At 42.1% G+C, this 243,793-nt stretch overlaps 3 protein-coding genes, 2 non-coding genes and 2 pseudogenes across 17 annotated transcripts; 2 read left to right on the top strand and 5 right to left on the bottom strand.

The window, feature by feature from the left end:
* Positions 1–18,312: 18,312 nt before the first annotated feature.
* Positions 18,313–18,388, bottom strand: TRNAI-GAU (transfer RNA isoleucine (anticodon GAU)). Its single transcript has one exon. It is a non-coding gene; the product is annotated as a tRNA-Ile (tRNA).
* Positions 18,389–54,837: 36,449 nt separating this feature from the next.
* Positions 54,838–56,294, bottom strand: LOC136306552 (protein-L-histidine N-pros-methyltransferase pseudogene; annotated as a pseudogene).
* An 8,423-nt stretch (positions 56,295–64,717) lies between these two features.
* Positions 64,718–150,437, bottom strand: YME1L1 (YME1 like 1 ATPase). 2 transcript variants are annotated; one of them, XM_066280608.1, is made up of 19 exons: positions 150,270–150,436; positions 125,491–125,619; positions 110,658–110,820; positions 106,851–106,949; positions 103,442–103,551; positions 96,172–96,322; positions 95,707–95,790; positions 92,550–92,632; positions 83,859–83,949; positions 78,863–79,015; positions 76,692–76,824; positions 75,624–75,686; positions 74,366–74,478; positions 72,948–73,103; positions 71,874–72,025; positions 70,740–70,866; positions 70,573–70,646; positions 69,411–69,497; positions 64,718–65,617 (listed from the first exon to the last, which is right to left on the bottom strand). In XM_066280608.1, the coding sequence occupies exons 1-19, from the start codon at positions 150,300–150,302 to the stop codon at positions 65,474–65,476; spliced, it is 2,145 nt and encodes a 714-aa protein (XP_066136705.1). In that variant the 5' UTR covers positions 150,303–150,436; the 3' UTR covers positions 64,718–65,473. The 2 variants fall into 2 exon arrangements, with proteins under 2 accessions (XP_066136705.1, XP_066136706.1); XM_066280609.1 differs by lacking the exon at positions 125,491–125,619 and having other exon boundaries at positions 150,270–150,437.
* TRNAS-GGA (transfer RNA serine (anticodon GGA)) lies at positions 107,126–107,201 on the top strand. The gene has a single exon. It is a non-coding gene; the product is annotated as a tRNA-Ser (tRNA).
* Positions 113,982–114,545, bottom strand: LOC136337965 (cdc42 effector protein 3-like; annotated as a pseudogene).
* A 1,468-nt stretch (positions 150,438–151,905) lies between the features above and the next one.
* On the top strand, positions 151,906–191,407 carry MASTL (microtubule associated serine/threonine kinase like). 4 transcript variants are annotated; one of them, XM_066280603.1, is made up of 12 exons: positions 151,906–152,181; positions 154,791–154,928; positions 159,131–159,270; positions 159,935–160,023; positions 161,979–162,085; positions 162,515–162,665; positions 166,458–166,630; positions 169,371–170,507; positions 173,000–173,141; positions 182,787–182,900; positions 182,988–183,089; positions 188,480–191,407. In XM_066280603.1, the coding sequence occupies exons 1-12, from the start codon at positions 151,999–152,001 to the stop codon at positions 188,635–188,637; spliced, it is 2,634 nt and encodes an 877-aa protein (XP_066136700.1). In that variant the 5' UTR covers positions 151,906–151,998; the 3' UTR covers positions 188,638–191,407. The 4 variants fall into 4 exon arrangements, with proteins under 4 accessions (XP_066136700.1, XP_066136701.1, XP_066136704.1 ...); XM_066280604.1 differs by having other exon boundaries at positions 182,787–182,875; positions 188,480–188,607; XM_066280607.1 differs by lacking the exon at positions 169,371–170,507.
* ACBD5 (acyl-CoA binding domain containing 5) lies at positions 189,834–242,068 on the bottom strand. 9 transcript variants are annotated; one of them, XM_066280612.1, is made up of 14 exons: positions 240,841–241,456; positions 240,499–240,664; positions 234,043–234,163; positions 232,294–232,366; positions 227,779–227,893; positions 227,643–227,675; positions 223,274–223,408; positions 220,743–220,946; positions 218,716–218,822; positions 212,504–212,771; positions 208,323–208,522; positions 197,837–197,881; positions 197,385–197,494; positions 189,835–191,703 (listed from the first exon to the last, which is right to left on the bottom strand). In XM_066280612.1, exons 1-14 carry the CDS (start codon positions 240,853–240,855, stop codon positions 191,667–191,669), a joined length of 1,629 nt encoding a protein of 542 aa, XP_066136709.1. In that variant the 5' UTR covers positions 240,856–241,456; the 3' UTR covers positions 189,835–191,666. The 9 variants fall into 9 exon arrangements, with proteins under 9 accessions (XP_066136717.1, XP_066136709.1, XP_066136713.1 ...); XM_066280616.1 differs by having other exon boundaries at positions 223,274–223,354; positions 240,841–241,455; XM_066280621.1 differs by lacking the exon at positions 240,841–241,456 and adding an exon at positions 241,897–242,068 and having other exon boundaries at positions 189,836–191,703.
* Between the last annotated feature and the right edge of the window lie 1,725 nt (positions 242,069–243,793).

Here is a 243,793-nt window from a genome sequence, read left to right on the forward strand (position 1 = left end):
GGCTCTGGTTGCAATGGAGCAATGCCCCAGATGGGTAGGGCATCACCCCCTGGTGGGCATGCCAGGTGGATCCCAGTCAGGCGCATGCTGGAGTCCATCTCTCTGCCTCCCTGCTTCTGACTTCAGAAAAATACAAACAAACAAACAAAAATACATGAAACAAAAATTGATTGAATTGCAAAGAAAAATAGACAAATTCACAATTAAGGTCTGAGATTTCAATACCACTCACTCAATAAGTGACAGAACAAGCAACCAGAAAATCATCCAAGATATAGTAGATTTGAACACCATCATTCTCTCAAGGACCCATGAAACACTTACCAAAAAAAGACTATATGCAGGGCCATAAATAAATCTTAATAAAAAGGAGTAGTTCAAAAAGATTTATGTCATACACAGTATGTTCCCTGGCCACAAAGCAATCAAACTAGAAATCAACAATAAAAATACCTCTAGAAAATACTCAACACACAGCTAAATAATCCCTGAAGCAAAGAGATAATAAAAGAACAAATCAGAAATTAAACTAAATGAAAATAAAAATAAATCATAGTAGATTTTGTAGAATGCTGCTACCCTAGTACTTACAGTAAAATTTATAGCACTGAGTATATTAGAAAAGAAGATCCTGGTTTCCAACTTATGAAACTAGAAACAGAAGAGCAAATTAAATCCAAAATAATCAGAAAGAAGGAAATAATAAACATCAAAGATAAAAAATCAAAGAGAGGGCCTGGCCACGTCGCTCAGTGGTTCTGTGTTGGCCTGGCGTGTGGAAATCTTGGGTTTGATTCTCGGTCAGGACACACAGGGAAAGAGTTCATCTGCTTCTCCACCCCTCTCCTTCTTGCTCTTCTCTCTCTCTCTCTCTCTCTCTCTCTCTCAATTCTCCTCCTCTTCTGGAGCCATGGCTCGATTAGAGTGAGTTGGCCCCGGGCGCTGAAGATAACTCCACAACCTCTACCTCAGGTGCTAAAAAAAAAAAAAAAAAAAAAAAAAAAAAAAAAAAAAAAAGGTCCTGGTTGCAACAGAGCAAGGACCCTAGATGGACAGAGCATCCTTCCTAGTGGGCTAGCCAGGGGGATCCCAGTTGGGGTGCATGCCAAGTCTGTCTCTGCCTCTCCTCCTCTCACTAAAAACAATTTTAAAAAACATTTAAATATATAAGTAATTATATACATAATGGGACTCAACTCTAAGTCAAAGATCATGATAGAGTGTGATGGAAAATAAAGATACAGAAATATTTAAAATAAAAGTTGGAAAAGACAAACTGGGAAAATACTAAGCACAAGAAATGTCAGCCTGACCTGTGGTGGCGCAGTGGATAAAGCGTCAACCTGGAACTCTCAGGTTGCCCATTCAAAACCCCGGGCTTGCCTGGTCAAGGCACATATGGGGATTGATGCTTCCTGCTCCTCCCTCCTTTCTCTCTCTGTTTCTCTTTCTCTCTCCCTCTCTCAAAAAAAAGAAAAAAAATCAAAGAGAGAAAGTAAATAAAACAATAAAGAAAAATCAATAAAAACAAATGCTTTCTGGATATCAATAAAAGTGATAAACTTCTAGCCAGGCTGATAAGGAAAAAAAGAAGATACATATTATCAGAAATGAGTAATGTGACATTACAACAGATTCTATAGATATTAAAAAAATAACAGAATAATATTATAAATTTTATGTAAATAAATTTGACAACTCACAAGAAGTGGGTACATTTCTTGAAAGAGATTTTACAAAAGCCCAATCAAGGAAGAACAGATAATAAGCTAAACAGCATTATATCAGTAAAAGAAAGTACAGTCCTAGTTAAAGGCCTTACAAAACAGCCTGACCTGTGGTGATACAGTGGGTAAAGTATCAATCTGGCACACTGCGGTTGCTGGGTTGAAATCCCGGGCTTGCCTGGTCAAGGCACATAGGAGAAGCAGCTACTGTGAGTTGATGTTTCCTAGTCCTCCCTCAGACCTTCTCTCTCTAAAATCAATAAATAAAATCTTTAAAAAAGACCTTACAAAACTGAGAAAATTTCAGGACTAGAAGGCTATACTGGTGAATTCAACCAAACATTTTAGGAATAAATTCTACACACATTCTCTTAACACCTGAAGAGGAGAAATTGGCCCTCACTGATTCTCTAGTACCCTGAAACCAAAATCACACAAGGATATTATAAGAAAGAAAACTATGTCATGAGTACAGAGGTAAAAATTCTAAACAAAACATTAGCAAATCAAATATAATAATATATTAAAAAACCAATTGTCATAAGCAGAGGGGGTTTATCTCAGGAATGCAAGGTATGTTTACCATTCATGAATCAATTAGGGTAGAAGGAGCCAATACATGCTGCAGACGGAGACTAGACTTGTTTGGCCAGTATTGAGTGGTGAGCACACAACACAGTATGCACATGTTGGGTTATTAACATTATTTACCTGAACTTTATATAATATTACTAACCAAAGTTATACCAATAAATTTCATTTTAAAGAGAGATTTTTCCACATCAGCTCAAAAACTTTTTTTTAAAAAACATGAAAACAAAGCCTTTAATCACAGGAAGGGAAGTTTTTCCAATGGGGTTAGGGTCCTGAATCTTTAGCTACCACATATGTTTTAACATCACTCACATTCCATTGTAAAAGTCTACTGATTTTGTTGATTATTTTGTGGTAAGGTACCAAAGAATTGAAAAATTAATATTGATATTTTAAAGTCAGGTTTCTTGCCCTCTCCTTTCTGTAGGGAGTGAAAGTAAAGGGATGTGGGAGTTTCCTGGCTTGCAGAGAAGAGACATACTGTGCAGGAAACCCTTCTTACCAGGAAGCTTAGGCTAGGCATACAAAGAGATTTTGTAAAAATGATTTTTATATTTATGTAATTTACACCAACTCAGGATAGACAACAGTATTGTATTGTAAAGAGATTTTGTGCTGGGGAGACTTAGATTCTCCCAGCCCACCTCTGTGAGAAACAGGGTAAACACCTAGCCAGGTGTGCGGATGTTAGGGACAGATAAGGCAAGCCATTTCTCCTTTCCCATTCTTTCTTCTCTAATGGGCCATTTACAAATGCTTAATCCCCTGGCGCCAGGTAGACTTCCCCATCCCCCCCTGAAAAACGTGCGATTGATGTATATACCTCTAGACCAGGGGCAGTCAACCTTTTTATACCTACCGCCCACTTTTGTATCTCTGGTAGTAGTAAAATTTTCTAACCGCCCACCAGTTCCACAATAATGGTGATTTATAAAGTAGGGAAGTAACTTTACTTTATGAAATTTATAAAGCAGAGTTACAGCAAGTTAAAGCATATAATAATAACTATTTACCAAGTACTTTATGTCAGATTTTCGCTGTTTGGCAGAATAAATCTTTATAAAACAACTTACTATAGTTAAATCTATCTTTTTATTTATACTTTGGTTGCTCCACTACCACCCACCATGAAAGCTGGGACGCCCACTAGTGGTCGGTAGGGACCAGGTTGACTACCACTGCTCTAGACGAAGGGATGGCAAATGAACACTAGAAAATATGGAAATATGTTTTAATATAAAAAGCAACATTTTTGCTACTGTGTTACCTTGTAAGTTTTGATATATAGGGATTTTTTATAAATCCTATAGGCAAGTGTTATAAGCTTGCTAATGAATTGTTTCATCATTCCCCCTCCCCCTTTTCCCACCAACCTGTGTGTGATCAAAGGTATATAACCTGGCCTCAGGGCTGTGCGCAGCATGCATGATTTGGGTCAGCTTTTGCCCTATGTTAGCCATATGTGGCCGGCATATTAAATTTCCTTCTTTTAATAAAACTCCTTAAAAATTCATTTAGACTTAGTGTCTCTACATAAACCCGGCAAAACAGTATTTTATAACAATTTCACTAAGAGTACAACTAGATGAATATGCTTGTGGCTTCAGTGTGGTATATTTATCTTTGGCAAGGTCAAATTTAGTTACACACCTGTTAGGTTTGGGGAGGTGTGCTGTGGCTGCCAGAGTCTAACTCTTGGAGGAGCAGGAACAGGGAAGTGCTGATAGGGTCTCTGTGAGGCTGAGAACAAAGAGATCAGCACAAAGCTGGACAAACATCCTGCATTCTATGAGTCAGAGACCCTTATCAGAAGTTTATGTTTGAAATTCGCCACTGAGCTAAACCCTTCCCCTGTTGCTATGTTGCACGCGACACCCCTAGTGAATAGCGAACTGCCACATCTGCTTCTGTATAATGCTTGCTCACTTTAGGATATATAAGGACCTAGTTGTAAATGCCAGGCGCGACTCTCGTTTGCAGCCCCTTGTGGGTACGGTGTCTCTGGACACCTTGAGAGTTCGCCCCTGAGCAGGTTAAACTTGGCCAATAAAGCAAGATCTAAACCCCTGAAAGTCTCCGACATTTGTTCTCGTACCCGGTGGATGCAACATTTTGGGGGCTCGTTCGGGATCTCCCTCGGCGGAGTTCTGGTTCGGAGACCGGAGGGAGGGACAGCTCGAGCTGAGTAAGTACTCACTGAGGATCCTCTTTTGGTTTGGCTTTTGGGCTCCGGAGCAAGCAATCCTGAGGTAGTAGGTGGGATGCTGCCGGCAACCTACTCAGGACTTTCAGAAGTGGGACGCCACTCTCTGAAAATTTGGATGTTAACTCTAGAAGTGACTGGTCACATTAGGAATCTCTCTCTTTGCGCCGTGCTGTGCTGCGTTCTGTCTGAGCTTGAATGACTGAGTTGAGTGTGAGAGAGGCAAGTGTGTTCCTTGTGTTAATAGTGTGTGTCGCCTGTATCCTGCCCCTCCTCATTATTCCTGAATCATCTAGGATGGGACAACAGGAGTCTGTGCCGGGATCCCCGCTTGAGTGCCTGTTGAAGAATTTTTCTGATTTCCAGAAGAGGGCTCAGGGGTACGGAAGTCCGTCACCAAGTCAAGGTTTCCTCCAGACCCTGAGCCAGCTAGAATGGCCTACGTTTAATGTAGGCTGGCCCACAGAGGGCACTTTTTATCTTCCAACTTTATTTGCTGTTAGAGCCATGGTCTATAGGACACACCACCCAGACCAATACCTATATATAGATGTGTGGGTAGATATAGCCACTGAGCGGCCTGGGTACATTAGAAAGTGTCTAAAGGACAGCCAGCGAGGCAAACGGGTGGTTTGTCTCACTACAGGAAATGGGAAAATTGGGAGAGTCAGAGAAAAGGAAAAGGGAGAAGCCCATCCCCCAACATGGCCTGGTGAGCCGTCCAGGCTTTACCCTGTTTTGCCTGGGCTGTCAGAGGACCACCTAGACCCGGTGAATTCCCCTCCACCCTATCGGTAGCAGGAGGAACCAGATTCCTCGCAGCAGGACGTGAGCAGGCTCTCGAGCCCACCCCACACCTGAGGAGGGGCGATCTATGGTACAGGAGGCGCCGCCATTTTGCTTCTCTGGGAGGCGCCGCCGGCACCAGATGCTGTCCCACGGGCACCTCCTCGCCTCATCTATGTGCCTTTTTCCACTAATGATTTATACAATTGGAAGCATCAGAATCCCCCATTTTCTGAGAAACCTCAGGGATTAATATCTCTCCTTGAGACCATTTTTAGGACCCATCAGCCTACATGGGATGATTGTCAGCAAATTTTACAAACCCTCTTCACTTCTGAAGAAAAGGACAGAATAATGAGAGAAGCTGCAAAAGCGGTATTGGGAGAAGAGAGGGAAACTCAGGAGGGAAGAAGGGAAATAGAAGATATTCTCCCGTCTCAACCTTCTACCTGGGACCCTAATACCGCTGGGGGAAGGGATGCACTCCTCCAGTATCGCTGGGCTCTGTTGAGGGGGCTCAAGGCAGCAGCTAGAAAACCTACCCACTTCAGTAAGGTTAGTGAAGTCATCCAGAGAAGAGAGGAATCCCCAGCAGCCTTTTTAGAGAGACTCATAGAGGCTTATAGAGTATATACCCCTCTAGATCCTGAGGCAAAAGAGAACAGGAGACTAGTAAATATAGCCTTTGTGACTCAGGCCGCTCCAGATATTAGGAAAAAGCTTCAGAAGATAGAAGGATTTGAAGGAGAAAATAGAAGCAAACTATTAGAGATAGCCCAGAAGGTGTACGTCAATAGGGATGATCCAGAGGTTGGCAGGGTGAAGGAAGTTGCCAAAATCCTGATTGCTGCCCAGAAACTTCCTCCCAAAGGGAAAGGGGGACAGCAAAAGGGCCAGGGATGGCAAATAGCCAAAGATCAATGTGCCTATTGTAAGGAGAAAGGGCACTGGAAAAGAGAGTGTCCAAGGATGAAGGCCGACAGCCAAGGGCCAAAACAGGGCCCAGAGGTCTTGCTCCAAACCTTAGACTGAAGGGGCCAGGGCTCCATTCCCGTCGGCTCCCAGGAGCCCATGGTCACCTTGACAGTCGAAGGAAAACCAATAGACTTCCTAGTCGACATGGGAGCCACCTTCTCAGTCCTAAAGCAACCACAAGGGCAAATTCAGAAGGCAACCACCAAAATAGTAGGGGCAACGGGCAAAGCAGAAGCCTATCCATGGGCTATCGCAAGAATTACCAACTTAGGCCGAGGCACCATTACTCACTCCTTCCTAGTCATTCCAGACTGCCCTTACCCACTGCTTGGAAGGGACTTATTGCAGAAACTTCAGGCCACCATTACCTTCCGACGGGAGGAAAGCCCTACGAGGGACAAGGAGGCAAAGGTCAGCTTGGAGATAACTACCCCACTGTCTGAGGAATACTTACTTGCTACAATCCAAGGAGGTAAGGAGGAAGGAGCAGGGGTTCCAGATGCCCTGTGTGCTCTGGTACCTGAAGTTTGGGCAGAAACCAACCCACCTGGTTTGGCAACCCACCAACTACCTGTCCTAGTACAGCTGTTGAGCACTGCCAGCCGTTAGGGTCAGACAATACCCAGTCCCGGCCCGAGCCAAACAGGGCATTGCATGGCACTTGCAGCGCCTGCTGAAAGCAGACATACTCCGAGAATGCCAATCAGCCTGGAACACCCCGTTACTTTCCGTCCAAAAGCTGGGGACCCATGACTACCGCCCAGTGCAGGACCTGCGGGAGGTGAATGCACAGGTAGAGACTATCCATCCCACGGTGCCCAACCCGTATACCTTACTGAGCTCATTGCCTCCAACCCATACCTATTATTCGGTCCTGGATTTGAAGGATGCCTTCTTTTGTATTCCCCTGGCACCTCAGAGCCAAGGGATCTTTGCCTTTGAATGGAATGACCCAGAAAATGGACTGGTGGGGCAGTTCACTTGGACCAGACTACCACAAGGGTTTAAGAATTCCCCCACCATTTTTAATGAGGCCCTCAGTAAAGATCTGCAGGCTTTCCACTCCTCCCATCTGTCGATCGTACTGCTCCAGTATGTGGATGACATCCTCATAGCTGCCAAGGACGAAGGAGAGTGTGAGGAAGCTACCTCGGACCTGCTACAAGATCTTGGGTGAATGGGGTATCGAGTTTCCGCCAAGAAGGCCCAGATTGTGAAGCAAACTATAAGTTATTTGGGGTATAACTTACAGGGAGGGCAAAGGACATTGTCCAGCCAGCGAATCTAGATGGCCTTGCAGATCCCTGAGCCTACCAGCAAGAGGCAGGTGCAAGAATTCCTGGGTGCAGTAGGATACTGCCGACTGTAGATATTAGGCTTTACAGAACTAACTAGACCTCTACATGAACTAACTAGGGGAAAGGAAGAACAATTCATATGGACAGATAAGGAAAAGCAAGCATTCCAAGCGCTCAAGGAGGCCCTAGTGACTGCCCCGGCTTTGGCCCTACTGGATATGGCCAAACCCTTTCAGCTATTTATAGCAGAAAAGGGAGGGGTAGGTCTAGGGGTACTGAGTCAGGAGCTCAGACCGTGGAAGAGGCCCGTCGCCTATCTGTCCAAGAAACTTGACCCTGTAGCCTCGGGATGGCCAACATGTCTGAGGGCACTTGCTGCCACCTCAATACTAGTCAAGGAGGCTAGTAAGTTGACTTTGGGACAGGACATCCAAGTAATTGGGGAACATTACATAGAGCAAGTGCTGCGAGCACCTCCTGACAGGTGGCTATCCAATGCAAGGCTGACACAATATCAGGCTCAGTTGTTGAACCCTCCATCTGTTCAGTTCTTCAAAACAACGGCCCTGAACCCAGCGACCCTATTGCCAATACTGGAGTCCACAGTGGATCACAGTTGCAAGCAAATCCTTGACACAGTGACTGGCTCCCGCCCGGACTTAAGGTATCAGGCCTACAAAAAGGCAGACCTGACTCTCTTTACTGACGGGAGCAGTTTTATCAAGGATGGACAGCGGTATGCAGGGGCAGCCGTGACTATGGGAGATGAGGTCCTATGGTAGAAAGCGCTGCCCGCAGGGACATCTGCACAGAGGGCAGAGCTGATAGGACTAACCAGGGCCTTATAGATAGCGGAGGGAAAAGTTGCCAGCATCTATACTGACAGCCGCTATGCATTTGCCACCGCCCATGTTCACGGAGCCTTATATAAGGAGAGAGGCCTACTGAGAGCAGAGGGGAAGGACATTAAGAACCGCAGTGAAATTCTTGCCCTCCTCGACGCCATTTGGCTATCTACCAAAGTTGCCATTATCCACTGCAAAGGACACCAGAAGAGGGATTCTCCTATTATAAGAGGTAACAACTTAGCAGACTCAGCTGCAAGAGAAGAAGCCACTAAGCCACAAGAAAGCCTTCTGCCATTGCTGCCTAAGCCAATGCTACCTCCGGATCCTAGATATTCCCCAGAAGAAGAGCAGGAAGGGATACAGTTAAAGGGGAAGAAAAATCAGCAGGGATAGATAGAGCTTCCTGACTCCCGGCTCTATTTACCCCAGGGAATAGTAAGGGAAATAGTGAGAGATATTCATACTAGCACTCACCTAGGGCAGAATAAGCTAGAAGAACTTGTCAAGAAATATTATTCCAGGCCCAACATCAGGGATATTGTTCATTTGTTGTCTCTAGATGCAGCATCTGTGCCAGGGTAAATGCCCAGAATAAGAAGTTGCCTCCCTTTGTGAGGTATCAGGGGAAAGCTCCTAGAGAGTTATGGGAAGTAGATTTCACAGAGATGACCCCTGGGAAGTCAGGTTATAAGTATCTATTAGTATTAGTAGACACCTTCTCAGGATGGGTAGAAGCATTCCCCACGCGAGGAGAGGCTGCTTCCACAGTTTGCAAAGTCTTATTAAGGGAAATCATACCTAGATATGGCATTCCTCTAGCCCTAGGATCAGACAATGGACCTGCATTTATCTCTAGAATATCTCAAGAACTAGCCATTAAGTTAGGTATCAATTGGAAGTTACATTGCATTTATAGGCCCCAAAGTTCAGGACAGGTAGAAAGAATGAACAGGACTCTGAAAGAAACTATAGTCAAGCTAAGGGAGGAGACCGGCGAAAACTGGGTTGAGCTCCTCCCTTTCGCCCTTTTTAAAACCAGATGTACCCCCTATCTCAATAAATGGACCCCTTATGAAATCTTATTTGGGCAACCTGTGCCCCTTGTACCCCAATTAACCAGGGAGGAGCTAGAGCAGGGGTCCCCAAACTACGGCCCGCGGGCCACATGCGGCCCCCTGAGGCCGTTTATCCGGCCCCCGCCGCACTTCTGGAAGGGCACCTCTTTCATTGGTGGTCAGTGAGAGGAGCATAGTTCCCATTGAAATATTGGTCAGTTTGTTGATTTAAATTTACTTGTTCTTTATTTTAAATATTGTATTTGTTCCCGTTTTGTTTTTTTACTTTAAAATAAGATATGTGCAGTGTGCATAAGAATTTGTTCATAGTTTTTTTTATAGTCCGGCCCTCCAACGGTCTGAGGGACAGTGAACTGGCCCCCTGTGTAAAAAGTTTGGGGACCCCTGAGCTAGAGGTTTCTAATCATAATTTCCTCAAGTCCTTGCAGGTCCTGCAAAACATCAGAAGCGAGGTGCGAGCCCTCCAGAGATCAGCCCAACTGGACTGGAAACACGGCTCCCGGTTACCAGAACCACCGGAGCCTTGATAGTGGGTGTGGATTCTTTTTTTTTTTTTTTTTTTTTTTTTTTGGTATCTTTCTGAAGCTGGAAACGGGGAGGCAGTCAGACAGACTCACGCATGCGCCCGACCGGGATCCACCCGGCATGCCCACCAGGGGGCGATGCTCTGCCCATCTGGGGCATCGCTCTGTTGTGACCAGAGCCACTCTAGCGCCTGAGGCAGAGGCCATAGAGCCATCCCCAGTGCCCGGGCCATCTTTGCTCCAATGGAGCCTTGGCTGCGGGAGGGGAATAGAGAGACAGAGAGAAAGGAGAGGGGGAGGGGTGGAGAAGCAGATGGGCGCTTCTCCTGTGTGCCCTGGTCGGGAATCGAATCCGGGACTTCCACATGCCAGGCCGATGCTCTACCACTGAGCAAACTGGCCAGGGCCAGTGGGTGTGGATTCTTAACCACAGACAGGGCAACCTTGAGCCGCATTGGAATGGACCGTTCCAGGTGCTTCTTTGTACACCCACGGCTATTAAAATAGCAGAAAAGCCTTACTGGATCCATCTCTCCCACGTGAAACCAGCTCAACTTGATGAGGTAACTGGAGCCCAGCACTCAGACCCAAGGAAATGGAGGGTCCGCGCAGATCCCAATGACCCCTTAAGATTGCGGTTCACATCTGCATCCAGATAATAGGGGAACTGACGAATCCCAAAAGGAAATTCATCATCCTAGGAGGACTACTGTATTTGTTAAAATTTACAGAAGGTGGATTGGGGCCAACACTAACCGCTGAAGAGCTACTCAAAAGGCTGTATGGCCCCCCTTGTGAGTGCAGAGGAGGAACCTCTTCCATTCTACCAAAGCAGTACTCAAGACAGGTTGGTTGTTCTAATAAAGTAGCATACCTCGCCTCAGAGAAAAGTATAGGGGGAGGTTACACACAAGAGTGGAGATGCCGCAACAAACCTCGCATAATCCCCTCTGTATTAGGCAAGCCAGGACCCTGTCCTGCTGAGTGTGCTGACTTTCTATATCAAATGCACTCCTCTTGTTATGAAAGTTTTCAGGAATGCACTAGTGGTGATAATACCTATTTCACTGCCATCCTTCAGAGAACCCAAGCTGGCATGAGGCCGGAAATAGGATCACATGGCCCAATGCAGGCCTCATGCAGAGGGGAGCCCGGAAAGCCTGTATGTTGGTCCAAGGTACCCCCTCTACATGTTTCTGATGGTGGAGGACCCCAAGATGCTATCAGGGAATCTGTAGTACAAGAAAGAATTGAATAAATCATTGACCTTATGTACCCAAAAATTAGTTATCATCCTTTAGCTTTGCCAAAGGCACGAGGTATTGACTAAGACACTCAATCCTCTGATATACTCCTAGCTACCCATCGGGCACTAAATGCCACAAATCCTGCCCTAGCTACTGATTGCTGGTTCTGTATGACCCTAGGCACCCCCATGCCAATTGCTTTACCAGCAGCATTCAATGAGTCTTTGCTTACCCCACACCCAAACTTGCAGTGCTAGCATTCCTTTGAGAGTTCAGCCCATGGACTTCCTTAATACCTCTTGCATCTCAAGTCACCCACAAAATAACAGCTTCGATATAGATGTTGGGTTTGCAGATTTTGCTAAATGTAGCAAATTCATTAATTTCAGCTCCCCCCTCTGCCCTAGCAGGGGGCAAGTATTGCTATGTGGAGGTAATCTAGCTTTCTCCTATTTGCCCACCAATTGGACCAGGTGTATTAGCCACTCTACTACCAGACATAGACATTATACCCGGGGAAGAGCCTGTTCCCGTCCCCACTTTGGACTATATCGCAGGACGCTCTAAGAGAGCTATTACACTCATCCTACTGTTGGTAGCCCTAGGTATTACCAGGGCCGTAGCTACTGGTACTGCCGAACTAGAGGTTGCTGTTCACTCCTATGCCAAGCTTTCTAACCAGCTAATAGATGACATTCAAGCCATATCTAGTACAATTCAAGATATTCAAGATCAATGAGATTCACTTGCAGAAGTAGTCCTGCAGAATAGGAGGGGTCTAGACTTACTTACAGCAGAGCAGGGAGGCGTCTGTTTGGCTCTACAGGAACGTTGCTGCTTCTATGCCAACAAATCTGGTATAGTCCGAGACAAAATCAAAAGGCTACAAGAAGATCTAGTAAAAAGAAGAAGAGAGCTTTTTGAAAGCCCCTTATGGAATAGCCTCAATGGTGTTTTACCTTACCTTCTCCCTTTACTAAGTCCATGTATTGGTTTCCTATGCCACTTGTCCATAGGGCCCATTTTGGTCAACAGCTACTCAGTTATTTTAAAGAAAGAATAGAAGTAGTGAAGTTAATGGTTCTGTCCCAACCTTATACCATTCTTCCCACTAATGAAGAATCAAGGGTTTGATTTATGCCCAAAAGAGATGGGGGAATGTTAGGTTCGGGGAAGTGTGCTGTGGCTGCTCCTCCTCTTGGAGGAGCAGGAACAGGGAAGTGCTGATAGGGTCTCTGTGAGGCCGAGAACAAAGAGATCAGCACAAAGCTAGGCAAACATCCTGCATTCCATTGGTTAGAGACCCTTATCAGAAGTTTATGTTTGAAATTTGCCACTGAGCTAAACCCTTCCCCTGTTGCTATGTTGCGCGCAACCCCCCTAGCAAATAGCGAACTGCTGCATCTGCTTCTGTATAATGCTTGCTCACTTTAGGATATATAAGGACCTAGTTGTAAGTGCCAGGCGCGACTCTCGTTTACAGCCCCTTGTGGGTACAGTGTCTCCGGACGCCTTGAGAGTTCGCCCCTGCGCAGGTTAAACTTGGCCAATAAAGCAAGATCTAAACCCCTGAAAGTCTCCAACATTTGTTGTACCCGGTGGATGCAACAACACCCATTCAAAGACTAAAACAAATGAAGTTTGTTTTTGTTTTAAGGCAGACTCACTGAAAGTAGAACCATAAAACAATCCAGCCCCTTACTATGATAGAGAAAATAAATTCAACATGTATTTCTGATTTAAAAAAAACAAAAAACTTTCAGTAAATTAGGATACAAGGGAACTTATTAAATATGATAAAGAAAATTCATGAGAACTCTATAGCTAATATCATAGGTAATGGTGAAAAGATGAATTCTTTCCTCCAAAAGATCAGGAACAAGATAGGAATGATTGCTTTTACTCCTCAGCACTATACTAGAGGTTCTAGCTAGTGCAATTAGGCAAGACAAAGAAACAAAAGGAACCTATATGGGAAAGAAAGAAGTAAAACTGCCTTTCTTAGCAGACAACCTGATCATATACTAGGAACTAGCGAACTTCAACTTGTGGGTCAAGTTTTTGTTTCAGTGAGTAAAATTTATCCAAATCCAGTCAACCTTTTAATTTATATACTGTCTTTGGCTATTCTCTCATGTTACAGTGGCAGAGGTGATTAGTTGTGATGGAGAATGTATTGTCCAAAAGTCTTAAAATATTTATTATCTTTAGTAAAATAGTAGTTTAAGAAAGAAAACTTGACAGCCTTTGGTTATATAGAAAATCTGATAGAACCTACCAAAAAGGTACTAGAATTAGTAAATGAGTTTAACAAAGTTAGAAGATACAGAATCAATATATAAAAATCACCTGTATTTCTACATATTAGCACTGAACAATCAGAGATTAAATTTCTTTTTTAAGTGAGAGGAGAGATAGAAAGACAAACACCGGCATGCACCCCGACCAGGATCCACTTGGAAACCTGTCTGGGACCAATGCATGCACCAACCAAGCTATCCTCAGTGCCTGGGGCCAACGCTCAAACAAATCGAGCCACTAGCTGCAAGAGGGGGAAGAAAGTGAAAAGGAGGAGTGGGGGAGAGAAGCAGATGGTTGCTTCTCCTCTGTGCCCTAAGGATTGAAGTCGAATGCCCACACACTGGACCGATGTTCTATCCACTGAGCTAACTGGCCAATGCTGAAAGATTTATATCTTAAAAACTACAAAATGTTGGCCCTGGCCAGTTGGCTCAGTGATAGAGCATCGGCCTGGCATGCAGAAGTCCCGGGTTCGATTCCCGGCCAGGGCACACAGGAGAAGCACCCATCTGCTTCTCCACCCCTCCCCCTCTCCTTCCTCTCTGTCTCTCTCTTCCCCTCCCGTAGTGAGGCTCCATTGCAGCAAAGATGGCCCGGGCGCTGGGGATGGCTCCTCGGCCTCTGCCCCAGGCGCTCGAGTGGCTCTGGTTGCAACAGAGCGACGCCCCGGAGGAGCAGAGCGTCACCCCCTGGTGGGCAGAGCGGTGCCCCCTAGTGGGCGTGCCGGGTGGATCCCGGTCGGGCGCATGCGGGAGTCTGTCTCACTGTCTCTCCCTGTTTCTGGCTTCAAAAAAATACAGGAAAAACAAACAAACAAAAAAAACTACAAAATGTTATTGAGAAAATTAGAAAAGGTCTATATCAATGGAGACATAGACTTTGTTTAGAGATTAAAAGTCAATATTGTTAAGAAGTCACTTCTCTTCAAATTAATCTGCTGATTCAACATAATCAGGATCTAATTTTGATAATACAAGTAGACTATTTTCTTTAGAAATTGATGATTTAAAATTCATGTGGAAATGCAAAGAGTCTAGCATAGTAAAATAACCATGAAGAAGAACACAACTGGAGGACTAATACTGCATGTTTCCAAGAACTATTATCAACCTGAAGTAATTAAAATGGCACTTATTGGTGTCAGGAGGGCCAAATAGATCAATGGTCAGAACAGAGTTGAAATAAACACATACATATGGTCAACTGATTTTGACAAAGGCACGGTAGCACAAAGTGGAGAAAATATAACCTTCTCAACAAATTGTGCTGGAACATCAGGGAGTCCATATCCAAAAGAATGAACTTGGATCCATACCTTGTGTCATACATAAAAGAGAACAAAAAATGAATCATAGATACAAATGTGACACTTAAAACTATAAAACTTCTAAAAGAAAACATAGGAGAAAAATCTTTGTGACCCTGTGGTAGGCAAAAATTTCTTAAACATGAACACCAAAAGCAAAATCCATAAAAAAACAAATGGATTAATTAGATTTCACCAAAAAGAAAAACTTACCCTCTTCAAAGAACACTATGAGGAGAATAAAAAAAACAAGGCACAAACTAGGAGAAAATCCTTGCAAAAAATATAACTGATATAGAAATTTTATCCAGAATATATAAAGAATTCTCAATGGCCCTGGCCGGTTAGCTCAATGGTAGAGCATCAGCCCGGCACGTGGAAGTCCCGGGTTTGATTCCTGGCCTTGACACACAGAAATACCCATCTGCTTCTCCACCCTTCCCCATCTCCTTTTTCTCTCTCTCTTCCCCTCCTGCAACTAAGGCTCCATTGGAGCAAAGATGGGGGGGACACTGAAGATGGCTCCATGGCCTCTGCCTCAGGTGCTAGAATGGCTCCAGTTGCAGCTGAGCAAAGCCCCAGAGGGGCTGAGCATCACCCTCTAGTAGGCATGCCGGGTGGAACCCAGTCGGGCGCATGCGCGAGTCTGTCTGCCTGCTCCCCCACTCCCCCACCCCCGCTTTTCACTTTGGAAAAATACAAAAAAAAAAAAGAAGCCTCAAAACTCAACAAATAAGAAAACAAACAACCTAGTTTTTAAAATGGCAAAAAATCTGGACAGTTCAGAAAAGATATACATATGGCAAGTATCACATGAAAAGAGGTTCGATATTTTTAGTTATTAGGGCAATACATACTAAAATCATGATGGTCTACACACTGCACACCTATCAGAATGACTAAGATTTTAAAAACTGACAATACTAAGTGTGAAGACATGGAGGAATTGAAACCTCACACACAGCCAGTGAGAACAGAAAACAGCACAAATACTTCAAAAAACAATTCTCAATCTCGTAATAATGGATGTCATGGGGCATGGGGAGACTTATGCGTGATGAATACGGTAATTGTCTGGATTGCGGTGATGAATTCATTTGTGTTACTTAGGTGAAAACTATCAAATTATACACTTCATGCATGTGTAGTATACCTAACCAAGCTGTTGAAAACAGTTACTATAGGAAAAAACATTATATAAGACAGTGGCTCTAAACACAGATGGAAAGAAGAACACTAAATGATCCAAAACAAAGCTAGAGGATCGTGGCATTTAACCTTATGTAAATGAGAAGTAATAGCTGGGTCTTCCACATGATGAGATCTGAATTTTTAAATAGATAATAATTATGTCCTAACCTGTGGTGGCACAGTGGATAAAGCTTTGACCTGGAACACTGATGTCGCTGGTTCAAAACCCTGGTCTTGCCCAGTCAAGGCACATATGGGAGTTTCCTGCTCCTCCCCCACTTTTTTTTCTCTCTTTCACTCTCTCTCTTTCTCTCTCTCCTCTAAAATAAATAAATAGTCTTTTAAAAAAAAATATGCCTGTAATGCAGACCAAGGCTTCGGGTGAAATGGCAGGAAAAACAGCTCTGAGGTGATTTGGTCTTCTAGGAGGGAAATCTCCACAACGTGACCTTGAGTGAAGGCGTAGGAGAGAAGCAGAGAGAGTAAGCACAGGAGATGTTACCATCCACACTGAGAAAGGTACTGTGGAAATCATCACAGCTCTGGGGCTGAGACCATACAATCGCTCTCATTTTATATGAATATAGAACATATTTCCCAGATAAATAGCTCAACAGTACACCCCCCTGTGATGCAGAACTAGACAAGATTTCCATATATCACTAAGGTTTACATAAAAAGGCTTTACGTTTACACAATGGTGCTACCTTTACAATCCATGCAAAGTTGTTCAGTTAGCAACATGAATTTCTTATAATTGGAGTGAGGTAACTCGCAATGTTCTGAAACTGTTTCAGATGACTGAGTTAAGTCATCAAGGTCATCCACAGAATCAATCTTCTCTTTGACCTGCAAAGAAATAATTGTTTTTAATATCCCCAAAATATTTATAAACTATACTTATAATACAGAGGTGATAAATATTCACCTTTTCATAAAAGCAAACACATAGCTATTCTTAAAAGAACTAATTCTTATCAAAAATGTACCTTTATCAATAACTGTTTCTAAATTACTCTTTCAAAGTACATCTCTACAACAATAGATTTTCTGTATTTTAACTAGATCTGTTATAATGTATTTTTTATTACAGATAATATTTTTGAGAATGTATATTTTACAATACCTTGCTCTCTTCATTAGATATTGTTTTTGAAAACCTAAAAAAAAAATCAAACAATTCTTTTCAGGTAAATATTAAATAATTAAAATACAAAGAATATATAAAGCTATTGTTTCTTACATAAAAATCTCTTCATTTGTAATTACTTTTCTATAAAGGGGATTAAAAAAATAAAAAGAGCCCTGGCCGGTTGGCTCAGCGGTAAAGCGTCGGCCTAGTGTGCGGAGGACCCGGGTTCGATTCCCGGCCAGGGCACACAGGAGAAGCGCCCATTTGCTTCTCCACCCCTCCGCCGCGCTTTCCTCTCTGTCTCTCTCTTCCCCTCCCGCAGCCAAGGCTCCATTGGAGCAAAGATGGCCCGGGCGCTGGGGATGGCTCTGTGGCCTCTGCCTCAGGCGCTAGAGTGGCTCTGGTCGCAACATGGCGACGCCCAGGATGGGCAGAGCATCGCCCCCTGGTGGGCAGAGCATCGCCCCATGGTGGACGTGCCAGGTGGATCCCGGTCGGGCACATGCGGGAGTCTGTCTGACTGTCTCTCCCTGTTTCCAGCTTCAGAAACATGAAAAAAAATAAAAATAAAAAATAAAAAGAAAAAGAAAAGAATAACATTAAGAAACGTAGAAAATAATTACTAATAACAAAATATTAAATTTACATGAAGCTGACAGTCAAAGTAAAAGAAAAAACTTAATGTTTATTACTGGCATTGTTGTAAAGTAGTGTACCTTAATTCCACAGGTTATGCAGAGACACCAAGGCAGGATAAAGAAGAGTTTTTAAGAGGAGATTTATTTATTTATTTTTGTATTTTTTTGAAGCTGGAAACAGGGAGAGACAGTCAGACAGACTCCCACATGCGCCCGACCAGGATCCACCCAGCACGCCCACCAGGGGCGACGCTCTGCCCACCAGGGGGCGATGCTCTGCCCCTCCGGGGCGTCGCTCTGCCGCGACCAGAGCCACTCTAGAGCCTGGGGCAGAGGCACCAAGGAGCCATCCCCAGCACCCGGGCCATCTTTGTTCCAATGGAGCCTTGGCTGCGGGAGGGGAAGAGAGAGACAGAGAGGAAGGAGGGGGTGGGGGGTGGAGAAGCAAATGGGTGCTTCTCCTATGTGCCCTGGCCGGGAATCGAACCCGAGTCCCCCGCACATCAGGCCGATGCTCTACCGCTGAGCCAACCGGCCAGGGCCAAGAGGAGATTTATTAATAAGCCAGCTGCATATGACTTACATGGGGTATAGCTGACCCAAATCATGTAGCTTCGAATATAGCTCTGAAGTTAGTTATATACACTTGATCACATACAAGTTGGGGGAAAAGGAAGGGGGCTTACATGGAGTCAGAGGATAAGCATTATTTGTAAATTGCTCATTAAGAGAAAGAAAGGGGAGAGGAAAGGGCTACTTAAATCTTTCTTCCCTCTCCCGCATTCCTGGCTAGCTGCTTAACTTCTTCCTCACAGGTGTGGGGAAGAAGAGGGTCCAAGTCTCCTTCCTTCTTCCATTGAAAATCTAGTACAAAAATCTCTCTATTTACAATATAATAGTCCTTCCTAAGCATGAATACAATCAGCTTTCTTGAGCTGGCATAAATCACACACAAGTATAAAAATCATATTTACAAAATCTCTCTGAATGCTTGGCCTAAATCATAAAATGCCTTTTAAGCCTCTTAGTAAAAGGGGGTTTCTTATCTCAGTACATACACAATATGTCTTTTGTCAGTCAAATAAGTTTGTAAATATGATATATATCTTTGCTCACTTATAGTTTGCATTGGGTGTGGGAGACAAGCTGTAAGCTGGCAAGGTCCTCATAGCCTAAGGTTTAGTTTTAAGACTAAGCTTTTCCCACCCTTATAATATGAAGATCTTCTCAACACAGCTTTTAACCACACCATTGACTGTTGCATGATGTGGTGTGGTGCACTTTCATGAGGAATCCCATTTATGCCTCAGATAAGTGACTTTGTATCAGAGACTTCCTTATTAAAATATTGGATTAAAGGTTTTGATTTCTACACTATAAAATGGGGCAGAGGAGCCCATGCTGTAGGAGAGCAGAGAAAGGCCACATGGAGGAGAGGAGAAGCAGCCAAGATGGTGGAGTGCTGAAGGAGAAACCAGTTTGTGCAGAGAGAAGGAGATGGGGAACAGAGGTGAATAACGCTGGTGAGGTAGAAACCTTTGATTCTAGGAAACTCGAATAAGTCAGTGGCTTTGGGAGCCCTGAATGGAAAGGGAAGTGTTTTCCCATTGTGTGTATTTCTCACCCACCGAGTGTGAGCTAGGATTAAAGGTAATGGCCCACCAGTTCTCGGCTCCACTGTTTCCTTACCGTCTGTCGAATCAAATGTGAACCTGCATAGGCCAGGCGGTTGTGATGGTGGTCACAGTTACTGGCTTTACATTTGGCTTGTCTGTGGCAGAATTCGATACAGTTCAGTATGGAGCCACCACCACCTTTGAGTGGTGGAGTAGAGGACTGGCTGCTATTATGGTTCCCCATGGCTGTCCTTTTGGGGACTGTAGGCTGGCTGACTTTTATAGCCATGCATGAGGAAACCAAGAGCTCTGTGGAAGAGGCTGCCCGGGACCTGCAAACCAAAAGTGGAAGGAGCTGGAGCAAACGTGGGAGAAAGAGATGCCGACCCTGGAGCTGGAGCAAGCACCGGAGAAAGAGGCCAATCAGGTTCGTGAGATTCGCTTGGAAATGGAGCAGCTGCTGGAGAAAGAATCACAGGGTCGTGAGTTGCAGATTGCCCTGGATGTTCTGGAGAGCCAGCAGTGGCGGGAGAAGGGGGCTGAGGACGGGGCTGGGGCTGCAAGGCCTGCAGAGCAGAAGGCGGCAGAAGCCCGGGTCTCAAGCCTGGCAGCGGGAGCTAGTGTTTTCACTTCTTCTTTGGAGGATGAGAAGAATCAGGCTTGAGTTGTGATCCGCAGTCTCCAGAAGGTGAGAGCCCAGCAGCAAGGAGTATCTACTATGCCCCTGGTAGGTCTGCAATTTTGGGACATAGGAGTGAACACCATCATGCTCTCCGGAGCAAAGATGGCAATGCTGACTGACATTGCCACGTGCTCCTCCTTGGGACAGTGTAAGACCTGCCAGGATGGCAGGGATGAGGGGGGTGGCTGAGGCCCTTTGTGCGTGGACTGATTCCTGAACTACGACCAGAGTGGGCACTGGCTCCTTTGTTGGATGGATTTATGGATATTGGACAATGTGAAATACCCTGATGGGAGTGGGGAGGGGCTTTGCTGGAGGCCCTCCCCCTGTCCCGGGAAGCTTTTCCCATGGCTAGTGTATGGCCAGTAGCCATGGCCACCATCACAGCCACCTGGCCCATAGAGGTTCACATTAGATTCAGACAGACGGTAATGAAACAATGGAGCCAAGAACTGGTGGACCATTAGCTTTAATCCTAGCTTGCACCTGGCTGGCAAGTAAAAACACACATTGGGCTCCAAAACCCACTCATTCAGTGCTCACAAAGCTACTGACTTATTCGAGTTTCCTAGGATCAAAGGTTTCTACCTCATCAGCCTTATTCACCTCTGTTCCCCATCTCCTTCTTTCTGCACAAACTGGCTTCTCCCTAAGCACTCTGCCATCTTGGCTGCTTCTCCTGGCCTCCTCCATGTGGCCTTCTCTGCTCTTCTCTCTAATTCTAATCTCAGGATTGATTACATTTTATTCAGTATAATCCCAACATTTATATATTTATTATTATATAATTTTTTAATCTGTAGGATCATACAACTTTTAAGTAATTATTTGCATATTCAATGTATGACAATAGCTACTGTGGAACCAATTCTGAATAAACAGCCTCTTACCATAAAACTGAACATTATAAAAATACAATAGAAAATTAGTTTACTATCATCTTCAAAATATAATGTAATACAATCAATGAGCTTTCTAATACTTGGAGATAAAAATATTATTTGAAAAACATGTGTCTCTTGGCCCTGGCCGGTTGGCTCAGTGATAGAGCTTCAGCCCAGTGTGTGGATGTCCCAGGATTGATTCCCAGTCAGGGCACACAGGAGAAGCAACCATCTGCTTCTCTACCCCTCCCTTTCTCCCTATCTCTCTCTCTTCCTCTCCTGAAGCCAAGGCTTCATTGGAGTAAAGTGGCCTGGGCACTGAGGAAGGCTCCATGGCCTCCGCCTCAGGTGCTAGAATGGCTCCAGTTACAACAAAGTAACACCCCAGATGGGCAGAGCATTGCCCTCTACTGGGATTGCTGGGTGGGGCCTGGTTAGGCACATGCAAAAGTCTGTCTCTCTGCCTCCCCACTTCTCACTTAAGAAAAATACAAAAAAAAAAAAAGGTAAATATATGCTTCTCTACTGGATCTTTTCCAACAATACACAGACATACTCTGAAAGCTCCCATCTTAAAATAAGAAAATCCCCTTGAATACCACATTTATCTTCCATCATTATCCATTTCTCTATTGCCTTTTCCAGTTAAAAATCTGTAAGGAGTTGTTTACACTTATTCCCTACAGTCTGGCTCCCATGGAAAATATTTATTAAAAATGCTCCTTGTCAGAGTCACTTATCCTCATCCTTTCAACGGCATTCAATTCAGTTGAGAATTCTCTGCTTTGGCCTGTACACTACAATATGCTGTTTTATTTCCATAAAAAGTAATCATTGCTAATATTCTATCACCTGAAATAAGAAATTTATAGATTTATCTTATATCCTGATCTATTTCATTTAAACTGTTGTTTGTCATTCACTAGAAGAGACCACCAATCTGTGAATCATCCTTTTCAAACATTGGTATACTCACAGGCTCTTTTGATGTCCATTTTTCATTTTTATTTTTATTTCCTCCATTTGCAAGCCATGACTGCTACTTTTAAAAAATTTTTAAAGCTACTATCTTCTAATAACTCTACTGATTAAGAATTTAAAAATTGTACAATTCCAACTCTTACCTATCTTAATTCATCAATTCAAAAAAGTTATGAAGTACCAACCATCTGCAACAAACACACATTCCTTGCTTTAAAGACAGATATACAAGTATAATACAATGTGCCCAACCAGGTTGTGGCGCAGTGGACAGAGCATCAGACTAGGATGTAGAGGACTTGGGTTTGAAAACAAGAGGTTGCCGGTTTTTGCACAGGCTCACCAGCTTGAACGCAGGGTTGCTGGCTTGAGTGTGGGATCATAAACATGACCCCATGGTCATTAGCTTGAACCCAGAGGTTGCTGGCTTGAGCCCAAGAGGTTACTGTAACCCTTCAGTCAAGGCACATTTGAGAAGGCAATCAATGAACAACTAAAGTGCCTCAACGAAGAATTGATGTTTCTCATCTCTTTCCTTCCTGTCCCTTATCTGTCCCTCTCTCTGTGTGTCTCCCTCTCATGCACACATGCTAAAAAATTTTTTTAAAAAAATTAAAACATATAATACAGCGTGATAGCCTGACCTGTGGTGGCGCAGTGGGTAAAAGCGTCGACCTGGAACGCTGAGGTCGCTGGTTCCAAACCCCAGGCTTGCCTGGTCAAGGCACATATGGGAGTTGATGCTTCCTGCTCCTCAATTTAAATAAAAATTAAAAAAAAGAAAAAAATTTGTAAAAAAAAATACAGTGTGATATTTAAGAGCTGACATATAAAAAGTTTTAAATGAACAGAAGGAAGACTTTATAGAAGGGGTAAAATAAAGAGAAACTCAACAGGAAAAGAAATGAAAGACAAGCATTCTACTCAGAGAGCAGAATGTGAACATAAAAATTAGGTACACAGCAACTAGGGGTTTCCTAAGAACTTGAAAGGAAATGTATAAAATAATGGAAGCAAGTAATAAGTGATGAGCTGGGAAAGAATTTTGAAGAATTTTAAATGCTACACTGAAAAGATGTCATATGCTGCAAAAAAAGTAGTAAGCACTAACTCCTAGACAAGAAAGTAATAATTAGACTTCTGCTACAAATAACTTTTAAAATAATATGAGATACATATAACATGAAGTAAGAATTCAGGGAAATATCTTGGGGAAAATACTTTACTTTTAATATACCCATATATTCAAGTGACATGAGCATCATGGCTCAATAAGGTAACCCTCAACATATCTCCAACACCACCAACAATGACTGAGCAGCAATACACAAACACAGTGCCTTGTGGGAGCTGTGGAATCCATCACCAGATACCAGGGAATCCAGGAGGAGTCTCACCCACTCATGCTTTGAGTAACAGGCACGCAGACCACAATCCTGGGTCTGGACCCTGCACAGGCCTGAACAGGCGCCAACCAGTCTCAGCAGTGTCTGGCAGCCCCCTGAAAACACTGTTTTAGATTATGACCCACAGCTAAGAAGCCTTTGTGAAGATTTAGTTTTCCAGCAGAGAAGTTTCAGCACATCAACTGAAGCAAAGAAATATAAGTCTGGATGCAGGCGAGAGGGTGGTTATCAAAGACTGGAAGAGGTGACTGTTATTTCAAATGTAAACACAGCAATGAAAATCTTGAAGGAACATTAAAAAAATTAAAGAAACAGGACACCCGAAAAGAAGCAAAATAATCTCCCGGTAATGAGTCCCAAACATGAAGATATTCAACTTACCCAATAAAGATTTCAAAATAGTAATTTTAAGAAATTCAATGAGCTCTAAAGAAACACAAAGAGTAAAACCCAACTGTCCTCTGCCTTCAAGAGACACATGTAAGCTGCAAGGACAAAAGTAGACTCAAAGTGAAAGGTTGGATAATGATTCTTCAAGCAAATAATACCCCCCAAAAAAGCAGGTGTAAGCATAAATATCAGACAAATGTTGACTTCAGACAACAAAAGTAATAAGAGACAAAGATGGATATTTCATAATGATAAAGATGACACTATATCAAGAAGACAGGCCTGACCTGTAGTGGCACAGTGGATAAAGCATTGACCTGGAATGCTGAGGTCACTGATTCAAAAACCTGGGCTTGCCCAGGAAGGCACAGGTGAGAAGCAATTATGAGTTGATGCTTTCTGCTTCTTCTACAACACCTCCACTTTCTCTCTCTCTCTCCTCTCTCTAAAATCAATATAAAAATTCTTAGGAAAAAAAGACATAATACTTCTTAATACATATGCACTGAATCTGGGAGCACCAAAATATATGACACCTTCTAAATTATCTAAATATAGAAACAGACAAAAATCAACAATTATACTTGGAGATCTCCACACACCATTGATGGCTTTAGATAGATAATCCAAACAGAAAATCAATAAAGAAAAATTGACCTTAAATGACACACTAGACCTAATGGACATACCATACTGTATTTCCCCATGTATAAGACACTCCCATAAATAAAACACACCTTAATTTTGGGTCCCAAAATTTTTTTTTTTTTTTTTTTTTTTTTTTTTTTTTTTTTTACAGAGGCAGAGATAGACAGGGACAGACAGACAGGAACAGAGAGAGATGAGAAGCATCAATCATCAGTTTCTCGTTGCGCATTGCGACTTCTTAGTTGTTCATTGATTGCTTTCTCACATGTGCCTTGACCGTGGGCCTTCAGCAGACCGAGTAACCCTTTGCTGGAGCCAGCGACCTTGGGTCCAAGCTGGCGAGCTCTTTGCTCAAGCCAGATGAGCCCGCGCGTGACCTCGGAGTCTCGAACCTGGGTACTTCCGCATCCCAGTCCGACGCTCTATCCACTGCGCCACCTCCCGGTCAGGCGGGTCCCAAAATTTGAAAAAATATATATTACATAAAGTTATTGAACTCAAGTTTTATTCATCATAAAATTGATACAACTCCTCATCACTGTCAAAACTCCCATCCAATAGCTTGTCCTCATCTGTGTCTGATAACAAATCACTGTCTTCAACAATGAATGCAAAAACAAGCACAAAAAAGTGGGAAATGAAAGTAAAATAGTCTATACCTACTATACAAGACACACCCAGTTTTTAGACCCCAAATTCTTTTTTAAAGTGTGTGTTTTATACATGGGGAAATACGGTAAACGATTTTATAGAACATTTCATCCCAGAACGTGAGATTGTACTTTTTTTTTTTTAAGCTGGAAACGGGAAGAGACAGTCAGACTCCCGCATGTGCCCAACCGGGATCCACCCGGCACGCTCACCAGGGGCGACGCTCTGCCCCTCCGGGGCGTCGCTCTGTTGCGACCAGAGCCACTCTAGCGCCTGGGGCAGAGGCCAAGGAGCCATCCCCAGCACCCGGGCCATCTTTGCTCCAATGGAGCCTTGGCTGCGGGAGGGGAAGAGAGAGACAGAGAGGAAGGAGGGTGGGGTGGAGAAGCAAATGGGCGCTTCTCCTATGTGCCCTGGCCGGGAATCAAACCCGGGTCCCCCACACGCCAGGCCGACGCTCTACCACTGAGCCAACCGGCCAGGGCAAGAACATTCTTGATAGACCCTATATTGGACCACAAAACTAACTTTAACAAATTCAAGAAGACTGAAATTATATCAAGCATATTCAGAGACCATAGGCTTTGAAATTAGAATTCAACTGCAAAAATAAGTAATTAAACCCACAAAAATATAAATATTAAAAATAAAAGCGTGACCAGGTGGTAGCTCAGTGAATAGACTGGGACGCAGAGGACCCAGGTTCGAAACCCCAATGTTGCCGGCTTGAGCATGGGCTCATTGGCTTGAACAGAGGCTCACCAGCTTGAGTGAGGGGTCACTGGCTTGAGCATGGGCTCATAGACATGACCCCATGGTCGCTGTCTTGAGCCCAAAGGTCACTGGCTTGAAACCCAAGGTCACTGGTTTGAGCACAAGGCCACTGACTTGCGCAAGGGGTCACTTAGTCTGCTGTAGCTCCCCAGTCAAGGCACATATGAGAAAGTAATCACTGAAAAACTAAGGAGGCCCTGGCCAGTTGGCTCAGTGGTAGAGCGTCGGCCTGGCGTGCAGGAGTCCCAGTTTTGATTTCCAGCCAGGGCACACAGGAGAAGTGCCCATCTGCTTCTCCACCCCTCCCCCTCTCCTTCCTCTCTGTCTCTCCTTCCCCTCCTGCAGCCAAGGCTGCATTGGAGCAAAGTTGGCCCGGGCACTGAGGATGGCTATGTGGCCTCTGCCTCAGGTGCTAGAATGGCTCTGGTTGCAACAGAGCGACACCCCAGATGGGCAGAGCATCACCTCCTGGTGGGCGTGCCGGGTGGATCCCAGTCGGGCACATGCAGGAGTCTGTCTGACTGCCTCCCCATTTCCAACTTCAGAAAAATACAAAAAAAAAAAAAAGAAAAACTAAAGAGCTTCAACAAAGAATTGATGCTTCTCATCTCTCTCATCTGTCTGTCTGTCCCTATCTGTCCCTCTCTCTGACTCTCTTTCTGTTGCTGTCAAAAACAAAAACATACATCTAGCCCTGGCTGGATAGCTCTGTTGGTTAGAGTATCACTGTGAAGTGCAGAGGTTGCTGGTTTGATCCCTGGTCAGGGCATATGCAAGAACAGATCAATGTTCCTCTCTCTCTCTCTCTCTCTCTTTCTCTCCTTTCCACCTCTGGCTATAATAAATAAAATAATTTTTAAAAACATACATTCTAAAAATGACTGAGTCAATAAAGAAATAAAAGTAGAGATGAAAAGATACATATAGACAAACAAGAATGACAACATGAATATCAAAACTTCTGGGGTGCAGTGAAAGCAGTAATAAGAGGGAAGTTCATATCATTACAGGCTCATATCAAGAAACAAGAGAGATCCAAAATAAACAATCTAATATCACATGTTAAAGAACTAGAAAGAAAAAAGACCAAAAGCAACCCAATGTCAGCAGAAGAAAGAAAATAGTAAAATTAAAGTGGAGCTGAATGAAATAGAGAACAAAAGAGCCATAGAAAAAAATTAATACACCAAAGAGCTGGTTCTTTAAAAAGATCAATAAAATTGACAAACCCCTGACTAGACTCACTAAGGAATAAAAGAAATGAATCATATAAACAAAATCTGAAATAAAAGAGGAAAAATTACCACAGACAAAATAGATATACAAAGGATCATAGTAGAATACTATAAAAGATTGTATGCCACCAAATTCAACAATCTAGAAGAAATGGATAATTTTCTAGAACTACATAATTTTCTAGCCTGAGTCACGAAGGAGTGGAAAACCTAAATAGATCCATAAGAAGAGAGAAAATAGAAACAACTATGAAAACCCTTCCCCAAAATAGAAGTCTGGGACCAGATAGCTACACTAGTGAATCACCAAACATTCAAAGATTTGGTACCTATCCTTCTCAAAGTCTTTCAAAAAAATAGAATAAGAAGCAATACATTTTATGAAGCCAACATAACCCAGGTACCTAAACCTGGCAAGGACACCACAAAAAAGAAAACTATAGGGCAATATCTAAAATGAATACAAATGCAAAAATCTTAAACAATACCAAAAAAAAAAAAAAAGACGGGGTGAGGACCTGAGAGCCACCACTCCCAAGAAGACTTACAAATGATAAATGGCCAACAGATATATGAAAAGATGCTTAGCCTCACTAGCTACTAAAAAATGCAAATCAAAACTACAATGAGATACCACCTCACACCTGTTAAATTGGCTATTATTACCAAGACAGGTAATAACAAGTGTTGGAGAGGCTGTGGAGAAAAAGGAACCCTCATTCACTGCTGGTGGGAATGTAAACTGGTACAGCCATTATGAAAGAAAGTATGATGGTTTCTCAAAAAATTAAGAATAGAACTACCATATGATCCAACAATCCCTCTGCTGGGTATCTACCCAAAAAACTCAAAAACATTGGTACACAAAGACACGTGTACCCTTATGTTCATCACAACATTATTCACAGTGGCCAAGACATGAAAACAACCAGTGTCCCTCAAGAAAGGATTGGAGAGTGAAGATGTGATACATATATACAATGGAATACTCCTCAGCCATAAGTAATGATGACATATTGCCATTTACAACAACATAGATGGACCTTGAGAACATTATACTGAGTGAAATAAGTAAATCAGAAAAAGCTAAGAACTATATGATTTCACACATAGGTCCAATATAAAACTGAGATTCATGGACATAGAAAAAAGTGAATTGGTTATCAGCGGGAGGGGGTAGTCAGAAGGGGCTAGAAAAAAATTCAAAATAGCAATTTTAAAAAACTCAATGAACTATAAGAAAACACAAAAGGATAATTCAACAAAATTAGAAAAATAATACACAAACAAATTGAAAATTTTAACAATGAGAATTTTTAGAAATAGAAATTCTGTTGAAGAATAAAATGAATAATACAAAAGAAAGCACTGACAGCAGAATGAACTAAGCAGAAGAAAGAATCTGAGTTAAAAAGACAGGAGCTATGAAATTACCCAATCAGAAGAAAACAAAGAAAAACAATAAAAAGGAATGAAGAAAGCCTATTTGAATTATGGGATACCGTCAAACAAAACAATTTGTGAATAACTTCAGTTCCAAAAGAAGAAGAGAGAGAAAAAGAAGAGAAAGCTTATTTAAAGAATCAATGGCCTGACCAGGCGGTGGCGCAGTGTATAGAGCATCAGACTGGGATGCAGAGGACCCAGGTTCGAGACCCCGATGTCGCCAACTTGAGTGCAGGCTCATCTGGCTTGAGCAAAAAAAGCTAACCAGCTTGGACCCAAGGTTGCTGGCTCAAGCAAGGGGTTACTCAGTCTGCTGTAGCCCCACGGTCAAGGCACATATGAGAAAGCAATCAATGAACAACTAAGGTGTCTCAACAAAAAACTGATGATTGATGCTTCTCATCTCTCTGCGTTCTTGTCTGTCTCTATCTATCCCTCTCTCTGACTCTCTCTCTCTGTCCCTGTAAAAAATTTAAAAAATAAAATAAAATAAAAAAATATTTTAAAAAATCAATGAATAGGGGAATATGGGGAGGGGAAATGCATTTGGGGCAACACTAGAATCTATGTATATACAATAAATTAAAATAAATAAAATGGTTTTGGTGACACACACACACACAAAATAATCAATGGCTGAGAACTTCCCCAACCTGGGAAGAGATTTGGACCTCCTGGAGCCCATAAATCAGGGGTCCCCAAACTACAGCCTGCGGGCTGCATGTGGCCCCCTGAGGCCATTTATCCAGCCCCCACCACACTTCCGGAAGGGGCACCTCTTTCATTGGTGGTCAGTGAGAGGATGCATCCTGTGCTCCTGGAGTACTGTATGTGGCGGTGCACGCGTCACAGCTCCAGAAGCACGTCATATCACTTCTTACAGCTAGCAGTAACAAGTATGGAACTGGACATTGACCATTTCATTAGCCAAAAGCAGGCCCATAGTTCCCATTGAAATACTGGTCAGTTTGTTGATTTAAATTTACTTGTTCTTTATTTTAAATATTGTATTTTTTCCCATTTTGTTTTTTTACTTTAAAATAAAATATGTGCAGTGTGCATAGGGATTTGTGCATAGTTTTTTTTATAGTTCGGCCCTCCCATGGTCTGAGGGACAGTACACTGGAACCCTGTGTAAAAATTTTGGGGACCCCTGCCATAAATCATCAAACAAATTCAAAGCTATCTTCTCTAAGACACATTATTATAAACTGTCAAAAATTAAAACAGGCCTGAGCAGGCAGTGGCACAGTGTATAGAGTGTTGGCCTGAGATGCTGAGGACCCAGGTTCAAAACCTTGAGGTTGCCGGCTTGAACGCAGGCTCACCAGCTTGAGTGCAGGGTCACTGGCTTGAGCGTGGGATCACAGACATTAATCCCACAGTTACTGGCTTGAGCCCAAATGTCGCTGTCTTGAAGCCCAAGGTCGCTGGCTTGAGCAATGGGTCACTCTCTCTGCTGAAGCCCCCTAGTCAAGGAACATATCAGAAAGCAATCAATGAACAACTAACGTGCCACAGCGAAGAATTGATGCTTGTCATCTCTCTCCTTTCCTGTATGTCTGTCCCTATCTGTCCCTCTCTCTATCTCTCTCTCTGTCTCTGTCACACACACACAGAAAATCAAAACAGAAAGAGAATCTTAAAAATAACAATAAAAAAGAAGCATGTAACTTAAAGGGGGAGTCTCAGTGAATTTCTCAGCAGAGACCTTGCAGGCAAGGAGAGAGTGGAATAACATATTCAAAGTGCTCAAAGAAAATAATTGCCAATCACAATACTCAGTCTAGCAAAGCTGTCCTTCAGAAATGAGAAAGAGAGAGAAAAAAAACTTCCCAGACAAACCGAAGCTGAGAAAGTTCATTAAACCAGACCTCCTTACAAGAAATGCTGAAACAGGTTTTCGATCTGAAATGAAAGAACACTAATACATGACACAAAAAATGAAAATACTGTCAAATTCAAAATACATTATTACTGCAATTTGATTTTGTGTTAACCAACTAACCCTAGTATTAAGGCTGAAAGAGTTGTATAAATAACTATAACTACAAGTTGTTAATAAATAATTTATTGTTGTAGAAAGTGGCAAACTGTGACATTAAAAACATAAAAGGGAAGAACAAATGAGTAAAGTTTTTGTATACAACCAAAGCTGTGATCAACATAAAATAAATTTATATTTATATGATTTTTTTATGTAAGCCTTATGGTAACCCGATAGATACTTGAATTTACCGGGAATTCCAACTGCCCTTTTGATGTTCCGCTTATCTGTCAGAACTCGCCCTTACTCACTGGACTATTGCCCCCAAGGCAGAGGAATTCCAAGAAGCTGGTCAGCCAGCCCAAGGAGGAGCATTCTGGACACACCAGGACTTTTGATTCAACACACACTTGCTTGAGACTCTCCCTTACCCTATAAAATTCATCCCCCTAGTTTGTACTGGTGCCCTTCTTTTGGAGAAGTGCTTGGCAGGTCTTTCTCCTCTAATAAAGCCTGCACATCTGGTGTTCAAATGCCGTCTCATTCTTACATCTCGTACCGAAACCCGAGACAGGGTACTAATTGCCTGGACGATCCCTCTTTGCCGTCCAAACTTACAACCAGGGAAGCAATGGGCAGTGGCAGCTCATCCCGGGCTTACTCCCTGATTCTGTTTGGATGTGTAGTTGTAGGTCAATTGGCAGGTGATCTGTCCCTGTCCCGAACCCCTGCCAGACTAAGGAGTTTCTCCCTCCCCTTCTCCGGTTGGCCTCCAAATTTCTCTCTAAAAAAAACCCTTCCTGGTCAAACGGTTTTGACTTCAGACCCTGTATCTACGGGTGGTCTGCCTCTACTTTTTTTTTTTTAATTTTAGAGAGGAGAGAGAGACAGAGAGGGAGAAAGAGAGGAGAGACAGAGAGAGAAGGTGGGGAGGAGCAGGAAGCATCAACTCCCATATGTGCCTTGACCAGGCAAGCCCAGAGTTTCAAACCGGCGACCTCAGCATTTCCAGGTCGAAGCTTTATCCACTGCGCCACCACAGGTCAGGCTGCCTCTACTCTTTTACTGAACTTCTACGAAAGTCTAGGCACGTCTAGCCAGACCCCTCTCCTACGTCCTGAGATCTTGGCCTCGGAGTGACAACCTCCTGTCTGAGAATCTCTTTCTACGGAGATTTTCTCCTCCCAGGACTGTGACTGAAGGCGGGGACGCCCCCTTCTCTCACCAGTCTCCTCTACTATGGGCTCCTCCCAATCCAAACTGTCTGGCCAGACTCCCCTCAGCTGTGTCCTCAAAAATGTTGCCAAACTTGGCCTGTCTGACCTCAAACCAAAAAAAACTCATCTTTCTCTGTAACAGCCTAACCTCAATATAAATTAGACAACGACTCCCACTGGCCAGAGAATGGAACCCTTGATTATAATATCCTAAAAGATCTTGACAATTTTACCACTGGACAGGGAGGGCATCATAGATTCCTTATGTGCAGGCTTTCTTCTCCCTTCACTCCTGTCCTTAATTTCTGTGCTGCTTGTTCTACACGCAGGCTGTTTTTGGCCAGAGAAACCTTCTCTCCTAATCTTTCCTTCTCCACAGACTCCTAATTCTCTCCACCTCTTGCCTGACCCCCAGGGGCACCCCTCTCTCAGGGTTTTTCTCTGGTCCCTCTGCAAATCTTTTCCACTCGAGTCTCTTCCCTCCAGAAAGCCTCCTCCCTTCGCAGGATTCTGTTTCTTATTCACCTGCAAATACCATTCTCTTTCTCTTCCCCTGCTGGTCAAGGGCCTCTCCTTTCTCCATTATGTTCTTAAACCCCTCCTCCCTCCTTACAGATGGGCGGCTCTGTCTCCTTTTCTTCTTTGACTCATCCTTTCCCCTCCTCAGAGACTGACTGTGCCTTCCACTATCCCTTGTCCTCTCCCCTCTGCTCAGAGCTCTAAATCTTTTGACTCCTCTGACCACATTGCACCACCACCAGCACTTTAATCCCCTCCCCTTCCTCCAGAAGATTGTGACCATCTTTCTTTCCATCCAGCTGCTCATACTGTCCATCCGTCTGCTTTCTCTCTTCCTCCCCTCTATGCTGACAACTCCCTGCCATCTCGAAAAGCTTAAGAAGCAGAGTTGTCTATTGAGCTGTGTGAGTAAGTAATCTGTTTTGTCTCTTTGTTTGTCAGAAAATATCTCTAGTATAATTTTAAGTAAAAAAAAATAAAGTACACTCATTTAAATTTCTTATTTCATAATTTGTATATAAAATCTTTGTTTACTGTGTAACTGTCTGTTTCTAAGGCCTTAAACCAATAATTACCCACCTCTTAAACCAGGTTGACTCATCCCCATGGACTCTCCCTGCAATACTCCTATTCTCCCTGTTCAAAAACCTTCAGGGGCTTATCACCTTGTACAAGCCTTACATCTAATCAATGAGGTGGTAATTCCCCTCCATCCAGTAGTCCCTAATCTCTACAAGTTACTGTCACACATTACCTCAAACACCACTCACTTCATGATCCTAGACCTCAAGAATGCCTTCTTTACCATTCCTCTACACCAGGGGTCCCCAAACTATGGCCCGCAGGCCACATGCAGCCCCCTGAGGCCATTTATCCTGCCGCACTTCTGGAAGGGGCACCTCTTTCATTGGTGGTCAGTGAGAGGAGCATAGTTCCCATTTAAATACTGGTCAGTTTGTTGATTTAAATTTACTTGTTCTTTATTTTAAATATGTATTTGTTCCTGTTTTTTTTTTTTTTTTACTTTAAAATAAGATATGTGCAGTGTGCACAGGGATTTGTTCATAGTTTTTTTTATAGTCCAGCCCTCCAATGGTCTGAGGGATAGTGAACTGGCCCCCTGTGTAAAAAGTTTGGGGACCCCTGCTCTACACCCTGACTTTTACTTTCAGTTTGCCTTTACCTGGACACTGATGCAGCCCAGCAATTTACATGAACTGCCTTACCCCAGGGGTTCAAAAATAGCCCACACCTGTTTGGGCAGCCATTTAGCTCAGGATTTAACAGCATGCAATCTCAAAACTAGTACTCTCTTACAATATGTAAATAACCTACTCCTCTGCAGCCCCTCCCTGCCTGCCTCAAGGAGACACACCACCACCTTTCTTAACTTCCTTGCAATGAAGTGATATTGTGTCTTCTCTGCTAAGGCTCAACTTCACTCTTAGTCTGTAGTCTATCTGGGCATTGCCTTAACCCCCAGCTACTCATACTGTCTGCTCATACTGTCCATCCGTCTGCTTTCTCTCTTCCTCCCCTCTATGCTGACAACTCCCTGCCATCTCGAAACCCCCACCACCTGAGGTCTCACCCTAGATCGAACTCAGACCCTCCACAGTCTCCAACCACTTACCACCACAAATAAAATCTTTTCTTTCCTTGGTCTAATAGGCTTCTTTAAACACTGGATTTTGACCTGTGGTGGCGCAGTGGATAAAGCGTCGACCTGGAAATGCTGAGGTCGCCGGTTCGAAACCCTGGGCTTGCCTGGTCAAGGCACATATGGGAGTTGATGCTTCCAGCTCCTCCCCCTTCTCTCTCTCTGTCTGTCTCTCTCTCCTCTCTAAAAATGAATAAATAAAATAAAAATAAATTTAAAAAAAAATAATAAACACTGGGTTTCCAAATTTGCTCTCTTAGTCAAGCCCCTCAGTGAGATCTTCTGAGCATGGCTTTTAAGGTCTATAATGGCCAAGGAAGTAACAGAAAAGGCAAATAAGGCCCAAAAGAAGTCAGGAAATGCCAGCTTTTGGCATATGCTCTAAAAGCTCCAGTGCCCTAAAAAGCTTCATAGAATTCCATCAGGGTCCTGCTCCAGAGTGGAAAGAAAGGTCATTGAACTGAAGCTTGCCAGGCTTCCCGGTCCCACCGGTTGACACACCTGTGCTGTGGAAAGAGGGACACGAGAAGGTAAGCTGTCCCCTTGCTCCATGGAGGGAGGGTTCAGTCTCTTCTAGCCCTGCTCCAGCTACCTGTGACCTGACCTTGCCCAGCATGCTGGGAATTGCCACTGAAGGCCCAAGGACATCGTTCATGAGCCTAAGGTATTTCTTCCAAGTAGCAGATAAACTGATCTCATTTCTTGTAAACACAAGGGCCATATACACAAGGGCTTGCCTGAATATTTGAGTATTATTTATCCCTCAAAGATCTCTACTGTGGGTATTGACAGTCTGATTTTGTTACTTTATTTAATATATAATATCTCCTTTATTCCTCTTGTCTCAATGCCCCATGCCTATTGTAGGCTGGGACCTGCTGCTAATTCCAGCTAGGAACAGTAGTCACTAGGACTTAAAATCTAACTGCAAAGTGTAGAAATGTAACCACCCTTTCCCTAAGTACTTGCAGGATTTACAGGTTACTCAGCAAACTGTTCAGAGAGTGTCCAAGAGATGCTTCCAGCATTACATTACCCAAGGACTGACTTTCACATGGACAGGTACACACACTGTGATTCTGACAATTCCTACTGTTGCTAAAGTAGAAAAATGGCATGCCTTACCCCAACCACAAACCGGAAGCTGGTTGGTCTACATATGGCAAATATATGAAGAAATTAAGGACTCTTTTAATCAGACTTGGGAAAAGGGAAACTAGGGTAAAAAGAAAGTCAACTTAATTGTCACTAAAATTTAAATATTTTTAAATCAAGAATTTTAACTAGAAAGGAATTGTATGGTTTTGATAATAGAAGGTATAAGGTATGGAAATACTTTTGAAAGAAAAATGAAAAGCAAGTTGTTATGAAGGCCAGTTATTTCTGGATAAGAAAGTGCATGAAAGCTGAGGGTTTATGAAAATTGTAGAAGGTTTGTGCAGATTGTAGGAAGTTTATACAGAGAAGAAAAAAAAGAATTTGAACAATCAGAAAACTGGTTTTCAAAGAATGTTTAATCAGTCACCCTAGCTAACAATCCTCTACTCTCCCCACTTATTAGGGTGACTCTTTCCTCCACCCTGACCATCTGGAGCTCAGAAACAAAGAAACAAAACCGGCCCCTTGTCCTTCTATTCTCTATCCACCTCTCATCCTGCCTCACCCAATCAGGGGCTTTCTACTTGTGTAGGACCAACACCTATATGTGTCTCCCTGCTATTTAGACAGAAACTTGTACCTTAATCTATCTTATCCCAAATATCCAACCCCATGAGCTTCTTCCAGTTCCTAGCACATTACCCATCAATCTAAAGACCAAACGAGCTATACAAATAATTTCTCTTCTTGTTGCTTTAGGAATTTCTATAAAAATAGGTCTAGGGGCAGGGGGACTGGCCACTGCCCTGTCTTATTCCCACTCTCCCTCTCTCTCTGAAGCCCAGCGAATTCGTAAAAAACAAACCAAGTCATGGAATCAGTGGTTTCGCACAAACTGGGTGTCTGGACTATTGCCTTTCATTGGTCTACACACTCCCCTATTTATTTTTCTAACTTTTGAACCCTGCCTCTTATGTTTGTTCACTAGTTTCTTACAGAACTGCATGCAGACCTTCGCCAATCAGAAAATTGGAAAAATCTACCTAACCCTACACACCAACCCTGAAACCTGCCCTCACGAAACAGAAGAATCTGGAACTCTATAAATACACCCCTACTCCAGTTACCCCAGGGGGGGTTCACAAAGGAGGCCCCCAATAAGGATAACAGCAGGAAGTAGCTCTAGAAGATGGCTGGTCCGAGACAAACCTTCCTGAACCCCATACCCTCTCCTTCCCCCCACCTCTTTTCCTTTTTTTATCATACCACAGAGTTGAGAAATGATAGATACATGAATTACCAAGAATTTCAACTGCCCTTTTGATGTTCACTTATCGCCCCTGAGGCAGGGGAATTCCAAGAAGCTGGTCAGCCGCCCCAAGGAGGAGTGTTCTGCACACACCAGGACATTTGATTCAACACCCACTTGCTCAAGACTTTCCCTTACCCTATAAAATTTGTCCCCATCGTTTGTACTGCTGCCCTTCTTTTGGAGAAGTGCCCAGCAGGTCTTTCTCCTCTAAGAAAGCGTGCACACCTGGTGTTTGAGTGCTATCTCATTCTTACAACCACTAAGCAGAAACCTCCAGAAAATTCAGAAAAGATAAAGGGAATAGAATCACAGCATCACCACTATGGAAAATCTTCAATGCACAGAGCAAGGCAGCAAGAGAGAAAGAATAGAACAATGCATCTACAAAACAATAAGATCCAGTACCTATCAATAATTACTTTGCAAATGGATTGAATTCTCCAATCAAAAGACACAGAATAGCTTAATGGATTAAATAATAAGACCCAACCACATGCTGCCTCCAAGAGAATCAATTCATTCCCAAGGACACTTATAAGCTCAACATGAAGGTAAGGAAAAGGTATTCCCTGCAAGTGAAACCAAATGAGAACAGTTGTAGCTATGCTTATATCTGACAAAACAGACTTTTTAGCCAAAAACTATAACAAGAGATAAAGGTCTTTATATAATAATAAAAGGATCACGTCATAAAGAAGATATAACAATTGTAAATATATATGTCCCTAACATTGAATCTCTTAAAAATATTAAACAAACACTAACCAATCTAAAGGTAGAAATAAGAAATAAATAAAGATAGAAATAACCAAAAAATAATAATAGCAGGCAGTGTCAATACCCCTCTTTCAGCAATGGATAGTTCATCCAGACACAAAATCAGCAAGAGTATGTTCAACTTCAACCAAACATTAGAACAAATGGACCTAACAAACATTTATAGAACATTTCATCCATCCTTTACCAAGATCTCAGAGATGTTTGCACTTCCACTGCAACATTACTCACAATAGCCAAAATTTCTATAACCTAAGTGTTCATCAATAGATGAATTGATAAAGAAGATATAGTATGTGTAAGGTATTTTTCCCCGCTGAGAAGGAAGGAAGGGGCCAGAGCCACCAAGTGTGGAATAGCAAAGGCTTTATTCAGTACAGAGCGTTTCTCAGACGAGATTCACTGACCTGAAAGATGGAGGTCAGGAAAATTGCAAGGATTAAACCGCGTGGGAGATATTTAAAGGTCCCTCTAGGGAAGTCGGCTAATATGACATGGTGAAATCTCACTGGCTGGCAGACGGTCGCTTTTTTCCAAAGGGTTCCAGCGAAGCTTCTTTTGGCGCGCTTGGTTGTGGGCAGTCTTAGCCAAAGTTCGGGGGTCTGGGTTCCCCACGTGACCATTCCCCATTATCCACTGACCTTACAGTATGTATGCATGCATGTACATATTTATGTGAATGTATATATATGTGCTATACAGTATAGAGTATATGTGTGTATACACACACACACACACACACACACACATATTCAGGCATGAGAAAGGAGTAAATTCTACCATTGTGTCAACATGGATGAACCTTGAGGGGATTATACTAAATAAAATAAGTCAGACAGGCCCTGGCCGGTTGGCTCAGTGGTAGAGCGTCGGCCTGGCATGCAGAAGTCCTGGGTTCAATTCCCGGCCAGGGCACACAGGAGAGGCGGCCATCTGCTTCTCCACCCCTCCCCCTCTCCTTCCTCTCTGTCTCTCTCTTCCCCTCCCGCAGCCAAGGCTCCATTGGAGCAAAGTTTGCCTGGGCACTGAGGATGGCTCTGAGGCCTCTGCCTCAGGCGCTAGAATGGCTCTGATTGCAACAGAGCGAAGCCCCAGATGGGCAGAGCATCGCCCCCTGGTGGGCATGCCGGGTGGATCCTGGTCAGGCGCATGCGGGAGTCTGTCTGACTGCCTCCTGTTTCCAGCTTCGGAAAAATACAAAAAAAAAATTAAATAAATAAATAAAATAAGTCAGACAGAGAAAGACAAATACTGTATAATCTTACTTATATGTGGAAACTAAAATAGCCGACTCATAAAATCAGGAGTGTGGTGGTGGCAGCCAGGGGCTGGGTCTGTGGGGGAAGTGGGGAGATGTTAGTCAAAGGGTATAAACTTCCAGCTATCATTTGGTAAGTTCTGGGGGGATCTAATGTATAAATGGTGATTATAATAAACGACACTGCAGTATATACTTGAAAGTTGTTATGAGAGTGCATCTAAATGTTATCACCACAAAAAAGAACTGATAATTATGTAGGTAATGGAAATGTGAGCAAACACTCGTGGGAATCATTTAACAACATAAAAGTATATCAAATGTGCACACTGTGTATGTCAACATATACAATGTTTGTTTGTTTGGTTGGTTTTTTTGTATTTTTCTAAAGCTGGAAACAGGGAGAGACAGTCAGACAGACTCCCGCAAGCGCCTGACCGGGATCCACCCGGCACGCCCACCAGGGGCGACGCTCTGCCCACCAGGGGGCGATGCTCTGCCCCTCTGGGGCGTCGCTCTGCCGCGACCAGAGCCACTCTAGCGCCTGGGGCAGAGGCCAAGGAGCCATCCCCAGCGCCTGGGCCATCTTTGCTCCAATGGAGCCTTGGCTGCGGGAGGGAAGAGAGAGACAGAGAGGAAGGAGGTGGGGGTGGAGAAGCAAATGGGTGCTTCTCCTATGTGCCCTGGCCGGGAATCGAACCTGGGTCCCCCTCACGCCAGGCCGATGCTCTACCGCTGAGCCAACCAGCCAGGGCAACATATACAATGTTATATGTCAGTTATTATATCTCAATAAAGCTGGAAAAAATTAACTTAAAAAATATAAAATACTCATGTCATTATATATAGTTCAAAAATGGCAATAATCTCATTAGTTATGGTTTGTTTGAAAATAAAATTATTTGATATCTTCTTTGTATTTTTTTTTACTTTTTTTTTTTTTAACAGAGACAGAGAGTGAGTCAGAGAGAGAGGGATAGACAGGGACAGAGAGAGATGAGAAGCATCAATCATCAGTTTTTCATTGCGCATTGCAACACCTTAGTTGTTCATTGATTGCTTTCTCATATGTGCCTTGACCACAGGCCTTCAGCAGACCGAGTAACCCCTTGTTGGACCCAGGGACCTTGGGTTCAAGCTGGTAGGCTTTTTGCTCAAACCAGATGAGCCCGCGCTCAAGCTGGCGACCTCGGGGTCTCGAACTTGGGTCCTCTGCATCCCAGTCCGATGCTCTATCCACTGCGTCACCGCCTAGTCAGGCTGTATATTTTTAACTTACCAAATCTTAATACAAAAAGCTAGATTTATCAACAAAAAAATAATTATTTTTTTATAGAGTAAATGCATGGATGAGAATATTATTGTCATATACTTACAAAAATGTACAAAACAACTTACATTTCTCCTGAGAGAGTGTTATTTTAGGAGTTGAGCCTGAGCCCCTAAAAATATCAAAAACAAAAACAAAACTAATAATATCTTTTTAATTTTGTTATGCAAAATACTCTTTTAACACTAAGCATCTTAAAAAGGGAGAGGGATCTTCCTGATTGCAATTATGAAGCAATTCCTCTTGACTCAAGCTTCAAAAATAAATCTATAATTATAAAATAGAAATAGTTTTTATTTGAACCTAATTGATGGAAGGTGACTTTTAAACAGAAAATATTGCCTGACCTGTGGTGGTGCAGTGGATAAAGCATCAACCTGGAAATGCTGAGGTCGCCGGTTCGAAACCCTGGGCTTGCCTGGTCAAGGCACATATGGGAGTTGATGCTTCCAGCTCCTCCCCCCCTTCTCTCTCTCTGTCTCTCCTCTCTCTCTCTCTCTCTCTCTCTCCCTCTCCTCTCTAAAATGAAAAAATAAAAAAAAATAAAAATAAATTATAAAAAAAAACAAAAACCAGAAAATATTTGGTTAAAGTTGCTTCAAACTTAGGAAAAGACAAGTAGCCATGGTAACAAGAAGCCACCAGAACCAGTTTTTAATGTGTTTAATCAATCAGTGACCACAGCCTCACTCACCAATCAAGCAATGTCAGCTGCTTGCTTCTGAAAGCCAATCAGAGAAAACCTTATTCGAATAAACATGCCTCAGAGTGCCAACCAATCAACACCCATTTTACTGGATCAACCTTATTGTTTCAGATGATATGAACTCACTTACGTCTCTGAAAGTCTACTAGGCCCTATACTAGATTCATCCAAAAACCATATGTAAGAGGAGCAGGCCACTCTGTTAGAAAGGGCAGTGCTTGACCAGCATAACTCTCTCAGTATAGTGAGCAACAAACTCCAACTTTGTCTTTTTAATTCAGATATTGAGCTTTGTCAAAAAATGTGTTCAAGTCCTGGACTGTTGTATTCTCTATTTCTTTATAAAATATAAATTAATCTTGTGATTCCTTTGATCCATTTTACCATTATTAAAATTACTATAAATATCAATAATAAAAAATGATGACTAACCACAATATTGGGCTTTACTCCCTAAATGGAAAAACTCATGGAGAGAACAGGGCTTATTAGAAGGAGCCAATACTTTCTGTCTCTATCACACAAAAAAACAAAAAAACAAAAACAAACAAACAAACAAACAAAAAAAACGCGCCCTGACCAGATGGTGGCACAGCTGGACTGGGACGCAGAGGACCCAGGTTCAAGACCCTGAGGTCTCCAGCTTGAGTGCGGGCTTATCTGGTTTGAGCAAAGCTCACCAGCTTGAGTCCAAGGTCGTTGGCTTGAGCAAGGTCTGCTGTAACCCCCCCTTCCCCCCCCCCCCCCCGTCAAGGCACATATGAGAAAGCAATCAATGAACTAAGGTGCTGCAACGAAGAATTGATGCTTCTCATCCCTCTCCCTTCCTGTCTGTCTGTCCCTATCTGTCCCTCTCTCTGCCTCTCTCTCTCTCTGTCTCTGTCACACACACACAAAAAGAGCCAAAAAGAATATTTAAAATGCACATATTTGAAAGTAAAATTTTCAGAATGATTCCACATCAAATTTTTTTCTTGTTTAAGTGAGAATTAGCGTAATGTTCAAAACAATACACAGAGGTTAAACTCCATTCACTCTGTAAATATTTGTGTGGTACTGTTTCCCAGGCCCTTCTCTAGGATAGAACTGAGGATATATGGCAGTGAATAGACAAAAATCCTAGTCATGGAAGGGAAGTAAACACATAATAACAAAAAACTCAAGAGGTAAAATATACAGCACATGAGAGGAGAAAAACTAAGTCAAAGAAATGAAATTTTGAAATGTTGTGGGGGGAGGGGTCAGTAAAATCTTAGGCTGGCCAAGAAAGATCTTGCTAAGAAAGTGGCTTTTAGGTACAGAACTGAAGGAATGGAGAGAGTGTGCCATGAGGGTACCTGAGGGAAAGACATTCCAGATTCAATCCCCAGCAAGTACTGAAGTATGCCCGGAGTGCTTAGGGTTAGTGAGAAATCAGAGTGGCTGGGACACAGTGAAAGGGGTAGAAAACAGAAGTTCAAGTTGGAGACACAGACAGAGATCTGAGATAAACAGATTATGTAGTGCAGCGGTTCTCAACCTGTGGGTCGCGACCCCGGCGGGGATAGAACGACCAAAACACAGGGGTCGCCTAAAGCCATCGGAAAATACATATTTATTATACAATACAGGAGACCCCTGTTTTGGTCGTTCAACCCCTGCCGGGGTCGTGACCCACAGGTTGAGAACCGCTGATGTACAGCCTCCTAGGGATCAGGAAGAATGTGGCATGTACTTGGAGTGAAATAAGCAGTTGGAAGGTTTTGGGCAGAGGAACATGATTGGGTTTGTCCCTTAAATAGCTCTGCTGTGTTTAGAATTGATGGAAAGAAGGTAGAAAAGGAAGGATGGAAGGAAGGGAGGGAGGAAGGAAGAAAATGAAAGAAAGAAAGAAGAAAACCAATTAGTCAACTATTACACTAATCTAGACAGCAGATGATAGTGGCCTGGCCTGTGATTGGCTCTGGATGTATTTGAAGGCAGCCTGACAAAATTAGCTGACAGATTAGGTTTGAGGTCTAAGAGAAAGAGAAAGACAGGAGTTGAAGATGACATCAAGTTTTTGGAAGAGCAATGGGGAAGAGTTGTCATTCACTCAAATAAGGCAGGGATGAGAAACAATGTCAGTAGTCCAATTTTGGACATCTTAAGTTTGTAGTATCCAATAGCTATCAAAAGAGAGGTATCAGCCCTGGCCCAGTAGCTCAGTTGTGGGCTGGATCCCCACTCAGGACACATACAAAGAGCAACTCTTGGCCTGGGACACAGAGGACCCATGGTCAAAACCCTGAGGTCACCAGCTTGAGCGAGGGATCCTAGACATGAGCCCAAGGTCGCTGGCTTGAGCAAGAAGTCACTGGCTCTGCTGTAGTCTCCCCCACCCAAGTCAAGGTACATATGAGAAAGCAGTGAATGAATAGCTAAGGTGCCGCAATGAAGAATTGCTGCTTCTCATCTCTCTCCCTTCCTTCTGCCTGTCCCTATATGTCTCTCTCTCTGTCTCTCTTGCTAAAAAAAAAAAAAAGGAGCAACCAGTGAATGCATAAAAATCCAAAACTGGATGTCTCTCTCTCTCCTTCTTCCCTCTCTCCCTCTCTCTCTCTAAAAATCAAAAAATTTATTAATCAATAAAAAATTTTTTAAAGAGATAACCATATCCAATAGGCATTTTGACATACAGGTTTGGAATTAAGAAGAGAGATCTGGGGAGGGGCACAAAGAAAACCAGATAGAAGGTGACAGAAGATAATTTGACTTTGGGTGAGGGGTATGCAACATAATCAAATGTCAAAATAACCTGGAGATGTTGTCACTGAACCTATGTACCCTGATTTATCAATGTCACCTCATTAAAATTAATAATAAAAAAAGAGAGAGATCTGGGCTGGAAATATAAATTTGAAAATCATTAGCGTATGTAAGGTAGTAGAAGTCATGAGAAAAAACATCAAGGACTGAACCCAAGGACACTTAATGTGTAAAGGGTGAGGGATGAGGAGAAACAAGCACAACGGACTGAGATGCATGGACTAGACAAGCAGTGAGGAAACCAGGTAAGTGTATTTTACCGCTGAAAACTGAAATCTTGAAAGCTAAATGAAGAAAGTGTTTTGGAAGAGAGGATTTTCTATTGGGTCAAATATTGCTGACAGATTATGTAAAAAGAGATCTAAGAAATTACATTTAGATTTATTAAAGTGAAAACCGATGGTGTATGTGTGTGTGGGGGGGCAGGGGTTGACCAAAAAATAAAATAAAGAAAAGGAAAAAAAAAAGAAAAAACTCATGGACACGGACAACAGTATCATGATTACGAGGTGGGGAAAGGCTGGTGTGGGACGGTGGCTTGGTTATAAGGGGGTCAGTGGTGATGGAAGGAGACCTGACTGGGGTGGTGAGCACACAGTACAGAGTACAGATGATGTGCTGTAGAATTGGGCACCGAAAACGGGTATAAGTTTGTTAACAAGTGTCACCCAATAAATTCAATAAAAGGGGGGGGAGAAAACAGGTGATAACCTTGAGAAAAACAATTTTGGAGAGAAGGTTGGACTGAAAATTACTAGACTGTGTCCCAGAGTGCATGGAGGGATAGCAGTCCGTGAGAACGGCCAGCTCCTTTAAGGACTGCCTGGCTGAATGGCATCGGCATGCGTGGCCTCACTTTTCTTCCTGTTCAGTTGCAGCTTTCAATCCTCCGTAATGGTTGTGAAGTATCTTTGTAATGTTTAATTTTTTAAATTACATATATGTGGCACTAAATAGTTTTAAAAAGCTGGACCAGGTATTAAATAGTAAATTCACAGAATTGTACAATTAAAAGACCCCATGAAGTTTTTCTAGATTTAAAATAGTATATAACTTGATTATCACTTTTTTCATGCTTACAAAGATGAAAATCAACTCTAGAATATTTTACACCACTCAAATATACAAAATAATTGGTCTTATTAAAATTGTATAATAGAAATGTATAGACACAGACAACAGTATGGTGACTACAAGAGGGAAAAAGCTGGGGGAGGTAGGAGAAGGTAAAGGAAGAATAAATGTGATAGAGGACTTGGGTGGTGAACACATGTGCAATGTATAGATGATGTATTTTGAATTGTACATCTGAAACCTATAGAATTTGATTAACCAGTGTTGTCGCTCCAATAAACCCAATTAAAAAGAAAAAATTGTGTAACAGAAATAAAGGGGAAACACACTCATGATATTCTGACTTTATTACCTGCATTTTTGTAAATTGTATAATATGAAGTCCCTGCTGGAAAATCTGGTGTGTTGCACACTGAACTATATTCTCTTTAAAAAGGAAGAATAACAACCTTAACAGCACCTTGGTTTCCAGTGCAGGGGTCAGCAAATGACTGCCCACAGGCCAAATTCAGCCCATGCCTGCTTTTGTAAGTAGTTTTATTGAAACAGAGCCATACCTAGTCATTTACCTATTGTCTATGACAGATATCAGAGACTTAATGGTCCATAAAGCCCAAAATATTGACTATCTGGCTTTTACAGAAAAGCTCTGTCAACCTGATTAGCAGATTGATCCTTTGATGTGTTTTCATAGGCTTTACTCAGTATACTGAAATTTTTATGTAAGATAAAGAACAAATTGCCTTGTGAAATTCCTTGGCTTTCACATTGAGGATTTGATATTTGAGCAGTCCCACATTAGAAACACAACACAAAAATATAATAACTAGCAATCTTGATGGTAACAAAGGAGAGCACCAGTGTAGCATATAAGTTCCTTTTGCAACTCAGCGGATAGTAAAACAAAATTTGCTTAAAACATGACATCAAACCAAATGTTTTCAACACACTTCAGTTGTGGAATAATCAGTATATTGTAGACCAGGCCTAACCTCATTTTTTCCAGGAGCTGCATATTACATTGTTTTATGGGTATTTAGACTACCTCTAACTTTTGGTATGCAATACTATAATAAATGTCCTTAACATATATATGTATACATGTAACATTGATACAAATAGCCTTAATGTATATATATATAATATATCCTTAATATCTGTCATATATAATAACCCATTGAATATCTTACATAATAATATATAATAAATGTTCTTAGAATGTGTGTGTGTGTGGCACGCACATGTGTTTATGAAAGTCATGTTTTCCTGTAGGTTCTAGTTCTGGAAGTGAAGCTGTTGAGATAAAAGAATGATACATTTGAAATTTTGAAACACACTTGTTAAATTGCCCTTCAAAGCAGATGTACCAATTTTATCTACCAACAGTGTATGTGAATGCTTTTTTCCTCCCATTTTCCAACCCTGGTTGCAGTTTTTTAAATAAAATATCTATTGTTATAACTTCAAAAGTGGTATCTCATTGTTAATTTGCATTTTTCTGAAGATGAGGCAAGGCTAATAGCCGTAGTAAAAATATAGAATTTGTTGCTCAAATTTTATTTGTTTTATAGGGAAATAACAATTACTTACTGTTGACTATTGCTTACCAATTAGAACCGTCACTCTCCATAACAGGAAGTCTCTGGTTGTCAGTGTATTTGCTCCTCCTTTGCTGAGTTAAGTCATCATTGTCAGCAGCAGCAGCATTAAACGTTCTCTGTCCTTTCATTTCACTAGTTGGGTGCTGGTTTTTTCTTCTTCAACCTATGATGAAAGTTTGATATTTGATATTAAGAATACTTATTAGGCCTTGGCCAGTTGGCTCAGTGGTAGAGCTTTGGCTGGCATATGGATGTCCCAGTTTGATTCCTGGTTAGGGCACACAGGAGAAGCAACCATCTGCTTCTCTACCCTTTCCCCTTACCCTTCTCTCTGTCTCTCTTCCCCTCCCACAGCCAAGGTTCCATTGGAGCAAGATGGCTCAGGCTGCTGAGGATGGCTCCATGGCCTCACCTCAGGTGCTAGAATGGCTCTGGTTGCAACCAAGCAAAGGCCCCAGATGGGCAGAACATTGCCCTCTGGTGGGATTGTTGGGTGAAACTCAGTTGGGGCGCATGCAGGAGTCTCTCTCTGCTTCCCCTCCTTTCACTAAAAAAAAAATTTTTTTTAAAGAATACTTGTTACTTTACTCATTAAAAAGACTTTTGTGTTTTCATTAATTTTATCATGTGACTCTTAGTTTAATTGTCATGACTTTATTTTTTTATTTTTTATTTTCCTTATTTATTTTTTTTACCAAGAGAGACAGAGAGAGAATGGGAGGGGACAGACAGACAGGAAGAGAGAGAGATGAGAAGCATCAATTCTTCATTGCGGCATCTTAGTTACTCACTGACTGCTTTCTCATATGTGCCGTGATGGGTTGAGGTGGGGTTTCCAGTCAAGTCAATGAACCCTTGCTCAAGCCAGTGACCTTGGGCTCAAGTCAGTGACCACGGGGTTGTATTTACAATGCCATGCTTTTAAGCCAGTGACCCATGCTCAAGCTGGTGAGCCTGCACTCAAGCTGGGTGAGTCCACACTAAAGCCAGCAACTTTGGGGTTTCGAACCTGGGTCTTCTGTATCGCAGGCCAACACTCTATCCACTGTGCCACTGCCTGGTCAAGCTTTTCCTTTTCTCTTTCTTTTTTTTAATTTCCAAAAAAAATATTTAAAATTTCTAAAATATTTTTATGTCCTACAATATGTAGGCACCACTTAATCAAAAATACTGTCCAGATCAAATACTTTAAAATGTGTTTGTATAAATGATATTTATAATTCATGTTTAAGAATCATCTAGATGTGAAAAAAAATTTTTCTCTTGACATTTTCTTTATACAACTGAATCATGCCAAGTGAGAGAAGAGTACCCAGTATTAATTTCAGTTACATGAATGTTCAAGGAAGCATTGCAGTCTGAATGTAAGTATAAAAGTCATAGCATTGGTGGATAGTCATTAATAACAGACAAATTCTCTCAGAATAGCTGTCACAGTGCATCCCATTCCTGGGGGGGAAAACAGTATAGACTTATCAGAAACTGTGACAATAAGAAAAGTTTGAAGCTCAAGTTACACTACTACTAAATTTACTCCCACTCATGAAAAAATAAATTTTAAAAGTTAATTGTGTAGGTTGAAAAGTGTTCTTTACTAGAAACAAAAATTCTACTTGTTTAATACACAACACTTTTTAAGAATGCAGTTTATGTTCTCTCCTGCAATTCCACAAGCTTTTTTTTTAGATGTATCTATAAGACCGATTTAATTAATTAATACCAATTGAGGCCCTGGTCGCTTGACTCTATGGACGTCCTGGGCTGGATTCTGGGTCAGCACACACAGGAGAAGCGACCCTCTGCTTCTCCCCCCTTCCTCACTCACTTCTCTCCCTCTCCCCTCCCCTCAGGGTGTTTGAGGGAATCTGTCTCACTATCTCCCTCTCACTTAAAAAAGGAGGGGGGGATCAATAGAGGTCCATGACTGGCATGATTTCTCCCCTTTTTTGAAACTGAAAAAGACTCCTATAGACAGAGGCCACTTTCCCTAAGCAGTAGTGCGACGGGGAGCAAGGGCTGCAGGCAGGTCACAGGCTTTGAGCACAGAGGGAAAGAGGTGACACTGAGTCAGCCCACACCAGGGCAGAACCAGGTCAGGCTCCCTGACCTCACTCCAGGACGGGGCGGAGTGAAGGAGAAAGTAAAATCACATCCGAAACCCAAGCTGACTAGACAGAGCCCAGCAAGCCTTCGGCCCGGGGTTCCTGCGCCGCGCGCCCTCGGGCACCGCAGAGCTCCGCAGTCTTCGCTCTGCTCCCGTCCCCAGTGGAGGCGGACAAAGGCGGGAGAGGGGCGAGGCCGGGGGGGGGGGGGGGGTGGACAGAGGCGGGAGAGGGGCGAGGCGGGGGGGGGAGTGGACAGAGGCGGGAGAGGGACGCGGCCGGGGGGGGCGCGGTGGACAGAGGCCCGGGACAGACAGAGGCGGGAGAGGGGCGAGGCCGGGGACGGACAGAGGCGGGAGAGGGGCGAGGCCGGGGACGGACAGAGGCGGGAGAGGGGCGAGGCGGGGGGGGGGCGGTGGACAGAGGCGGGAGAGGGGCGAGGCGGGGGGGGGGTGGACAGAGGCGGGAAAGGGGCGAGGCGGGGGGGGGGGGTGGACAGAGGCGGGAGAGGGGCGAGGCGGGGGGGGGGTGGACAGAGGCGGGAAAGGGGCGAGGCGGGGGGGTGGTGGACAGAGGCGGGAGAGGGGCGCGGCCGGGGGGGGGTGGACAGAGGCGGGAGAGGGGCGAGGCGGAGGGGGGTGGACAGAGGCGGGAGAGGGGCGAGGCGGGGGGGGGTGGACAGAGGCGGGAGAGGGGCGTGGCCGGGGGGGGTGGACAGAGGCGGGAGAGGGGCGCGGCCGGGGGGGGTGGACAGGCCGGAGAGGGGCGAGGCGGGGGGGGGTGTGGACAGAGGCGGGAGAGGGGCGAGGCGGGTGGGGGTGGACAGAGGCGGGAGAGGGGCGAGGCGGGGGGGGGGGAGGGTGGACAGAGGCGGGAGAGGGGCGAGGCGGGGGGGGGAGTGGACAGAGGCGGGAGAGGGACGCGGCCGGGGGGGGGGGGCGGTGGACAGAGGCCCGGGACAGACAGAGGCGGGAGAGGGGCGAGGCCGGGGACGGACAGAGGCGGGAGAGGGGCGAGGCCGGGGACGGACAGAGGCGGGAGAGGGGCGAGGCGGGGGGGGGGGGGGGCGGTGGACAGAGGCGGGAGAGGGGCGAGGCGGGGGGGGGTGGACAGAGGCGGGAAAGGGGCGAGGCGGGGGGGGGGTGGACAGAGGCGGGAGAGGGGCGAGGCGGGGGGGGGGTGGACAGAGGCGGGAAAGGGGCGAGGCGGGGGGGTGGTGGACAGAGGCGGGAGAGGGGCGCGGCCGGGGGGGGTGGACAGAGGCGGGAGAGGGGCGAGGCGGAGGGGGGTGGACAGAGGCGGGAGAGGGGCGAGGCGGGGGGGGGTGAACAGAGGTGGGAGAGGGGCGAGGCGGGGGGGGTGAACAGAGGCGGGAGAGGGGCGAGGCGGGGGGGGGTGAACAGAGGCGGGAGAGGGGCGCGGCCGGGGGGGGGGTGGACAGAGGCGGGAGAGGGGCGAGGCCGGGAATCTGGCTACCGGTCCATCGGTGTTTGGGTGAGCGGCACCAGCCTGGCTCCGCCGCGGGGATGGAGGCAGTGGCGGAGACGCGCTGGCTGCCAGCGCTGCACTTTCCGCGCCCGGCCGCCAGCACCAAGTCCCTCGACGTCTCTCACGCTCGACAGAGCGACGGGCCCCTGCTGCACCTGTCACCTGCCGCGAATCTGCTGCACCTGTCACCTGCCGCGAACCCTGCTGCACCTGTCACCTGCCTCGAAACTGCTGCACCTGTCACCTGCCGCGAACCCGCTGCACCTGTCACCTGCCGCGAACCCGCAGCACCTGTCACCTGCCGCGAACCCGCTGCACCTGCAGCACCTGTCACCTGCCGCGAACCCGCAGCACCTGTCACCTGCCGCGAACCCGCTGCACCTGTCACCTGCCGTGGCCGGCTCTGCACGCGCTCGGCGGGGAAGCTCCCTCCACCCGCCCCGGAGCCCCGGCCGGCCGCAGCCCTCACGTCGAGCTTCACACGCTGCTCCCTGCTGTGATTTTAATTAATAAAAATATTGTTTCATTTCATCATCACAGGTCATTGAATTGTTGTAAATTCTGCTTCATTTTTGTTTTAATAAAGAGCAGAATTTTCCAAGATTTCAAAAAGGGCTTTCTGAATTTTGTGCTCTTCTTCACATCCACTCTTTGCTACTTAACATGCCCTCTACCTCCCCGCTCCCATGTGTCAGACAGAAATAAGACAAAGACACATCATTTGTCCTCTCGTCTTAACCACCTGCAGTTTTCATTACACAGCCAGAGGAGGTGACATTGCGCCTCAGTGACAGATAGGGAGCCTTCCTCTGTCTGCACTAAGCTGTTCTTTCCCCCGTTGCTGTTTATAGAGCTTTTTAAAAGATGTTTGAGGGTATCCAAAAAAAGTGATGATATTCATAAAATATATGAACGATAATTTACCATAGGAGCAGAGTGAAACTGATTTATTGTTAATGTAAAAGTCTGGATAATCAGTAATGCTCCCAAAATTTCACATTCGGTAACTATTAAAATTTTAATGTTAGAGGGTACATAGCAGTAATAATCTACTCTAGCTCCGTACTTACTGATAACGGCAATAAAAACCAAGGTTAAATGACCTGCCCAAGCTCTCCAGCGGTGGAAGAGCTGGAGCAGGATTGCTCACCGCGGACCCACCAACGGACAGGACCTGCGGAAGACCCGGTGCAGCAGGGGGAGGGGGCCTGGGGCGCCAGGGGCCGGGCGGGGGTTGGGGGTGGCCACGACTGCTCACTACCGGATCGATAGACAGGACCTGCAGACAGCCTGGCGTGGCGGTAGGAGCAGGGTGGGCGCCGGAGCGAGGGTTAGCAGGCTTCTCACCAGTGGACAAACGGATCGGCCTTCCAACCGACGAGGTGCTGAGGCCACTAGCACAGAGGAAAGGGAGCAGAGCAAAGGGGAAAGTTGGGCGCGCGCAGGGAGCTGAGAGTGGGAGGGGCGAGGGAACTGGCTACCTACCACCTACCATCTACCATCCGCCAACAACCAACCTAAGGGACCTAGGGAAGATCTTTTTTTTTTTTTTTTTTTTTGTGAATATCTTTTTTTTTCTGAAACATGGCCATCTACATGATGTATATGACAGGCAGCTGGCCCTGTGGGTCATTTTTCCGGTTTACTTAGAAGAGTGACTTACTCTCAGAGAATTCTCAATAAATGTTAATGATGATTATTAACATCTGCCAAAACAGCAACTAGTTTCTCACACCAGCTGACCCATCCTTCTTCCTTGCCACATATTATTTTTGGCTAATCATTCCACTAAATTATACTAAGCAGAGGAACTAATTTTAAGATTAGTTTATGCCTGACCAGGCGCTGACACAGTGAATAAAGCGTCGAACTGGGACGCGGTGGACCCAGTTTCGACACCCCAAGGTCTCCAGCTTGAGAACAGACTCATCCGGATTGAGCGCAGGGTCGCTGGCTTGAGCATGAGATCATGGACATGACCCCATGGCTGGCTTGAGCCTGAAGGTTGCTGGCTTAAAGCCCAAGGTCACTGGCTTGAACTCAAGGTCGCTGGCTTGAGCAAGGGGTCCCTCTCCCTGCTGCAGCCCTACCCCCATCCTCACCCCCGTCAAGGCACATATGAGAGAGCAATCAATGAATAACTAAGAAGACTAAGGAGCCACAACAAAAAATTGATGCTTCTCATCTCTCTTTCCTGTCTGTGCCTGTCCCTTTTTCTGTCTCTCTGTTTCGGTCACATATACACAAAAAAGATTAGTTTACATTGGGTATACACAGCTATCTCACTATTCTATATATACTATTATTCTCTGTCAACATGAATGGAAAATTAAGAATTCATGAGAAAAGAACAATAGTGGCTTTAAAAAATTCTCAGTTTTCTCCCCAAGTTAAAAATTGACTTATATTTATTTTTTAGGTAATTTTTTTCTGTGTGAATGAAAACAATCACAAGAATAACAAGTACTTGCATAGCATTTACCCTCTACCTGGTAGTTTTCTAAGTATAAGCGAGAGAGGCAGACAGGAAAGGAGAGAGATGAGAAGCATCAAGTCATAGTTGCGGCAGCTTAGTTGTTCATTGCTTGCTTTTTCATATGTGCCTTGACTGGGGGAGCTCTAGCTGAACCAGTGACCCCTTGCTTAAGCCAGCGACCTGTGCTCAAGCCAGTGACCTGTACTCCCATTTTAAAGATGAGGAAGCTGTGGGAAAAGAGATGACATGACCTGCTCAAGGATATTCAGCTAATAAGTGGTAGGGCTTGGTTCAGAGCCTAGGCAGCGAGCAGAGTCCGTGCTCACTAGTTGATAGGACTCTAAGACAACAGCAGCAACAGCACAAACACAGGACTGAAAGCTTTGTTACTGTGGATTTTTCTTTCTTAATGTATCTTTACTATTAAATAATGACACCACTCACCATTAGAGAAACGCAAATCAAAATCTTAATGAGATGTCACCACACACCAGTTAGGCTAACACCTACTCTTCCCTCCAAAAAACAGGAAATAAAAAATGTTGGCAAGGATAGGGAGAAATTGAAATCTGTGTGCCCAGCTGACGGAATGTAAAACTATGCAGCTTCTATAGAAGAGAGCAATGCTGGGATTCAGCTGGTTTGCACCGGTTCAGCAGAACTGATACCTAATCTTTTGTTGAGTTCAGTGAACCTGTTATTATAATGGAACCTGTAATTAGTGTTTCCTCTAAGGTGGGCGCCTGGGCAGCTGCCCAATGTGGAAATCACACATTTACATTCCTTACTCTTTTCTAATGTTCATCATCTGTGCAATGGCATATTCTAAGCTCCTGTAGTCATGTTCATTCTGTCCATAGGTGAAAAAAATTGTGAGGACACTAATCAAGAAGCAATATGGAAATATCTTAAATAACAGTTTTATTGGTTTTTGTCATGTATTAATATTTTTTAATTAACATTTAAAAATTCTTATAATCTAATTTTGTGTTCCTCTTTTATTTTTCTTATTTAAGTATTAAATGCATGAAATAATAAACTATCTTTGGGTATATCTTTTTTTATACTTAAAACAATCATTAGGGCAGAGAACTGGTTGTTAAATTATTTAAATCCCATCACTGAGAGAGAATATTGAGGTTCTTTAAAAAATCAGAAACAGAATTACTATATGATCCAGCAACTTTATCTCTGAATAAATATCCAAAAGAAGAATCTCACAGAGATATCTGAATATCCACATTCACTGAAGTATTCTTCACAATAGCCAAAAAAGGAAGAAATCTAAATGTCCATTAAAAGATGAATGTATAAAAAAACTGCAGCATTTACATATAATGGAATATTATTCAGCCTTCAAAAAAAGGGAAAATCCTGTTACATGCTACCACATGAATAAACCTTGAGGACATAAGCTACTGAAATAAGCCAATGACAAAAAAGCAGATGCTCTAGCCTGACCAGTGGATAGAGCATTGAACTGGGATGCAGAAGACCAGGTTAGAAACCCTGAGGCCGCGAGCTTGAGAGCGGGTTCATCTGGCTTGAGCGGGGGCTCACCAGCTTGAGCGCAGGGTCACTGGCTTGAGCAAGGGGTCACTCGGTCTGCTGTAGCTCCCATACCCCTGGTCAAGGCACATATGAGAAAGCAATCAATGAACAACTACGGTGCCACAACAAAGACTTGATACTTTTCATCTCTCTTTCTGTCTGTCTGTCCCTATCTGCCCCTCTCTCTGTCTCTCTGTGTCTCTGTTGCAAAAATAATAATAATAAGACAGATGCTCACTTACATGAGGTATAAGAAATCAAACTCAGAAACAGCAAGTACAATAGAACGTTAGTTGTCAAAGTGTGAGGGGAGTAAGAACAGGGAACTGTGTAATGGGTAGATAGTTTCAGTTTTACCAAGAGGGTTTTTTTAAATCATGAAAATATATTTAATTTTTATGAAATGATTTTCCTGCATCTATTGAGGTAATCACAATTTTTAATTTTTAGTGTGTCAACATGATAGTTTGATTTTTTAATGTGAAATAAATCCAAATTTTTTATATTAACATTACTAGATCATGATATAGTAACCATTTTGTAGTTTGTTGGATTCAATACACCAAAACTTGTCCATAAAATTTTATGTTTATGCTCATGAAAGATATCAGTGTTTTTCAAATTTTTCTTGTACTATCTTTGGTTTTGTGTTCAGCATACTCCTGGACTTACATAATGAGTTGACAAACACCCCCTTTTAACTCTTCTGGAAGTGTTTGCACAGAATTGATATGATAACTTTCTTAAATACTTGGTAAAATTCACCAGTAAAGAGATCTGGGCTTGGAGTTTTATTGTGTGGGGGAAGGTTTTAAATTACAATTTTTTTTTATCTCCAGAAAAGTTTATTGGCATAATTAAAAATATTTTCTTCAGTAAAGACAGAAGACTGTCAAAACATAAAAGAAAGAGTATCATGGCCTCCATACTGTATATCAGCATGTGCAACTGAATGGAAACTTTTATTGCCAGTCTTCATTTTATTAAAAACAATCCACATTTATTGGTTCCATGTGAAGTCATGACTATTGCTTAACTGGGAAGGAGTCCCCGCTTCAATTAAATGTAAAAATATCTTCCATAACTGATGTGAGACCTGCCTGCATTACTGAGTAAGAGCTAGTATCTTCAAAAGCTGGGGTTTGGGTTTTTTTTTTTAAACATTCGTATTACACACTACAAAGAAATAAATAGTATTTTGGCTTTTTAAATTCTTACATGCTATTAAGAATGACAGTCCCCAAAGATACTGCCTTCACAAAGTCGAGAATGCAGACCCTCTTCTGGAAGGTACACTCTTTGAGATACGCTCTGAAGAGGCCAGCCTCCACGGGTTTACGCTGATTTGAGAACAAAGACGGTGTCATCAAGAATGTAGTAGTCATTACCCATGTCACCTCCACACAGGTATGGCAGTCTGGGGACAGCTGTGATAACAAAACTAGCTTTGGAAAACTTCAGGCAGACTACTCCCTTGTTCTTCCCAAGTCTGCCCGATTTTCAAATTTTCTCGTGATTTCTCCACTGTTTTCCACATCAGGATGAAAGAGTGAGACCAGGGCAAAGATGACCCTGCCCCTAGTGGCTCCAAGATACTTCTTCTGATCTTTGAAAAAAATCGGGGGCTGATGACAGTGGCTCAGCAAATTCAAGTAGCTGATTACATGGCGATGGAAACCTCTGTTTTGCCATTTGTTTATACCAACAACTCTGTGTTTCTTTGTCTAAAGTTGCCAGATCATAGTTGCTGACAGTCGATGGCATAAATTTCTTCAAAATAAGAGCTCGTGATTTTTGTGACTCCTGTCTCCAGAGCCCAAATCAGGAAGTCTATGGATTTTCCAGTCTGGATTAATGTTAAGCAATCTCTGAAACTGATCTGGTGAAAACAAACATTGAGCCTCTTTCCGGCAACTCACTAATAGATGTTCTAAACATAAACAGGCTAAAAACAGATGACACAAAAGAACGATAATTGGATGAATAGCCAGCCCGATTTCTCAGTGCTGTGTTTAAGATCTGTGTCCCTTGATCCAAGTAACTGAACAAACACAGAACACAGCCTGGAGTGACTCAGAGAAATTTCTCTCTGTTGCACACAGACCACAGGTGCTTCTTCCTACAGCCCGGGCCACTGTCATGTTCACATACAGGGAGCAAGTGAGCAGGCCACAGCATACACATCCTCCTGGCCAGACACAGGGACATCAGGCCTAGCTAGGCACAGCCAGGTGGCCAGCAATCTCACTCTTGCTGAGGTCCCTGGCTCTGATCCCTGATGCTGCTCAGCCTCCAGCCATCTGTCCAACAGACTATCCAGCCCTCTCAGGGCCAAGGTGAGTGGGGCTAAGTCATAATTTCAACGTCTTTAACAGACAGAGTTAACAAGGTTATCTATTTCTACTTGACTAAACTTAGGTATTTTGTGTGTTTCAAAGAATTTGTCCCTTTAGTCTAAACCAGGTGTCTCAAACTCGCGGCCCGCAGGCCACATGCGGCCTGCCGAACAATTTTGTGCGGCCCGCAGACTAATCCACGGGCTTAATTTTATCCAAAATATTTTGAACTTCATGGATTAGTCTGCGGGCCGCACAAAATTGTTCGGTGGGCCGCGAGTTTGAGACCCCTAGTCTAAACTGTAGAATTCATTGGCATAAAGTTTTTACTGTATTATCCTTGTTTACTGTCCTTAGGCTCTGTAGCGATGGCCCTTCTCTCATTCAGATGTTCATAATGTGTCTTTTCATTTTGCCCCTGACCACACCTGCTAGAGATCTATTAATTTTAGTCATCTCCCCAAAGGAGCAGCAATTATTTCATTAATTTTCTTTCTTTAATTCCACCATCTTCTGTCTTTATTAGCTCCTTTCTTTTCCATACTTTGCATATAATTTGCAGTTTCCAATTGTAAGGTGGAAGGTTAGATCCTTTCTTTGAGATCTTTCCTTCATTATAATAGAGGTATTCAATGTTACATGTTTATTTCTCACCATTGCTCCATATGCATCCCACAAATCTTAATGTCATGTTTTAATTTTTGTGAAACTAATTTCAAAATTCTTCCTAATTATTTTTGGATTTTAAATATTTAATCCAGCCTGACCAGAAGGTGGAGCAGTGGATAGAGCATCAGACTGGGACTCAGAGACCCAGGTTCAAAACCGAGGTCGCCAGCTTGAGCACAGGCTCATCTGGCTTGAGCATGGGCTCACCAGCTTGAGTGTGGGGTTGCTGGCTTGAGCAAGAAGTCACTCCCTCTACTGTAGCCACCCCCTCCCTAGTCATGGCACATATGAGAAAGCAATCAATGAACAACTAAGGAGACAGAGGAGCCACAAAAACTTGATGCTTCTCATCTCTCTCCCTTCCTGTCTGTCCCTATGTGTACCTCTGTCTCGGTCACATACTCACACACAAATAATCTATACATTATTTAGAAATGTTTATTTTCCAAACATTTTGGAATTTTCATAATATATTTCTGCAATTGATTTTTAATCTACTTCCATTGTGGTGGTCACAAAATGTTTGTAGGATTTGAATTATTTTAAATCCACTGAAATTTGTTTTGTGGTCTGATACAATCACTCTTGAGAAATGTTTCTTGTGCCGTTTTAAAAGTATGTTTTCTGCCTTGGTTTGGTGTACTGGTTTATAACTTGGGTTAAGTTTGTTGAAAGTTGTTCTAGTGTACATTATTCTTACTGATTCACTTGTTCTATCCATTAGTGAGAGATGAATGTTGGCCATCTACATGATGTTGGCCTACAGTCATACATTTATTTCTCCTTGCAGTCAGTCAATTTTCTTGCTTCATGCATTTTGAAGCTCTGATATTAGCTGCATCACATTTGGAGTTTATGTCCTCAATGAGTAATTGACCCCTTTATTATAAAATGACCTTCTTTATTCCTGTTAATATTCTTAGATCTGTAACTCACTTTGGTCACTCCATATTTCTTGTGATTAGTGTTAATTCCATTTTTTATATTCTTACTTTAAAACTACTTGTGTCTTTGTTAGTGTTAGCTCTGAGGGTGGTGTGCTGGGCGGACTGTACTGCCTGGTGGGAAGTGGACGCCAAACAATCAGGGACGGCGGCATCAAGCCAGCGATTCATTCTCAGATGGTTCCGGGAAGAGTTCTATGTGCTAAAATGTGGAACTTTGCTCTAATTTTTAAGATTGTTTCCAAAAGATAAATTAGAAAATAAGTCAATAGAAAAGGGAGAAAAGCCTTATACAAACTTTATTTCTCCACAAGGAAAGATCTATGAATCAGTGTTTACAATTACATGATAAGTCTGATGGCACTGTAACAATGTCAATGTTGTCGGCTTTTTGGTGGAGGTGACATGTAAGTTGGTACTTGAAGGACAAAAGAGGAGTACACCAGAAAGAGAAATGAAGCAGATGCCCAGACTGGAGGTGAGGGGAACACCGGTGCCGTAGAAGTCCAGTTTGGTGAGATACTAGCAAAGGGGCAGAGGAGGGGCAGTAGCAGAGAGAAGGTAGAATTATTTGGCAAGAACTACATGGATTTCAGTGGATTTACTCCATGCAAATGAATTTGGAGTTTTTCCTGAGGGTCAGGGGTAAACCAATAAGTCAATGAGTGGAGATTTAAATGTCATCCCTCTGGTGAAAGTTACAAGAACTGTAACTGCCGGCTAAGTGTGACTGGATGAGTCTGGTTATTAGGCCTGTGTCACTAGCAAGAACACGGGAGGCAGATGGAGCCCGGTTTTCTGACCAGAGTTCCGTGTGTAGGTCAACAGTCCGCAGGCGTGGTGGGGGAAGGAGACAACTAGGAATCAAGAGATACATGGACTTCTGAGATTTTTTAAAAGGGAATGTGCTTAATAAATATAAAATAAGTATCAATATATTCTTCCTTATGAATATTTATGCTTTCACATTTTCTATTTGCTAGGTATGAGAAAATATTTAATGCAGAATCTACTGTCCAAACATAGAAACGAATACCATTTACTATTTAGTTTATTTCAAAACTCAATGCTATCTATATTTAATTAATAAATTTTGGCAACATGTCTTCTTTGATCCTCTAGTCAAAATGTTATTTGCAGTATTTAAGTTAAACAAGAGACATTACTATAGGAATGATATATAGCTTATGAAATGTCATTTAAATAATACCTTCAGGGACTACATCTAACTTGGGGATTGCATAAATAGAAAACCACATAAAATAAAATCAGTTTCTATTATTTTAATTTTAGATAATAGAGAACATAGATATGTAATGCTATTTATTTTTTAATTTAATTACTTTTGAGAAAGAGGAAGGGGGAGGGAGAGAGCGAGCGAGCACACGACAGGAATATCCATCTGTTCCTGTATGTGCCCTGACTGGGGATTGAACTAGCAACCTCTGTACTCCCAGACAACACTTAACCAACTGAGCTATCCAGCAAGGACTTATAACTTATATGTGACCCTATTTAGATTAATCTGATGAAAAGTACAATTAGTATTGGCCTATCAAATTTAACTTCACAAAACTGATGATTGATCCTATTGTCTCAAGGAAGTTTAAACAAGTCAAATCATATTTCACACTAAATGCATTACTTTGCAATTAGTATATTAGAAAAATGAATCTTTATAAAAGTTTAATTCATTTTAATAGTTTTCCTTAAACTGAGCTTCTATTATTATACTTCTAAAAAATTAAATTCTTAAGGTATGTTTCATGCTATTTTTTCAACTACAATAACAAAAGTGGTACTGTCATAAGGTCATTTGAAAATTGGCAAAAAAAGCAAGTTATTCTAAAATTTATAAAATACACTCAAATTTTATGTTTATTCACAAAAGTGAAGACAAAAAAAAAACCTGAAATGATTACCAGGGGTAAGGGTAGGGGTGAGAGAAGTAAAGAAGGACAAATAAATATATGGTGACAGAAAATTATTTGACTTTGGGTGATGGGCACACAACACACAGGGCAATAAAGAGTTCCAGTGCTATCGAGACATTCACCTGAAACCTATGTACTCTTATTGAGCCATGTCACCACATTAAATTTTTTTAAATAAGGTAATTTTCTAGAATATCCAATTAAACTTACCCTCAAATTTTATCTTGTAGCATCAACATGGTAATGAAGATATCACTAAAAAAAAAGTTTACTAGGAAAAAATGGTCTCTAAACTTCAATGATGCACAATTCTCAAATTTCCTTAGGGTAAATATTAATATTTTAAAAAACATATAATACAAATGGCAGAATGAAAGCCAGTTTTAAAAATAAGAGCATTAGGCCCGGTTGGCTCAGAGGTAGAGCGTCGGCCTGGCGTGCGGGGGACCAGGGTTCGATTCCCGGCCAGGGCACATAGGAGAAGCGCCCATTTGCTTCTCCACCCTACCCCCTCCTTCCTCTCTGTCTCTCTCTTCCCCTCCCGCAGCCAAGGCTCCATTGGAGCAAAGATGGCCCGGGCGCTGGGGATGGCTCCTTGGCCTCTGCCCCAGGCGCTAGAGTGGCTCTGGTCGTGGCAGAGCGACGCCCGGGAGGGGCAGAGCGTCGCCCCCTGATGGGCAGAGCGTTGGCCCTGGTGGGCGTGCCTGGTGGATCCCGGTCGGGCGCATGCGGGACTCTGACTGTTTCTCCCCGTTTCTAGCTTCAGAAAAATACAAAAAAAAAAAAAAAAAAACTACTTAAAAATAAGAGCATTATAAAAATAAAATTATAATAAATAATAAAGGTACAAAAGAAATCTTCACATAAAAATACTGTCCCTGTCTGTCCCTTATCCTCTCTCTCACTACAAAAAAAGAAAACTATATCAATATTAAATATGAATAAATACACTCCAACTGAAATAGAAAGAGAATGCCAGACTGGTTTTTTTTTTTTTTTGTATTTTTCTGAAGTTGGAAACAGGAAGGCAGTCAGACAGACTCCCGCATGCGCCCGACCGGGATCCACCTGGCATGCCCACCAGGGGGCAATGCTCTCCCATCTGGGGCGTTGCTCTGTTGCAACCAGAGCCATTCTAGCGCCTGAGGCAGAGGCCACAGAGCCATCCTCAGTGCCCGGGCCAATTTTTCTCCAATGGAGCCTCAGCTGCGGGAGGGGAAGAGAGAGAGAGAGAGGAAGGAGAGGGGGAGGGGTGGAGAAGCAGATGGGCGCTTCTCCTGTGTGCCCTGGCCGGGAATTGAACCTGGGACTCCCACACGCCAGGCCGACACTCTACCACTGAGCCAACCGGCCAGGGCCCAGACTGGATTTTTAAAAAACACGATCCAGCTGATAAAGCAGTTGTAGTCATAATATATGATTTCTTAGAGCACATAATAAGACAACTCCCAAAAAGGGAGAAGGTCAAATATTTGAATAGATATTTCTCCCCAAAAGAGCACAAATTATAAAGATTATAGAAGAGGATGCTCAATGTCACCTGCTAGGAAAATGTAAATTAAATCCACTATTTCACAACCACTAAAATGCCTTTATAAGAAACACACACTATGAGAAGTACTGTACAAGATGTGGAAACACTGGAACCCACAAACACTGGTGGTTGGAATATTGAATACTTTGAAAACAGTTCTTCAGATTCATAAAACTTATCATGACTCAAATGTTAATCCTAGACATCTACCTAAGAGAAATAAAACACAAATCCACACAAAGACATGTACACACACAAAAGAGGGTGGAAGGGAGGAGAGAAAAAGGGAGGCAGCAATAAAAAATAAGGCAAATGAACACAATTGGTACATTTGTGTCAAGGGTATATGTAGAGGGATCCAAGATGGCAAAGGAGTAGAAGGAAGCTATACCTACCTCCTCCTGGAACCAAACTGGAAATACAACTATGTTATGGAACAATCATCCTGAATAACCAACTGAAGACTAGCTGGAGAAGTCTTATATGAATGATTTACAGAAGTCACATCAGACTGGTAGAAAGGGTGGAGATGCAAAGAGTTGGCCCCACTCCGACAGGTAGTGGTTGAGTTTCTGAAGAAATATCTCAGCTGTGGGGAATTCTCCCTTAGAAAGTGGGGTTTAGTCCCCCCGCTGGGCTCCCCAGCCTAGGACGTGAGAGCCAGGATGAGGCACCCACATAACAATCTGGCTGTGAGAAGCAGCAGGGTCTCTGTGTGCCAGGAAGAGGCGGGACCCCACTAGAAACACAGGTACCCTCTTAAAGGGCCAGTGCACAAAATTTCTTTGGCAGCCACTCACCCTGGCCTCTGGCGATAGGAGTGTGGGGTGAACTTGTGTCATGTGAACAGAGTCTGGGATTTGTAGTTCAGGGGAAGAAGCTGAAGAAACTGACTCCAGGACCCCAGTGCTGTGAAATTTCCCTATACCACAGACACCTTTGATTTTTAGGTGGAGAATCAGCCTGGGAGAAAGCAATAGCCCCACCATACTACCCACCCAACCCCGTGGAGCTTGGCCTTGCTGAGGAGTACAGCCAGAGGCTCTTTCCATGACTGAGACTAACAGGCAGCCAGTAGGTGGAGGCAGGCAGAGGCAGATCTCATCAGGGTGCCGTGGGACTTCTGCTAACCCATTCCTGCGACCGGTGGTAGTAAAAACAAGCCTTGGTATGCAGGTAGGTCTTTACTGTGCACACCCAGACCCAGCAGAGGCAACCACTTGTATGAAACCACACAAACACACACACACACACACCAAATAGCAACAGCAATCTTAAGAAGAACAAATTTGGAGGAATCACGCTACCTGATATCAAAATTACTACAAAACCATAGTAATCAAAACAGCATGGTACTGAGGGGAAAAAGACATATATATCAATGGAATAGAATGACCAGAAATAAACCCACACTTTCATAGTCAATTAGTATCTGACAAATGAAGCAAAAACATACAATTGGGTAAAGATAGTCTATAAATGGTGTTGAGAATATTATACAGATATGCTCAAAATAAAACTAGAATGCCTTCTTAAACCATACACAGGAATAAATTCAAAATAGATTAAAGACTTAAATATGAGACTCAAAACAATACAATATCCTAGAAGAAAACATAGGCAGTAAAATCTCAGGCCTTTCTTGTAACAATATTTTTTCTGATACATCTCCCTGGGCAAGAAGAACAAAAGAAAAAATAAACAAGTGAAACAACATCACACTAAAATGTTTATGCACAGCAAAGAAAACTCAAGAAAATGAAAAGACAACCCACTGAATGGTAGAACACAATTGCCAATGATAAGTGGTTAACATCCAAAATATACAAAGAACTTAAAAAACTTAACAAAAATCAAACAATCCAATTAAAAAATAGGCAAAGGACCTGAATAGACACTTCTCCAAAGAGAACACACATATGACAAACAGACTTTTGAAAAGATGTTCAACATCACTAACTCTTAGAGAAATGCAAATTAAAGCCACAATGAGATATGCCCTCAGACTTGTCAGAATGGCACTCATCAATAAATCAACAAACAAGTGTTGGCAAGGATGTGGAGAAAAGGGAACCTTCATGCACTATGGTGGGAACACATATTGGCCCAGCCACTGTGGAAAGCAATATGGGGTCACCTCAAAAATTAAAAATGGAACTGCCTTATGACCCACTGATTCCACTTCTGGAAATTTATCTAAAGAAAACCAAAGTGAAAAAAAAAAAGAAAAGAAAACCAAAGTGTTAATTCAAAAGAACATATTCACCCCTATGCTCACTGCAGTGTTATTTACAATAACCAAGATTTGGAAGGAGCCCAAGTATCCATCAGTAGATGAGTGAATAAAAAAGTTGTGGTACATTTATACAATGAAATACTGCTTGGCCATAAAAAAGAAGAAAATCTTACCTTTTGCAACAGCATGAATGAACCTGTAGAGTATTATGTTAAGTGAATTAAGCAAGTCGGAGAAAGACAAGTACCATATGACCTCACTCATATGGGGTTACTAATGAACAAAAACAGGCCCTGGCTGGTTGGCTGTGGTAGAGCGTCGGCCCAGCATGTGGAAGTCCCAGGTTCTATTCCCAGCCAGGGCACACAGGAGAAGCGCCCTTCTGCTTCTCCACCCTTCCTCCTCTTTTTTCCTCTCTCTCTTCCCCTCCTGCAGCCAAGGCTCCACTGGAGCAAAGTTGGCCACTGAGGATGGCTCAATGGCCTTCATCTCAGGCACTAGAATGGCTCTGATTGCAGTGGAGCAACGCCCCAGAGGGGCTGAGCATCGCCCCCTGGTGGGCATGCTGGATGGATCCCGCTTGGGCACAGGTGGAGTCTGTCTGCCTTCCTCCCCCCTTCTTGCTTCAGAAAAATACAAAAAATAACAATAAAAACAAAATGAATTAACAAGCAAAATAGTGACAGTCACAGAGGGCAGGCTGACAGATGGGGCAGGAGCATAACAGGTGGGGAGGGGTAGAGGAATTGAGCAAAAAAGAAAAAAAAGAAAAGAAATCTCATGAACTCAGACTACGGTGTGGTGATTACCAGGAGGAGGGGAAATGGAGGGAGGTGAAGGAGGGTATAGCGGGATTAAATAATGATGGAAGGAGACTTGGGATGGTGAGCATACAAAACAATGCACAGATTTGTAGAACTGTGCACCTGAAACCTATATAATTGTTATCCAGTGTCACCCCAATAAATTCAATGAAAGGGGGGAAAGCGGGTATATGAAAGTTCCTTCTATTATTATGGTAACATTTCTGTAAGTTGGAAATTACATTAAAATTTAAAATTATTGTTATATCTTTATTTTTAAAAGATATTTTTATTTTTCTTTAGAGAAAAAGGTGAGGGAGAAGAGCAGGAAGCATCAACTCATGGTAGTTGCTTCTCATATGTGACCTGACTGAGCAAGCCCTTGGTTTCAAGCTGGCGACCTCCGCATGCCAGGTCGATGCTTTATCCACTGTGCCACCACAGGGCAGGCTAAAATTATTTTTGAAAGGGGCAAGAATATCATGTGGCAAGTTCTATACATAATGTCAATGAAGACCATATACAGCTTAAAAGTGATTAGAAAACTGTAGGTAATTTTAATAAAATCACTTCAAGAATGCAATTTGGTTAAATATAAAAACCAATACAATGTACTCTAAAATAATTTTTCTATTGAGTTAAATAAATTCATCTGTAAATCATATAACAACATGTTTATACTCACAAAATCTGAATAAAAAGCAAACACAATTTTTCATTTCTGACACGGGGTATTCAAAAGTTCGTTTTGAAGGGGACTGAGCTTTTGGGCTAATTTTACTTTCAATTCCAAGCAGAATTATATAGTTATTATCAGAAACTAAAGTGTTACTTTTCTAATTAACAAAATACTCTTATCTGAAATAAATGTGATTAGTCAGTGTGATGATAATGTTAAAAACAAAGACCATGAAAATGCAAACTGCCTTTTTAAAAGCTTGTAATCATTTAAATTCTGATTGTATCCATACATTTACAATTCTCTACTATGAAGAGTTTTTAAAAACTGTTTTATATATGGGCAATAGAGCATAATTAAGTGCATCTTAATGATGTTTCTATTGATATATGTAGAAATATGGTTTACCAGCAGCCAGATAGCATCATTTCTTTATCAAAAATCAACAGTACTATCTAGAAATAATGACAATCCTTCAACAATTTTGCCAAGTAAAAACACTTCCAAGGAGCTAAAGGCACAATTTAATTCATATCTTGTAAAGTAACCAACCATAAAATCATTACTTATATGCAAGTTAATGACTGATTGACAATTCTCAAGCCGTTTTCAATTCTGATAATTCTTTATTTCTTTCTTTGCTATGGATTGCTAATTTGCAATAGGTGTCATTATGAAAATAACCAAAATGAGATAAATGTGACAAAAGGTTGACAAAGTGTTTCACACCCTTGAGCAATAGCATGTCAACAATGGGAGAAAGCGTTGCAAAAGGAGAGGACTGCAATGCTACTTATGTTCTTGCAATAAAACTAGCAACACCCATTTCAAGACAGTTATCTCAACTCCAATTTCTTCCCCTCGAGAACTATTTGAATCTCTTTGGCATCCAAAGTCTCGTAGGTCAATAAAGCTTCTGCTAGGTTCTTATGCTCTTTTGCATGCGTCTTCAGGATATGTTTTGCTCGTTCATATGAATCCTAAAATAGAAAAGCAGATACGTAAGAGGCAAAAGACCTGAAAAGCAAAAAGTATAGAGGAGAAAAGAAAAAAACTTTACATACCCTAAAAATGTGCAAGCTATTCATTTGTATTTATAAAAGATAAAAGCATTTATTTTTAAATTTTTATTTATTGATTTTAGACAGAGGAAAAGAGAAACAATGATTTGTTGTTCCATTTATTTATGCCTTCACTGGCTGACTCTTCTATGTGCCCTGACAGGGGACATACCAACCCAGTCTCGGTGTATTAGGAAGACATAACCAACTAAACACCCAGCCAGGGGAGATAAAAGCATTAAAAATACTCGGTTCCCAAAGATAACTCTTTTGCACTTTTCAAATGTTCATTTTTAACCTCAAAACTGAGCACAAAGAAAAATGATTACCTTACACAAAAAACTGCTTAAAAAAATTAAAGTATACTTTGTACTTGCTTTTTAAATAAGGCCTATGAACACAAATCTATTTTTCTATTGAAAATACATGTTAAAAGAACGGAAGCTTGTTCCTTTTGCCTCTTGATCTCACCAATTTTTTCAGTTTAGAATGGCCAGAATAGGCCTATTTTCCTTTTTTTTTACTTGGTAATATATTCACTTATGAATCTGTGACAACTGCAACATTATTATTACAGTGGATCCTTGAGTTTCATGTATTTTTCTTTACAATCCACCTAGAATTTGTCACTTGAATCCAACTGTCTGTCCAAAGATGAGATTGGACTGTGTCCTGTCATGAATAATGGTACTTACCAATGGTTCATTTTTGGCAGTCACACTTTTCTGTACAGTGTTTTTGTCAATATTTGAGTATTTAATCATATTTTTGTCCTTATAAAACTTGATGAAAAATATAAAAATTTACCAATACCAAGAAGCATAGATCATATAAACACAATGCAATTATTATATCTGAACCTAAAATGCTATTAACTAGTAATCATTTCCCCTTAATAACAATGTAAGCTTGCCACCTACTGGAAAGAGGAAAGAACCCAATTTTTGCATTTCTGTTTTGAGTACTCAGAAAAGTATTAAACAAAGAAAGAGTATTTCTTGATGCTTTAGAAGTACTAACGCATAGATAATTCACTCAAAGTAACATAAATAGTAAGGGAAAGAGAATTAAGATTCCAGGAAGGCCAAGACATCTTTTCAAGCATCTTCTCAATCTTTGTTATATAAACTTCCCATACCCTCAACTACTCTATAGCATTTCTTCTACCTCCTTTCAGTTCATCAAAACCTGGCCCTCCAGGGGGGACTGCTTCCTCTAAGTCCCCAGCTGAAAATTACTTATTCACTCTCATCCCACATACTTCAGGAGAAAGAGGTGAGTCCTTTGTTCCCATCAACACTACAGACCATCACAATACTACCCTCTTCTATAAAGCACTATTCCTTTTAAGTTCATACTATTTGACTACAGTCTTACCCAACATCCTTCACGGAGCCACCTAAGTCCTCACTCGCTAAAGACTTCTGGTACTCCGTTCAGCCTCCTCCGTCCCAGGACCTGCCTTTGAGTGTTCCCAAATGGAACCCATTTCCAACCTCTAGCTAGCTCCAGACTCACGTTTCTCTCACACCGCTCAACTTCACTAAGAAACCTCAAATTCATCAAGACCTACATCCTTCCCAGCCTTAGGTCACCAGTGTTTACTTGGTATATGACACACCTATATAGCTGGGTGAGGCCGAGATCTAAAAAATTATATATTTTAGCTGCTCTACCACCCAAAACATCACAAAGGCATTTTGATTCCATTATATAAGCATCGTTTGAACCTAACCAAGTTTCTTAATTTCCACTTTTAACCACCCTAATCCAAGCATCCACGATACCGTAACTAGATTACTATAGTACCTACCAACTGATCTCACTAAATCTATTTTTACACACTCTTTTACCCTAATCTGCACTGGACATTGCAGTCCAAGTGACCTTTGTTTTGCTTGTTCTGTGTTCTTAGCACATGCACACTGCTAGGCAAAAGTACATAACAATGTAATGAAGATATGTCAGAATGGGGAAAGAAGACTCAATAATCAATATCCCCCATTCTAATACCTCTAATGGTTTTGCAGATATAAGAGAACTGAATATTTATAATTGCTGATATAAACTGTTCTTATCCTATGGCAAGAATAAAATAAAGATACTGTCTGTGACCAGAGGATCTCTAACAACATGAATCATGGTTGCCATAGTGCACCTATTATCTTTATTACATATACAGTGGTCCCTCATCTATCACGAGGGTTAGGCTCCAGAAACCCCCGCGATAGGCAAAAATCCACAAAGTAGCAACCTTATATTTATTTTATTATTTATATATATATTTAAGGCTTTATAAACCCTCCCCACACTCTTATAAACACTTCCTATGCTCTTAAACCTACGTAAATTTAACAACATATAAAATTCTATATGGCCTGACCAGGCGGTGGAGTAGTGGATGGAGCGTTGGACTGGGATGCAGAGGACCTAGGTTTGAGACCCCGAGGTCGCCAGCTTGAGTGTGGGCTCATCTGGTTTGAGCAAAGGCCCAAGGTCTCTGGGTCCAATAAGGGGTTACTCGGTCTGCTAAAGGCCCGTGGTCAAGGCACATATGAGAAAGCAATCAATGAAAAACTAAGGTGTTGCAACGTTCAATGAAAAACTAATGATTGATGCTTCTCATCTCTTTCCGTTCCTGTCCATCCCTCTCTCTGACTCACTGTCTCTGTAAAATAAATAAATAAATAAATAAAATTTAAAAAAGATTCTATACAGGTACTCACCAGTGAATATACTACAACTTGAATGATAAAGATGATGACTTAATATTCTTTTAATATGTTTTAATTAATATTTTTATAGTTTTCAAATTTTTAGGCTAGAAAATGCTTACTTTACCAAAAAAATAATTAAAACAATAAATATATAAAGGAAGATGAGGGGATGGGATCAAAGAAGATGAAGGGATTAGTGAAATTATATATACATAACACATAGATACAGATAACAGGACAAAAAAACCCAAAGGGAAGGGGGGAGGGGGACCCATACGAAAAAAGGGGGTGGGGGTGAGGGAGTTATAGTAACTGGGGAACTTGAATTCATGTTAACACAATAAATTACAATTAATAAAAAATTTAAAATATATATATATAAATACCTAATATACCGCAAAATCCCACGAAATAGCGAAAAATCTGAGATACAAAATTAGATATATACAATTTAAAAATCTGCGATACAGTGAGACCATGAAAAGTGAACCGCAATATGGCGAGGGACGACTGTGGTCAATTTCTTTTTCTTTTTTTTTTTTTTTTTTTGTACTTTTCTGAAGCTGGAAACAGGGAGACAGTCAGACAGACTCCCGCATGCGCCCGACCGGCGGCACGCCCACCAGGGGCAACGCTCTGCCCCTCCGGGGCATCGCTCTGTCGCGACCAGAGCCACTCTAGCGCCTGGGGCAGAGGCCAAGGAGCCATCCCCAGCACCCGGGCCATCTTTGCTCCAATGGAGCTTTGGCTGCGGGAGGGGAAGAGAGAGACAGAGAGGAAGGAGGGGAGGGGGGTGGAGAAGCAAATGGGCGCTTCTCCTATGTGCCCTGGCCAGGAATCAAACCCGGGTCCCCCGCACGCCAGGCCGACGCTCTACCGCTGAACCAACCGGCCAGGGCCTGTGGTCACATTTCTAAAGAAACTTCAGTTATCATTTCATAAGTTTAGGTACATTATGACTAAATAAACTAAGCATAGGAAAAGATGATCATTACCCTCAGGAGGATTCGGATTTCTTGTTCAATAGCTGACTGTGTTTCTGGACTCAGTTTCCCTGTATCACTGTAGGTCATAACTCCAAGCTAAAACAAATGGGAAGAAATAGAACAGAAAAATCCAAAAACACTAATAAATATAACAGAGGAAGTACTATCGAATACATAAAAAATTTTCACAGGGGGCAAAGAATAAATTCAATTTAAAAATGAACTTAAAGAGCATAGATATTTCAACATTCTTCTAAAAGTATAACACTAACTTAAAGTGTTAACAAGAGAAAAAATTTACAATCCTAGGTGTTCCTGTGAATGTCTTCTTAGAAAACATCCATAGCCATTCCAAGTCCAGAAACCCACAATTCAGAGGATTAGAACTGCTTCACGGAACCGCAGTGACAATGCAAGCAAGTGAAATAAACGACAAGGGTGCAGTAGTGGGGCAAACTCAGAGAATAGGTAGGGTTTTCATCTTTTTTTAATAATTTTAGCGAGAAGAGGGAAGGCAGAGAGACAAACTGCCACATGCACTCCAACCAGGATCCACCTGGCATGACCACTAGGGGGGATGCTCTGCCCATCTGGGGCCGTTGCTCCGTTGTAACTGGAGCCATTTTTTAACACCTAGGTGGAGGTCATGGAGCCATCCTCAGCACCTGAGGCCAACTTGCTCAAGCCAATCAAGCCATGGCCAGAGGAAGGGGAGGGAGAGGGGGAGAGAGAGAGAGAGAGAGAGAGAGAGAGAGAGAAGGGGAGACAAAGAAAGAGAGAGAAAGGTGAGGGGTAGAGAAGCAGATGGCTGCTTCTCTTGTGTACCCCGACCAGGAATTGAACCCAGGACATCCAAAGCTGGGCCGATGCTCTACCACTGAGCCAACCAGCCAGGGCCAAGAGTAGGGCTTCCCTGTCACACAAACAAAAATGGCTGAGAAACTTGTCTTATCATGTGGTTAACTTCTGAAGTAATAACTGTCACTGTTCATGCACATAGAGTAGAAACAATGCTACATTTGATTATTCAGAAAATACGGCTAAGTTTAGAATAAGCTGGAACAAATCCATTTGGAGACAGAGGAAGGTAAATGTTACCAGTTCATGAGAACACTCTCTCAGAGAGGCACATAGCATTTGAGACATGAGAAATATTGAAATTAGCCAATACCTTTTCACTCATTCCAAATTTGGTAACCATCCGCTTTGCTATTTTAGTTGCATTATCAAAATCACTGGAAGCACCTAAAAATTTAAAAATATACACTGAACTCAATTACAGAAATATCTTTAAACCAATAAACACAATTTGAACTCAGGCCATTCTTTACAGCCAACCTGTTGTAATGTGGTCAGTCCCAAATATCAGCTCTTCTGCCACCCTCCCGCCCATGCTGACGTCCATTTGTGCCAGCAGCTGTGCTCGGGTCTCGTTCCATCTGTCATTCTCAGGCAACAGGGACACCTAGACCATTCAAAACCAAAGAACAAATTCAGACACAGTTCTAAAATAACCAGAATTATCATTTAGCTCATTAACTTTATTTCATACTATGATGCTAAAAGCCCAAAGACATTTAGTAGAGATGGTCACCAGGTGACTGATGACAAAGACAGCAACTTATAAAAAGGCAAATTCTTTATAAAGCCAAATGCATTTTATAAATGACAGGAAGCCTGACCAGGCAGTGGCACAGTGGACAGAACACTGGCTTAGGATGCTGAAGACCCAGGTTAGAAGCCCTGAGGTCAGTGGCTTGAGCGCAGCCTCATCCTGCTAGAGTGCAGGCTCACCAGCTTGAGTGCAGGTTCACCGGCTTGAGCATGAGATCATAGACATGACCCCATAGTCGCTGGCTTGAGCCCAAAGGACATTGGCTTTAGCCCAAAGATCATTGGCTTGAGCACAAGGTCGCTGGCTTGAGCAAGGAGTTTCTAGCTTGGATGGAGCCTCCCGTCAAGGGACACATAAGAAAGCAATTAATGAACAACTAAAGAGCTGCAATGAAGAATTGATGTTTCTCATCTCTCTCCCTTCCTGTCTGTCTGTCCCTATCTGCCCCTCTCTCTGTCTCTCTCACTAGCTAAATAAATAAATAAATAAATAACAGGTAGATGATGGTGCTATAAGATTGTTTTATCTTCCACTGCACAAAAATGTTTAAAATGTCATTATAAAGATGTGAGAATAAAATTTCTTTTGTGGGGAGAAAAGCACAATTACATAATTAAGATTTCATTCCAGACCTAAATTTCACAATGTAAATGTATAGTATTTGAAATATTAAGGATATTCTTTATTAGCAGATAAATTTCACAAGTACCTCTCATTTCAACATGGTTCAGGAAGCTAAAGTATCAACAACTTAGGAAGTAGCTGAATTTTCTTTTAAAGGGACTTATCAGCAATTTCATACATAAGCTTCTGGGAAGCACTATTTTCAAAGCAAAGAAAAACTACAAGATATTTACATGTCCAAGTGTTGGTCCTCGTGGCATGATTGTGGCTTTGTTGATGGGCATTGCATCTTTAGTGTAATATGCAATAATAGCATGACCAGATTCATGGTATGCGGTGATGGTTTTGTTTTTGTTATCAATTTCCACACTTCTACGTTCAGGCCCTAAAGACAAAAATTTAATCAGGTAAAATACTCCATTAGAGTGCTATATTTAAATGAAAAAAATAACAAAAAACCATTAGTCTCATAGTTGTTCTTAAGTAACATGATTTAGTATCATAAAGAAATATTTTAATCAAAGTAAAAGTTTTAAAACAAGAATTCTTTATTATTATTTTTTGTTTAGTGGGAGGGGAGGCAAAGAAACAGACTCCCGCATGTGACCCAACCAGGATCCACCCAGCAATCCCACTAGGGGGCGATGCTCTGTCCATCTGGGGCAGTTGCTCTGTTGCAACCAGATCCATTTCTTAGCACCTGAGGATGGAGCCATCCTCAGCATCCAAGGCCAGCTCACTCAAGCCAATTGAGCCATGGCTGCAGGAGGAAAAGAGAGGAGAAAGGAAGAGAAGGGGGGAGGGGGAGAAGCAGTCAGTCTCTCCTGTGTGTCCTGACCGGGAACTGAACCTGGGACATCCACATGTCACAAAGCCAACCCACCAGGTCCCAAAATGAGAATTCTACATACATATAAACTACAACAATATCAGCTGAAAATCAAAATTGTTAGAACTATTATCTTAATCCTTGTATCAAAAGAGAATGTTTAACTATTTTTAAAAAATAAACTTCTAATTTAAAAGGAATGTCATAACTTGTTTTGAAGCCAATTCAAGATTTAAGATAAAAAGTAAATACCAAAAAAGAGTAAAATTATTTATCAGCAGTATCAGACATGAATAAAAACACGGGCACTCATTCCCCCCAAAAGATCAATCATATAATCTGCATTTCTCTGTAAAAAAGCATGTTTTACTACATTCAAATATAAATTTTCATACTCCTATATCTTTATTGTAGCCTCTCAAAATGAAGAATTTATTCTCTAACATACTGAATTTTATAAGAGAGAAAAAAAACCTACCCATTAGAATTTTATCTTTGGAAAACTCTAGTTCTTTCATGGTGACCATTTCTTTTCCATCAACAGCTGCCTTTAATGCAGCTTGGTTCACAAGGTTCTCCAACTCTGCTCCAGAAAAGCCAACAGTCCCTCGAGCTATGATTTCTGGATCAACAGCTATATAGATATAACACAATATTAAAATCCAAAACAGCTAATAGAAAGTTTGTCACAAAGAACTCAACTTTCCAAAAGGAAAACAAACAAAAATTTAAAAAGCCATCATGAACTATAATTTTAAATATTTTCCTTAATAAAACTAAAAACTAAATTTACCTAATTCTAAGGGAAAAAAACCAAAATTGCTACTAAATATGGCATTAAAACCGCCATTGAGACAAATTACAAAAGTTCTTAAGTTTATTTAACTTCGTGAAAAATAAAGAAATGTATCTATCGTGTAATTTTAAAACCTTCAATTATGACCTGTGTTTTGTTTTACAGGTAGCCGGCTTTCCCATCCTTGGAACCAAAGTGATCATATCATGAGGTACTGTGCTCATAATATACAGGTGCTTTTTCTATTATTTCATATTTTACATTCATCTTAAAAAAATACATACATTCATCTTCAAGTATTTGTATCTGAATACTCAAAAGAAAACTTTCATTTGAATCAGGATTCAGCTCTGGCTGAGTAGCTCAGTTGGTTAGAGTGTCGTCCCCATACGCCAAGGTTGCAGGTTCGATCCCCAATCAGGGCACATACAAGAACCAACCAATGAGTACAAAAATAAGTGGAACAATAGTAGATGTTTCTCCCTCTCTCTCCCTATCTTTCTCTCTCTCTAAAAGTCATTCAATAGCCTGACCAGGCGGTGGCGCAGTGGATAGAGCATCGGACTGGGATGCGGAGAACCCAGGTTCGAGAACCCAAGGTTGTCATCTTGAGCGCGGGCTCATCTGGCTTGAGCAAAAAGCTCACCAGCTTGGACCCAAGGTCGCTGGCTCAAGCAAGGGGTTACTCGGTCTGCTGAAGGCCCACGGTCAAGGCACATATGAGAGAGCAATCAATGAACAACTAAGGTGTTGTAACAAAAAACTGATGATTGACACTTCTCATCTCTCTCCGTTCCTGTCTGTCTGTCCCTATCTATCCCTCTCTCTGACTCTCTCTCTGTCCCTGTAAAAAAAAAAAAGAAAAAAAAAAAAAGGTCAATCAATAAAAAAAAAAATCAGGATTCAAAATGATAAAATCTCCTGGATATACATTAATTGTGAAATGGATTTTTTTCCAAGGGACATAAATGGAAGGGGAAAAAAGACATAAAGGAACTGGTCTTCTAAGACACTGATTAAGTAAGAACCACCAACAAGGGGGATTGACATATTACTATATTATGGAGATAACAATGTTTGCATCATGGAATTAGACTTACACTGATCAAACTTTATTTTATTGAGATACCATTTCAAAATTTCTGTTCGACCTTTTACATCTGGCCTTGGAACTGTAACCTGCATGTCAAAACGACCAGGACGAATTAAAGCACTAAAGGAGAATACACAAAGAAAATAAAAATTAATAAGCTGACTATGCTAAAGGACAAGTTAAACAGAACTGTAACTCTAAAGAGAGTCTGGAAAGAATGCATCCAGGGGTTAGATGAAGTTTTGAACATCGTATTCAGACAGTTCCTTGTACAACAACATGGATCAAATAAGTTTCAATAACCTGAAGGCAAAACAAAGGAATATATATATAGATATGTGTGCATCTAGAAAGAACACAACCCTCAGAAACGAAAATGTGCAAGTCAGTCATGGAACAAACAATTCTATACCAGTCTATTATAGACCTACAAACTCATCGTAACTGCTGTAAGTATGAAATGTTAAATTAGAGTCTCAGGCAAAGATAAACCATTAGATCAAAGGAAAACATGAAAAACTTCTATAATAAAAATCAATGAAAAAATTAAAATTATAGTAAATTTTATTTTAAAAATGCTCTCCACCCAAAAATGTAATTGTGGTATATAAGTTGTCAGGTTTTTTAACAGCTTTACTGAGATATAATTCACACACCACCACATTTACAGTAGATCAGCACACTCTCTCTCTCTGGGCCAGGCCTGTGCTCCCCCCACTCCTTCCCCAGGCGGGCTCTTCCTCTCCCTTGAGCACACTCCCGCCTTTCCCCTTCTCCTTCCCGCAGGTGCATTCTTTGCCTTTCTCTCTCCTAAGCTCCAAGGGCCCTTCTTCTGCCTCTGTAACTTGTTTCCTGAGCCCACGCTACCAGCTGGCTCACCTTCCCTACCTCTGTGACTGCCTAAATAAACTTTCTCTTATCATTTGAAAATATAAAAAAAATAAAGTGGATAATCCAGGAATTTTAAATATATTCAGAATTGTGCGATCATCACCACAATCTAATTTTAAAATATTTTCACACACACCCTCAAAAAGAAACCTCCTATCTGCTCACTTGTAACCACTCCCCATTCTCACCAGCCTCTGGCAACCACTATTCTGTTTGTATGAATTCACTAATACTGGACATTTCATATAAATGAAACCATATAATAATATGTGATGTTTTGTGATGGGCTTCCTTTTCTTAGCATAATGTTCTTAAGGTTCCTCCACGTTCTAGCATGTATCAGTACATCACAAAAAATTTCTTTTAATACTTACTTATCTAATGCCTCTGGGAAATTTGTGGCTCCTATAATGATAACTCCTTCATTGGGTTTAAAACTATTAAAAAAAAACAAGTACCTTTTCACTAAAAATTAAAACAGCACACACATAGAAATGCTACACACAAAACTGTCTCATTAATCTTAGTAACAGCAAAAAAAAAGGAATCGATAGTTTTTATGCCCCAAATTATATCTCTATTTTTAAAAAGAAACAAATGTTAGGGAGTGTACATACAACTACTAATAATAAATCACCAAATCACCTTTCTGTGTCAGTCTTCTCTTCCGAAGCAGACACCTGCACAGTGTCTGTGCAGTACACAGTGGAGGAGGTGACCCGACACAAAAAACTGGGGCACCTAATTTTTGAAAAATTATTTTCAAGTTTACCAATTCAAATTATTCGCTTCTAGACTTCCTGTTTGGTTCCAGAATGTCTTATATGACTTGAAGAAACGTTTTTGCTTCTTTCAAAGCAATCTCATCTCTTGATTTTTATATTATGAAAACTAATGCAAGGTTTTAATCTCTTGCAACACTCAAATCTGGTGACACACTGTGTAGGGACCAGTACACTCCCCCTTTACATTTCTGAATTAGTGTCAGCAACAATCACTGCTTTTCTGTCATAATACAATAATTTTTAAAAGATACACATATCATCCATTAAAAGGACTTGATGCAGGCCCTGGCTGGGTAACTCAGAGGTTAAAGCTGAGATCGCAGGTTCAATCCCTGGTCAGGGCAGGTACAGTACAATGAATACACAACTAAATGGAACAACTAAGTGGAACGAGTTGATGTTTTTCTGTTTATCTCTCTCTCTCTCTCTCTCTCTCTCCCCATCTCCCCTTATCTTTCTTCTCTCTTTCAAATCAATGGGGAAAAATTATTTTTAATCTTAAAAAAGGAGTTAATATATCAATTACCTCTTAGAATTAAAAACAAAACAATCCTGAGAATAGCTTTCCTTAACTTCTTAAATGACTACTCTGTCTCCCTTCTATCTCCAATGTTACAAATATGTCACCATATTCCAAAGACAGGAAGCTTTAATTACCCATCCATTTCAGCAAGAAGTTGATTTATAGTCTGCCTTGAATACGGATGCATGGGCGATTCAATTCGCTTCCCACCAACAGAATCTAACTCATCAATAAATATAACACAAGGAGCATTTGCTTTTGCTTCCCCTAGAAAAACAGAAAAGATTCAAGTAAGTTTAATGAAATCTAAGACTTTTAGAACAAAAACATATAAATATTAAAAACCTGTTAAGACTATCAAATACCAATAAAAGATATTTATTAGGGAGAAAATACAAAATATAGGGTTTTGGCTGATGGAGCAATGGCCCTGCATGTGGAAGTCCCGGGTTCAATTCCTGGTCAGGGCACACAGGAGAAGCAACCATCTGCTTCTCCACCCCCCTCCCACTTCTCTCGCTCTCTCTTCCCCTCCTGCGGTCATGGCTTGATTGGAACAAGTTGGCCCCAGGTACTGAGGATGGCTCCATGGCCTCTGCCTGAGGGACTAAGAGGAGCTCCATTGGTGAGCAATGGAGTAAAGCCCAGATAGGCAGAGCAAAGCCCCAGATGGGCAGAGCAGTGCCTCCCACTAGGCAGGCTTGCTGGGTAGATGCCAGTTGGGGTACATGCAGAAGTCTGTCTCTACCTTCCCTCCACTCACTGAATAAAACAAAAAACAAAAGACAAATAAAAAATTAAAGAACAATAGCCTTAGAAGAAAAAAAATCTGTAACATAAAGAAATGATATATAATTAAAGTAACTGAACATTCACTCATTGGTTAATTACATACTACAGAAATGATGACTTGAATTAAAAAAATACAAAACAAAAAACACCCCATCTTTTCTACAGCCCCAACTGCATCTAACACTTTCACTTGGTATTGTGAATGTATTTGGGGAAAAGGCACTGTTCTGTTTTAGCTTACATAAGAAGATACCTGAAACCAGAACCCCACAATAGGTATCCTAGCTATCAATCTTAATCAAGTAGCAAAGAAAGGATAAGAAACCCTCTTTCCCTGAAATTAAAAGAAGTTTAGCCCTGGCTGGTTGGCTCAGCGGTAGAGCGTCGGCCTAGCGTGCAGAGGACCCGGGTTCAATTCCCAGCCAGGGCACACAGGAGAAGCGCCCATTTGCTTCTCCACCCCTCCGCTGCGCTTTCCTCTCTGTCTCTCTCTTCCCCTCCCGCAGCTGAGGCTCCATTGGAGCAAAGATGGCCCGGGCACTGGGGATGGCTCTGTGGCCTCTGCCTCAGGCGCTAGAGTGGCTCTGGTCGCAACATGGTGACGCCCAGGATGGGCAGAGCATCGCCCCCTGGTGGGCAGAGCTTCGCCCCATGGTGGGCGTGCCGGGTGGATCCCGGTCGGGCGCATGCGGGAGTCTGTCTGACTGTCTCTCCCTGTTTCCAGCTTCAGAAAAATGAAAAAAAAAAAAAAAAAAAAAAGAAGTTTAGCCTGACCGGGCAGTGGCATAATAGATAGAGCATCGGACTGGGATGCGGAAGACCCAAGTTCAAAACCCCGAGATCGCCAGCTTGAGCATGGGCTCATCTGGTTTGAGCAAAAGCTAACCAGCCTGAGCCCAAGGTCGCTGGCTCGAGCAAGGGGTCACTTGGTCTGCTGAAGGCCCGCGGTCAAGGCATGTATGAGAAAGCAATCAATGAACAATTAAGGTGTTGCAATGCGCAACGAAAAACTAATGATTGATGCTTCTCATCTCTCCGTTCCTGTCTATCCCTCTCTCTGACTCTCTTGTCTCTGTAAAAAAAAAAAAAAAAAGTTTACTATTGTATGAAAGATACATTAAAACATACTAAAAATGTCCTGGCCAGTTGCTCAGTGGTAGAGTGTCGGCTCAGAGGGTGGAAGTCCCAGGTTGATTCCTAGAGTCAGGGCACACAGGAGAAACGACCATCTGCTTCTCCACCCCTCCCCTTCTCCTATCTTGCTCTCCCTTTCCCATAGCCAAGGCTCCACTGGAGCAAGTTGGCCTGGGTGCTGAGGATGGCTCCATGGCCTCTGCCTCAGGTGCTAAAATGGCTCCAGCTGCAATAGAGCAAAACCACAGATGGGCAGAGCATCACCCCCTAACAGGCTTGCTGGATGGATCCCGGTCAAGCACATATGGGAATCTTTCTCTCTGCCTCCCTACTTCTCATTTCAAACAAATACAAAAAACAACAACAAAAAAAAACATACTAAAAAGATTTCTTATGCGGCTGGCTCCCACACCCACAAACATCTCATCAAATTCTGATCCAGAAGCATAATAGAAAGGAACATCAGCTTCTCCAGCCACAGCCCGGGCAAGAAGTGTCTTCCCTGTTCCTGGTGGTCCAACTAAAAGAATTCCTGAAAAAGAGAGAGAGAGAGAACACAAGAATGATTCCAATTAAATCCTGATATAACTCTAAAGCCCAATTAATTAATTAATTAATATAACTTTGAGGTTATATAAATTACAGGCACTTTAAAGGCACCTCAATGACCAATATTTTGAAATACTGCAAAACATACTGGTTTCTGCTAATGATTCACTTCAAGATCATTGTGATAATTCATTTCCTGTATCATCTAAATACTCTTTACATATCAGCCACAGGTAAGGCAGAATCTTGAGAGACACAAATATAAATTTATATTTCACTAAACAAATAAGACAAAATTCACATAAAAACAGTTTCAGAGCCTAAACAATGATTGTAATGATTGAACCTTGAACTGATGCTCTTACATAAAACACATTTTAAAATCTTCTAGGGCATCTGGTGAAAATTTAAAATATACTAGAGAGTATATGTTAAAAACATTGTGTTAGCCCTGGCCGGTTGGCTCAGTGGTAGAGCGTCGGCCTGGCATGCAGAAGTCCCGGGTTCGATTCCCGGCCAGGGCACACAGGAGAAGCACCCATCTGCTTCTCCACCCCTCCCCCTCTCCTTCCTCTCTGTCTCTCTCTTCCCCTCCCGCAGCCGAGGCTCCATTGGAGCAAAGATGGCCCGGGCGCTGGGGATGGCTCCTCAGCCTCTGCCCCAGGCGCTAGAGTGGCTCTGGTAGCAACAGAGCGACTCCCCAGAGGGGCAGAGCATTGCCCCCTGGTGGGCGTGCTGGGTGGATCCCGGTCGGGCACATGCGGGAGTCTGTCTATCTCTCCCCGTTTCCAGCTTCAGAAAAATACAGGGAAAAATAAAAAAATTAAAACAAAAACATTGTGTTGCCTGACCAGGCAGTGATGCAGTAGATAGAGCGTCGGGCAAGGACATGGAGGACCCAGGTTCGAAACCCTAAGGTCGCCAGCTTGAGCATAGGTTCATCTGGTTTGAAGGCTCACCAGCTTGAGCCCAAGGTCAAGGTCACTGGCTTGAGCAAGGAGTCACTTGGTCTTCTGTAGGCCCTCCAGTCAAAGCACATATGAAAAAGCAATCAATGAACAACTAAGATGTAGCAATGAAGAACTGATGCTTCTCATCTCTCTCCTTTCCTGTCTGTCCCTCTCTTTGACTCTGTCTTAAAACAAAACCAAAAAACAAAAACATAGTGTTGCCCTGGCCGGCTGGCTCAGTGGTAGAGCATCACCCAGGTGTGTGGAAGTCCCAGGTTCAATTCCAAGTCAGGGCACACAGGAGAGGTGCCCATCTGCTTCTCCCCCCCTCCTTACTCTCTCTCTCTTCCCCTCCTGCAGCCAAGTCTCCATTGGAGCAAAGTTGGCCCAAGTGCTGAGGATGGCTCCATGGCCTCTGCCTCAGGCGCTAGAATGGCTCTGGTTGCAATGGAGCAACAGCCCAGATGGGCAGAGCATCACTCCTTGGTGAGCATGCTGGGTAGATCCCTCGGGCACATACAGGAATCTGTCTCTCTGCCTTCCTGCTTCTCACTTCAGAAAAATACGAAACAAAAAAAACAAAACAAAAGAACACTGTGTTTAGTTTTATTTGATTGGATAAATTATTTTTTTTATTTAGGACAATGTCCTTACTCTTAGCTAATGCATAACAAAATATTCAGATGTAAAGTACTGTATTTTCCCATGTATAAGATGATCCCATGTACAAAACTCATCTTAATTTTGGGCTCCAAAATTTGAAAAAAATATGTATTACATAAAATTATTAAACTCAAGTTTTATTCATCATAAAATTCATACAACTCAATAAGCGTAAAAAAGTGGGAAATGCAAGTAAAAAAATCTACAACCACTGTATAAGATGCACTCAGTTTTTAGACCCCAAATTTTTCAGAAAAAAGGTGCATTTTATACATAGGGAAATATGGTAGTTTATGTCTATAGCTTTCTAACTTTTCTGTTTTAAAATGTTCATAATGGGTTTTTCATAAGTTAGAATATTTCATTGTTCAGACATCTGAAAAGACAACAGAACTGTATTAATGCTATATTTTAACATTTTTAAGGAAAAACTTAAAAATACCCTTAAGATTATCCTTGTATATATTTTCATGTTATTATGATGTCTAACTGGTTTAAATCATATCAATTTCTGTAATTATACCTTGGTACCTGAGGATTTTCACAGAATTTATAAAATATTCCTTGTGATCAGAAAGAAAAATGTAATTATTTTAATGGTTTTAAACATTTCTATAATGTCACAGTATTGATTTAATAAATGAACCCTAAATCAGCAAAGATTCGTGCATATATTTTTATACACTACTGAACATTCTTGTTAGAGATACTACAGGGTACATAGACACCCTAAATAGCAGTGCTCCCTTTAACTCACCAACTCCGTTATAGCATTGGAATCTACAATAAGCGGTGGCACAGTGGATAGAGCATCAAATTGGGATGCGGAGGACCCAGGTTTGAGACCCCAATGTCACCAGCTTGAGTGTGGGCTAATCTGGGCTGAGCACAGCTCATCAGTTTGAGCCCAAGGTCGCTGTCTTGAGTAAGGGGTCAATCAATCTGCTGTAGTCCCCCGGTCAAGGCACATATGAGAAAGCAATCAATGAATAACTACAGTGCCACAACAAAGAGTTGATGCTTCTCATCTCTCTCCTTTCCTGTCTGTCTGTCCCTATCTGTCCCTCTCTCTGTCTGTCACAAAAAAATTAAATAATTAGTGAATGCAGAACTTGTTAAGGATATAATTAAGCATGTGGGCAAAGTCTTAAGATAATAAGATAGATGATCATCATCACAGTGCTAATTTAAATAGTAATAAATTAGAAATGATTTATTTACTATTGTTTTTTGTTTGTTTTTAAGAGAGAGAAGTATTCTCTTGTTCCACTTAGTTTTGTGTTCACTGGTTGATTCCCTTACATGCCCTGATCAGGGAACAAGCCTGTAACCCTATTGTTTTGGGACGATGCTCAAACAGACCGGCCAGGGCCAAAGATTATAAACAATTTAAAAGTTCAATATAAATGGTTAGATAACTATAGTATAACCATATAGAAGAGATAACATAAAGTCATTACAATTCTGTACTCAATTCCAGTATATGGGTTTTTCTCTCACATCAAGAAGCAATTCAGACATCAGCTGACTATCCTACAATTCAACTCAATTCTGACACTACCTACCTGGAGACAGCATTCACTACTACAGGTTAAGAACTCAGTCCCGCCTGACCTGTGGTGGTGCAATGGATTAAGCATCAAACTGCAATGCTGAGGTCACAGGTTCAAAAGCCGGGACAAAGCACATACAGGAAGCAAATATGAGTTGATACTTCTTGCTCCTCCCCACACCCTCACCTTCTTTCTCTTTCTCTAAAATCAATAAATAAAATTTAAAAAACAAAAAAACTCAATCCCATAAGACTGCCCCCTCCTCCCCCTTGAGAGCCAAGTTCACAGAACTCAGTGAAACATTTATTAGTATGTAGATGATCAGTTTATTGGTTTATTATACATACAACTCAGGAACAGCCAGGTGGTAGGGTAAGCAAACTCCATCCTTCTAAAGACTTCATTATACAGACTGATTAAATCACTGGGCACTGAGCACTGGTTCAACCTCCAGCCTCTCTCACTACCCAGGGTGGGGAGATGGTAAATGGGTTGTAATAAATCACACAACCTTTTAAACACAGGGTTCTCCTGGCAACCTGCCCCATCCTCAGATGTGTTCTAAAAGCTACTTCACTAATGCAACAAAATACACCTTTACAGTGTTCTCTTCACTATGAAATTCCAAGGGGTTTAGGAGCTCTGTGTTAGAAACAGGAACTAAGATCACATATATTTTTTATTATAAATTACAGTATTACACAGTAATTATTGAGTAACCATGAAGACATAAAAAAAAAAAACCAAACTAAGGAACTTTCTACAAATTCATGTGTACTCTATACAAATATTAAGATAATAAAAGATCCACTCAAACAAAAAGATAATGAGGACTTTTTTCAAATTAAAGAATAATCTGTGCGTTACGGGTGAACCTGGATGGGGTCCCGAACTTGGGGTAGGAATGGGGATGAGGGAACCTAACTACAAAGGTTATTATTAAGACAATGCCAAAATTTAAATATGATTGTGAACTTGGTAAGTTTTAGATCATCGTGAAAATTTCCTGACTTTAGTAACTGTACTGGAGTTATGTAAAATAAAATAATCTGTATTCTTTGGAAATATACAATGAAATATTTAGGAGTAAAAGTGTACGCATGATATGATATTTACAACTTGCTCTCAACCATTTAAAAATATACATGTATGCAAAGAAAGTGAATGGATAGGGCCTGACCGTTTGGCTCTGTGGACAGAGCATGGCCCAGTGTTGCAGATGTCCCGGGTTTGATCCCCGTGTCAGGGCACACATGAGAAGCAACCATCTGCTTCTCTTCCCCTCCCTCTCCCCCTTCTCTCTCTCTTCTCTTGCGTCAGTGGCTTGGTTAGCCCAAGCATTGACCTCAGGCAATCAACACAAGACAGAGGTTGCCGGATGGATCTTGGTTGGGGCACATGAAGAAAAAAATATTTTAAAACTGTTGAATTTTGGTTGAGTATAGTGTTCTGTCTTATTCTCACAAATTCACTTAAAGTTCAAATTAAAAAATTTTAAATTACCCTAAAAAAGGTCATAGGACAGTATTTTCAGAATGAGCACTTATTTATAAAATATCAATTAAGAACTAAACTTTAATAAGTTAAATCTGATAAAAAGTTAGTAATATATTACAGTATTTTTTTATGTTAAGTCTGGTAAAGGGAAGATATCTCTTACCTTTTGGAAGTTTGCCTCCAAGCACAGTAAATTTTTGTGGACTTTTCAAAAATTCCACAACTTCCTGTAATTCCTGTTTAGCCTCCTCCACCTAAAGTGATACATTGTATCAAACAGTTATAACAATTAGACTATTGAGGCATCCTATTTGGAAACTGTCAATTTAATTGGAAATTAATTTGTCTTTCTATTTCAGTAAAAGTAATATATAAAAATACCACTTTAAATACACAAAAGGTTTTCTCCTAGCTCCTACTGCCAATGATGCAAAGTCTCCTTATATATACCGACAAAGACATTTTTAAAATACAGTGTTTCCTCCAGTTAACCAAAACTGCTACATTCAAAATTCAAGTCAAATGTATCAGTGCCCTTTGATCTAGCAAGTTTCAAATCCAGAATTTTCTTGAATCTGGTTATAAGCATCAAGGGCAAATTATGTGGATATATATTACTATATATGTTAATAATAGTATGTTGCTATATTATATTATTGATAAGAGATCTGTGTTTAAATTAAAACATTAATTTGTGATTGTGAGACTGTTTGCATTATAAGGAATTACTACTAGATTATGATTTAGTTCCTAACAAATACCAAAGGACAGTGACTAAAATTAAGCTATGGTGTACTGATATTGCTTTGTAAAGGGCTGTGAGAAAAAGTTTAGAAGATTTAATCCCCAAAATAGTAAATTTTGTAGAACTGCCATACTTAGCAAGAATAAAGCCCAGTCTGGCCAGCAGAGATAATTACAGAACATTAGCTCAACATTAAAAACTCTGATATAAGATTATAAAAGTTGTCCATCAGAAATGGGGAACAATTTTCCTAGTTAGTATACTAGAAAAATAACAAATGCAAATATGCAGAGCCACAATGTAACCAAAAATTAGTGCAGAAGATAAACAACAGTGGTGGCAATATCCTAAAATAAATCAGTCCATTAAAAAGGTCAAAACCACAACTTGGTTCTACAAAAAAATATAGACCTACTGCTCCAGACTTAAATTTCCCAAGGGAAAATACCCAAAACCTTTTGATGGGTGAAATTTCCCAATTTAAAAATGTTGACTACCAATTAAAATTACAAATGTGGTCTGTGTGTGCACTTTCTTAGATTATGCTGGCAATAACACAGATCCTAATCCAACCCATCTCACTGGCAGCCAGTTTGAAACCTCGTATTTTACAACTTTAAACAGCTCTCAGTGAGAAAAAAGAGCTCAAGTACACTGCTCAGGGTTAGAGAGAATCAGGGTCCTACCATGAAAACAGAGGTGGACACTCTGAAAATCTAAAATTAAACTCATGATTGCCTTTGATTTTTAGAAAAATTTCTCAAGAATACTTCCAGAAAATAAATAACTGCTAAAGCATAACCAGGTTTTCTGTTAAGCTTGAAATGGTCTTGATAGTTATTCTGTTTGAATTATAAGAAATTTACTAAAACATTTATAAAGCTAATGGTTAAAAACAAAGTTCTGTCTACTCCTAGGCCCAAGAGAAATGCATACACACGCTCAACAAGAGTCATGTACGAGAACAGTCACAGCAGCACTATCTGAGCCCAAACTAGAAACAGCTGTGTTCACTGTGTGAAAATGTATTGAGGTATGTACATTTTTTGTGCATGTTAAGCTTCAAAAAATTTATGTTTAAAAAAGATTTGCTGCCTGACCAGGCGGTGGCGCAGTGGGTAAAGCGTCGGACTGGGATGCCGAAGACCCAGGTTCGAGACCCTGAGGTTGCCAGCTTGAGTGCGAGCTCATCTGGTTTGAGCAAAAAAGCTCACCAGCTTGAGCCCAAGGTCGCTGGCTCAAGCACGGGGTTACTCAGTCTGCTGAAGGCCCAGGGTCAAGGCACATATGAGAAAGCAATCAATGAACAACTAAGGTGTTGCAACAAAAAACTAATGATTGATGCTTCTCATCTCTCTCCATTCCTGTCTGTCTGTCCCTGTCTATCCCTCTCTCTGACTCTCTCTCTGTCCCTGTAAAAGGAAAAAAAAAAAAAAAAAAAGATTTGCTGGATTATTTTATAAAAATTTTTAAATAGTCAAAGGTATTCATGTTCTGTAAGACCAAATACATTTGGAAAAGGTAATGGATAATTTTAAACTACAGGAAAAAATAAAAAGAGATTAAGCATCATCTACTCAAATTATATTTTCTCTCCCCAAACACTGTGGTAAGAGAATTCCAGTTGAAGAATATATAATCTATGGAGGAAAACAGGGTTATGGGGATCAAGGCAATGAATGAAGTTATAAAAGCCCTTATTAATATTTTTATGGTAATTATATATAAAAGTGTCCCGACATAATCAAACATTCTAGGCAAAGAAATGACATTTCTATAAAGAGTATTAAGATTTCATAAAATTGCATAACCAAGAGCCTGGGCCGGTTTGCTCAGTGGATAGAGAGTCAGCCCAGCATGCAGACAACCCAGGTTCAATCCCTGGTCAGGACACATGAGAAGCAACCATCAGTTTCTCCCCCTTCCTCTCCCCCTTTGCTCTCTCTTCCCTTCTCCCAGCCAGTGGCTCAAATGGTTCGAGCTTTGGCCCTAGGTGCTGAGGACAACTCAGCTATTTGAGCATCGGCCCCTGATGGGTTTGCCTGGTGATCCTGGTTAAGGTTTGTATAGGAGTCTATCTCCCATATTCTCACTTAAAAAATAAATTAATAAATAAAACTCAAGAGGGAAGACTCTCCAGCCTCTTATGAGGTCAGTATTAGCATAATTACAAAACTAAAAATAGACACTACAAAAAAAATTATAAGCCAATATAGATGCTGATCTTTAACAAAATATTAGCAAACCAAATCTACCAATACATAAAAAAAAGTACACACCATGATCAAATGGGATTTATTCTTTTTTTTTGTATTTTTCCCAAAGTGAGAAGCGAGGACCAGGATCCACCCGGTACACCCACAAGGGAGAGATGCTCGGCCCATCTGGGGCGTTGCTCTGCTGCAACCAGAGCCATTCCAGCACCTGAGGCAGAGGCCATGGAGCCATCCTCAGTGCCCGGGCCAACTTCGCTCCAATAGAGCCTTGGCTGCGGGGGGGAAGAAAGAGATAGAGAGAGGAAGGAGAGGGGGAGGGGTGGAGAAGCAGATGGGCGCTTCTCCTGTGTGCCCTCGCCGGAAATCGAACCCGGGACTCCTGCACGCCAGGCTGATGCTCAACCGCGGAGCTAACTGGCCGGGCCTTCCTTTATTTTATTTATGTGATATATCACATTAATTGACTTGTGGATACTATACCAATCTTACATCTTAAGAATAAATTGTCCCTGGATGGTTGGCTCAGCGGTTGAGAATAAGCCCGGCGTGTGGAAGTCCTTGATTCCTGGCAAGGGCACACAGGAAAAGCGCCCAACTGCTTCCCCAACCTTCCCCCTTTCCTCTTTCTCTCTCTCTTGGTCTCTCTCTTCCCCTCTCGCAGCCAGGGCTCCATTGGAGCAAAGTTGGCCTGGGCGCTGAGGATGGCTCCATGGCCTCTGCCTCAGGTGGTAGAATGGCTCCAGTTGCAGCAGTGCAACACCCCAGATGGGCAGAACATCACCCCCTAGTGGGCATGCCCGGTGGATTCTGGTTGGGCACATGTGAAGTCTGTCTCTCTGTTTCTCCCCGGCTTCTCACTTCAAAAAAATATAATAAATAGGCCCTGGCCAGTTGGCTCAGTAGTTGATTGTCAGCCTGGCACGCAGAAGTCCCGGGTTTGATTCCCGGCCAGGGCACACAGGAGAAGCACCCATCTGCTTCTCCACCCCTCCCCCTCTCCTTCCTTTCTGTCTCTCTTCCCCTCCCGCAGCCGAGGCTCCACTGGAGCAAAGATGGCCCGGGCGCTGGGGATGGCTCCTCAGCCTCTGCCCCAGGCGCTAGAGTGGCTCTGGTCGCCAACAGAGCGACGCCACGGAGGGGCAGAGCATGCGGGAGTCTGTCTGACTGTCTCTCCCCGTTTCCGGCTTCAGAAAAATACAAAAAAAAAAAAAAAAATTACAATTAAATAAGTTAATTAATTAAAAATAAAATAAAGGGTAAAAATCATATGATCATATCAGTAAAGAGAGAAAAAAATCATTTGACAAAACCCAGCACTCATTTATGACAAAAACAATAACCAAAGTGGGAGCAGAAGGAATACATCTCAGCATAATAATGGCCATAAATGACAAACCCAAAGCTTACATCATACTCAACAGAAAAATTGAAAGTGTTTCCCTTAAGACCAGAAACAAGACAGGGATGTCTGCTTTCACCAATCTTACTCAACATAGTACTAGAAGTCCAAGCCACAGCAATTAAATATAAATAAGAAATAAAAGGCAACCAAATGGGAAAGGAAGAAATATAACACATAATCTGTAAATGACACGATAATGTATATAGAGAACCTTAAAAATTCCACCAAAAATAACTACTAGAACTGATAAATTCAGTACAGTAGCAGGATAAAAATAAATATTCAGAAATCAGTTGCATCTTTATACACTAATAATAAACTATCAGAAAGAAAAACTAAGAAAACAATCTCATTTACAATTGCATAAAAAATTACCTAGGAATAAATTTAATCAAAGATATAAAAGACCTGTACTTGGAAAATTATAACTTACTAAAGACAGAAATTGAAAAGACAAATAAATGAAAGTATATACCAGGCTCATGGATAAGAAGAATTAATATTTAAAAATGTACATAGTACTCAAAGAAATCTATAAATTCAACACAGGTCCTATCAATATGCCAATGGCATTTTCAGAGATCTGAAACAAATATTCCAAATATTTATATAAAACCACAAAAGACCCTGAACAGTCACAGCAATCATTTCTAAATTATTTTAAATTAATTTTTAGAGAGAGAGGAAGGGAAAGAGAAACGGTGATTTGCTGTTCCATCCATTCATGCTTTCATTAGTTGATTCCTGTATGTGCCCCAACCAGGTATGGAACTTGCAACCTTAGCATATTGGGAATACACTCAAATTTATTGAGCTACCTGGCCAGGAAGGCACAGCTGTCTTAAGAAGAACAAAATTGGAGGTATCATCTGACCTAATGTAATATCAAACTATATTATAAAGCTATATTAATCAAAACAGCATGGTAACCCCAGCCAGATAGCTTAGTTGGTTAGAGCATCATCCCAAAGCACAGAGGTTGCTGGTTAGATCCCTAATCAGGGCACATACAGGAACAGAGTGATGTTTCTGTCTCTTTCTCTCATTCCTCCCTCTCTCTCTAAAATCAATAATTTTTTTTAAAAAAATTAAAAATTAAACAAAAATCTGCATGGTAAGGGCATACACAGACATATAGATCAATGGAACGGCATAGAGCCCAGAAATAAACCCTCACCTATCTGGTCAAATAATATTTGGCAAAGAAGGCTGGAACATATAATGGGGTAAAGATAGCTTTTTCAATAAATAGTGTTGGGAAAATTGAACAGGTACATGAAAAAAATTCAAAGTGAACAAAAATTTATACCACATACAATAATACTCAAAATTGATGAAAGACTTAATGGTAAGGCTTAAAACCACAAAACCTAAAAGAAAACATAGCCAGTAAAATCTCAGCCACTTCTTTTAGAAGTATTTTTTGATATATCTCCTTGGGCAAGGGAAACAAAAGAAAAAATAAATACATGGAACTATATCGAACTAAAAAGCTTCTACACAGCCAAGGAAACCATCCACAAAATGAAGACAACCTACTGAACAGAACATATTTCCCAATGATACATCCGATTAAGAGTTAAATCCAAAATTTATAAAAAACTCGTACAACTCTGTATCAAATCAAAACAACAAAAATGACCAATTAAAAAATGGGCAGAGAACCTGAATAGACTCTTCTCCAAAGAGGATAGAGAGATGGCCAACAGACATATGAAAAGATTCTCAACATCTCTAAGAATCAGAAACGCTAATTAAAACCACAATGAGATATCATTTCACACCTGTAAAAATGGCTATCATCAATAAATCAACAATAAGGTTGGCAAGAATATGGAGAAAAGGGAACCCTTGTGCACTGTTGGTGGCAATGCAAACTGGTATGAAATAGAAAACATTATGGAGTTTCCTGAAAAAGTTAAAAATGGATCTGCCTTATAATCTAGCAATTCCACTTCTGAGTGTCTATCCGAAGAAATTCAAAATACTAATTCAAAAGAATACATACAGCCCTGTATTTATTGCTGCATTAATTACAAGAGCCAAAATATGGAAGCAGCCCAAAAAAATCATGAGTGGATAAAAAAGGTGGTATATATATACAATGGAATAATTCTCGGCCATAAAAAAAGTAAAATCGCCTGACCAGGCAGAGGTGCAATGGATAGTGTCAGACTGGGATGCAGAGGAACCAGGTTCAAAACCCCAAGGTCGCAGGCTTGAGCGCAGGGTCGTTGGCTTGAGCACGGTATCATAGACATAACCCCATGGTCAGTGGCTTGAGACCAAAGGTGGCTGGCTTAAAGCCCAAGGTCACTGGCTTGAGCAAGAGGTCACTCCTTCTATTGGAGCCCCCTGGTCAAGGCACATATGTAAAAGCAATCAATGAACTAACAAGCCACAATGAAGAATTTTGATGCTTCTCATCGCCCTTCCTGCCTGTCTGTCCCTTTCTCTGTCGCTTAAAAAAAAAAAAAAAAAGTAAAATCTTACCATTTGCAACAGCATGGATGGACACAGAGGGTATTATGCTAAGTGAAATAAGTCAGACAAAGAACGATAAATACTATATGATTTCCCTTAATATGTGGAATCTAAAAAACAAAATAAATGAACAAATATAACTGAAATACACAAATAGGTACAGAGAACAGACTGACGGTTACCAGAGGGGAAAGGGTTTGGGGGACCAAGTGAAAAAAGGTAAAGGGATTAAGAAACACAAATTGGCCCTGGCCGGTTGGCTCAGCGGTAGAGCGTCGGCCTAGCGTGCGGAGGACCCGGGTTCGATTCCCGGCCCGGGCACATAGGAGAAGCACACATTTGCTTCTCCACCCCTCCGCCGCGCCTTCCTCTCTGTCTCTCCCTTCCCCTCCCGCAGCCAAGGCTCCATTGGAGCAAGGATGGCCCGGGCGCTGGGGATGGCTCTGTGGCCTCTGCCTCAGGCGCTAGAGTGGCTCTGGTTGCAACATGGCGACGCCCAGGATGGGCAGAGCATCGCCCCCTGGTGGGCAGAGCGTGGCCCCATGGTGGGCGTGCCGGGTGGATCCCGGTCGGGCGCATGCGGGAGTCTGTCTGACTGTCTCTCCCTGTTTCCAGCTTCAGAAAATGCAAAAAATAAATAAATAAATAAATAAATAAATAAAAAAGAAACACAAATTGATGGTTACAAAATATTCGTGGGAATACACAATACAGGATATGGGAATATAGTCAACAATATTGTAATAACTCTGTATGGTGCCAGGTATGGGCTGCAAATGTTAGGGGAAACACTTGTAAAGTATATGATGGTCTAACCACTCTGTAGTACACCTGAAACAAAATAATATTAAAGGTAAACTGTAATTTAAAAAATAATAAAATTGTGAACTTTATCCCAGAATTCCCAATCCTCTACACCCTGCTCTATTTTCCACCATTACCCTTTATCACTTAACATGCTCTATTATAATTTCTAGCCCTGGGCAGGTAGCTCTGGCAGTTAGTGTTGTCCCAGTACATCAAGGGTATGGGTTGATCTCTGGTCAGGGCACATACAAAAATCAATCAATAAATGCATAAATAAATGGAACAACAAATCGATGTTTCTCTCTAAAATCAACCAATAAAAATTTTTTAAAAAGGGAAATACATTCTATTTCATTTTCTATATACTATATCCTTCTTCTAGTCCAGTTAAAATTAAAACTCCTCGAGGGCAGAGATTTATTTTAGTTCTACTATCCCAGTACCTAAAACAGGGATTGGCACTTAGGAAACCCTATTAAATAGCTGTCAAACTGGTAATTTAATTAACTGGCTATGATAGCGTTCATCCATTCTGTTCACTAGAGACACAGATGTTTCGATACTGAAGTTACAGACATCAATAAGAGTTCTCATGCTGCTCTGGACTCACTACTCGCCCAGCACCACCATGTGTTCACCTGGAAGCTTCCCGAACCCAAGCTACTAGGGTTTTTATGGAGCTTCCTCATGTTAAGTATAATCATTAACTCCGTTTCCAGCCCCTCTCTCCTATCCTGTCCAAGCTTCTCAGGAAGGCGTGGTCTCTGGCAACCAGCCCCCATCCTAGTTATTGAGAAGCCCACCAACAGAGGCCTCACTGGAACAAAAGACATTCTGTACCACCCCAGAAGTTCTAAGAAATATAGCTCTGTGTCAGGAACTGTGGGCAGAGATCAATAGTGTTTTATCTATTCTTCATACCTTTACTTTTTTCTTATTTAAGAGAGAAAAAGGAAGGAAGGAGAGGGAGGGAAGAAAAGGAAGAAAGGGGAAGAGAGAGAGAAACAAACATCAGTTCGCTGTTTCACTTATTTATACAATCACTGGTTGACTCCTGTATGTGCCCTAACCAGGAATGAAACCACAACCATGGCATATCAGGGCGATGCTCTAGCTGCTCGGCCCGGGGCCTACTAGTCACACCTTTAGAATCAAATATTCACCATGCTTGGAGAGGTCAAGGTAAACTTTTTAACTTACTCCTTTAACATGCTCAAAGGTGACATTTTTCATCTGGACAGGATCTACTGCAGAATCAAGCCCTGTTGTTGTCCGGAAGCGGACTAAAAGAAAGGAAATGTTTATATATTTGATAAATTCATAAAATTCCATCCACCTTATTTTTTCACAGGCAAAAAGCAAAGTCTGAAAAAGTTAACTACTTAACTTCATATACATTAATTCAGAGTGAGGAATAGAAACTAGGTCTTCTGGATTTCTAGACCATATTCAAGGAATAAATGATTCACATTAAAAAGACATCTTTGGCCTGACCAGGCGGTGGCGCAGTGGATAGAGAGTCGGACTGGGATGCAGAGGACCCGGGTTCGAGACCCCGAGGTCGCCAGCTTGAGTGCGGACTCATCTGGTTTGAGCAAACGCCCACCAGCTTGAACCCAAGGTCGCTGGCTCCAGCAGGGGGTTACTCAGTCTGCTGAAGGCCTGTGGTCAAGGCACGTATGAGAAAGCAATCAATGAACAACTAAGGTGTTGCAACACGCAATGAAAAACTAATGATTTATGCTTCTCATCTCTCTCCGTTCCTGTCTGTCCCTGTCTATCCCTCTCTCTGACTCACTCTCTGTCTCTGTAAAAAATAAATAAATAAATAAAATTAAAAAAAAAAAAAAAAAAAAAAGACATCTTTGTACTTTCCAACTAAAACTAAAAATTATATTCCCCTTCTTGTACTAGCTAATGACAGAAATCTTAAACCAATGGTTCTCAAGAGTCGGTGTGTATACACACACTTGAGCAATGTGCTACTGCTGGTTCTTGGGCCATGGCACAGAATTCAGGTTTGGAGATTCAGGAAAAGTGCGCTGTCGAGTTTGCATTTTCAACAGTCACCCTTCGTTATCCTGATACAGCTGGTAAGAGATCTACACTCTGAAATATTTTGCCTTAACTTAGCATACAAAACTGGCACTGGCATTAAAAATAGGAAAAGTGAAGCTTAACACTTTTACTTTTCATACAGACTTTTTCCCCTAACAACTGTTATTATTGGCCCTTAGATGATTTATCAGTAATGCCATCATTAAGTATAAGAAAGACAGTAAAAGTTTGGTAGAATAGCAAAATATATGCTATATTTGAGATCAACAACGGGAAACAAAATTCTTTCTGAAATCTCTCCTCCTTGGGTAAACTTCCATACTAGACATATATAAATGAGTAAACAGATTTCTAATTTCCTCATAATTAGTTTAAAATACTGTCTTTAAGACAGATTGAAATATAAAAGCTAAAAATGAGTAGGCAAAAATATAGGGTTAACAAGAAACACAACATATCAAAAACATAGAAATTATAAAAAACATACAAGGTTAAAGAACAGATTTAAAACAGTAATTCTAGAACAGACATTAATCAGTTTAGCTCACTAAATTACTTTTTTAAGGTTCTACATACTATAGATGGACTTAATAATTTAGGTGCAGAAACACTTGGACCTAATAAAAAATAGAGTAATTACCCAAAGGCAGTGCATTTCACACTGTAATATGTTTCACTTAATCTAAGACAACAGTTAAGAAAGAAAAGAAGGCCCTGGCCGGTTGGCTCAGTGGTAGAGCATCGCCTGGCGTGCGGGAGTCCCAGGTTCAATTCCCGGCCAGGGCACAGAGTAGAAGCGCCCATCTGCTTCTCCACCTCTCCCCCTCTCCTTCCTCTCTGTCTCTCTCTTCCCCTCCCACAGCCAAGGCTCCATTGGAGCAAAGTTGGCCCCGGGCACTGAGGATGGCTCTGTGGCCTCTGCCTCAGGTGCTAGAATGGCTCTGATTGCAGCAGAGCAATGCCCCAGATGGGCAGAGCATCGCCCCCTGGTGGGCATGCTGGGTGGATCCCAGTTGGGTGTATGCGGGAGTCTGTCTGACTGCCTCCCCGTTTCCAACTTAAGAAAAATAAAAAATAAAAAAAAAGAAAGAAAGAAAAGAATATCAGAGCTCATGCCAACGCCCCACCAACCCACCTGTATCACTCTATCATCCCTAAACTTTCTTTTCTGAAAACAGAAGGAAATAAGAAACAGTGAATCTACACATAAAAGCCATTTCTGGGTGTTGAAATGTCATCTCCAGTTTCATGCCACAAAAAAACTTTAAAAATATCTTGGGTTAACCTGACTAGGTGGTGGTGCAGTGGACAGAGTATTGAACTGGGATGCAGAGGATTCAGGTTTAAAACCCCAAGGTCGCCGGCTTGAGCAAGGCGTCACTTGGTCTGCTGTAGCCCCCCCCGGGGTCAAGGCACATGAGAAAGCAATCAACGAATAATAATGCAATGAAGAACTGATGCTTCTCATCTCCCTACTTTCCTGCCATCTGTCCCTATCTGTCCCTCTCTCTGTCTCTGTCAAAAAAAAACATAACTCGGGCTACATGCAAGTTCTGGGATGAAGTCCTAATCCAAGTCAACCAATGTTCTTAGTTGTAAATTAGTTTTTTCTCTCAGATAATCACACAGGGAATAGAGAACACAGGGTAAAAATTAAACGGTAGTTGAAAAAGCAATTAAAACTACTTAAACCTCACACTAGTACTTCATTTTAGACCGGCAAAGTGAAAAAACATGGGACACATTTAACTTCATATAAAGTAATTGTTAAATAAATTTAATTTATGAATTTGTCTTTAAAACAGACAACTATTTCACTTTGTACTACTATTATAATATTCTGCTACATGTTTTATTAAATTTAATAACTGGACAGGTATCACTTTCTAAAAATCTAGGAACACAATCTCTACTAGAAGTTAAAATATTTTCACTCTAACACAATCCTTGGAACTTGCACGAAACATTAGTTTCTAAAAATGCATAAAACCTGAATTTGTACAGTGCCTGAAGAAACTGTTCTTGCAATTCACAAAACAATGTGAATGTAACAAGCACTTTGACATGGCACATGGTACACGATCAAAACAGATTAAAACTTTTCTACTTAAATCAAAACACAATCTCAAACTAACCCAATCTAAGAAGTCTTGCCTGAGGAGTACAAGACTTACATCCTAGAACTATGTAGAAACCTTAATGTTTTCTTTCTCTGAATCTTAAGTAGACTATGGAAAAAAGTGAGTATGTAAAAGATTCTGTTAATTAAACAAGTCAGATAAATAAAAAGAGCCATTACCAGATAGAAATGGGTTTTTTAAGAGTCCATAAATGCCAAACAGCAGCAGAACAAAGAGAACCAGACGAGTTCGTCTTAGAGAATCTGTGGGAAAGAAAAAGCCTTAAATCAAATGTTATCAATGAGAAATGACAGCTCAATAAAATGCACACATTAGGTTACTGATGGTAATCATATTTCATCACATGAATTTTGAAACCTGGGTGTTCTTTTGCATAACTGCCATGATTTTTTTTCAGCACCCTGTTACCAAAAACTTCATGAAGCCTTGACTTTGGTCTCTTAGCTGAGAAAGAGATAATGCCAGCAAATATTTCCATTTCTTCACAGCTTCAGTTACAAATATAACAGAATATGAACAATGGAAAGTTGGATACTTAGTAGAGAAGTTGTTCATAATCACTGGAAGGAAGGCAGGACTATGACTTTTCAGACACTGTCTTCAAACATGTCACATTAGCTTACCATTGGTTTTTTGTGTTAGGGCTTGAGCTTTCAGAAAACCTTCTGCAAAACCAGTTTTAAATGCATCTTGGTGAGCTTCAGGTATGTTTTTGGTTTTCATAAGTTTGTCCAAAGTCTCAACATCTGATCCCCTGTCCCGCAAAAAAAATCCCTAAATACACAAACAGCACAACATCAATGACTGAATAACACTCTCCAGAAATATCTGATCACCCACACACAAAAAATTCATTGAAATTCGCAGAACTTTTAATTTTGTCAATGTGAAAAATTTTATTAAAACTTAACAATAAATTATTTAGTCAATGGATAGGAAACTAACACTGGATCCTATCTATACTAGTATCAACCAGCAAACAAAAAGAAACCCTCCATAAGAACACTATGCTGAAAACAGGTTGACTTAGGGCTCTAATGGCTTGATGTTCACACTCCTTTAACAGGGTACTACAGGAAAGCTTCATTAATATATTAAATATTTACTGAGTGCATTTCACATATTTGGCGCTGTGAAAGTTCTAAAGATGTAAAGATGAATGAATAATGATCTAATTGCTTTCCGTTTATTAGGGAGAAATACATAAGTTTTTTTTGTTGTTTTTTTTTTGCATTTTTCTGAAGCTGGAAACAGGGAGAGACAGTCAGACAGACTCCCGCATGTGCCCAACCGGGATCCACCCGGCACGCCCACCAGGGGGTGACGCTCTGCCCACCAGGGGGCGATGCTCTGCCCATCCTGGGCGTTGCCATGTTGCGACCCTCCTGGGTGTCGCCATGTTGCGACCAGAGCCACTCTAGCGCCTGGGGCAGAGGCCACAGAGCCATCCCCAGCACCCGGGCCATCTTTGCTCCAATGGAGCCTTGGCTGCGGGAGGGGAAGAGAGAGATAGAGAGGAAGGCGCGGCGGAGGGGTGGAGAAGCAAATGGGCGCTTCTCCTATGTGCCCTGGCCGGGAATCGAACCCGGGTCCTCTGCACACTAGGCCGACGCTCTACCGCTGAGCCAACCGGCCAGGGTCCATAAGTTTTGACATTACGTTAGAAGCAGTAGCTATGGTGGTAAAATACACTGCTCACAAAAATCAGGGGATCAGAGAACGTGCAGATATTCCAGTGCTTTCAGCCTTTTGTATAGTGCATTTTCACCAATGAAGTAAAAGTTGGTTTTGTATCTCACTTGCATAATCGAACAACTTTGACTTGTCGTTTGCTTTTCTGATGTTCTTATTTAATAAAAAAAAAATCAAATGCTTTTTTTATCACTTCATATACATTTTAAAACATGCCCTAATTTTTGTAAGCAGTATAAATACTTCCTAAGGAAGTTAAAAAAGGCCTAAGAGAGAAGAGACTACCTATGCCCCAGGGAAAAAACAGCACAGACAATCTGACAGAGCCGTAACAACAGTCCTTTTAGTGCTGAAGACCTGCAAGCAATCTTTTATGACAGGACTTTAAAATGCCAAGAAGGAGGTCAGGGGACACACTGAAAAATAAGAACAGAAAAATGATAAGCAGAGGACATGATAACATGCACTGTGTAGCATGGCAGGTGACAATAAAGCAGAGGAATATAATAATTACATGTAATACATGTTGACAGAATGGTGGGTGGCAGTCTGATGGCACTGAAGGTAAAAAAAACTAAAGGCAATGGAGACTATATGAGTGTCTGTAACCATTTCTCGCCTAGATTACTCTACTAGTTTATCTATACAACAGAACTGAGTGAAAACAAAAAGAGATATTTAAGAAATATTCAGGTGATGTCAGAGAAATGGTGCCGTGAGGAGCGTGACGGACAAATCTCCCCACAATTTCAACAAGTTCATCAACCAGAGACAGAAAAATCTATCCTTGGAACATCCAGGAGTTCCACACACTGAAGGTGAAGGTAGGGTCGAGCGAAAAATTGACTAAATATATAATCAACCCTGAAGGAAATAAGTCGGACAAAGGAACACTCTGCCTTCCTCACTAGCCTGAGCAAAGGCTGCTTTCACTTGGAACTGAGGGGGGAGGTGCCTAAGGGTGTGGAGGAAGCTAGGCTGTAGCACTGACGTTGGTTCAAGCCGAGGAAGGAGTGTGCCTGTGGTGAATCAACCCACGTGAGTGAATGCCCCCAGCACCACGAGCAGCAGCTGCCAAGGGCACGCAGGGAATGCACCAAAGCAAACTTCCCTACGCCCGAGCTTCTCTAGGTGGGCGGGGCACCTCACCCAGCCATTCAAGCTAACAATCAAGCGCCGGGGGAGGGGCGCGCGGGCAGTTTGCAGTCCTTCCTGGAGCAGATCCGTGGATCCAATAGCTGAAATTAGCTTAACCCACAGTCTGCTCACCTCCCAACTGACCTACACGGCTCTAATTGACAAGATCTCTCTCAGTTCAGCGATCTAAGACAAGAGGTATGATATTTTTTAGTGCCTCTTGCTAAAGCGGTGGGGGCAACTTCTGATTGGCAGAGCTTTCATACTCAGAGATATACGCTAAAAAGAGGGACTTGGCAGATGTTAAGACCTCCCGTACTACAAGCAGCGACTAGGGCATCTTCTTCCCAGCCAAAACAGGTTACAAAGTGCAGAAAGCCTGGTGAGAGTGGTTCCACAGAGTGCTAGGTGTGCTGAATAGGCCTGGAGGCTCATAGAAAGTCACCTTGAGAGCAATTGGCTCCCAAACCCACCTGATCACACTGGTGGCTCTGAGTGCCAGAGCCTTACCCAGAGCCCTGCATTGAGTGGGGATGGAGTGGGGATTTGCCAGCTCTTGAGCCTCTTACTCCCCAGGCAGAGGCAGCGGCAGCCTCATACCTGGATCATCAGGCTGCTAATTTAGGAAGGAGAGACTAGGAGAGAAGCTCCGGGAAAACGGACACTCTCATTGTTGGAGCCTGCAAATGCTAACAAGCCTTGACTACCAACGAGACTGAAGCCTAATATATGACATTGCCGTAAAGTCTCATCAACTATAAGTATCTACCTAAGCATGCCACAGGGGCAGAGCCTGGAGTACAGAGTCACCAAACAGGAAGAGGGAGGGGAAAGAAAAAGGAAGAAGTTAACCTCTCAAAATCAAGAAAAACCCACAGACTTTATAACTTGTTCCAGTATTTTTTTGTTTCTTTCATCTTCTTGCCTTTATTATTATTATTTCTATTTCCTATACCTTGGTCCTTTTATTCTCTGCCCCTCTTATTCTTTCCTCTTCTTGAACTACACTACCCATAAGTGTTACATTTTATTTCTTTTCTTCTTCCTTACTCTCCATGAGGGTTAACACTCCAAAACCCTTAACTATCTCTCTCTCTGTTTTTTATTTCTTCTATCTTCTTTTCCTTTTCCCCTTTTTCTTATTTCTCCCTCTCTATTAGTTTCTTCTTTTCTCCTTTTACTTTTCCTCTCATTCAATCCTCAATCACAAACAAATTATTTAATTTGAGACTCAAGTTCTTTTGTGTTATGTGGCATTTTGGGTGCTTTTCACTTCACTCTTTAACTCATTAGCATTCCTCCCAACCAACGATCTCCATTCTATTTAGTTTTTGCTCCACTTAACACAATAGTAATTTTTTTTTCCTTTTTCCTGTTTCCCTCTTATCCCTCTCATTATATCTCTTAGTCAACCATCATTTACAAGCAAATCATTTTATACTGGATCGAAATTTTTTCCTTTCTTGCATTTTGTGGGTCCCTACTTCCCTTTTTTGCCCCTTGAACACTTCCCCCCAACTCAGGCCCTCCGTTACAGGCAGTTTTTGTTCCATTTAGCGTAATATAATTCACAGTTCAACACGATATTTTCCTAAGGAGAAGGGGACAGGAGGGGAAGAGAAGAAAAAAAGGGGGGGGAAATAATAAATTATTATTGTTTTTTATCCCAAATATTTTTCCTTTTTTTTAATTTTTTACTTTTTATTCTTTATTAATTCTCATTAGTGCTAGCAACAAGACCACCCTCAGATGCCATTAAGAAAAAGGAAATTGAATATCATGGATACAAAGGATAGAGAAGTAGCACAGATACATGTGGAAAAATCTATGGAGAAAAAATTTAATATATTGGAAACCCTGGAGCTAAATGACAGAGAATTTAAAATAGAAATCCTAAAAATACTCAGAGATATACAAGAAAACACAGAAAGGCTATTTAGGTAGCTCAGAAAACAACTCAACGAACACAAAGATATATTACCAAGGAAATTGAAACTATAAAAACAAGTCAAACAGAGATGAAAAACTCAATTCATGAACTGAAAAATGAGGTAACAAGCTTAGCTAATAGAACAGGCCAGATAGAAGGTAGGATTAGTGACATAGAAGACAAGCAACTTGAGGCACAACAGAGAGAAGAAGAGAGAGACTCAAAAATTTTAAAAAATGAGAAAGCCCTACAGGAATTGTCTGACTCCATCAAAAAGAATAATAGGTATATCAGAGGGAGAAGAGAGAGAAAATGGAATGGAAAATATATTCAAACATAATAGACGAGAACTTCCCAAGCCTGTGGAAAGAACTAAAGCCTCAAATTCATGAAGCAAACAGAACACCGAGTTTTCTTAACCCCAACAAACCTACTCCAAGGCACATCATAATGAAATTGGCACAAACCAACGACAAAGAAAAAATTCTCAAGGCAGCCAGGGAAAAGAAGAGTACAACATATAAAGGAAGGCTATTAGATTATCATCAGATTTATCAGCAGAAACTCTACAAGCTAGAAGAGAGTGGACCCCAATATTTAAAGCCCTGAAAGAGAGGAACTTTCAGCCAAGAATACTATACACATCAAAGCTATCCTTCAAATATGAAGAAGAAATAAAAACATTCACAAATACAGAAAAAATGAAGGAATTTATCATCAGAAAACCCCCACTCCAGGAAATACTAAAGGGGGTTTTCCAGCTAGATTCAAAGAACAAAACAAAACAAAACAACAAGTAAAAGCTCCACCAATAACAAAATAAACCCATATTTAAAACAGTGACAACAAAGCAAAAAAAAAGGGGAGAGGACGGAGATTAACAGTAGCAAAGGATGGTGAAGTGCAGAGACATTCATAAGATAGGGTACTACAATGAATATGGTAGGTACCCTTTTCATTACTTAATGGTAACCACCCTTGAAAAAACCACCACAGAAGCACATGACTTAAAAAAGGTAGCAACAGGGCCTGACCCATGGTGGCGCAGTGGGATAAAGCATCTATACCTGGAACACTGAGGTTGCCAGTTTGAAACCCTGGGCTTGCCTGGATAGGAAGAATAAATTAATCAAAATGGCCATATTACCCAAAGCAATTTATAAATTTAATGCAATTCCCATCAAAATTCCTATGACATTTTTTAAAGAAATGGAACAAAAAATCATCAGATTTATATGGAACTATAAAAAAACCCCAATAGCCAAAGCAATCCTAAAGAAAAAGAATAAAGCTGGGGGCATTACAATACCTGACTTCAAACTATATTATAGGGCCATGACAATCAAAACAGCATGGTATTGGCAGAAAAATAGACACTCAGACCAATGGAACAGAATACAAAGTCCAGAAATAAAACCACATATATATAGTCAAATAATTTTTGATAAAGGGGCCAACAACACACAATGGAGAAAAGAAAGCCTCTTCAACAAATGGTGCTGCGAAAACTGGAAAGCCACATGCAAAAGAACGAAACTCAACTACAACTTGTCCCCTTGTACTAAAATTAATGCAAAATGGATCAAAGACCTAAATATAAGACCTGAAACAATAAAGTACATAGAAGAAGACATAGGTACTAAACTCATGGACCTAGGTTTTAAAGAGCATTTTATGAATTTGACTCCAAAGGCAAGAGAAGTGAAGGCAAAGATAAATGAATGGGACTACATCAGACTAAGAAGTTTTTGCTCACCAAGAGAAACTGACATCAAAATAAACAGACAGCCAACTAAATGGGAAATGAAATTTTCAAACAACAGCACAGATAAGGGCCTAATATCCAAAATATACAAAGAACTCATAAAACTCAACAACAAACAAACAAACAATACAATAAAAAAATGGGAAGAGGACATGAACAGACACTTCTCCCAGGAAGAAATACAAATGGCCAACAGATATATGAAAAGATGCTCATCTTCATTAGTTATTAGAGAAATGCAAATCAAAACTACAATGAGATACCACCTCATACGTGTTAGATTAGCTATTATCAACAAGAGAGGTAATAGCAAATGTTGGAGAGGCTGTGGAGAAAAAGGAACCCTCATTCACTGTTGGTGGGAATGTAAAGTAGCAAAACCATTATGGAAGAAATTATGGTGGTTACTCAAAAAACTGAAAATAGAACTACCTTATGACCCAGCAATCCCTCTACTGGGTATATACCCCAAAAACTCAAACACTGATACGTAAAGACACATGGAGCCCCATGTTCATTGCAGCATTGTTCACAGTGGCCAAGACATGGAAACAACCAAAAAGCCCTTCAATAGAAGACTGGATAAAGAAGATGTAGCACATATACACTATGGAATACTACTCAGCCATAAGAAATGATGACATCAGATCATTTACAACAAAATGGTGGGATCTTGATAACATTATATGGAGTGAAATAAGTAAATCAGAAAAAACCAAGAACTACATGATTCCATACATAGGTGGGACATAAAAAAGAGACTAAGAGACATGGACAAGAGTGTGGTGGTTACCAGGGGTGGGGGGGAGGGGGGGCGTGGGAGGGAAGGAGGGAGAGGGGAAGGGGGAGGGGGAGGGGCACAAAGAAAACTAGATAGAGGGTGACAGAGGACAATCTGACTTTGGGTGAGGGGTATGCAACATAATTGAATGACAAGATAATCTGGACATGTTTTCTTTGAATATATGTACCCTGATTTATTGATGTCACCCCATTAACATTAATAAAAATTTATTAAAATAAAGAAATATTTAACAGGCTAGATCAACAGGATTTTAGTGATCAATAGGACTTAGTGATTAATGGATGTGGGAGGTGAGAGACCATAGACAGATGAAAGTTTATCAGCAGGCTCCTATAGCAGTTTGAGTGGAGGGTACTCAAAAGCACGTACAGACTTAAAGAGAAGGAAATGCCTAACAGGACAGTGGAGAGAGGATGGTACTCAGAAGAGTCGTAGTTATGATTACATAAGTTATTCATCCTTTATCAGTAGAAAAATGGGTGAAGTCAGTAAAATACTGCAGGTTCTCATTTTAATAACTTGAAAATTATTGCTCTTTCAAACAAACAAAAAAGGTCTAATTACCTTCACAAATGATGGTGCTATATACTGAGTTTCTGCTAATCTCTCAGAGGTTGACTGCAGGCGTCGTGTTCTTGATTTTAACGTTTTAAAACCTCGAGACTGTATGAAAACTGAATAAAATAGTATCACAATTACTTCTCATTGTAAATTTTTACAAGAAGAGAATACTACCTAAGATTCACAATGCTGACACCATATCGCTACATCCTAGGTTTCCATCTTATTTTCTAATATAGTTCTTTCCCTGACACTTCAGCACACTTGTCGTTAATATGGATTGAATCTATATAATAAACTTTACTTTTTTTGGTAATTTAAAGTGTTAAAAAGAAATCCCAAAGGTAAGTATAGATAAAAGTCACCGTGTCTCCTATTTCTCAAACCCCACTCCTACCTTCCTGTAAGTAACCAGTGTTAGTTAACAATTCCATTACACTTCTATGTATTTAAAAACAAGCTCTTTCTATAAAAATAGTATATAACTTTCTGCAATTGGTTTCTTTCACTTTTATCATGGGCATTTCCCAAAATAGGTCAGACAGTATATTCAGGTTTTTTTTTTCAATTTCTTCTTATATAACTGAGAGGAAGGGAGAAAGACATACACCCGCATGCGCCCCGATCGGGATCCACCCAGCAGGCAATCCCTGTCTGGTGCTGATGCTCTGTCTATCTGGGGCCATGCTCTCAATCAAGCTATTTTTAGCACCTGAGGTGGAGGCTCCACAGAATCCTCCTCAGCACCCAGGACCGATGCACTTGAACCAATTGAGCCATGGTTGTGGGAGAAGGAGAGAGAGGAAGAGAGAGAGAGAGGGACAGAGATAAACAGGAAGAGAGAGAGGGAGGAAAAGAGAAGGAAAGGGAGAGAGAAGGAGAGAGAGAGAGAGAGAGAGAGAGAGAGAGAGAGATATGGAGGAAGAAGAAGAGGGAAGGAGGAGGAGGGAGGGTGAGGGAGGGAGAAGGGGGTCGGGAGAAGCAGACAGTCACATTTCCTATGTTACCTGACTAGGAATCAAACCCAGGACTTTCACACTCTGGGCAGATGCTCTACCACAAAGCCAAATGGCCAGGGCCAACAAGTTCTTCATAGGATTATTGTTCTCCTTTCTCAACTTGGTACCTCTCTTTCATGCTACAAATTTTCCTCAACTATGGGAAGAATCTTGCTAATCCATTGATAGTTTTTTTCAAAACTACCAAAGTAGAAAATGTATTTAAACTACAAAACATAGACTTATGGTGAATAAGAAAAATACCTTCAAGTACAGTATGATTCCAGTCCAAAAGTAATCTGGTCTTGTTTCTCTCTTTGGCATCAATGCTCAAACCAGGAGCCTTCAGAGACAAACTCCTCTCACTACAAACACTAACTCGTAGGTGTTTTTTTGCCAGTTGTAGCCTAAAATTTAAAATTTAAAAGCTCTATCTGCTCAGTAATTGGCCCACTTCTAGCCAGCTTTTTTTTTTTTTTTTTTTTTCAGAGACAGAGAGAGTCAGAGAGAGGGATAGACAGACAGGAACAAAGAGAGATGAGAAGCATCATCAGTTTTTCGTTGTGACACCTTAGTTGTTCATTGATTGTTTTCTCCTATGTGCCTTTACCGTGGGCCTTCAGCAGAGTGAGTAACCCCTTGCTCAAGCCAGCGACCTTGGGTCCAAGCTGGTGAGCTTTGCTCAAACCAGGTAAACCTGCGCTCAAGCTGGCAACCTTGGGGTCTCGAACCTGGGTCCTCCTCATTCCAGTCGAATGCTCTATCCACTGCGCCACCGCCTGGTCAGGCTCTAGCCACCTTTCAACTGTTAACTACATTAACCATCCCATAGCCCACTATTATTGATTTGAACTTTGGGGTTTTCCCTAAGTTCCACTAGAAATAGTATATACCTCTGATATCAATCTGAGTTAGATGAAGGCAGCACCTGTCTTTTTTATTTATTACTATCACCTAAAACCCTCACTAGTACCTGATATAATATTGTCATATAATAATATTCAATAAATATTCAAAAAGATGCATATTTAATTTTGCTATCAATTTGATGTCATCTACCCTATAACTTATTAAAGTTCAAACCTCTGATCCATTGATGAGATCCCTCTCTTGGCCTGACATCTTATTTTTCTTTTCTTTTTTTTTGTCTTGCAATGGAATTTTGAAATGAGTGAAAGTAAAAAAAACGTGCTTAATTAATTACTTTGAAGTAGGTGTAAGGAAGTACCCGAGACCGGTGCTTCTCCACCGCAGGGCCACCAGTTAGCTGGAACTTTCACGTGGTCTGCACAAGAGGTGACTGCCCTGATCCTGTATGAAGATTACCAGGGCTTCTCCACTGCAGGGTCCCCCAGTGAGCTAGAACTTTCACGTGGTTCTGCACAAGAGGTGACTGCCCTGATCCTGTAATGATGATTACCAGGGCTTCTCCACCGCAGGGTCCACCAGTTAGCTGGAACTTCACGTGGTCTGCCAAAGAGGTGACTGCCCTGATCCTTGTATGAAGATTAACCAGGGCTTCTCCACCGCCAGGGGCCCACCAGTTAGCTGGACTTTCACGTGGTCTGCACAAGAGGTGACTGCCCTGATCCTGTATGAAGATTACCAGGGCTTCTCCACCGCAGGGGCCACCAGTTAGCTGGAACTTTCACGTGGTCTGCACAAGAGGTGACTGCCCTGATCCTGTATGAAGATTACCAGGGCTTCTCCACCGCAGGGTCCCCCAGTGAGCTAGAACTTTCACGTGGTCTGCACAAGAGGTGACTGCCCTGATCTTGTATGAAGATTACCAGGGCTTCTCCACCGCAGGGTCCACCAGTTAGCTGGAACTTTCACGTGGTCTGCACAAGAGGTGACTGCCCTGATCTTGTATGAAGATTACCAGGGCTTCTCCACCGCAGGGTCCACCAGTTAGCTGGAACTTTCACGTGGTCTGCACAAGAGGTGACTGCCCTGATCCTGTATGAAGATTACCAGGGCTTCTCCACTGCAGGGTCCACCAGTGAGCTAGAACTTTCATGTGGTCTGCACAAGAGGTGACTGCCCTGATCCTGTATGAAGATTACAGACCCCATGATCCTGGTTGAATTCAGTTCTGTTCAGGGTGATTTCCACCTTAGCAGTCCCTGAAATAATTCTATTTTCACCGGTCCCCAGGTGGAAAAGGTGGAAAACTACTGCCGAGACTGATTTATTGTGGCACTTACCACTCATATTCTAACTTCAGCTCCTACTTTATATTTTCCACATATTTACATAGACATACCTAACCTAATCATTAACAAATACACTATAAGTTTTACTGTGAGCTACAAATGAGTGTTTACAATCATTAGCATCATTAAGAAAAGCAAATCAGAATATATTAAATACATCTATATTTTTCCAAACTAAATAAAGTTGTAGCTTCATACCTGGCCAGTACTGAAGATCTGAACAAAGGCTTTTAAGAGTTCCTGAATGTTGTTTATACAAGCAAGAGGAACGTAAAGTGCTGAATACATCTATGTAACCTGCAGAGAAATTGGGAAAAGTAAATGTTTTAATTGCCAAACATAAAAAAGTTCACATAAAATATAATTTTACCAAGTTATTAGAAAAACCAAAATAATGAGTTTTGCCTTGTATTTGTACAAACTTTTATAAACATCTAAAAGCACTGCTAATCTAAATATAGTTCTTTATCCAGGCCCTGGCCAGTTGGCTCAGTGGTAGAGCGTCGGCCTGGAGTGCAGAAGTCCTGGGTTCGATTCCCGGCCAGGGCACACAGGAGAAGCGCCCATTTGCTTCTTCACCCCTCCCCCTCTCCTTCCTCTTTGTCTCTCTCTTCCCCTCCTGCAGCGAGGCTCCCGCAGCGAGGCTCCACTGGAGCAAAGATGGCCCGGGCACTGGGGATGGCTCCTTGGCCTCTGCCCCAGGCGCTAGAGTGGCTCTGGTTGCAACAGAGCTACGTCCCGGAGGGGCAGAGCATCGCCCCCTGGTGGGCAGAGCTTCGCCCCCTAGTGGGCGTGCCGGGTGGATCCCAGTTGAGCGCATGCGGGAGTCTGTCTGACTGTCTCTCCCCGTTTCCAGCTTCAGAAAAAGAAAAAAATAAAAATAAAAATAAATTAAAAAAATATAGTTCCTTATCACTTGTCAATTGTTTTATCTACAAATATAGTGGCCAATGACATTAAATTCAGATTAAGAGGCAAAGGCAGTGCCTGACCAGGCAGTGCCACCGTGGATATAGCACCAGATCAATTGACTTGAGCCCAAGGTCACTCGTTTGAGCAACGGGTCACTCGCTCTGCTGGAGCCAACCTCCCCCCCACCCCACCCCCCGTCAAGGCACATATGAGAAAGCAATCAATGACAACTAAGGTGCCGCAATGAAGAACTGATGCTTCTCATCTCTCTCCCTTCCTGTCTGTCACTATCTGTCCCTCTCTCTGACTCTCTATCTCTAGGGGAAAAAAAGAGATAAAGGCATATATTTTTAGTAAAATTATTTTTAGTTAGCCCTGGCCGGTTGGCTCAGCGGTAGAGCGTCGGCCTAGCGTGCGGAGGACCCGGGTTCGATTCCCGGCCAGGGCACACAGGAGAAGCGCCCATTTGCTTCTCCACCCCTCCGCCGCGCTTTCCTCTCTGTCTCTCTCTTCCACTCCCGCAGCCAAGGCTCCATTGGAGCAAAGATGGCCCGGGCGCTGGGGATGGCTCTGTGGCCTCTGCCTCAGGCGCTAGAGTGGCTCTGGTCGCAACATGGCGACGCCCAGGATGGGCAGAGCATCGCCCCCTGGTGGGCAGAGCGTCGCCCCTGGTGGGCGTGCCGGGTGGATCCCGGTCGGGCGCATGCAGGAGTCTGTCTGACTGTCTCTCCCTGTTTTCAGCTTCAGGAAAAAAAAAAAAAAAATTATTTTTAGTTAAGACCATAAAAACATAAAGGATCATTATTTCTTAAGAGATCATTTTTAAACCTCTAATGAACAATGTAATAAAACCAGAGGTACTACGATCTTTCTCTCTTAAAGCTCCCATAGTCATGTGGAATAAAGAAAGCTCCTTCCATAGCTATTAGGCATGAACTCTCTGGTGTTCCTTTCTAACTCCTATTCTTTTTTTTTTACAGAGACAGAGAGAGAGTCAGAGAGAGGGATAGACAGGGATAGACAGACAGGAACGGAAGATGAGAAGCATCGATCATTAGTTTTTCATTGCACATTGCTACACCTTAGTTGTTCATTGATTGCTTTCTCATATGTGCCTTGACTGTGGGCCTTCAGCAGATGGAGTAACCCTTTGCTCAAGCCAGCAACCTTGGGTCCAAGCTGGTGATCTTTTTGCTGAAACCAGATGAGCCTGCGCTCAAGCTGGCGACCTCGGGGGTCTCGAACCGGGGTCCTCGGCATCCCAGTCCGATGCTCTATCCACTGTGCCACCGCCTGGGCAGGCTCTAACTCCTATTCTTGACCAATGGGCCCATCCTGCTTTAAATCCATGATCCTATGGAAAAGGTACACAGAAACAACAAAAACAGTGGTTCTCATCTATCCCTGTATCCCAGTTAGGATTCAGAAATTCTTCAAAGAACCCTTAGAGCCTGACCAGGCAGTGGCACAGTGGATAGAGCGTCGGGTTGGGATGCAGAGGACCCAGGTTTGAGACCCCGAGGTCGCCAGCTTGAGCTCGGGCTCATCTGGTTTGAGCAAAAAGCCCACCAGCTTGAACCCAAGGCTGCTGGCTCCAGCAAGGGGTTACTCAGTTTGCTGAAGGCCCACAGTCAAGGCACATATGAGAAAGCAATCAATGAACAACTAAGGTGTTGCTACGCGCAACGAAAAACTAATGATTGATGCGTCTCATCTCTCTCCGTTCTTGTCTGTCTGTCCCTGTCTATCCCTCTCTTTGACTCACTTTCTGTCTCTGTAAAAAAAAAAAAAAAAAAAAAAAAAAAGAACCCTTAGAGTGAAGTTAGAAACCCTTTTGCCTATCTAAGGCTAGAAAATGACTGGCAGTTTATGTTAACTAGTGTTACTCTAATAAATTGGAAGGAAGGAAAGAAGAAGGGAGGGAGGGAGGGAGGGAGGGAGGGAGGAAGGGAAGGAGGAAGGGAAGGGAGGGAGGGAGGGAGGGAGGGAGGGAGGGAGGAAGGAAGGAAATAGCTAGCAGTAAGACAACCCTATAAGGAAATATAAATATGAAGACTAGAAGAGCAATAATAATATAATAAAAACTTTACTGAACACTTACTATGGGCCCCATATACTTTAAATTACTTCATCTGGTCCTCTAAAGTGAGACAGTTATTCCTCACACTCATATGGAAAAATAGCAATTTAGAAAAATTAAATAAGTACCATAGTCAATCAGTGGCAGGACTGAATTTGATCCTAAACTCTACTCACTCTTAACCACTAAGTCTCAGGGAGAAGTAGGTAGTATAGCACAAAAAGATAAGCAAAGAGAAGCAGATTTTTAATCTAAGCCCCAAGATCAGATACTTTTCATTTTATTCTCACTCCTGAATTTTTTTTTATTTTTCTTCCAGCCCTTATGCAAATTAAGCAACAACAAAAAATACAACAATTAGTACATGAATTAAGTTTATACAGAGTGCAGTTTCAAATCAAACCTTCAACTCAAACCTGCTCACTCTTGTGTTCCTGGGATTTTATAGCTTGTACTGATTTTTAAAATCTGCTCTTCCATCAATATAGAACAAGTATTTTGACAAGCCTCTAATATTCCTTGTTTGGATATCGCCCAAAAAGAAATTCAGAAAGTTGGTATCTCTTTCAACAAAAGGCCCACCTACTATAATTTCAGACTGTTACCAGACTCAAGGTAGCATGGTGCCTAGAATCCAGTACATGTCATATGCTGTATTAGATCCTGGAACAGACACTAGATTGTAGTGGAAAATCTAGTCATTTGGTGAAATTAAACTTTTATTTGGTAAAATCTAAATAAAGTCTGTATTTTAAAGTAATACAACAATGTTAATTAGTTCTGAAAACATACTATGGATGTATAAAGTAGTCAGCATTAGGGGAGCCAGGCGATGTATCTTTGCAAGTTCTCTTTGTAAATCTAAAATTATTCTAATATAAAAAGTTAGCCAAAAAACAGAAGGAAGGAAATAACTCAGCAAAGAACCTGGTATATAGTGAATGTTAATAAATGGTATCTATTAATTATTAATAGTACTAAAATTAATTAAAGCAATAAATATATTAACTTACCATATTTATTTTCAAAGAAAGACTGTGCAGAGACATAAGATGTATGCCAATGGGAAGAAATGGTTTTGCCTTTACAAAATCCAGGAAGTAGACTGTCTACCAATTGATCAATCTGTCCAATTTTTAATTCAGATAATCCAAGGTCCCTCAAGTTAAGCACAGGCTGTAAAACATTAAATCAACCAAATAAGCATTAAAATTATCAAGATATTTAATTTATAAAGTACTTAACAGTTTAAACAATATAGGTTTTAAAAATCTAATAAATATATTATTTTTATAGTTCTAGTTTTCCTGTGTTCAGTCATGTGAGGTTAGACAAAGGTTGAAAAAACTGATACTCCCAATTGTATCATTGTCAGTCCTTGGAGCTTTAAAGCACCCTCCAGTCTCTAGTGCCCATAACCAAAGCCCAACTGATAAATAAAGGGTTTGCTCTCTGCTACCACAGGGCGTCTCACTCCTCAGGTCTCATGAAGAGATCCTTTTTGAACTGAGAGGTTCCAGAGTTAGCCATACCAAAGTCTAGTAAGGAGGGAAATTCAACAATGTGTGGTCTGACCAGCGGCGGCGTAGTGAACAGGCATCAACCTGGGATACTGAGGTCCCAGGTTCAGAACTCTGAGATTGGCCCTGGCTGGTTAGCGCAATCAGTTAAGACAGTGGTTCTCGAACTTTCTGAAGTCGGGGCGCATTTAAAATCCTACAAATAAATGTAGGCGCACTACATACACATTTCCAAGATATATGTTATAATAATTAAGTCAAATATTAAAGAAATAAGTCCAAGCGTGCTTTTATGGTAATTAAACCAAATAAATACAACAAAATTAAAGTTATTCTGACATTTTTAGCCTGACCAGGTGGTGGCGCAGTGGATAGAGCATCGAACTGAGATGCGGAGAACCCAGGTTCGAGACCCCGAGGTCGCCAGCTTGAGCATGGGCTGATCTGGTTTGAGTAAAAGCTCACCATCTTGGACCCAAGGTCGCTGGCTTGAGCAAGGGGTTACTCGGTCTGCTATAGCCCCACGGTCAAGGCACATATGAGAAAGCAATCAATAAACAACTAAGGTGTCGCAGTGAAAAACTGATGATTGATGCTTCTCATCTCTCTCTGTTTCTGTCTGTCTGTCCCTGTCTACCCCTCTCTCTGACTCTCTGTCTCTGTAAAAACAAACAAACAAAAAATTTATGTTATATTTTTTGAGTTACGCTTTTTAGAATTCATAAAAAAGAGGGGTTAAAAAATAAAAAAATGACAAAAAAGTTATCTTTTTATATATATAGATACATTCTTAGTAAGATTTAGTAAATTCAGCAGGTCCTGGTGCAAATTTGTTTTTTCATTCTTGTGTTTATGAGAAATATGAGCCTGATGTGTCCTAGCGATTTCTTCAAAATTTGGGCATATATTTGAAAGGCAAACTCTCATTTCCTCGTCAATACATTGAAGAATCTCCCTCTTTTTACTTTTAATTGTATTGAGTGCAGAAAACCCCCACCATACATATCATCTTAACTTTACACCAAAGGATAGAAGAAAAAAAACCCTGAAGTCACCAGCTTGAGCATGGGATCCCATGTTCCCTGGCTTGAAGCCCAGGGTTGCTGGCTTGGCTAGAGTTCCTCAATAAAGGCACATATGAGAGGCAATCAATGAACAACTAAAATGCCACAACCATGAACTGATATTTCTCATCTCTTCCCCTTTCTGTGTATCTCTCTTGCTTAAAACAAAAAAAAGTGTGAAAACTATGCAATATATATACTTAACTAAAACAGTTCTAACATAACTACAAATAGATAGGGGTGAGTTAGTTTTTTGTCCACATGAGCCAAAGGAGACACAAAGACAACGATTACAAGCCCCAAACAGCTAGAAATTCAAGTAAGGAGAGCAAAAATAAACAGAACAAGTAAAGTATCAACTTTGTACAATTGATATAAAGTTAGATCCATGAATTATATAGTTCTAGGTTGAAGTCCAAGGGGTTATCACTTATTAGCTTTGTGACAAGTAATTCATATTCTTAGAATCCATTTCATTAGTAAAATGACTATGAAATATGTCCTGCCCGAATCATGGCACAGCACAAATCAGAGGTCATGCTTTACTCATCTACATATCCTGTCATACACAGTAAGATATTTAAAAGCATTACAATACGAAATACTTATTTCATTTTAACATTCATTTACTTTCTTCTTTTTTGAGAGTGATGAGAGAGTAAGACAGAGACCCTGGAAGTGAGAGATGAGAAGCATCAACTCATAGTTACACCACTTTAGTTGTTCATTGATTGCTTCTTACACGTGTCTTGACCAGGGAACTCAAGACGAGCCAGTGACCCCTTGCTCAAGCCAGTGACCTTGGGCTTCAAGCCAGTGACCTATGGGCTTCAAGCCAGCGACCTATGGGCTCAACCTGGCAACCTTGGGGCTTCATACCTAGAACCTCAGCATCTCAGGTCGATGCTCTATCCACAGCACACCAGTCAGGCAACATTTACTCTTAATTATGTTGTATGAAGTACCTATAAAACTCAAGTGTGTACTGTACTAAAATACTCATATTTCCAAAGAACATTACAAGCTATAGCCCACATCTCTGCAGAAGCGTCAGGAGTAATAATGTATGCCTTTGTACTTTATAATCTATTGATGGTTTCTGTGAAAGTATAACAGATGAAGAAAAAAGGAAATAAAGCTAAGTATGAAAACACTTTCCCAAATATACACAGCTTACAATGGAACTGCAATAAAAAACAAGTCAAAGGACACATTCAATATAGAATAAAGTGCAGACTCTGCAATAAAGAGTCAAAGGCACATAAAAATATATTTTAACTTTAGAAATAACTTACAGTAATATTTTCCTTATAGACAGGGATATATAAAAGCTACAAGAAAATTCCCCAACCCATAGTTGTTCAAATGTGAAAATAAAGAAAAAATTTTAATAATGAATAATCTAATATGGTAAGCCCAAATAATATAATATTGAAAAGAGTCTAGAAAAAAGGCTAAGGTGTTAAATTTTGATGTTCTCTTGCTCAGAAAATGCTGAAATATTAAAATGTTCCTCAGTGTGACTCGTGCAGCCCTTCATGGCTAGTGCCCTTCCTGGCCAAGCCAGATTTCTTACGTGGCTAAAAAAACCATGTGGGTTGAGCACCAGCCATGCCTAGTGAAGGTGGGTTCTGCCTCACTCACTCCCTCTTTTTTCTAAGACAAGTTTTCCTAACTGGTTTTGCAAACAGGGAAGAACAGGTTTTAAAAAAAAACCTTTGTAGAAGTGTTGTTTTAGAAAACCATCACACAACTACAAATAGTCTCTGAAACTCTTCTCTTTGTGGTTCACTGTTTTGTTTTTGTTTTTGATACTGCTGGAGGAGTGACTGTCCCTGCCCTGGACGGACTGCCAGGCAGACCTGCTGGAACCCCTCGAGATATCTCCCTGGTGCAGTGACCCATTCTTCAACAGAAAGTTTTTCTCCAGAGACTTTTCCTCCATGAGAGGCTCACAGCTATACCTGGGCAGCTTTACTGGCCCAACAGACTCCTGTTTGGAATTAAATATCACCAATGACAATAGACAACATGGTCAGGAGGGAGATGGCATTTTTGAACACAGGGGATGGTGTTTCGGTGCACAGGTAACTGACTCTGGAGTACTTTTCCTGGTTTCCAGGTAAAAGCTCATAGTTCCTATTAAGAAAGAGAATACATATCTCCAAAGACATCATGCTGGCCCTTGGCTGATGTGAATAATGTGGCAAAAGTCTGCAAGGGTAAGACTATCAGGAGACAAAATGTCCTTCAGTTTAAATTTCTTTCCTTTTTTGTTATTAGCAGCTTTCAGGTTAACTGGGGTCTTGGCTGGCATTTTAGAATTTGAGAATGTCTCTTTTGCAAAACTTTCTTCATAGGTTCTATGTTTCCAGCAATCCTTTCGATAGGAACAGTCATATCATTTTTCTCAAGTAGCTTCAGAAGTGACTGTGAAAGGAGTTGGAAGTCAAGAGACCTTCCTAAAGTTTCAGCTAAGTTGGGCTTTCTGAAGAGTTGGTTACAACATCTAGTCCCTTCCACAACGTGGGGAAACCAGCGGTCCTGACGCCTCCTGGCACACAGCCCCACCTCCCCCACACAGACCCAGCCTCAAAGCACAAGCTCCTTACAGCATGAAGGCGCCCATGCCCGCATCTCCACACTAGCCAGCTGGCTGGAGGGAAGGTGGGAACCAAAATAAAATATTTAGAAGTGCCTTTTAAACTACATATTAAAAACTATACAGTATGAGACCCTGGCTGGTTGGCTCAGCAGTGGAGCGTCGGCCCGGCATGTGGAAATCCTGGGTTCGATTCCAGGCCAGGGCACACAGGAGAAGCGACCATCTGCTTCTCCACCCTTCCCTCTCTCCTCTCTTTCTATCTCTCTCTTCCCCTCCTGCAGCCAAGGCTCCATTGGAGCAAAGTTGGCCCGAACGCTGAGAATGGCTCCAAGGCTCCCACTTCAGGCGCTAGAATGGCTCCAACTGCAGCGAAGCAATGCCCCAGATGGGCCGAGCATTGCCCCTAGTGGGCATGCCAGGTGCATCCCAGCTGGGCACATGCAGGAGTCTGCCAGTCTGTCACCATGCCACTTCTCACATCGGAAAAATACCAAAAAAAAAAAAAAAGTGGTGGAAAAAAACACAAAACACAGAGCAACTAATTTCCTAAGTGAGAGAAGGCTTCACTGAGGCAACAGGGAATTCGAAAAATGATGGAGAAGGAAGCCTTGGATAAGGGCAAACAAAAAGGTCATCAAAGGGCCTGGAATGTCTAAGAGGGAGCACAATGTTTAGTGATGAAAAAGACTAGAAAGATAGGCTATGGCCAGATTGTGAAGAGCCTTGTTTAAATTTAATTCTATAGATAATAGTTGGTTTTGTTTTATAGGAAGAAAACAGAAGATAAACTGGGTAAGAGGGCTAATGGGCAAGAAAAAGGTTATGAGCCTGATTTAAGCCCGGTTTAAGGATGGAAAACGAATTATAGACAAAAGACATTTGAAGAAACCAGCAGAGTAAGGGATTGAGAGGGTTCTGGGTGAATGTGCTGGTTATTTATTTTATTTTTTTTGTATTTTTCTGAAGCTGGAAACGGGGAGAGACAGTCAGACAGACTCCCGCATGTGCCCGACCGGGATCCGCCCGGCACGCCCACCAGGGGCGATGCTCTGCCCACCAGGGGACGATGCTCTGCCCCTCCGGGGCGTTGCTCTGTTGCGACCAGAGCCACTCTAGCGCCTGGGGCAGAGGCCAAGGAGCCATCCCCAGCGCCCGAGCCATCTTTGCTCCAATGGAGCCTCGGCTGCGGGAGGGGAAGAGAGAGACAGAGAGGAAGGAGAGGGGGAGGGGTGGAGAAGCAGATGGGCACTTCCCCTGTGTGCCCTGGCCGGGAATCGAACCTGGGACCTCTGCACGCCAGGCCGACGCTCTACCACTGAGCAAACCGGCCAGGGCTGTGCTGGTTATTGATTTGCTGTCTTAGCTCCTTTTCAGCCTTTTCGTTGGCTCCACGAACATGGATCTGGGCCCTTTTGAATATTTTTGCTTTGCCAGCTGACACAATGTTAAATTTTGTCAGTAGAGGGTGCTGGGGACCAAACAGCCAATGGGGTTTTTGGAGTTTAGATTTTTGGGGGACAGAGGTGTAGGGAACTGGCTGTAAGCTAACAGACTACCCAACCCTCCACCTCACTTGCCTGATTAGGTTGCAAAAGGCTAAGCCCTTCCCCACACCTCCATGCTAGCTGATATTCATCCTACCCCTCATGTCCCCCGGAAAGACTGGAGGCAAGTTTCTTCTATCCTTTGTTTAGTGTAAAGTTAAGATGATATGTATGGTGGGGGTTTTCTGCACTTGGTAAAATTTATGAGTTGCCTTGGCAACGTGATCAGAGCTCTCACTGATTTGCTAATGGCCCACTTTGCCCTATAAATAAAGCAACATGCGGTTTTTGGGCATGCTCTGTTTCTGCTATCAGCTTTGCAGAGCCCTCCGAACCCATTCTTTAATTCTTTAAGCTTATTTTCTTAATTCCGCGCCATTCCCACTCAGGACCTGGAATTACTAGTCGCGCTGGTTCGCGACAGGAGACATTGTTGGAGGAAAGGTTTTGTTTCTGGTTCTGATGTGCTCAAGGCTCTGGTCTGTGCCATCCCACAGTTCCCCTGCAGGACTTCTCCAGTGAAAGATATCCCATGAACAGTTTTCCCTGGAACCCTAGAGGGCAGATTTCCATCAAGTTCAGCTTGCATGGCTGAATACAGAGACTTCTCTGCCATTCAGTGAGCCAGTACCATGATGTCCTCCTAAACACAGTCCAAACCTTGCCCTGGGGGAGGGGTAGACTTCTTCCTGGGAAACTACCTGAATCCTAGGAGTGTTAGTTGCTCCTTAAATATATTAGTCCTATATCTTTTAGAGTTTTCTTTACTTATTACTAGCCAATCCCTAGTAATTACAATCCCCTATAAAAATTGAATTTTTACATTATACTAAAAAATTCTATTTTTTTACATTACATGTTCACTGTTCAAGTGACTGTAGTTATTCACTCCTGGTCAGACCCAGACTGATAAAGAAGGGCTAAAACCGAATATAATAAAATTTGGGGGAGTGGCTCAGTTCTAAACATCTTAATTTTTGCCTGACCTGTGGTGGCGTGGTGGATAAAGCATTGACTTGGAATGCTGAGGTTGCCGGTTCAAAACCCTGGGCTTGCCCGGTCAAGGCACATACAACAAGCAATTAATGAACGACGAAAGTGAAGCAACTATGACTTGATACTTCTTGTTCTCTCCCCTCCTCTCTCTGTAAAATCAATAAAATTAAAAAAAATTTTTTTAATTAAAAAAAAATGTAAACATCTTAATTTTGAAGGCCCTGGAGCCTATGCAGAGGGGTAATTTAATAGGCCACTACCTAATTACTTTAGAGAAACGTTAGGGTTGGAGATATATTTGGGAGTTATCAGCATGTAGATATAAACAGATGTTAAGATATAAAAATTGATTATATAACATAGGAGACTATTCATAATAAAAATTAAGGATAGCTCTGGCTAGTTGGCTCAGTGGTAGAGCATTGACCTGGTGTGTGGAAGTTCTGGGTTCAATTCCCAGTCAAGGCACACAAGAGAGGCAATCATCTGTTTCTCCCCTCTTCCCTCTTCTTTCTTTTTCTCTTTCTTCCCCTCCCATAGCCATGGCTCCATTGATTTGAGCAGTTGGCCTGGATGCTGAGGATGGCTCCACATAGCCTCCACCTCAGTCACTAAAAATAGCTTGGTTGCAAGCAGCCCCAGATGGGCACAGCATCGGCCCCAGACAGGGGTTGCCAGGGTATCCCTATTGGGGCGTATGCGGGAGTCTGCCTCTGTATCTCTCCTATTCTCATTTAAAAGAAAAAAAGGATAAACGCAGGGTATACCCAATATTTAAGGTTTGCAATAAAAAAAGAGCCAGCAAAACAGAAACTATCATCAATGTAATATCACTCAATTCAAAAGAATATTTTGGAAGTAGTACATGTTCATCAAAGTTAAATGCTCAGAAAAGTTGAAACAGATGTGGATTTTAAAATAGGTCTGTATTTAACATTAAGAAAGTGAACACTGATTTTAGCAATAGGTCTATAAAATGGTAAATGTAGTAACCAAACTATGCTGCTTGTAGATGCAGTAAAAGTTTTTTTTTTTTTTTGTATTTTTCTGAAGCTGGAAATGGGGAGAGACAGTCAGACAGACTCCCGCATGCACCCGACCGGGATCCACCCGGCACGCCCACCAGGGGCGAAGCTCTGCCCACCAAGGGGCAATGCTCTGCCCCTCTGGGGCGTCACTCTGCCACGACCACAGCCACTCTAGCGCCTGGGGCAGAGGCCAAGGAGCCATCCCCAGCGCCCGGGCCATCCCTGCTCCAATGGAGCCTCGGCTGCGGGAGAGGAAGAGAGAGACAGAGAGGAAGGGGGGGGGTGGAGAAGCACATGGACGCTTCTCCTATGTGCCTTGGCCGGGAATCTAACCTGGGTCCCCCGCACGTCAGGCCAACGCTCTACCGCTGAGCCAAACGGCCAGGACTGATGCAGTAAAAGTTTAACAAGTACAGAACCCCCTTATCCAGTTTTGCTTTCCCCTGTTTCAGTTACCTGCTACCTACCGTGGTCTGAAAATATTACATGGAAAATGCCAGAAATAAAACAATTCATGGCCCTGGCCGATGGCTCAGTGGATAGAGCGTAGACCCAGCAAATAAATGTCTCAGGTTCGATTCCCAGTCAGGGCACACAGGAGAAGTGACCATCTGCTTCTCCCATCTCCCTCTCCTCCTTCTCTACCTCTTCCCCTCCAGTGGCTTGATTGGTTCGAGCATGGCCCTAGATACTGAGGATAGCTCCACTGGAGTGCATCAGCCTCAGGTCCTAAAAATAGCTCCATACTTGAGCACTGGCCCAAGACGGGGATGCCAAGTGGTTCCTGGTTGGGGTGCATGCAGAAGTCTGCCTATCTTCCCTCCTCTTACCTTATAAAATAAAATAATAAAACAAAATAATTAAAGAATAAAAAACAATTCGTAATTTTAGAGTGTGCGCCATTCTGAATAGCATGTCGAAATCTCATGCTCTCTCTTCCTTCAGGCCTTGGACCATGACTCATGCCTTGTCCAGAGTCTTCATGCTGAATATGCTCCCCGCCAGTTAGTAGCCCTCTTGGTTATCACATCCAAGACTGCAGTTTTGGTTATCTGATGGACTGTAATGTGTTCAAGTCTCCTTTTACTTAATACATGATGGCGCCAATACATAAAAGTAGTGATACGTCAAAAAAAAAAAAAGCAGTGATACATCAAAGAGAAAGTCATAAAGAACTTCCTATAAGTGAAAACATGAAAGTTCTTAATAAGAAAAGAAAAAAGCCTGACCAGGTGGTGGCGCAGTGGATAGAGCGTCAGACTGGGATGCGGAGGACCCAGGTTCAAGACCCTGAGGTCACCAGCTTGAGCATGGGCTCATCTGGTTTAAGCAAAGCTCACCAGCTTGGACCCAAGGCCCCTGGCTTAAGCAAGGGGTCACTTGGTCTGCTGTAGCCCCCTGGTCAAGGCACATATGAGAAAGCAATCAATGAACAACTAAAGTGTCGCAACGAAAAACTGATAATTGATGCTTCTCATCTCTCTTCGTTCCTGTCTGTCTGTCCCTGTCTATTCCTCTCTCTGACTCTGTCTCTGTAAAAAAAAAAAAAAAAAAAAAAAAGGTATTGTAAGCTGAGACTGCAAAGGTCTATGATAAGAACAAATCCTCTATCTGGAAATTGTGAAGGGAAAAGAATTTATGCGAGTTAGGCTGTCATATCTCAAATTAAAAGGTTATAACCACAGTGCATAGTGCTTAGGGAGGATGGAAAAGGCATTAAATTTGTCAATGCAAGATATAAAGAAAAAACATGTTCCAGTCTGACTGACTGGTGATGATAAGATGGATAGAGTGTCAACCTGGGATGCTGAGGTCGCAGGTTTCAATCCCCGAGGTCACCTGTGTGAGCGCAGGCTCATATGGCTTGAATGCAGGCTTGCCAGCTTGAGCAGGGGGCCGTTGACTTGAGCGTGGGATCATCAACATGATCCCATAGTTCCTGGCTTGAGCCCAAAGGTCACTGGCTTGAAGCTTAAAGTCGCTGACTTGAGCAAGGAGCCACCCAGTCAAGGCACTTATAAGAAACAATCAATGAACAAGTAAAGTGACACAACTACGAGTTGATGCTTTTCATCTCTCTCTCCCTTCCTGTTTCTGTCTCCCTCTTGTGCTTAAAAAAATAAAATAAAAAAGAAAATGTTCCAACAGATGGTACTGTGTTACACCAGAAAACACTGAGCAGAAAGATTTCAGCAGGGATTCCTTGGAATAAGTGACTAGTCACATAACTTATTGCAGCCTATTATTATACCTGTTCAATTTTAAATTATTGTTGTCAATCTCTTACTGTGCATAATTTATGAATCAAACATCACAGGTATGAGTGTACAGGAAAAAACAGTATATATGTAAACGGTTTGGTGCTATCTGCAACTTCACACATCCATTGGGGGGTTTTGGGGTGCATCCCCCACAGATAAAGGAGGACTAGAATATAATTAGAAGTTGACACTACTTTTTCAAAAAGTCTGACAGCAAAGGAAAAAGAAGTTAGTAGCTTGAAGAAAGTTAAAAGAGAGAATTTTTACTTATGCTGTGTTGTGGGTATTTGGATAAGCAAGACTTGATGAAAGCCAAGTCACCAAATAGCAAAGGAGGTGAAAGCAGAGTTGAGGTAGGGTGGTTAAGAATAAAAATGTTTGGTTGGCTCAGTGGTAGAGCATCGGTCCGGCATATGGAAGTCCTGGGTTTGATTCCTGGCCAGGGCACATAGGAGAAGTGCCCATCTGCTTCTCCACCCCTCCCCCTCTCCTTCCTCTCTGTCTCTCTCTTCCCCTCCCGCAGCCAAGGCTCCATTGGAGCAAAGTTGGCCCCAGCGCTGAGGATGGCTCCACGGCCTCCGCCTCAGGTGCTAGAATGGCTCTCGTTGCAACAGAGCAATGCCCCAGATGGGCCGAGCTTCACCCCCTGGTGGGCATGCTGGGTGGATCAATGTCGGGGCATGAGAGAGTCTGTCTCTCTGCCTCCCTGTTTCTCACTTCAGAAAAATACAACAAAAAAAAGAATGAAACTGTTTGTGCAGCAACAATGAGTACTCATTAAACAATAGGACTAATGAAGGTATCTTCAGAGATTAAGAACATCAATTCTGTATTAAGACCATTAGGCTTATTTACTTCAACACTGGCTTCTAAAGTACAGCTACTATTTTTTTTAAATTAATTTTCCCCCATTGATTGAGAGAAAAAGAGGAAGGGAGAGAGGGGGTCTGAGGGAGAAGGAGAGAGAGAGAGAGAGAGAGAGAAGCATCAACTCAATGTTTCACTTTGTTGTGCACTTATTGGTTGCTTCTCACATGTTCCTTGACTGGGGATTGAACACATAACCTCAGCACACCAGGAAGGTGCTCCATCCACTGAACCACCTGGCCAGGATAGTGTAGCTATTTTTCAAGCCCCAAAAATGTACTTTAGTACTGACCTAGCAATTCCACTTAACGAGTCAAAGATTCAAATATATGGTGATAGAAAATTACTTGACTTTGGGTGATGGGTACACAATGCAATCAACAGTTCAAATGTTACAGAGATGTTCACTGGAAACTGATGTACTCTTAACTTATCAATGTTATCTAAATAAACTTAATTTAAAAATTGAAAAATTTTAAAAAAAGTCAAAGATTTAACAGCATGGATAATAAAATGGTATTAATAACAACAAAAAACTGGAAACAGCCTGACCAGTGGTGGTAGCACAGTGGACAGAGTGCTGACCTGAGACACTTGAGGTCCGAGGTTCAAAATCCCAGGGTCACCTGAGTTGAGCACAGGTTCATCAGCTTAAGCGTGGGGTCACCAGCTTGAGTGCAGGATCATCTATCTACCTGATCCTAAGGTCACTGGGTTGAGCAAGGGGTCACTGGCTCAGCTTTGTTGAGGACCGAAAAATCCACAGGGTTTTTAGAGTTTGGATTTCTGGGGGACAGAGGTGTGGGGAACTGGCTTAAGCTGACAGTCTGCCCAACTCCCCACCTCAGTTGCAAAAAGCTAAGCCCTTCCCCACACCTCCATGTTAGCTGTGATGCTCGTTCTGCCCCCCATGTTCCCCAGAAGGAAAGACTGGCTTCTTGTGTTTGTTGATGTATGCTGGGGGTTTTCTACACTTGGTGGAATTCTTGGGTTGCCTTGGAAACTGTAATCAGAAAAGATCTTATTGATTTGCTCATGTCCCACTTTGCCCTGTAAATAAAGGAAGATGTGGTTTTTGAGGGCAGCCATGTTTTCTGCTAGGCAATCTGTTTCTGCCAGCAGTAATCACAGAGCCCTCCAGACCCCATCTTTTATTCTTTAATTTTTTAAGTGTATTTTTCTTAATTCTGCACCGTTCTCACTCGGGACCTGAATATACTAGTCATGCAGGTTCGCGACACAGCTTGAGACTCCCCTCCCCCATCAAGGCGTATATGAGAAGCAATCAATGAACTAAAGTGATACAAGTATGAGTTGATGCTTCTCATCTCTCTCCTTTCTTATCAAAAAACAAAAAACAAAGAACAAAAAGAAGGGAAAAAATATCCACCAGCCCTGGCCGGTTGGCTCAGCGGTAGAGCGTCGGCCTGGCGTGTGGGGGACCCGGGTTTGATTTCCAGCCAGGGCACATAGGAGAAGCACCCATTTGCTTCTCCACACCCCCCCCTCCTTCCTCTCTGTCTCTTTCTTCCCCTCCCGCAGCCAAGGCTCCACTGGAGCAAAGATGGCCCGGGCGCTGGGGATGGCTCTTTGGCCTCTGCCCCAGGCGCTAGAGTGGCTCTGGTCGCCGCAGAGCGACGCCCCGGAGGGGCAAAGCATCGCCCCCTGGTGGGCAGAGCATCGCCCCCGGTGGGTGTGCCCGGTGGATCCCGGTCGGGCGCACGCGGGAGTCTGTCTGTCTCTCCCTGTTTCCAGCTTCAGAAAAATACAAAAAAAAAAAAAATCCACCAATGAGACATCATATAATACTTTGAAGTCATTAAAATTTTGAAAAATGTATGGTATAACAAGTTCATAAGACTATTAAATGAAGAAAGCAGAATCTAAATCAGAACTGCAATATGATCCAATTATAATAAAAAAACAAAAGCATGATAGAAAAAAACTGAAATATGAACACAAAATTTTAGCATTATCTCGGAGGAATTTGTTCACAGATGAACTTCATTTCTTTGATGCACATATTTATAAAAATGAACATAACTTTGCTGCATGTAGTAATTATTTTTTAAGATTTTATTTATTGGTTTTAGAGAGAGGAGGGAGACAGAGGGAGACAGGAAGAGAGAAAGAGAGAGAGAGAGACTGGCGGGAGGAAAAAGAAGCATCAACTCATAGGTAGTTGACTCTCGCATGTGGCTTGACCGGGCAAGCCTGGGTTTTGAACCAGCGACCGCAGTGTTCCAGGTCCATTTTTTACCCACTGCGCCACCACAGGGAGTATTTTCCTTAGGAAAGCTCTCTTGGGCTATAGTTTGGGAGAAGGCTGTCAGGACAGTAGAACAACAATGGAATGCCTACAGAAAGAGGCACTAAGGATCGGGTAAACAGTATAGAAAACAAAAGCATAAAGATGACAAAGATAAATTTTCATCTAATTAAATTTTATCTTAACACTGACCAATAAACCATTCCCACAAGAGTGAACTTTCTTTAACTCTTCCTCTACTGTCCTGTGCCACAGTCCGTAATATTAGTACTAAGAATATAAGCTATTTATTGGTTAAAGTCGCTTTGGGAAACTTACCTACAGATTTTCTATTTTAAAAAATATATTTTGCCCTGGCCGGTTGGCTCAGTGGTAGAGCGTCGGCCTGGCGTGCAAGGGGTCCCGGGTTCGATTCCCAGCCAGGGCACACAGGAGAAGCGCCCATCTGCTTCTCCACCCCTCCTCCTCTCCTTCCTCTTCCTCTCTGTCTCTCTCTTCCCCTCCCGCAGCCGAGGCTCCATTGGAGCAAAGATGGCCCGGGCGCTGGGGATGGCTCCTTGGCCTCTGCCCCAGGCGCTAGAGAGGCTCTGGTCGCAAGGCCCCGGAGGGGCAGAGCATCGCCCCCTGGTTGGCATGCCGGGTGGATCCCGGTCGGGCGCATGCGGGAGTCTGTCTGACTGTCTCTCCCCATTTCCAGCTTTGGAAAAATACAAAAAAAAAACACAAAACAAAATTATATATATATATATATATATATATTATATATATATATATATATATATATATATGGCTATCTTATTAATGAGTCTTGTAAACAAGAGGGTTCCTGGTAGGGAATCCTAGACAACAATGAATTTATAATTCTCAGAATACTGAAAGAACAGTTTCACAGCTTACACATTTTACTTGCAGGTACCTACACTCAGTTGTTCAATTACACTGAAAGTTGTTATAAGGCAGCAGATGGTAACTTTACTATTCTGTCCTCCCTGAGACTCAGCACGTAAATATGGTCAGTTAACTATGGATTTACTGCTACTCTTAAAGCAACGCAACAGAAAATCTATTAAATCTGAATGGTATCACAGAAATAGTTACCTAGGAGTCAACACCAAATCGACTTCCGTGTGAAATTTTTTATAAATTAAATGTTAAGGAATAAAACAAACTCCCTGACTAGGCGATGGTACAGTGGATAGAGCGTCAGACTGGGATTGAGGAAGACTCAGGTTCGAGACTCCGAGGTCGCCAGCTTGAGTGCGGGCTCATCTGGTTTGAGCAAAAGCTCACCAGCTTGGACCCAAGGTCGCTGGCTCAAGCAAGAGGTTACTCGGTCTGCTGAAGGCCCACGGTCAGGGCACATATGAGAAAGCAATCAATGAACTAAGGTGTCGCAACAAAAAACTGATGATTGATGCTTCTTATCTCTCTCCATTCCTGTCTGTCCCTATCTATCCCTCTCTCTGACTCTCTCTCTGTCTATGTAAAAAAAAGAAATAAATAAATAAAACAAACTAACTTTTCTATCTATATAATTAAGCCAGAACTGGATCTCTTTAATCATAAAGGAGATTTAGCTGATGACATAAACCATCTTATTACAAATGCTTAAACATAGAAAAACGCTTCAAATATGTTTACAATGCACAAAATCAAAACACTTTCTCAGACAAACAGGGTAAAACTTATTACGTCATTGCTGGGAGCCTCCTGCTCAGGAACCACTTCTCGATGCTGGTTTTGAGAAACGGACGCACTGGCAGAAGAGGTGTTTTTTGGTGAATGGAAGGCAGTGATGAGATGACTCAGAGGAACTGTAACCTAAAAATGATGAAAGTTGATATTAAGTAGTGCATACCACCACAAATGAGTAAATCAAACAAAATCTGGCTTTTGTGAAACCCTGGAAATCTTAAGTCTGTTCAAATACCAGGTTATACACAATCCAAGAGATCTGTTCAAACTAAAATTCTTTGGTATACTTCTGAGGTGTCTGAGCAAAAGACTTCATTATTTATGAGGAAATGTGCTTTATCTTAGAAATTGTATTCAAACATTACCTTACTATTTTGTAGAATGAATGCTTATAAAGCTGAACATATCAGAAGAATCAGGCAGGTTCCTTAAACTTTTGTTTACTTTTCTGAACATTGTGAACATTACTCACTTCTTTTTAAGGCTTATTGTAGAGTATACAAATGTCAATGATATGAAACACCACTGTACCGGAAGAATTAATGTATTAACTTTAGTAATGTACTGAAGCTAAATGACTGAAGCTTTAGGAGTGCATAGGAGCCACATTTTTTTTTTTTTTTTTTTACAGAGACAGAGAGAGTCAGAGAGAGGGACAGATAAGGACAGACAGGGAGAGAGATGAGAGGCATCAATTCTTTGTTGCAACCTTAGTTGTTTACTGATTTCTTTCTCATATGTGCCTTACCAGGGGACTACAGCACAGCAAGTGAAACTTTGCTCAAGCCAGTGACCCTGCGCTCAAGCTGGCAACCTCGGGGCTTCAAACCTGGGTCCTCCACATCCCAGTCCAACGCTCTATCCATTGCGCCACTGCCTGGTCAGGCACCACAATAATTTTTATGACATTTTGAAGTAAATTAAATAAATATATATGTGTGTGTGTATATATATATGTATGTGTGTGTATATATATATATATGTACTGCTCACAGAAATCGAGGTATTTTATAGCATCATATTCATTTTGAAGTATCCCCTGATTTTTGTGAGCAGTATATTTTGTGTGAGACAGACAGACAGACAGACAGACAGGAAGGGAGAAAAATGAGAAGCATCATCTCATAGTTGAGGCACCTTATTCATTGATTGTTTTCTCATACATGCCTTGATGGTGGGGGGGCTCTAGCTGATACATGGCCCTTGCTCAAGCCAGTGACCATGTCTATGATTCCATGCTCAAGCTGCCATTCCCACACTCAAGCTGGGTGAGCCCAACACTCAAGCCAGCGACCTTGGGGGTTTCAAACCTAGGTCTCAGCATCTCAGACCTACGCTCTATCCACTGCACCACTGCCTGGTCAGTTTGAATTAAATATTTTTGAACATGCTTCTTTAACAGCCAGTGTTATATTTTTCAGATGCACAAAGCTCAGTGATTACTTTCAACTAAATTATTATCTAATTCACATATACTATATGTCATGCAAGCTGCAATTTCCCTGTCAAAATTACTGGCTGACAAATTTATACCTGTTTCTTCAGCTATACCTTTTGATACTTAGAATTTTTAAATTTCTGTAGATTTTGTAGAATGTAATGTGTTCACTGCCTTTGTGATGTAGCAGATAACCCTACAATTTGTATGTAAACTTAATGATTGGACTTTCAATATAGTATTCATATAAAGCAATAAACACTAATGTTATGGGGGGAAAAAGAGAGAAAGAGAGAGCTATGCAGATGGCTACTACTTTTCCTGAACGTGCAGATGTCCGGGAGATGCCAAGCTGTGAACTAGGGCTAGCTGCCACTAATGCTGGGCCTGGGGCCACAGTGAAAGAGGCATGGAGCACACCAGGCCAGGTGTTGCTTGTTTGGGGTTTGTGAACCTTAAGAAATTTTAGGCAAGACAGCAGCATGCATCAAGACAAGCCATGTGTATGGAAAAGCCACTGAAAACAGCTTGGGTGGGCCTAAATGTTGGATGGGACAGGGTCTCAGGAAGTCACCAGAGTGGGATAATAGTGTAAGCCTGATACATGAAGACTTAGACATGGAATCAGCCTGCTGTTTGGTGCGGGGGAGGGGGTGAGCTCAGCAAAGGAACAATGGCCTCTGCCAGCACTCTGTCTGAGGGATAGCTGTCCCTCCAGCATTCACCTTGAAGCCAGAACATTTAATCCCTCCCCTATATGCCTGGCACCTTTCCAGTTGCCACCCCAGCACTCAAGCTCAGCAAGAGTGAGTCTGAGCAAGTTTGAACACAGGCCCTTTAAGAGGACTCTTGGGTGACAGCAGAGGAAGGGCAGAGTGAGAGAACTCCTTGACTTCTCTCCCCTTGAAATTTGAATGATCTGAATAGCTGCAACAGGAAATAAACCCCCACCCAGCTCCACACACAGGCGGGCTAATGGAGGATGGGGGAGAATGAGGACACAGTCCTGCAGCCAAGAGCTCATCCATAGATAGGGCTCTGGAGAGGGGAGGAATCTGGCTGTCGGGGTTCCGTACCAGGAAGAGTGGAGAGTCAGTGGGAGCTCTCACAATGAGAACAGCAACTAAATGCTGGAACCTGGGCAGGGGAAGCAGCTCTGGGACACTGCTTGTTCACCTGCGGTCTGCCCACAGCCTGCACCCTAGCAGAGAAACGGAGACACAAAACCACACAATCCCTCAGCCTCTCACAACTTGCCTCCCTTCACCCTTGGTATTGGGGTGCAAAGTACATTAGCGGCATACCCAAGAACTAATACTGAAGAACCACTGTTTCCCCTGAGCAAAGAGATTACTGTATGTCTGGTTCTCAATCAGGGCGCAGGGAAGTACACACAGAGGCCCAAGGTCGCCACTGCTGGAACAAAGAAGGCAGCTAGGTTACCCCGACCCAGCTGACCCCAGTTAAAAGTTGCAATTCAGCCCTGGCCGGTTGGCTCAGAGGTAGAGCGTCGGCCTAGCGTGCGGAGGACCCGGGTTCGATTTCCAGCCAGGGCACACAGGAGAAGCGCCCATTTGCTTCTCCACCCCTCCGCCGCGCTTTCCCTCTCTGTCTCTCTCTTCCCCTCCCGCAGCCAAGGCTCCATTGGAGCAAAGATGGCCCGGGCGCTGGGGATGGCTCTGTGGCCTCTGCCCCAGGCGCTAGAGTGGCTCTGGTCGCAACATGGCGACGCCCAGGATGGGCAGAGCATCGCCCCCTGGTGGGCAGAGCGTCACCCCTGGTGGGCGTGCCGGGTGGATCCCGGTCAGGCGCATGCGGGAGTCTGTCTGACTGTCTCTCCCTGTTTCCAGCTTCAGAAAAATGAAAAAAATAAAAATAAAAAAAAAAGTTGCAATTCAGCGTTACCTGTTGAAAGATAATAGAAAGATCTCTTGGAAGTTATCTGCTATAAAAGCTACTGATACCAATGCCTAGACCAGGGGTAGTCAACCTTTTTATACCTACCGCCCACTTTTGTATCTGTTAGTAGTAAAATTTTCTAACCGCCCACCGGTTCCACGGTAATGGTGAAAGTTACTTATAAAGTAGGGAAGTAACTTTACTTTATAAAATTTACAAGGCAGAGTTACAGCAAGTTAAAGCATATAATAATAATTACTTACCAAGTACTTTATGTCTGATTTTTGCTGTTTGGCAGAATAACTCTTTATAAAACAACTTACTATAGTTAAATCTATCTTTTTATTTATACTTTGGTTGCTCCACTACCGCCCCCCATGGAAGCTGGAACGCCCATTAGTGGGCGGTGGGGACCAGGTTGACTACCACTGGTCTAGACAGAGGAGGAGCCCATCAAGTACCACGAATTACCAAGGGGGTGATGCAGTTCAGAAAGAAAATTAAAAATATCTGTCAAGCAAGCCAATGTGTTTCCAGTGTGAAGCAAGTGTGCTTAGGTTTGCTCAGTTGTATTTCACATTGGTGCAGGGCAGCGCCCTCTGTATGGCCTATGGAAGGCTGCATGCAGGTGCTTGCCCTCAGGGCGGCATATTGCAAACTGCAGACTGCCTGCAACAGTAGGGAGGGGCGACTGTTTGCTACTGTCTGCCAGATAAGGGCTATTTCCACCGGGCCTATTTTGCTGGGGAGAGCTGAGGTTGGTGGGGGCCTGAGAGTCTGGGGGGAGAGTTTGGAGAATGAGCAGGGGTTGTGGAACTGGAGACCAAGTAGGGGCTTGGGAGCTCTGTTGAGGTTGGTGGACGCTGAGAGAGAGAAATAAGTGGCATTCCCTGCCTGTTTGCTTGTCCACCCTTACGAGCCTCCAATAAGTGGAATGGCCCACCATTTTCTGGCTCCACAGTTTTTTTATCATCTTCCTGAATCCAACGTGAACCTTCATGGCCAGGGCTGTGGCCCCTGGCCTTACAAAATCCAAAAAGCAAACTTAAACACATGGAAAGATGGGAATATAAACAAAAGAGAATTCAAAATTATAGTTCCGAAAATAGTCAACAAAGTGTGAGAAAACAGGCAATTTAATTCATTCAGAAAACAAATTAATAAACAAAAAGAGTATTTTACCAAAGAGACTGAAACTTTAAAAAAGAACCAAACAAAAATTCTGGAGATGAAGAAGTCAATAAATGAGATTAAGAATGAACTAGTGTGGGCCAAATAAGTTTGCAAATATGATGTATATATTTGCTCGCTCATAGTTTGCATTGGGTATGGGGGACAGGCTGTAAGCAGGCAGGATCCTTAGGCTTAGTTTTAAGACTAAGCTTTTCCCTACACCCTTGACTGTTGCATGATGTGAGGTGGTGCACTCTTATGAGAAAAGCCATCATGCCTCAGATGAGTGGCTTTGTATCAGAGACTTCCTTGTTTGTGTACTGGCTTAAAGGCTTTAATTTCTACACTATAAAATGCAGCAGACCGGGGGCTCACTCACTCTCGGTTCCTGCATTGCAGAAGCCTCCCTGACCCCTTGCCCTCTATGGAAAAGCAGGTTTTCTGCTTTTCCCTTGGCTTCTCTTGTGACTTGCCTGTCTTGGTGAGACACCAATAAACAGAATGGCCCATCATCCTCTGCCTCTGCCATTTCTATACGGTCTACCAGAATCCAATGAGAACCTGCATGTGCATGGCCACGATGGTGGTGGCTGCGGCCCCTGGCCATACAACCGGCGTAGTTTGTGGCAGGATTCTAAGATCGATATGGAGCTGCCACCCTTGAGGTGTGTGGTAGAGGACTGGCTGCTGTTCTGGCTCCCCACAGCTATCCTTTTAGGGGCTGTGGGCTGCGTGTTTTTTACTCAAGGGTGATAGATACATAAATTCCAAACTGCTCTCTTGCTGTTACGCTTATCTGTCAGACCTCACCCTTACTGGACTATCGCCCCTGAGACAGAGGAATTCCAAAAAGTTGACAACCCGCCCCAAGGAGGGGCTTCGGACATACCAGGACTTTTGGTTCAACACCCACATGCTCGAAGCCCCCCAAGGAGGAACATTCCGGACATACCAGGACTTTTGCCTCAGTATCCCCTCAGGCTCTCCCAAACACTATATAACTGGCCCCTAGTCTGTAACCGGTGCTCTTCTCCCCCGGGAGAAGTGCCCGGCAGGGTTCCTTTCTTCCTTTCAATAATAAAGCCTGTTACTCTGGTCTTTCAGACTCCCATGGATTCCAACAAAGGGGAAACCAGGAGTTCTGTGGAAGAGGCTGCCCGAGACCTGCAAACCGAGCAGTAGAAGGAGCTGGAGCAAACGTGAGAGAAACAGATGCTGACCCTGGAGCTGGAGCAACCACCAGAGGAGGACGACCAGGTTCGCAAGATTCACTTGGAAATGGAGCAGACACCGGAGAAGGAATCACAGGTTCGTGAGTTGCAGATTGCCCTGAATGTTGTGGAGAGCCAGCAGCAGTGGGAGGCGGGGGCCGGGGCTTCAAGACCTGTGGAGCAGAAAGTGGCAGCAGCTTGGGACTTGAGCCTGGCAGCGGGAGCTGGTATTTTCAGTTCTTCTTTGGGGGATGAGGAGAATCAGGCTGGAGTTGCGATCCGCAGTCTCCAGAAGGTGAGAGCCCAGCAGCAAGGAGTATAGGAGTATTTACTATGCCAGGGGTCCCCAAACTACGGCCCGCGGGCTGCATTTGGCCCCCTGAGGCCATTTATCTGGCCCCCGCCGCACTTCCGGAAGGGGCACCTCTTTCATTGGTGGTCAGTAAGAGGAGCACATTGACCATCTCATTAGCCAAAAGCAGGCCCATAGTTCCCATTGAAATACTGGTCAGTTTGTTGATTTAAATTTACTTGTTCTTTTTTTAAATATTTTATTTGTTCCCATTTTGTTTTTTACTTTAAAATAAGATATGTGCAGTGTGCATAGGGATTTGCTCATAGTTTTTTTTTATAGTCTGGCCCTCCAACGGTCCAAGTGACAGTGAACTGGCTCCCTGTGTAAAAAGTTTGGGGACCCCTGTACTATGCCCTGGTAGGTCTGTGATTTGGGAACATAGGGGTGGACGCCATCATGCTCTCTGGAGCAGAGATGGAAATGCTGACTACCATTGCCACCTGCTCCTCTTTGGGACAGTGTAAGACCTGCCAGGACAGCAGGGAAGAGGGGGGTGGCTGAGGCCCCAAGTGTGTGGACTGATTCCTGGACTATGACCAGAATGGGCACTGGCTCCTTTGTTGGATGGACTTACGGATTTTGGACAATGTGAAATACCCTGATTGGGGGCGGGGAGGGTTTACTGGAGGCCCTCCTGCCCCGGGAAGCTTTTCAAACAAGAAGTCCAAGGACATTGTGCGCTTTTGGCAAAGTGCTCAGAGACTAGTGAAGAGTATCTTTGTAACTGTTGAAATTGTATGATTTGTCATGTTGTAATTTGTGTAATGTGCCTAATTTCCTGGTGCAGGAATACCTGTGCTTTAGATTGTAAGTGAGCAAAAGGGGTGGAATATGGGTCAAATAAGTTTGCAAATATGATGTCTGCTCGCTTATAGTTTGCATTGGGTGTGAGGAAAGGCTGTAAGCAGGCAGGGTCCTTACAGCCTAAGGCTTAGTTTTAAGACTAAACCTTTCCCTCACCCTTGACTGTTGCATGATGTGGGTGGTGCACTCTTATGAGGAATCCCATTTATGCCTCAGATAAGTGGCTTTGTATCAGAGACTTCCTTGTTTGTGTACTGGCTTAAAGGCTTTAATTTCTACACTATAAAATAAGGAGACCAGGGGAGCGTGGTGCGCTCTCTTGCTCGCGCTCCCTCTCTCGGTTCCTGAAATTAGCATTGCTGAGGGAGAAGCCAGTTTGTGCAAAGTTTGTGCAGAGAGAAGGAGATGGGGAACAGAGGTGAATAAGGCAGGTGAGCTAGAAACCTTTGAGTCAGTGGCTTTGGGAGCCCTGAATGGAAAGGGAAGTGTTTTCCCACTGTGTGAATTTCTGGCCCACGGGGTGCAAGGTAGGATTAAAGCTAATGACCCACCAGTTCTTGGCTCCGTTGTTTCATTACTGTCTGTCCAAATCAAATGAGAACCTGCACAGGCCAGGCAGCTGTGATGGCCGCGGCCACTGGCCAAACAACTAGCAATACTGATCTAAGATGACGATGGACTAGGCAGACAACCATTCCACTTGCCTCTTCCCAGACCAAACTGGAGTTGTAACTAGTTTAAGAACAATCGTCCTGAAAAACCAACTCTAGGCTAAATGAAGAAGAGTCAATAACCAAGGATTCACAGAAGGAACCACATCGAGACTGGTAGAAGTGCAGAGACACGAAAAGGGCTGCCACTGCTCCCAGAAGCCAGCAGCTGTGGAGAAGTTCGCCCTGAGAGGTGTGGGTCCTAAGTCCCAGGCTGGACACTCCAGCCTAGAACACATGAGCCCAGAAGTTTTGGGGACCGAAATATAAACAGAGTCTTTTTACAATCTGGATATCTTGGGGACAGAGGTGTTGGGCCTCACCCCCCACCTCACCTGCCTAGGTAACAAAGAGCTACATCTGATTCTCGCTTGTCCGACCCACGTTCTCCGGAAGAGTCTGGAAGCTAGTTTCTTACTGGTTTAAAGTCAGATTTGAATAGTATGGTGGGGGTTGTCTTTGAGTTGTCTTGGAAACAATTGATTTGCTAATGGACCATGTTTTTTTTTCCTGAATAAAGACTGATGTGCTTCTGGGGGCTGTGATGTTACCTCTGAGGAACAGTAGAGACTGTTCTCCATGCCATCCTCCCGAACCTATCTGTATGTATATATCTTTAAGTCTCTATCATTTATTCAATTTCATACCTATTCCCGTTCAAAGATCCTGTAATAGACTCGTCGTGGCTAGACCACGACACAGAAGAGATGCCCACACAGCATTTGGCAGTAAAAAGAGGCAAGGCTTCTGTCTGCAAGAAAGAGATGAGACATCTCGGAGATGCGAGCACCCTCTTAAAAGGGCCAATGCAGAAAATCTTGTTCACAGTCACTTACCCTGGGCTCTGGCAGAGGGACGGCTGAAAGAAACAGAGTTGCATGAGGAAAATATGAAATTGATGGCCCGGGGAGTGACATGGTGGAGGATGGCCACCAGAATCCCTGTGCCGAATCAGTCTCTAATACTGCAGTTGCCATCCTTCTTGGGTGGAGCAGTTTCCTCCTTGTGGCATGAGCAGCCTGGGGGACAGCAACTGCCCCACCCTCGGGAATCTCTCTGATACCAACCTATGGAGATTGGACCCTTGCTGAGAAGTAAGCCAGGGAACAGGGTGCTGAAAAGACTCAGAGGGTGACAGTGACCCAGTTGTCTGGCATTGAAATTAGAGCTTTCCCCCCACTTTCCTGAAAATATGACTGGTCCTTCCGCCCCATGGGAGATTCAGTAGAAACTGTCTGGACTGTAGGCAGACCACATCTCTGGGTTTCAGAGGCCACATCTACTGGACTCCTTGTGGCTCCATTCTACTGAGGTTTGTGAAAAAATTCAGTACAATCACCTGGGGCCTGGGGTCAGAGCCACACCTACCACCATTCCTGATGCCTAAACATGGCTCCAGCCATGTTTCAGGGGCCAAACCTAACAAGCAACCAGAAGGCAGAGGCAGCAGGGGGCAGTTCTCAGGGAACTCTGTTGAGTCTTTTGCTGACTTGCCTCCAGGGCCGGGGCTGGCAAAAGCCAGCATAGGGGTGTAGCTCGGTCCTTCCATGTGCAACTAAGCACAGCAGAGGCAGCCACAAACCATGGATTGCTTACAAGGTTGCTGACGGCCAGTCACAGTCAGTGTCTTACACTGGTCTGCACCAGGTTGCCTCCTAAGAGGCCTAGAACCAACACATACTACAGACAACACTGGAGAAAAGACCCAACGAGCATTACTAGCAGCATACCAAAGGACAGCTCGGCAAGCACCAAACTCAGGGAGGTCAATTCCACTCTCTGTGGTCAACACCTGCATAGCAGCACACACACAGTGGACAAAGTAGAGACTCAAAGCCTGCCCAAGTCCCAGATTCCTTGTCCCACTGGATAATTTCCACAGGCAGAAGGGAGAGGCTGAGAGCTCAGACATCCAAAGTGTGAGTTCTCTGGAGCATATTGGAAAGACTGGTCAAGGGACTTAACACCTTCAGGAGGAAGGGTCCCAGTCAGCCCAGTGGAAGACTCTCTCCATCTTCCTCCCTGAGACCAGGGGATCCTCAGCTGAAACAACTTCTGCAGAGGAGTCAATTGGCCCCATCCAGCATGAACCTGCTGCCCACCTCTCTGGGGAGAAATAGAACTGAGTGTCCAGCAGTAGCTAAGGGATTTGTCTTTCATTTGTCTCAAGAAAATTTTTTATTTATTCCTTGACTTCTTGCCACTCCTGGCCTGAAGTGTTTTAATTGAGAAGTCTGATGTCAACCTTATGGGGTTCCCTTGTAGGTAATTAATTGCTTTTCTCTTGCTTTTAGGATTCTTTGTCTCTCGTATTTGGCATTTTAATTATGTTTCTTGGTGTGGGCCTCTGGGTTCATCTTTAATGGGACTTCTGTGCTTCTTGAACTTATGTGACTTTTTACTTCATCAGGTTAGGGAATTTTTCAGCTATGACTTTTTCAAACGAGTTCTGTATCCCTTGATCCTTCACTTCTCCTTCAGGTAACTTCTATGCTGCGGATGTTGTTCTGCTTCATGTTGTCACAAAGGTGTCAAGAGTTTCTTCAGCCTTCTTGAGTGTTTCTTTTTGATGCTCTGCTTTTGCATTTATGTTTATCTTGTCCTCTAAATTGCTGATTCAGTCATCTTCCGCTTTACCCAACCTGCTGTTGATTCCTTCAAGTGCATTCTTCATTTCAGAATTTTCATTTTACTGTCTCTTAAGTTTTCATTGTGATTTTCCTGCTGGATTCCTCCTTTGGGCTTGCTGATTGTGTGGCTAGTTGAGTCTAGCTTTGGTGTGGTCAATCACCACTGATTGTGTTGGTTTTGGGTCATTTTGGGTGGAATTTGGATATAGGTTGATGTCAGATGTTGTTTTTAGCCCACCATAGACTACCTGTCTGTACCTACCACTGTCTTCACTTTCTGTGCCTGTGTGTGTGTGGAAGGGGCCAACCTGTGTATAAGCATCAGCTTGCTTAGAGCTCACAGCAGCTCCATAAAAGGGCTCTGGTTCCTTAAGATTTGCCTCCACTTTTCAGGCACTTCACCTCCTCTTGCAGCTGCCTGGTCCTCTCACAGAGTCTTCTGTTGGAAGACTGGAGTGTGGGCTCAGACTGGCCTCACCTCATCAACCCCTCCACAGGTTGCAAGCTTGTTGGGTTAGTCAGCTGAGTTCAGGATGACAACATTAGCAGACCCCCTAGTTTGGGGGTCTCTTCATCAGGAGCTCAATATGGGGGAAGTGGCCCCTACTACAGAGCCTAATCTATGGGACACAGCAAAAGCAGTCCTGAGACGGAAGTTAATAGCATTACACGCATACCTTAGAAACAAGAAAATTCTTGAATAAACAATCTAACCTAGCACATAAAACAACTAGAAAAATAACATCAAACAAAGACCAGAGGAAGTAGAAGGAAGGAAATAATAAAAATCAAAGGTTAAAAAAATTACAAAAGAGCAATGAAACCAAGAGCTGTTTCTTTTCAAAGGTAAACATGATTAACGAATCTTTAACCAGACTCATCAAGGAAAAAAAAGAGAGGACCCAAATAAAATCAGAAATGAAAGAGAAGCAAGAACAGACATCACAGAAATACAAAGGATTGTCAGAAAATACTGTGAAGAACTATATGCCAAAAAATTGGACAACCTGGGGGATATGAACAAATTCCTAAAAATACAAATTTCAAGACTGAATCTGGAATTTTATCAAACATTGAAATTAGAAACTCCAAAAAATTCAAGAGGAAGGTAGACTTCCAAACTCATTTTACAAGGCATGCAATATCCTAATTCCAAAACCAGGTAAAGACACTACAAAGAAAGAACACTATAGGCTAATATTTCTGCTGAACACAAATGCCAAAATTCTCAACAAGATATTAGCAAACTGGACCCAACAATCCATTTAAAAGATCATACATCGTGATTAAGAGGGATTTATTCTGGGGAGGCAAGGCTAGTATAATATTTGCAAATCAATAAACGTGATTCCTCACATAAACAAAATGAAGGAGCCCTGGCTGGTGAATAGAGCACTGGCCTGGCATATAGATCTCCCAGGTATGATTTCTGGTCAGGGTACAAAGGAGAATTGACCATCTGCCTGTCTCCTCCTCTCCCTCCCCCTTCTGCAGTCAGTGGATCGACTGGTTTGAGTGTGGTCCGGGGCGCTGAGGATGGCTCGGTTGATCTGAGCACGTTAGTCTCAGGCGTTAAAAATAGCTAAGGACTGGAGCATTGGCCCCAGACAGGGCTGCCAGGTGGATCCCAGTTGGGACACATGTGGAAGTCTATCTCTCTCCTCTCCTCTCACTTAAAAAAGATTAAAAAAATTACATGATCACATCAATAGGTACAAAAGAGGCTTTTGATCAAATCCAGCCCCCATTGCCTCATCCATGGTGGTGCAGTGAATAGAATATTGAACTGGGACACTGAGGTTCCAAGTTTGAAAAACAGAGGTATATGGGCTTAAGTGTGGGCTTATCTGGCTTGAGGGCAGGTTCACCATCTTGAGCATGGGATTATCAAAATGACTTAATGATTTTATGGTTGCAGGCTTGAGGCAAAGATCACTGGCTTGAGCAAGGGGTCACTAGCTCAGCTGGAGCTGCCCCATCAGGCATGTATGAGAAGCAATCAGTTAAAAACTAAAGAGGCCTGACCTGCGGTGGCACAGTGGATAAAGTGTCAACCTGGAATGCTGAGGTTGCCAGTTCAAAACCCTGCACTTGCCTGGTCAAGGCACATATGGGAGTTGATGCTTCCAGCTCCTCCCCCCCTTTCTCTCTCTCCTCTCTAAAATGAATCAGTTTTTTAAAAAGTTAATAAAAAAAACAACTAAAGAGATGCAACTGAGTTGGTGCTTCTCCTCTCTCTCCCTTCCCTCTCTCTTTCTTGCTAAAAAGAAAGAAAAAGAAAAAAAATCCAGCACCCATTTATGATCAAAACTCTCAGCTACGTGGAGATAGAGGGAACATACCTCAACATAATAAAGGCCTATAGCCAACATCATATTTGATGAGCAAAAATTAAATGCAATCCCCTTAACATCAGGGATAAGACCAGGGTGTTGCACTTCACCACTTGTTTTCAACAAAGTACTGAAGTCCTAGCCACAGCAATCAGACAAGAAATAAAAGGCATTCAAATAGAAAAGGAAAAAAAGAAGTAAAATTGTCATTTGTTGACAACATGATACTGTACTGTACACAGAAAACCCTAAAGTCTCTGCCAAACTAGTGGACCTGATAAATGAATTCACCAGAGTGGCATAATGTACAATTAATATTCAGAAACCAGTGGCACTTTTATATACCAATAACAACATGATACTCTACTGTACACAGAGTCTGTGTCAAACTAGTAGACCTGATAAATGAATTCACCAAAGTGACATGATATACAATTAATATTCAGAAACCAGTGGCATTTTTATATATCAAAAATGAACTGTCAGAGAGAAAAATTAAGAAAACTCCCATTTAGCCCTGGCCGGTTGGCTCAGTGGTAGAGCGTCGGCCTGGCGTGCGGAGGTCCTGGGTTCGATTCCCGCCAGGGCACACAGGAGAAGTGACCATCTGCTTCTCCACCCCTCCCCCTCTCCTTCCTCTCTGTCTCTCTCTTCCCCTCCCACAGCCGAGGCTCCATTGGAGCAAAAGATGGCCTGGGCGCTGGGGATGGCTCCTTGGCCTCTGCCCCAGGCACTAGAGTGGCTCTGGTCGCAACAGAGCGACGCCCCGGAGGGGCAGAGCATCGCCCCCTGGTGGGCAGAGCATCGCCCCCTGGTGGGCGTGCCGGGTGGATCCCGGTCGGGCACATGCGGGAGTCTGTCTGTCTCTCCCCGTTTCTAGCTTCAGAAAAATACAAAAAAAATAAAAAATAAAAAATAAAGAAAACTCCCATTTACTATTGGAACAACAAAAAATAAAGGTAAAAGACATACTTGGAAAATTATGACATTGAAAAAAGAAATTGAGGAAGATACTAAAAAGAGGAAGCCATGTTCAAGTATAGGAAGAATTAATATCCTGATATTAAGCTATACTAGAAGGGCACTGTAATCAAAACAGCTTAGTACTGGCATAAGAACAGGCATACAAGCCTGACATGTGGTGCAGTGGATAAAATGTCAACCTGGAACACTGAGCGTGGGTTTGAAACCCCAGGCTGTGGGAGTTGATGCTTCCTGCTCCTCCCCTCTCTTTCTCTCTCTCTCTCTCCCTCTCCCTTCTCTAACCCTTTGAATAGTGAGATTTTTCATGCTTGCTGACTCCAGGGAGTTGTTTTCTTGTGGGTTTTTTTTTAATAAAATTAGTAACAGTTACAGTTTTATTAAAGTCGTGTTTGTTTGATAAACAATTTATAGAAACAAGAACATACATTTGCCTTTTTATAATGTTGCCTTACACATTTTTTAAATAAAAATTTTTGTTATCTGAATGATCAGCAGGCTTGAGGACGTACAGAAACGTTCATACTACTCAAAAGGCTAAAATGAATAAGTAATATCATAAAATAAAAAAAAGAACAGGCATACAGATCAATGAAATAGATGAGAGAATCCAGAAATAAACCCACACCTTTTTGGTCAATTAATATTTGTCAAATTTGACAAATATTTAGGCAAGAGTATGCAATGAAGTTAAAACAGTCTCTTCAATAAATGGTACTCGGAAAAACAGGACAGGTACGTGCAAAAAAAATCAAACTAAACCATCAATTTACACCATTCACAAAAACAAACTAAAAATGTATACAAGACTTAAGTGTAAACTGAGAAACCATAAAAATCTTACAAGAAAAAATAGGCAGTAGACTCACAGAATTCTCTCAATTTTTTTTGCCAATATATCTTTTTGCCAAAATATCTTGGGCAAGGGAAATAAAGGACAAAATAAACAAACGGGACAGTTTCAAACTAAAAAAAGCTTTTGCACAGCAAGACACCATTAACAAAATAAAAAGACAACCCACTCTACAGAGAATATATTCACTGACATGTCTGATAAGAGGTTAATAACTAAAATCTATAAAAACTATAAATTCAGCCCTGGCCTATTGGCTCAGTGGTAGAGTGTTGGCCCAGCATGTGGATGTCCTGGGTTTGAGTTCTGGTCAGGGTACACAGGAGAAGCAACCCTTCTCTAGCCCTCCCTTTCCCTTCTCTCTCTTTCTCTCTCTCTCTCTCTGCCCTCTCCTGCAGCCATGGCTGAATTGGTTCGAGCAAGTTGGTCCTGGCTGCTGAGGATGGCTCCGTGGATACTGTGGAGGCCGCAGGTACTAATATTAGCCCCGTTACCAAGCAACATCCCTAGATGGAAAGAGCACTGCCCTGTAGAGGGCTTGCTGGGTGGATTCCAGTGGGGCACATGCTGGAGTCTGTCTCTTTGTCACCCCTCCTTTCACTTAAAAAAGAAAAAAAATGTATAAACTCAACACCAGGCAGACAAACAATCCAATTAAAAAATTGGTAAAGCTGGCCCTGGTGGTTGGCTTAGCAGTGAAGCGTCGGCCCGGTTTATGGAAGTCCCAGGTTCGATTCCTAGTCAGGACACACAGAAGAAGCGCACTTCTGCTTCTCTACCCTTCCCCCTCTCCTTTCTCTCTCTCTCTTCCCTTCCTGCAGCCTAAGGCTCCATTGGAGCAGAGTTGGCCTGGGCACTGAGGATGGCTCCATGGCCTCCCCCTTAGGCGCTAGAATGGCTCCCGTTGCAGCAGAGCAGTGCCCCACTGGGCCTGAGGATCGCCCCCTGGTGGGCATGCTGGGTGGATCCCGGGCGGGCCCACGCGGGAGTCTGTCTGTCTGCCTCCCCATTCTCACTTTGGAAAAAAAAAAATAGAGGGTTAAAGGCTTGGCCTGACGTGTGGTAGTGCAGTGGATAAAAGTGTTGACCTGGAACGCTGAGGTCACCAGTTCAAAACCCTGGGCTTGCTGCTCAAGGCACATATGGGAGTTGATGCTTCCTGCTCCTCCCTCCGTCTCTCTCTCTCTCTCTCTCTCTTTCTCTAAAATGAATTTTTAAAAAATGGGTAAAAGACCTGAACAGACACTTCTCCAAAGAGAACAAATAAATAACCAACAGGCATATGAAAAAACGTTCAGTGTTACTCATCAGAGAAATGCAAATTAAAACCTCAATGAGGTATCACCTCACACCTGCCAGAACGGCTCTTATTAACAAATGAACAAACAGGTGACTAACCAGGTAGTGACGCAATGGATAGAGCATCAGACTAGGATACAGAAGACCCAGGTTTGAAACCCTGAGGTCACCAGCTTCACCGCGGGCTCATCTGATTTGAGAAAGGCTCACTGGCTTAAGCCTATGGCTGCTGGCTTGAGCAAGGGGTTACTCAGTCTGCTGCAGCCCCCGGGGCAAGGCACATATAAGAAAGCAGTCAATGAACAGCTAAGGTGCCGCAACAAAGAATTAATGCTTCTCATCTCTCTCACTTCCTGTCTGTCTGTCTGTCTGTCCCTCTCTCTGTCTCTCTCTGTCTCTGTCACCAAAAAAAAAAAAAAAATCTTTTTGGTACACTGTGGTTGCTGGTTCAAAACTCTGGGCTTGCCTGGTCAAGGCACACATGGGAGTTGATGCTTCCTGCTCCTTCCCCCTTCTCTCTCTCTTTCTCCTCTCTGAAATTAATAAATAAAATATAAAATTTAAAAAATTCTTTTAATTGTAAAATATTAAACAAACCAGCAAGCACAGCCAATAGAGCTGATCCAATGTAGGAAATAATCAGTGATATTGAGGATAGAAACCTCAAGATGATGCAAAGGAGAGACTCAAGAATTAAAAAAGAAAAAACAAACAAACATAGAACACACAAAAGAGCTCTAGGAGAATCATCGGACTCCATCAGAAAGAGCATCACAAGAATAATAGAGGCCCTGTCTGGTTGGCTCAGTGGTAGAGCACTGGCCTGGCGTGTGGAAGTCCCTGTTTCCATTCCTGGTCAGGGCACACAGGAGAGGCGACCATCGGCTTCACCACTCTCCCTTCACTTTCTCCCCCAACCCCACAGCAATGGCTCAAATGGTTTCCCAGGCACTGAGGATGGCTCCATGGCTTCACCTCAGGTGCTAAAATAGCTCAGTTGTGGAGCAGCAGTCCCAGATGGGCAAAGCATTGCCTGGTAGGGGGTTTGCTGGGTGGATCCCAGGGCACATGCAGGAGTCTGTTTCTCTGCCTCCCCACCTCTCACTTAGTAAGTAAATAAGTAAATAAGTAAATAAATAAATAAGAATAAAACGCATAGCAGAAAAGACAGGGAGAAGAAAATGGAGAACCTATTCAAATAAATAATGGATGAAAACTTCCCAAACCTATGGAAAGAGCTAGATCCTCAAATCCAAGAAGGATACAGAACACCCAGTTACCTCCAATACAAAGAGGCCTTAACCAAGGCACACTGTATTAAAACTATCAAAAATGACGGACAAAAAAAGAATCCTCAAGGCAGCCAGGGAAAAGAAGAAACATATAAAGGAAAGCCTACTAAGTTATCATCAGACTTCACAGTAGAAACTCTGCAAGCCAGAAGAGAGTGTAACTAAGCATCCAAAGTACTAAAAGAGAGGAATTACTAGCTAATAATATTATATCCAACAAAGTCATCCTTTAAATATGAAGAAAAGATTTTTCCAGACATACAGAAGGGAATTTATCACCAAAAAAACCCTCACTGCAGGAAATACTCAGGGGGTTATTCTACCTGAAACAAAGAACAAAACTACGTTTTATGTAAGATCTTCAAGAAACTTACAAAAGAAACTAGGATAATCTGGGACAACAAAAACATAAAGGGGGAGGAGGTAAAGTTCTTAATTAGCAAAGGATGGAGTATTCATAAGACAAAGGACTACTGTATATATGAAACTTTTTCTCAATAACCTCATGGTATCCACCCACCAAAAAAACAAACAAACAAAAAACATGAGATACATAGCTTGAAAAGAGAGAAAACAGGGAAGTAGTATGGAATACCATCAAACAAAAGCAACAGACAGAAACACAAAAGAAAAGAACCAAAGGAGTGCCTGGCCAGGCGGTGACGCAGTGATTGGAGTGTCGGACTGGGATGCGGAGGACTCAGGTTTGACACTGCAAGGTAACTAGCATGAGAGCGGACTCATCTGGTTTGAGCAAAGTTTACCAGCTTGGACCCAAGGTCGCTGGCTTGAGCAAGGGGTTACTCTGTCTGCTGAAGGCCCGTGGTCAAGTCACATATGAGAAAGCAATCAATGAACAACTAAAGTGTCGCAATGAAAAACTGATGATTGATGCTTCTCATCTCTCTAGTTCCTGTCTCTGTCCGTCCCTATCTATCCCTCTATGTCTCTGTAAAAAAAAAAACGAACCAAAGGAGTCACAGAGCTACCAGAAAATAAATGTCTATACGAAATCCTCACACATCACTGGGAAGCAAAATTTTTGTTGCATCCACAAAAACACTTGTTCTTACCTAATTCAAGTGTGCTGATCTCAAATCTGACATTAGTCTTTCTCGTAAGCTACAGGTTTTTTGCAATTCAAGATTTTAGGTTTTCATCTTATTGTAAAATTTTCAACATTTAGTTTAACATAATGAAGTAGAATGTCTTCTTGGGCATCATCTTTGTGAAAATATAATAATTTATATAATGCAGTAAATACACTAATATACTAAAAGATAGGATTGAATCAGAATTTGTCTACAATTTCAAAATAGAACATATTAAAACACTTATTTTAATCATAAAATTTGCACATAACTTATTTAAATTCTATTCAGGCAAAAATTTGCATTTGTAGCTCTTGCATTTGTGTACTTGTAAAGGATAATCTGTTTTATGCTCCAGCAGTAGTCTGCTCATCACTAACAGCTCCAAGATTTTCAGGAAATTTATCAAGATGACTGTTCAAAGTGAATCTTAACGCTCATGTTACATCCAATGTCGCGGAAAGCCAACAGCATCCTTTGAACCAGAAGTTCATAGTTTTCTGCTTTTTTGTTGCCAAGAAAGTTCTTTTTAACTGCCACAAAAGACTGTCATGCTGCTTTCTCCTTCTTATTCATCTTCCTGGCATATTCTTCGTCACATACGGGGGTTCAAATTTGAGGTCCATCAAATACACCTGCTTCTATCTTCTTGAAAGACAAGGCAGGAAAAGCAGAAATAATATGTTGAAAGCATTCACTTTCTCTATTCAAAGCCTGAACAAACTGCTCCATTAAGCCAAGTTTGATGTGAAGTGAGGGAAAAATGATCCTGTCTCGATTAACTACAGGTTCATTCACAATATTTTGCATCCCTACTTCCAGAGCTTCACGTTTCAGCCACTCCTTCTGTGTCCAGTGTTTGTCCCAAGCTCGGCTGTCCCACAAACACAGAAAGCAAGGATACTTCATGAAACCTCTCTGTTTTCCTAGCAGGAAATTTACTATTTTAAGATCCACACAAATGATCCAGTTATGCTCCTCATACTTCAGAAAGTCGAGGACAATTTTTATGTCATTCTTACTAAGTCATTCAATTCAGGTTGGCTAAACTGCTAAGGGGTTAATGACTGCTTGGCATCAGAAGAAGATCCTTCAGATTATACAACCATTTCCTCATGTATCTTATCAAAATAAACTTCATCACCACGTTCACTTTCTTCATCCTTAGAAGAAATAAAACCATTGAAAACTGGAACCGGGAGTGTCTCAGAGTGTGGGATAGGTTGTATTGCTGAAGGAATATTAGGATATGCAATCATATACCGTTTTTTCTTGCCGATGCCCTTTGTATGGATCAGACAGAAGTAAGTCACTGCTATGGTCCTTAGGTTCAGGCCAAACCATGAGAATACCAAAAGGCATTAGCATTTCCTCACAATTATGACACACAATATGAGGAGCCCAATTCTTGTCTTGATCGCAAGGGGAACTTGAAAATAGGCAATATATGCACGTGTCACAAATGATGAAATATTGATGTTGAAGTGTGTAACAACCACATATGTCGGGAGCCAATCCACTAATGCTGGCTAACAAGGTCACAGAAGGAGAAGATCCACAACTGCTGGTTGACAAAGAAACAGCAGAAGAAGACCAATGACTGCTGGTTGATAAAAGTCACCGCAGTGAAGACGAATAGCTGTGGGTTGACAAAGTCACCGCAGAGGAAAGGCACAACGATACTTCCCCCTTTGACCTTTTGAATTAATCTGGCCTTATATCCCCCCTTTCTTGGGTGTGTGCTATTATTTGTGGCACAGGGATGATAGTACCGTGCTTTCCCTGTAGATTCATAGTAATTTCTTTGGAAATGAGACAGAAGGTGTAAGTCCCACAGAAAAGCCTGTAAGCCCCTTGAACTGGGTTCATAAACATAAGAGGCTGGTCATGATATCCCTCATAAAGGGTTAAGTTTGTAGGAGAATTTCTTCTTATTAATCATGTTAGAAAGAATAAAGTTAGAACTTAACTAGTGTATAAATATAGTTAATAAATAAAGTTTAACTAGATATTAGAATCTTAGGTAAAGTGGAGTGGAGTGGCCTGTTGCGTGGCCTTGGATAGGAGTGCAGCTGGCAAGTAAAGAATGTTTTGTTAAAAGACTTGTTTTGTCACTGAAGGCAGTTGCTGGGCTTTTCTCAGTAAAACATTCTCATGAAATTTTTGTATTTTCCAAGAATAAGGAGAGGAATGTAGTGGGATTCATAGCAGCAATAGCAATTAATGCCTTCTGATATTATGTTGCTACTAGCTAACTGACTCTATGTATCTTTAAGTCAGTTTCTTAAATAGCAAGCCTTTTGTAGTCTTGTGAAGAAAGAATTAGGACACTACATGAACTCAAGGCTATTTGCCTGAGCAAGCGGTGGTCCTTTGCTAGTCCTTGATAATTTCGACTGCTATCTCTTTCTGCGCCCTTGACTCACAACAACAGTAAAATAGGGTTATTAATTAGTACTTATCTTTTAGAAGTTTGTACCGATAGTTATTACTATTCAAGTTATTGTATAACTGTACTTTGAATGACTTACCACTTGATTTGTAGCTTATAGATATGAATTAACTGTTATCTGGAAATATGTAACCATAGTAAAACTAAAACAATGATGTATTCAAAATACCATGTGATTGTAACTTAGTGTGTGTGCATAAAAAGTAAAGTTAGACCAGCCATTGGCAGAGATGCCTGGCAGTAAATGCTAACTAGAGAACAAAGAGAAAGAAAAGAATTCGGCTCTCTCACTCGATTTTGCCGACGCCGTCTCTTCCTGTGGGACCCCTGGATTTTCCCCCGGGGCTGGACGCCGGCACACATATATAACAGAAGGTGTCAGGACTTTTCTTACATTTACGCCTACTCGAAGAAGCCGTTATTCAATCTTAAAATAAAAGGGTGTTCTTATCAGATAATAATTTTTTACATTTAAAAACAACTACAATTATGTAAAAGTGATGTTTGTAAAACATTAATTGCCTTGTGGTTATGTTCAATCCAAGAGTCATTGCCCTTTAACTCCAATTGAAAAACCAATGCATGTCATTAACTGTAACAAAAAGAAATTAAAATTGCATAAAAACTAGAGCATGCACCAAAAAATGGATTTCAGATTTGGAATCAGCGATGCAGAAATATATAGAAACAGTTCTAAAACCTCATGCAACAGAAAATGAAAATAAAATGTTCCCCAGTGTAATTACTCTAAATGTAAATGACTAAACTCACCCGTAAGGAAGCGAAAAGAAGTAGATGGAATCAAAAAACAAAACCAACCATATCTAAGCTGCAAAGACAAAGTTAGATTCAAAGTGAAAGGGTAGAAAACGATTCTCCAATCAAATAACATCCAAAGAAAAGGCGTGGCCATACTTATATCAGACAAACTGGATTTCCAGACAACAAAAGCAACGAGAGAGAGAGAGAGAGAGAGAGAGAGAGAGGACTTTAATATATGTGCACCGAGTCACGGAGCACTGAATATAAAACAACTAACAACAGAACTAAAAAGAGAAACAGACAAAAACGTAATCATAGTCAGGGACCTTAATATTCCATTAACAGCTCTAGATAGAGCATCCATACAGAAAATCAATAAAGAAGTATCAGCCTTATGTGACACACATTAGACCAAGTGGATATAATTGACATTTACAGATGCCTTCATTCCAGAACATCAGATTATACATTCTTCTTCAGTGCACAAGGATAGACCACATGTTGGTCACAAAAATAGCCTCAATAAATTCAAGAGTTGAAATTATACCATGTTCTCTGACCATAATGCTCCAAAATTAGAATTCAACTGCAAAAGAGAAGAGACCCACAGAAATATGGAAATTAACATACTTCTAAAAAATAAGTGGGTCAAAGAAGAAATAAAGCAGAGATCAAAAGATATATAGAGAGAAATGAGAATGATAACACAATATATCAAAACTTCTGGGATGCAGCAAAAGAAGTAATAAAAGGAAAGTTTTTATCATTACAAGTCTATCTCAAGAAACAAAAGAAATCCTAAGTAAACAACCTAACATTACATTTTAACAAACTAGAAAAAAAACTAAGGCAACCCAAGGTCAGGAAAGAAAGGAAATAGTAAAAATTCCAGCAAAACCAAATGAACTAGAGAACAAAAAAACTAAGAACTTTATGATTTCACTCATATGTGGGATATAAAAATGAGACTCAGCCACAGATAATAGTGTGGTGGTAATGGGGGCCAAATATACAGTAACAGAAGATGGTTTGACTTTTGGTTATGGGCACACAACACAATATACAGATCATGTACCATGGAGATATACACCTGAGAGACAGGAAGAGAGAGAGAGAGACAGAGACAGAGAGAAGCATCAACTCGTTGTTTTGCTTAGTTGCTTCATTTAGTTGTGTCCTCACTGATTGCTTCTGGTACATGCCCTGGCTGGGGGTCAAACTCTGGCACTCCTGGCTGATGCTTTATCCACTGAGCAACTCTGCCAGGGCTTCAGGTGGTCCTTAATGATGGATGGCCTGTAGTTTATATAGTTATAATTCTGATATAGCCGTGGAAAAGGAGAGTATAGCATTAATCTTATCACCATCTTGTCTGGAATAGTGGTTTGATCTCCTCTCAATGAAAAAGTTCACCTTCTGTGTCTTTCCTAACTTTACAGTTTCAATTCAAGTGTATTCAACCAATTAAGCAACTAAGAATTACAAATGAGTTTACCAACACAGCATAAAATGCATAAGGGTCCTCTATAAGCCTAGTTCACAGTGCCTAGAGTACACAAATCCCTTCACCATCTCCACCAACATCACATACCATTAACACTCCATCTATCTGATGATAAATTCTCCTAAAATAGGGTCTTCTTGATATAAAGTTCTTGAAGTTCAGTTTTAAAAGGTTTAATACTGTATTCAACAGGCCAACTCAAACTTATTCTTCAAACAATTGGTAGGACTCCTCCAGACACCGTCATTTTAGTAAATAACACCTGTATGTGCACAGTTGATCAAACCAGAAACTCTCTATTACCCTCCATGTCCAATCCCTCATGAAATTCTATATTCTCCAAAATAAATCTCATCCCCTGCTTTCCATAACCACTGCCCTTTCAGTTGTGCATATTATCCCTCTGCTGGATTACTGCAGTAGCATCCTTAATTGAAAATGTCCACTCCCATCTTTTCACATTGTCTATATAGCAATAAGCCAGAGTGATGTGTTAAAAATGTACATCTGATCATGTTACTCCCTACTTAAAAGCGTTCAATGGTTCCCAACACACTTAAAATGAAATCCAAAGTCCCTTATTTATAGCTCCCTGCATGGTCTGATTCAAGGCTTCTTCCTAACCTCATTTTAGTCATTGTGCCCCTTAATCACCACACTCTAGCCACATTGGCCTCATTTTTGTTCCTCCAATCTGATAAACTCTTTCCTATATCATGACCTCCAGGTATCTTTCTCTCCCTCCAGGATACCTGTTCACTTCCACTCATTCTTCACCTAACTCCTATTCATCTCTTACTTCATATCAGCATCAAGATTCTACATTTGTTTTCTTTATCTGAGACATTATGATACCCAGTAAATAGTCACTTCTATTTTCTATTATCCAGCAAAACAAACAAAACCCAAGGGTGTATGGGTTACACAAAATAACACAATTATATATTTAAACCAATTAACTAAAGAGCACCCAAAAAGTTATTTTTAAAATATCTAAATTTTAAAAATTTGAATGTTTTGTCCTGGCTGCCATAGCTCTGTTGGTTAGAGCATTGTCCCAAAGCACAGAGGTTGTCTGTGGGTTGGAACCCCGGTCAAGACACATTCTGAAACAGATTGATATATGTTCCTGTTTCTCTCTCTCTTCCTCTTCCTCTAAAATTAATAAAATAAACATTTAAAAATAAGTAAATAAAATCTGAATGTTTTCAAAATCCACTTGCAAAAGTGTTAAGAACTTTCAAGGAAAGGAAAAAAAACAAAATGACACAGAAAAGCCTATGTGAAAAACATATTAAAACACATGGCCCACTACAAGCCAAAAGGAAAATATTACCATTAAAAAAGATTTTTAAATGAATCAAGAACAAAACATTGTTACAAGTGATTAGTTTTAGGAGAAGATAACTAAAAACCCTTATAATCATTTTTCTCTGCCCCATCTTTTGCTTTAAGAAAAGATGGGGAGGAAGCTAAATCAAAGTTTTAACTGCAAGGAGTCAATAACTGGAAAATACCTATTAGAGTCACTTCTAATTAATAATAATAAAAAGCTCTCGTGGCTGGTTACTCAAATTATTACAGCATGTTTCGGTTAAATTCCATTTAAAGGGAAAGAATAGGGGACCAGAGGAGGAAAGATGGAAAAGGATTACTACTTGCTTCCTTTACATGTCTGGAAAAGACGTCTCCCCCACTCCCGAATGTCCGCCACTGAACAATGCCTGATGGATTCTCTAGCAAAAATTGCACGCAATCAATTTGACAAGCCAAGTCTCCACCACGCTCATACCATGCCCATTTCACCATCAACCCTTTACTCTCAACTCTGCCCCTAATCCCTTCTCGCCTCCAAAACTCATGTTGGTTTAATCGCTTCCCTCCAACGATTCCTCAGAAGAAATCGCTTCCAAGAAAAGCAAATGGCAAACAGCAGCGAGCCGGGGAGGTGGAGCTTGGGGAGGGGGTGGACTGGATGCCGGGACTCACCTGGGGCTGCACGGTGCTCGAAAGGGAAAACATCTCCTTCGGGCCCTCAGCGACCACACCCGCCTGCTGATAGTGCCCTTCCGTCCACCGCCAGGCAGGGTGGCGCTGAGCCCCTTTTTTCTCCTTCTTTCCCTCCCTCCCCTTACCCGCACTAGAAATGGAAAATGGCCTCCCGAGCTTACAGCCGATGCAACCACAATGTGCCCCGGAAAGCAAAGCCGGAACGCAACAGTACTTCCGGGGCAGGGAAGCGCCGCCAACCCCAGCGTAGGTCAGCGCTCTGCCTCTCCCGATGCGGTCCTGCCGGGCTGTTGGCCCCCAAGTGGTCGATTTCACATTGACTATTACACTTGCCGGCCCCCAAAGCCCTCTGGCTGGATTATTCTTTTTCTTTGGGACGCCAGGATTATTCTTTTTCTTTGGGACCGGCGTCCTTCCTGTTAAACTTTTCCAGTTTCCTCATCAAACCTTATAATGTAATGTACTCTGTTCCCCCGGAACAGAATGAGCTGTAAGGTCTTTTGTTACGTTAGTGTTCTTTTTTTTTTTTTTTTTTTTTAAATTATTTATTTATTACAGAGACAGAGAGTGAGTCAGAGAGAGGGATAGATAGGGACAGACAGACAGGAACAGAGAGAGATGAGAAGCATCAATCATTAGTTTTTCATTGTGCGTTGCAACACCTTTGTTGTTCATTGATTGCTTTCTCATATGTGCCTTGACCGTGGGCTTTCAGCAGACCGAGCAACCCCTTGCTGGAGCCAGGGACCTTGGGTTCAAGCTCGTGGGCTCTTGCTTGAACCAGATGAGCCCGCGCTCAAGCTGGCGACCTCGGGGTCTCGAACCTGGGTCTTCGGAATCCCAGTCCGACGCTCTATCCACTGCGCCATCGCCTGGTCAGGCTGTTTTTGTTTTTATAAATTAGTGTTCTCTATCTACCTCACAACAAGTAGAAAAGTCTTCCTCTTGTTCCTAATTTGTTTCAGTTAGGCCAATTGCATCCTGTTAAAACGTCAGATTACAGCCCTGGCCGGAGAGCTCGATTGGTTAGAGCGCCCTCTAGTGGTCCCTGGTTCATCCCCGGTCAGGACACATACAGGAACAGATCTCTCCCTCCCTCTCTTTCTCTAACATAAATTTAAATTTTTTTTAATGTCCGATTACAGGGTCACCACCCGCTTCCTGCTCTTCCAGTTTTCCCGCATCTACGACTTCACTAGTCACCATTTTCCTGAACAAACCCAACCAGTTTACATGGCGGGGGGGGGGGGGGGGGGGGGATGCTCGCGAAGGAGTTTTAAAAAAAAGAAAACTGGAGGAAATTTGGATCCCAATAGCCTCCTTTGAAGGTCAAGAGAAAACTCCTCAAATCCCGTAATCCAAATTCAGGTCCACGAGGTCCCTTTTCTTGTTTGTGGCACCGCCTACCCACCCCCTCACAACAAATAAACTGGGCAATGGTCACTGCTATCAAAGTGTGGGTGGTAGGTTGGAGAAGTCCCCAGCGTCCCCGCCCTCACACCCAATGGGTCCTCCAGTGCCTACGAAGGCGAAGTGAGTGACAGGGACTTGGCTGCGCTGGGCTGGGATCCTCGAGCGCTGCGACGTGGTGACGTCACGACCCGCGGGCGGCGTAGGTGGAGCCTCACTTTGAACCCAGTTGGCGGGAGCTGTGGCTGGGAAAGCGGCGTTGGCGGCTGCTGCGGGCGTCGGTGGGGACTGGCCTGCGATGGAGCCCACCGCTGGGAACCAGGAGAGTGAGAGAGGCGCGGCTGCAGGGAAGAGCGTGAACAGGATCTCCGTGCCAAGACCTCCCTCCATTGAGGAATTCACCATAGTGAAGCCCATTAGCCGTGGCGCCTTCGGGAAGGTGTATCTGGGACAGAAAGGCGGCAAGTTGTATGCAGTGAAGGTAAGAAGTTAAGAACTAAAGCAAGAGAAAAAATCCGACCCTTCGGCCCTGCTTCCTACCGCCTTAGTTGGGCAGGCTCCAGGCCGCTGCCGCAACGAGGCTGGGTGGCCTTGCTGACGCCTGCACAGCCCTGCGACCTGACCTCACGTGGGCGTAGGCAAGTCGGTCGTCTCTCCCTGCCCCGCCCTTCTCTTCACACCGCTAATGCTTAGGAGACAGACTGTTTTAATTCCTTCAGTTTGATATGGATTAACTCCATTTTTTTCTCTTCAAACCTTCTATTAGAAATCTAGAATGTATTTTCATTTCGAGACTAACCTAAAATAGGTCCTAAATCAGTCTTTTATCCTTGCCTATAGCATTCAAGAGCTTTCGGTGTATCTGAAGCTGTTCCAGCCATTCTTGGTTATCCACTCTCAGTTTCAGATTACTCACATTTTAGCTGTCAGTAAATGTGATAAAGGGAAGAAGCCAGCAGTCTGAGTGTCAGGAGAGTTTCAACTTTCTGTTGGACATTGCTCTATGAATGTCTAGCAGGCACCTCCAAATTATGGTTGCCTAACCATGACCAGTCCTCTCCACCTAACTACCAAAACTCTGAATGTCCTGTATGTCTTCTCCACTTAATTACCACACCTTGTTTCTATTTTAACCTGAGTCATTTATCTTTCCTGTCTTTCAGCGATGTCTCCTACCTTCTCGAGGCTTGTCTTATATTCTTATTACCCGTTCCATTCCATTCCTAAGTCTGCCCAAGTACAGCCCTTCATTTTGTCTTCCACCTTCTTTAGTTCATTCTTTCTTTTCTTTCTAACTTTGCCGCGAACAGTCTGGCTAGTAATTTCAGTTCCAGGTCCTGAGTGGGAACGTAGCGGAATTAAGAAAATAGGCTTAGAGAAAAAGGATAGGCTTGGGAGGCCTCTTTGCAAAGCAAGAGATAGCTTGCAAAAAGCAAAGCTCCATTCCCCATCCTGCTTTATAGGGCAGAGAGGCCATTAATTAGCAAATCAAAGAGACCATTAAAGCAAAGTCACATTTCCAAGGCATCCCAAGAATTCTCCCAAGTACAGAAAACCCCCACCATACATAACATCTTAACTTAACAAAACAAAAGATCAGGGGTCCCCAAACTTTTTACACAGGGGGCCAGTTCACTGTCCCTCAGACCGTTGGAGGGCCAGACTATAAAAAAACTGAACAAATTCCTGTGCACACTGTACATATCTTATTTTAAAGTAAAAAAACAAAACGGGAACAAATACAATATTTAAAATAAAGAACAAGTAAATTTAACTCAACAAACTGACCAGTATTTCCATGGGAACTATGCTCCTCTCACTGACCACCAATGAAAGGTGCTCCATCTGGAAGTGCGGCGGGGGCCGGATAAATGGCCTCAGGAGGCCGCAGTTTGGAGCCCCTGATCTAGGCCCAGGCCAGTTGGCTCAGTGGTAGATCATTGGCCAGCATGTGGATGTCCTGAGTTCAGTTCCTGGTCAGGGCATACAGGAGATATGGCCATCTGCTTCTCCACTCCTCTGCGTCCTCTTCATCTCCTGCAGCGATGGCTCCATAGGTTCGAGTGCATTGGCCCCAGGCACGGCTTCTTGGAGCCTCTGCCTCAGCTGCTAAAAATAGCTCAATTGCCAGCATGGCCCCAGATGGGCAGAGCATTGGCCCTGGTGGATCCTGGTCAGGGTGCATGCAGGAGTCTCTACCTTCCTCTCACTTGGAAAAGAAGAAAAAAAAATCCACCCCCAAAACAAATGGGCTTTATCAATTTCCTTTAGTTTCTTATGGAAAGGATATCAGGCTGGAATTTACAATATAGTCTTGATTTTATTAAATACTCTAATAAATCTTTGAAAGAAATATGCTTTCTTTTCCTTGAGATATCCTGAGACTTGATCTCATTGTTACTGACCATTTGGTTAGGGCTCCACCTTTAATGTCGATTATAGTTTTGCTTCTGTACCAATTACCTTGAAACTTGAAAAAAAGCAATTAGTTATTTTCTGTTAGACAGTATTTAAGATTTAGTTTCAGTAGTTCTAACCATTCTTAAGATTTTATTTTCTAGACAGACTTCCTACATTATTCTTTTTTATGATTCTCTTTACATCCATCCAAGAATCAGAAGTAAATATATATACACACACACACACACACACACATACATACATACATATACGTGTGTGTGTGTGTGTGTGTGTGTGTATTATTTCTCTGTGTCCAGAATCTTGGTTTTCTGGGAGCTATTAAAAACTTTACTATCTTTTGACTTTGTTATTAGAAGAGCAGAATAGAATCATTTTTTCCTACTATTATGCAGGGCAGTCAGGGAACATTTGTTTACTTTTTCCTCCTCAAAAGGAATGTGATATTTTTGACACTTGATGTCACGATAAGCAGTTCTCTATTGAAAAAGTTTTGTTTTTGTTTTTTCCATATTAGCTGTTTTTCTAGCAGTTTTCTGATGGCAGTGCGAGATCCAAATGACATCTGTATGTTTTCTCTCTTCCTGATTGTTTTATGATGGTAATTTAAACGCTGATAACAATTTGTAATTTAAAAAAAATGACTGTCTATTGTCATGTTATCTACTGTAGGTTGTCAGAAAAGCAGACTTGATCAACAAAAATATGACTCATCAGGTACAGGCTGAGAGGGACGCAATGGCCCTAAGCAAAAGCCCTTTCATTGTCCATTTGTACTATTCACTGCAGTCAGCAAACAATGTCTACTTGGTGAGTAAACAATTTTACTTTTTTCTCTTATAGCAGCAATCACTGAACCCAATGACTTCAGACTCCAGTCTCTGGCCTCAGAGTACCTGGGTTTAAATTCCAGCTCTTGTACTTACTGTCTTTGGGATCTTGGCCAACTTACCTTTGCTGTTCTATTAGAGAAAAAGAGCAAATGGGGCTAGGGAGTCGTGTGTGTGTGTAGAGAGGGGGATTTATTTTAGGGAATTGCCCTCAGTGGGGTCTGGCCAGTCTGAAATCTGCAGCATAGGCTGCAGTGTAAATCTGAGAACGAGGTGACATTGTAGCTCCAGTCCGAGAGCAGTGTAGAAGCACACTTCCCTCTTCTTGGTGGCAGTGAGGGGTGGCTGCAGGTGGAGGACACACTTCAGTCTTTTTCTTTTTTTTTTAAGGCCTTGAATTGGTTGGAAGAGGCCCAACTACATTTTGGAGGGTAATCACCTTTAACTCAAAGTCTACAGATTTATTTTTTTTTTTTTTTTAAAGATTTTATTTATTTATTATAGAGAGGGGAGAGAGAGAGAGAAGGGGGAGGAGCAGGAAGCATCAACTCCCATATATGCCTTGACCAGGCAAGCCCAGGTTTTTGAACCGGCGACCTCAGTGTTTCCAGGTTGCCGCTTTATCCACTGTGCCACCACAGGTCAGGCAAAGTCTACAGATTTAAATGTTAATCTTACCTTTAAAAAAATACCTTCAGCAATATTTAGATTGATATTTCATCAAATTAATTTTTTTTAGGGGGGGTGACAGGAACAGACAGACAGGAAAGGAGAGAGATAAGAAGCATCAATTCTTTATTATGGCATCTTAGTTATTCATTGATTGCTTTCTCATATGTGCCTTGACCTGGGGGGCTACAGCAGACCAAGTGACCCCTTGCTCATGCCAGCGAACTTGGACTCAAGCTGGTGAGCCTTGCTCAAACAAGATGAGCCTGTGCTCAAACCGGCGACCTCAGGGTTTCGAACCTGGGTCCTCTGCATCCCACTCCGACACTCTATCCACTGCGCCACTGCCTGGTCAGGCCCAAATTAATCTTAAGAACCATAGCTTAGCTGAGTTTACATAAAATTAATTACAGTCATGTGTCATTCATTTTGGTCAGTAGCAGACCATATATAGCACAGTGGTCCCATAAAATTTTAATGGAGCTGAGAAATTCCTGTCTTTCAGTGACGTCTCAGTGTGGCAGTGAAGTACATTACTCAGGTGTTTGTGGTGATGCTGATGTCAACAAATCTACTAACTGCCAGTCATAAAAGTATAGCACATATAATACTATATACTGGTTTATATACTTATTATATCAATATTTTACTTCTAATCATTATCTTACAATGTACTTTTTTTTTTCTTTAGAGAGAGAGAGAGACAGACAGACAGGAAGGGAGAGTGATGAGAAGTATCAACTCATAGTTGCTGCACCTTAGTTGTTCATTGATTACTTTCTCATCTGTGCCTTGACCAGAGGGCTCTAGTCAAGCCAGTGACCTTGGTCTTCAAGCCAGTGACCACAGGGTCATGTCTATGATCCCAGGCTTAAGCCAGCGACCCTGCACTCAAGATGGATAAGGCCTACTCAAGCCAGTGACCTTGGGGTTTCGAACCTGAATCCTCAGCATCCCAGGCTGATGCTCTATCCACCACATCACCGCCTGGTCAGACTAATAAATGTTTTTAATGATTGATCTCATCAACAAAGATAAACCAACTTCTATGTACCAGGGAAACTGCTACCGTAAGGAGGAAAGAAATGACTTTCTTTTATTAAGTTCTTAGTAGTCAGTATCTTAGAGCTTAAAATTTTAGAATAATAACCAGTACATATAGAAGAATTAATAGAACTTTATAACCACACTTAACAGCAATGGAATCATCTGCAGTTATATAATGCTAAAATCATGGAATGAAAGTTTGTTGAAAAACAAGTTATTTATATAGTGTAGAAGTATCTTCCCTAGATTAATTATTAAATAAAAAGGGGGGAAAGTATTTTTTTCAATGGAGAAATCTGGGAGTCACAACTTTAAGTGATCAAAGTTAACATCACTAGTAATAGAACACACTGATGTTATAGTTGAGTGTCTAATGTGGTGGGAGTCACTCAGAAGGACTCAACATCACTAATGTAGTATTCCTGTCAAAAATGTATAATGTGAAGCCCTGGCCGGTTGGCTCAGTGGTAGAGCGTCGGCCTGGCGTGCAAGTGGTCCCGGGTTCGATTCCTGGCCAGGGCACACAGGAGAAGCGCCCATCTGCTTCTCCACCCCTCCCCCTCTCTTTCCTCTCTGTCTCTCTCTTCCCCTCCTGCAGCCAAGGCTCCATTGGAGCAAAGATGGCCGGGCGCTGGGGATGGCTCCTTGGCCTCTGCCGCAGGCGCTAGAGTGGCTCTGGTCACAACAGAGCGACGCCCCGGAGGGGCAGAGCATCCCCCTGGTGGGCGTGCCAGGTGGATCCCGGTCGGGCGCATGCGGGAGTCTGTCTGACTGTCTCTCCCCGTTTCCAGCTTCGGAAAAATACCAAAAAAAAAAAAAAAATGTATAACGTGAATGGAATTAAAAAAAAATTAATTAGATGTTATAAAAGACCGCCCCCCACTATCACTCAAAAAAAGGCTAATAACTATTTCAGATTACCTCTTTGTTAGCAGATATATGGTGAAGAATTTGGTAGTAGTGGGTCATGATCTCTTCAACTTATTCTTTTTTTTTTTTTGTATTTTTCTGAAGCTGGAAACGGGGAGAGACAGTCAGACAGACTCCCGCATGCGCCCGACCCGACCGGGATCCACCCCACACGCCCACCAGGGGCGATGCTCTGCCCCTCCGGGGCGTCGCTCTGTTGTGACCAGAGCCATCTAGCGCCTGAGGCAGAGGCCAAGGAGCCATCCCCAGCGCCCGGGCCATCTTTGCTCCAATGGAGCCTTGGCTGCGGGAGGGGAAGAGAGAGACAAAGAGGAAGGGGGGGGGGGCCGGGGGTGGAGAAGCAAATGGGCACTTTTCCTGTGTGCCCTGGCCGGGAATCGAACCTGGGTCCCCCGCATGCCAGGTCGACGCTCTACTGCTGAGCCAACCGGCCAGGGCCTTCAACTTATTCTTAAAAGCTAGCTATGCTAACCACTATTCCAACAACATAATTCAACCTATTGAATTACTCAGTGAAAATTTAAAAGTTATATATTAATAATAGTTGCTAATGTTGCCATATAATTCTTTTATGTAAAACTCTTTAGTCTGAAAAAAAGACATGCTTATGTTTATGTTAATGATGGTAATAATTGTGTTATGTTTATTATGTATCATAATTATACTAATAATTAGTAGATATTTATTGTATAGTCATATATGTGGAGAGGAGGAAAGTAAATTTGGCGAAATGCAAACAATGGTTTAATCTACATGAAGAGTATATAGAGCCTGACCAAGTGGTGGCGCAGTGGATAGAACATCAGCCTGGGATATGGAGGGCCCCAGTTCTAAACCCTAGGTTGCCGGGCACATCCACTTGAACATGGGCTCACTGGCTCAAGCGTGGGATCATAGACATAACCCCATGGTTGCTGGCTTGTGCCCAGAGGTCACTGGCTTGAAGCCCAAGCTCACTGGCTTGAGTCCAAGGACTCCAGCTTGAGCAAGGGGTCACCTGCTTTGCTGTGGCCCTCTGGTCAAGGTACATATGAGAAAACAATCAATGAATAACTAAGGTGCTGTAACAAAGAATTGATGCTTCTCATCTCTCTCCCTTCCTGTCTGTCTGTCTGTCTATCTGTCTCACCAAAAAAAGTATATGGGAAATCATTCTACTATTCTTACACCTTTTTTTTTCTTTTTGTTAATTTTTATTTAGACAATTAAATTTAACAGGGTGACATTGATCAACTAGAGTATATAGGTTTTGGGCAAATATCTTCACATCATTTGGACAGTCGATTATGTTGTATAACCATCTTACACCTTTCTGTTAAGTCTGAATTTTTGTTCAGGCTAAACAGTTTGATTTATATTTTAAAAACCATATGCAACCTGACCTGACCTAGCACTAATGCATACTGAGTGGTGCCAAGAGAATGTGCTTCATATAGAGCCAGGCGAAAAATAGGTAACTGTGATGCCCAAATAATACATGTTTTAATGTAATCACATCTGTTTTATTTTGCAACATTTATGTTCCTTTTTTAATAGGTGATGGAATATCTTATTGGTGGAGATGTCAAGTCTCTGCTACATGTATATGGTTATTTTGATGAAAAGATGGCTGTGAAATATATTTCTGAAGTGGCACTGGCTCTGGATTACCTTCATAGACATGGAATCATTCACAGGTGAAAACTGACTTTTCTACAAACGATTGCTTAAAAACATAACTAATCAAATTATTTCTTAAATATTTGCATAACCACTTGCCCGTATAGCTAGGTTATCTGAAGTTTATCACTGGCTTGTATGAGTTTACAAATTCTATCAGCTCTTCCATCATCTCATGTTTTTATAATATAGTGCTTTGACCATGAGTATACTGTTTTATTATGATGAATATTGAATAGTTTTTCTCTTCCTTTACCATCACACAAAAGTACTATATTTTGTAATCCTAGCTAATTTATAGTATTTTGCTCTGTGTAAGAAAAGTCAGGTTAAGTGGCTCTGCTCTGTGAAACCTTGTTCTTAACCTCCTTGAATGAGACATGTAGGGTTTTGACGTGGCTTTAGTTTTATTTTATCTAATGAGATTGATTTCTTTTAATGGACGATCTAATGAATAATGCAGAAGTTTACCATTAAATCAGTTAACTTTCTTGTAGATTCATATATATAAAATATGATTTACTTTTTAGACTTTTCTGCAGTTTTAGAGCCACAAATGAGTGTCTTCTTTTAAAGAAAATAAATAGGATTTCAGACTTCTTTAACTTTTTTCCCCTAATAATTCTGACATTAAAACTAGCTCTTATTTAGTTACCTGCTATTTGTTTTTTGTGTGTACAGGGATTTGAAACCAGACAATATGCTTATTTCTAATGAAGGTCATATTAAACTAACAGATTTTGGGCTTTCCAAAGTTACTTTGAATAGAGGTAAGAAAAATAGCAGGTAAATACCTTTTTCATAATCCAACAAATTTTAGACAGTACATTTGATTAATTAATACTGTTTTCTTTGTTCATTTATAATGAATAAACTTTGATGATTATTTGTTCTAAAACATACTGGAAAGATATAATAGTACCTGTTTTTCAATTAAAGATAAAAGAGGGAATAATTATTTTTAAATCCTTGAAGACCCCTGAAGATCTTTGAATCTTCAAAGAGGAACTCACAATTTCTATTCTTTTGACTTTTTCTCTCTATTGAAACTGGTTCTGACCAATTAAATGTCAGTAAAATGACTAAAATAACTATATGATGAATAGTTAATACCTAAAGAACTTATTCAAACATACCTGAACGCCTATGAGACCTTGGTAAACATAAAATTTATACACACATATTAAAAATAATAAATGAATCATTTTACACTACTAAGCTAGCAAAAAAAGGAGAACTTATTGCTTTATCAATATAAGGTATAAATGAAATTTGTTAAGTTCATATTTTCGGTCTATCTTTAAAAGTCTTATATCCCTTGCAAAGTTATATTTCATACTTCTATTTTTGATATATAAAAAAATAGTATGATATGTGTGAATGTTTTCTTTATTATCATTGGCTGAGTTGATTAATCATGGAATTCTTGAGAAATTCATTTAGCAGTTTTGTAAGTTTTTATCTATTTTTTTAATTAAATTTACTACGGTGACATTGGTTAATAAAATTGTATACGTTTCAGGTATACAATTCTATCATATATCATCTGTATTTTATATTATTAGCTCACCACCCCAACTCAAGCCATCCTTCATCACTATTTATACCCTCTTTACCTTCTTCTACCTCTCCCCACCTTTGTTAAGATTGAATTATTTTATTTTATAGTGTTATGCATTGAATCCTATAAAAATCTGTCAATTTCTCTCCCCCCAAGTTACAAGCGGGGAGTCAGTCAGACAAACTCCCACGTGCCCCCGACTGGGGTCCATCCAGCATGCCCACAGGGGGCGATGCTCTGCCCATCTGAGGCGTTGCTCCATTGCCACTGGAGCCATTCTAGCGCCTGAGGGGGAGGCCATGGAGCTGCCCTCAGTGCCCAGGCCAACTTTGCTCCAGTGGAGCCTTGGTTTTGGGAGGGTAAAAGAGAGAGGAAGAAGAGGGAGAAGGGTAGAGAAGCAGATGGGCGCTCCTTTTGTGTGCCCTGACCAAGAATCTAACCTGGGACTTCCACACGCCGGGTAAACGCTCTACCTCTGAGCCAACTGGCCAGGGCCAAAATCTGGCACTTTCTATCTTGGCCTACACTTGCACATTTTAATTAACTTGAAAGGCCCATAATTTGTGTTAATACCTTAAGTAGATCCTGATTTAGAAATTTAACTTATAATCCTACTATCTTGATTCCTTTCTTAGTTTTTCGTACCACCTCCGTTTCTAATCGTATTTGATTTATCAGGAATTACTTTGTTGTCCTAGACAGGTGGCTTAGTTGATAAAGCGTTGACCTGGTGAGCCAGAGGTTATGGGTTCAACCACTAGTCAGAGCACAATAAGAAGCAATCAATGAGTACACAATTAAATGGAACAACTAAGTGAAATAATGAGTTGATGTTCCCCATATCTCTCTCTCTTCCCCCCCTTTCTTAAATCAATGGGAAATACATTTTTTAATTATTTTGTTGCCAATGAAATAATATACTTGTTTAGTGACTACTCCCTGAAAAGCTAAGACTTGAGGTCATTACACTTGGTTCTGCTCATTCTAGACTTAGCTTTATGTGTTTATCTATAAGATCTGGCTTTCTGGGTATATTTGTCTTGTACAAACTCATTTGTAGGTAACTTAATTTGGAAAGAGGAGCAAAATTCAGAACAGATGACTATAGACTTAGTCATTGACAGTTGAAGTTTTTAAAGAATTTCATATACTTTTCATGCATAGATATCAATATGATGGATATCCTTATAACACCATCAATGGCTAAACCTAGACAAGATTATTCAAGAACCCCAGGACAAGTATTATCTCTCATCAGCTCTTTGGGATTTGTAAGTACTTGATAAGAAAAAAACTCACATAACATACCCTTTTGTGTTTACCATGTAAAATTTTATTTGTTTGTTTGTTTGTTTATTGTGTGTGAGAGAGAGAAATATCATTTTGTTGTTCTGTTTAGTTATACATTCATGGGTTGATTCTTGTATGCACCCTGACTAGGGATTGACCCCACAACCTTGGCTTATCAGGACAACACTCTAACCAACTACTACGGGGCTAGGGCACCATTTAAAATTTAAAAACCTTTTATTTTTCTCTCTCTCTCTCTTTTTAGTAAATTATGAAAATTAACACAAATATCAAGCATGTTAAGTTACTTTACACTTCGTCTACTTAGGTGGTAGAATTGTCTATGCGCTCAGATGATGTTTTTGTGGAGATCAATGTTAACATTTGTGTTTCCTTTGTCTGTTTCACAGCACCTGCCAGTTGCAGAAAAAAGTCAAGATGCCGCAAATATTTTTTCAACTCATGTATCTGAAACATCACAACTTTCCCAAGGACTAGTATATCCTATGTCTGTGGATCAGAATGACAGTACTCCTTATTCTAGCACACTACTAAAATCATGTGAGTATAAAAGATAGTTCACTTCAAATATTAGTTTAAAAAAATTTAAATGCAAATATTTGAACAGTCTATGGCATTCATGTATTTCATTATTTAGACACTATTTCTGACAGATTTTTTTTTCTTTTTTCTGAAGCTGGAAACAGGGAGAGACAGTCAGACAGACTCCCGCATGCGCCCGACCGGGATCCACCCGGCATACCCACTAGGGGCGACGCTCTGCCCACCAGGGGGCGATGCTCTGCCCCTCCAGGGCTTCGCTCTGCCTCGACCAGAGCCACTCTAGCGCCTGGGGCAGAGGCCAAGGAGCCATCCCCAGCACCCGGGCAATCTTTGCTCCAATGGAGCCTTGGCTGCGGGAGGGGAAGAGAGAGAGAGACAGAGAGGAAGGAGGGGCGGGGTGGAGAAGCAAATGGGCGCTTCTCCTATGTGCCCTGGCCGGGAATCGAACCGGGGTCCCCCACACGCCAGGCCGACGCTCTACTGCTGAGCCAACCGGCCAGGGCCTGACAGATATTTTTATAGATTTTTAACTCAACAGAACAAAATGTCTGGCTAATGAGATATTCTTCAATTATCTATAACATAAAAATAATCATTGAGTAGTTCACTACTATATTGTTCTACTGGAAATCTTATAGAGCGAAGAGGTAGTACCTATAATGTTGTATTTCTTGTAAAATTATTTCTGAAAGAGTTTTGAAATAAAACAGAAAAGTTACAATTTTTTTTTTTTTGAAACTATGTTTATTCCAGCCAGGAACAGTGAAACAAGGAAGGGTTTAGGAGAGCGGGAGCAACAGGAGGGCCGGGCGGGGCTGCTTTGGCTCCCTGGGAAGGGAGAGAAGAGGGGGCCAGGCCACAGACTCAGGGGCTTAGCCCAGATGAGCCGCTGCTGCCCACTGCTCTGCTCCCTGGCTGTAAATCTTGTGGAGACCCTTAGAGTCAGGAGATGCACGCCTGTGGGGGGAAAAGAGCGGTAGGGACAGGTATGGGTATGCCTCTGGGAGGTAGAGCACGTGAAAAATGAAAAGTCATTTGTTAAGTAGCACACAATAAAAGACAGAGTGAAGTATTAGCAGAGGAGAGTGGGATATTTGACATTCGTATGGCACCTCACCCTTTATAGCTTGGCAACTGCGGATACTTTAGTTCTCTGAATTCATGTTCTCCATTTTGGGAATGTGAATAATGATACTCTGAAGGATAATTAGTGTTAGCTGTTTTCATGGATATTACCTCATTTTAAATTCGGTCCTCAGCTAATCTACATATCTAGAACATATATGTGGTATTTTTGTCTTTTTTGCAAATGAGAAAGCTAATATTTGAAAATACTTAGTTACGTACTAGTAAATGGTAACCCAGATCCTGACTGTAAATACAGTTTTCTGTTCACTTACCCTTTCCTCCAAGTTCAGTGAATCTTGTTCCTTTTGACAAAATCTACTGTAAAAATGAAAATGGCTGAAATACACATATATAGCTTTGATAAACAGAGACTGTTAAAATAGGTAATATGCTGATGTTACTTTATAGGCTTAGTTTTCAGAAAAAATAATTGCAACTCCCTTAGTCATCCTTTTATCAGAATTAGATAGGTGCAAGGCACTGTGTGCTGTTGATATAAAAATGGGGAGAAGACATCCTTGCCTCAGAAGAAATTACAATTTTGTGAGTACAGGTATAAAAGTATAACAATATCAGTCCTTTAAAATAAGTGCCACAGAAGCATACTTTTGTGCAACACAGAAAGAGACAAATACTAACTAGGAAAATCAGGAATGCTTCTAAATAGAGTTATAACAACAGCCAGGATAGACCCAGAAAGGGGAATCAGGAACTTAATAGCTCCAAGTATAATGGGAAAGGGCATTTCAGGTAGAGGCACTAGCATGAGCAAAGGCATGGGCACATGGAAGTATATTCCATCTTTACACCCTAGGGACTAAATGTGTTATATGAGAATAGGAAGTATGTCCAGTGGAAAAGAAAGCTTAGCAAAGAGATGAAGAAGGATCAGGTATCATTACAGGGAAACTAGAATTTAAGCTATAGAGAAAGGGAAGCCATCAAAAGTTCCAAAGTAGAGAATGATGTGATTGTATCCACTGTACAGAAAGTAGGCATACAGCATGTACATCGTGTTGGGTGAGACACAAGTTCTCTATAACAGAAAAAGGCAGCTGAGCAGTTTGGTCAGATATCAAGGTACTCTGTGTCCAAAGGGTTTCAAGAATTCCATTGACAGGCTTTACTTACCAAAAAGAAAGTTGTTGGAGATGGGCTTTGAAATTCTTCTTCCAGATTTAAAGTTCTCTGACCAGGCGGTGGCACAGTGGATAGAGCGTCAGACTGGGATGAAGAGGACCCAAGTTCGAGATCCCGAGGTCGCCAGCTTGTGCGCGGGCTCATCTGGTTTGAGCAAGGCTCACCAGCTTGACTCAAGGTCTCTGGCTCGAGCAAGGTGTTGCTCAGTCTACTGTAGCCCCCTGGTCGAGGCACATGTGAGAAAGCAATCAATGAACAACTAAGATGTTGCAATGAAAAACTGATGATTGATGCTTCTCATCTCTCTCTGTTCCTGTCTGTCCCAATCTATCCCTCTCTCTGACTCTCTCTCTGTCTCTGTAAAAAAATAAAATAAAAAATAAGTGGAACAACAAACTGATATATATTTCTCTCTCTCTCTCTTCCCAAAATCAGTTAATAAAAATAATAATAATAATAAAGTTCTCATGAGATTTATTAAATCAAAATTATGTAAGACTAAGAAATTATTTGGGATTAAAGTTGTGTTTACCTATTTTGAAAAAAGGAAAACAAGATAAAAGTATCATCTTATATAGATATAAAATATTTATATTTTATGTATTCTGGTCTTTGGTAAAAGCATTATTGTCTATTGTGTCTCATTATAACTTCAGGAGCAATGATTTTTGGCATCATTATTTATTTGATAAAGGAACATATGTCCTGTTGATAGTGCTGCTTTCTTCCACTAGCTCACTCTTAGCCAGTTTGCCATTACTTATTCACACTTATAAGCACGTAAACCCTAACATTAAAATAAAGCTATTTTTTTGTTTTGTTTTGTTTTGTTTTTTACAGAGACAGAGAGAGTCAGAGAGAGGGACAGATAGGGACAGATAGACAGGAATGGAGAGAGATGAGAAGCATCAATCATCAGTTTTTCGTTGCGACACCTTAGTTGTTCATTGATTGCTTTCTAATATGTGCCTTGACCGTGGGGCTACAGCAGACCGAGTAACCCCTTGCTTGAGCCAGCGACCTTGGGTCCAAGCTGGTGAGCTTTGCTCAAGCCAGATGAGCCCGCACTCAAGCTGGCGACCTCGGGGTCTCGAACCTGGGTCCTCTGAATCCCAGTCTGGCGCTCTATCCACTGCGCCACCGCCTGGTCAGGCTAAAGCTATAGTTTTAATTAAATACAGGTCAAATGGTAAATTTAGTCACGTTCCAGCCCCATATTACTTCTGGATTTAGCACATCAATAATGTTCCTTTATCAAGAAGATTTTCAAATTAGGTAATGAATATTCAAATGGATTTTCTATAAATTGGGCCCATGTCCTGATTTTTAACTTTATGAATGTGGAGAGTTTTTTCTTTAACTTTCAGAACAGTGTTGGAATGCCAAAAACACCAAAAGCCAACTTTGTGGGTTGGGTAATGTTTACATAACAATAGCTCTGTTGCACATTACTTAATACTTAGTTCAGTGAGGAAGTAAGAAAGATGTGACATAAGTGTTGATATTTTCTCTTCCCTGCAGACCTTGAAACAGTTGCCTCCAACCCTGGAATACCTGTCAAGTGTCTAACCTCTAGTCTGCTCCAGTCTAGGAAAAGGCTGGCTACATCAAGTGCCAGTAGCCAGTCCCACACGTTTGTGTCCAGTGTGGAGTCTGAGTACCACGGCAGCCCCAGATGGGAGAGGGATGGCCAGGTTAGAGAGATTTCTCTTAGCCACGACCAACTACTTATGTGAAATTAATGATAAAAATATTTCTACCCTTTCCTTAAAATTCTATATAGAAATGAAACTGCTACATGCACAGCAGTTGTAGTCTTCATTTTCCTGTACATTCTATCAAATTCTTTTGAAATATTTTATTTCTCATTCAAATGTCACATTGTCAATTGAATTTGATTCCAATTTTTGAAATTTTTGCTGTAAATTAATAGTTAATGTTTGGCTTCTAGGCATCTAAATAGACTTGTTTTGTCTAATTCTCTACCATGACACAAACATTAGCTTATTGATTTTTATTAACCTGTATCTTATTTTCCTTTCCTTTTAACTTATTTATTGATTTTAGAGAGAGAGGAGGGAAGAGAGAGAAAAAGAGAGAAGAGAGAGATCAAGCATCAACTTGTACTTGCTTCACTTTAGTTGTTCACTGATTGCTGCTTGTACGTGCTTTTACCGAGAGTCAGATGGTCTCAAGCTGAACAAGCAACCTTGGGCTTCAAGCCTGTGACCTTTGGGCTCAAGCTGGCGACCTTGGGATCATGTTGATGATGCTGTGCTCAAGCTGGTGACCCCGGGGTTTCCAAGCAGAGTCCTTAGTGTCCCAGGCCAGTGCTTTGGCCAGTGCACCACCACCTGCCAAGCTGCCTATACTGTATCTTATTTTTAAACTCACACTCTCTTATTCTATGCTATTTTCTACCAGTTTCTCATTAAATGGAATAGTAACTCTTCTGGATCAGAAATAATTTTTAGACCACAAAAATAATATAGGTGTAACTTTAAAAGTACCTATTCTAAGACGCTTGCTAAGTGAATGAATTTATTTAGTTATTTTATTTAATTTATATATTCTGTTTTTCACTGAGGTATTATTAAAGCTAATAAATTTTAAACATGAGAAGAACTAAAATTTTAAATTATAATAAAGCTTCCTTCATAAAATGCCAATAAAATAATGTTAGATTAGAATAATTTAGTACAACCTGACCAGTGGTTTGCAGTGGATAGAATGTCGACCTGGGATTCTGAGGTCCCAGGTTCAAATCCCGAGGTCGCCAGCTTGAGCATGGACTCATCCTGCTTGGGCACAGGCCCCCCAGCTTGAGCTTGGGGTCACTATCTTGAGCCCAAAAATCACTGGCTTGAAGCCAAAGTTGCTGGCTTGAGCAAGGGGTCACTGGCTTGACTGGAGCCCCGCCCCCTGGTCAAGGCACATGTGAGAAAGCAATCAATGAATGACTGGAGTGCCGCAACCACGAGTTGATGCTTCTCATCTGTCTCTCCTCCCTCTCCCTCACTCTATCTTGCCCCCTAAATAAAAAAGAATAATGGTAGTACACAAAGGATAGATAAACCTTCCATTTGATAAAATAATTTGGATTGTATTTGATTTTTATTCTTAATCATATGCTTTTCATTATTATTGGATATTTGCATTTTACAAGTAAGGTCAAATTATTTTAGTTGAGGCTGGATTTCTCCATTTTTTTCCTTCTCTCTTTATAGGCTTCTCTATATATAATATGTATATGTTACAGAATAAACCAGCTTTGCATTCCTACTACTATTTCATTTCTGTCCTATTCAAGAAAGACATACACTATTTCAACTATAAACAACTTTACCTTGCCTGACCAAGCGGTAGAACGGTGGATAGAGCGTCAGACTGGGACATGGAGGACCCAGGTTCGAGACCCCAAGGTTGACAGCTTGAGCACAGGCTCACCAGCTTGAGCACAAGATCACCGGCTTGAGTGTGGTATCATAGACATGACCCCATGGTCGCTGGCTTGAGCCCAAAGGTTGCTGGCTTGAAGCTCAAGGTCACTGGCTCCAGCAAGGGGTCACTCACTCTGCTGTAGCCCCCCCAGTCAAGGCACATGTGAGAAAGCAATCACTGAACAACTAAGGAGCTGCAACGAAGAATTGATGTTTCTTATCTCTCTCTCTCCCTCTCTATCTGTTCCTATCTGTCCCTCTCTCTGACTCTTGTTTCTGTAAAAAAAAATAAATAACAGCTTTGCCTTCTTTTTCCTATTTCTGCATCCCAAAGAAGTGCATTGATTGGATTATAGTAGTGCTTCTCTAGTCACAAACCATCAGCACTCAGTAGAAGGATAAGAGACCCCTCATAAGCCCTATGCTAGTGCCCAAATGTATCATTTTCTTTTTTTTTTTTTTTTTTTTTTCTGAAGCTGGAAACGGGGAGAGACAGTCAGACAGACTCCCGCATGCGCCCGACCGGGATCCACCCGGCACGCCCACCAGGGGCGACGCTCTGCCCCTCCGGGGCGTCGCTCTGCCAAGACCAGAGCCACTCAAGCGCCTGGGGCAGAGGCCAAGGAGTCATCCCCAGCGCCCGGGCCATCTTTGCTCCAATGGAGCCTTGGCTGCGGGAGGGGAAGAGAGAGACAGAGAGGAAGGAGGGGTTGGGGGTGGAGAAGCAAATGGGTGCTTCTCCTATGTGCCCTGGCCGGGAATCGAACCCGGGTCCCCCGTACGCCAGGCCGATGCTCTACCGCTGAGCAAACCGGCCAGGGCTATATTGCTTCTTAATGCTGTTATCATTGGTCTTTTGTTCCATTGGAAAGTGGGAATATGTAGCATAATAATTTTTGGGGTCAATTATTCCACCTAAGTGGACAGAGGTTTAACAGGTTTAAGAATAACAGCTTTATACAGCTAAATAAAGGGCCCTCTCCTCACCCCTCAGGAAAGTGATCATGCATTGGACTCAACAGTGATGAGCTGGAATACAGCTGAAAAGCCTTCGTGTACAAACTCTGCAAACACTGTCGAGACCAGAAGCTTCAGTCAGAAGGCTCTTGAGTTAGCCCTTTCTCCCATTCAGAACAGCAGTGCCATTCCTGCCGGTGGAAGCTCGTGTGTAAACCTTGCCAAAAAGTGCTTCTCCGCGAAGGTGTCTTGGGAAGCAAGAGAGCTGGATAGAAATAATATTAACATGGCCGCTGACATAAGACAGTCTGGTTTGCATCAGTCAAATCAGGGGGCTATGGATTCTGCTGGTATGATTGAAGAGCACCTTGGGAAAAGAAGTATAAAGAGACATTTTGAGTTGGTTGACTCCAGTCCTTGTCAGAAAACCATACAGAATAAAAAAAGTTGTACAGAGTATAAACAAAGTAATAAAATGAGAGATTGTTATACAAATCAAAGTACGGGCTTAACAACTGAAGTTCAGGACCTTAAGCTGTTGGTATATAGTCAGCAAAATGACTGTGCTAATAAGGAGAACATGGTTAATTCTGTTATGGATAAACAACAAACACCAGAAAAAACACCTATCCCAATGATAGCAAAAAATCTTATGCGTGAGCTGGATGAAGATTGTGACAAGAATAATAAGGACAACTTAAGTTCTAGTTTTCTATGTTCTGATGATGATAGAGCTTCTAAAAGTATTTGTATGGACTCTGATTCATCCTTCCCTGGAGTTTCTATAATGGAAACTCCATTAGAAGGGCAGTCCTTAGAGCCAAACAAAAGCATCAAAGAATCTTCTTTTGAAGAACCAAATATTGAAGACCTACTTACTGTGTCACTCAGCTGCCAGGAAAGTACCTTGCCAAATGGTGACAAGAATCCTGCTGTCCAAAACAGTAACCAAAAAATGTTAGCTCCTTTGGAGGTGTTGAAAACATTAACCTTCTCCAAAAGAAATGCTGTAGCTTTTCGAAGTTTTAACAGCCATATTAATGTATCCAGTAACTCAGAACCATCCAAAATGAGCATAACTTTAGATGCAATGGATATTTCATGTGCTCATAGTGGTTCATATCCCATGACCATAACGCCTACTCAGAAAGAAAGACCCTACTTGCCATATCAGGTATGTTATAACTTTCTAACCCTTTGTTTTTTGGATTGTAGAAAAGTAAGCTATGAAGGCCAGACTCTTGCCCCTCAGATAGAGTATGTGTTTGTAAGCATACAGTTTTGTTTTATTTGTTGGAAAACTATTGACTGTGGAAGTTTTATTTTTATTTTTTATTATTATTATTTTTTTGTATTTCTCTGAAGTTGGAAACGGGGAGGCAGTCAGACAGACTCCCGCATGCGCCCGACCGGGATCCACCCGGCATGCCCACCAGGGGACGATGCCCTGCCTTCTTGGGGCGTCGCTCTGCCACAATCAGAGCCATTCTAGCGCCTGAGGCATAGGCCACAGAGCCATCCTCAGCGCCCGGGCAAACTTTGCTCTAATGGAACCTTGGCTGCAGGAGGGGAAGAGAGAGACAGAGAGAAAGGAGAGGGGGAGGGGTGGAGCAGCAGATGGGCGCTTCTCCTGTGTGCCCTGGCCAGGAATCGAACCCGGGACTCCTGCACACCAGGCCGATGCTCTACCACTGAGCCAACTGGCCAGGGCCGGACTGGAAGTTTTAATGCAGATAGATAAAGCTAGTAGTAATGTTTATTCTTAACTACAATGCTGCCTTCACTTGTATTACTCTATATACTTTCATGTATGTAGAGTCATATTTTCACCTGACCAGGCGGTGGTGCAGTGAATAGAGCATCATACTGGGATGCAGAGGACCCAAGTTCGAGACTCGGAGGTTGCCAACTTGAGTGCAGGCTCATCTGGTTTGAGCAAAGCTTGCCAGCTTGGACCCAAGGTCACTGGCTTGAGCAAGGGGTCACTCGGTCTGCTGAAGGCCCGCAGTCAAGGCACATATGAGAAAGCAATCAATGAACAACTAAGGTGCCACAATGAAAAACTGATGATTGATGCTTCTCATCTCTCTCCATTCCTGTCTGTCTGTCCCTATCTATCCCTCTCTCTGACTCGCTCTCTGTCTCAAAAAAATAATAATAATAAAAAAGAATCACATTTTCACTTGATCCCAGAAACTGTGAGTTATGAAATTTTAAGTCTACTCTGCTGTCTTCTAAAGATACACTTAGATGATCTCTTCTTGCCAGAAAAAAAATTGAAAATATATCTTATTTTTTTTCTTTAAGATTTATTGATTTACAGGGTGGGGGGTGGAGTGAGAAGTATCAACTCATAGTTCCTTCACTTTAGTTGTTATTGATTGCTTGTCATATGTACCTTGACCAGGCAAGACCAAGGTTTCGAACTGGCAACCTCAGCATTCCCCATCGACACTATCCACTGCACCATCATAGGCCTATTTGTTTATTTCCTAACCCTTTTTATCTAAATCTTTTTATCCTAAATCTTTTTATTTAATTCCCTTGGAAAGACATGATAATACACAAAGTAGAAACCCTGAATTACAAAGTTTGGGTTGTTTATTCAGAACTTACTGAGTGACTTAGAAGTCCCTTACCCTCCAAGCCTCTCTTTTTCATCCATCTGTAGAATATAATGACACCTATCCTGGTCTCACAGAGTCCTTATGAGAGAACAAAATATCTTAAAAACTAAAACGTCAGTTAGCACAAGGGTTGTTTGTGTTTATTTCTACCTTCTGTTTATCCTAATATTTCAGTCCTTTTGTCAGCCGCAGCCTTCTTCCCCCAGTGACTATTTAAGCTTGCTTTAATCCATGCTATCAAGACTTGTTTCGCCTGATCAGGTGGTGTTGCAGTGGATAAAGCATCAGACTAGGACATGGAAGATCTAGGTTCGAAACCCTGAGGTCTCCTGCTTGAGTGCAGGCTCATCCGGCTTGAGCACAGGGTTGCTGGCATGAGTGTGGGACCATAGACATGACCTCATGGTCTCTGACTTGAGCCCAGAGGTCACTGGCTCAAGCAAAGGGTCACTCGCTCTGCTGAATTCCCCTATCTCCCCCTCCCCCCGTCAAGGCACATATGAGAAAGCAATCAATGAACAACTAAGGTACCGCTACAAAGAGTTGATGCTTCTCATCTCTCTTCCTGTCCCTGTCCGTCTCTCTCTGTCTCTTTTACACATACACACAAAAAATGACTTGTTTTTAAATGATTGTTGCATATCTAGATCTTATTGAAATAGTTGGGCCTGACCTGTGGTGGCGCAGTGGATAAAATGTCGACCTGGAACTCTGAGGTCGCCGGTTCAAAACCCTGGGCTGCCTGGTCAAGGCACATATGGGAGTTGATGCTTCCTGCTCTCCAACCCCTCCTTTCTAAAATGAATAAATAAAATCTTTAAAAAAAAAAGAAATAGTTATTGTCCCCTAAGCTATTGAATATCACTAAATATTAGGACTTCTCAAAATTATAATTAGTTCTGAGTCCTTTTTCAAAATCATTTAAGGATTTGAGTGTGTCCTTCATGCCCAGCAACCTAACTTGTTTGTTTTGGCATTTCTGTTCAACGTGAAAGGAATTAAGATATTTATTGTATTTTAACAACTCTTTTTAAATCAGGAGACCCCAAATCAAGTCAAGTCAGGAACTCCATATCGGACTCCAAAGAGTGTGAGAAGAGGGGCGGCCCCAGCGGATGACGGGCGAATTCTGGGCACCCCAGACTACCTCGCACCTGAGCTGTTGCTCGGCAGGGCCCATGGTAAGGCATGTGTGTCTTGAGTTTTTGAAGTGTTATCTATCACTGCATTTTCTTTTGAGATAAAACTTTTAAATTTCTTTGGTACTTGAATTACCTAAAGTAGAAGACAATTAACTCATGCAATGTCCTTTTCTCCTTATGTGGCATTTATGACAGGAAAAGAAGACAGGCAGCCATGTTTCTTTGCTCCTGGTACAATCTCAGGGATATAGGGAAGCCCCGCCCTTCACCCCCTGGTTATCTTTGCTCTAAATGTCTCAAGTTTGTTGTAGTTTTGGCTCAGAAAATAGAAAGTTGAGCCTAAACTTCTGTTCAGTCTTCAGAAGCCTGTTCCTGTTTAGAACTTACCCTCACTTATACCCTCACCAGAAGTGTCAAGCCAGAAATAAGCTATTCTTCAAACTGCAACATAGGAATGAAAGGATGACATTTTCACTTACCCTTTTTTCCCTTTCTACATTCTTTTCTTTTTTTTATTATTTTTTAATTTATTGTGTGTGTGATTTTTTTAGAGAGCTTAAGGGAAAGAGAGACATTGATTTGTTGTTCAACTTAATTATGCATTTGTTGGTTGATTCTCGTAGGTGCTCTGACCAGGGATTGAATCCACAACTTGGGCATATGGGGTAGACACTCTAACCAACTGAGCTACCTGGCCAGGACTTCATTCCTACATTCTAAAATGGACTGTATTTGTCTCCTAGGGCTACTGTAACAAAGTACCACAAACTGTGTACTTTGTTGTTTCTGTGGTTCAAAACAACAGAAATTTATGGTCTCACAGCTCTGAAGGTTAGAAGTCTAAGTTCAAGGTGTTGACAGGACTGTGCTCCCTGTGACACCTGTGGGGGAACTCTTCCTTGCCTCTTAGCTTCTGATAGTTTGCTGGCAACCTCTGCTGTTCCTGGGCTTGTAGATGCATCACTCCAATCTTCCCACTTTATATGGTTTTCTCCGTGTCTCTATGGTCACATGGCTGTGTTCTTATAAGGATTCTAATCATATTAAATTAGGGACACACACTAGTCGAGTGTAACTTCATCTTAACCTAACTAATTATAGACTTTATGCAACTTCATCTTAACCTAACTAATTATATCTGCAAGGACCCTATTTCCAAATGTCTCATTCAGAGGACCACAGGGTTAGGACTTAAACTTACCTTTTTTGGGGGGGGCATAATTCAGCCCACAACATAACCCCTTCTTCTACATATTGCTATTCCTCACTTCCCTTTTTGTTTGGGCTCTTTCAGAGATCACCGTCTCATCTTCCCTACCCCTACCCCTCACAACTTTTATTTTTATTTCTTTGTTCACTTTTTTCCTTGGTCTGCAAATTCGTTTCCATCCTTATCTTCCTCTCTCTACCTAACTTCTGAAAAGTTGCCTCTTTTCTTTGACCATTTTTGCTTTGGCAATCTAATTAATATTCCTCCTATTTAACTGAAAAAAAATATTTTTTTTTGTATTTTTTCGAAGTGAGAAGTGGGGTAGGGGGGCAGGCAGACTGACTCCCACATGCGCCTGGCCAGGATTCACCCGGCATGCCCACCAGGGGGCGATGCTCAGCCCCTCTTGGGCGTTGCTCCACTGCAATGGTGCCATTCTAGTGCCTAAGGTGGAGGCCATGGAGCCATCCTCAGCACCCAGGCCAACTTTTCTCCAATGGAGCCTTGGCTGTGGGAGGGGAAGAGAGAGAGAGAGAGAGGAAAGAGAGGGGGAAGGATGGAGAAGCAGATGGGCGCCTCTCCTGTGTGCCCTGGCCAGGAATCAAACCTGGCACTTACTTCCACACACCGGGTCAATGCTCTACCACTGAGCGAACTGGCCAGGGCCTAACTGAAACTTTTATTAGCAGTCACCTTTGATATGATTAAAAATCTACCAGCCTCTTCTCAGTCTCAATCCTCTTGCCTCCATTGCTACTCCTCAGTTCTTTCCTTGGCTCTTGTGCAGATAAGACATTCTTCAAGACTCTGCCCTTTCCCCTTGTCCCCTGTACATGCTCTCTGTTCATCTTTGCACCCCATGACTTCAGCTCGATCTGTATTGTTGTTTCTCAAATATCATTTCTTTTTTATTTTATTTTTTGTGACAGAGAGAGGGACAGATAGAGACAGACATACAGACAGAAAGGACGGGAGAGAGATGAGAAGCATCAATTCTTCGTTGTAGCTTCTTAGTCTCCTTAGTCGTTCACTGATTACTTTCTCATATGTGCCTTGACGGGGGGGGGGGGGGGGGGGGGGACTACAACAGAGCGAGTGACCCCTTGCTCAAAACAGTGACCTTGGGCTTCAAGCCAGCGACCATTGGGTCATGTCTATGATACTGTGCTCAAGCTGGATGAGGCCACGCTCAAGCCAACGACCTTGGGTTTCAAACCTGGGTCCTCTGCTTCTCAAGTCCAACAGTCTATCCACTGTACTACCACCTGGTCAGGCTCAAATATCATTTCTGATCCTGACTTTCAGCTAAACAGCAGACACATGGCCTAAGTATCTATTTGGTATTCTACTGGTCTTTCAAATGCTGCCCGTCCAAACTGGATTTACTATTTGTTATCTGGCTTTCTCTTCCTCTGTTCCCTGTTTCAGTTCACCTTAACTTTTCATCTCTGCCACTATCTCGGCCTCATCTTTTCCTTACATTAATTTAATAACTTTATTTCGAGTCTCCTCATCTTCGCTCTATTGTCTTATCATCATTGCCACCAAATCTTTCCTCCTTTTTTTCCATATTTATTTTTTCTGATTGCAAGTTTAATGTTGTATCGGAAAATTATTATGTGCCTTGACCAGGCATGCCCAGGGTTTCGAACCGGCAACCTCAGCGTTTCCAGGTTGACGCTTTATCCACTGCGCCACCACAGGTCAGGCGCCCCCCCCTCCCCAACTTTTAAAGATCCTATAGTCCGAGGAAGGAGCGACCATGAGCATTCCAGTGGGCAGCAGCACAAAGTCCAGACTTTTTCTTTTAAAATATAACATGGTTCCAGCCCTGGTCGGTTGGCTCAGTGGTAGAGCATTGGCCTGGCATGCAGGAGTCCAGGTTCGATTCCTGGCCAGGGCACACAGGAGAAACACCCATCTGCTTCCACCCCTCCCCCTCTCCTTCCTCTCTGTCTCTCTCTTCCCCTCCCGCAGCCAAGGCTCCATTGGAGCAAAGTTGGCCCGGGTGCTGGGGATGGCTCTGTGGCCTCTGCCTCAGGCGCTAGAGTGGCTCTGGATGCAACAGAGCGACACCCCAGAGGGGCAGAGCATCGCCTCCTGGTGGGCGTGCCAGGTGGATCCCGGTCGGGTGCATGCGGGAGTCTGTCTGACTGCCTCCCCATTTCCAGCTTCGAAAAAATGCAAAAAAAAAAAAATACATATATATATCATGGTTCATGATACTTGCCTCCTTGAAAAACTATGGTGGCTCTTTGAAAGCCACATTACTGCCTGACCAGTGATGGTGCAGTGGATAGTGTGTCGACCTGGGACTCTGAGGACCCAGGTTCAAAACCCAAAGGTCACCAGCTTGACAGTGGGCTCATCCAGTTTCAGCACAGGTGTCACAGTCCAGCCGTGACAAGTTTATTCCGAGGTCTCGAGCAAGAAAAGGTATGAAATTGAGTTAATGATAGACTGAGACTTAAAGATATGTAACATACAGATGGGTTCAGGAGGATGGCACGGCGAACAGTTTCTACTGTTCCTCAACCGTACATGCCTGCTCCCAGAGACGCATCCATCTTTATTCAGGAAAGAAACGTGGTCTGTTAGCAATTTAATTAAGTTTCCAAGACAACTCAAAGACAACCCCCACTATACCATTCAAATCTAGCTTTACACCAGTAAGAAACTAGCTTCCAGCCTCTTCTGGAGAACATGGGTGGGACAAGCGAGAATCAGGTGTAGCTCTTTGTTAACTAGGCAGGTGAGGTGGGGGGTTGGGCCCAGCACCTCTGTCCCCAAGATATCCAGATTGTAAAAAGACTCTGTTTATATTTTGGTCCCCAACACGCTGGCTCACCAGTTTGAGCATGGGATCACAGACCTAATCTCTGGCTTGAGCAAGGGGTCACTGGCTTGGCTGGAGCCCCCTGGTCAAGGCATGTATGGGAAGCAATCAATGAACAACTGAAATGCTGCAACTATGAGTTGATGCTTCTCATCTCTCTCCCTTTCTGTCTGTCTGTCTCTGTTTCAGTCTGTCTCTCTCACTTGCTCACTAAAAAAAATAAAAAGCCACATTACTGACCATGGCATTTGAGGCTCCAAGTTCTAATAGTAGCCATGTCTCTCAAAAAGATTCTCTTTATAAGCCTTATGTTCTCATTTCACTTCTTAGACACATTCATTTTTAAATACTCCTTCTTTTACACAAGTATTTTGCTTTAGTTTAGAAAGGCCAGTCCCCAATCAGCTCCTGTCAAATTTCTTCTCATGGATAATCAGTTCAAATGTCACCTCTTCTATAAAGTATCCCTTGATCACTTATGGAGATTTACTTGCCATGAACCAGCACAGCTAGTAATTTCAGGTCCTGAGGGAGAACAGTGCGGAATTAAGAAAATAGACTCACCAAGAAAAGAGGATGGGATCGGGAGGCCTCTGCAATGCTGATGGCAAGATCAGAGAGAGAGAGCCCCGGGTCTTGCTTTATTATATAGCGTAGAGTCCAGGCGTCCCCAAACTATGACCTGCGTGCCGCATACAGCCCCCTGAGGCCATTTATTCCCCCCCCCCCGCCACATTTCCAGAAGGGGCACCTCTTTCATTGGTGGTCAGTGAGAGGAGCACTGTATGTGGCAGCCCTCCAACAGTCTGAGGGACAGTGAACTGGCCCCTGTGTAAAAAGTTTGGGAACTCCTGGTGTAGACAATTAAAGCCTTTAATCCAATATACAAATCAGGAAGTCTCTGATACAAAGCCACTTATCTGAGGCATAAATGGGATTCCTCATAAGAGTGCACCACCCCACATCATGCAACAGTCAAGGGTGTGGAGAAAAGATTCGTTTTGAGAAGGGGGTTGAGAAGATCTTAGTCTTAAAAGGGTGTGTGGAAGATCTTAGTATTAGTAGACTGGAGAAGAACTTAGTCTTAAACTAAACCCTAGGCTGTAAGGATTTTGTCAGCTTACAGCCTGTCTCCCACACTCACTGCTATAACACTTAATTAGAAACTGTTTAAAACTTATGTCATTCTACCTATGTTGTAATTAGTACATTTTTCTCCACTACGAAAGCTTAACCCTTTGAGTATTGAGGTTTTTCATGCTTGCTGACCCCCAGGAGTGAGGTGTTTTTTTTCAAAAAATGAAATGAGTTCCAGTTAGTTTTATTAACTTAAAACCATGTTTATTTGATAACCAATTTATGGAAACAAGAAGAACATACATTTGCCTTTTTTTAATGTTGCTTTACACATTTTTTATTGATTTTAATTTATTATGTTTACAGATTCTAGGCTTTACACATTTTTAGAATAAAAATTTTTATACAATCACACTCTGGATGGTGGGGAGGCACAAGGACGTACATGAACGTTCGTGCTACTCAAAGGGTTAAGGAAGTTTCCTGAGACTCGTGTCTGAGGGTTCCCTCTAGGTTGCACTGCAGGAGAGCCCTGGGCAGGACTAGAACCATTGTGGATTGTCTCTAGTGCTGAAAGTGGACACATTTAATATTCCCCTTTATTAGCCAAAGCAACTAAGTCCTCTGGGCACTTACTTGGTTTCTGTACAGGACCCCTCTTGCCAACCCATTTCCCATGTTACAATTTGCGTGTCTTCTAACTTAGGATCATAATATGAAGGTAAGCTCCAGTGTAAAGATTTACTTTATTCGATCCTGCCACTATCTCAGTGGGCCATCTAGTTACAGTAGCTATCTAGTAATATATTTTTAAACTTTTATTTTCTATCAAAGTAATTTGATACATTGTTTAAAAAATAAATAGTACAAAGCAATTTATAATCAAAAGGGGAAAAACACTAATTCCCTGTTCTCTACCTCTTCTCCCGGATCCCAGGCCACTTCACTCCTTTGTTTCTTGTGTGTGTCCCTCTGTCCCAGCATCACACTGTTGTTGCACAGCTCTGGTTCCTCCAAGCCCTCCGTGCTCCTCCCCTCCCTCAGTGGGTGTAGGGGCTCTGGCCGGAGTCTCCATAGCTTCTTGTGCATATTGTTGTTTCACTTCTCTTAACATTGTGTTAAAATGATCTGTATTGTTTCTCAGAGTAGGCTACTTTCTCCTGAGGAAAAGTTCTTTTTCTTACTCATCTCTGTATCCCTTAGATCTGGTATCTAGTTCAATGAGTGATGTGAGAATGAACTGATCATTTTAATCCAATGCACCTAACTACAGTTTTCTTGCATGCAGGGTTTCTGACTTCCGGTGAGTGAGCTTCTCTTTAAAGTAATATGGTAAAGCACATTAAACTGAACGGTCAAAGTATAACTAGATCACATTGCAGGAAAAAAATGTTTTCATGTCAGTTCACTTCTGAAATACAAAAGTGAACTGTGTTCTGAATAAGAAGACATGCAAAAATTTGCTCTCTGAAAACAAATGTCGGAATGCAGCAATTTTTATAAACTTTTAAAGGCAGCAGAGGGTGAAGACACAGCTTTTTTTATTGAAGCAGGGCAATAGGCTTGATAAAAATATTAAAATTAATGGCTACAAAAGGGCTGGAATTTTCTAAACCATTTAATTCCATTATTATTAGAAAATAAATATAAATGCTATCAATATACAGATTACAGAAGTGGGTGGTGAATTAGAAAGTCAGTAGTGTAAAATAAATTTGTTCTCTTTCTCTGGCTTAATGATAGGATTGCTATGATTAATCACAATACATTATCTTATTAGACTTTGACTCACGCATATGGGTATGTGTGACATGTCCATAGAGAAAGCATGTATGCTTTTGATATGAGTCTATTTTGGCTGAGCTAGGACAGGGGTCCTCATTTCCAACCTAAGTAAAACGAATAAAATGTATGTTTTTTCCCCTCTACTTTTCTGGTTTTGGGGTATATTATCTAATCCATTGTAATTTTTTCTCAGTATTGCTTAAAAGGTCTACTGACAGAGGTGGGTTTTATGGTGATTACTATAGAAAGAGGAGTCTGTGCCAGGGGTCCCCAAACTTTTTACACAAAGGGCCAGTTCACTGTCCCTCAGACCGTTGGAGGGCCGCCACATACAGTGCTCCTCTCACTGACCACCAATGAAAGAGGTGGCCCTTCCGGAAGTGCGGTGGGGGGCCGGATAAATGGCCTCAGGGGGCTGCATGCGGCCCACGGGCCGTAGTTTGGGGACGCCTGCTAGATCTTTACTGTGCTATTGGAGAAAATGGGATTGTGGCTTGCAGGTGAGAAGGCATTCTGTGTGCTTGCAGTTATTTTTCCTCATGGCAGATTCCACAGTACTTTCCTACTTGTTTTAAATCAGGGGTCAGGAACCTTTTTGGCTGAGAGAGCCATGAACACCACATATTTTAAAATGTAATTCTGTGAGAGCCATACAATGACCCGTGTACATTATGCATTATCCAATAAAAATTTGGTGTTGTCCCGGAGGACAGCTGTGATTGGCTCCAGCCACACACAACCATGAACATGAGCAGTAGGAAATGAATGGATTGTAATACATGAGAATGTTTTATATTTTTAACATTATTTTTTTTATTAAAGATTTGTCTGCGAGCCAGCTGCAGGCATCAAAAGAGCCACATCTGGCTCGCAAGCCATAGGTTCCCGACCCGTTTTAAATGGAAGGATGGCAGTTGCTGACCCACAGGAACAGATTTTGTGAAATTGAATTTAGAGAGTAATTTCCAGGCAATTGAGCACTAGACTAGAATTCCTATTCTAACTTTAAAATTAGGCCTGACCTGTGGTGGCGCAGTGGATAAAGTGTCGACCTGGAAATGCTGAGGTCGCCGGTTCAAAACCCTGGGCTTGCCTGGTCAAGGCACATATGGGAGTTGATGCTTCCAGCTCCTCCCCCCTGTCTCTCTCTCTCTCTCCTCTCTAAAATGAATAAATAAAAATTAAAAAATTAAAAAGAAAAAAAAACAGTAAAAAAAAAAAATTGAAGTTAACCATTTTTTGACTCAAGTCAACCTTGGCTGAGTCAACACCTTATTAATAGAACTAAACAAAAGGATAAACAGTCTTGTTTAAAATACTCTTTTAGGCCCTGGCCGGTTGGCTCAGCGGTAGAGCGTCGGCCTGGCGTGCGGGGGACCCGGGTTCGATTCCCGGCCAGGGCACATAGGAGAAGCTCCCATTTGCTTCTCCACCAACCCCCCCCCCCCCTCCTTCCTCTCTGTCTCTTCCCCTCCCGCAGCCAAGGCTCCATTGGAGCAAAGATGGCCCAGGCACTGGGGATGGTTCCTTGGCCTCTGCCCCAGGCACTAGAGTGGCTCTGGTCGCCGCAGAGCGACGCCCCGGAGGGGCAGAGCATTGCCCCCTGGTAGGCAGAGTGTTGCCCCTGGTGGGCGTGCTGGGTGGATCCCGGTCGGGCACATGCGGGAGTCTGTCTGACTGTCTCTCCCCGTTTCCAGCTTCAGAAAAAAAAAAAAAAAGTTAAAATACTCTTTTAGACTGTCTTTGTATATAAATGGTGCTTTCAGTAAAGATACTATTTAGAAGTCAGTTTTACCTATTTATTAAGACTTATCTCCTAATTATCTCAAGCTGTTGTTTCAGTGAGTATACTTTGTTCTAATTTGTCCCTCTATGATCTTAAAAGGAATAAAGCACATGAAAACACTCTATGAGGCTCTCCATAATTACCAGACTATCATCCAGTTAGTGTGAATGTGGCTACCTCATCTCATACCTTTGTGAAATGCATGGAATATGGAATCCTCTAAATGTTATTTCTCAATTTGAAACTGAGATGTACTATAAGTATTTTAGAGGCTAGTCTTTAGATTAAATGCATTCCTTGGTTGTGTTTTTGGATTTAGAACAAATAGCTATTCAGAATATCAGAGGTTATTAGTAAATGAGCAAAGATAGCTTTAACTTTTCTTTTTTTTTTTGTATTTTTCTGAAGCTGGAAACGGGGAGAGACAGTCAGACAGACTCCCGCATGCGCCCAACCGGGATCCACCCGGCACGCCCACCAGGGGCGATGCTCTGCCCCTCCAGGGCGTCACTCTGCCGCAACCAGAGCCACTCTAGCGCCTTGGGCAGAGGCCAAGGAGCCATCCCCAGCGCCCGGGCCATCTTTGCTCCAATGGAGCCTTGGCTGCGGGAGGAGAAGAGAGAGACAGAGAGGAAGGAGGGGGGGGTTGAGAAGCAAATGGGCGCTTCTCCTATGTGCCCTGGTCGGGAATCGAACCCGGGTCCCCCGCATGCCAGGCTGACGCTCTACCACTGCGCCAACCAGCCAGGGCAACTTTTCTTTAACTAGCTGTAATAATTGCTAATTTAAGCTTATTAGAAAATAGACAAGGGAAATAGTTGCCATATTGCATAAATGAAGGTCATGTGACTTTGCACCTGAAGCCAGAAAACGCCTTAGGAAATGAATGCCTTCCTTGATTGTGCTCAAATATCCATGTGTTGCTATTTTAGTTGACTAAACATTTGTAGGAAATGCTCGCATATTCAACTGCTTTCTCTTAAATTATAGGTCCTGCAGTAGACTGGTGGGCACTGGGAGTTTGCTTGTTTGAGTTTCTAACAGGAATTCCTCCTTTCAACGATGAAACACCACAACAGGTATTCCAGAATATTCTGAAAAGAGGTGATTCTTTTTCTCCTTTTAAGCTAAATTGATTTATCTCTGTGTATTATTTTGAGCATTGATCAATAAGCGTATTCATATTTGTAGATATCCCTTGGCCTGAAGGTGAAGAAAAATTATCTGATGGTGCTCAAAGTGCAGTAGAAATATTTTTAACCATTGATGACACAAAGAGAGCTGGAATGAAAGGTAGTTTTATAGTAATAAACTCTTTTACCCTTGATTTGCTTCAGAGGTGAATGTTAATAATGGTATGAGGTTCTAGTATGATGCTACAGATTACCTGACTTAAATTGGTTTAAAAAGAATTTTAATTTCTTTTTGTACTCTCGGTACCCATTGACATATGCATCCTTAACCTACATTTAATTTTAATGTGGTCATGTTGTAATGGGCACTCATTGAATTTTATGAATCTCAAGCAGGCACGTGAAACAATCTTACCTTGTCAGAGTCTTAGGTTTATCGGAGTCTGATAAAGTTAACTATCAAAAAATACAAGAAATATTATTTTTTTACCAAAACTTTAATACTGTAATTTCTTGCTGTTTTATTTCTTATACTATTAATAATTGACCAATGTGTCAAGAATCAGGTGACTTCAAATAAGACAAGTTTGGTACATTGTCAACCATTCAAGGAGTTTTTCCCACTGCAGGGGATAATTTAAATTCAGTTTTGAAACTCTAGTAAGTCTCATCAGGTGGCTGAAGATCCTTTTTGTAACAGGAAATGCAGAGACAAATAAGCATGATAGTCTAAAATGCATTTCCATGTGAAGTAGGGTATATTTAGAACAGTTTGTTTTAGTAATGTCATTTGTATCACCTTCTAAGTGTTTCCCCTAGTAAGAATCAGTTTGTTTATTTAAAAAAAACTATAGCCTGACCAGGCGGTGGCACAGTGGATAGAGCGTCAGACTGGGATGCAGAGGACCCAGGTTCGAGACCCGAGGTCGCCAGCTAGTGTGCGGGCTCATCTGGTTTGAGCAAAAAGCTCACCAGCTTGGACCCAAGATCGCTGGCTCCAGCAAGGGGTTAGTCGGTCAGCTGAAGGCCCGCAGTCAAGGCACATATGAGAAAGCAATCAATGAACAACTAAGGTGTTGCAACGCGCAAGGAAAAACTAAAGATTGATGCTTCTCATCTCTCTCCCTTCCTGTCTGTCTGTCCCTGTCTATCCCTCTCTCTGACTCAACTCTCTGTCTCTGTAAAAAAAAAACAAAAAAAAAAAACCTGACCTGTGGTGGCGCAGTGGATAAAGCTTCAACCTGGAACGCTGAGGTCACTGGTTCGAAACCCTGGGCTTGCCTGGTCAAGGCACATATGGGAGTTGATGCTTCCTGCTCCTCCTCTCCTCTCTCTCTCTTTCTCTCTTTCTCTCTCTCTCTCTCTCTCTAAGGAATAAATTTAAAAAATTAAAAAAAAAATGCTATAGAGTGACTTCTAGATGCCAAGCAGTGTTGTTACATGTGCTGGAGCCTACAGATCAACCAAACTAAAATCCCTGGGACCTTGTATTCCAGTGGACAGACAGACAGTAAACAAGTAAAACTATGATGCCATCTAGCCGCAGGTGCTATGAAGAAAGACAAAACAGTGAGAGAATTCTGCCATGGGAAGAGACTTTTTTAGGTAGAGTGGTCAGAAGGCCTCTGTGGAATGTGGAATTTGAACAAAAACCTGTGTGTAAAGTGGGGTTTGACAACACAACTCTAAAGTTTGCTTTGGACCATGGGTCCTCTGCTCGGCTGATTCTGCTTCTCACAGGATTTTTGGCATTGTCCGCAGACATTTTGGTTGTCACAACTGTTTGGGGCATCTAGTAGGTAGAGGCCAGGGATTCTGCTCAACATCCTACAATGTACAGGACAGTCCCCACAGCAAAGAATTATCCTGTCTCAAAAGTCAACTGCTGGCCTGACCTGTGGTGGCGCAGTGGATAAAGCGTCAACCTGGAAATGCTGAGGTTGCCGGTTCAAAACCCTGGGCTTGCCTGGTTAAGGCACATATGGGAGTTGATGCTTCCAGCTCCTCCCCCCTTCTCTCTCTCTGTTTCTCGCTCTCCCTCTCTCTCTCCTCTCTAAAAATGAATAAATAAAATTAAAAAAAAACAACAATATGTTAAAAAAAAAAGTCAACTGCTGAATTGAGACATCAGTGTTTACGAAATGGCTACAATGTACTGTCATTTACTAAAAATAAGTGGAGAGTGGCCCTGGCCGGTTGGCTCAGCGGTAGAGCGTCGGCCTAGTGTGCGGAGGACCCGGGTTCGATTCAGGCCAGGGCACACAGGAGAAGCGCCCATTTGCTTCTCCACCCCTCCGCCGCGCTTTCCTCTCTGTCTCTCTCCTCCCCTCCCGCAGCCGAGGCTCCATTGGAGCAGAGATGGCCCGGGCGCTGGGGATGGCTCTGTGGCCTCTGCCTCAGGCGCTAGAGTGGCTCTGGTCGCAACATGGCGACGCCCAGGATGGGCAGAGCATCGCCCCCTGGTGGGCAGAGCGTCGCCCCTGGTGGGCGTGCCGGGTGGATCCCGGTCGGGCGCATGCGGGAGTCTGTCTGACTGTCTCTCCCTGTTTCCAGCTTCAGAAAAATGAAAAAAAAAAAAAAAAAAAAAAAAAAGTGGAGAAAGAAGAAACGCGGTAGTCTTAACAATGACCTCAGATTTTTGTTTGTTGAATGAGTTGCTTACATAGTGAAGCAGATGGGAGGAGCATATTTCAGTTTAAAAATCTTTGCTTCAGCCTGACCAGGTGGTGGCGCAGTGGATAGAGCATCGGACTGGAATGCCAAGGACCCAGGTTCGAGACCCCGAGGTCGCCAGCTTGAGCATGGGCTCAGGCTCATCTGGATTGAGCAAAAGCTCACCAGTTTGGACCCAAGGTCGCTGGCTCCAGCAAGGGGTTGCTCGGTCTGCTGAAGGCCCGCAGTCAAGGCACACATGAGAAAGCAATCAATGAACAACTAAGGTGTCTCGATGCGCAATGAAAAACTGATGATTGATGCTTCTCATCTCTCTCCCTTCCTGTCTGTCTGTCCCTATATATCCCTCTCTCTGACTCTCTGTCTCTGTAAAAAAAAAAAAAAAAAAAATCTTCGCTTCAGCAACTTGATCTTTATATTTTAATTATTTTTTAATTTCTTTTTTTTTTTAGATTTTATTTCATTTCTAGGAGTGGGGGGAGAGAAAGAGAAAGAGGGGAAAAGCAGGAAGCATCAACTCCACAGGTGCCTTGACCTGGCAGCCCAGGGTTTTGAACCGGTGACCTCAGTGTTCCAGGTCGATGCTTATCCACTGCGCCATCACAGGTCACGCTGTTTATTAATCTTAACCTGGATTAGAATTCCTCTGTAGATTCAGTTTAAATAAAGAGCTATGATGAGAGGGTCATAAAGCATCACATCACATCTTGATATCACAGTTTAAGAGTTACTACGACAAATGACTCTAAAGTAGTCGATACTGCGATATTTATTTTGAACAATTAAAAGACAAATTTTTTTTTTTTTTTTACAAAGACAGAGAGAGAGGGATAGACAGACAGGAACGGAGAGATGAGAAGCATCAATCATTAGTTTTTCGTTGTGCATTGCGACACCTTAGTTGTTCATTGATTGCTTTGTCATATGTGCCTTGACCGCGGGCCTTCAGCAGACCGACTAACCCCTTGCTGGAGCCAGCGACCTTGGGTCCAAGCTGGTGAGCTTTTTGCTCAAGCCAGATGAGCCCGCGCTCGAGCTGGCGACCTCGGGGTCTCAAACCTGGGTCTTTCCACATCCCAGTCCAATGCTCTGTCCACTGCACCACCGCCTGGTCAGGCAAGACAAATTTTTAAAATAAAAATTCTTGCCCTGGCCGGTTGGCTCAGTGGTAGAGCGTCGGCCTGGCATGAGGGAGTCCTTGGTTCGATTCCTGGCCAGGGCACACAAGAGAAGCGCCCAACTGCTTCTCCACCCCTCCCCCTCTCCTTTCTCTCTGTCTCTCTCTTCCCCTCCCGCAGCCAAGGCTCCATTGGAGCAAAGTTGGCCTGGGCGCTGAGGATGGCTCCATGGCCTCCGCCTCAGGCGCTAGAATGGCTCTGATTGCTGCAGAGCAATGCCCCAGATGGGCAGAGCATCGCCCCCTGGTGGGCATGCCAGGTGGATCCCAGTCGGGCGCATGCGGGAGTCTGTCTGACTGCCCCGTTTCCAACTTCAGAAAAATACAAACAAAAAAAAATTCTTTTTGCTCTTTTACCCTCTTCTTACCAGTCTTTTGGTTTAGGAAAAAAGCAACATGTAACCATAGGGATTTCCCAGCCGTCCAGCCCCAGTACAGGCACATGACTGTTTCCTGTCTGTGGACGCATTTTGTAATGTTTTTGTCAGATTTGATTTTTTTTTAACTGTTTAAGGCCTTAATTGCCACTTCATTTTTGTCAGTGTTTATGTTGTTGCCTTATGAATGAAGGATAGAAAGGCAAAGTTATGTCTAGCCACTAAATATCACATTGTGATCAGAAGAACATGTTTTCATTTTACCAGGTAGAAGGAAATTGGAAAAATGACAGGTATTGAAAATACAGTTAAAGAATCTAGCAGTTTGCCTGACCAGTGGTGGTGCAATGGATAGAACATTGACCTGGGACACCGAGATCACCTGCTTGAATGCAGGCTCACCAACTTAAGTGCAGGGTCGCCAGTTTGAGCATGGGATCATCATCCTGATTCCATATTTGATGGCTTGAAGCCTAAGGGTACTTGCTTAAGTAAAGGGTCACTGGCTCAGCTAGAGCGCTCCCCCCCCACCCCAAGGCACATATGAGATGCAATTGATAAACAACTAAAGTGCTGCAACTACATGTTGATACTTCTCTCTCCCTTCCTCCCTCTGAAAATAAAAAAAGGGAGAGAGAGATGAGCACAGTTGGGATTTTATAAGTGGAAGGTGTAAAGATCCCAGATGTGACTGTGCTGCTGGAGAGTTGGTGTGTCGTGAAGTTGCAAGTTAGTGGTATCACGAAAGTCAAAGAACCACGAAGAGAATATGTCACATGTGTCCTCAATGTATATGTTGGAATCACCGTGAAGTCGAAGGAAGGAGCATAGCAAAAACAGCAAGGGAGTGGAGGGAGTGGAGGATGAGCTCCTTGCTGTAGTTACCTAGGCAACAGATAGTGAGGAGGATTGCAGATAGGAAGAGGTGGCCAGGGCTTGGAATGAGAAAGGGGACGTTTGTCATGGAGATGAAGGTGTGGAAGCTGCATGGGGAGCAGGAAGTTGGCCACGCCCTCTTCTCACCGGGTCAGGGGTTATGTGAGAAGAGGCAGGCAGGGAGAAAGACAGGCTTGTGTTAAGGCAAATTATTCAATCACCCATTTGACAAATACAAATCAGGCACCTGTCCTATGGCAAGTGATACACAAATGACACTGTGTGTCACTGTGAAGGGTTTGGGTAGACAGACATATATATGCCTGTGAAAGTGGCATCGTAAAGCAGGGCAAGACACATGTGAGACAGTGTCTTCATTCCTGTAGAACAGTACTCGCTTGGGTAATGGTGCCATAATATCCCATTTTGTTTTATATTTTCCCGAAGAGCTGAAGCATCATCCTCTCTTCAGCGATGTGGACTGGGAAAATCTGCAGCATCAATCCATGCCTTTCATCCCCCAACCGGATGGCGAAACAGATACGTCCTATTTTGAAGCCAGAAACAATGCTCAGCACCTGACTGTCTCTGGATTTAGTCTCTAGCACATAGTTTGCCCTTTAGTCTAACCTTGTCTTATAGAGTAAGATACCACAGTTATATACTTCTTATACTAGATTGATTTAAGGGGGGAAGTCATTATTTTACCGGGATCAATCAGCTTTTAATGTATGTTACAGCTTCCACAGAGGTAAAGGGCTATAAAGAATATAAGCAATAACATATTAATCTCAGAGTTGTACATAGATCTTCACAGCTTCTTTAATCTTACTTATTTTGTCACTGCACTTTATGAGAATTAATGTGTCAATAAAACTAGGTGGCACCACCACTTGAGAGAAAGTGAGCCTGGAGCTTGATGTTCTTCCTTATCTGTTCATTTCAGTCCACCATTCAGTTTGGTGTTAAAATAGCAATCGCACTGTATGGTTTTATTTTAACGTAATTTATTTGTATATGATTTCCTCAAGGGCAGTCCTTTCAGGCTGGTCTTATGACCTCCAAATGCAGCTGGAGAATCCTCCCCTCAGTCGTGCAGCTCCTTTTGGGAATGAGGGATAAACAAAAGAACTGCAGTCTTAGCTTACTGTCCTGTGAATACAGTTTTGCTAATTTAACTGCTTCTGGAACTTTCTCTACAATAATAGTACTGGAAGGTTTAAGTGTGGTGTACTGTAACAATTTTTCTTTTTTCTTTTTCTAGTCTTTTTTAGATTTACTCATTTTAGAGAGGAGAAAGAGAAGAAGGGAGAGGGTAGGACCAGGAAGCATCAACTCCCCTGTGTGCACTGACCAGGCAAGCCCAGGGTTTCAAACTGGCAAACTCAGCATTCCAGGTCGACGCTTTATCCACTGTGCCACCACAGGTCAAGCCAACAATTTTTCTTTTAAAGATTTTATTTATTCATTTTAGAGAAGAGAGAGAGAGAAGGGGGGAGGAACAGGAAGCATCAACTCCCATATATGCCTTGACCAGGCAAGCCTAGGGTTTTGAACCAGCAGCCTCACCTCAGCATTCCAGGCTGATGCTTTATTGCTGCCCCCACAGGTCAGGCTATAATAGTATGGCTTTATTTTGAAAAGGTATGATTACTTTCTATGAATTCCTACTATTTATTCCCATTTGATTCTCATTATATATATAATCAATGCACTTCTAACAGTAACAAGTAATAAAAACCGTATGATTTCTCATTAACCTTTTATTTTAGACTTAGTTTTACAATAAAGATACTGAAAAGAAGTAGATCATTTTAAAAATGCCATAGCTGTCAATTTAAAATTTTAAATGGAGTTCATGTCAAACAAAGCAGTAACACTATATCCTATAATTACATCTTTATTTGTATATACAAGAACTGTGTGCAAAGTGCTTTTCAAACTATAAAATCAGACTGGAACAGGATACAAATAGTTAACCCTAAGAGTTAGTAACCTGCAACTGCATGTAATGAATCGCAACTGCTTACATTCTTAATTTGCATGTTATTTCTTTATATACTAAAAGAAAGCCACCGTCTTCTGATACTAGATTGCTATCTAATTTTTTTAAATGCTCCCTGATCCATGGGACTAAACTTGATTTTTTTTCCTAGAGTTTTTAAAAACCAGCTATTAGTAGATCCCTCTAGAAAGACATTTTAATCAAGATGGGATTATCAAAAACACCAAGTTACATGAAAGAAAAAAATAAGGAAAATGGAGTCTTGGGAAAAGCAAATTGTATTCTTACACTTTTTTTCTTTAGGCAAATGAAGAACCACCCTCTCTATAGGAGATAGATTACTTTCTCTCTTATTACAAACAGTCTGAACACATGATGCTAAACCCAATATCATATATACCAAGAATGCTTAAAACATTTGCTAATAAGCCTTTGAATAAGAGGTATCTTTAAAGTACAAAGTACATCTAAATAAGCAGGTATACAAGAAAAATAATTCCCAAAAAAGCCTAAAGGATCTAAATTACAGCCTTCTTTTTAGTTTAAATGAGGGAAGTGAGAGAGAGAAACTTAAATTTATATTAGTTGGGTATGCCTTATTCACATGGAAGCACAGAGCCTGCTACCTTGCAAATCCTTTGAATATGCCTGTGAAATAGGTATTTCTCAAATATTATACCCTGAATGAAAACTGAGGCACTAAGAGGTTGAGAGTCAAGTCTGTGTAGTTTACTAGTTGCAGAAAAGTAACTTTCTAGTGTATCCTTTTTAGCCTTTGTAAAAACAGTATAAATAAGTTTTTTCATTTTATATTTCAAAGCACCTGATGAAGCAGAAACAAGATATACTCAGTTAGTTAAAGACAAATGATTATAAAGAATAAATGTATAGGATTGGATACAAATCTTAAGAATGATCGTAAAAACTTTCAAACCTACTTTAAGCCCATTCTTCATCTTTTCCATCAGCAGGTAATGTTGACTCTGTGAATCCTTTGTAAAAACTAAGCCTTAGATATAGGCCTCTAGTTTATAATAATGTTGTCTGAACACTCAAGTCAGAGCTGTGAACATCCAACAGAGATTATGGACAGCCCACAAAGTGGACATGGAGAAGATGCTTGAAGAAGTTTTCTACTCGTTGGCATGGCAATTCAGTGACTAAGACATAAAGTCAACTTCATCTCACTTGAAATTCACTCCTGGTTTCCACTCCTTCTCATATTTAATTTATAAAATTAAAAGTAGCCAGTTATAAATCTGATCTCATTATCTCAACTGTACCTAAGCAGCTTATATTTCTCTATGGGACATAATCAGGTAAACATGTTACCAAACAATAATTAATAATTTAATGTCCTTCAAGTTCAAGGGTAGGGGAAAATCTATGTATGCTACTTAAAACCTACTTGAGATTGATTATTCAAGTATCAGCAATATTAGTCCTTAAAACATCATTTGTGTAGTGCAAAATATGTGTATGTATATATGTACACAAACCAAACTACTGGACTACAAAAAGAAATGTAATCATCACAAACTGGGGTTTGCTTGTGAGCTCCACAGTCCTTTCATTCTGGGGTCATCCAGGCCCAGTAGTCTTCTTCAGTAAAATACCATTTTCTTCAGTTTAGTTTTCTTTAAAAGAGAAAGTAAAAACCAATTTCCTATAAATAGAAATGCAACTTGAATATGAAACACATCCTGTGCCAAAGACTTCTCTAACAATCATAACATTCAAATTCAAAATAAAAACCACAAAATTACAAATGATCCTTATGAAATTATTCTACACCACTTACAGGTCAATAGGAAAGATCTAATTGTATGTGCTGACATCAAAAAATTTTTTTTTAATTTTTATTGATTGACTTTAGTGAGACAGGAAAGAAGGAAGGGAGAGAGGAATATTGATCTGTTCCTGTACATACCCTGACCAGGGATCAAACCAGCAACCTCCGTACTTCGGGACTACGCTCTAACCAAGCAAGCTATCTGGCCAGGGCTAGAGTTGTTTTTTTTTTAAGATTTTTTTTTTTTTTTTTTAATTTTATTTATTCATTTTAGAGAGGAGAGAGAAAGGGAGAGAGAGAGACAGAGAGGGAGAGAGAGGAGAGAGAGACAGAGAGAGAGAAGGTGGGGAGGAGCTGGAAGCATCAACTCCCATATGTGCCTTGACCAGGCAAGCCCAGGGTTTCGAACTGGCAACCTCAGCATTCCCAGGTCGACGCTTTATCCACTGCGCCACCACAGGTCAGGCCTTTTTTTTAAGATTTTATTTATTCATTTGAGAGGAGAGAGAGAGAGAGAGAGACAGAAAGGACACACAAGGGGGGAGGAGCAGGAAGCATCAACTCCTATATGTACCTTGACCGAGTAAGCCCAGGGTTTTGAACCAGCAACCTCGGCATTCCAGGTTGATGCTTTATCCACTGCGCCACCACAAGTCAGGCCAGGCCAAGCTAATAGTTTTTAATAATCTGAATATACATTCCTCCTCTCAGCTTCTAAATTTTCATCTCTTTCTATTGTAGTTAGCTATTACACAAGATTTTGAAAACTTTCATAATTATCAAAATAGAAAAACTGAAACAGACTGACTAGGCAGTGGCGCAATGGATAGAACGTTGGACTGTGATGCAGAGGACCCAGGTTTGAACCCTGAGGTCACTCACTGGCTTGAGTGTGAGCTCATCTGGTTTGAGCACAGCCACCAGCTTGAGCCCAAGGTCACTGGCTTAAGCAAGGGGTCACTCGGTCTGCTGTAGCCCCCTAGTCATGGCACATATGAGAAAGCAATCAATGAACAACTAAGGTGCCGCAATGAAGAACTGATGCTTCTCATCTCTCTCCCTTCCTGTTTGTCCCTATCTGTTCCTCTGTCTCTCTGTCTCTGTCACACAAAAAAAGGTGTGAAACAAAGCTAATAAAACTACAAAAGATTGATAAGATGTACAGCCTCGACTTCATTTAATCAACTGCTAAGAAAAATTAAGGGATATTTTATCACTTCATATTCATTTTTGAAATATCCCTAATCTTTGTGAGCAGTATATATTATGTGTCTATCACTTGCCAGGCACTGGGGATTTAAAAATAAATGAAGCAGGCTCCAAGCCCTCAAAAGACCTCAAGGTTTATTTGAGGGGGTAGGAGACATATAAACAATTCAGATATACAAAATGTGACAGTTTTAATGATAGCAAGGTGAATGAGTTATCAGAGAAGGGTGAGCTTGTTGGCACAAGACCCAGCAATCCCATGTGATCTGAGTGTTGCAAAACCTCTATACCCTCCCAGCACCCAAGATGCCAACATGGCTGAAACTTGCCTACAGATTTAGTCTTCTCCTCCGTGGAAATACTCTGAAGCCATCCCTTTGGCAGGAGCAATATTTTAAATACATAATCAATCATATCATTTATTATCCTGTGTAGAAATCGTAGGTACACCTTGGCAGGAGTAACATTTTTTTTTTTTTCTGAAGTGAGAAGTGGCCAGGAGGCAGGCAGGCAGACTCCTTCCTGCATGTGCCCAACCTGGATCCACCCAGCAAGCCAACTAGGGGGCGATGCTCAGCCCCTCTGGGGCATTGCACCGCTGCAATCGGAGGCATTCTAGCACCTGAGGTGGAAGCCATGGAGCCGTCCTCAGCACCCAGGTCAACTTAGCTCCAATGGAGCCTTGGCTGCGGGAGGGGAAGAGAGAGAGAGAGGAAGAAGAGGGGGGAAGGGTGCAGAAGCAGATGGGCGCTTCTCCTGTGTGCCCTGGCCCGGAATCGAATCCGGGCTTCCACATGCCAGGCCGATGCACTACTGCTGAGCCAACTGGCTAGGGCCAGGAGTGACATTTTAAATAATCTGATCAATTTCACATAACTTGTGGCATAGCAAAAAAGGCCCCTGGAGGAATAAATCTAGATGATTCTAAAGACTAATTGCCTTGAATGAGGGTTTTTTTTTTTCAATCTTTTTTTTTCTTCACATTTTTATTTATTCATTTTTTTAGAGAGGAGACAGAGAGAAAGAGACAGGAAAGAGATAGAACAGAGGGAGGAGCAGTAAGCATCAACTCCCATATGTGCCTTGACCAGGCAAGCCTGGGGTTTCGAACCAGCAACCTCAGTGTTCCAGGTCGATGCTTTTACCCACTATGCCACCACAGGTCAGGCCTTGAATGAGGTTTTAACAGAAATATTAAAGAGAAGGTGCCTGAACAGTTAGCAATATTTATCAGGAACCCAGGTGATGCAGATTACTATGCAAAGTCCTTTGCAGATGTATACAACTTGGGTCTATGATTATTCTATTACAGTGGGCAAATAGAATAGACATAAATCACTATCTTCAGAACTTTAGAATAGTTTCCAGCCTCTTAGTGAGATCTGTCTCTTCTTTTAAAATAATTGAACCACCCTGGCCAGACAGGTTGGTTGGTTAGAGCACTGTCCCCATATGCAAAGGTGCAAAGGTTGTAGGTTAGAGTCCCCAGTCAGGGAACAAACAGGAACAGATCCATATTTCCCTCTCCCTCCTTTATCTAAAATCAATATTTTTTTTAAAAAAATTAACTTGTAGACCTTGGCCAGGTCGCTCAGTGAATAACATGTCCACCAGGCACACCAGACGTTGCAGGTTCGACCCCTGGTCAGTGAACATATGCTAAGCAATTAACGAGCACACACACAATTAAACGAAACTAAGTGGAAGGATGAGTTGATGCTTCTTTTATCTCTCCCCTTTGTCCTCTCTCTCCCTCCCTCAAATCAATGGAAAAAAATTTTAAATTAACTTGTAAAATGTACAGTATGGTATGATAAGGGAAGAAAGATGACAGAAAATGACAAGGGAACAGGAATACACTGCCTCTGCCCTGGTCTGCTGATCCCCACTGCTGAGACTTGCCCTCAGAAGTGCTGGCCTGCCTTTTTGGGCCAGTACCGACTTCCCCAGGCTCCATTTGGAGAGTGTTTCTCCTGAGATCCTAACCCCCTCACCCAGTTGTTTGTTTGTTTGTTTGTTTGTTTTTTGTATTTTTCTGAAGCTGGAAACAGGGAGAGACAGACAGACTCCCGCATGCGCCCGACCGGGATCCACCCAGCACGCCCACCAGGGGGTGACGCTCTGCCCACCAGGAGGCGATGCTCTGCCCCTCTGGGGCATCGCTCTGTCACGACCAGAGCCACTCTAGCGCCTGGGGCAGAGGCCAAGGAGCCATCCCCAGCGCCCGGGCCATCTTTGCTCCAATGGAGCCTCGGCTGCGGGAGGGGAAGAGAGAGACAGGAAGGAGAGGGGGAGGGGTGGAGAAGCAGATGGGCGTTTCTCCTGTGTACCCTGGCCGGCAATCGAACCCAGGACTTCTGCATGCCAGGCCGACGCTCTACCACTGAGCCAACCAGCCAGGGCCTCACCCAGTTTTTAATGACTACCTCTCAACTGAAAGCTCAGTATTTCCAAGGAATTATAAGAGCAAATTTATGAATCTGGGTAGACTGATAATGTAGTCAGAAAAACAAATACAAGAGAGTCAACTTTTGGACTTAACAGGTCTGCTTTCAGTATAGTTTGCTTTTTTAGTGTTTAATAAAATGTCAAGATGCTTCAACCATGGGCAAAAATTATTAACCAAAGTAAGCTTTAGGTCTTCTGTCTGATGCCAATTTCTCCACTCTCCAATTCCCAACTCCACATAGGACACATGAAAGGCCACTTTGAAATGCATTGCAAAATATGTTGCACTCCTGGCTTTAGTGCTACTGTCCCCTGCAGCTTAAATTACATGTTGTATTACTACATGTTCAAAACGGTTTGGTTCTTTTTCCCTCCTGTTATCAAAGAAATCTGCATTTAAACCATTGTACAGCACTAAACCCAACCATTGTTGGAGAAATATAAAATGTATAAAACAAGAAAAGAAAGGATTTAAATTACACTCTATCCTAAAAGCTGAAATGACACATACACAAAAGGACTAGGAAAGAAGTAAATAATATTGAGGAATCAAATTATGCTTCTAAAATCCTACTAAAGTTTTTTCAAGTGGGCAGGTAGATTCCAAGACAATATATAAAAATACTTATTTAGTTCATTCATGAACATTAAGCAGAGAATAAGAAAGACAATTTACCCAATGTCACATTTCAGTTTCTCTACTGTAAATATCACTGGAGCCCTGGTGGGAGCCTGGTTGGTGAGTCTCACCCTGAAGCTCAGAGGTGGTGGGTTCGATCCCTAATCGGGGCACATACAGGAACAACTCGATATTCCTGTCTCTTCTCTCTCCCTTTCTCTCTCTCTAATATCAATAATAAAATCCAAAAAATATATATTGTAACTAGAGCATTTACACTAGTGTGCTGATAATCATTTCTATATCAGAGAAGGGCAAGTGTTTGGTTTTTGCTTTTGTTATCAAATGTAATAATTAGAAATTTGAGTTCTTTGGTAGAGGACCAACACACCTGATATTATTTAAGCCTGTAGATATTTTTAAATGTGTTTCTACTACACATATTTACGAGAGCACTTAAAAATCTTACTGTCAAATACATAATTTTTTTAATTTATTGATTCTAGAGAGAGAGGAAGGGAAAGAGACAGAAACATCAGTCTGTTCCTGCATGTGCCCTGACTGGGGGTCAAACCGGCCACCTCCGTGTAGCGAGACGATGCTCTGACCAGCAGAGCCCTCTGGCCAGGGAAAACACCCTGTCTTTTCCCCCATCTGTTGACACTTAATGGGAAATGGTGACAAAATACAAAAAATATAGTCAGAGAGGCCATAAATAAGGTTAAGTAATTGTCTCTGGGCCCACACATGAAACGTTACTCAGTTTACACAGTGCCCAAAGAAACTACTGTAAGGATTTTTTGGACCCAAGAGTTTTGGCCTCAGGTATCCATAATCTAGACAATCTCAGAGTAGTTTCAAGGATTGCAATCTTACTGTCAGCCTTATCTGAGTCACCTCCTAGCATCCCCAACTGGAATTTTTGACTCTCAAATAAGAACAATCCCTATTTCTAGATATAGTCAAATCACCAGGCTGAACATTTTCTTAAATGTCAATGTCTATATTTCAAAGATACAGAGAGTATGTAGGCATTATTTTTTTAGCTATCCATTATTTTTTCATATTAGGAAAGGACCAGAATAAACATCAGACTTTAAGAATACTGTTTCTTCATAAGCCATAAAACTAAGCCTACAACACTCATATTCTTATTTTGCTTAAATCAAAAGTGTACAAATCCACCAGATGCTCTCAAGGGAAAAAAATCTAAGTCTAACAAGTACCTAGAAACCCACCAGATATCATTCCCAAGGTAATTTCAGGCTCAGAATCTTACCTTCCCCTTCTTTGATAATATAAATGCACCAACCACTGGGCAATAAAAGGCCATATGATAGCAAAAGTTAATGCACCAGGAGACATCTCAAAGGGCCACCAAGATGATCTCTAAGAAAATAAAGATATAAAGAAAGGACTTTACTTACTCTTTAATTCACCAATCTATTATCTATTGCATGTATAAACTGAAAAACAATTCATTATTTTGAAAAGATATACCTAATAATAAATCTCTTAGTAAAGAGAGAGAGAGAATCTGTATTTCAGAACATACTTTAGTAAATAGACTTTTAGGAGTACTTCAGATTTAAACAAACACAAAATAATATACTTTTAACTTCAAAGTTAAGGGTAAGTTTCATATGGAATTCTTTAAAGGGCTTGTATAATCTAAACTGATTATAATTTATTTGGAAACCCTGGTACTTAGATTTAAAAAATATTTCTTACCTGTGATGAAGGCTGATTACTAGCCTGTAATGTTGATGTTTTCACCTATAAATACAAATAAAACTGATTTAGCTTTGACGAAGAAAAATACAGTAATTTTTTTTTTTTCTGAAGCTGGAAACAGGGAGAGACAGTTAGACAGACTCCGGCATGCGCCCGACCGGGATTCACCCGGCACGCCCACCAGGGGCTACACTCTGCCCACCAGGGGGCAACGCTCTGCCCCTCTGGGGCGTCGCTCTGCGGCGACCAGAGCCACTCTAGCGCCTGGGGCAGAGGCCAAGGAGCCATCCTCAGCGCCCGGGCCATCTTTGCTCCAATGGAGCCTTGGCTGTGGGAGGGGAAGAGAGAGACAGAGAGGAAGGAGGGGGGGTAGAGAAGCAAATGGGCGCTTCTCCTGTGTGCCCTGGCCGGGAATCGAACCCGGGTCCCCCGCACGCCAGGCCGACGCTCTACCACTGAGCCAACCGGCCAGGGCCTACAGTAATTTTTTAATTGCTCTCTTAAAAGCAAAACTGAAACATTATTCTTTTTTCTGTTAATTATTCTTTGATTATCCTGAAACCCACACTGACCAAATGACAAAGTCTCTAAATTTACTAGCCAGATACCCTTAACATTTTATATTTTATAGTTCAAATTTTAGAAAATTATCAAATAAAACCTCAAATTAACCTAAACCATTACTTCTTTTATTTTTATTAAATTACCTAATTAGCTTTACTTATTGTTTAATTTCCATACAAACTACAATTTAAAAACACATTTGAGCCTGACCAGGCAGTGGCGTAGTGGATAGAGCATTGGACTGGGACACAGAAGACCCAGGTTGGAGACAGTCGCCACCTTGAGGGCAGGCTCATCTGGTTTGAGCTAGGCTCACCAGCTTGGACCCAAGGTCGCTGGCTCAAGCAAGGGGTTACTCTGTCTCCTGTAGCCCCACGGTCAAGGCACATATGAGAAAACAATCAATGAACATCTAAGGTGCCGCAAGAAAGAATTGATGTTTCTCATCTCTCTCCCTTCCTGTCTGTCTGTCCCTGTGTCTGAAAAAAAAAAAAAAGCACATTTGAGAACTGTAGTCTTCATTATGTATTAAAATTGTAAATATTATATAAATAATATCCAAAGATCTGTTTTGGAAATCCTTAAGAAGTTACAGCAGAAACAATATTTATAGATATGAACTATTAGTGTTGTAGGTTTTAATTCTTTTCCAGCTTTACTTATGTATGTTAATAAAATTGTATATATTTAAAATATACAACTTGAAGATCTGATATATGTATACAGTAGGGGATGATTACCATGATCAAGTTAATTACCTCATATAGTTACCTTGGCAAGGACAGGGGTATTATAAGTTTTTTAATGAAAAGTATACACTAAGAAAATTTTCAAAATAATTCAGGAAACTCAGATCCTCCCAAACATAAGTTTCCTTAGCCTAAGTGTTAGAAACTTGTTATTACTCCATTTTCTCCATTTATTATAGCTTCAGAGAAGGGTATGAAGATAATGAGATCACTCTTTGATTCAATCAGTAAATATTGAATGAGTGTCTATTATGTACTAGTCACTACTCTGGGCAGGGAGCAAAATGACAAAAATCACTGCCCTATGGAAGCTTATACTCTAATGCAGTGGTCCCCAACCTTTTTCGGGCCACGGACTGGTTTAATGTCAGGAAATATTTTCACACACCGGCCTTTAGGGTGGGACGGATAAATGTATCATGTGACTGAGACAAGCATCAAGAGTGAGTCTTAGATGGATGTAACAGAGGGAATCTGGTCATTTTTTAAAAATAAAACATCGTTCAGGCTTAAATATAAATAAAACGGAAATAATGTAAGGTGTTTATTCTTTCTCTGTGGAACGGTACCAAATGGCCCACGGACTGGTACCGGTCTGCAGCCCGGGGGTTGGGGACCACTGCTCTAATGGAAGGCTACAGATAACAAATAAATCAGTAAAATATACACTATGTCAGGTAGTGATAAATGCCATAAAGAAAAATAAAACAGCCTGACCAGGCGGTGGCGCAGTGGATAGTGTTAGACTGGGATGCGGAGGACCCAGGTTCAAGACCCCGAGGTCACCAGCTTGAGCACGGGCTCATCTGGTTTAAGCAAGGCTTGCCAGCTTCAGCCCAAGGTCGCTGGCTCGAGCAAAGGGTCACTCAGTTTGCTGTAGTCCCCCAGTCAAGGCACAGGAGAAAGCAATCAATTAACAACTAAGGAGCCACAACAAAGAATTGATCTCTCTCCCATCCTGTCTGTCTGTCCCTATCTGTCCCTCTCTCTCTGACTCTGTCTCTGTCACAAAAAATAAAAAAGAAAAGAAAAGAAAAAGAAAACAGGGAAGAGAGATGAGACATGTTAAAAGAGGGAAAACTTAGAAGCAGGAGCGGCTAGGGAAGGCTCTACAAACATTTCATCAAAGACCTACAAAAAACAATTGTAAGCTATGATGCTAACTGGGGAACAGCCTTCTGTACAGAGGGAACAGCAAGTGCAAACACCCAGAGCGGGAGTGAGCCTGCTGGCTTTATGTGTGACCCAAGTGTGACCCAGTATGACTATACCTGATAGGTAAAACAAAATTAATTTCCTCTGGATGTTGCATTACTCCTTCAGAACTCCTTAAGCTGTTAAAGAAGTTACAGTTCTAGTATACTCAAGTTGCAAATGCAGAAAAAATCTAGACAAGGATTTGTGTGTGTGTGTGTGTGTGTGTGTGTGTGTGTGTATGTGAGAGGGACAGATAGGGACAGACAGAAAGGGAGAGAGATGAGAAGCATCAATTCTTTGTTGTGGCACCTTAGGTGTTCAATGATTGCTTTCTGATGTGTCTTGACCTGGGGGATTACAGTGGACCGAGTAACCCCTTGCTCAAGCTAGCGACCTTAGGTTCATGCTGGTGAGCCTTGCTCAAACCAGATGAGCCCGTGCTCAAGCTGGCGTAATCACGGTTCCGAACCTGGGTCTTCCAAGTCCCAGTCCGAAGCTCTATCCCAGGAGTCAGGAACCTTTTTGGCTGAGAGAGCCATGAACACCACATATTTTAAAATGTAATTCTGTGAGAGCCATACAATATGTGTAACACTAAATACAAGTAAATGTGTGCATTTTATGTAAGACCAACACTTTTAAAGTACAATAAGTCTCTGAATTCTTTTTAATAACGTTGTTATGCTGTTGCTAACCAGTGATGAATAAAGTACTTCTTACCATTAATGTGACTTCTGGTGCTGCATGGTTTTGCTGATGGCTTTGTAGTCTGGTTGATATGAGGGGAGGTTAAGTTTCATGCAGGTGTTGAGACTTCCATTTGTTAAACGTGATCTTAGGTTGGTCTTAACGTTCTTTAGATGTGAAAAAGACTGCTCACATGCATACGTAGAGCCAAACATTGTCAGTACAGCAATACTCACACGCTGCAGTGTGTGGTATGTGACAGGAACTGTGTTTCACGTTTTGACAATCAGCTGGTCCACGGGTTGAGTTTTTTTCATCTCTCCCCATTTTTGTTTGCTCGCCAACTCTGTTTGCTGTCGTGCAAGTCTTTCCAGATCTTCATTAGTGACTTGAACTTATTCACCCACATGTCTGAGGCCTTCAGGTCAGCAGCTTGTAGCTCAAAATCTCTGACGGAGACACCGGGGATGTAACTCAGGTCGGCGCTGTCCACTGCACACTCGTGTGGATGGGTGATGAACTTAAAAAGACGAGTGCACTCACAAAATTCTCCAAAGCACGCTTTGAATGACTGCAGGAGATTAGATGTGAAGCCCGCTAGCTGCTGGAGATAAAGATGTTGAGCAGGGTCACTTGCTGTGCATGCATCCTTAAACTCTCCCAGTTTTTCAAAGTGTAGTAAATGACCTGTTTCAATGTCTGTGAGGAAGAGTTCCAGCTTCTTTTCAAATGCAAACACTGCTTGTTGAAGGGATAAGGCTGTATTTCCAACTCCTTGCATTTTCACATTGAGCTGGTTCAGATGTTCAGTCATGTTCATGAGATAAGGCAGGGGTCAGGAACCTTTTTGGCTGGAAGAGCCATGAATGCCACATATTTCAAAATGTAATTCCATGAGAGCCATACAATGACCCGTGTACATTACGCATTATCCAATAAAAATTTAGTGTTGTCCCGGAGGACAGCTGTGATTGGCTCCAGCCACCCGCAACAATGAACATGAGCGGTAGGAAATGAATGGATTGTAATACATGAGAATGTTTTATATTTTTAACATTATTATTTTTTTATTAAAGATTTGTATGTGAGCCAGCTGCAGGCATCAAAAGAGCCACATCTGGCTCACGAGCCATAGGTTCCCGACCCCTGAGTAGAACTTCAGGAGCCACTCAGTGTTAGCTAACTCAGGATGCTTGACGTTTTTCATTTCAAGAAAAGTCCAAATTTCACTCAGACAAGCCACGAAACAGCTGAGCACCTTCCCTCTTGACAACCAACGCACACTGCTGTGCAGAAGCAGACCAGGATAATTATTCCCAACTTCATCCAGCAGTGTTTTAAACTGGTGAACATTTAAAGCTTGGGCAACAATGAAGTTGACCACCCGAATGACCAGCAACATCACCTCACCAACCTGCTCGCCACACATCTGAGCACAAAGCACCTCCTGATGTAGGATGCAGTGAAAACTTAGGATGGGTCTCTTTTCATGTTCATAAAGAAGCGCTACGAATCATGTTTTTCCCCACCTTGCATGGAGCACCATTAGTACACACCGAAATAAGTTTATCCATCGGTAGATTTTTTCTTTAGCGAACTCAGTGAAAGACTTGAATAAATCCTCCCCTCTTGTTGTCTCTTTCATAGGCAAAACAACAAGACTTTCCTCACGTAGTGTGTCACCGATAGCATACCTTGCAATCACCCTGAAGTGGGATAAATAGCTTATGTCTGTTGACTCATCCAAAGTGAGAGAAAAGAATAGTGCTGCATTTATGTCCTTCACTTGTGTTGCCTCAGTTTGACTTGCCATCATGATGGTATGATCGTGAACAGTTTTTGCCTACAGAGGCATGTCTTTTATTTGTTTATCTTGTCTTTATCCAAAAAGTCGTCAAAAAGTTCATTGGCAACATCAGCATGAATGTTTTGGCATGCTCCCCATCTGTGAATGGCTTTCTGTTTCTCACAATTGCTAAAGCACCAGCAAAGCTAGCCAAATTCCAGTCACCTTGTTGGGTCCAAACACGAAATTGCTGCTGACTAGCTTGCACTCTGCACAGTAGCTCTTGACATGCTTTCTTCCTGCTGTCCCCGCTGGATATTTCGATGCAAATGTAGTATGGCGTGTGTTGAAGTGCCGCTTTATATTTGACCGTTTCATCGATGCAATTTTATCATTGCATATTAGAAACACTGCAGAACCTGCTCTCTCCACAAAGGTGAATTCCTCTGTCCATTTCTGCTGAAAAGTACAATACGCCTCATCTTTTTTTCTTTTAGCCATCTTCTTTGTCAAAAGGGTTTCTGCAATTAGTTAGCTGACTACTTGATTAGAAGGAGGAAAGTTTACTTCCTGACCTCACTATGACCCATGTACTTTATGCATTATCCAATAAAAATTTGGTGTTGTCCCAGAGAACAGCTGTGATTGGCTCCAGCCACCCGCAACCATGAACATGAGCGGTAGGAAATGAATGGATTGTAATACATGAGAATGTTTTATATTTTTAACATTTTTTAAGACTTTATTTATTCATTTTAGAGAGGAGAGAGAGAGAGAAGAGGGGAGGAGCAGGAAGCATCAACTCCCATATGTGCCTTGACCAGGCAAGCCCAGGGTTTTGAACTGGCGACCTAAGCATTCCAGGTTGATGCTTTATCCACTGCGCCACCACAGGTCAGGCTATTTTTAACATTTTTTTACTAAAGATTTGTCTGCGAGCCAGATGCAGCCATCAAAAGAGCCACATCTGGCTCACGAGCCATAGGTTCCCAACCCCTACTCTATCCACTGCGCCACTGCCTGGTCAGGCCAAAGTAAGGATTTTTATGATGGTAGTTGTAATAGTGCCTTGCAGGTATAATAATATCAAACTAAAAGATTTACCTTAATGGCATTTCTCTAAACTTGATGGAATTAAGGGTAGATTTACAAATTTGGCTCCCCAGGTGTCTGATGACTCATCCAAGGTCCCATTAGTCAATATGATTTAGAAAGTAACTCGATGTAAACAAATCCCAATGGTTGACACAACTAATTTTCACTAAAGCAGCAACTACTAACAACTACTAAGAAAAAATCAGAACTAATAAATACTACTTTAAATTATTTTTCTAATTAATAAATGGTCTGTAAAGGCAAATGAAGATCCCCAAAGACACTTGCTTACACCTAAGAAGTAACTGGCAATACCTGTATAATTAGCACTCTGGTTTTTTGCTTTAACAATATATATCCATATATTGTTAAAGAAAACGAATTCAATGACACATGTTAAAGCATAGTAAGGAAGACTTTATTCAAGGGAGTGAGGGGGGAACATGCCCTCTCTTGGGAGTATGCCCACGCCTGTCCCCTTCCCTTCTTATCCCCCAAGCATGCTACCTTTGCCTTTCTCTCTCCTAAGCTCCACCAGCCCTTCTTTTCTGCCTCTGTAACTTGTTTCCTGTTCTCATTTCTTCTATGACTCACTTTTTCTAACTCTGTGACTTTCTAAATAAACTTTCTCTTATACTTTGAAAAAACTAAAATAAAAGGGAGGACAGTCTACTGCTATAGGTATAGGGACCACTGCAGTGGGGGAGAAAGATTGGATTCAATTCCCAATATAGCAGGGGCAAGTGGAAATTTATAGTCAAGGAGCAGGATGGGGATCAATAGATGGGAAATTACAAAGACAAAACATCAGGGGTAAGGGAGATTCTGGCTAAACCAGCCTGCTAGGATTATCGCTAAAGCCACGCCGGGTGAGCACATCACTGGAGTGATGGTGGGAGATGAGGGGCCTAATCAGATACTGAGGGTGGGTGGTTCTGGATAAACTGACTAAGCAGGGTTCTTATTAAAAATGGATTTTAGCCCTGACCGGTTGGCTCAGTGGTAGAGCATTGGCCTGATGTGCAGGAGTCCCAGGTTCGATTTCCGGCCAGGGCACACAGGAGAAGCGCCCATCTGCTTCTCCACGCCTCCCCCTCTCCTTCCTCTCTGTCTCTCTCTTCTCCTCCCACTGGAGCAAAGATGGCCCGGGCGCTGAGGATGGCTCTGTGGCCTCTGCCTCAGGAGCTAGAATGGCTCTGGATGCAATAGTGATGCCCCAGAGGGGCAGAGCATTGCCCCCTGGTGGGCATGCCGGGTGGATCCCGGTCGGGTGCATGCGGGAGTCTGTCTAACTGCCTCCCCGTTTCCAGCTTTGGAAAAATGCAAAAAAAAAAAAGGATTTTACAAGGAAGAAGTAAACAGATGGAACAAAGAGAACATTCAGGAGCCTGATTGAAGTTTGGTCAAGCAACAAATCATTGTCACTATCAAGTAGCTTTTATGTAGCTTTTAGATATTTAGAAATTCTATTGGTAGCTTAAAATAAAGTTTACTAAATTTTTTGGAAAACATTTTGAAGAGAGAAACCTCATATAATAATAAGCATTTCAAAGAAAATATGAAGACAAAGAATTATTTAAGTTAGGAGTTAGGTCTTTCCTAAGGCTGTGAACTTCCCGAGAGAAGCAACCAAGATTTTTACCATCACTGTCATCATCTCATGTAACAATACGTAAGTGACTAATATGTTCCAGGCACTGTACAAAGCATTCTACTTTTTCTCTGACCATCTTATGAGGTAGGCGTTAATATTTTCTTTTTATACATAAGAAAAATGAAAAACAGAGGGGTTAAATAGCCTGGTCCAAGACCGTGCAGTAAGTGGCAGAGCTAGAATTTGAACTTAGTTCTCTTGAAGGTCTGCCACACTGTACTATCTCCCTTTTTGTGTTTGTATCTGTTGCCTAGGAAAGTATCTGGTATGTGGCTATTCAAAAAATATTTATTGCCTGACCTGCATTGGTACAGGGGATAGAGTGTTGACCTAGAATACTGAGGTCACTGGTTGGAAACCCTGGGCTTGCCCAGTCAAGGCACATCTGAAAAGTACCTACTATGAGCTGATACTTGCTGCTCCTCCCCCTCCTCATTCCCTCTTGCTCTCCTCTCTAAAAAATCAATAAATAAAATATTTTATTTTTTCTTAGAGAGAGAGACAGACAGACAGGGACAGACAGGAAAGGAGAGATGAGAAGCATCAATTCTTTGTTACGGCACCTTAGTTGTTCATTGATTGCTTTCTCATATGTGCCTTCCTGGGCAGCTACAGCAGACCAAGTGACCCCTTGCTCAAGCCAGTGACCTTGGGATTCAAGCCAGCACCATGGGGTCATGTCTATGATTGCACGCTCAAGCCGGCAACCCATGCTCAAGCAGGGAACCTTGGGGTTTCATACCTGGGTCCTCAGTGTCCCAGGTCAGTTCTCTACCCACAGCACCACCGCCTGGTCAGGCAGTTTCTTTACATAAAGCTACATTTAACGTGTTCATCTTATAATGGAAGCACATCTTTGGTTAATCCCTACAAATTCTTCTTAATATCTGGTACAGCAAGACGCTTTGATGTTGTATCATGTTTGAAGCCAGGTCAGACATCAAGACTGGCTGCCTCATTCTTTTCTCCAACCAATGTTACTTAAGGAGAAACAAGTCAGGGGACAAATAGGACAGATTACTAGTAACTACCTGAAAGCTCTGCACATGAGCCCAGCAATTCTCACAGCCCAGTCAAAACTGGGAACCAATGTGAACTGTCCTTCCTACAGAGCTTCCTGTTCCTTTTCCTTCAGTACCCTCTCCACATTCCGCTGGCTAGCTGTGAGCACAGGACAGCAGTCCACTAAAGAAAGCACTGCCCGGGATACAGGATGTCTGGGTTCGGCCTGAGCTTCTACAGCTGACTACAGCTGTGCTGCTTTTTCAAAGGTTTAATACCCTTGATCTTCCAGGATCAAATGATAGCAGAAGTCAAACTATACCTCCATACTACTCTTTGGCTTTAAAGTATTAATCCTAAAACTAATTTACACTAAAAAATTAGTAACTTAACATATATATATGTGTGTATATATATGTTAATATGTATACATATATATTTATATATATATAATTTTTTTTTTTTTAAGTGAGAGAAAGACAGGGAGAGAGAGACAGGGACAGGCAGACAGGAAGGAGAGATGAGAAGCATCAATTCTTTGTTGTACCACTTTAGTTGTTCATTGATTGCTTTCTCACATGTGCCTTGACCGGGGAGCTCCAGCCAAGCCAATAACCCCTTGCTCAAGCCAGCAACATTGGGCTTCAAGACAGTGACCTTTGGCCTGACCAGACAGTGGCGCAGTGGATAGAGCGTCGGACTGGGATGCAGAGGACCCAGGTTTGAGACCCCAAGGTCGCCAGCTTTTGCTCATCTGGTTTGAGCAAAAGCCCACCAGCTTGAACCCAAGGTCACTGGCTCCAGCAAGGGGTTACTTGGTCTGCTGAAGGCCCGCGGTCAAGGCACATATGAGAAAGCAATCAATGAACAACTAAGGTGTTGCAATGCGCAACGAAAAACTGATGATTGATGCTTCTCATCTCTCTCTGTTCCTGTCTGTGTGTCCCTGTCTATCCCTCTCTCTGACTCACTGTCTCTGTAAAAAATAAATAAATAAAATTAAAAAAAAAATACGGTGACCTCTGGGCTCCAGCCGGTGACCATGGGGTCATGTTTATGACCCCACACTCAAGCCAGTGGCCAGTGCTCAAGCTAGTGAGCCTGTACTCAAGTCGGAAGAGCCCATGCTGAAGCCAGTGACCTTGGGCGCAGGCTGGTAAGCATTGCTCAAAGCAGATGAGCCCACGCTCAAGCTGGTGACCTTGACCTTGGGGTTTTGAACCTGGGTCCTCCGCATCCCAGTCTGACACTATGTACTGCGCCACCGCCTGGTCAGGCTCCTATTTATATTTTTAAAAGACATTAAAATAGGCCATGGCCGGTTGGTTCAGTGGTAGAGCGTCGGCCTGGCGTGCAGAAGTCCCGGGTTCCATTCCCGGCCAGGGCACACAGGAGAAGCACCCATCTACTTCTCCACCCCTCCCCCTCTCCTTCCTCTCTGTCTCTCTCTTCCCCTCCCGCAGCCAAGGCTCCATTGGAGCAAAAGATCGCCCGGGCGCTAGAGTGGCTCTGGTTGCGACAGAGCAACGCCCGGGATGGGCAGAGCATCGCCCCTTGGTGGGCGTGCCGGGTGGATCTCGGTCGGGCGCATGTGGGAGTCTGTCTGACTGTCTCTCCCCGTTTCCAGCTTCAGGAAAAAAAAAAAAAAAGACATTAAAATACATTGATTTCTGTAAATCTGATTGATTCAGATTATACACTGTTTTAAAGAATCAACAAGTAAAAGGTAAGATAAACTTGGAAGCTTACTTGTGAAGCTGTTAGTGTTTCCAGTTTATGAAGTCTCTGAAGGACATTCTGCATGTCCTCCTGCAGTCGCAGAAGCACAAGAGCGATCTGCTCGTTGAGGCTGCCTCTGGTCCCTCTGTCTGAACCCCAGCGTTCTCCATCGCCTCCACTTCCCACTTGCCGACCCTTGGCTCCTTCACTCAAATGTTGCATCCTGTGCCCTGTTTTAAAAAAACAAAATAGGTTATAACTTATTCCTGCAAAAGAAATGGTGTGTTTTATTAGTTTTTTATTATTTCTTTGAGATCTAAATCTCTGAAGTGGAGTGGAAGCAATCAGGAACTACACAAAATAAATTATTGGAATCAAAGATTAGATATGAACACTTATATTTATATTGATATAGTCTTAAATTTTTTTCCCTAAGTTTTATAATGCACTTAATATATGAGTACATGCCTGACCGGGCGGTGGCACAGTGAATAGAGCGTCGGACTGGGATGCAGAAGACCCAGGTTGCCAGCTTGAGCGAGGGCTCATCTGGTTTGAGCTAAGCTCACCAGCTTGGACCCAAGGTTGCTGGCTCGAGCAAGGGGTTACTCAGTCTGCTGAAGGCCCGTGGTTAAGGCACATATGAGAAAGCAATCAATGAACAACTAAGGTGTTGCAATGCACAACGAAAAACTAATAATTAATGCTTCTCATCTCTCTCCATTCCTGTCTGTCTGTCCCTGTCTATCCCTCTCTCTGACTCTCTACACACACCAGTACATGACTCAATGCATATAATTCACAAATAATATATACATAATCAGGGTGTTTTCTCTTTTTTGTTTGTGTAGTGAGAGAAACAGAGAGAGAGACAGAGAGAGGAACAGAGACAGACAGGAAGAAAGATGAGAAGCATCAGTTCTTCATTGTGGCACCTTAGTTGCTTTCTCATATGGGCCTTGACTGGGCGGCTCTAGCCAAGCCAGTGACTCCTTGCTCAAGCCACTGACCTTGGTCTCAAGTCAGTGATGTTGGGTTTCAAGCCAGCGACCTCTGAGCTCAAGCCAGTAACCATGGGGTCAGTCTATGATCTCATGTTCAAGCCGGCAATCCTGTGCTCAAGGTGGTGAGTCTGAACTCAAGTTGGCGACCTCGGGGTTTGGAACCTGGGCCCTTTGCATCCCAGGTTGACACTCTACCTACTGTGCCACCACCTGGTCAGACAATCAGGGTATATTCTTTTTATTTTTTCATAGAGACAGAGAGAGAGTCAGAGAGAGGGATAGATAGGGACAGACAGACAGGAACGGAGAGAGATGAAAAGCATCAATCATTAGTTTTTCCTTGTGGCACCTTAGTTGTTCATTGATTGCTTTCTCATATGTGCCTTGACTGTGGGCCACAGCAGACCAAGTAACTCAGCGACCTTGGGTCCAAACTGGTGAGCTTTTTGCTCAAACCAGATGAGCCTGCGCTCAATCTGGCGACCTCGAGGTCTCGAACCTGGGTCCTTTGCATCCCAGTCCGATGCTCCATCCACTGCGCCACCGTCTTGCAGGCCGGGGTATATTCTCAAAAATACTAAAAGACTACATGATTAAAAAAATTGAAGACTTCTTTTACAGTTAAAAACTATACTAAATAGCTATATTTTCCTTTTTGGTCACTGTAAGTCTCCCAAAGGTTTTAAAATATTTTTCTTATTAATGCAATTTTACTTTTTGAGCTTTTGAAATTTTAATACTTTAGAAATTCTGTTGTATATTCATCCATTCTTTTTTCTATGCATATATTTACAGAATTGGCATTATCCCTCATACATGTATCCTACTTTTAAAAAATACCATAGACATTTATCTGCATCATTAGATTTTATTCCAAAAACATTGAAATGGCTGCCTGACCAGGCAGTGGCACAGAAGATAAAGCATTGGACTGGGATGCTGAGGTCCCAGGTTCAAAAGCCTGAGATCACCAGCTTGAGTGTGGGCTCATCCAGCTTGAACATGGGGTCACCGTCTTGAGCATGGGATAACAGACATGATCCCATGGTCGCTGGCTTGAACAAGGGATCAATCACTGGCTCTGCTGGAGCCCCCAGTCAAGGCACATATGAGAAGCAATCAATGAACAACTAAGATGCCGCAATGAAGGATTGATACTTCTCATCTTTCTTCCTTCCTGCCTATCTGTTCCTGTCTGTCCATCCCTCTCTCTGTCTCACTAAAAAAGCCCCAAAAAAACAAACAAACAAAAACCACTGACATGGCTACATAAATTCCCTAATAAGACATGAGGTAATTTACTCAACTACTTTATCTACTTTCGGATAGTTGGGATAATTCCAAATTTTTGTGATTACAAATAACATTGATGTTTTTGTATATAATTTTTGTCCAAATTTCAGCTTTTTAAAAAATATGTGTATATTTTTTTAACGTTTATTTATTGATTTCAGTGAGAGAAGAAGGGAGAGAGAGAAAGAGAGGGACAGGAACATCAATCTGTTCCTTTAATGTGCCCTGACTGGGGATCACACCGGTAACCTCTGTGCTTCGAGACAGTGCTAACCAACCAAGCTATCTGGCTAGGGCTCTTCTTCTTTTTTCTTTTTTCCCCTTAATAAACAAAACAAAAACAATTATAACAATTATAAATTAATATTTTTCCCCATACAACTATTACCTTGCCATATTACTATTCCTTTTATAAAAATTTATTGATTTTAGTGAGAGAGGAAGGGAGAGGGAGGGAGAGAAAAAGAGAGACAGGTACACCAGTCTGTTCCTGTAGGTGCTTTGACCGGGGATTGAAGGGGTAACCTCTACACCTTGGGACAGTGTTCCAGCCAACTGAGCTATCCGGCCAGGACCATATTACTCTTTTTCTTTCTTCTTTTTTTTTGTGTGTGTGACAGAGACAGAGAGAGGCAGAGAGAGGGACAGATAGGGACAGACAGACAGGAAGGAAGAGAGATGAGAAGCATCAATTATTCATTGCGGCTCCTTAGTTGTTCACTGATTGCTTTCTCATATGTGCCTTGACCCCCGGGGGGTTACAGCGGACCAAGTGACCCCTTGCTCGAGCCAGCGACCTTGGGCTCAAGGTGGTGAGCTTTGCTCACACTAAATGAGCCCGTGTTCAAACTGGTGACCTCCAGGTTTCGAATCTGGGTCCTCTGCATCTCAGGCCGACACTCTATCCACTGCGCCACCGCCTGGTCAGAGCACATTACTATTTTTAATGTTTACCTTTTTATTGTTAAAAGGTCTTTTATCTCTATTATATGATTATTCATCTTTAAATTATATCTTTGGACTTAAGTAGGGAAATGTGAAAAAGACAAAGAATTCTAATTTTTAAAAAAAGTAGGTAAAATAACTGGTACGTGCTGTTTAGGAGAATAACAGAATATAAAGTTGGCTTGCTTCCTCAAAAAATTGCATAAAAGGCCTGACCTGCAGTGGCGCAGTGGGTAAAAACATCGGCCTGGAACACTGAGGTCGCCGGTTCGAAACCCTGGGCTTCCCTGGTCAAGGCACATATGGGAGTTGATGCTTTCTGGTCCTCCCTCCCTTCTCTCTCTGTCTGTCTGTCTGTCTCTCCCTCCCCCCTCCTCCCGTCTCCTCTCTCTAAAATGAATAAATAAAATCTATAAATAAAAATTAAAAAAAAAATTGCATAAAAGATGTAAGAATAGAAATTTTTTCCCCATATCTTTAGAGAATATACTACTTTGCTTTGTGGAATCAAAGGAAAGAACTAGACATAAAGAAAATTGTTCAGCCTGACCAGTTGTGGCATCAACCTGGGATGCTGAGGTCCCAGGTTTGAAACCTCGAAGTCACTGGCTTGAGCACAGGCTCATTCGGCTTGAGCACGAGGTCCCAGCTTGAGCGTGGGGTCATCAACATGATCCCAAGGTCCCTGGCTTGAGCAAGAGGTCACTGGCTCACCTGGACCCCTCCCAGCCCCTCTCAGGGCACATATGAGAAGAAATCAATGAACAACTAAAGTGACCCAACAACTACAAATTGATGCTTCTTATCTCTCTTTCCCACAAACAAAAAAAGGTCAGATGTTATATACAGACAACTTTTAACATTCCCTTTGTAGACTGATAGTTCTAATGTTTGTCCTATCTAGAGCCTCCCGTTTCACTACTTACTTTATAAAGACTGTCAGCAAAAACAAAATGAAGTAATACCCACCTCTCCCTCTTCTGACATTAGAGAATTCCTCACTTTTCCCACCCTGTTTTTCGCGGTGTGGCGTTCCGCTGTTGCTTCTGCCATCTTCCCCTCCTCGTTTCACTTCGCCTTTTCCTTCAGCTGCTCCCATCTTCATCTCCCCAACAGTGCCATTTCCGGGAGAAATTTCAACATCTTCAGGAAAACCAGAATTTTCCAAAGGCTTATTGGGATCATCACCCAAGTAATATCGAAATGATCCATTGTTTGATGTAAAGCTATTTAAAGACTAAAATTTAAAACAATTAGTTAAAAGCTATAAACATAAATTAAACACTACAAAGTTTTCTTGATAATAGATTACTGGTTTTATAAGATGTTTTTTCATGTTATTATATAAATATTATTTTTCTAAAAAATTTCTTTGCCTGACCTGTAGTGGTGCAGTGGATAATAAAGCGTCAACCTAGAACACTGAAGTCGCTGGTTTGAAACCCAGGCTTGCCAGTCAAGGCACATATGAGAAGCAACTATGCGTTGATATTTCCCACTCCTTTCCCCCAACCCCCACGTCTCTCTCTCTCTCTCTCTCTAAAACCAATAAATAAAATCTTTAAAAAAACTTCTTCAGCCCTGGCCTGTTGGCTCAGTGGTAGAGCGTCGGCCTGGCGTGCAGAAGTCCTGGGTTCGATTCCCGGCCAGGGCACACAGGAGAAGCACCCATCTGCTTCTCCACCCTTCCCCCTCTCTTTCCTCTCTGTCTCTCTCTTCCCCTCCCACAGCCGAGGCTCCACTGGAGCAAAGATGTCCCGGGCGCTGGGGATGGCTCCTCGGCCTCTGCCCCAGGCGCTAGAGTGGCTCTGGTCGCAACAGAGCGATGCCCCGGAGGGGCAGAGCATCGCCCCCTGGTGGGCAGAGCGTCGCCCCCTGGTGGGCGTGCCGGGTGGATCCCGGTCGAGGCATGTGGGAGTCTGTCTGACTGTCTCTCCCCGTTTCCGGCTTCAGAAAAATACAGAAAAAAATAAAAAATAAAATAAATGAAATAAAAAAACTTCTTCAATTCCTATTCTGCCTCCTATATAGAGGGAAGATATGGGATAGAAATAATTTTTCCATGAGCAAAAAGTTGAGAAGTTATGGCAATGAATTATTCTGAGTCACTCATTCATCCAAGAAACATTTAAATGTCTACTTTTATCCTAGTTACTATGCTAAACTCTGAGGATAAATACAAAAAAAGAGATCGAATCTCTGTCTACAAGAGGCTTCTAGTCTTAGCAAAGGAAAGCTCTATTACAACATAGTTTGATGAAGTGTGATGAAAAAGATGTACAAAGAGTGCTATAGGAGCTCATAGAAGGGGCACCTAACTCATACTGGAGTGGGGAGGAAGCTTGGATAGGACAGTCTTCCTAGGAGAAATGATCAACTTGAAGAGCAAATGAGTATGCACCACTTCAAAGGTATGGAAATGGTGACAGCACATACCAATAAAGTCGTAGTGGGAGAGAGGATGATTTGAGAACTTTTTTTTTTTTTTTTTAATTTTATTTCTTCATTTTAGAAAGGAGAGAGAGAAGGAGAGAGAGAAGAGAGAGAGAGAGACAGAGAAGGGGGGAGGAGCAGGAAGCATCAACTCCCATATATGCCTTGACCAGGCAAGCCCAGGGTTTCGAACCAGCAACCTCAGCATTTCCAGGTCAATGCTTTATCCACTGCGTCACCACAGATCTGACAAGAGAACTTTTGAGATTACAGAATCTATAGGACTTGAAGACTGAATGTAGGAAAGAAAAGAAAGGAAAAAATAGATGGTTTTGTGATACCAAAATAAGAAATACAAAGAATAAGGAAGTTTCAGAGAACAAAAAGAGACAATAGTATAGTTACAGATAAGTAAAAAAATTAGGTTCTTAGGCAAGGTGTCTAATAGCACAGTTAGAATTCAAAAGAGAGATTTAGCTTAAAGATATCATTTTGAGAGTTATTAGCATGTTAGTGCTGGTTGAAACCAAGTTAGTAACAATTGGGGATATATGCCTAAAGAACACCAAATTTAAAAGTGTCTACAAAAGAAAAACTCACAAGGGAAGATGACAAAGGGCCCAAGAGGTAAAAAGAAAGAAAGAAAGAAAGAAAGAAAGACCCTTAAAATACGGTGTAATGGAAGCCCAGGAAATATTTTCAAGGCGAGAGGAGCTAATATATTGTTTAATGATATTCAAATGAGATAGGAAATGTAAAGCATCCATTCAAATTAGCAACAAAGGCATGTTGGCATGTAGCTGAAGTGAATCAAATCCATGAATGAACACAACTAACAGAAATCCTGGCCATACAGGAAGGAGGGCAATAAGACAATAGTTAGATTTTAAAGATGGAAGAAATAGGCATAGCTTGAGAAAAACCAGAAGAAGGACAATGGTTGGGAACAGTCTAGAGGGTATAAAAGATGAAGATCTCCAAAGAAGTGGGAGAAAATACAAAGCAGATTAGAGACGCTAGCCTCAGGTGGGAAGAAGGTCTACCACTGAGCTGGGAAGAAATGTGGCAAGAACTGAATGGGTGCAGCTTATAGTCAGTAAGTCAAACAAGTGTCCAGGCATAAAGCTAAGGAGTAACAACCTAATAGCTTCTATCTATCACAATATGCTGAGGTCACAGATTCAGAACCTTGGGTTTGTCTGGTCAAGGCACATATAACAAGCAATAGAATGAAGCAACTTCTTGTATCTCCCTCCTCTCTCTGTAAAATCAATAAATAAAATCTTTAATATATATGTATATATTTAATCTCTATGATCAGTTTTGGAGTCCTTGAGAATCTAGGTGTTTTTCCAAGTTCTTTTTGTGGACAACTAACGTCACATTTTTTTTTTCTTTTTTCTTTTTTTTGTATTTTTCTGAAGGTGGAAACGGGGAGAGACAGTCAGACAGACTCCCGCATGCGCCCGACCGGGATCCACCCGGCACGCCCACCAGGGGCGACGCTCTGCCCACCAGGGGGAGATGCTCTGCCCCTCCGGGCGTCGCTCTGCCGCGACCAGAGCCACTCTAGCGCCTGGGGCAGAGGCCAAGGAGCCATCCCCAGCGCCCGGGCCATCTTTGCTCCAATGGAGCCTTGGCTGCGGGAGGGGAAGAGAGAGACAGAGAGGAAGGAGGGGGGGGGGGGTGGAGAAGCAAATGGGCGCTTCTCCTATGTGCCCTGGCCGGGAATCGAACCCGGGTCCCCCGCACACCAGGCCGACGCTCTACAGCTGAGCCAACCGGCCAGGGCCTAACGTCACATTTATTGTTTGCCACTTATGATTAAACATTTTCCTTTACTCGTTAATTTTCCACTTATAAAAGTACTTTAAAAAACATAATTGCCTGACCAGGTGGTGGCGCAGTGGATAGAGCGTCGGACTGGGATGCCGAGGACCCAGGTTCAAGACCCTGAGGTCGCCAGCTTGAGCACGGGCTCATCTGGCTTGAGCAAAAAGCTCTCAAGGACTCCAAAATTATTTGATGAAAGCAAGGAAAAGGTGAAATGGGACTAATGAGTATCAGTCCCCTACCCATATCACCCCTTCTGGTGAATGCTAGAGCTTCGCGTGCTACTCCAAGTGTGGTCTGCAGACCGGCCGCATCAGCACCAGCTGAAAGCTGGTTAGAAAAGTTATTCCTGGGTCCCAGCCCAGACCTACCAAATGAAAAACTCTATGGTACAGGCCCAGGAACCTGTGCTGTAACAAGCTCCCCTTTAAAGTTTGAGAAGTGCTGCTTAAATAGATAAGGAGAATGTATAAAACAAAGGGGAAATAAAAATACTTAAAATATTTCTCTCTCTCATTCTCTTATCTTAGAAATCTACCTTACCTAGAAACTTGACAAAATTCCAAATGTATTGGTATGTCTTGCTATAGTGGTTTGGAATGATGTTAGAAGTGGTGTGTGTGTGTGTGTGTGTGTGTACATCTTAAACATTTCGTATCTTCAAGTCTTAGTTTCAGAACGGTACTTCCAAACCATTATCTATTCCACTAAATGGTTACTCTAGAACTTGGTTTGTTTTCAGCTTCTGCAAAGCAGTAATTGCTAACAATTTGATCTTCCAAAATCTCAACCTTTTAGAAAGGTATCTATATGTCACTCAACTTATTTAGACGAAACTGAAAATAAAAACTGTGAAATGAAGAAACATAACTTTTCAACCATATTTTTAGCGAGTTGAGGCCCTTGAAAACATGAAGTCATCTCAGAAATTTAGTAAAACTAACAGAACACAGTGCTTTCAGACCATGAGCCCTCTGCAAGGACAGAAACCAAGGAAATATTACATACAACATGGTAAAACTATTACTATATTCAAAAGTCACTACAGAAATCCTGAAAATAAAATTCCAATATTACATTTTTTAAATTAAATTATTTATATTTACAGGGGCAGAGAGAGAGAGTCAGAGAAAGGGATACACAGGCAGGAATGGAGAGAGATGAGAAGCATCAATCATCAGTTTCTCATTGCAACATCTTAGTTGTTCATTGATTGCTTTCTCATATGTGCCTTGACCGCGGGCCTTCAGCAAACCAAGCAACCCCTTGCTCGAGCCAGCGACCTTGGGTCCAAGCTGGTGAGCTTTTTGCTCAAGCCAGATGAGCCCACACTCAAGCTGGTGACCTCGGGGTCTCGAACCTGGGTCCTCTGCATTCCAGTCCGATGCTCTATCCACTGTGCCGCCACCTGGTCAGGCACGTTATTATTTTTTTTATTAAAGATTTGTCTGCGAGCCAGCTGCAGCCATCAAAAGAGCCACGTCTGCCTCACCAGCCATAGGATCCCGACCCCTGTGTTAGAGGAACAGAGAGAAGGCAAGGGTGGGTATGAGCAAAGCCCAAACAGGAGAGTGGTGTGAACAGAGGTCAAAAAGACTAGAGTATGAGCCAGATTAGACAGAACCCCATGAAGGATTTTAGTCTATCAACTGATTTACAGAGAAAATAGGAGCAAACCTAGAATCTAATAGCCAGATATTTACTAAGATTAATCTCATCCAGTCCTTTTTCACCAAACTTCCCCAAATTTTTTAAAAAAACAAAGAAGGAAATCTGGATTTTTATCACTTTTCATTTTTCTTCTAATTTTCACTCATTCTAAGTCTGGACTTCTTACTAGTATTCTATGCTGGTCATGTATTTTGTTCACGTGTTTTTAAACTTGAGAAAGCTAAGAGGTAAATTTAGTTCTGTTACAAACGTTTTTTAAAAAAGAGAAACACAAAGAGAGAAAGTTAAAACATTACTTGAAGAAGGCAGAAGATAAATAATTTTCTGTAAGACACACTGAATGGTGTTAGAACAAGTGCAGGGAAGTAGCAGGGGAAGGATTCAGAACCACCAACATACATAAAGCTGACAGAACTGCCCTAATCATTATCAGAAAAAGTTTTCAAAGAGATAAAATAATTCATGTACTTTAATAATTGTTTTCAAATGTTAGCTTCCAATACTGAATCTTAACTAAAATTTGAAAAGTATTTCAACTCAAAATTTCAGTTCAACATATTCAAGTCAATGTGAAGAACAGATTTGTTTGAAAATTATTCAGTTCTTAAATATTAGTTAATGTTTCAAAATAGGGACTAGCATAAAGAGTTTATCTTCTGCCTCCCAATCCCATCTCTCTCAGAATATTTATAAATACTGTAAATTATATTTAAATTTTTTTGAATATTCAGGATTTAACATACTTCCTAATTTACAAAAGATAATGTAATGCAAATATTTAAACTTTTAACTCCCTGTTTTCAAATAGCAGCATTTACATCTGCTATTAATAGAAGTTGTGCATCAAATTCTGATATACCGCTTTGAAAACCTTACCGGTTTAAAAATGTCCTGTTCATCTGACCAGTGGATGGAGCGTCAACTGCAATGCTGAGAACCCGGGCTTGCCTGCTTAAGGCACATACTGTCTACCCAACCCCCCAGCCCCCGCTTTTTTCTCTCTCCCCTCTCTTTAAAATAAATAAACAAGATCTGTTTTTAATAATGTCTTGCTGTCCCTCCTAGGAGCACAAACCTGTGCCCTTCCCTTCTCCCCCCCCGCCCCCCGCACAAGCCATTGTTCTCTTTCTCTGAAGATTCCCTTCTTTTGCCATTGTAACCTGTTTCCTAAACTCATTTCTCCTACCTCTGTCACTTTCTAAATAAACTTTCTCTATAGTTTGGGAAAAAAACATCATTTTTACCTCTTCTTGTCCAAGTTGCTCCATGGAATCACAGTAAACTTCACTGTCTGAATCACTTGTCAAATGCTGAATTCCTGAAACATCTTCAACATGATCATCATTTATATCTAAATATGAATAAATGCCCAGGTAGAATAATTATTCTCTAACTAAATAAAAAATGCATTTATTCTGTTTTCAAAATTTATTAGCTCTATGTTATTTTCAGACTGGGAGACAAGTTTGATTTACCAAGCCACCTGTTTTTTCTTCTTATAAAAACTTTAAATTTAGGCCCTGGCCGGTTGGCTCAGTGGTAGAGCGTCGGCCTGGCGTGCGGGGGACCCGGGTTCGATTCCCGGCCAGGGCACATAGGAGAAGCGCCCATCTGCTTCTCCACCCCCCCTCCTTCCTCTCTGTCTCTCTCTTCCCCTCCTGCAGCTGAGGCTCCATTGGGGCAAAGGATGGCCCGGTCGCTGGGGATGGCTCCTTGGCCTCTGCCCCAGGCGCTAGAGTGGCTCTGGTCATGGCAGAGAGATGCCCCGGAGGGGCAGAGCATCACCTCCTGGTGGGCGTGCCGGGTGGATCCCGGTTGGGCGCATGTGGGAGTCTGTCTGACTGTCTCTCCCCGTTTCCAGCTTCAGAAAAATACAAAAACAAAACAAACAAACAAAAAACTTTAAATTTAGTTGATAATTTTTACCCTGAAAGATATCAAAGTATTTTATCACAGAATTATACAAAGACACTGTCCAGATCAAACCTTACAGAACTCAGAAACCTTGTAAAAGAAAATTGAATAGCAGCTACAAAGTCTAAATTTGGATGCAACTATTGCAAGTTTGGTTGTAACACTTAGTAATTATATTTCTTGGTTTCTTGGAAGAATTGTAATAATGTTAATAATTCACCATATATATATATATATTATAGGCTTGTCCCTAGAGCCGTAAGCTACAAAGAAGCTCTTTTCATAACAGAGTTTATGTTGCTGATTGGAGAACAAAGGTGTCATATAATCAGAAGTTTAAGTTAAAAGAAATATCAGGAATAAAAATTTCAAAATGTCATATAAAAGCAATTTCAAAATCTCCATAAAAACATAAAAACCCTGGCTAATTCACTGCCTTTCAAAGATAGTATAAACCCCTATATTATTAATTAACCCTTAGATACTATTTTTTTTTTTTTTTTTTTTTTAGAGAGGAGAGAGAGAGAGAGAGAGAGAGAGAGAGAGAGAGAGAAGGGGGAGGAGCTGGAAGCATCAACTCCCATATGTGCCTTGACCAGGCAAGCCCAGGGTTTCGAACCGGCGACCTCAGCATTTCCAGGTCGATGCTTTATCCACTGTGCCACCACAGGTCAGTGCCTTAGATACTATTGAATAAGAGATTTTTAAACTTAATTTTTTTTTTTTTTAAATTTATGTGACAGATGGGGAGGCAGACAGGCTCCTGCATGCGCCCCGACCAAGATCCACCTGGCAAGGCCCCAATGAGGGAATGCTCTGCCCATCTGGGGTTGCTGCTCCATTGCTCGGCAACCCAGCTATCTTAGCACCTGAGGTGAGGCCATAGAGCCATCCTTAGCACCGAGGGCCAAGTTGCTCGAACCATTTGAGCCATAGATGCAGGAGGAAAAGAGAAAGAGAGTAAAGGGAGAGTGATGGAGAGCAGATGGTCACTTCTCCTGTGTGCCCTGACCAGCAATAGAACCCGGGACTTCCACACGTCCAGCCAACATTCTACCACTAAGCTAACTAGCCAGGGCCAACATTTTAAACTCTAAATTGCTGCTAATATCCTGAAATTATTATTATTTTTTTATTTATTGATTTTAGAGGCAGGGATGGGGAGTGGGGTTGAAGAGACAGGAATATCAATCTGCTCCTGTATGTGCCCTGACTGGGGATCGAAATGGCAACCTCTGTGCACTGGGACGGTGCTCTACCAACCGAGCTATCCGGCCAGGGGAACATCCTGAAATTATTAAAAGAATACCTTGGTCATAGGAAAGAGGCTGAACAAATAATTAACACAGAAGAATACCTTGGTGAATGCAGACAGCAGTTTTTCCAGTTTGCTCCAAGTTTTGATCTACAGGTTTTACTTCTTCAGTGCTTCTGCCACTCAGGGAAGAGCTGGCATGGAGATCACTCTGCACATCCTGAACAAAGTTGTCTTTATCATAGCCATTAGTGACAATTATTTCCACATTCTTATGCTCTGCAGATTTCTTCATCATTTTCTTATCTTTCATGTGAAAATGGAGAGATTCATAAAAGTCCACATTAGGTCAACTTCTGTATACTATGGTCTAATATCAAGTAGTCAGTTTTTGCCCTGGCTAGGTAGCTCAGGTGGTTAGAGCATCCTCCCAATTGCCCAAGGCTGTGGGTTTGATCCCTGGACAGGACTCATACAGAAATCAATCAATAGATGCATAAATAAGTGGAACAAGAAATCGATATTTATCTCTCTCTCTCCTCCTTCCTCTCTTTCTAAAAAATCAATAAAAAAAAAGTAGTCATTTCTTCAACTTACCATAATCCCTTTGAAGGGGTTTCTACTTGGATCAGAGAGATGGGGCACTCCCAGAAAAGAGGTATTTTATATGCTGAGAACTCACAGAAACTGTGTTGGTTTCAAAACTGTTTCAGTTCCCTGTGAGTTTTCTAGAACTTTCTTTAAGAGATAATCTCTCAAGGTCTTCACACTCTCTCAAGCACAGACAAACATTTCTGAGACCCAGCAGTACAAGAGTACAGATAACCAATAAAAAGATTCTTCCAAGAAGGTGTTACCTGTCATACCTTAATAGAACATGAAAGCAAAATTAAGTTGTGCAGTTTGTCTCAGTATTTGCCTGTCTCCCCCTCTAAAACCATCTTCTCAAGAATCTCTGGTACTGGCCTGACCTGTGGTGGCGCAGTGGATAAAGCGTCGACCTAGAAATGCTGAGGTTGCCGGTTTGAAACCCTGGGCTTGCCTGGTCAAGGCACATATGGGAGTTGATGCTTCCTGCTCCTCTCCCCCTTCTCTCTCCTTTCTAAAATGAATAATAATAAAAAAAGAATCTCTGGTACTCTTACTAACAAGGACCCTCTAATGCAGGGGTCCCCAAACTATGGCCCGCGGGCCGCATGCGGCCCCCTGAGGCCATTTATCCGGCCCCCGCCACACTTCCAGAAGGGGCACCTCTTTCATTGGTGGTCAGTGAGAGGAGCACATTGACCATCTCATTAGCCAAAAGCAGGCCCATAGTTCCCATTGAAATACTGGTCAGTTTGTTGATTTAAATTTACTTGTTCTTTATTTTAAATATTGTATTTGTTCCCATTTTGTTTTTTTACTTTAAAATAAGATATGTGTAGTGTGCATAGGGATTTGTTCATAGTTTTTTTTATAGTCCGGCCCTCCAATGGTCTGAGGGACAGTGAACTGGCCCCCTGTGTAAAAAGTTTGGGGACCCCTGCTCTAATGCATGGCTTCACAATTCTAATGTTCCCTCTTTGTCAAAAGTTCTGCCTGTTTCCTATTCTCTGGATTCCACTCTCTTCTTGAGAAGATATACATATTCTTATCCTTGGTAACATATACATATTCCTTTTGGAAACTACATAAAATGAATGTATTTCTATTGCACCATTTCAGGCATTACATTTGGAGGAGTGGCTATTCTTTCCTTTACTTTTTTTTTTTTTTTTGCAAGAGAGACAGAGAGAGGGATAGATAGGGATAGACAGGAAGGGAGAGAGATGAGAAGCATCAATTCTTCACTGTGGCTCTTTAGTTGTTCATTGATTGCTTTCTCATGTGCCTTGACCGGGGAGCTACAGTAAGAGTGAGTGACCCCTTGCTCAAGCCAGCAACCTTGAGCTCAAGCTAGCAGCCTTTGGACTCAAGCCAGTGAGCATGGGATCATGTTTAGGATCCCAAACTCAAGTTAGTGACCCCACGCTCAAGCAGTGAGCCCCATGCTCAAGCCAGATGAGCTCATGCTTAAGCCAGTGAACTGAGGACTTCAAACCTAGGTCCTCTGTATCCCAGACTGATGCTCTACCTACTGCACCACCGCCTGGTCAGGCAAGAGTGGCTATTCTTGTTGGCCTTCAATAGACATCTATTCTTTCTTTTTTTTTTTTTTTTACAGAGACAGAGAGTCAGAGAGAGGGATAAACAGGGACAGACAGAAACGGAGAGATGAGAAGCAGTCAATCATCAGTTTCTCGTTGCGCATTGCGACACCTTAGTTGTTCATGATTGCTTTCTCATATGTGCCTTGACTATGGGCCTTCAGCAGACCAAATAACCTCTTGCTGGAGCCAGCGACCTTGCGTCCAAGCTGGTGAGCTTTTTGCTCAAACCAGAATAGCCCACGCTCAAGCTGACAACCTTGGGGTCTCAAACCTGGGTCTTCAGCTTCCCAGAATAGACATCTATTCTGTCTACAAGAAACCTGGTGACAGGGTCAACAGCCCACACCCTACCACTCCCACACAATGCTAAATCAGCCCAAGCTTCTCGTGTCCTTTTATCTTATTTAATGCAAACTTATTAGCCCATCACTCAAATATTACCATTATCACTTTGTTCTGCTCCTTTCACTTCTTCCGTGGCCTCTTCTTCCTCAGACTCGGCTCCACTATCACCGCTTTCAGCTTTACCATTAACAGTTTTAGCATTTGGAGGAGAAGTTAGAACATTACCAAGGTCTAAAATATGAAAATGGTTATTTAATCTCTAATGATAATAACATACAATAATGCTGTGCTCTACAAATAACATAATTTTGAAATAAACATATTCTGATATATAATTATAGCTTTTTTTTACTATAAATATATATATTACATAAATTCCTTCAATTATCAGTTTATAACAATGATAAAGCAATCTTCAAACCTTTCTGAACAAGGCAGAGGATAATTTTTTTTTTTTTGTATTTTTCTGAAGCTGGAAACAGGGAGAGACAGTCAGACAGACTCCCGCATGCGCCCGACCAGGATCCACCCGGCACGCCCACCAGGGGCGATGCTCTGCCCCTCCAGGGCATCGCTCTGCCACAACCAGAGCCACTCTAGCGCCTGGGGCAGAGGCCAAGGAGCAATCCCCAGCGCCCGGGCCATCTTTGCTCCAATGGAGCCTTGGCTGCGGGAGGGGAAGAGAGAGACAGAGAGGAAGGAGAGGGGGAGGAGTGGAGAAGCAGATGGGCGCTTCTCCTGTGTGCCCTGGCTGGGAATCGAACCTGGGTCCCCCGCACGCCAGGCCGACGCTCTACTGCTGAGCCAACCGGCCAGGGCGGATAAATTATTTTTAAGTTAATATCAAAATACTAAAGCTAAAGATGAATGATCTTTATACACGGTAATGAAGAGACAGTTGCTATATGCTATAATACTGAAAGCATAAATATTTATTTGTGGTCCTAACAGCAATCATATTAATATTATAGTTGGACATTAAAAATTATTTTCCTTTTATTATATTTAGGGCTTCAGATGTACAATTTTTTTCTTTTGCACAATTTATCATGTCGTTATATACAAGTTTTTTAAAGTACCTGTTAATGCAATTAATCATTGAAAAAGGCAAATTGTCCTATTGTCCAAAGTCATACCTTGAGAGTAAACACATCAGAGCTTCTCAAACATTAATATGCATAGTAATCACCTGAATCTAGTTAAAGAGCAGACTCTGAATCAGTTAAGTGTGGGCTGATCGAAGATTGTGTATTTCCATAAAGCTCCTATGTGATACCGATGTTGTTGGTTATTAGACCTCATTTTGAAATACAGGGAAGTACATTCTGGTCAACTCAAGGGACCAAGAATACTCAAAACAACCTTGAAAAGGAACAGAGCTGGATGGCTCTTCCTGATTTTTCAAAACTTACCACATATATACTGAAAAAGCCCATGTGAAAAGATAACTTTTCTATCAAGCCTAAATGGCTATTTTGAACAAAATGCTTTGTTTAAAAAAAAAAAGTCAACATTGCAAATTGTCTTGCAATGTAATATGTTACAAAACTACAAACACCCATATCCTTTGATCCAGCAATTAAATTTTTATTTATTTATTCATTTTAGAGAGGAGAAGGAGAAACAGAGAGAGAGAGAGAGGAGAGGGGAGGAGCTGGAAGCATCAACTTCCATATGTGCCTTGACCAGGCAAGCCCAGGGTTTCGAACCGGCGACCTCAGCATTTCCAGGTCGACGCTTTATCTACTGCGCCACCACAGGTCAGGCTAAATTTTTAATATTATTTCTTATGATATACTTCCACACAGGCAAAATGACATCTGCACATGGTCAATTTCAGCAGCACTTTGAAGATCAGAAGAGGAAACAATCTAAATGTACATCAGAATGGTACTGGTCCATGTCCCTTAGCACCCTTGGATTCAGATAGGATTCAAAATCCAGAGTATTTTTATTTTGCTAAGGTCATACATTATATATGCCATATATTAGGTAATACCAACAGAGTCTAGGTAGCTCTCACTAAAATAAAGATTCTTTTACACAGCAAAACATATAAATAGTTACACTGGATGAGATAAAGACTTAAAATAGCCTGACCAGGTAGTGGTGCAGTGGATAAGAACATCGAACTGGGACGCAGAGGACCCAGGTTTGAAACCCCAAGGTCACAAGTTTGATTGAGCGTGGGCTCACCAGCTTGAGTGCGGGGTCGCTGGCTTGAGCCCAAAGGTCACTGGCTTGAAGCCCAAGGTCGCTGGCTTGAGCAAGGAGTCACTTGCTCTGCTGTAGCCCCCATCACCACCACTCCTATCAAGGCACATATGAGAAAGCAATCAATGAACAACTAGGGAGTCACAACAAGCTGTTGATGCTTCTCATTTCTCTCCCTTCCTGTCTGTTGTCCATATCTGTCCCTCTCTCTGCCTCTCTCTCTGTGTCACAAAAATGAATAAATAATAAATAAATAAATAACTTAAAATAGCTTCATGTTATTTTAGGTCATGGTTTGCCCCTCAATTACTTCATGTCAGGAGAAGTTTAGCTGCCAAATAAGTTATGAAAAAAAATCTGGGTCCTCTGCAACCCAGTCCGACGCTCTATCCACTGCGCCACCACCTGGTCAGGCCCTTTATCATTATTATTATTATTTTCCACTCTTCCTTGTTTTTATCATTAGTTGTTTAAACATCTTCCTCTGGCCAGTAGTCTGAACACTATTAAAGCAGGTCCAGATTTATGCCTATCTGCATCCTAAAAACATGTTTCATATAGAGGAAATACTTAATATTCTTTCTGAATTGAATAAGCATAAACAAGAAGATTCTTTTTTACTACTGGACTCCTCTAGGAAAATCAAATATAGACGGTATGGTACACAATTACGCCTAGTAATCAAGTACTATCAGCTATGGCAGACACAAACTGCAGGCCTTAGGACAGGACAGGATGGTTACTGATCTGAAACACCGTAATTTCCATCAATTAGTAAAAGATGCCTTGTAAACAGAGATACCATATATGTTAAAACATATATAGTTTTCATTTAAAATGACTCATTCCACTCTGCATTCTAAAAAAATTTAAAGAGCAAATGTTTAAAATTAATACCAGCAAATATGCACATTACTCAACTCCTGCTAGTATGTAAAAGAAACACCTTTCATTCTTTTCAGAGAATACAGACACAAAAAAAATTTAAAAAGAAAGCCCAAGCTAAGTGAGTTCACTGATGTCTTGTTTTAACTTGCTAATTAAACTACACTGTAAACATAGCACTTTAAAATTAGCTAGAAAATCATTTCAGCCATGGTATTGCTAATAAATTTCATAAAGCAAAATAGAAAATATAATCTCTTGAAATAAAACTATGAATTGTTATAATTTTATACACACTAAGTGAACCACCTATCATGTTTCAATAACTTATGAGTTAAAACTGAAGGGTTTATAATTTTTTTTTTTTTACAGGGACAGAGAGAGGGATAGACAGGGACAGACAGACAGGAACAAAGAACAAAGACAGATGAGAAGCATCAATCATCAATTTTTCATTGCGAGACCTTAGTTGTTCATTGATTGCTTTCTCATATGTGCCTTGACTGCAGGCCTTCAGCAGACCGAGTAACCCCTTGCTCAAGCCAGCGACCTTGGGGCCAAGCTGGTGAGCTTTTGCTCAAACCAGATGAGCCCACGCTCAAGCTGGTGACCTTGGGGTCTCGAACCTGGGTCCTCCACATACCAGTCCGATGCTGTATTCACTGTGCCACTGCCTGGTCAGGCTGGTTTATAATATTTTGAAACTATATACAATATATTTGCTTTGGATTGAAAACTCCCGAGTAACAAGTTTATGTTATATAAATTGGCCTGGCCTATGGTGGCACAGTGGATAGAGCATCGACCTGGAATGCTGAGGTTGCTGGTTCGAAACCCTGGGCTTGCGCCATCAAGGCACAAACAACAAGCAACCAATGAACAGCTAAAGTGAAGCAACTACTTCTTGTTCTCCCCTACCCTCCCCCTAAAATCAATAAATAAAATCTTTAAAAAAAGTTATAAAGCCTGACCAGGCGGTGGCGCAGTGGATAGAGCGTCAGACTGGGATGCCGAGGACCCAGGTTTGAGACCCTGAGGTCGCCAGCTTGAGCGTGGGCTCATCTGACTTGAGAAAAAAGCTCACCCAAGGTCGCTGGACCCAAGGTCGCTGGCTCGAGCAAGGGGTTACTTGATCTGCTGAAGGCCCGCGGTCAAGGCACATATGAGAAAGCAATCAATGAACAACTAAGGTGTCGCAATAAAAAACTAATGATTGATGCTTCTCATCTCTCCCCATTCCTGTCTGTCTGTCCCTCTCTCTGACTCTGTCTTTGTAAAAAAAAAAAAAAAAAGTTATAAAATTTGTGCAGAATTCTTTGGTATGTACATTTTAAACAAAATTTTACATGGGTTTTATTATTCCTACCTTCTAAGTATTTAGAGATTTTCTCCAGTCGGACTGGCATGTGTAAAAAAAATTTAGTAAAAAAAAAATTAGAAATAAATATTAATGTATGCATCATTATCAGTTGCTGAGTTAAAATGAAGTAAAATACTCCAACCTGAAGTTAAATCAGAACTTCTGCCACTTTTCTTGTCCTCTACAATTTCGTAAAATGGACCTATGACATGTAGCAATTCTTCAACTTTCTCAGTCATTGGCATCGTTTCAAGAATCTGTAATCAAAAGAAACAAATGTGAAATCACAAACTATTAATCTGATCTACATTATTATCAAATAATATAACATTTACAATTTATGTACTGATATTTTGAGACGAGTAAGATGAGGTTCATTTTTAGACTCCCAAAGTATCTATATTCATCACACACTGAACAAATATGAACTTCAAGAAAAGTTTCAAGTATATTAGAGACTTAAAAGTGTTATTTTGACTACTGTTTCACATAAATTTCACTCAAAATTTTATATAATAATTTATAAATAGTGCTTTAAAAACTAATGTTAACTAAAACAGAAAACTGTAGGGTTAGTATAATATTATGCTTGTTCTTTACCACTATGGTATTGCTGCTAAAAGGGCACAAAAGTAAAGGAGGAAACAATAACCCCTTTCAGACAGCTTTATAACTATGGGCCAATATAGAATCTTCAAATTTAAAGAACAAGGTATATTGGCCCTGGCCGGTTGGCTCAGCGGTAGAGCGTCGGCCTGGCGTGCGGGGGACCCGGGTTCGATTCCTGGCCAGGGCACATAGAAGAAGCGCCCATTTGCTTCTCCACCCCCTCCCTCCTTCCTCTCTGTCTCTCTCTTCCCCTCCCGCAGCCAAGGCTCCATTGGAGCAAAGATGGCCCGGGCGCTGGGGATGGCTCCTTGGCCTCTGCCCCAGGCGCTAGAGTGGCTCTGGTCGCGGCAGAGCGACGCCCCAGAGGGGCAGAGCATCGCCCCCTGGTGGGCAGAGTGTCGCCCCCTGGTGGGCGTGCCGAGTGGATCCCGGTCGGGCGCATGCGGGAGTCTGTCTGACTGTCTCTCCCTGTTTCCAACTTCAGAAAAAATACAAAAAAAAAAAAAAAAAAAAAAAGAACAAGGTATATTAACTGTAAAGGCATTCAAATAAGTACCCATCAATTGGTGATGGATGGCAATGAAACATACCAGTAAGAAGCAAGCCGTAAAGTTCTTCCTTTAAGTGAAAAAATACATATATGTATAGGGGGAAAAAACACAGTATATATAGATTTAGTACTATCTGTGGTTTCAGGCATCGACTGGGGTCTTGGAATATATACCATGCGGTTAATGGGGGGTTATTGTACACTGATCTCCCTTTAAACTCAACAGATAATGCACATTATTCAAATACTGGATAATTTTTTGGAAATACCCGTAAGATAGTGCGTAAAACTATACAGAAAACAGAATCTTATATTTCTTTCTGATTAATAATCAAAATAAACTATGTATAGAAACATGGATAATTTCCCCCAAACCAAATGAGTTGCTCTATTCCCTCAAAGCTAAAATACTATTAAATTATATTAACTTTTTTTTTTTTTTTTTTTTTTTTATAGGGACAGAGAGAGAGTAAGAGAGAGGGACAGACAGGGACAGACAGACAGGAACAGAGAGAGATGAGAAGCATCAATCATCAGTTTTTCGCTGCGACACCTTAGTTGTTCATTGATTGCTTTCTCATATGTGCCTTGACCGCGGGCCTTCAGCAGACTAAATAACTCCTTGCTCGAGCCAGCAACCTTGGGTCCAAGTTGGTGAGCCTTGCTCAAACCAGATGAGCGCACGCTCAAGCTGGCGACCTCGGGGTCTCAAACCTGGGTCCTCCGCATCCCAATTTGATGCTCTATCCACTGCACCACCACCTGGTCAGGCCTATTAAATTATTTTTTTTTAATTTTTATTTTATTTATTCATTTTAGAGAGGAGAGAGAGAGGGAGAGAAAGAGAAACAAAGAGACAGGGGGGAGGAACAGGAAGCATCAACTCCCATATGTGCCTTGACCAGGCAAGCCCAGGGTTTCGAACCGGCGACCTCAGCATTTCCAGGTCGACGCTTTATCCACTGTGCCACCACAGGTCAGGCCTATTAATTTATTTTAAAAGAATTTTTTATCCTAGCAACTTTTTCAGTAATATTTCACTAAATAGTTTATAAATTTTATTTTATTATTTTATTTTTTTTGCGCCCCCACCCCCTAGGTGCGCCGCCATCTCGCGCACCCTCCCCCCACACCCCCCTCTATAAATTTTAAAAAGCAACTCATTATAGCCCTGGCTGGTTGGCTCAGCGGTAGAGCGTCGGCCTAGCGTGCGGAGGACCCAGGTTTGATTCCCGGCCAGGGCACACAGGAGAAGCGCCCATTTGCTTCTCCACCCCTCCGCCACGCTTTCCTCTCTGTCTCTCTCTTCCCCTCCCGCAGCCAAGGCTCCATTGGAGCAAAGATGGCCCGGGCGCTGGGGATGGCTCTGTGGCCTCTGCCTCAGGCGCTAGAGTCGCTCTGGTTGCAACATGGTGACGCCCAGGATGGGCAGAGCATCGCCCCCTAGTGGGCAGAGCGTCGCCCCATGGTGGGCGTGCCGGGTGGATCCCGGTCGGGCGCATGCGGAAGTCTGTCTGACTGTCTCTCCCTGTTCCTAGCTTCAGAAAAATGAAAAAAAAAAAAAAAAAAGCAACTCATTATAAAACATTATCTATTATAATATATAATTAAAATATTAAGATTTCTTTTTTTTTTTTATTATTAATTTTTAGAGAGAGAGGAGAGAGAGAGAGAGAAGGGGAGGGAGGAGCAGGAAGCATCAACTCCCATATGTGCCTTGACCGGGCAAGCCCAAGGTTTCGAACCGGCAACCTCAGTGTTCCAGGTCGACGCTTTATCCCACTGCGCCACCACAGGTCAGGCCCAAGATTTCTTAGAACCTTGAATGCAAAGGCATAGAATGAGATTTATATTATAATAAAAGAGTAATTCTAAAGAGCAATATAGTACAGTGATTTGTGAACTACATTTAAGAACATAATTCAATGATTACTTCAGATAGAAAATTATTGACATTAGAAAAGACCCTAATTCAGTTATGATATCTTTGGAATAATGCATCCCACATAATAATTTGGAAGCATGTGATTTTATCTACTGATGTCCAAAAAGCTAAACTCTGAATACTAAGATATTAATCAAATTTTCAATCTATGCATATCTTAATATTTTTAGATTTACCTCTAAAAGTTTCTTATAAACGTTATTGTATTCATAGTACAAAATGAAAATGTTAAAGTCTCAGTAAAAATAGTATATTCTTTTAATGAGAGAAGTAGTTACAGAAACCTACAGGCATGGTGGAAGCTTTTTAAGACAGCGAAAAGGCAGCAGTATAGTTTTAATCTTTTTCGCAGAAAAAAGGAAGAGTACACAATGTTTCCCATCCCTCCTACTTTAAACTGTGGCTACAACATGTATTAATATAATTCAACAGGAAAAATTAGTATATTTTATTTCATGGGTCAATTCAGCTTTACATTAGTGAGGTGTGTCCTAAAAACAATATGTAATATAAAGTAAAGAAAAAGCAAAACGCTTTCGATTCTCTTTCTCTCTGCTTTTGAAAGGCTCCTTTGTTGTTGTGTTACTGACATAGTTAACAGCCAAAAGAACTCAACTCTGCCCTCTGTTATAAACAAAGTCCACTAAAACAAATTGCGAAAATGTAACAAAGGGCACAGTATCGAATATTGTAGATGTGATTAAAACAAAACAAAAAAACTAGTCTGAATCTACCAACTAGAAATTATTACACAGATTAATACTGTAAAACCATCTGGCAAAAAAACTATTCTCTTTTACAGATTTTATGTTCAAAGTTAATACTTAAGGTTATAAACAGACCTAGATTTCACACCTCCTAATCCATCTCTAAGATAAAAATGGTCCTTTATAAAAAATTACTAAATTCGGCTTTAAAATCCATGATTTCTTTATACATTTGCTCTTCTAAAAATGCTTTGAACAGACTTAAAAGAGCTAGTTAACCAGAAATGCACTTTTAAGTGGTTTCCAAAAGTAGATTAAAGAAACTGAAAGCATCCTTATTCTGCTTCTAAAGGATCTCTGTATTGACAAAAAATGCTTGTGAGAAATAGTGATGATAATATCTCAATTTATGAGTCAAAAGGTGTATAAGAATACTGTTGCACAGTTCTGTTAACTCTTTCTCCTACATAAAAAATCCCATAGCAGAAATTTTTTCAAGACAATCCAGGTACTTCTCAGACTTTTAAGTAAGGGCATCAATATTTTGAAATATTCATATTTACATACTTTCTGAAAAAGTAAACTATACAGAAATATAGGAAAGAGAAAAAATAAAACAAAATACCAAAATATGTCATCTCAATGTAATATAGCATTAAGAAAAACACTCACCTTAAGATGAACTTTGATGAGACAGATAAAGCCCTAATAATTTTAATCTAGAGTCTTCTAACAAATTATAATCTCCTTCTTCATTAAAACAAAGAAGCTAATTAGCCTAATAACAAAATTAAATTAGAATGGCTCTGAATATCTTTATTTTCTTCTGTGAATTCTTTTCCCTACCTTTTTCATTTCTTCTACATATGCAATCATGGCTTCCTCTTTGGTCATATCACCCAATGAACTCCAAGCATCCCTAAAAATGAAAATATCCATATAACAACAAAAAGACACCTCATTTTCTTTTTTAAATAATTTTTTAATTTTTCAATTACATTGATGTACATTATATTAGTTTTATGTGTACAACTCAATGATTAAACATTTATATAACTTACAAAGTGATCACCCCTGTAAATCTAGTACCCATCTGGCACTATACATAATTATTACAGTATTACTGACTATATTCCTTTTCTTTTTTTTTAATTTTTTTTTTTTAACAAAGTCAGAGAGAGGGATAGACAGACAGGAACGAAAAGATGAGAAGCATCAATCATTAGTTTTTCATTGCGCGTTGCAACACCTTAATTGTTCATTGATTGCTTTCTCATATGTGCCTTGACCGTGGGCCTTCAGCAGACCAAGTAACCCCTTGCTCGAGCCAGCGACCTTGGGTCCAAGCTGGTGAGCCTTGCTCAACGCAGATGAGCCCGCGCTCAAGCTGGTGACCTTGGGGTCTCGAACCTGGGTCTTCCGCATCCCAGTCCGACGCTCTATCCACTGTGCCACCACCCAGTCAGGCCTGACTATATTCCTTATGCTGTACTCCACATTCCCATGACTGTTTTGTAACTACCAGTTTAAAACACCTGACCCTGACCGGTTGGCTCAGTGATAGAGCATCGGCCTGGCGTGCAGGAGTCCCGGGTTCGATTCTTGGCCAGGGCACACAGGAGAAGCAACCATCTGCTTCTCCACCCCTCCCCCTCTCCTTCCTCTGTCTCTCTCTTCCCTTCCCGCAGCCAAGGCTCCATTGGAGCAAAAGATGGCCCAGGCGCTGAGGATGGCTCTGTGGCCTCTGCCTCAGGCACTAGAATGGCTCTGGTTGCAACAGAGCCACGCCCCAGATGGGCAGAGCATCGCCCCCTGGTGGGCGTGCCGGGTGGATCCCAGTTGGGTGCATAAGGGAGTCTGACTGCCTCTCGTTTCCAACTTCAGAAAAATACAAAAAAAAAAAAAAAAAAAAAGGAGAGAGAAAAAATAGAAAAAAAAATGTGTGGGTGTGGCTCTTAAGACAGGCTTCAGTAATTAGCATACTCTATTCATAACGAACAGTCTAGTTAAATTATTTGTTAGACATTTGTAAAGTCCTCAAGAGTGTTTAAAACATCAAAGGTTAGTCAACTGAAAAAAATGTCAGAGACATCTCTGGATATTTTATGATATTTTTAAGCATATTAAAAATCAAACTTTTATTCAAGTATAGTGGGACAGGGGTGGTGGTTTAGATAAAATGTTAGTATTACAGTACCTGAGTCCTGTTCCTAGTTACTATTTATCTGAAAGCCTCAAAGCAAACAATGTCACTTGACAAACAAAAGAAATTTTCATGTCAGGTCAAAGAGGCAAGAGAGTTTGTTTCTATAACCTTGTTTGGGAGTGGCTCTTAGCATAATAAAAAGATAAAACTCCATAAAAGGAAAGACTAACTGAAAATGCTTTATTATCTCTGATGAACCTACCCTTTTTGGTTTTATTGTTTTCTTCTCTTCCCCAGGAGTTTCCTACTTGTGTGAAATTGTGTTAAGAACACATGGAGGATGAAATTGTATCCTGTACCTGGAATACTTTATGCACAGGATAACATATAACCACATAAATAACCAAATTACAGTAAAACTTCCTTTATAGCTCTTTATATAAAATTACCATTTATATCTTCCAATAGGATCCCAGAATCCAGGTCTAGATAGTTTACAGGGTCCTTCAGTTGCCTGCTTATAAAAGCTATAGAACTTGAGCATCATTTCATTCGTTGGCTGAAATGAACCTATTGGGAACACACATTAAATAAAGATTACTTGGGAGAATACAAATGATAATCTAAGGCTTCCAATATTGCTTATTTATACAAATTGTGATTTTTTGTTTGTTTGTTTTTTGTATTTTTCCGAAGCTGGAAACGGGGAGGCAGTCAGACAGACTCCCGCATGCGCCCGACCGGGATCCACCCGGCATGCCCACCAGGGGGGCGATGCTCTGCCCATCTTGGGGCGTCGCTCTGCCACAATCAGAGCCATTCTAGCGCCTGAAGCAGAGGCCACAGAGCCATCCTCAGTGCCCGGACCAACTTTGCTCCAGTGGAGCCTTGGCTGCGGGAGGGGAAGAGAGAGACAGAGAGGAAGGAGAGGGGGAGGGGTGGAGAAGCAGATGGGCGCTTCTCCTGTGTGCCCTGGCCGGGAATTGAACCCGGGACTCCTGCACACCAGGTCGACGCTCTACCATTGAGCCAACCGGCCAGGGCCTACAAATTGTGATTTTTAAATATTTCATTAATAGGTCAGATAAATGATTATTTCTATCCCACAGAAACAAAAGTTATGACCCTATTATTTGCTTAACTCTTTGAATTTAAAAATACTCTGAGATTTTCCACTTTAATAACAATGCCTAACACAGTTCAATAAATAAAAGAATAAATGAACATGCCAAAATAACTAGCAAGTGTCATTTAAAAACACAAATATATTAAAATATATACTGTATTATTCAACTGTAATAAGGTATTTTCATTCAAAGATTCTAACAAACTAAAAATGACTAGCATAAATGAAACGGTTAAATGTACACTCTGCTTAATAACATTGCAACAGTAAGAAATACAATTCCTCTTAGCCAAATATCAATTTCTCAATGGCTAAGGAACTTTGGCTAAAGCCAGCCAGCGTGTACTATTCTTGGACAGAGACAGGGAGAGGAACAGATAGGGACAGACAGGAAGGGAGAGAGATGAGAAGCATCAGTTCTTCACTGCGGCACCTTAGTTGGTCGATTGCTTTCTCATATGTGCCTTGACCAGGGGGATAAAGCAGAGCGAGTGACCCCTTGCTCAAGCCTGCGACCTTGGACTTCAAGCCAGCGACCTTTGGGCTCAAGTCAGCGACCATGGGGTCATGTCTAGGATCCCATGCTCAAGCCAGGTGACCCCACACTCAAGCTGGTGAGGCTGTGCTCAAGCCGGATGAGCCCACACTCAAGCAGGCGACCTAAGGGCTTCGAATCTGGGTCCTCCACATCCCAGTCGGATACTCTACCCACTGTGCCACCATCTGGTCAGGCTTGAAAATAATCCAGTAATTCCTACCTCTGTTTAAAGATCAGTCTTCATATATGTTTCTGCATATCTATAACCTTTTATGTTTAAAACTTCTAATTGTATAAATAAGCATAATACTCAACAACAGGGAAAATTGGAATGTAAATGTTTTATAATAAGTATTTGGCTCAATAAATATAATCATGAGAAGTTCATGATCTACTATAAAATAAGAAAAAAGAGTAGTTTAAAAACAGCGCATCAAGTACAGTCCATTTTTGTAAAACAAGTTTATTTTTCAAGAGCAGGATCTTAGCCTGACCTGTGGTGGCGCAGTGGATAAAGCGTCGACCTGGAAATGCTGAGGTCGCCGGTTTGAAACCCTGGGCTTGCCTGGTCAAGGCACATATGGGAGTTGATGCTTCCAGCTCCTCTCTCTGTCTCTCTCTCTCCCTCTCTCTCTCTTCTCTAAAAAAAAAAAAAAAAAAAAAAAAAAAGAGCAGGATCTTGGCCCTGGCCGGTCGGCCTGGCGTGCAGGGGACTCGGGTTCGATTCCCGGCCAGGGCACATAGGAGAAGCGCCCATTTGCTTCTCCACCCCCACCCCCTCCTTACTCTCTGTCTCTCTCTTCCCCTCCCGCAGCCAAGGCTCCATTGGAGTAAAGATGGCCCGGGTGCTGGGGATGGCTCCTTGGCCTCTGCCCCAGGCTCTAGAGTGTCTCTGGTCACGGCAGAGCGACGCCCCGGAGGGGCAGAGCATCGCCCCCTGGTGGGCGTGCCGGGTAGATCCCGGTCGGGCGCATGCGGGAGTCTGTCTGACTGTCTCTCCCCGTTTCCAGCTTCAGAAAAATTTAAAAAAAAGAAAAAAAAAAAAAGAGCAGGATCTTGAGACACATGAAGATGGTAATTAGAGGGTGGTGTCATTTTTTACATGTTTATTTTATTTTATTGATTTTAGAAAGAGAGGAAGGGAGAGAAGGAAAGAGTGACAGGAACATCAACCTGTTTCTGTATGTGCCCTGACCAGGGATGGAACCGACAACTTTTGTGTTTCCAGACAATGCTCTAACCAATCGAGGTATCTGGCCAGGACAAAACAAGTATTCATATACATAAAAAAGTATAGTAGAAGAAAACACATCAAATAGTTAAAAGAGGATTTCTCTGGATAATAGGGATACAGATTATTTTTATTTTCTTTTTCACCAGTTTATGGTTTTAAAATATTTACTTCCAGTGTGTATTATTTTTATACTAAAACTTATAAAAATAAAAAATCTGTAACTGTATAGATTTTTTAACTGTATAGATTACATAATAAACAGATAACATGTAGTAATCAAAAGCTACTAGTATATAAACATAAAAATTACAACACAGACAAGATGAGAGCTGGTGTTTCAGGTTTGGCCAAAAGTGAATAATTAATTCCAAAGTCACAATAATAATTATGTACATAACATATGCTTATTTTAGGAGTATCTATTAGATATACTATTTCAATGATATAGTTCTTCTTTATATAACAGAGTGAAAAAATGAAAAAACTACAGTTAAAATAAGTAACACAAACCTAAATTTAAAACATCAATAGCCCCATCTTACAATATCATAAAGATATTAATCAAATAAGATTCAAAAGTTTATTGGTTAAATTAAGGTGGATGATGTGGCATAAATTACAGCAAAAACTGATAACATATTGACTGTATTCTATAAAACACTGGATTAAAGGATAATCTCTGTCTTCAAGGTGTAATACATGATAAATTTGATATATGTGTTTAAAATATTATTCAAGAATTTAGCCTGACCAGGTGGTGGCGCAGTGGATAGAGCATCGGACTGGGATGCGGAAGGACCCAGGTTCGAGACCCCGAGGTCGCCAGCTTGAGTGCGGGCTCATCTGGCATGAGCAAAGAGCTCACCAGCTTGGACCCAAGGTCGCTGGCTCCAGCAGGGGGTTACTTGGTCTGCTGAAGGCCCACGGTCAAGGCACATGTGAGAAAGCAATCAATGAACAACTAAGAAGTCGCAACGCGCAAAGAGAAACTGATGATTGATGCTTCTCATCTCTCTCCATTCCTGTCTGTCTGTCCCTGTCTATCTCTGCCTCTGTAAAAAAAAAAAAAAAAAAAAAAAAAAAAAAAAAAATTTAAATTTCTAGAGGCCAAGGGAATACTAAACATAGATTCTACAGGACTCATTATAACCTTAGGCCTTAAATACAGAGTGAGCAAAAAGGAACAAAAAACTATAAGTTTGCACTGGCCAGATCGCACGGTTGGTTAGAGCTTTCTCCCAAAGCACAGAGGTTGCCAGATCGATTCCTGGTCAGGGCCATGTTTCTGTCTTACTTTCTCTCCCCCTTTCTCCCTCTCTAAAATCAATTTTAAAAAAACAACTATAAGATCTTACTCTTTTCAAAACAATCCAGGGCCCTGGCCGGTTGGCTCAATGGTAGAGCATCGGCCTGGCGTGCAGGAGTCCCGGGTTCGATTCCCAGCCAGGGCACACAGGAGAAGCGCCCATCTGCCTCTCCACCCCTCCCCCTTTCCTTCCTCCCTGTCTCTCTCTTCCCCTCCCGCAGCCAAGGCTCCACTGGAGCAAAGTTGGCCCGGGCGCTGAGAATGGCTCTGTGGCCTCTGCTTCAGGCGCTAGAATGGCTCTGATAGCCGCAGAGCAACGCCCCAGATGGGCAGAGCATCACCCCCTGGTGGGCGTGCCGGGTGGATCCCGGTCAGGCGCATGCGGGAGTCTGTCTGACTGCCTCCCCGTTTCCAGCTTCAGAAAAGTACAAAAACAATCCAGGGCAGACCAAACAACTTAAAAGTAATATAAAAACATTTAATAATGCATTATTCATTATAACAATACTTCTGCCGCAATTAATATAAATTACTTTCAGGGGATAACAGTATTCTGAATATTGTCCAACACAGGTGCCATCTGGCAGGGTATCTTAATTTTGCAATACTTTCCAAATAGTATATAATATTATGATAGAAACTTTATTTCTAGGCCCTGGCCGGTTGGCTCAGCAGTAGAGCGTCGGCCTAGCGTGCGGAGGACCCGGGTTCGATTCCCGGCCAGGGCACACAGGAGAAGCGCCCATTTGCTTCTCCACCCCTCCGCCGCGCTTTCCTCTCTGTCTCTCTCTTCCCCTCCCGCAGCCAAGGCTCCATTGGAGCAAAGATGGCCCGGGCGCTGGGGATGGCTCTGTGGCCTCTGCCTCAGGCGCTTTCCTCTCTGTCTCTCTCTTCCCCTCCCGCAGCCGAGGCTCCATTGGAGCAAAGATGGCCCGGGCGCTGGGGATGGCTCTGTGGCCTCTGCCTCAGGCGCTAGAGTGGCTCTGGTCGCAACATGGCGATGCCCAGGATGGGCAGAGCATCGTGCCCTGGTGGGCAGAGCATCGCCCCATGGTGGGCGTGCCGGGTGGATCCCGGTCGGGCACATGCGGGAGTCTGTCTGACTGTCTCTCCCTGTTTCCAGCTTCAGAAAAATGCAAAAAAAAAAAAAAAAAAAAAAAAGCAAAAAAAAAAAAAAAAAAGAAACTTTATTTCTATTTACATGGGTTTCTTAATAATTACTATGCAAATAAAAAATAAAACAGAAAAAACAAAAATAATAAGTGATATGTAATATCAACAAAGGTAGTACATTAAAGATATCAATTCTAGCTTTATCAATTTTCAAAAGTATATAAAAAACATGTAGCTTAGCCCTGGTGGGGTAGCTTCGTTGTTTAGAGCATTGACCCCATATGCCAAGGTTGCAGGTTCCATTCTGGGTTAGGGCACATGCAAGAATCAACTAAGGAATGCATAAATAAGTGGAACAACAAACTGATGTTTCTTTCTCTCTTTCCCTTCCTCTTTAAAAAAAAAGTAGTTTAGGAGAAAGAATAAAGGTACAATTTACTCAAAACTCTGTTAATCATGGCTTCTGTAAATCCTCTCAATTGGGCATTTTAAAAAATCAATACCTAAATAAACTCCTATATTTCTTTACATATTATTCGCTCACTCTAATCTTCCAATCCCCCATTTGATGTTTGAGATTATAAAAAGAATACTATTTTTTGTATATTTGTTTTCAAACTTTTTAAATCTGCACTTGATTTTTACTGAATGGTGTTGAATATTCAGTATGCAGACAAATTATGATTAATAAAAATAGAGAACATGATATTAAATACTGTAGTTATACATTAACATTATATTCAGTAAATATTACACTCTGGCACAGTAATAGTACTTAAAAGTATCATTTAAAATACAGGTTTATTTTTTCATATATTGCAGGAGAATGTGAAGTGAAAAATATGTCTCCCTTTCCAAACTCTCCACAGAAAAAAATATTCAAATGGACTTAAACTTCCTAACAGCAGTCAAAGGCATAATACTATAAATTCATGCAATATTGCAAACCCCAAAGAGGATATATATGAAGAAAATCACACCTAGACACATCCTAGTAAAATTGCAGAAAATCAAGGGTAAAGAGAGAAATCTTCAAAGTAGCCAGAAAAATGACACATTAAATACAAAAAAAACAACTCGAATGACTTTTCTCTCAGGTCCAATATCAGTGTAAAAAAGAAACTAGTACAATCGAAAAAAAAAAGTAGTAAATACATATACTTATTAAAATAAGCCATTTTACAAATGAATGTAGTTATTTCTTAACTTCTCTCCCTTCACATCAAGTTTTCAAAAGGCTTAAATAGCGGATTTTGTGAGTATACGGCACCAGGCATTCCCACGCCAGTTGTTTCTTCACATACCCAAATCTGCAGTCATAAGTAATAAGACTTTTGTTTTCAGCAACAATATAAAAAAGTACTTAAAATCTAAATAAAATATATATATTTGTCTCAGGCGTGAAAGAGCGGCAGAGAATTCACATTTGACACCCCCCCCCCTTTATTTACAGTCCTTTTAAACGCAGAAAAGAAGCAGGTTAAATAAGTAAGACTAGAAGCAGAACGATTAAAGGAAGCGGGGTTCATAACCCGGGGCCTCAGGCCTCTGCCTGAGGTTTCTTCAGCGGGCGCCCCAGTGCACGTACCATTTTTCGGCAAACTCTGGATCACCTTCACTGCTGCCTCAAACCTGGTCTCATGCACCGATCTCGTGTCTGCCATCTCCAGTCGCCTGCGCCAGCCCGGATCCCACGGTCTGTCGGCTGGAATCAGGCAGCAGCAGCACCAGCTTTCCCAGGAGCCTGCATGAAACTAGAACACGGGGCGCAGCCGCGGATCAACATGCCCAAAGGGAGGAGGAGGCCCAGGAGCGCAGCGGGTCAGCTCTCCTGCCCTATCCAGGCCACACTGACCGCGGGGGCCCGGCTCCTTCCTCCTCCCGGGGGCGTGACCAAGCCGAGAGGCTGGTCCGCGAAGGCAGAACTCACCGAGAGGAAGAGCATCTCTAGCACAGGGCGGAGGGGCTCCGGCCGCCGGTGGTCGCGGAGCCGTCGTCCCACCCACAGGACCCTGGCGGAGCAGCCACACCCCCCATCCTGACGGGGTCTCTGTCCCTCGGCGTCCTCCCCACAGCCCCGCCCCAGAGCTCCCCGAGGACCCACTCGCTGTCGCCGGCGCCGCGGCTTCGCGGCAAACTCCACCCACCCGCCAGGCGGCCGCAATGACGACACACGCTGTCGGTTGGTCTCCGGGGAGGGGCCCGAGAAGGTGAAAAAGAAGAGAAGATGGGTCGCCGGAGGGGCCGATGCTCATTTTTGGAACAGACCGGACCTGTGTGTCCAAACCAGAGCAGAGCACATGGGCCGCGGGTTGCCGGGCACTTTAAAGCCGCGCGAGTCGACACCCCTGCCCCCCTCGAAAGACTGGTCGTCAGCGGCGGCCCTGTGATGGGGGCACAGGGCGTTAGATCGGGAGCGGCTGGTTGCGAACCTTAAACGCTGCCATTTAAGCTCTGCGACCTCAGTCAACAGCCTTCCCAATCTTTACAACACCGCAAAGGGTAGATGAAAGGGTTAAGCCTTAATGCTTAAGCTGGAGGGAGATGTGTCGTAGCAAATCTTCGACACTTGACCCACCCGAGACAAGAACGTCCACGCAACAACCGAAGGAAGGAGCGGGGAGAAGGGAAGCTTCCCTTCTGCCCGCTCCCAGCGCCACCTCTAACATCGAGCCGCGCGGGAGCCGAGCACTGCCGGGACGACAGGACGTGGGGGAAGGCAGGCGAGGAGCCTGTACGAATCGCCAACCCTGGAAAGGGGTACCCTGGGCTTCACCTTTCCAGCACGACGCCCAGCGCCCTAAGGCCTGTAGGAAGACCCATCTCAGTCCCCCCAAGTTGGGGGGGGGGGGGGGACAGAGGCCCAGAAGTCCTCAAGTCGCTTGTCGGTTTTGTCAGTTCGGCACGGGTTGGGAGGATTCCTAGTACAAATCTAGGCACAGACGATAAGTTCCTCTTCCCTCGAAGCCGCAGTGCCGGGATTTACCTCGGTATTACCCGGCAAGGCCTGTCCGGTAATGTCCCTGACGCCCGCCCCTCGGCCCGCCCCCGAGGACTTGTGGGAAATGTAGTCTGTCGGACTTGGCGCTTCCGGACACCTCCTCCAGGCCGCGGCCGGTGTTCCTGTCACCTCCTCCGTTTGAGCTTCTCGGTCCCCCAGGCGCTGGAGCTGTGGCGGCCGATATCCCTCCTTGCTACCGCGCGGCACTTAATGCAAATCCAGAATACCTCATTCCCTTCAACCAAACAGACACGCAGTGGTGTCATCGGAGGTGTCCCGGTGTGATTGGATGGACTTGATGAAGAAAGTTGGGACCTAATTTCTTGCTCCTAACTTTGAGTTTATGTGCAAGAAAGCAGAGTGCCGTCAGGTAATAAAGCCTATGGCTTACTTAATGCCAGGTGTCTGCCAGGCAGATGAGACCTGTTACAAAACCGTGTAGGGTGTTTACGAATTAGGAAATTGAGACTCATTAACTGATTTGCCCAAGGCCCCACAACTTAGCCGAGCCAAGAGTGAGTCTGTGATGGACTGAATATTGGCATCCTCAAAATTCTTATGTTGAAGCCCTAACCCCCAACATGATTGTACTTGGAAACATCCTGTGGTGAAGGTTAAGTAAGGTCATACCAGTCGGACCCTGATCCAATAGAGCTGGTGCCCTCATAAGAAGAAGAAAGAACACCAGAGCTCTTTCTCTCCACTGTGTGAGCACACAGCATGAAGGCAGTCATCTACAGGCCAGCTCTCACCAGAAACCAAATCAGCTGGCAACTCCATCTTGGATTGCTCAACCTCCAGAACTGGAAAAAATAATTTTCTGTTGTTTAAGCCACCCAGTCTACAGTATTTTGTTATGGCAACCTGAGCAGACAAAGATAACAGCCGTATTTCTGGAAGTCATAGCAATAAAATAGGAAAAAGAAGTGAAATGTAAATACTAAAACAAAAGATACAAATTATTACACTGCTCACAAAAATTAGGGGATATTTAAAAGTGAATATGAAGGATAAAATATCCCCTAATTTTAGTGAGCTGTATATTTTTAGATAATAAAATTGTCTGTCTAGGGAAATAACACTGAGTAGACAAATTCTATTGAAATTAATATGAGCTCAAGAAGGTGGGTAATTTAAAATAAATACACAAAATTTATAGTTTCCTATTAGAATATAGGAATAAAAATATCAAGCCCAGGTAGATTAAAGATTTAAACATAAAAAGTGAAACTATAAACTTTTATCTTTGCTTTCTTTTGAAATGACAAACTTTTAGAGGATAAGAAAGTCTTAACTGCCTAGCCTGTGGTGGCGCAATGGATAAAGCATCAACCTATAACTCTGAGGTCGCCAGTTCAAAACCCTGGGCTTCCAGGTCAAGGCACATATGGAAGTTGATGCTTCCTGCTCCTCCCCTTCTTTTTCTCTCTTCCCTCATAAAATGAATAAATAAAATCTTAAAAGAAAGTCTTAACTAATACAACAAGACAAGAAATATGAATAAAACTCATGAAAGAAAAAATAAATATTTCATTATTTGCAGATGATATTTTATTCACATAGAAAATTTAAGAGAAGCTACAATCATTACAAATAAAGCATTCAGCAGGTTGCTGAACATAAGATCAATCCTTTAGCCTGACCTGTGGTGGCGCAGTGGATAAAGTGTCAACCTGGAAATGCTGAGGTTGCCGGTTTGAAACCCCGGGCTTGCCTGGTCAAGGCACATATGGGAGTTGATGCTTCCAGCTCCTCCCCTCATCTCTCTCTGTCTCTCCTCTCTCTCTCTCTCTCTCTCTCTGTCTCTCCCTCTCCTCTCTAAAATGAATAAATAAAAAATTTTTAAAAAAATGTGGATAACCTCTTTAAAAAAAAAAAAAAA

Source organism: Saccopteryx bilineata, chromosome 5 (genome assembly GCF_036850765.1).
Source record: "Saccopteryx bilineata isolate mSacBil1 chromosome 5, mSacBil1_pri_phased_curated, whole genome shotgun sequence".
Classification (NCBI taxonomy): Eukaryota; Metazoa; Chordata; class Mammalia; order Chiroptera; family Emballonuridae; genus Saccopteryx; species Saccopteryx bilineata.

Excerpts from the sequence above, each read along its gene's own strand:
- YME1L1 (XM_066280608.1), bottom strand. The coding sequence starts at position 150,302 with ATGTTTTCCCTTTCGAGCACCGTGCAGCCCCAG. Across the intron at positions 106,950-110,657 it reads TTTCTTTGAAAATAAATATG|GTTACATAGATGTATTCAGC; the intron begins GTAAGTTAATAT and ends ATTTCTCTGCAG. Across the intron at positions 76,825-78,862 it reads CCGCATAAGAAATCTTTTTA|GGGAAGCAAAAGCAAATGCT; the intron begins GTATGTTTTTTT and ends CTGTTTTTCTAG.
- MASTL (XM_066280603.1), top strand. The coding sequence starts at position 151,999 with ATGGAGCCCACCGCTGGGAACCAGGAGAGTGAGAGAGGCGCGGCTGCA. Across the intron at positions 162,086-162,514 it reads TCATCAGCTCTTTGGGATTT|CACCTGCCAGTTGCAGAAAA; the intron begins GTAAGTACTTGA and ends TCTGTTTCACAG. Across the intron at positions 170,508-172,999 it reads GACCCTACTTGCCATATCAG|GAGACCCCAAATCAAGTCAA; the intron begins GTATGTTATAAC and ends TTTTTAAATCAG.
- ACBD5 (XM_066280612.1), bottom strand. Across the intron at positions 223,409-227,642 it reads AATCTCTAAATACTTAGAAG|ACCTTGGTAATGTTCTAACT; the intron begins GTAGGAATAATA and ends TTCATATTTTAG. Across the intron at positions 218,823-220,742 it reads TGCTGTCTGCATTCACCAAG|ATATAAATGATGATCATGTT; the intron begins GTATTCTTCTGT and ends ATTCATATTTAG.